Genomic DNA, 281,358 nt, shown 5'->3' on the forward strand with positions numbered 1-281,358 from the left:
GCTTTATATACTGCTCAAAAAAATAAAGGGAACACTTTAAGTGTTAAACACCTGTTTAAGTGTTCCCTTTATTTTTTTGAGCAGTGTATTTTCTGTTACAAACATTTTTTTCTGGATACATGCACTCACAGTGCAATAAATAGTTCCTATTAAATATTAAAGGAGGTGAATGTGAGGAAGATAGATTAAAACAATAATTCAGCTAATTTTGGACGTTCAGCAGCATGACTGAAAATAAAAACCTTCATGAGGTTCAGGTCCTTATTACAACTTTATGTTTTTTCATATCCACAACTTGAGTAAAACAAATTAATCAAAACATTTTGGAATAACATTTCCCATTTTGATTTTAATCTAAATCTACTATGAACAACTAAATGACTAAAACACAGATCAGAAAATAATTCATTTTCTCTTTAAATTAATTCTTGTTTTTGTCCAATACTGATACCTTTATATCAAGCTCCAACACCATTTCCTCCATAACTTTCCCAACATTTATGACATTCTGGATGTTAAGCTGAAATCTGCTGCAGCAGCAGATGGTCCTATTGTTCAGAGAATAAAGAAACAGAACAAGCTGATCATTCATTTCCATGTTCAAACTAATCAACCACTGCAGCTTTTGTGGGATCTGGGTTAACTTAGATCATCTTTGTGGTGTATTTACCCCTGTGATTACCTGAGTTGGTACAGTCCTTGTATTCTGTGACGTGCAAGCCGCTCCCTGTAGTTACCAGAAGGATAGCACGACAATAAAGAGCTGAACATAGTCCGAGCCTCCTCTGTTCATTAAGACATTACAATCTTCATTTCAATAAATATTTTATGCAAGATATGGATTCATGTCTTGTTGACTAAATGCACAAATTTGATATTTTTATTTAAAAATTTGAATTTTACCCCTCCAGGGCGTCTTTTGTGGGCTCTAATGTGTTTTATATGAAAGTAGGCTGGCAGGAAACGGGGGAAGACATGCGGCAAATATCGCCGGGTCCCCGACGGCCGCATCGGGGACTCGAGGCCTCCTAATGTGGGTCGCGCTATCCCCTAAGCCATGAGGTAGATCTCAGCCGGCTGGTGAGAGAAAAAGTAGATCTTGGTCTCCAAGAAGTTTGGGTCCCCCTGTGTGGATCTGCCGTTTTCCTCATGGAGCGAAAACATTCTGCTGTGACCTGCACAATGTTGGAGGCATCGCGTGACTCAAACACCTTGATCTCATCCAAAAAAGTTGACATGAACTTGTTAGTTCCTCTGTCCATTGTAGCAGCTGATATATTGTGAAAATCCGGTAGAAATGATGCACTAATCGAGTCATGTTTACATAGAAACAACGGCAGAGGCTTTGTTTGTGAGACTTGCGGTCACTTGGGTCGGTTGTGGGCGGAGCTTGGTAAGGTCCATAGAGTTTTTTGGGAATAGTAATGTTATAGAATCTGAAAATGCTATTATGACTATGAACATCTCTAATGTTCGTTTTTCCAAAGGATAGTACATGTTCAAGTCTGGCCATTAAATGTTAACTTAGCTTGCCATACAGAGTGTGTGATTTAGCCCCGCCTCCTCGTGCTCGTGACGTCACTGAGGAAGCTCGAGCTCCAGCGGCGGCAGGTTGCTCCATCCCCAGTCCGCTCAGTCAGCGCTCCGGGTCGGACGTAACGGCTGCCGACGTGACCCGGGATGGAACTTCACCGCTTTCCCAGAAACTTTTTCCCGCAAACGGACTGCCGGTTTACTGCTTTCCGGATTCCAATGTCGACGAATTTTAATGTAAACTTCTGAAACTTCTCCGGGTTTCCTTCTTTTCCTGTGAAGGAATGTGAACTGACGGTTGGAGACGGTTCGGGTAACGGTCTGTGTAACGGAAGCTCGAGCGGTTTTCCTGCTTCTTTTTCCGTCTTCTTCTGGGGGGAAGGTTGCCTTGTGGATGAAACTTTTTTGATTTAGAGCTTTTCTAATCCCAGAAAGTTCCCGTCTCCCACCGCTAGCTGTAGCGGGGCGGCGGAGGGAGAATGCGAGCCTCTGCCCACGGCGCCTCTCTCGGTGGTTCCGTCGTGTTTCTGTAGACAAACTGAAGTCAAACGATGATTTCTGAGGAGAGAAGCGGCCACGTAAATAAACAAACCCTCAGCTTCCCTGTGGGTTTGCTCATCCGCTCTCCCAAAAGACGCCTGGCCAAACTGGGGAGGAAACCCAGTAATGGATCTGTCCAGTAAGTTCAGTAATTTGCAAATATTTACTTTTAGCATTAGATTTAACTGTGTTTTAGCCATATGCTTACAGCCAGCTTCCATCAGAAAACAGCTGCATATACACGTTTAAAAAGTGAACTGATTGGCATCATGAAATAATTTATTTGAACTCCTAATATAAGAGCTGGTTCCACCTCAGTGCCCTAAAGTAACTTCTATAAGTTTTTAACTATTTAATTCTGACACATACAAATTTTAAGGTTGTAGAAAATTAACCTGACTATATCAGTTCTCAAATATTGATTTAATTTATTAGAGAGCTTTTCTGTATGTGAAAAGGTTATTGCCTCCTGTAGATAATAATAATTGGTTATCGGAGTGTTTGTGTTTGGAAAACTTTAAATCAGTTTTTTACATCATTGTGAAGGAATGTTGACTCTCCTTTTTGCAGAAATGCTTCAATCAATCCGCATTTAAAGGATTTTCAGCATAATTGTCTGTTTCCTTTAAATCGGGGCTTCATTTGTTGCAGTCTGGTCTACTTCATGTTGTCAGACCAGTTCTGTTTCAGGGGTTTGTTGATTCTACACATTTTGCAGTAACCAGGGTGTGTTCAGTGGGACTGAACTAAAAAATGTGGTTAATAACAGTTTATATTTTCAACCCCATAATATAACGAGGGGAGATATTTATTTTTCCACATAGGGCCAGGTTGGATAACTGTTTTTTCTTACTTTTAGAGTGCAGTCAGCTGGTAATGTCTCTAAACACATGATGGTGTCTGGATTTAAAGTCATTTTCTGCCTTCCAGCACTGTTCTGGTGTTTTAATGCCTCTTTTAACAGAGTTTAGGAGGAGATGAAACTTATTTAAACCCTTTACTAGACTCCTGGGTGCACACTGGGTGGGTTGTGTGTTTTTACAGAGCTAACCCGCCCAGACTGGGAACGCAGAATTCCTTTGTAATCTGGAAAACGAGGACATTTGATTGAAGTCATTTCCAGTCTGGAAAACTGTGGATAAAGAATAGAAATATGCTAAACTCTCCCACAAAGGAAAAAGTCTGATGCAACATCAGCAAAGTGACAATCAAAGCAAGTAGATGTACAGTAAGACTGGCGATCAATCTGGTCTTTCGTTCTTTAAGATTTAATTTTTGGATATTTTTGTCCAAAACGTTCATTGCATTTCCATAGTTCAGAGTGATGTCAGCACGACGCCGCGCCGCCATCTTGTTTTGTGTTTTACTGCTTGCATTTATTTGGAGTATTTGGGCCAGGCTGAGATTTTTTTTTAATTACAAGAATAAAAACATACAACAATAGTCCAAATACTACCAGAGTAAAATTGCAATATTAAGAGAATAAATTTGTAATTTTATGAGAACTCTGACATAAAAAATAAGAAAAAATTAGAAATGTTGATCATTTTGTGAAGTTCTACTTTGGTTTAAGTTTCATAGGTAGGTAGTTTCATACTTCATCTTTTAACACATCAGCATCAACTTATTACCATAAGTAGAGCTTTGAAATGATCAGGCAAACGACTGAGCTGCTCAGGTCAGATCACTAGAACTCTATCAAAACCTTTTTGTCGTTAAAACGATTTATATCTTGTAATTTTAAGATGTTTTTTCTGGTTAAATTGAGTCTTTATTCTCCTAATTTAATGGCTATGTTTTGTTAATTAAACTAAAATGAATCAGAACTAAACAGAATAAAGACTAAAATAAAAACGATGTTCATTAAGGCCAGTTTCAAAGTAAATCCCATGCAGTTATTATAAATAGCTGCTGCTGTCCAAAGGACTCAGAGACATTATTACATATTATTGTTTGGTGGAAGCAGAGAGTTTGTTGATGAATAAACAGAAATGTTTGAACACTTTGCAGCCTGACTCTGCTCCTCCGCTCAGGTCCAACCAGTCGGCCGGCACCGTCCGCTCCACAGAGAGCGTCGGCGTCCGGCAGCCGGCCAAGAGCAAGATCCGGCGTCACAACAACCGGCTGTCCACGGTTTTCAACTACAGCCCCAACCTGCGGGAGGGGGGCCGGCGGGGCCCAACCCGGGGCGGCCCCGACCCCCAGGCTGCCGACGACCCCGCTGAGCTCTCCAGCCAGCGCTCCGTCCCGGGGATCCTGAAGATCTTCGGCAGCGACATCTGCCAGGGAGCCCATTACAAGAGCGTGCTGGCCACCAGCCAGTCCAGCGCCAGGGAGCTGGTGAGGGAGGCCCTGGAGAGGTGAGAGCGCCCCCTACAGCCCGGCCCTGGAGGCCGCCCGCCTCTCAATTCTTATCACATAAAATATATATTGACAAGTCTTCCAATTTTCACTGTAAGATAGGACATGAATATTTGCAGTTTGAGGAAAATATTCCGTGTTTAGCAAAAATAGTCATAGTAGAGCTGCAGCCGACAATTATTTTATTAATCGATTATTCTGATTAATCATTGGATAAATAGCAATCATTATTTAACCACTAAAACCTGCTTAATACAGCTGTGCTCCTGTCGGCCAGGTACTGTCTGGAGAAAGAGGACGCCAGCGACTACGTGCTCTGTGACGTGATTGGTCAGACGGGGGCCGATCACCAGTGGAGGAGGGAATGCTTCCGGGTGGTGGGGGCCAACGAGAGGCCCCTGCTGCTGCAGGCGCTCTGGAAGCCCAAGGAGGGTTTCTTCAGGCGCTTCGAGATCCAGCGCCGCTCCACCGTGGAGCAGCAGAGCCTGAAGCATCGAGACACCATCACGGCAGGTAACCCCGTACCGACAGGTAACCCCTAACGGACAGTGTACAAACCCCTCATTGCAGATAAACAACATTTTATCAAGTATCCTAGGTCTGGCTTCTTCTCTGCAAATATCTCAGTAAACTTCAAATAAGAAAAAAAATCACTCGAGTCGCCCTTCAAAAAGAAAAAAAAGCCTGTTAGGGAGACAGGTGGGTTACCTGTACTGACTTCCCCTGTCGGTACAGGTAGCCCCGTACCGACAGGTAAACCCACCCTGTACTGACAGGGCAGTGGGGTGTGAAGCGTCTCTCTGGGCATTCCTCTGTGCTCACCGGCTCCAGCAGGGCTGAATGGTGTTTGTGTTACGTCAGCGCGACGGAGTGACTGTTGATGTCAGATAGAGGGCCGCCCCGCCCCCCTGCTGTCCTCCGGTTCTGCTGCATGGAGGCGGCGCCAGTGCAGTCGAGCATTATGTTTGGGTCGGTTTGGTTTACCAGAGCAATTTCAGGGGAATTTCAGCCACTGTAAACAAGATTTCATAAACAAAAGCTCTCTTCTGTTTGTGTTTTAGATTAAGTTAAACACTCCAGACATCCAAGGATGGAATTTTTTTCTGTTCTCAAAAACCTAAAATGTTTTGCAACTTTTTTTATTTATTAAAAAAAACTAAACGTATTATTTACAGTGATGTGGTTTTCTCTCTGAGGAACACTGAAAGGTTAACGAACCATCATGTCTGTTAAAACAGACTCAGGTTGTTTAAAGTCTACGTCTTTAGAGATACAGGTTTTAAATTTCATTCATTAAGGTTTTATAAAGGTCTTTGAGTCGGTGACCCCTGTTGGTGACCCCTGTTGGTGACCCCTGCAGACCCTCCTGTTGTTTCTCCACGTGCAGCAGCTGCTTTGAAACCTCTCAGACGGTGGCGCAGGCAGAAAGCTTGACGGTGCGTCTTGTGGTTGCAGGGGTGAACGCTCAGGCCCGGAAGCTGCAGAAGAACCGGTCCAGAGTGGCATCCCTGTTCGTGGACAGCGGGGGGGAGGACACGGAGGGCCCGGGCTTCTGGAGGAGCCTGAGCGACATGGACCTGTCGGCCACGGAGAGGGAGGTGGGCCGGGCCCAACGGAGCGCAGTCAGAGAGAACCCGGAGGCCGAGGCCGACACCGAGGTTCTGCGGCTCGGCTTGGAGAAGGAAGAGACCGAGAGCAGCGATGACAACGCCACGCAGTACTCCATACACCCACCTTTCGACTTCCCCTACTTCCTGCTGCTACAGGGCTACGACCACAGACAGGTGGGCTATCGACCGGAGACAGGCGGGCTATCGACCGGAGACAGGCGGGCTATCGACCGGAGACAGGCGGGCTATCGACCGGAGACAGGCGGGCTATCGACCGGAGACAGGCGGGCTATCGACCGGAGACAGGCGGGCTATCGACCGGAGACAGGCGGGCTATCGACCGGAGACAGGCGGGCTATCGACAGGAGACAGGCGGGCTATCGACAGGAGACAGGCGGGCTATCGACAGGAGACAGGCGGGCTATCGACAGGAGACAGGCGGGCTATCGACAGGAGACAGGTGGGCTATCGACCACCAGGTTAACGTTTTACTGCTACTAGAAGTTGGACTTAGAGCAGATCATTTTAATATTGATTTACCTCCATGTTCCTTCATTTGTTGTCCACTCTTAGTGTTTATGTCAGCTACTCTGAAACAAGATGATTACTGATGAACAAATATTAGAAAACTGAATCTGATCTCCATCCACCATCCAACACGCTAACACCTGGTAGGGCTGCCAGGGGCACAGGTGGCTCTCCAGAGGTCAATGGGCGAGAGGCGGGGTCACTTGGACAGGTCTCCAGTCCATCGCAGGACAACACAGAAACAGACAGGACAAGCAACCACACACACACACACGCACACACACACACCTACATTAGGAGAATTTAGAAAGACCAGTCAACCTGACAATCATGTTTTTCCATATTGGAGGAAGCCGGAGTTCCTGGAGAGAACCCGCTATGCACAGGGAGAACATGCAGAAAGACCATAGGCTGGGAATTCAGCTTATATTTCATAAAGACCGTCAGTTAATAACGTGACGTACTACAGACGCACCAACACAACGCACCAGTCGAAACACTGAGACTTCCAGCATGAAGCTCTAAATAAAACCAGACACTCTTACTTCCATTAGAGCATCAAGTAACAAGACGTTTAATAAACATGATTAAATTCCCATGTTGCTTGTTTTTTACAGACGGCTGTTTGGCTTGATGTGGCTGCTGCAGTTTGATGTGTACAGCTTTAAGCATTCCCAGATGTACAACCAAAGACAGACAGAATGTACAAATACTTTAATTATACACAAGCTTTCATCATTTATTGGAATACATAAATGAATACCATAAAATACTGTAGTAAAGTTTGGATCTGTTCTCCCCTTGAGCATTTAGAGGAAAATCCCTCCAGTGTGTTAAGAGACAACATGGAGAAAAGCAGCATGAGAGCTGTGGATTATCATCTTAATCCCTGAGCCTCGTCACATTTTGGTTACCTGGGTCCAAGACGAGCTTTCTCGGGAAGGAGCTACAGAACCAGCAGATCTATTTCTGAATATCTGCTCTGTCATTTCGTGCCCACAAAAGTCCAAGTAAAGAAACTCTCCAGAATGTTTGACAGATGCTGACCACATCCTGCTTCTGAAACAATAATAACTCGGCAGCGTTAGAGCTTTGTTTCCTGGACTTCAGGACCGGGTCGAACCACTTTCTCTCCCTGACCCGGTTCCTACAGCAGAGCGGCTCCGTCCAGCTGCAGGAAGTGCTGCGTGTTTATCGCGGCCGCTGGAGGAGGAGATCGCTGACGGTGCAGGATGGCGCTAGCTCTGCAGCGCGCTGCCGGCTCCTTTCTCCAGACAATAGGCCAGAACCAGAACCAGAGCCAAAGCAAAGAAACAAGGCCTTTCTGTGTTGTGTCAGTTGACATAAAACAGGCAGCGATAGCTGATGTTATTAATGCTGAGCTGTTCCAGGCCGACTGAAGGAACATAAAGAAGCATTTCAGCTGAGAACCGTCATTCTGACGTTAATCATTTCATTGGATAAAGGAAACTGGATCATTCTGCAGTTTTAGTTCAAAATTCAAGATTATTTTAAACAACTTCGGAAATGCATAATAAATACAGATAAATCATTGAACTGCTTCCTAAAAAAAGAAATTAAACATTTCACTGTGTAAAAGTCAACATTTGATCATTGCAGCTATAAATCCTCAGTTGTTACAGATCCAGAGGAGAAAGTTCATGCTTTAGATTAACTGATTAATAACTGCACAGCAGTAGGGATTATTAGGAGATTTCTTTACACATTTGAACCAGGTGGGAAAAAAACGCTGGTTGAGAAGTTCTGGGTAAAACTTTCTTAAATGCAAAATATTTATATATATTTTTTTATAGTTTTGGTTAATTACAGTTCCGACTGTGTTCTTTCAGCAAACTGCATTTTTTTGAGTCTGTACTCTTCAGTTTGTAATTAATCGATTATTAAATTTGTTTTCAATAATCTGCTAATCTGATGAGTAGCGGTTAGCCTCGCTGCATCCTGCCTCGCCGCGCTGCGCCTGGCCACGCACGCCTTGCCACGCCTCATCCTGCCGCTCCAGGTTGTATTCTTAGCGCCTCATCCTGGTTTCCGTTCACACTGCTGGCTGATTTCCTGACTGTTACACAAGGGGATCAGTTGAATCCCAGACACCCTGGCAGGTCCAGAGGATGCGCCAAGTCTGCTGGATTAGCAGGACATAACGGTGACGGACACCATATTTAAATCTATGACAGTTTCCAGCTTCTGTAATAATATTAGCAGTTTCATCTTTACTTCATTTGTTTAGTTTAACTCTGTCTGGCATCACCGGTTATCAGGTCTAGGCTAGGTTAGCGTTAGCATGTTGACCTCTGTTTTTACAGAACTTGTTGATTATTGATCTGTAGTTATTGGCTGATTATGCCAACACAAAGGAGCAACTCAACAACTACTTTCTTTCTTATTTCAAAATAAGAGTGCTAAGCAGATGCAGCCTGGTGTTGCAGTATTTGGAAGTGATTGATTTTGATCTTTTAGGATTTTGTGATCTACCTGATGAGCGGGAGCAGCACCATCTTCGGCTGCTGCAGGGAGCACAGTACCGGAGAGGATGAGGAGCGGCTGAAGGTCGACATCCTCCTGTTTGCTCCTGACGTGTCGCCACAGCACTGCTGCGTCAGACGCCTGGACTCCAACTCCCAGAGTTCCTCAGGAAAGCAGAGAAAGACTGTGACCTTGCTGAGGCCCCTCCACGGGGCCCCCGTCACCAGAAACGGTTTCCTTCTGGACAAGGAAGTAGAACTGAATCCTGGAGATCTGATTGGTTTGGGGAAGCACTACCTGTTCCTGTTCAAGGATCCCACCAGCGGGTGGGGTTCTCCTCCTGCTCCGTCCTGGATGGGCCGGGTCCGCCCGGGCTCTGACGCTAGCACTTCCTGTTCGTCCTGCGGCTCTTGCATCACCGTGAAGCAGCTCCAGGGGAAACCGCCGGCATCCTGCTGGAGGAACCTGGAAGGCACCGAGGCTTCGCTGCGCTACGAGCTGCAGCAGGAGGAACGGGTCCTGCAGGAGATCCTGGACATGGTGGATCCCAGTGAGAACGAGCCAAAGCTGACTCCTGCTTTCCTGCTGATTCTCTGCATCCAGCACTCCGCCGGCTCCTTCCAACTGACTCACTTCAGGCAGCTGCTGCTCCGGATCGCCAGCCAGATCCAGCTCATTACGTGGGTAAGCAGCAGGAACGCTGACCTGAACTCCACTGCATGTTTTCTACAGTTATTCATGTGTTCATGTGATCTAACCTTTCAGGAGAAGACAAAGGAACTCGCTGCAATGCAACCAGAAGCGTGAGTCCACATCATCCAGATGTTTAACTGCTGTCTATAAAGAGAAACTAAACTAATATCTGTGCCTTACAAAAGTAATCAAACTCCTTAAATCTTTCTACATTTCGTCACATTAAAGTATTTTTATAGGTGAAACATTTCAGAAACCTTGTTTCATCACATGAAAGGCAGCAAAATTAAACGCAGTCGGCCTGCCGCCGCGGACGGGCAGCAGATTAGCTTCATTTCTGTATTTCCTGTCTGTTCATCAGCAGCTCTGTTGATGATGCAGCCGATCAGCTGCAGCAGCTCAGCATGGAGGAACTGATCTCAGGTCTGCAGCCGCTGGTCCTGTGGATGGCCAACTCCATCGAGCTGCTGCACTTCATCCAGCATGAGGTCCCCCAGCTGTTGCCATGGAGACGGGACAGCATGGACCAAGGTGGACGTTTTGTTTGTCTCTTTAAAGCCGTCAGGCCCTCCAGCCCTGGGAAGGTGGTAAAAAGTGTTGTGTTCTGGTTTCCGTCAGAGCGGCTGCAGGCTGAGCTGTGGTCCACCCAGACGGCCTGCGAGGAAGCCATGACGGTCCTGGAGGAGGTCATCATGTTCACCTTCCAGCAGTCGGTCTACTACCTCACCAAGGTCTGCCCCCCACTGCCACATGTGATGCAGGAAGCCTGGCTGTGCTAACACAACAGTCTGTTTTCACTGAGCGTTTTCCAGACCCAGAACACAATAACAGCATGGAAACTCTCCGGCAGGAAAGAGCAGGGAGGTAGAGAGCGGGGCGTCCTTTCCACTCTGCAGTGTAAACACTGGCAGCAGTTATCTGGAGCTGCACAGCTTCCACCGACTGGACCTGCTGGGAAACAACCAGTCACATCATCGCTGTCCCAGACTCACTTCTACCTGAGAAAACATTCTCACATCACGCAGGTTTCACTGGCACATTTCAGCAAACCAGGGAAACCGATGGTTGAACTTCAGATTCTGTCGACTGCAGGAAGTTCAGAGTTTCTGTTTCCATTTTCTGGTCTCATTCACGGCGCCACAAACGGCTCCGAAAAATCATTCCTGTTTCAGACAAGACAGTCAGAGTCACTGCATTTGATCTCCAGCTTTAATATTTATTAACCTTCTCATGAAACAAACAGTGGAGAAAACAGAAAAATACATTTTCAGATAATACTTAATGATTTTTAAAACCATTAACTGAAATTTATCAACAATGATAAATCAAACTCTTATCATAAGACATTTTTCTGATTCTGGGATGATGAGACTGGGGTCAAAGTTCACCATCTGACCAATCAGCTGTTTAAAGGTTTTCTCCACCAAACCTGACTGAGAAACAGGCAAACGTTTCAGGTCAGATGTGCAGAACTGGTAGAATCAGAACCAGGATAACCTTCCACACTGAGTCAGTTGGTGATGCTGCACTGCATGGCTGCAGAATGGCCTTAAAGATGGCCGCTTCCCTGCTAGGTCTCAGATAATTATTGTTCTTATCTATGATTATGATTCCAGACAGAGCTTCAGCCGAACCCGTTTTCCTGGAGAAGATCTCAGGACTTTACCTGACTTCAGGTCTTCATGTGAACCCAGCAGACCCAAACCCTCTGCAGCAGCTGAGCGCCACTGCTGCGCCCTGACGTCTGACGCTTACTTTACCGACTTCCTGTTTGACAATTCTGTTAAGGGGCGGAGCCAGAGGCGAGAAGCTGCTTTACTGATGCGTCTGCTTCATGCAACAGGCGATGCAGCAGCAGCATCAACAGAACATCAACCTGATTGGTTCTTATGATCTGAACTTTAACCTGATTGGTTCTTATGATCTGAACTTTAACCTGATTGGTTCTTATGATCTGATTGTCTGCAGGTCGTCCTGCAGCTCCAGCGCCTCTACAGTGAAGGAAACAAGAACAATCTGCTCTTTTCTTTTAAACCAGCAGATTTTATCCTGAACTGAAGAAATGTGCTCCACTGATCTGGTTTTGATTGTTAGGTTATGGATTGGTAATCAGCAGCAGTTTTCAGTGTGGTGTTTTATTAGCTCTTAGTTCTGCTGTGCTCCTCTGTATTTTAACATACAGACCATTGGGGCGTTTCCTGCAGAGGAAAGCAGCTGTCATCAGAGCAGGGAGGAGCAGAAGCAGCTCTTCCCTGTGATTTCCTGTGGATGACTGAATGTTCACAATGTGCAAATCGGATTCCTGAGGTGAAGCTGTCAGGTTTTCACCTCGACCCGTTAAAACCAGCCGCCATCTGTTGCTTCCCAGCAGGGGTCCAACATGCACCTCAGCAGACCTGCTGGCTCTTCCTCAAGTTTCTATCTCACTTATGGTGTGTGTGTGTGTGTGTGTCTGTGTGTGCGCGTGTGCTTCTGGTGCCATAGAAACACAACATACATGCCAGAAAAAGCAGATATTTAGATAGTTTAAAAACACACTTCTTCCCTTTATAACCTTTGACCTTTTTCACAGAAGGAGAGTCGTGCTGAGCCACTTTTCCCTTCACCAGATCATAAACCGAGCGTAGTTTTATCTCATTAAAACGAGAAAGTTTGTCGTTCTAACGAGATTCTGCTGCTGCATTTATTTCAGTTGTGCAGTTAAAGGCCTCCTCAGTGTTCAGAGTCGTCATGCTTTTGTCCCCCTGCAGAGCATGTACCCGGCCCTGGGCGGCCTACTGGACGGGAACCCGTTCTCTGAGGACGGTCAGCTGCGACTTCCTGTCAGCCTCAGCAACATCCTGCAGGTCCTGAAGGAGGCGCTGGAGCTCCTCTCGGCCTTCCAGGTGCATCCGGACATCTCCCTGCAGCTCTGTGCCTACCTGTTCTTCTTCATCAACGCTTCGCTGTTCAACAGCCTCATGGAGAGAGGTAGCAGCACACCTTAGCTTTAGCGTTAGCGTCCCCAGCCTTCTGAATGCGGATCATGGCCGTTTGATTGTTTCTCCCTTTACTTTAGCTTTTGGCAAACTTCTATATGTTTAATATTTGCATTAACACAGACTGGATGTTTTAATCATTCATGAAGTTTTTCTTTGAACACAAATCTGAATTTATCTTTAAAATCGGCTTTTATTTTGAAGGTGGCTACTGTACCACCGTCATGCATGTTGTAATATCTGAGACTCTTCAGCATCTGCCCTTGGGTTGCCATGTTCTGGTCCGTCAGGTCAATATGTTATTATTCATGGAAACAGTTTGAGTGTTTGTATGAATAATAAAGTAAAGAACTTTACGGAAATGAATGTTGGCAGGTAACATGTTGAAATGTTCATTATCAGACTAGATGTAATATCAGATCTTAAAACTGACTTTATTACTGAACCAGTAGGAAACCTGAGCCGCATCACAGCAGCTCGTTTTTATTTCTCATATTTAATGTTCGGGTTCTGTTTATGCTGGCCTTATGGGCTGCTTTGGCTAACTGGAGGTTCTGCTTCTTCAGGGTCCGTGGCCGGGTTCTACCAGTGGTCCCGCGGCGTGCAGATCCGGGCCAACCTGGACCTGCTCATGGACTGGGTCCAGAATCAGGGCCTGGCCAACATGACCGCTCAGTTCCTGCAGAAGCTCTCCGCCGCCGTCAATCTGCTGGCCACGCCCAAAGAAACGCTTCTGCAGGTCAGCTCACACCTGGTGGGCGGAGCCACACTGAGCCTCCGGGGTTTTATTCCCTCAGGTGTCCCATGTTTCTGTTCTAACTATTCACAGCATCAGGATCTTAGTAATCAGTTCTGATTCTGGACGCGACTCGCTGCTCGCTCGTTGTTCTGCCTCTGAGCAGAAGGAAACGGCCTGCGGGAAGCCGGCCAGGAAATGTTCCTGTCATGACATCATGAAGCTGTAGCCGTTCCTGCAGATTATATAATCCAGAGTAAATCCTGGAGCGGAGTAATGTTTAACCTGGGGCCGCCTCACATCCTGTTGGCTTTTATCTAGCCGTTCAAACCAAACATCCAGAAAACCGTTTGTCCAGTTCCTGTCAGACTGCTCTAACTCCTCATCCTCCCTAAGCAACGCGTTCTCTTCCTCACCTGTTCAGGTTCAGCTGCAGGTAAACAGAAAACACCCACCGCCCACATTACCACTGAAATCTGATGGCTCGGGTTGCCATGTTACGGTCGTTCTGCCCTCGGGTTGCCATGTTGCGGCCGTTCTGCCCTCGGGTTGCCATGTTACGGCCGTTCTGCCCTCGGGTTGCCATGTTGTGGCCGTTCTGCCCTCGGGTTGCCATGTTGCGGCCGTTCTGCCCTCGGGTTGCCATGTTGCGGCCGTTCTGCCCTCGGGTTGCCATGTTGCGGCTGTTCTGCCCTCGGGTTGCCATGTTGTGGCCGTTCTGCCCTCAGGTTGCCATGTTGTGGCCGTTGCTCCTGCGTTTGGACAAAGTGTTGCTGTGAGACGGAGCTTTGGGAGGAAGTTGATCCTCAGAGGATTAGAGGGAGTTTGAGGGACTTTAGTTCAGGATAGAAACGGTTTGATGAGCTTCGCATGAAGGTTTGGCTGAGGAAGCAGAGGTCAGTTAAAGTAAAGTTTTATAAAGACTCTTCCTGCCCACCTTCCTACCTTTATTTAAAACTCATAAGCAAACATCATCATGTTTCTATTTGTTTCTACTGGTAGAAACTTTATGATTTTCAGTTCAGTTTGTTTGAATAGATCCAGATCACTGCAGTGAAGCATTCTGGGACAGAAACGGTTGAACAGAATCCAGACCAACTTCTCAAACTTCAGCATCTCTTTAGATTTATTTGTTATTTTCAGGAGACCTCAACCCGTTTCCTCATTGTGTGATTCTGATCCGTTGTGTTGTGGAAATATGACAGGTTTTAACTGAACCCAAAATACCCGAACCTCGTGTTGGTAGAAAATGTTCCTGTGGGTCAGGCAGAAGGATTTACCTCCAGTAGAAAATCCCTTAGACTGAACAGAGCGTCCTGTGGCGGCCATCTTGTTTGTTAGGAACTGTGAAAATCTTGTTTCTTTCTAAAGCACAAAGATAGATGTACTACAGCTCAAATGCAGATAATTTGACCCTCAGGGCATGTTCTAGTATGAGATGTTAGTCTGGCATGTTGAGTTGACACCTGTTTCCACAGCATGACTCAAAGCAGCAGCCAGCGGCTCCACGCTGCTGACACGCTGAGGATTTCAGAAATATCACCGCTCTGGAATGAGACGACTTGTTGTGGTCGCTGCAGTGCGGGACACAAATCCATGGCTTTTAGTTTTCCATCGGCAGCTGCTGCAGCTGCTGCTGTGGTGGATAACCCGGACTGCTGGGGCCTCGCCTACTAGGAGCATTTAGCTGCCAGACAATAACTGGCAGACAAACCATCCAGAGACAGTTTTAGGTTTCTGTTGTTAACGAACAGATTTAAAACACCGCCTCCAGTTGGACTCAGCCGTCACACAGAAAGTCTTACTTCTAATTCAGCTGGAAACATTCAAAGAGAACCATGTTACATTTCTGCTGCAATCACAGAAAATCTCCACTGACTCGCGTTTCCTGGGGTTTTTCCTCATCTGTTGATGTTTTTCACCACCAGCAGCGACGACCTTTCTGTCTGCCCCTGCAGGCGTCCTGGGCGTCCCTCAGGGCAGAGTTTGCCACCCTGACGCCGGCTCAGCTGCACCACATGCTGAGGGAGTACGGCGGCGGGAAGCCCCGCCCCCCTGGGTGGAGCCCGCCAGCGGAGGAGGCGGAAGACGCGCTCAGGACCGGTGAGACTTCTTAATTTTTCTAACTGGAGTCTCACTGGACTTCCCAGCATGCCTTGTGTCTGGCTCAGCTTGCCCCCCTGCTGCAGGACAGCATTATTACTCTGCCTCCCCGAATCGGCCCGGCCCGGCCCGGCCCAGTACTTTATAGCAGTGGTCCCCAACCACCGGGCCGCGCAAGAAATAATGAACTACTTCCGGATGTTTTATTTTGAAAATCCTAAACCGGATCTTACCGGTTACGTCTTGCGCGTCAAAATTGAGCCGCCAACTTGCAGCAGAATGAGTAACAAAACAACATCGGAGTGCTGCGCCCCCACCCGGTACGCAGCAAAATTGCGAAGGGCTGACCGGTCCGGTTGGGGACCGCTGCTTTATAGGACCGGCGTACCAGCAGTGGCTACTGGAAGTCATTTGGGTCCATTTTCTGTTCTTGTTCTGGCTTGGGCTCCGGCTGCGTTCTCACTGCGCACGAATCAAATCCCACTTTTCTCACAGTCTGAACCAGTTCCGGCTTTCCACCACTAAACGGTCCGATCTGTTCCTCTTCCAGATGTGGACTGACTGAGATCCGATTGCTTTCTGCAGTCAGAACCATCGTTCTGTCTGGCTTTTATCAGACGCGTCATAAACCTGGACGTCTGAAAATGATAATGATGAATCAGAAACCGTTCGCTGCACTCGCAGTTAATTACTAACATGAACCACCACAAAACAGTCAGACTCCAGGAAAAACTGGAAATTGAGCTTCCAGACCTGCTGTGTGACCGGAGACTTTGACTAGGCCACATGAACAGCTCTGTTTCCTGGGTTACCAGGTCCTCCGGGTCAACACTGAGGTTAAAGAACAGTTTTAGAAAAATGTCCTGATCTTTACATGCTGGATTGATTTCTGTAGCTGTAATTTCTATGAAACCTGTTTGGACCCGTTTGGACCCGGCTGTTCCCAGGATCTCACTGTTGACAGTAAACTGGAGCAGCAGGAATCCCAGCAGCTCTGATGTGGCTGGCATGTTTGGACCTGATGAACGGAAACCAGGCAGGAGAAACACGATGACAGAACCAACGGGAACACCACAGGAACCCGGCTGGACCGGACCGGACTGGGACCAGTTATTCTGAATCCAGTTGTTCTGATCCGGTTCCAGCTGGTTTCATCGATTCTCATTCTTTTTAAAAAAGCTTTCTAAATACTGGAGGAAAAAGATTCACTGCTGATGAGTCCAGAGCTGCAACCAATGATTATTATTAGTAATCAATTATTCTGATAACTAATCAGGTGTAAATATTGGCATTTAGAAACTGAAGCTTTTTATACATTAATATTAGAAAAACATTAAAATGAGAAAATAAACAATTAATTTCCTGAACGACAATAACAGCAAAACTTCAGTGAACAGATTAAAAATATTCATATCAATCATCAATACAGTCGGGCTGATCTGTTATTGATGATTATTGATTATTGATTGCTCTGTGTTATTATTGATTATTGATTATTGATTGCTCCTCGCCAGCGGACGTCCTGCTGAGTCTGGACAGCCATCCTCCTCTCATCCTGCCCAGCAGCTGCTTCCAGCTGGAGCCGGGTAAGGTTCTGTCTGACCCGGTTCTGTTGGAGCAGCTGGCCCGCCTGCAGGACTGGATCGGCCGACTGACTCTCAGTGAGACCCAGAGCCCAGGTTCTGTTCTGGAGCGGGTAAGGAGGTTCTGTGACCCGGGTCGGGTCAGGAAAAGCTTTGGCGTCTCTGACCGGTCCCGTGTCGCCCTGACTCAGGTTCCCGATGGACCGAGCGGCGCCAGATCCTCAGCGACCCGTCCCGGTCCGGACGGGGAGTCCGACCCGCTGTCCTCTGCAGAACCGGGTCAGGGCAGAGGGTCGCATGGCGACCTGAGCCGCTGCGAGGCGGTTCTGACCCAGAAGCTGAAGAACTTGCAGCTGCAGAGCGCCCTGCCGGGTCCGGCCGGCACCGGATACCACAAGAGCCTGGCTCTGGACCCGTCCTGCCTGCTGACGCCGCCCAACACCCCGCAGGGCCCGGAGCCCGGCGAGCCCGAGGCACCGCACACAGGTAAGGTCAGAGGTCAGCGGCAGGCTTCTGTCTTCCTGAGGCCAAACATGGAGAACAAGACCCGGTTCTATGACCCGGTTCAGCTGCACGGCTTCAGCGCTTTATGAGTTCCTCCTGAAGACACGGTAAAGGTTTAGAGCTCAGCCTCTGATCGGCTCGGACCGATCCAGATGTTTCTGAGCCTCAGAGGAGGAAACATCTGCAGCGCCGCAGGAACTTCCTGTCTGATCCGCAGGAATGCTAACCAGGCGCTAACCAAGTGCTAACCAGGCGCTAACCCCTAATGCGCTCCATGACCGCCCTGGCCCCCCGCTGGGTGCTTCTCTGCCTTTTTACAGGCGTAAGCAGGAGGATTTGGTTGATCTTCATCAGGCGCCTTTACTCTCATTGGCTGCTGTTGTTTTCTCTGAGCTTTTATGGAAAGCAGTTTGGCTAAATGCGTTAAGGCGTTAGCCTGAAATCCAGCCATCTGGCACCGACACCGTCTGCCTCTAATGGCTGCTAATTCCTCACCGGTAATTACAGTCACATAACTTTAATGTTCAGTCATTTACATGCAGAAATAATACAAATGTTTTAGTTCTCATAGGAGAACGCCTGCAGCAGTTTATTGTGACGTCATTTATTATTTGAGATAAAACAGAATTTCTCAGTAATTTAAATATTTTGCCTGATTTAATGTGATCATCACTACAAATATATTCATGTGTTATTGTAGTATTAACTGTATTAACTAACGTAGATAATGTCCTATAAATTAATAAGTTCTGGGTATTTGATATTAACCGATATTAACTAATATTTTATATATTTTATACAATTTTCCCTATTATTTGGCAACCTTGTTGGCTTTGCTTCTGTTCTCCGGTTCACCTGTAAAGGTTTAGCCCCGCCCCCAACAAAATGTTACTCCACCGAAGTGGGCGGAGCCAGGTGTGGGGTCAGGGGAGGGGCTTATCTGGGGCGTGGTCAGGATGGGGAATTGTTGCTGCCACTATGTTGCTTTATTTAGCAACTTTTATTTTAAAAGAGCCCCTGGCTGCCAGTGTAGCAACTTATTTTCTGTTGTTCTGTTTTTGGAGGCGACATGTGAATCACATTTCAGCCCACAGAGGGCAGCACTGACACGGGTTCAGCCCAAATACTCCAGAATTGAACAAATTTATACAAAAATGTCCAAATTTGCACAGAAATAAGTTAGACAGTTTACCTGCAAAAAAGTTGATTCAGCTTTTAGTTGCTTTTTAAACACCCACAATCCTTTGCTGCATGACCAGCCCCTCCCCTCCAGTCAGTCCAGTTTGACCCACTGGTGCTGACGTGAATGCCGACAAGTCTTGCTTCCTTATTATTATTGATAACTAATATTTTTGCCATTTCTTCCTGGTGGGAGCCGATTGGCTGGATCCCGATGGATCCCAATGGATCCCCGGCCTGACCCTGGTCTCTGTGGTTCTGCCCAGATTAGTAATCCTTTAATCTGTGATGTCAGGACGGACAGCAGCGGCCGGTCATGGGAATTTCCAGTTGGGTTGGTGCGTGGAATCTGAATGTGAGCGGCTTTGTTCAGGCCCGGCCCGGCCCGGTGGGGGCTGAGGGGGGTAGGGAGGAGGAGAGGAAGGACGATAACCTGATGCTGTTTGACTGTTTCAAGGTTTCATGGTCGGTGATTGCTGCCAGATAAAAGCTTCATGATGTCACCGCTGAGTCATCGGCTCCACCCAGTAATGAGGGTTTCTACTGGTTTATTCCCAGTCTAACCACTGGCTTTGGTTCTTCATTCCAACAGTCTGGGAACAGAAAAACTTCATGACCTCATAAAATCTTTGATGAACTTTATTTGTTTACACAAACTAACAGTAGGGCTGGACATTTATCGTAAAAAACTTCCAGATTTATTTATAAACTTCAATTAATGTTTAAAAAAACAAACTGTTAGTATTATCGAAAAACTATTTAAATTTATTTCCACTGTTCAACAAAACCAATAAATATAAAAAGTTTGATTTGAATCCAGAGAATTTGTGGCAGATTTTAAATTGAACTTTAATTCACTGACTGTCCAACATCTGGCTGACAAACTGGAGACGAGACGAGAGCACTTCTGGACGTCCCCAGGAAGACATGTTGCCTCCAGGAGGACATGTTGTCGCCAGGAGGACATGTTGCCTCCAGGAGGACATGCTGTCCCCAGGAGGACATGCTGTCCCCAGGAGGACATGTTGCCTCCAGCTGTCCTCTCTGCTCTGTGCAGTCGGTGGAAGCGGTGATGCGGAGCCGGGAGACGCGGCAGCAGAAGAAGACAGAGAGGAAGTGTTCACAGTGGAGATCCACAGAGGGCCCCACGGCCTGGGACTGGCCCTGGTGGACGGGACGGTGAGACACCAGGACAGTAATCACTCCTTAGCGTCTCTACATCAGAACACCGTCTTTATTCTGTGATGTTGCAGCAAACAGCATTGAGAATGAGCGGCATCTACGTGAAGTCGGTGGTTCCCGACTCTCCAGCAGCTCGCTGTGGGAAGCTGAGGATCGGCGATCGGATCCTGGCCGTCAACGGCGCCAGCCTTGTCGGAATGGAATACAGCATGTAAGACAGCAGAGACAGCTGCATTCACTCTGCATTCACTCTGCATTCGCCCTGTTAATGCTAACAGTTTAGCAGCTTCCTAACCGGCTGCCATCTGCTTTCAGAGGCAGAGAGTTGATCCGTTCAGCAGGAGACGCTCTGAGGCTGCTGGTGGCAAAGATGGACACCGGCTGCAGCTGCAGCAGCAGGAATGCAGCTGCAGCTACATGCTGAGAGCAGAGAGAGTCTTCTCCTCCGACTGCAGCACCGAGCCGAGGTTCACTGGATCCACCAGACGCAGCGCCGCTGCTAGAAACCTGCTTTCTGCTGCTGCAGCTTCTGTCTGGCCTGCAAACTGGGAGGAAAACCTGCAACTGCTGCAGCTGCTGCAGCTTCAGGCTCAGATCCAAACGTTTGCTGTAAACACGTGAAAGAAGCAGCAGCTCAGTAATCTGTAAAATGTTTTCATGTTCTGCTGCCTTCATGTTTTATAAAAACTGAATTGTTTCGCCGCTGTTGTTCTACTTCACAGAAAAGTGAAACTGGATTTATTTAAATGTTCATTTGATCTCAGAAAGATTTTGACTTTTTATCAGCTTCATTATTTTAATGTCTGAGTTTAATCTGGGTTCATAACTGTTTATAGTTTTGTAAAAGTCATAATTCTCCTGAAGAACAAAGTTTAGATTCTAATCATCTCATTTAACAGGAAGTTTTAAATGTTTGGTTTTACTCTCCAACTGGAAACATGAACAAAGTTCATCTCCATAAAATAAAAAGTTCATTTATTTCAGTAATTCAGATTAAAAATGGAAACTTGATCAAATCTGTTTTTGTTGATGATGGCTTACAGATGAACATTGCTGCGTCGGCAGACAGAAGGTTTCTGCTGGAGGAGCTTCTGTTTGGGCTGAGCAGAACCGGCCGGGTGGAGCCTGCAGCGGGCCGGGTGGAGCCGGGTGGAGCCGCTGCCAACGGGCGGAGCCACCGCCCGGCCGCCTTCCAGCGCCCTGCGGTTTCCAGCCTGGCACGCCTGGGGCCCCCGGGGCCCTGAGGTTAAACACTCCATAAACACTGGAACCAACGCTAACGCTAGCAGGCTGCTGAGCTGCTGCCCCCTGCTGGTCCTGCACTGAAACGCCTCATGCATTCTGTTTGTTCCTCAGTCAGAAAACATGAACAGATTTTCTGCTCACTGCACTTTGTGATGAAATGTGACTTTCATTTCCAGCAGGACTTTAACAATCTGCCTAAAGATCCAGATAATTTTCTGGATTCAGAAATTTAACCCAAAATTAAAGATCATTATGTTTCATCGTGTTCATTGTAGGGTCTATAATTAATTACATTTTCATCAAGAAAATAAATTTTCAATTCAGAAACACTCTTTGTTGCAACATTATGGAGCAAACAGACGGATGACATTTTTATAGTTTTGAATCTGTTCAGGATCTTCAACCATCAGATTGGAGCAAAGAGTTTCAGGAAGTCCTGGTTATTCATGGAGCTTCTTTAGAAATGTTTACTGTGGATGCTGACATTAGCATTAGCTGCTACATGTTAGCGTGCTATTTTAGGCTAGCATAGCTTCTCTGACAGTTAAACTCCTTTTTGCACAACTCGAACACAACAACAGTGTTTTCCAGCGTCCAATCAGGCTGGTCAGAAAGAGACATTGACCCCATCAGGCCGAGAGAAGCGGCTTCGTTCTCACTGCTGTTAGTGGATGTAGCTTGTGCGTCAGATTTGTGGATGTACCAGAAACGCATGAAAGCAGAGTTCCAGTGGAAAACCTATGTCTAATTTTTAAGAAAAGGAAAAAAGCAGTTAACATTTTTAACACGTTAAAATCTATGTGGTTACTTAATCAAAGTTAACATGTTAAAGTCATAGCCCTAATTAAATGCACAAATTATGTCAAAATCAGTCCAAATGCAGAAACAAAGATTTCTACTGTCTGGTGTTTGGTTCTGGAGCAACAAACTGATTTTATCCTCTTTCTGAAAAGGTCATGAAATCGTTTCCCACGTCTGACACGGCGATCCTGGGTTTTTTCTTATGACCTCAAAACGTTTCTGGTGAAGTGGAACTCCATCTGTCAGCATTAGAAATGAAATATTCTGTTGAATTGTGCATTTCTACTTTTTATCACCAGTTTTTGCATTTTTATTTTCAGGTTTTAAAAGCCTGGAAGATGATTGACACAGCAGACCGTGCTTAGATCCTTGAGTTTTGGAAATATTGACTTGGTTTTCATAAGGTTTCATAAGGGTGTTTAACTAATGTGGGATGAAGTTTTTAAACTGATAGAAAATCAATTGTTTTCTGTCTCCAGAGGTTTAAAGTGTCAGGAAGCTCCAGGTTTCTGTCTGGACAGAAGGAATATTGTCCTGGTGAGCAGAGCAAGAGAGGAAATGAGGCTCCGCTCACATTACTGAACGTCTGATTCACCCAGGAAACTCCTGTCTCAGTTTTCTGATGATGATGATGAACCACGTCTCTCAGCAAATATGAAAACATTCTGCGATACAAGACATTAACTGGTGAGAAAAATACTCAGTTTTCTCTTAAGACTGAAATATTTCACAGAAATCAAATTTAAGCTTCAGAAGAAGCAGAAAAAAGACTTTTTCCTGTTTAATGTGTCATAAACTCACCAGGCGTTTCACTAGGCCACCAACCAAACGGATCCAATCCAGTGTGGGAGTAAGGTCAGGTGCTGGCGCTGGTTTGGACCCGTTTGGTTTGGACTCGTTTGGTGTGGATTCGTTTGGTTTGGACTCACTTGGTTCAAACAGTTAAGAGTATCATCTTTATGTTTCTGAAAATGACATTTCCGTGTAAATTTGTTTAATTCTGCCACATCTGGCCTAGAAGCGCCTCAGTGCTGCCCTCTTTGGGTTGATCAGTGGCTACTGCAGTTGAATTTTCCTTTTGGTTCCTGGGGCCTTAAAGCCGAATCCCTAAACTAGCAACAGCTGAAAAGAAGGTGTAACTACCCCATAAATACTGTTTTTATCCCCTTCTCCTGATGGATACTTTTGTACGATGCAGTCATATTGATCCTTTCTAAACTTTTGTAATTTTTAATTTAAAAAATCCTGGCATGCATTTTATCCTTGGTGTGTCACTTTTCAGTTCTGAATCACTTTTTTTTTTTTACCCCTCCAGGGTCTTTTGTGGCTCTAGTGTCCCTTATATGACAGCAGGCTGACAGGAAACGGGGAAGGAGAGGGGGGAAGACATGCGGCAAATGTCGTTGGGTCCGGGAGTCGAACCTGTGACGGCCCAGTGATTAACTTTCTGCTTTTCTTATTATTTCAGATCATCATATCTGTGTTATGTAATTTTATGAATTGGATTCCAAATCCAGCAGCTGTGTGATTTCTACCAAAGCTGAGAAGCTTTTGGTTCAGTCTGCCAGATTAACACGTCTGGTTTCCTTATTGATGCTTGGACATCTTTGCATTTATCGTTCAAACACAAGTAATCCTGACCTTAAACAGAAAGTGAAACAAACTATTCCTCTGATTCTGTTCTTATATGTGCAACAAACCGCAGAGAGAACATGCAGCTCTTGTTCTGATCGTTCCTGTTTGTGTGAGAGAAAAACTGCAGAGAAGTTAAACTTCTGGTTAAACTGGAGCACAAGCAGCTTCACATCACACAATATCAGAAATACAGGCGAATTTCCTCCTGGAAAGTTCAAATGGTTTTTTACAACCCTGGATTCAAAATCCAACATGTCTGCTGTATGCATGAAATGAACCAAATGTGCTATTTAAAGATATTTTTTCCAACCCGGACATTAAATTCCAACATGGCTGCCACGTTCACCAAACATACTGATAGCTGCATTAACGACAGTTTGTCGTAAAATCAGAACTTTCTGTTTGACTAACATTATTAGAAAAAGATGTTTTGCCATTGAAACTCTATTGAAACTGATATTTAGTCAGCTTTAGTCATCCAACATGTTGAATTCATCCATTTTCTTCCACCCTTTCACCCCATTGGGGTCTGGAGGGAGCAGGTGTCTCTCCAGAGGTCAGCAGGCGAGAGGCGGGGTCACCTGGACAGGTGGCCAGTCCATCGCAGATTGAATTCAGATTTTTATTCATTCCCAACGTGGGCTTTAGCAGTGAAACTGGGGTTTCTTGTTCTTTCCTTATTATCAGCAGCAGGTAATCCAAAGATCTGCTATATTTTGTTGTCGTTTATTATTTGAGCTGCAGGACTGGAAATCTATTTTTGGTTTTTCTGTTGCTGCTTCTTCTAGGAGACACAAAAACCCTGCAGAGGTTTTCCTGCTGACAGCTTTTCACATTCTGAGTTGACTTCCAGTTTTCCTCGGCTGAATTTGGATCAGAACATTTTGTCTCTGATCAGCAGCGGAGACAGAAGGAAGCAACCTGGGATGGCTCAGTGACGACTCATCCTTCCTGCTGGTCATGAACAATGGAGACAGGAAACAGAAACTGTGGCAACCAGTGAAAACACAGCGCTGGCCGCCACTTCCTCGGTTCTACCAGGACCGGGACCCTGGAGGGCCCGGATGGGTCCGCCAGACTCAGACAGGACATCCTGTCTTCAGACCAGGCTCAGCAGGAAGAGACGGGCGAAATGAGACTGAAATCACGTTGTTTTGGTTAAAATGGTTTTCAGATGTAACTTGTGGCTCCTTGTGCAGGAAGAGCTGAAAAATAACCAACCGCCGCCCTCTAGTGGCAGCAGAGGGAAATTACAGAAACTACACAGTGAAAACCATCAATCAGTCTTTGAATGAAAACTGTCAGCATAAAGTTTATATTCATTTACTTGTAACATTATGTTTCATAAACCAGACAAAGTTATCAGCAGAGGAAGAATCATCAGAGTTACAGGTTAAAATCCTCTGTAAAAATGTTTCAGTGTAAAAGTTTTCTGGTTTATAATTTACAGTTAAAGCTGCAGATTGCAATATCATCATGAAACATGGTGGCCTGTTATTATTTAACCTAATAACACAAAATGTTTCTTTCCTAAAAAACAGCAGAACTTAAAGAAATCCAAAACTGTACATTATTATTATTATTGTTAGCATTATTAACGTTATTATTCTACTTATTAGGTTCCAAATGTGGGAAAAATATTGATCAGTCGTTAATATTTTTCCATATTTGGAAACTGGTATCAGCACATCTGGACTCAAAACTTATTTTTCAGAGGTTCTCTTGTAATTTCAGAGTTTTTTTTAAATTTCCATTATTATTTGAGAAATATGAAACCGTACAGATTTATTTTTTTGTTTTATGTTCTTGAAGATGCACAAAATATATTTTAATTTTAGGCCAACATATTAAATTTAAAAAAACAATTGTTATACGGAAAAACTCAATTTCTTCAAAGATTTTATATTTTTTGTTATATTATTTCACCCATGAAAGTCGCGATTTTTCACTCGCGCAATGCATGCTGGGCTCGTTTTGTACTGGAGTCTACAGAGATAACAGGAAGGCTAACTTCACCCAAGTTGTTCATCATATTGCGCTCGGTGTAAATTCAGACAAAGCCACACTGTGTCGCTGTTGACTGTAATTAAAAACATAAATAGTGACTTAAGTCTGGATCATTTTCCATTGTTCCAGAATTCAAAGTTAAAAAATGTAAAAGAATTACTGATGGAGTATCAGTTTATACTGGAGAGATGATGGGAATTATTTTAGCTTTAGGATGGATTGAGGAAGTCCGTCCATTAAGAAGCATAGTATGCTCTGATTCAAGTTCTTCTTTATATTCATTAAAAAATAATCATGCTAATAGAATTCAAGCAATGGGGTTATTAGTTATATTTACATGGATACCATCACATATAGGAATAAGAGGGAATGAGTTGGCTGATAAATATGCAAAACAAGCTTCAACATATAGTGATATTGATATATTAGTTCCATTTAGTAGAGAAGAAATCAAATCTATTATTAAACAAAAGGTTAAGGAAAGATGGCAGAGACAGTGGGAGGAAGATAGAACTGGTAGATGGATGTACAGTATTCAAAGAAAAGTTGGTGCAATGAGGAGAACGGGACGAAATAGAAAAGAGGAAACAGTTATATCTAGGTTGCGTTTTGGACATACAAGGTTAAACAGTAATTTATTTAAAATAGGAAAACATCGAACTGGAAGTTGTGATTTTTGTGGTCAAGAAGAGACAGTAAAACATGTTTTGTTGTTCTGTACCAAATATTCTGTTGAGAGAAGGAAATTAGTTTGCCGGTTACAAGAAAATAAATTACAGTTAAATTTACAAGATATTTTGGGAAAAATTTCTAATTCTAAAGATATAAGTTATTTAATTAATTATCTTAAGAAAACAAAATTGATAGAAAAGATTTAAGTGTTGTTATTTTATTATTATTATTATTTTTATTTTCATTTTTTATTTTTTTATTTTATTGTTTTGTTTTGTTTTGAGGGGGGTGTATATAGTTAGCGTCCCGATCCACACTCCATTCCAGTAGATGGCGGTAATGCACATCTAAAAGTTGTTTGCCAACCGCCATAAAAAAGGAAAAGAAGAAGAAGAAGAAGAAGATCATTTTCCACATGATGAACAGAACTTCCCCCGGACTTTTTGTGACCAGAGGAAGAGAACAGAGTTGGATGGAGATGCTGGTTGTTTTCTGCTGCTGCCGCCTTCAGCTTCGTAAATGAACCGACATGACAGCACCTCTGGTCGGACTGTGATCCGGTAAGTAGTTGACGTGCTCTGTGTCCGGTCCGCTATTCGGTCGTTAGCTTTTTAAAGAGCTGCATGTCTCTTTCGTTTCTCCCAGCATTTTAAGCTCGCTAGCCGGCTGCAGCCGGTTTAGGCGCTTTGTAGATAAAAACTGTCGGCAGGCATTTGGTTTTAGTTTGTGGAGCTAGCATCATCTGTTAGCTCCTTCAACACCTTTCTTCGTACAAATGGCTCAAAGTCTTCTGGAAATAAATATTGAGAGCCTCTTCATTGATCCTTGTGATTTCTACATTCCCATAAATTATTTCTTCTTCTTCTTCTTCCCTTTTTATGGCGGTTGGCAAACAACTTTTAGGTGCGTTACTGCCACCGTCCAGATTGGAGAATGGATCAGAACCTTTTACACATTTCAACGCCTCGCTTCAAATCCTCATCGCTGTTTTGGCTCTAGGGAACTACAGTAGCTTACGTCATTTACCCAGAATGCATTGCAGTGTCAACATGGTGACTCCGTGTGACAATATTTTATTTAAAATTTTAAAACTCAAACAGCATACAGTGTTATTACTGTATTGTTTTCACATCTTAAATAAACATTTCTCAAATAAAATTTGTTGTTTAATTGTGCATCCCTTTAAGGAAAAATACAAAATAACTTTTTTTATCTAAATGTAAAGAAATCTGACAAAAACAGCATCAGTTCTGAGTTTCAGTTAGTTTCAGTTTCTTCTTTGGATTAAAATAAAGAAAACAGAAGCATAGATGACCTGTGACCTCCAGACAAACAGAGAAAGTACATCGACGCTCTTGACCAAAGTGCAACAGAAACATGTATAAAGAAAATGGCTGCTGTCGGGATCGACCCATATGAACCAGAGAATGGAAACATGCCAGGCGATGGAAACAAGCGGCCTCCGATCTCCTACCGTGTCATCGTTCGCTACCTGGGGAACAGGAAGAAATGTGAACACCAAGGAGGAAAATCCTTACAGTCGATGTTTAAACGGATTTGAAAAAGACTCTTCATGTGAATAACAAGGTTCTAGAGTAAATACATGGAGCTGCTCTACCTGAGCAGGTGAGTCTTTCTGCTCTGCTGTGACAGATTTTCCAGGCAGGTACCAGAGTGAACTGAATCTTTGGTCCCGCCCCAAAGCGGTCCTGATCGGGCCGGTCCGAACACCAGCCCTGCTGACGGGTTTCTCTTGGTGGGAACCACAACCAAACTGGGAGGCAGAAATGTAAACTTGTACTGTTGAGTTTGTCCACTAGATGGTGCTACTGCGCCAGCTGATTCTGAATCCTTTAAGTCGGATCCAGAATGTTTCTGACAGCACAGAAATCATCAAACATTTCCATAAATCACCACAATCTGCCAGGACAGTCAGCCGTTCATTTGGTTCTGTTCTGGTTTCTCCCAAAGTCAATGTGCTGGGTCAAAGGTCAAAGGTTACCTCACAGTGTGAATGTATTTAGATCTGCTGTAACAGAAGAAAACCACCAGAGACATGAATTATTGAGGAAATTCATGCTTACTGTTTTATAATACAATAAGAAATTAAAAACTTTAATTTTAAGAAAATTTAAATCCAATAAAAATAAATCAGAAATAACAGATTTAATTTTTTTTTTAGAATAAAATCTGTTTTAAACGAGGCGTCGCTGCAAGTCGACATGAAAACATCAGTTTGGTTTCACTTTGTTCCATCGTTTGTTTCTTTTCTACTTTGAGTTTATCAGACATCTGAATCTGGACTTTGACTAGACCAGTGCAGCACCTGGAATCTTTACTTTTTCAGTCATTCTGCTGTAGATATGATGCTGTATCATCATCCTGTTGATGATCCAGTTTGGACTGATAACCAGCCCAAATCACCATCCTACCACCGCCGTGCCTGTCTATTAATGAACTTTACTTATGAATCTCTTTAAAATTTGTGGAAATGTTGCTTAAAAGCAAATAATCCTTTAAAACTGATGATGATGTGGAGCTGGCAGAGCCAAAGCGTCCACATATAATCATTAATAATCAGTGTTTATCACGAAAGATCACATTTATTCTAATGGATTCCCTCTGTCTTGATTTACTGTCCTTGTTTCAGCCGAGAGGCGAAATAAACGACGTTAATCTGCTGAGCCTCAGAGCCAACCGACAGCGTTTAGAGAAACTCCAACCAATCAGGACGTTAAGAGAAACCACAACCAATCAGGACGTTTAGAGGAACTCCAACCAATCAGGACGTTTAGAGAAACCACAACCAATCAGGACGTTTAGAGGAACTCCAACCAATCAGGACGTTTAGAGAAACCACAACCAATCAGGTCGTTAAGAGAAACCACAACCAATCAGGACGTTTAGAGAAACCACAACCAATCAGGACGTTTAGAGAAACCACAACCAATCAGGACGTTTAGAGGAACTCCAACCAATCAGGACGTTTAGAGAAACCACAACCAATCAGGACATTTAGAGAAACCACAACCAATCAGGTCGTTAAGAGAAACCACAACCAATCAGGACGTTTAGAGGAACCACAACCAATCAGGATGTTAAGAGAAACCACAACCAATCAGGATGTTAAGAGGAACTCCAACCAATCAGGACGTTTAGAGGAACCACAACCAATCAGGACATTTAGAGAAACCACAACCAATCAGGTCGTTAAGAGAAACCACAACCAATCAGGACGTTTAGAGGAACCACAACCAATCAGGATGTTAAGAGAAACCACAACCAATCAGGATGTTAAGAGGAACTCCAACCAATCAGGACGTTTAGAGGAACTCCAACCAATCAGGACGTTTAGAGGAACCACAACCAATCAGGACGTTTAGAGGAACTCCAACCAATCAGGACGTTTAGAGAAACCACAACCAATCAGGACGTTTAGAGGAACCACAACCAATCAGGACGTTTAGAGAAACCACAACCAATCAGGACGTTTAGAGAAACCACAACCAATCAGGACGTTTAGAGGAACTCCAACCAATCAGGACATTTTGAGAAACCACAACCAATCAGGACATTTTGAGAAACCACAACCAATCAGGACATTTAGAGAAACCACAACCAATCAGGACATTTAGAGAAACCACAACCAATCAGGACGTTTAGAGGAACTCCAACCAATCAGGACATTTTGAGAAACCACAACCAATCAGGACATTTAGAGAAACCACAACCAATCAGGTTGTTAAGAGAAACCACAACCAATCAGGACGTTTAGAGAAACCACAACCAATCAGGTTGTTAAGAGAAACCACAACCAATCAGGTTGTTAAGAGAAACCACAACCAATCAGGACGTTTAGAGGAACTCCAACCAATCAGGACATTAAGAGAAACCACAACCAATCAGGACGTTTAGAGAAACCACAACCAATCAGGTTGTTAAGAGAAACCACAACCAATCAGGTTGTTAAGAGAAACCACAACCAATCAGGACGTTTAGAGAAACCACAACCAATCAGGATGTTAAGAGAAACCACAACCAATCAGGACGTTTAGAGAAACCACAACCAATCAGGTTGTTAAGAGAAACCACAACCAATCAGGACGTTTAGAGAAACCACAACTAATCAGGACGTTTAGAGAAACCACAACCAATCAGGACGTTTAGAGAAACCACAACTAATCAGGACGTTTAGAGAAACCACAACCAATCAGGACGTTTAGAGAAACCACAACTAATCAGGACGTTTAGAGAAACCACAACCAATCAGGACGTTTAGAGAAACCCCAACCAATCAGGACGTTTAGAGAAACCCCAACCAATCAGGTTGTTAAGAGAAACTCCAACCAATCAGGACATTTTCTGGCTTCAACAGGCTGCAGGAGCCACAATTAAGGTTTTTCCTATTTTCCCTTTTTCAGGCAGAAAAAAAAAAAACATACTGAGGAACAGGAGAGCTTGTGTGTGTGCGTGTGTATGTATGTGGGTGTGTGTGTGTGCGTGTGTGCGTGTGTATGTATGTGGGTGTGTGTGTAGGTGGGGATTTGCTTTGTTGTGCTGCACGTGTCCCTGCAGCACTGTGTCTCCTGTCTCCTGCACACGCTGCTCTAATTTGTTGGAGTGCTGTGTCCTGCACGGCGGCGACTAACACACACACACACGCAGACAGACACACACACACGCAGACACACACACACACGCTGTCGCCGCCTGGCAGATGTTCTTCACCTTCTCCTTCCTCCTGAGCTCTGACACGTGAGGCAGCAGCACATTTAAATCTCTCGTCCCACAACAAAGACAAACTGTTTTATGAAATCTTTACTTTAACTTTTATAAAATATTAATTTGTTCTTAATGCCTGTCTGAATATATTTCCACCCATCCAACCCGATTGGACTCGACTAATTGCAATTGATTGATTGATGGTATTTTAACTGAAAACCATATATCAACAAAATCAGCAACATTTTCAAATCAAAACCGTTTTTGCTGGTAATTTATTGAATAAACAGACATATGAGCTGAATAACAGATTATTTTAATCTGATCTTCAACCTGCAGGTTGGAGCAAAGAGTTTCAGGAATCCTGATCGTTCATGGAGCCTCTTTAGAAACATGAACGCTAACATTAGCAGAAGCTGCTACATGTTAGCATTGAGATGCTATTTTAGGCTAGCATAGCTTGGCTGATGGGCTAACTCCTTTTAGCACAACTTGAACACAACAACAGTCTTTTCCAGCGTCCAATCAGATGGTTTAGAAACAGAAATGAATCGTAATGAGAGGAGCAGCTTCCACCGCTGCTGTTAGCGGATGACGCTGTGCGTCACATTTATGGGCGTACCAGAAACAACACAATACAAAGGTTCTGGCAGAAACCTGTTTGGAAAAAAATGTAAAAAATGTTACTCGCTAAAATCTATGAAATTAGTAAATCAAAACTAAAACATTAAAATCCCAGTCCTAATTAAGATGCATAAATTTATGTGAAAATCAGCTTCAAAATATATAAATTCTAAAATAATTCAATTAATAATTATAAGAGGAATCAACAGGAGCTGCTGATCAAAATAAATAGTTTATTTTAGTACTTATCACATTAATTAAGATCTGCAAACTATTAATTACACTGTAAACAAGTCCAAAGCGGTTCTGTTGGTTCTGGTCCAGATGTTGCGGCGACTCGCCTTCATTTATGTAGATGGAGGGAAACTTAAACTAAAAATCGATAAATGCAGAATCCTTCATTTCAACTGGATGGAGATTAATTAATTAAAATCTATGCCAATAAAATCAAGACATGCGGCAAATGTCGTCGGGTTAATCAGACTGGATTAAATCTGTTTTCCAGATTGAAGCTATTTTCTCAGCTTGAGAAGTTGGAGGAATAAAATAAAAACAGAAACCATTTTTATCCATAAATTTGTTTTTCTGCTCATTTATTTCCAATCATAACTCAATTTTAACCTGAAAGTATAAATTCCGCCGTCATTAAGGCGCCCCGCTGTTCGTGGCGCCCGCCGCTCTCCACTCTGATTGGTTGTCTGGACTCGGTGGGCGGGGCCTCCGGGGACAATAGAGAGCGGCTCCAGGGAGCCTGATCCGCGGGCAGACGGTGCCGGGATCCGCGGTGTGAAGCTCCAGCTCCGGACCGGGACGGAAGACGCTGCTGCCGCCGCAGGAGGAGCCGCGGCTGCGGTCAGAGGAGCCGCGGGGCGCCGCTGGGTGGACGGACTGCTGCAGCTGCGATCAGGTCAGAGGGTTTTTATTTCTGAACAGCTGATTGAGGAGCTGCAGCTTCATGCAGCCTGTCTGTGTCTTTGTGCTGCTTCATCGTGTTTCGTCCCCGCGTTGTTTGCTGTTACAATCATCCAGCTGAGCAGCAGCTGCTGCTGCAGCAGCTCTGGTCTCTGATTGAAGCGTAAATGTCCAAGATTTCCGGCCCTGGATCCGTTTCTGCTCGCAGCGGACATGAAGCCGCTTTGTGTCTGCAGAGTTTCACCAATCAGCTCCAGTTTCAGATGCTTCTGCAAAACCAGGAAGGAAAATCATCAAATCTGAAGCTACAAATCCACCAGAATAAAATTTAATCTCATTAAATTCTCCAGATTTTACAGCAGAAAAAACGTTTTATAAAATCCAATAGCAATTTTAATGAATCTTTGTTTAATATTCAGGTTTAAACAGTTTGACCATTTTAGATTTCAAACTGTTAAAAAACTTTTTAATAGTCGTTTGATTTCATCCCAAATAGGAACCTGAGGATCAGGATAAAAATGTAAAAACTTTAGTTTTTATTTTAGGCTTTTGATGCCTTTTGGAAAATAATTTTACTTTTCATAAAGAAAGTGGAGCGCCTCCTCCTTCACCTGGTTCATTTAAGATTTTAAAATCATGAGGCAGCAGCATTATTACAGATGGAAATATTCTGTATAAATATGTTCTGTGATCAAATGTTTTCATTTCTAATTAAAAACAGAAGCAAGGCATTTTAATTTTGAAATTGTTTCCTAAAACATGAAGCCCATAAACATTGTTCATGTTCAATCTGCGCTGCTGGACTCGTTATGCTTGATGCTCGTTCAGAAATATGTTCTGATATGTAAATAGCTTCATAAAGTGACCTGAGTCCAAACCTGCTTTTCTGAAGCTTTTAAATGTTTCATATTAAAACATGAGGAAAATTCAGGCAGCGAGTTTCTTCCTGTTTGGGTTTGTTTGTTTCCTGTTTGGTTTTTCCTGCAGCAGATGAAATTTGTTAAAAAATGTAAAAGATTTCAAAGTGTTGTTGTGTTGGATGGATTTAAAGGATCCAAAGTTCAGATGGTCCAGAAGATTCTGCACTCAGAGTTTGAAGTTTTTCTTTTTCTTTCTGATGAGTCGTTTGTTTTTCTGGACTCTGAACCCAGATTAGTTTATTGACCTCCAGGAACATTCAGGGTAAAAGTTTCTGAGTTCAGTTGAACTTTAACATCTTGAATGTTTCTGGGATTTATCCACATCTGTTCTTTAAAACACGGTTAGCTTCCAGGCTAGCTAAGCAGGATTAGCGTTAATAGTTTACCAAAAATTTGATTATCTATTCTAGAACAACACTGCTGTTCTTTTTACAGATTTTTATTTATAATTTATTTGGTTGATGTGTTGAAGACGCTGCAAAAACATGAAGTATCTTTGTGCAAATATCTTAGCACACTTTAAATAAAATGAAAATATCATAAAAGTAACTTTTCTTCAAGATGAATAAGCTTATTTTAAGTCAATATTTATTTAATATAGATGTTAAAAAAGTCAGATATTTTTGGGTAAAAAAGGAAAAATGTTTTTATAGAAGCAGCAGTGAGTCAAACATTTTCGTTGTAATATTGAAAACTGATGAAAACTAAAAGTTCTCCAGCTACATGAAACCACCTGTCGTGTCAAATCTACGTCCTTCTTAAACTGCGTTTTGGGGGCCACACAAACTCAGTCCAAGGGCCACAAATGGCCCCGAACCGCACGTTGGACACCCTGATCTAAACCGTTAAACAAACGAAGCAGAAAATTCAGACCATAAACTCAAACACACTTTGATTATCCAGCAGGAGAACGATCCAAAGGCTACCATTATGGAGTGGCCTAGTCAAAGTCCAGACTGTAAATCTGACTGTGATGCTACAGCGTGCAGCTGTGAAACAGTTCAGGAACATTTCCTGGATGTTTGAAACATTTTGCTGTGAATTAAAAGCAGAAATGATTTAATATTTTGAACTAATTTTATGGATTTGTATTTTCATGATGAGATTTTTAGTCGGCATTTGATCCGTTTTCTGATTCGGTGATAATTTACTGTAAATGTTCGTCTTTAGCATCAGCAGCGTTCGTTCTTCCAGATCGTTTCTCACCTTTGACCCTGAACTCATGGTGACTCGTTCAGATGTTGCTGCTCTGAGAGAGTTCAGGATTGTGTGCAGAGGTCAGAGGTCATGAACATTTATTTCCTCTGATGTCAGAATAAAAACCTGACAGGATTCATGCAGACAAGTTGTAACTGCTTTGAGTTTTTCTCAGAGCTGACGCCAGCTTGACTGTTTGGAAAATCGTAATAAATGAAAATAAAATAAATCTATACTTTATTTTTATAAAGTTACATGTAATCTGATTACACTGGACCAACATAATCTCAGGGATTACAGACAGCTGGAAACACTGGAGACTCCGTCCTTTAAAACACTAAACTGCATTTTTTAATAGTTTAATCACTGAGTTTATGTGAATTGGAGTTACCATGGAAACCATCTTGGCATTACCATGGAAACTAAGATTCACGCCAATCCAGCCAATCAGCATCAAGGAAAATAAGGCGCCATCATTCCCGACGGTTCTGTTCAGTCACTTTAGTCCAACTAAAGTTTGTTTGTCCAGTCAAAGTCTGGTCCGGTTGGTGAGGTGTGAACGCTGGTCGACCTCTGACCTCTGGTCCTCCAAACCTCGTCTGGGTTGCTCTCAGTGTCTTCAGAGGTTTTTCTGTGGTTTCCTTCAGTGATTCTTGGTGCAGCGCCCCCACAGGCCAGGAGGGGAACAAGTTGGTTTGACTCAGAGCCACAGCAGCTGGAGACGTTCTGGGTCCAGTAGAACCGGGTCGACTGGACTGTTAGCCTCTTAGTGTCAGACAGCAGAGAGAGAACCGTGAGGCACAGTTGGTGGTTTTAGGTGTAAACTTGAACTTTTCAAGCTGAAGAAGAAGAAGAAGAAGCACAAAGTGCTGATAAATAATTTTTCCTTCATTTTTTCTGAAGTTATAATGAACCTAAAAATCAACAACACATCAAAGAGTTTCTAGATACAAACAAACAGAACCGAGCCGTGGGATCCGGACGGCTCGGTTCTGCTGCCTCCTGAAGACAACCCCCCCCCCCTGCAGGTGCAGCGTTTCATCCAGGAAACATGGCGGCTTCCTTTCCCTCTAAGGCCGGCGGCGTTCCCAGGGGGGCAGCCGGGGCGCGGTTGGCCCCCCGCTGGGAGCCGACACAAACAGAAAACAGATCCTAATTAACGCTGGCTGATGTTTTCCTCCATGCTGTTTGATACGGCAGGTCAAAGTTCAGAGGATCCAGACAAAAACATTTATGATGCATTACTGCACTGCAAAAACAATCTGACAAAACAACTTTTTGACCAAGTCCAAGTGTCTCAGTACATTTAAAATAAGATTAATTGTCTTATAAGTAACTTTTCAGCACGAGATAACAGCTTGGTCATTCATTTCTTAATATTTATTAAAGTTGTAGTTCCTCTGGCAGATTATTTAATTTATAACATTTTATTGATGTTATAAATGAAATAAACTGCCAGAGAAATTAGTACTTTTTATCAGTATTAAGAAATGAATCACTTAAACCAAACTGTTGGGATGAAAAATGATTTGTAAGTTGGTTTTATCTGAAGTGTACAAAGTTATTTGCACAATAAACTAGTTAAAAAATATTTGTTAAGAATATGTGTTTTTGCAGTGTATTCAATTTACAACATTTAAAATCCAACAACTGAAGCCAAAAAAACAAAAAAGTAAATTTAGTATTCTTAATAAATGAGGCATTTTGTGGCATTAAGCATGAAGTGGAGCGGCGGCCCACTGCGCTATGATCCTCAGGAAGTTCAAATTAATTTCTCCTCCTTGGTTCTAAAATCTTCCAGATCAGCTGAACTGTTGACAGTTTTGCGTAAACAAAAGTCTCGGTTCTGATGTCGCTCTGCTGCCAAACTGGACACTGGAATTACAAGCAACACCTTAAAGTTTTGAAATCGGGGAACATTTTTCCAGCTAACGCTAGCAGGAAACTCTGTAGACGGGCAGTGGAAGGAAAATCCCCCAGCATGCACTTCTTCTGTCCATAACTGCTTCAGTTTGATTTTCTTTAGATTAATTTCTGCAATAAGTCGCAGAAACCTGGAGGAAAGCTGCAGCGTCAGCACTAAACCTGGGAATACCCAGAATGCTTTATGCTATAAGCCCCGCCCCCTTTTGACTCCACAATCACAGTAACTGCTTCCTGATTGGTTGGAGTCAGTGCAGCGGCATTGGCCAGTTTAAAGGGGCGGGGCTTAGTTAAAGTTTTATTTTCTGTCAGTTTTGTTTACAGTTTTAACTTTAATGAATAACTTCTAAGATGATTGTAAAATCACATTAAAGATCAAAATCTATTTTAAAATCTGCTTTTATCTGAAAACTTTTCTGATAATCTTTTAATGTTGGACATAAAGAATCTTATTGATGTGAAAATGTGTGAAACCTCGTTGGATCTCCGTTGACGGGCGCCGTCGATTCGTCTCTTTCACGCTTTGTGCTGCTGAGCTGACCTTTCAACCTGCTGAGTCATCAGGGCCAACCGGCCGCGCGTGTGTGTGTCGCTCAGTGTGTGTCAGTGTGTGTGTGTCGCTCACAGAGTGTGTGTGTTGCTGACGGAGCGACTGCTCTTCATCAGACTCTCCTCTCTGATTGGACGGTGAAATGGATTCTGCTGACTTGTGGTTTTTTCTGATTATTGATCACGTTTTAGTTTTCGTTTTCGGATCTGATTCAGCAGAAACTTCTCAGGTTTTTGTCGTTTTGCAGACAGATTCATATCCAGGATATCAAGATAATAAATTTACTCTTATTCAAAGATCAATAATTATTTTCATCTTGTAGGATGAAATAATTTGTCCATTTCTTGGAAAACAAGCAGAGATTTTGACTAAAGTATAGAAATGTATTGAAATATTTTCCTTAGTGTGGAAAATGAAACCAGATCTGTATTTAGCCGACCCGTCAGACCGACCCGGTTCTGGGCTTTTCTGGAAATGTGACTCAAACTTATTTAAAGATGCAGCTATCGATTATTTTAGCAATCAATTATTCTGACAATTAATTGAATCAAAATGAAAAATCTGTAGAAATTCTGCAGATTTTTCATTTGAACTCGAGTCTTTTGTGTTCAATTATAGAAACGCATTAAAAGATGGAAATAAATATTTCAGTTTCTCCATTTAATAATAAAATAAACCTTTTATTGCCTTTTATTTGGTTCCTTTAGTGAACGTTTGATGATTGGTAAAGGATGAATCTGCAGCTTTCTGATCAACTGATCAATAAATCAGAGCTGATCTTCAGTTTATTTCATAAATTAACTGATTAATATTTGGATGGCCAAAGGTTTTTATTTTACATGTATTTATTTTTTACAGTTTTTAATTACTTCTCTGTGTTCTTACAGAAAAAGTCCTTCAATACTCCAGTTAACTATTAATTGATTAGTAATCGATCCATCATGACGACTGGATCGATTAGTAATAATTTGATTCATCGTTTCAGCCTCATATTCATGTATGGATAGTTCTTCTATTCCCAGATGGTTTTTTAGTTTATCTAAATTATTTTCTCCCAGATTTTTTCTTCCTCTTTGGTTTCAAACTGTCCAGTCCCTGAAGTTCAGGATGTCAATAATAATAATAATAATAATAATATTATTACCATAAGCTGCTCACTCAGCCGTCTCTAGTGAACTTCTGTCTACTTCTCTAAAATCAGTTCTTCTCATTTTCTTCTGCTGCTGTTTTGTTTTTGCTCGACGTTTTTAGGGAAACAAACTGAAAATATTTATTTCCATAAATAGGAGGAACGTTTGATCTGAATGTGCAGTTTGCAGTAAAAATAGAAAAGCACCGTTTAGTAAAATCATAAAACTTTTTACCAGAACAAACCTGGTTGCTATAGTAACTAAAACAACCAAAACTGGACTGAAGGAAACATTTTCATTAACTGAAATAAATGAAAACTGTAACTAATTAAACATAGTGACATTATAAATCATTTGTTTCTGTGTTTATGAATTATTTATTAGCCTTTCCAGCTGATGAAATAAATTTTTCTTGGCGTCACGTTAATCTGCAAAATGTGGAGAACCGATCAGAATATCAGCACACATTGAATTTTAAAAAGAAACATTTTTAAATGTTAATGTTATAATAATTTTTTAGCCAAATTTAATATTTATCTGATCTCCAACAGTAATACAGGACAGAATATGATAAAGTGGTAAAAAACTGTGACAATGTCAGCAATAAAAATGTGACGATATTTTCTTTATCACCAGTTTAAACCATGAAATGTTCTGGATATTATTCACTATTTTACACTCAAAGCCATTTTATACTCAGAGCAAATCTTAAAAATATTATTAATGCTTTTTGTGACTTTTAAAGTTTTGGTTTTCAATTAAATTGATCAATTTTCCATGCAGCGAAAACCAGCAAAAGATAAATGTGTAAAAGTTTCCTAGTTTTCTGTGATGTTTGGATTTAAATGAAACGTTTTCAACATGTTTCACTTTGCTGAGAATCTTCAGTAAAATGATTTTTATGTGATGCTTTCAGCTAAAAGTTATCACATTTTCAACTTTATCATTTTTGTTATGTTGATACAGAATTTATTGAAATTATGATTAAAGGTAAAAACAAATGCAATTACTATTGTTTATATTTTTGCCCCAACATGGAGAAAAGAAAAACTCTTGATTGTTTTTGATTTTCAGTTTTATTTTTGTCCAACATTTCCATGTCGGTTTGCTGCAGGTCGTCTGAGGCATTAAATGAACCGTAAAAGGAAAATAATATGTAAATATTTTCCATCTTTACCTTCTGTGTGAGAATTAAATATGATATACATTAAATTATTTAGTGACCTAATAATTTTTGCTAATTGATTTTATTTTAGGGTGACGCTGGGAACTCAGCAAACCCCAAGGAAAGATCAAAATCTCAACTTTGAGTTTTTATTTTTAGTCTCTGAAGAAGCAGATTACATTTTTGTGTTTTTCATGTTTATTGCATTAATATTTCATGCTTGCAGCAAAACAGTTTTTTTTATTTCCTTCTTTGGTTTAAATTGTGATTCTTCCAATTAAAGGAAGTTTTTTTTTTTCTTGGTAAAATATCTTTACTTTAAAATGATTCATAATTTCCAACAATCATGTTTGTCCTTTAAGTGTCTCTGTTTGTCCAGAAAACTGGGCGGACGTTTTACTTTCCTTTCCTTCCTGCTGCGTAGGAACCTCCGTCTGTAGACCGACTACCCGACCCAACGGCACAATGAACCCGCCGCTGCCCGCCTCCCGCTCGCCCGCCTCCCGCTCGCCCGCCTCCCGCTCGCCCGCCTCCCGCTCGCCCGCCTCCCGCTCGCCCGCCGACGTCCTGGAGGAGCTGCAGCTGATCGCGGCTCAGAACCTGGAGACTCTGGACATCAGCCGGTACTACCAGGTGGTCCGAGAGCTGGGCAAGGGAACCTACGGGAAGGTGGACCTGGTCATCCACAAGATCCGAGGTAATCCGGCCCGGAGCCGACACAGGGTCGGCCCCAGGCAGCTGCCGGGGGCCCAAAGCACCAAGCTGTGATAAATATTTAAAATTACACTAAATAGTATAAACTAAATGGAAAAAAGATTATTATTTTTAAATGTTGCCACTTTGGAGAAATATAATATCAAACTTGTTAATTTCTGTTTTATCAGCTGATGTTTATTTCAAATAATTAAAATAAAATTTTACATTTTAATACAAATTTGCATTTCAGAATTTGTAGTTGTGATGTAAGCTAGTTACAAACAATGCTAATGCTAACAGCTACGTTTCACTCAGAGCAGCAGAGGAACGAGGAGTCATTTGGTGTCGACATGTTGGTTTGGGGGCCTCAAAGGAAAATCTGCTCAGGACCCCAGAAAGGCTGGGAGCGGCCCTGCATGAACATCTTATTGTTGCCAGGAAACCAAACATCAGGCTGAATAAAAGTCTGAACTGCTTTTAACAGAAAAGCTCCTGATCTGAACCAAACCGACATGAACGGCTGAATCTGCTCAAAACGAGCTGATTGGTCCAGAAGCTCCTGGCAGAACATGGAGGACAAATGACTGACGGTGGTTTATTCTGAAAGCAGAGACTGGGCCTGGGTCCGCTGAGTCAGCGCCAAGAGGTTCAATCAATTGGCTGCAGACACAAACTGCCCAACATCCAGAAATCAACTTAATACATTCAGTTGCTTCATTCTAAGAAATCTGTGCATTATAAACAGTTTAAACTGTTGATCCACTCAGACGGTGGATTATTCTGACATGAAAGCTTTGATTTTATTTTTCCGTTAAAAACCTGCTGAAGTTTTTCTATTTTGTTTTATCACCAAACCTGATCATGAAATAAATTTCTGTTCATTAGAACATCAGCATCTACAGACCCACTGGGAGAAATCTTTCATTTTCATTTCAATTTAATATTATTATTAGGGCTGATCACCTACCGGCCAATCAGAGGAGACGTCAGGCAGTGGAGCGATAAGCCCCGCCTACATGTGCAGCGTAGTCAGCCATTTTACATTAGAGTTATGGATTCAACTGTAGGAATGAAACAAAACTTTTTCTGAACTGAGTTAAATCAAAAACAAACATCCTGCTGCTACTTCCTGTTTGTTGTTTGTCGTTTCTGCCAGTAGTAACGTCCGACTGTGGATCATGTGACTCCAAAAACATCCCAACTCATCCCAGTGAAAAATGTTTTATCCAAAAACATGCAGGATTTTTTTCCAAAATTGTTTCCATTGAACAAATTTATTTTTGTAATTATATTTCCGTAGTTCTGAGGCTAACAGGAAGTCAGCTACTGACCCTGAACTCCTCTGACCCAAACGCAGCAGCGACTAAAAAAGGCCCAGTCAAAGTCCGGACAGCACCTGATTGAACGTTCAGTCTCTGACTTTGGACCGGAGCAGCAGAATACCTCTGCTGAGTCTCTGGGTTCTCCAGCCATCAGGAACCGGACCGCAGGTTCTGCAGGTTCTGCTCCGGTTCCCCTCGGTTTGTTCTGCCGTCAGCAGGACGAGCCGCAGCTAAAGGCGTTAGCGTTAGCTTCTCCATCTAATCCCACCTGATGCATCACATGACCCCAACGTGAAGCAAACCAGAAACATCTGGAGGATTTTACTCTCCAGCAGAAAAACGTCGGGTTTAAGTTTGAATTCTTCATATTTTATTCACGTTGGTTTCTGGCTGCCAGGCGGCAGAGCGGCTTACTAACGGTTCTGTCCCGTTCCAGGCACCAAGATGGCGCTGAAGTTCCTGAGGAAGAAGAGCACCAAGCTGAAGAGCTTCCTGCGGGAGTACAGCGTGTCGCTCTACCTGTCGCCCTGCCCCTTCATCATCAACATGTTCGGCATCGCCTTCCAGACTGACGACTTCTACATCTTCGCCCAGGAGTTCGCGCCGGCGGGGGATCTGTTCGACATCATCCCGCCACAGGTCAGAAAGCTAAAAAAACATCCGTTCTTCATGAAACTCGATTCATACCAACAGGGGCACAATACGGGATATTTACATATCCCCCATTCACACATACATATCCCCCACCCCCACACAGCCATATTGTTCTGCACTTTGCACTGTCACATCATCTGTACTTTGCCATAATTGGACCTGCTGCTACTTCTTTGGTGTGGTTGAGTGCCTTTAGTTAATTTAGTTGTATATATTGTTATTATTATTATTGTGTGTTTGCTTATTTATACTGTATATATTTGACCTTTTGCACGGGAGCTGCAATGGAAATTTCGTTGAATTCTGTTCAATGACAATAAATGCTATCTATCGATCGATCGATCGATCGATCTATCTACTGAAAATACGGGACAAGGAGGTAAAATACGGTAGTTTCCTGTAAAAAACGGTAGACATGACAGGTACGCATCCATGAGTTACTGCACCAAAAACAACCAATCAGAGCCGGGAGGCGGGGCTTAGTGCTGTCAATTATTTTCATGTACTCAGTGTTTGGTTTGACTCAGAGCAGAGAGAGAACCACAGCAGCTGGAGATGGAGCAGGCCATGAAGTTTTGGTTCCAGTAAAAATGTATAAAACCAACTTTTATGGTTGTTGCATTTAACCCAAACATGGCCGCTCATATCCTGTCTGCCTGCAGCAGTGGGCGTGGCCTCCTGTGTCGTGTTTGACCTGCTGCTCTATGTCCAGGTGGGACTCCCTGAGGCTGTGGCGAAGCGCTGCGTCCAGCAGGTGGCCATCGCCCTGGACTACCTGCACTGTAAGAAGCTGGTCCACCGGGACATCAAACCGGAGAACATCCTCATCTTCGACACCGAGTGCAGAAAGGTCAAGCTGTCGGACTTCGGCATGACGCGGCGCGCCGGTTCTCCGGTGAAGCGCGTCAGCGGCACCATCCCGTACACGGCGCCGGAGCTGTGCAACGCGGCGCCTCACGACGGATTCAGCGTGGACTTCAGCACGGACGTGTGGGCGTTCGGCGTGCTGCTGTTCTGCATGCTGACGGGGAACTTCCCCTGGGAGAAGGCCATGCCGAACGACGCCTTCTACAAAGAGTTCGTCCGCTGGCAGCGCCGCCGCTCCGGCGCCGCGCCGTCGCAGTGGCGCCGCTTCACGGACGAAGCTCTGCGGATGTTTCGCCGGCTGCTGTCCATCGAGCAGCAGCGCCGCTGCGCCGTCAAAGAAGTCTTCAGCTACTTCAACCACAGCTGGATGTTGGACACGGAGAACGGGAACGGCGGCGCGGCGACCGCCAACGCCGTGGACATCAGCTCGTCTTCGTCGGAGGAGGACGCGCTGGTGGACAGGCTGAAGCAGCAGAGCCTGTCGCCCGGCTGCATGGACGCCCACTTCGCCTCAAACGGCGAGCGAGTCAACAGGAACAGCAGCGACAGGAGGCGGATCCTGGTGACCACGCCCATCGAGATCTGCGTGTAGAGACACAGCGCCGCCGCCGAAGATTTCCCCGACGTGATGACGTCATGACAGAAGAGCTGGAATTAGGTCGGCACCGGAAAATGGCCGCCAGCCTGTTGTCGCTTCAGCGCCGATCCGACCCGACAGTTTCCGATGACGGAGGAACCGGAAGAAAGTCAAACCGTGACGTTGGTTGAATCCCGGAAGCAGCAAAACCCGGAACATGAAAGAAACCAGGAAGCTGAGAAAGACGTGATGAAAACTGTGACTCGTGTTTCTGTGAAGTGAGTCTTTATTGATCAGATTAATATATTTATGGATTGTTTGTGACGGAAAAGATCTGAAGTTTATTTCCTATATGGGAAATAAACATCTGTAATTTAGTAGTAAAATGGAGGCAGAATCATTCTGACGTTGTTTACCGTCTCATGTTAATCAACCACCAGTCCTCCCAGTTCGTCTCCCAGTTCGTCTCCCAGTTTGTCTCAGAACTTTTCTCACTTTGGAGCTGAAATGTGAATTTCCCGTGATAAAGTCTTTTTAAAAAGAAGAAAAGCAGAGAACAATTTGGATTTTTCTTTCCTGTTCACTGAATCAAAGATGAAATTATTTGTGCTTCCTGTGAGAAACTGGACAGGAAATGAGGTTTTTTAACCTCATTTCCTGTCACGAAACACGTCGTTTTTCCGACGTGTTTCCGTGGAAAAACGTTTTTCCTTTTCGTTTCTGTGTTTCTTGCATGATGTCTCGTCTCTGTGGCATTTCTGGAAATAAAAACAGCTTCCTGTCTTTGCTGCTTTTACTCCTCAGTTTTCTCAAAGTCGAATCGAAACATGAAGGATAAAAGTTATAGAGAAAAATTTATTCAAATCGACTCGTTGAACTAAACTACAGAAACTAAGAATCACCCAAAAGCCCATGGTGTCGCACCATAATCAGCTAATTGAGTTCTGCATCCAATCAGATTTACAGAAAGTTCAGTGGAAGGAAAAAGTATGATCTGAATAGGTGCATTAAGAACAGGGAGATGCTGATTTTATTTTCCAGCAAGATTTGGCACCAAAAGCCTTCAGTCACCATGGTGTTTGGATGCCCTGACCTTTGACCCCACAGGGAATGACGAGATTCAAACAAAGATCAAAGGCTGCAGAACCAACTCAGGCTATAGACAAAAATTTAAATGTTTTATAATTACTTTTTATAAAATATTAACATTTTCTGAGACTGAATTTGGGGTTTTGGTTATTTGTGAGCCATGATCCTAAAAATGACAAAAAATAAAAGCTTTAATGTGTCATGAATGTGGAATAAGTACCAAAAATGGTCGACTAATAATAATATTCTCTGAGCTGCAGTTCACATCTGAGATGAGAAAAAAATATTCAAACTGTTTTCTCCAGTTTTACTCTGAACTAAACAACAAGCAGTTCAGGTTGTCACAAAGAAAAACTAAAAACTCATCAATGTTATTGAATTAATTGCACTAAACTTATTCTAACGTCTTAAAATCTGTTAGTTGAACTGAACTCGTTGCTCAGCGGTTCGCTGCTGAACCGGCAGCAGATGAATATTTTCTGATTTCTATGGTTTTAATGTTTTCAGTGGAAGCAGAAATGAAATCCTGGTTCTTCAGCCGGAGCCGACACAGCGCCACCATCAGGCCACAGGAAAAATGAAACGATCCGCAGCAGAGCCGACTGAACCACTCGAGTTTCACTGGAAGATGATTTTAAGTTTTCATGATTTTTCAAGCAAATATAAACATGAATGGATTCACTCGTTCACTTCCAGGTCAGGAAGTGAACGAGTGAATCAAAAACAGACGGGAAGGAATCGATCGTTACGTTGGTCACATTAAAAAGCTTCAGAAGAACCGGACTTTAAATGAGCAGCTGCATCACCTGACCGGAGGCTGAATTACGTCAAACTCCCAGCAGGTGGCGCAACCTGCAGCAACCTGCACGTTCAGCAGCAACCTGCACATTCAGCAGCAACCTGCACGTTCAGCAGCAACCTGCACGTTCAGCAGCAACCTGCACATTCAGCAGCAACCTGCACGTTCAGCAGCAACCTGCAACAACCTGCACGTTCAGCAGCAACCTGCACGTTCAGCAGCAACCTGCACGTTCAGCAGCAACCTGCACGTTCAGCAGCATCCTGCAACAACCTGCACGTTCAGCAGCAACCTGCACGTTCAGCAGCAACCTGCACGTTCAGCAGCAACCTGCACATTCAGCAGCAACCTGCATGTTCAGCAGCAACCTGCACGTTCAGCAGCAACCTGCATGTTCAGCAGCAACCTGCACGTTCAGCAGCAACCTGCACGTTCAGCAGCAACCTGCAACAACCTGCACGTTCAGCAGCAACCTGCATGTTCAGCAGCAACCTGCACATTCAGCAGCAACCTGCATGTTCAGCAGCAACCTGCACGTTCAGCAGCAACCTGCAACAACCTGCACGTTCAGCAGCAACCTGCACGTTCAGCAGCAACCTGCACGTTCAGCAGCAACCTGCACGTTCAGCAGCAACCTGCACGTTCAGCAGCAACCTGCACGTTCAGCAGCAACCTGCAACAACCTGCACGTTCAGCAGCAACCTGCACGTTCAGCAGCAACCTGCACGTTCAGCAGCAACCTGCACGTTCAGCAGCAACCTGCAGGTTCAGCAGCAACCTGCACGTTCAGCAGCAACCTGCAACAACCTGCACGTTCAGCAGCAACCTGCACGTTCAGCAGCAACCTGCACGTTCAGCAGCAACCTGCACGTTCAGCAGCAACCTGCACGTTCAGCAGCAACCTGCACATTCAGCAGCAACCTGCACGTTCAGCAGCAACCTGCACATTCAGCAGCAACCTGCACGTTCAGCAGCAACCTGCAGCAACCTGCACGTTCAGCAGCAACCTGCACGTTCAGCAGCAACCTGCACATTCAGCAGCAACCTGCACGTTCAGCAGCAACCTGCAGCAACCTGCACGTTCAGCAGCAACATCCCGCTCAACCCGCGTCGAGGCCTCCAAACGTGGGTCGCTCTGTCCCGTACGCCACCGCTGCACGCCCCACATCAGGCAGTTTCATCAGATTATTGATCAAGTTAAATTAAAATAAGGTCAATTTTTATTATGATTAAAGTGTTTTAAGGATAATTTTGTTTAGAGACTAATAATAAATATTTATTTGTAGTTTCAGTTTATTTCATTTTTTAGTGCTGTTTTGATTTTGGATATTTAAAATATTTTTCAGTTCCAGTGTTAAGTGTTCATCACTAAATTAAAGTTTGAACTTACATTATTATGGCATTACAACATATTAATTGAAAATGTCAAAACATTATTATTATTATTGCTATAATAATATTATTAATGTTTTTTCTGTCTTATTTTGTTTTGCATCAACCAATCACAGCCAGGATTAGACATGTTGATTTATTTCAGAAATGATAAAGAAATAAAAACTTCCAGGACAAATTCTAGTTTTAACATTTTCCTGACTGGTTGTCCGGTTTCTGGCTGACATTTGGTCCAGACCTCCCACCACCAGGTGGCGCTAACGCTCCACTAATCTGACCAAATGAAGCCAACTCTGGTCCAGACCTGGTCTGGGTTCGGTTGAACTGAACTCTGGTTCGATTTGAACGGCAAGCGGACCGGAGGCCGCTCCAAAAGCAGGAAGTGGACTACAGCGCAGGGCATTCTGGGTAAATACAAAGAAATTAAACATGCTAGCGCTAGCAAGACAAACAGACCGAAACAAACGTTACAGAAAGTGAAAATAATCATCATTCATACATCTTAACATTTTATGACAAAGAAACTGATTCTCTTATTTATTTTCATTAAATAACGTTCATCTTTATTCTCAGATAACGGAAAGTGCCGACATGAATCCAACTAAAGACGTTTATGTTAAACATCGATTTATTTAAACCAGTCTAACCTGAAACAGCCATGGATCAACTCTGGGTCCAACAGACGGTCCAGTCAAATCACAGCAGCTGCTTTCAGCTTCCAGCTGCTTTCACTTTGATTTTCTGCCGTTTGCAGAGTGTGAGGCGGGAGACGAAGGGTCCAAAAAACAACAGGACGTTAATTACTGGCCTGCTGCTGCTTAGCAACAACAGCTACTGGTTTCCAGGGAGGCAGTTCAGATATTTTAGTAACCCTAAAAACTGTCATCAACTCTTAAATATCAAAATAAACACTTAGGAAGTTGAATGTTTCAGAATGTGAAGGTAGATTATAATCAAGTTTTAACTTTTTAAGAGGTAAAAATGATCAGTCTGGATTTAAATGGATTGTCTGGGTTTTATCTGAACTGGGGTTCTATAGAATAGTGATCAACAGTCAGTATCTTACTCCCTGGCAGTGGAGCCTCATGAGGCAAAGCTGCATCAGTAGAACCTCTGTCCAATTTCCAATGTAACAAACACAAACTGTTCATTTCCAACCCTGCAAAATGAATCTAAATTATTATGAAAACATATAATCAGTGACTAAAATTGTTCTGTTTAGTAAAAAAAAAGGGAGTTAAAATCATGAAGACAATCGAAATGCACCAACCGGAACGACTTCACCTTTAAATCAAGAACTTTTTCTGTTTAAACAGATTCTATAAAATCCCTTCATCTGGTTTGAATTGACTCCCGTTCGTACGGAGGCCCCTGAGGGACATGAAGGACTTTTGTTTTCTTTTGATCTACTTTGTAGAGTCACAAATGTCAATTTAACATTTCAAATATCTACATATAAAGAGCCTCAGTGTTTGTTATTGTCAACTCTGTGGTGCAAAAAACTGAAACTCAGTTTATTGTTTATGTTTTATGTCTGATTGTGCAGGTTGAGACGGAAACGGCCCTTTAATAAAGAGACAACACAAAAAGACAATCAAAACTGACTTCAGTAATGCGTGAAAATAAATAGTCTAACAGTAAATTGTATTTTTTTCTTCATTCTTACGGAAAGTTTGATGGAAAGTCGACGTTTGTTTTGTATTTTGCACAAAAGTTTGTGGTTCATTTCTATCCTACAGAAAAAAATATAAAACTTCAGATATCTCACAACGAGATGCAAACATACAAGGAAAAACCTTAAGAAAACCTCGAAGCAGGAAGTACGATGGTAAGAAAGACTTTCAGTCTTAATTTATGCCACATGAACTGATCAGGACAAAAGAAACACAATCCTCCATGTCCCAACGGGATCCGCAAGTTCACACAACAACCAACCAATAAACACGTTTAGATCCATCCAATAAAATAAAAATAAAAATCATCATTAAGAATGAAAGCCAAAAGGCCTGAAGTTATATTCCAGGTTTAGACATTAACTATGTAGTTTTACAGTTCAACTGTAGCGTAGTGCAGCTTTATGTCAGATTTAAAAGAACAGATTTAAATAACTGATAGAAAACTGTAATAAAGTGCATTGTAGCAAATATGAGCTGTGCATGCATCAAGGAGGAAACAAACACGACAAAAAACAACTGGAAGGATTAAAAAAGTCGTACAAAAACTTGTAGAAAAGTGGCCTGTTATCCAAGAGATCAATAAAACTCTGATATAATACCTATGTTCAAATAATAAACTTGTTTTTAGCAGCTAGTTGAAGTGAGGATGTCCAAACGCTGCCGGTTCATCCCCGAGAGAAACGGAGAGCAAAAAGGAACCGAACAAAACAACTGAACGAAGGTCAAAATGTCCAGAAATAAATAAAGTGGACCCTGATTCAGTCATAACAGGCGAAGCGGGTTCGCCTGGCCCGAAACGCCGCCGCCACTCCGGTTCCTCAGAACGCTTTTGAGGTGAAGCCGCCGTCATGGCCGCTGTCATGGCCGCCATCATGGCCACTGTCATGGCCGCCGCCGTGCCCTGAGGAGATCAGTGGAGCATTCTGGGACAGGAGACACAATAACAGGCGAGTCAGAGGAGCGCCAGGATGATTAACAACATCTTGTGTATGAACTAGGCCATTACAGTAATGGATGGAAAACCTGTTAGACGTTTTATTTACAGTAAAACAGCAGACAACGCCGTTACTTCTTAAAGAACAAAACTCAGAAAACGTTTCAAAGTCAGAGCTAGATCAGAGGACTTAAAAAAGTAAAATAAAAAATAAAACATGGAAATTTTACTAAAAATCTAAAGCAGGAAGCAGAAACATCAGAAGGTCTCAGACTGAACCGGTGGTCATTTCCAAAAACAAAACAAAGTTTGGTCACCTGGTTCACTTCCTTCAGGATGTTCTCATGTTTCATTGGATTGTTGGAGAATAAAATCATTTTTTGCCATAACACGGTCTTATACAAAAGTTTAAATTGCAGCACACAACACAAAGGACAACATCTTAACAGTTAGAATTTAAAGAGCAAAGAAAATCCTGTCCTAAGGAGAGGTCAAAGTGCAAATATGTGGTCAAATTCCATATATGGTCATTGAAGTTAACAGGAACTTTATACTGGAGAAGCAAAATCCTACAGAACATTTAAAAATGTTTTTTTTTTCCAAGAATAAACTAAAAAGGCTAATATTACAGTTTAGCATCACATGTTTCCATCTTGCAGGTTTACTTTCTAGAGACGAAACAGGAAGTTCAGTCAGAAGAAGCCTAACTAATGGGATTGGTTGAAATTCAGGTGAGTTGCAGTGATTGGTCAGAAAATAACAGGTGACTGAATATTACTGAAGATAACTTCATGAACCCTGAACTGGACTCTTCAGATGTCATTTGTTGTGATGAACGACGTGAGTTGATTTGGTCTCCATGACGACCAGCGTGTCAGAACCACAGAAGTTAGGATTACATTACAGATTACATAAAACCTGACCTCCATGTCAGGAAGGAGAAGAACCTGCAGTTCTTCAGGTTTTCTCAGCAGAACATCGTCTCAGTTCTGAGCAATGAGCTGATGCTGCCCCCTTGTGTTAACATGAGGAACTGCAGGGGCATCATGAGCATCATGAACTTTAAGAAGCTGAACCGTCAGCAGCCTGATTTTGAGGAAAACTAAATAAAGAAACTTCTGTGTGTTATCAGTGGAACAGATAAAAACAGAAAGAGGACAAACCTCCAAACCTCCATGGCCGCCGCACGTCTTCACTGTCATCTCTTGTCTTGTCTGGCTGCAGGTGGGAACGTTTTATTCTGGTTGGTTTCAAAAAAGAAGAGAAATATCAGAAATTAACTTTATGACATTTTTCAAAGCAGAACCAGATGAAAGTCATCAGTTCATTTACTGTATTCACTAAAAGCCGTGTGCTCAGTCAGTTACTGGCACTTTTTACACAACAGAGGAATTTCCTCTGCCAGCACCGACCTGTATGAAGCAGAACCTTTAAATGGACCCGGTTACAGGCGGTTCTAAGAACCGGACCAGCTGCAGTCAGTACAATGCTAACACACATAAATAACCTTCATATTAACAAATACAAATTAAAGTCAAAGACAAAATACATTAAAGTGACCATCAGGATCAGACTTCATCATTCAAACTGGATGGATGGATGGACGGATGGATGTTGGATGGACAGATGGATGGACGGACGGACGGACGGATGTTGGCTGTACGGATGCTCACCTTGTGCTCTGGACATCTCATGGAGAAGTTTTCTTCGTTGAGGACGGCGCCTGAGAGAGAATCAAGATGGAGGAAAGCTGAGCAGAACTGTTCACCACAACCAATCAATAAAGGTTTGATTCAATAATCAATAAATCAAACCTTTAAACACGGTTTACCTGACTGAATGGCACATGGGTAGTGATAATTCCTCAGGCAGCCCTTCTGGAAACATCCCATAATGGCACCAGGCTGATGACAGGTGGAGCAGATCTACAACCAATCAGATCAAAGATGCAACATAAAACCTGAACAAGCTGCAGGAATCCAGAGACGTTTAGATGGATCCTCAGAGTAATGATGGAAAACAAAGAGTGAGGAAAATATAAGTTAATCATAATCAATCACTTCCCCACAATATTCACCAATAATGTCTCAATGACATCACTTCCTGTTCCTGTGCAGCCCCAGTTTCTTACCACCATATTGGTTCCACTTCCACACCGACCCGTTTCCCTGACTGTCAGTCTGCAGAATTTCCCTCCATCACTGGGAGGTTTCTGCTGCTCCACCAGCAGTTTCAGCCTCACAGCAGCACTGCTGCTCTGTGTGGAGTCCATCCAAAGCTAAAGCTACAACCGATAACCAAACAGGAAGTCACTCACCGTTTCCTGTGCGATCTGGGCGGCCTCCTCCAGGCCGTACAGCTTTCCCCGGACTAGAAAGACGCCGGCAGACCAGATACCGCAGTCCTCGTGTATCCAGCACTCGCTTAGATAAAGAGGCACCTTAGTGGGAGAGACTTTCTCACTTCTGAGCAAAGTTTTATCAGTGCAGTCGTCCTCAGAGGAGTTCTGTAAATGGCCGTTGGAGAGTTTCTGCAGGTCGTCACTCTGATCAGTTCTGCGCGTCTGACAGTCTAGAGAAGCGCCGGCGGGGCAGTAGGGGCCGTGGAGGTCGCCGAGGCCCATGGTGTTGGCCGTCCATCCACACAGGCAGCAGAGCAGCTGGTCCGGACCGCCGCCGTCTGAGCTGGACCGACCCAGCTGGAAGCAGGACGTGCAGGGGACAAACCCAGACACAGATTTGGAGACGGTCTTCCATCCTTTGCTGCTGGGAATCGTCCCTTCGTCGTCCTGGTAGTTGACCACCCTGCACAGCTGCTGCTCCATGTGGACAAACGGGCAGAAGCTGGCAGGTTTTCTGTCCTTTTTATCCTTAGATTTTGCATATTTGAGCAGAATTTCAGGTTCTCTGGGAGAAAACAGCGCAGAAGGTCCGGTCTGTGGACGCCTTTTCCTTTTTCGCCTCGCAACCCGTTTTTTCCCAGCTGGGGTCTGACTGTCAGAAACCGTCTGTTGCTCCGCTGGGGGGATGCTGCAGATCGGCTTCTGCTTTGCTTTTTGAACGTTTTTAATTTTAGGAAGACTGAGAGTCTTTTTTCGTTTGTAATTTATTAGTTTTGTGAATTGAGCTTCCTTCGGAGGAGACTTCCTGTCAGTTTGGGCGTTCCCGTTGGATTCCTCTGAATGGCTGCTCGCTTTCTGTGGAAGGTTCGGCTGCGAGACGGATTCTTCGGAGCTGGAAAACTTCAGAGCGTACTCGATCAAGTCCTCAGAGTCACTGCTTTCGTTATAAATACCCACTGCGTCGTTTTTGACGCGTCTTCTCAAGCTGTGCCGTGACACGGAGCAGGTTAACCGAGGCATTTCTGACTCAGATTTTCTGACTCTGGAACTGCGCCGCACCTCTCTAGAAGACGCCTTTTCCCCCTCTCTCTTTATTTTAGGCGGACTTTTCTTGTAGCATTGCCTTTCCTTCTTATGGTTCGTGACAGAAACTTCAATGACGTCGCTGTCGTCACTTGAAGCATCCGCGACAGATTCACCAGGGTGTCCGTAAACGGTGTTGAGGTCTGAAAGGAGGACTACGGGTCTGGCATGGTGCACTGGAATGTCTACCGAGCTGTCCGACGAGTCCTCCGAGTACGAGCTGTCGGCACTCGGTGAGCTCATGGGCTGAGGTAGGAGATAGCAACCTCTTCCTTCATCCCACGAGGACATGGCAGGGGAAACGGGCTCCACGATGTGCCTCACGCTGTCCTGGATGAAAGAGCCACACAACAGAGGCTCCTTCGCGGAAGAAACCAGGAAGATAACGTCAGAGCCGCTGTCACTCTCTTCTGCGCCGCTGCTTTCGGGAACCGGATCCCCGCTTTGGTCGGTTCCGTAGTAACCACCGTGCCACAGGTTACCATGCGTTCTGCTGTGAAAAAGATCCAGACCCGGAGCCACAGTTGAGCTTATGTAGCTGCCCAGAGACTCTGGCCCCTGCTCCATGTCTCTGCAGCGGACAGGGACCCCCTGCTGGGAGAGCGGACTGTAGGAGGACGAGGATCTGTATGCTGAGGTACCGTCTGTGCTGCAGTTCGCCGGCCGTCTGTGGTACCACTCAGGCTTTTTAGCTAGGTCTGAGGCTTCGGTGCGGCTGCGAGTCAGCGGAGTGTAGCTCTTCGATAGGTCCATGGCCATGAGAGGTGGGTCCTGAGAAGACACGTCCATCACTGCAAAACAAGAGGACACCATTAAAAGGGTCAACAGTTGGTTTTACTGGATGCTCTATTTAGTGACACCGTAAATGGATATGAAGGATGAGGACAGAGTGAAAATACTGGAAAACATTTCTACATCGGTCTCGTCTTTCCAAATGAAATTCTTCCACAAGTTCTGCAGTTCACTCAGATGCAACAAGTTGTGTTGCCATATTGATTTTAGGGAGATTTCTCCTTCAATGTGTCTAATGCGCCAAACCACACAAACTAAGTTCAGAATCTTATCTATGGCCATGAGATCACAGCCGAAAAACAAAATCCTGGATACAAGCGGCCAAAGTGCTCATCCTCCGTTGGGTGGCTGGACTCCGCCTTAGAGAAAGGATGAAGGCCCCCACACACCCAAGCGTACGTCACGCCGCGAAGTGAGGCAGACTCAATGTGGACGTACAGGAACCAGCTGGTGTTCACATCACACCGTTTGTCTGCGACACCAACCTGATAATATTGAGAGTTGGATCAGTCAGTCTCAAGGAGGCTCCCCAACCAGACAGCCCTTTGTGCCGCGCCGCCTGGTTATGACGTTCCTTCAGGTCTCTTACACCCAGCAGCTAACTGCTCAACTTTCTCCATGTTGGGTCCTGTCTGGCTGATCTTTGACCTCTGCAGCTCTTGTGCCGAATGCCTCTTCCTGTGCTGCCATGATCAATGCTTCAGTCTGTCTTTCCGTCCAGCCCTCTCGTTGCCATAAGCCACATCGTAGGCGGAGTATTTCTCTCCCAGGAAGGTTTCTCCTGGTCATTCTCTGGCACATTAAGTTGTTGCTGCTTTTACTGAGTAGCTCATCATGTGGGCCCATCTTCCCAATTTAAAGATTTCTGCTGTTTTATTCGGTAAGGTGGTTCTAATGGTCACTGGATCTGCACCTCCATTCTTCCTCTTAGCATGCACAAGGTGCTAGACGATGGTGAAACCTTCAATGCATTGCACGCAACTTCCTTGTCATGATATCACTTTTTTTAAATTTCAACAGAAGCAATATTGCATGTTTTTTCTTCCACTCAACTTTCTCCTAACAACCAGCTTCTTTAGCAACAACCTCTTGTGACTGCGCCTGTCACAATAGCAAATTTTTCTGGACAATTAACTGTCTCAGAAGTTATTTCAATCAACGATAATATTGTTATTTTGAGATCATTTCCAAGTACCGTATTTTTCTCTACTTTTTGAACCAGGCGGCTTGTAGCCCGGTGCGGCTTTTCTGTGGATTTTTCTTTAACCGCCAGGGGGCTCTTCAGCAGGAAGTGAATCATTGGAAGTCAAAATTGGAAATCAAAGAAGAAAGCGCTGATTTTCATCCAGAACAAGCTTATGCTAGCAGAAGCACTTTCTTTAAACTCATATGATGCAGCTTCTAAGTTGAGGGTTATGATCGGCGGCCCAGGAGGGAAATGGAGCCGCTGCAGTAAAACTCAGCGACTTTTATTATACAGTTTTTGGTAGAAAGAGAAAAACAGTAAATTATGCAAATGGCAATTATTGAGTTCGTTTTAATTGATCATGTGATTAATTATTCTATTGCTTATTGCAACAGGCCTAATCGTGACTTGCCTTTCTTGTGGATGACTGTTAATGACTGGACAGCTGTTAAATCTTCCTCTTCCACATCATAATATTTTTGTATTTAAAAAAATGTAATTACAATATTACTCTAATTTTCTGAGAAACTTCCTTTCCGGGTTTTTGTTATAGTAAAATCGACATATGAATTATTTCTCCTCATATAATCACATATACCGTTACATGAATGTAGTGGTAAAGAAATATACATATTTCTACACAAATAGTTTCAAGGTAGAAAGTTCCGGTTGGGTAAAGTGGGCGTGGTGTATAAGAAGCCGCTGCGTGACGGGAATCACGTGGGACCGCGGAGGAAGATGGCAGCACGCTAAGAGAGCTCCGGAAACCGACAATTTTCTTTCACATTTATCTGGAATATACACCTCAATTTACCCGGATATAAATACTTCTGTCAAGCTAAATCCTACAGTCTTTCTAAAAAGTCAGATATTAATAATTTACCGACGAAATGTCAAGCAACAACAGAGCTAACTTTTTCAAAGGTGCAGCAACGAGAAGCAAGCTAGCAGCAGGACCTGAAAGCACTTCCGCTAACCCGCTAACAGAATCAAGCTGCACTGAAGGGAAACATACTGACTCCAACTTCATGGAAGAAATACGAAAATGAGCGCAACACTACAAACTGTTGCAGCAGATGTTGTCTCGATTAAAGAAACAACTAAAGAGCTTAAAGACTCCGTGGAAAATATCCCAATTAGGCTGGGCGAGGTTGAACAGCGGATGTCCGACATTGAGGACACAAGAGCTCAAATGGAGAAACGTGGAGGTTTGTGACAAGAAACTGGCGACTCTGTGGGAACGAGTCGAAGACTTGGAGAACCGCAGTCGGAGGAACAATGTAAGAATGGTGGGACTGAAAGAAGAAAGAGGAAACATGCGTCAATATGTGAAAAGGATTATTGCTCAAGGGTTCGGCCTCACGGGCAGCGAGTTAGTAGTGGAGCGGGCCCACCGTTCACTGGCGCCCACCGTTCACTGGCGCCCACCGTTCTCTGGCGCCAAACCAGATGTTAATAAATCACCCCGAACCATCCTGATACGGTTCTGACGCTCATCGGGCCGGGACAAGGTGCTACAGATGGCCAAAGAAAAACGTGGGCTGGAGTGGGAAGGCTGCAAATGATCTTTCTTTGAGGACCTGCTGAAGGAGCTAGTGGAGAAAAGGAGAGCTTTCAACACCGTAAAGAAATGTCTCCGGGAAATGGAGGTGAAACACCGGCTGCTGTTCCCAGCAACGATCATCTTCACCTGGAAGGGAGAAAGGAAAACTTTCCGGGACAATTCAGAGGCTGGAAGGTTCCTGCAACAAGCTAAGTGAAAGGCAAAGTTATTATCTGAGGTGTATATTTATCAAAAATAGTTTGTAAAATTTAAGTCGGTTGTGTGTTTCGGGGTTCGGATGGCTGTGTTGCCCAAGGACAAATTTCAAGGCGTCTCACGGACCACATTTAAATAGAGGGGCTAAGAAAAGGACTGGAAGCGGCAGCATGTTCTGTGTTGCTTTTCTTTTCTTTTTTCTGCACCAGGTCAGTGTATTTTAGTTTGTGCATGTTGTTAGTATTAGTTATTATGCTGTTGTGTATGTACCTCGTTAAGTGGCAGATCAAATCAGCAAAGTGTATCAAATAGCAAAAGATGTCTAAGGGATATATTAACATAATTTTATGGAATATTAATGGATGTGGGCACCCAATTAAAAGACAAAAAGTTTTGACTTACCTAAAATCCAAGGGTGCTGATATTGCATTCATCCAAGAATCACATATAATTGGGGATGAAGAAGCTGCTAAGTTCAAAAGAGGCTGGGTGGGTCAAGTGTACCACAGCTCATTTTCAAGCAAACCAAACCGTGTAATGATCCTTGTTAATAAAAACATAAGTTTTGTTAAGCTTAAGCAACATAATGATAAGGAAGGGCGCTTCATATGTGTTGAAGCCTTGCTGAACGGAACTAGGACTGTCCTCTGCAACATTTATGCTCCTAATCAGGAAGAACCCGACTTCTTTCATGACGTTAATAGCATAAACACCGAGGGCCAGATTATTCTGGGGGGCGATTTCAACCAGGTGATGGATGGATTTATTGATAAAAGCACGCCAAGGGGGAAACCAGCACCCAAGGACTGGGCTGCAATCCAAATGCTGGCACAGGACTGGAATCTGGTTGATATATGGAGACTGGTAAACCCAGGAGAGAGAGAATATACTTTTTACTCTCACAGTCATAAAATATATTCTATATTTTATATAAATATATTCTATATTGACTTTTTCTTAATATCTAATAAGCTAGTGGAGTCCGTAATGGGCTGTGAAATAGGAACAATTATCATAAGTGACCATGGTATGGTGGAGTTACATATAGACTTCAATGTGGAAAAAGAAAGGAGAGGACGTTGGAGACTTAATACTATGCTACTTCACAATGAGGCATTTAGTAACTCTATTCTGGAGGATCTTCATTTTTTTCTCCAAGTAAATATTGGTTCCACGGATAATATAGCCTCTGTGTGGGAAGCGTCCAAAGCATCGATACGGGGAAAATTCATTGCATATGCATCAAAAATTAAAAAAGAAAATAATGGGAAAGAAAAAACATTGGAAAAAGAAATTTGTTTGTTAGAGAAAAAATAGCACAGAATTACTCAAATCATCTATATCAAACACTTTGTAATCTTAAATATCAGTTACATGATTTATATAATAAAAAAGCTGAATATGCCTTATTTAGACTTAAAATTAAATATTATGAAGGTGGAGAAAAAAGTGGGAAATTATTAGCGAGACAACTTAAACTCTAATAACATTCCTCTAATTAAAAAAGATGGTAAAACATTCACTGCAGTCACAGAAATAAATGGGATTTTTGAAGAATTTTATAAAAACTTTTACACATCCACTAACAAACCTGACACGGAGGAAATGAATGTTTTTTTCTCATCACTGAAGCTGGCCACCATCTCCAACAAGAAAAGAGAACAATTGGATTCTCCTATCACTTTAGAAGAAATCAAAGCTACGATCTTGTCTATGAAACCTGGGAAATCGCCGGGCCTGGATGGCTTTCCAGTTGAATATTATAAGAAATATATTGACACCATTGCCCCATTACTGCATGATGTATATGGAGAAGCCTTTGAGTCAGGCTCTCTACCTGGTACTCTCAATGGCTCTGATATCACTTATTCCTAAAAAGGACAGAGATGTTTCAGATCCATCTAACTCCAGAGCCATTAGCCTCATAGGAGCAGATTGCAAAATATTAACAAAAACACTAGAAAAAGTACTTCCAGATATTATAAATGAAGATCAGGTAGGCTTTATTAAGAACAGGTCTGCAGTCGATAATATGGGAAGACTTGCTCATCTAATACATTTGAATCACCCTAACACAATCTCTGTTGCATCATTCTCTTTAGATGCTGAAAAAGCCTTCGACCGCGTGGAATGGGACTTTCTCAAAACAACACTTTTGAAATTTGGATTTGGATCTGTGTTCTGCAAATGGGTAGAAATGTTATATTCCAAACCAAAAGCAGCAGTTATGACGAATGGTCAATTATCCACATTTTTTCATCTTTCCAGAGGGACAAGACAAGGCTGTGCCTTATCCCCATTGCTTTTCACGCTGGTTGTAGAACCATTGGCAGTAGCGATAAGAGTCAATCCAAGAATCAAAGGAATTTATGCAGGAGGAAAAGAGCACAAGTTGCTTATGTATGCAGATGACATCTTAGCTGTTATAGCAGATCCAACCGTCTCTGTTCCAGCTCTACTACAGTGTGTTGAATTATATTCAAAATTTTCAGGATACAAGATCAACTGGAACAAATCCGAGTGTATGCCCATATCACAAGCATGTCACTCAAATGAAATTACACAACTTTAAATGGTTCCCTTGGGTATGAAATATCTGGGTGTACGACTCCATCCGAATCTAGAGGAAATAATGCTACTGAATATGGAACCGCTTCTTCAGAAAATAAAAACTAATCTTAATAAATGGGCAAAATTGAAGCTTTCTTTATGGGGAAAGGTGAGTGTAATAAAAATGGTGATAGCCCCATTGTTTAATTATGTGTCCATGATGGTGCCTGTTGACATCCCATCACAGGTATACAAACAATACGAGACTTATGGAAAGGACTTCCTTTGGGACAAAAAGAAAGATTTAGTAAATAAAACCATTTACAATTTAGCTTAAATTTTATCTACTCAATTTAAATACTTAATGTTTGTATGGTTTTACGTTTATTTTTTATTTTCTAAATTTTTTATTTTAAATAAAGACTACATGTTTTCAGGTTAATGATGTTTAAAAAGTCAGCAATGTTTTTAACAGGGAGGCCTGGTTAGTAGCTTTCCCGGTACCAGCTGCGTAAAAACGGTCAGTTACGGTTAGTGACGTCGGTCAGCTCACCCTTCAGGCGGCGGCGGTTTGGACGGACCGACCCGGTCCGAACACGGCGGGTTCCCGATGACACCTTCCCTGGAAGCAGGTCGAGTAGCGGGGTTAGCCAACACGCCTCTCCGGGCCCATCATCACCATCATCTGGACTGGATGTAAACAAAAGCGGCGGCCGCCCCAGTTCATGCTAGCCAGGCGGCCGGGAGGACGCTACCACGCCAGGCGGCTCCCGAACCGAGCCGAACCCGCTTTCATTCTCACCGAACTGGTTCCAGCAGCTACTATCGCCTCTGATTGCAGTTGGGATTTTCAAGTTGTCATCATGGACACCATATTCCAACAGAGTCAATCAGCGGTTTTATGTCCGACACACCGGAAGAGACGCGCGCTCCTTCAAAATAAAATCTTTGAGGGAACGGATTATATTTTATACATTATATTTATTATTTGCTAATATTTATTTAAAAATTATTCAATAGCGATTAATTTAACAAAGAACTTATTTTTTGCTACATTTGACTACCGCAGTGGTTTTAAGATCAGAATAGAAGAAACTAGGAGATATACTCTTAAATGAATATTATCATCTTAATAATAAATGGATATGTTGTGAAAAATTATGAAATTATACTAATCTTTTTTTATAAAACCAGAGTAAAAAGGATATTGACAGCAGAAGATGTTCCAATATTTTTAATATCTATTATGAAAAGTGGAAAAGTCATCCTCTCTCCCTCTTATGTGCAGTTTGAGGATGAATTTGAAACCTTTTGCTTACAAAAAATAAATATATTTTAATGCAAATAAATTGCAACATAAACTCTGTTTTCTTTTGACTAAATAAATCAGAAAGTAATATGTATTTTTAGGACAGATTCAGTCATTTGATTGTTGAATTTCCCAGAGTTTCCAGTGTAAAGCTGGTTTCTGGCAGCATCATGCTGGTTTTAGGTGTGGTTGTGATAACCAAATAAAAAGGGGTGCCATATCTGTGCAGCGAGAGATTGTTTGAGACTTCATGAATGTTTGAGACAAGTAAAAAATGAAAGAAGAGATAAACAGCGGTCAGATTTCGCCCCAGCGCCACATGGTGCGTTTTTAAACTGGACCGCAGCCTGGCGCCCAGGAAACGGCGCCCGGTGCGAGAGGAGGAAGGAAGACGCTCCCGCTGAGATCTGGAACTTATTTTTCTTTTTGCGGGTTTTTGGTTTTTTCTCATCTCTTTTGGGGCTTTTGTCGTTTTGGATTTTTCATTTTGGATTGAAATTGGGGAATATTTTCAGGACGTGGTTTTTTGAGTATATGGGACTCTATCGTGGACAACACTCTGATCAAAATGAAATGAATTTTTGGGACAGTTCTTTTTTTAGCTGACATAATCTGAGTGATTTAAATATATCCTTGTATTATTTTTGAGGGATTTTGGTTCCTGCTCTGCTATTTGTCAAAATAACTTGTTTCTTAGTATTATGTTTGTTTTTTTAAATAATTTATTGTTGCTAAAAATCAACAAATTCCATATTAAGTGTTAGGATATTTATTTTCTTATTAAATTAATTTGTGTGACACATTTAATCCCCTCGATGTTCTGCTTTAAACTGAACTTTACAAAATAATCACCCAAACTGAAACATTTACTGAAAAGCCAAATTTATCTCTAAATGTGGCTTCAGCCTGTAAGACATATTTAATAAGAAATGAAAACTGATGTTTTTTTAACTGTAATTACTGTAATTATTTTAATTACAGTAAAATAAACAACTTGGAGGCCCAAAACTATATTTTTAAATTAACACAAACAAAAGTGTTTATTGAGTGCATTCAGTAGAAACAATGTTTTAAAGTTATAAAAATACATTAAAGTAAATGAGTTATACTTAAAAAAATAGTTACTTTAAAGAAATGTTTCGCTCATATAAAATATGACACAGAGATGAAGCTCTGTTGTGTTAATAGGTCGTCCTGGAGGTCAGGCTGAAGGTCGTCCTGGATGTCAGAAGGTCGTCCTGGAGGTCAGGCTGAACCCAGCGCCCGGTGCGCCAGCCTCAGGTTCTCCCTCAGCTCCTCAGGTACTTCTGTGCTGCGTTCCTCTGGTCCTGCGTTGAAACAGAAATCTTTTTTTTTTTTTTTGTGGGCTCTAGTATCCCTTATATGAAGCAGGCTGACCGGAAAGGGGGAAGGAAAGGGGGGAAGACATGTGGCAAATATCGCCGGGTCCGGGAATCGAACCCACGACGGCCTCGTCGAGGACTCGAGGCCTCCAAACGTGGGTCGCGCTGACCGCTATGCCACCGCAGCACGCCCTGATCGTAGGTTTTTTTAACCAAACTCTGTAGCGTGCGGGACGCCGACCTTCACCGCCGCCTGCAGCTCGTCCTTCAGAGACGCCACTTCCTGTTTCAGACTCTGGACCTCGGCCTCCTGAACTCGCAGCGTGACCTGGACAGGAAGGAGATCCAGATGGTTCTGTTTGATCTCAGACCAACACCAGGCAGAACGACCACAGTGACAGGAAAATATATTTTTACAGCGTCTCTGATCAGCACTTTATTAAATCTTACCACAAAATCTCAACTGGATTTAGTTCTGGACTTTGACTAGGCCATTCTGATACATGAATATTCTTTCCTCTAAACCAGGAGCGTCCAAACTTTGTTTCACAGGCCAAGAAAATGAAACTAAAACTAAAATCAAGCAAATAAAGGTGCAAATTTTGTGTTTGTTTTTTATGGGAAATGAATTTTATTTATTGATCCAGAACTAAAAAATGATTTTGTCAGGGTGTGCTGTGGTGGCGCAGGGGTTAAGCACAACCCACATATAGAGGCCTTAGTCCTCCACACGGCTGTCGCAGGTTCAATTCCCGACCTGGCGACCTCAACCGCATGTCTTCCCCCTTCTCTCATTACCCACTTTCCTGTCAATTCACTGTCAAATAAAGGTCACTAGAGCCAATAACATCTTTAAAAAAAAAAGATTTTGTACATTTGCTGAATTAAAATGATGTCTAGTTTTTAAATTCTTTTGGAGACGATTGAACAAATTCATAACAACAGGATCTGACCTCCCTGACCTTCTGACCCCCTTTAGTTATCCACCACATCAACTCCCTGACCTCCTGACCCCTGACCCGGCTCACCTCCTGACCCCTGACCAGGCTCACCTCCTGACCCCTGACCCGGCTCACCTCCTGACCCCTGACCAGGCTCACCTCCTGACCCCTGACCAGGCTCACCTCCTGACCCCTGACCCGGCTCACCTCCACCTCGTAGCCGTCCCCGGTCTGGCCGCGCGGCGGCTGCTCCTGCTGGGCCACAGAACACAGTCTGGTGATCTCCGCCGCCAGGTGACGGCTCAGCTCCTGGACACCAGAAAAACATGATTGTTTTTTAAATTATGAGAAAATAACCATAAGGAATAACCTCCAGAATGGAGCTGCTGTAAAATTCTGATGGAGTTATTAATATCTCGTCATGTTGACTGAAATCATCTCCAAGTTCTGCTGCTGATAATTTGATGCTGATGTTAAATATGAAATATTCCCTTATTGGTAAAACTGATACTAAAGTAGAACTTCACAAGACTATTAAATTATTAATCATTTATTATTAAATTATTTCTTTATTCTCGTAATATTATGACTTTTTTCTTGTATTATTGCAATTATTCAGATAATATGACTATTCTCACGTGACTTTCTTCTCATCATTTTAAAATAATCTCCTAGTCTGGCCCTAACATAATTTTACCAGTAGATTATTTCTCCACCAATCAGAGGTGGAGCTTCTCTGACCTGAAGACGTCCAGTTTTTACCAGAAGGTTCAGGAGTTTTTCATGCTTTTACTTCCAGTGAGCGGCTGAGTCCAGTCACCTGGTTGCGGCTCCGCAGGGCCCGGTTCTCCTGCCGACACTGACCCAAGGCCTTCCTCTCGGCCTCCACAGCCTGGACCAGGTGTCTGTTCTCCAGACACTTGATGGAGAACTGCTGGGACAAAACGTCCAGCTCCAGCTGGAAGGAGGCCAGCTCCTCCCTGGAAACACACACACACACCCATTAACACTCAGGTTCACACACTCCGCCGCAAAATTCAAAAACTTCAAGGCAACTTTTCAAACTTTTCCAGCAACAAAACAGTTTGGAGATAAAACAATACAGATTAACTAAAGAAGACAGTTTTAACTCACCATCAGATGATCATTTATTGCTGTTATTAATAATATCTTCTATATTCCAAGTTAAAATAAAGTTTAACAAAACGTGATGTTTAGAAACACCCTGTTCACCTGACTGGGCCAAGAAAATTACAAAAAATCTCTAAAAAAACCTCCTTGACATTTTCTGGCTTTCAGCAAATAGAAATAATTTTAGGTCATTCTAACAGACCTGAACATAAAGGTTTGGTTTGATTTAACTTCAGACACTGAGAACAAAAATCATAGTTCATTTTATTATCTTTACAAATCTTTATTTATCTGCCTTCAACTGTAAATAATGTTTCTCAAATTTAGGCTTTTAATCAAATGTTACATTATAATTTATCACAAAACTGAGCCTGAAACCCGAAACCCTGGACCTGTTCTTCACAATTACAGGTTTAGGTTTATGAAGAAACAGTTTAAAATCTGCTGAAATACAGCAGCAGTTTATTTTTCCTAAACGTTACATGGAATAATACCAGATCATTTCTTAGCTGAAGGATAAAAATCTCTGCGTTTTTCTGATAATCGTGTTTTTTACTGAAAATCCCTCCATCTGTCTTTGGTTAGAAGGAAGGAGGTTGAACGTTTCCAGGAAGTCATGAGAACGTTTCTGCAGGCGAATGCGACCTGAACCCGACCGGCCCGGCTCACCTACCTGTGGATCTCCTCCAGCTGCGAGTTTCTGTTGCAGTTCTCTGATTGGCTCCTCCTCTGGATCTCCGTCTGCAGCTCGGCGCGGTGGGCCTTCTTGATGGCTTCGATCGCTGAACAAACAGGAAGTGGAGGCGGGTCAATTTGGAGCAGATTCTGTTGGTCAGACTCCAGTCCAGAGGAACTAAAGTTACCAATGTAACTATGTTTATATGAATCCCAGCCAATAGGCTGCAGGCCTCTGATTGGTCAGCCGATCTCTTGGTGACTCTTGGTGTTACTACTAGAGCAGCACATGCACAAGGGAATATTCAGTGCTGCCCTCTGGTGGTCAGTAGAGACAGCAGAACTCACCGGTCGCAGTAGCAGCGCTCTCCTCCTCCAACAGTCTGTCTCTCTCCACCAGGAGGCACTGCACCTCCTGCTGGTGCAGGCGCTGCAGCTCCTCTACCACCCCCAGATGACAGGTCTCCATGGTGATGAAGGCGCGCTCACAGGAGGCCTGCAAAACACACACACACACACTCCAGTTCAGTTCAAAATGGTTTCAGAGAAATCAGCTGACACAATCCAGTGACTACAGAAACCCAATCAGCTGATGATGTCACAGATTTTACAGGAAGTGAAGGTAAAACGTGCAGCAGTGGCGCCCCCTACCTTCAGCTGAGCGACCTCCTGCCGGTGCTGCTCCTGCATTCGCCTCAGCTCCTCCTGCAGCGTCTCCCCTTCGGCTCGGAGGTCAGAGCTTTGCTGCGTCTCCTGCGGCCTCATCAGAGGAGTTTCATTCTGCTCCAGGTGCAGCATTTCCTCTGAGCCCTCTGCTGTTGACCTCTGACCTCCATCAGTCTGGCAGCTGATGCTCACCTGGGCATCCTCTGTGGTCCACGTGTCCTCCGGTCCGGTGTTCAGCTCCTGGATCTCCTCCATGCCGCCGCTGCAGCTGGAACAGACTCTCCTCTGGTATCTGGACCGCAGCCTGCTGAGCCGAACGCAGCAGAATGCGTCCGCCGCTGCAGACGATGCGAGGTGGGAAGAGGAGAGTTTGTCTGCGGCGGATTGCAGGCGGTCGCATGCGGCGCTGCGGCCGGAGGCAGCGAGGCGGTTCAGACACGATATTCTGCTCAGAGTGATGCCTCTCAGCTCATCAGTAAATCTGCGGTTCTCTGAAACTCTTCCCCACACGAAGCTCTCCTCTTCCTCCTCCTCCTCTTCCTCAGGGTGCAGCAGCGCATGGCCGGCCTGCTCCAGCTGCTCTCCTATTGGCTGCTGCAACCGGGCCGGGTCGCTCTTCATCTTGTTCAGGTCAGATTTCCAGAACTCTTCCTCCTCTTCCTCTCTGAGGTCCAAACCGTCGATGACCTCCAGCAGCTGCGCCAACGCCTGCAGCCTCATCCCCGCTCCTGCTGTCACTTCCTGGATGTTTTCTTCAGCAGAAACGGCCTGGTTCTGGTTCTGGTTCTGGTCCGGTTTCTCCTCAGTGACGTCTTCAACTGTTGTTTCCTTCAGCTCCGTGTTTTCCTGCTCTGGTTTCCTGCAGGTCCGTTCCGACTGCTCCAGCTGCAGTTCTGGTCCGTTTGGTTCTGCTGAGTGTTTGAGCCGCAGCAGAACCTCCAGTGAGGCCGACAGCAGCTCCTGGTTCCAGCGGAGCGGCTCGTTGTAGCAGCGGCCCAACTCGGCCCTCAGCCGGTCAATCTCCCGGTCCGCCTCGGTCAGCTGGTCCAGCATCTCCTGGTTGTGCTGGTCCAGAGCTCGGTTCTGGCTGCTGAGCAGCGCCACCTCCTGGGTCAAACTCTTTACTGCAGCGTGGATGTCCGGGTCTCTCCAGTCAGCCTGAGGCGCCCCCTGCTGGCCGCCTGCTGCAGCTGCAGCTAAGACCAAACCGTCTGTTTCTGCTGAATCTCCGACTGGGAGGCGTATCCAGATGCCGGACAGACATGCAGCCGACGAGGAGTTGCTGCGCTGCTGCAGCAGGTCTTTGCGCTGCTGCAGCAGGTCTCTGAACAGCCACCCAGAGTCATTCAGCAGAGTCAAGCTCCCGTCTGCAGGGTGGAAAATCGGGTCGAATGGAACCAGAAGGTCCATCTGGAGAAAATCATGCGAAAGGAAAAACTTCGCATCAGCATCGCTGCATTTATTTCATGTTTTTACGTTAATCTGCAGAAAATGTAAAACTTTGATCCAATCTGGATATAAATTATTCACTTCAGTTTAACTTTTCCACATTTATTCACATTAAATGATTCCTTGGATGTTGGCAGAGATCAGCTCTTAAAAACAATACCAGCTTTTCATGTAAAGAATTCATTATGTATTCTTTTTTTAAATAACTTTTTTATCTGGGTAAATCAAAACAAACATGCTAGCATAGCGCTAGCGCCAGCTGGAGAAATGACTTGTGTTTTTTTACAAAATCCTCCAACAGTTAAAATATCGTAGCTTCATAACGTAAATTTTAGCTTCAATCGTGGATTAAATAATATTTTTACTCCGAGATGAACTGAGTTCTGTGGTTCAAACTTGACAGACAGCAGCAGGTTTTGGATAAACGTTAGCAAGGCGCTGCGTCCACAGACCTGCTCCGGACAGAATCTGGCAGCTCTGAGGCGATCTTCCAGCTGGAGTCTGCGACGCTCCAAACCCGCCAGCTGGGCCTTCAGGTCATCGACCTCCAACAGGAGAAAGGAAGGAAGAGTCAAACAGCAGGAATGAAATCTGCAGATCCAAACTGTTGTTTCAATCCAGAGGAAAACTGACAGAATCTCACCAAGTAGTTCTGACCTGTTCTGTTGAAAACATCTCCTGAAATAAGATGAAACTGACTTAAAAGTAATTTATCAGCAAGAAGTGGGAACCTTTTTTAAATTAAATAATTCCTTAATTTTAATGAAAACAAACTAGTTCCACATTTCTCATAACATGGAACAAATAAATGAAATAATCTGCCAGTAGATTTAAAACTTTTTATCAATATTAAGAAATTATTGACTTAAAATAAGCTCCTGCATCTGCCTGAAAAGTTATTTGTTAGTTTTGTTTTATTTCAGGTCTTATAAGACATCTGCATGCAGCATCTGCAGCACCTGCAGCACCTACAGCACCTACAGCACCTGCAGCGCCGCATCGCGTCCCTCACCAGCGTCCTGCAGTCCTGCAGCAGCGTCTCCGTCTCCAGAGCGTCTCTGGACTCGGTGGGCAGCGCCACCGTCCTCTCTGGTCTCAGCGCCGTCCTCTCCACCTGCCTCCAGCACTTTGCGATCCGCTCCTCCATCTTCAGCTGGGACTGGGGGCTCAGAGGTCGCGTGGTGCCGCCCTGCGGCCCGCCCCGCCCCGGAGGGAAGCCCAGCAGGCTCTCGTAGCGCCGCCTCCTCTCCTCCCGCCGCTTGAGCCTCTCCAGGTCGCCCAGCTCCAGGTAGGACGCAACTCCGTCCAGTCGGGCTTTGGCGCCGACCCCGGACTGGTCCGACTCGCTGCTGGAGGCGGGGCCTGGGAGTCTGGGGGCGTGGCAGGAGGCGGAGTCCTGCGCCACGTACGGTCCGACCTCAGCTGGGCTGCAGGTGAGGCGGCGGCCAGGTAAGCTGGGAACACAGAGGAGAACCGAACTGAACACCCCAAACAAACAAACACTAAAACATCAGCAGAGACGTGCAGCGTCCGGACGGATCATTGATCATGTCGGGTTCCCCAAAACAAGCAGAACCAGAACCAGAGAGATTCGTTCAGGGGTCGTGAATCTGACCCATTAATTCATTGTTTCCATGTGAAACTGATCTTATCCACTCTAAAGGGTTTTGCTCTGATCTGAACATCCATTCAGAGTGAGTGAGAAAAATATTTAAAAACTAAACAACGCTCACCTGGCCACGTCGGGCGCGTCGGCCGGATTGACGTTCTTCATCAGCGCTTGGATCCAGTTCCTGCGTATTCCTGCCGTCATGGCGGACAGCGTGAAGACGGACGGCCTTCTGGGTCTGAAACATCCAGAGGAAACGGTTTCTGCCTGCAGCAGGTGCAGCTGCAGAACCTCAGAGTCTTACGTGGATCTGGAAGCCGTAGTTTCTCTGGACCTGATATTCAGACACACTGTAGAACTTCGACAGGTCGATTTCTCCGTCCGGGTCTGAAGCCTGGAACCAGAACAGAGTTTTAACCTGACATGTCATGAACTGCTGCAGCTTTCTGCTCTGACCAACGAACCTCCTCAGCTGACGAGTCTCTGTAGAACCTCAGGCTGGCCGTCGACAGAACAAACCAATATTTCCTCCACTAGGGGGCAGCACAGACGAGCAAGAAGCTCCATGATGGTGGAAACTTTCACATCAGCATCAATCTGAACATTTCTGTCTGGGTTTTTTACCTCGTCGTCTTCATCCAGCTTCATCATCCAGCCTTTCTTAAAGTTCAGCAGAACTGGCTGTAAAAATTAAAAACTGATTTTAAAGGTGACCTGTCATAAAAAACTGAAGAACGAACAAAACACCGACAGCAAAAACTCCTCAGAGTTTCTGGTTGTTTTTCCGTTTGAAAAATTTAAACATTATTTTTCCATTCCTTCAACAGCTAAAAACAAAGTTTGGAAATTAGCACTTATATCATTTATGGTGTGAAGCACTTTGGTTGTGGTAAATGTGATACATAAATAAACTTTGACTTGATTTCTTAACAAAAACAAGAATAAAACCATAAAGAGGCAAAACAAATGAGCAAATAACCAAACAAAAGAGGAAAGTTAGTTTTTAAGACACATTAAAAGGATATTAGACTTTTCTTTGCCCCTCCAGGGGGTCTTTTGTGGGCTCTAGTGCCCCTTATATGAAAGTAGGCTGACAGGAAACGGGGGGAAGACATGCGGCAAATATCGGCAGGTCGGGGAATCGAACCCGCAACGGCCGCGTCGAGGACTCAAGGCCTCCAAACGTGGTCACGCTATCCCCTATGCCACCGCAGCACGCCCTATAAGACATTTTTAATAAATTGTGATTAAGGTGAGATGATGGAGAAGGGAACTGGCAGAAATGACCTCGGCTGCAGAGGAAGGAGGAAATGAAGACGTGATGATTAAAGTTTCAGGTTCTGGAGGTTAGAATGATGAATTCATCCAGACCAGCCGCTACAACCAGAGCTAACATTTCTCCCTCAGAGACACAAACAGTTCTTATGAGCTCAGCTGACCGTCATGGCCGCCACGGCGCCGTCCGCTGTCCGGCGGTCCAGAGACCAGGTTCTGCTCTGAGGCGCGGGAACGCTGAGCAGGCTCCCGTCTCCTGTCGACCGCAGTTTCTGCACAAAGAGGAAACAAGATTCAGCAGATAAAAATCACATTTTCCCTTCAAAACCAGAATATAATGGAGATAAAGAGCGATTTTACAGGAACCGGGTCGTTTTCAGGGCGTTTTAGTAAAAAACCAAAGGAAGAAATGGAGGAAGCAGATTATCCCCAAAGAGAGACAGAACAGAAAGAAATCAGTTTGTTTCAGTTACGCCTTCCAAGAAATTTATAGAAACTTCAGATTAGTCAAAAACAGTTCATTGAATTAATTACAGAATCTGGAATTGATTAATTGAAATTATTTGTATTTTAATCAATCAAGTTTATGTGTAAAGCACATTTCAGCAACAAAGCAGCTACAGGTGCTTTACACATAACTTAATAGAAAAATAGTGACAAAGTAGCTGTAAGGTTTTGAAGGGTTTGGAATCACGACGCAGTAAAAACAAGAACCAGTCAGGAACTGGGACGTTCTAACTAAGTTGGATTATAAGTTACTTTATTAGTTACATTCAGCAGCCATGTTTAAAGTTAACTTCTTTAACTAGTCCATTTTCTCTAGTCACAGCTCTCGGTGTTTCTTCAAATTTAAAAACTATCTAATATTTTTCAATTACTGTAGATAGTTCGATAGTTTGGAAAACTACTACTATTATTATTATTATTATTATTATTATTATTATTATTATTATGAAGACTCTATTCAGATGTTATAAGTTTATTTAGTAGAAGAGTTCAATTCAAGAATACTATACTGATCCCAAAGAGAAATGAAATATTGTTGTAATTCATATTAATTCAAAATGAGTTATTGTAGATGCTGATGGCTGTGGACAGGAAGGATCTCCTGTAGAGGTCTGTATTACAGCAAAGTTAAAGAAACCTCTGACTGAAGATGCTCTGTTTCTATGAACAGGATGGTGGTCCCTAATATTCCTCATTTTATGAACAATCCTTTCCAGTACAAGTTTATAATAAATATTAATTTATATTAGTTCACATAAGAAATGTAAGTACAGATAGAAATTTGTTTGAAAGTTAATATTTTTAATTTTTGTGTCATTTTATTTAATAAATTGTGATCTCTGCATCATCAATCAGCTGGTGTCCAATCTGGGATCAAATGGTCGTGCCTGGATTCACCACCAGGGGGCTTTCACCTCCAGAAAGGTTCAAAAATCACCCTGGTTTTTCTGTCTCCTGTTTTCCAGGTGAAGCAGCAGCACAGAGGAAACAAACAACCTCGATATCTTCATCTTTAGCAACACAAACTCTAAATAAAGATGAATTTCCAGATAGAAAACGTGAATTTCTCTCATCCCTCCAAGGTTTCCTGTGGAAAACCAGCAGCAACACAGGAAAGCAACATAAGCAATATAATTAACTTTAATCTGATTACTGTATTGGAAATAATAGCGCAATAGATTATTCATTACTGAGTCACAGACATCGCCAGGGTGAAAAACTTTTTTATCAAGTTAAAACAACAAAATGTTTCCAGTCTCGACAGGACGTTTTATCACTTGTTTAATGATGTAAAGCCTTCAGCCAATCAGAGCAGGAATAAACAAGCCTGACGCTAAGCGAATTAATAACTGCTGATGTAACTCGTCTCGTTTGTTTCCCTTTCTCTCATCCAGACACTAAATAAACTAAAAAGCTGCAGCATCCGTCCTGTCATGCATCTAACGGTCATTAGGACAAAGTAAAGGCTTCCCATCCGGCAGACCGGTCCGGCAACATTTACAGAAACACGAGCCGCGTTTAATATACACAGCAACTGGCAGAAACCAGCAACTCTGGGGAAACTCTGGGGAAACTCTGGGGAAACTCTGGGGAAACTCTGGGGAAACTCTGGAAAACTCTGGGGAAACTCTGGGGAAACTCTGGGGAAACTGGAAAACTCTGGGGAAACTCTGGGAAAACTGTAAAACTCTGGGGAAACTCTGGAGAAACTCTGGGAAACTCTGGGGAAACTCTGGGGAAACTCTGGGAAAACTGGAAAACTCTGGGGAAACTCTGGGAAACTCTGGGGAAACTCTGGGGAAACTCTGGGGAAACTCTGGGAAACTCTGGGGAAACTCTGGGGAAACTCTGGGAAAACTGGAAAACTCTGGGGAAACTCTGGAAAACTCTGGGGAAACTCTGGGAAACTCTGGGGAAACTCTGGGGAAACTCTGGGAAAACTGGAAAACTCTGGGGAAACTCTGGGGAAACTCTGGAAAACTCTGGGGAAACTCTGGGGAAACTCTGGGGAAACTCTGGGGAAACTCTGGAAAACTCTGGAAAACTCTGGGGAAACTCTGGGGAAACTCTGGGGAAACTCTGGAAAACTCTGGGGAAACTCTGGGGAAACTCTGGGAAACTCTGGGGAAACTCTGGGGAAACTCTGGGAAAACTGGAAAACTCTGGGGAAACTCTGGAGAAACTCTGGGAAAACTGGAAAACTCTGGGAAAACTGGAAAACTCTGGGGAAACTCTGGAAAACTCTGGGGAAACTCTGGGGAAACTCTGGAAAACTCTGGGGAAACTCTGGGAAACTCTGTGGAAACTCTGGGGAAACTCTGGGAAAACTGGAAAACTCTGGGGAAACTCTGGAGAAACTCTGGGAAAACTGGAAAACTCTGGGGAAACTCTGGAAAACTCTGGGGAAACTCTGGAAAACTGGGGAAACTCTGGGGAAACTCTGGAAAACTCTGGGGAAACTCTGGGGAAACTCTGGAAAACTCTGGGGAAACTCTGGGGAAACTCTGGAAAACTCTGGGGAAACTCTGGGAAACTCTGGGGAAACTCTGGGAAAACTGGAAAACTCTGGGGAAACTCTGGAGAAACTCTGGAGAAACTCTGGGGAAACTCTGGGGAAACTCTGGAAAACTCTGGGGAAACTCTGGGAAAACTGGAAAACTCTGGGGAAACTCTGGAGAAACTCTGGGGAAACTCTGGGGAAACTCTGGAAAACTCTGGGGAAACTCTGGAAAACTCTGGGGAAACTCTGGGGAAACTCTGGAAAACTCTGGGGAAACTCTGGGGAAACTCTGGAAAACTCTGGGGAAACTCTGGAAAACTCTGGGGAAACTCTGGGGAAACTCTGGAAAACTCTGGGGAAACTCTGGAAAACTCTGGGGAAACTCTGGGGAAACTCTGGAAAACTCTGGGGAAACTCTGGAAAACTCTGGGGAAACTCTGGAAAACTCTGGGGAAACTCTGGAAAACTCTGGGGAAACTCTGGAAAACTCTGGGGAAACTCTGGGGAAACTCTGGAAAACTCTGGGGAAACTCTGGGAAAACTGGAAAACTCTGGGGAAACTCTGGAGAAACTCTGGAAAACTCTGGGGAAACTCTGGGAAAACTGGAAAACTCTGGGGAAACTCTATATATAAAATTTAAAAGTTTCCCTCCATCAGTAAAATGTTTGTAAACCAGCATCAGATTATTAACCAGCAGCTCCTCTGATGAGGTCCTAGATGGGTTCAGAGTTTACCTCTCGCCTGGCGGTCCGTTCAATCCCGACGGTCCGGTCGGTCCTGGAGCCAGCCCCGCATTCGGCTCCTCCGCCTCTCTGCGCTCCGCTCCAGATCTCCGGCCCCAGCTGCTGCTCTGCTGAGCAATCCAGGCTGGAATGAACAGTAAAAAGTATTTTAGGCTGCCGTCACATGGAGCAGCTGAGAAACGATAGATGCTAGCAGAGCTAGCTGTTCCCCCTCCCGACTCACCACCAGGGGGCGCGTCTGAGACAATTTTATACAGAAAAGCAGACGTCAACCAACTTTTTAACCAATAAGAAAATTCACCTGCAATACCGCTGGTCAACCCAAAGAGGGCAGCACTGAGACTGTTTTAGGCCAAATGTTTCAAAACTAAACAAATTTACTCAAAAATGTCACAATTATCACAGAAACATAAAGATAGATTCATGGATTAATAAAGTTGATTTGGGGTTTAATTCCTCTTTGGTTTGCTTTGGGCCACTGGAGCAGTGGAACATTTATGTTTTAAATTTTACTTTTATTTTCATTCGGTCTCAGTCCAGACCCAAAACATTCTGGTTCTGGTTCTACTGGAGGTTTCTTTCTGTTAAAGACAGTTGTTCCTCTCCACCTTCTTCACCTTCTTTCCTAAAATGCTGCAAAGTAAAATCCATTTCTTGTTTCTTTAGACGGGGACGTTTTCACTAATGGAGCCTTTTATGATCTACTGATGTGGAACGGATCACACTGGGTTAAACTGGAATGAACTGGGCCGGTTCTGGTCTTGTAAAGTTCCCTGATTAACTTTAGTTCTGAAAAAAACTAAAAGCAGCGTGACCTTTGACCTGCGAACAGAGGTCAGATTGTTTCTGGTGTTCTGGGTCGTTCTGTTGGTGTTTAGGGGAAGATGTCCAAGCGGAGCTTCGCTCTGACGTTTGAGGTCATGAGAAACAGATTGAATTATAGCAGCGCTCAGGAATCTCTGGCCAGAGGGGATTCTAAGTTTTACTGGGTTGGTTTCCCAAAAAATCAACAAGAACGAGGAGCTCACGCTGCTGGGGGGAACTGGGAGGACTGGGAGAGGATCTGTGGGCTGAGATAGAAACGCAGCAGTTAGATCCGTAATGGAGGGTCGGCTCTTTGATCCGAGCGCAACGTCTGCACATTTTACTTCCTTCTGTCTGCAGAGGCTCTTTAAATGTCCAACAGGAATGAGACCAGCTGGGAGGATAAAACCAGTAACTAGAGGATAAAACCAGTAACTAGAGGATAAAACCAGTAACTAGAGGATAAAAACCAGTAACTAGAGGATAAAACCAGTAACTAGAGGATAAAAACCAGTAACTAGAGGATAAAACCAGTAACTAGAGGATAAAACCAGTAACTAGAGGATAAAAACCAGTAACTAGAGGATAAAACCAGTAACTAGAGGATAAAAACCAGTAACTAGAGGATAAAACCAGTAACTAGAGGATAAAAACCAGTAACTAGAGGATAAAAACCAGTAACTAGAGGATAAAACCAGTAACTAGAGGATAAAAACCAGTAACTAGAGGATAAAACCAGTAACTAGAGGATAAAACCAGTAACTAGAGGATAAAACCAGTAACTAGAGGATAAAAACCAGTAACTAGAGGATAAAACCAGTAACTAGAGGATAAAACCAGTAACTAGAGGATAAAAACCAGTAACTAGAGGATAAAACCAGTAACTAGAGGATAAAAACCAGTAACTAGAGGATAAAAACCAGTAACTAGAGGATAAAACCAGTAACTAGAGGATAAAACCAGTAACTAGAGGATAAAACCAGTAACTAGAGGATAAAAACCAGTAACTAGAGGATAAAACCAGTAACTAGAGGATAAAAACCAGTAACTAGAGGATAAAAACCAGTAACTAGAGGATAAAACCAGTAACCGGGTTGTGGAAACTGGTTGGATGTCTAACCTTCTGCTCTGGTTCTGGTTCTGGTCGTAACGGCCGGCGGCCAGGCGTCCAGCGCCGCCTGAGGTCACAGGGGTCACAGGGGTCAGGGAGGAGGCGGGGCCCGGCTGGGTCGGCACGCTGTCGCCTGGAAACCAAACCCAGATTATCGTAAAATAAAACTTTCGGTCTGAATCCAGTTCCTCTAATTCATGCACTGCAAAAACACAAAATCTTCCCAGAGAACTTTAGTTCACTTTATAGAGAAAATATCTCAGTTCACTATAAAAAATAGGAAACTAACTTAATTTCCCATCAAGATATTTTTTATAGTTTTTATGTCCACAATTCTTCAATATTGATGAAAAAGCTCCATTTGACCTTTGACCTGAAGAATAAAACGCTCGTCCCGCCCAGCTCTGGATTAGTGCAGAAGATAAACCCAAGCAGTGCCAACATGAGCGTTGCCGTGGCAACAGCGCCACAACCGGTCGACGTTAAACGCTGCTGATGAATCGCTGTGTTTAAAGGAGGATCAGAGGCCAACATGGCGGCTAATGACAGTGACATCATTGCTGAGCAGAGGAAGGAGACGGGTCCAGTTGGGAGTAAACAGAACCAGAACCTTAAACTGGTTCTGATGAAATGTCTCTGTGACAGAAAGTGGCAGGAATGCTGAAGGAAACAGAGCCAGTGAAGGACTCACTGGTTGTACAGGAATTAAAGGAAGAAATCAAAAAGTTTCATTTAATTCTCTCTTTTCTGTTGGAGAATAAAATCTGATTTAAAAATCATTTAAAACACAGGAAACACGGATGAGTTCTGATTAACCGCCGCAGTAAACTGGTCACCATCATTTATTCTCTATTTATTTTTAAATGAACTGGATCAGTTTTACTGTCAATCAGCTGTGAATTTACACAACTTAAATAAACCAAAGTCAAATTAAAAACATCAATTTAAAATTTTTAATATAAAAACTAATATTATTAAATACAAATTCCTAATATAAACTGTAATAATATGTCTTGATATCATGTTTGTCTTGATGGCCTGATAGCTTATTATTTTATACTTTCAGAAAGAAGGAAAGATAACTGCGTCTCAGAGGTCGTGTGAAGGTCAAACTCTGCTGGTTCGGTTCATGTTTTCAGAACCAGAAACGTGTCAAACCGAAATGAGCTGCTGGAGATTTCTGCAGTTTCTCCAGGAAAAAGAAACAAAAAAAGAGATTTTCACAAGAACTGTTGTGGCCAAAACAAACACATTAATAACCAGAATGTTTTTAGATTTTCCATCTCCACTGTTTATGGAAATAAAAGCCAAACATTCCCGTTTTCCTCCAGTTGGTCAAACCGACACTAAGATCCTCTGAAAAAACAGGTAAAAAGTTACTTTTGTCACTAAAACCAACAAACCAATCGATGTAAAACCAGTTCATCAAGCTGCCGACGCGAGAGAGGAAAACAGCAGAAAACACGGAATATTATGATTCAGGTGTAAAATCTAAAATCTGCAGGTTACACCAACATTTCTGCTTCAGGGAATAAAAACACAAACTGTCGTGAACGGTAACCGTGGTAACCATGATAATCACCGATGAAGATAAAGGCCGACTCCAAAATCATTTTATCTTTGTTTCAAAAGAGTAAGCTCCGTTTTTCCAGCACCTCTGCTCTCACACAGTGTGACGTCACCTCTGCTGTGAACATGAAGACTGCGAAGTAGAGAGGAAGTACTCTGGATGTGGGAAATAAAAACTCGGAAAGAGAAATCAGATTCGACTAAAATCAACATAAAGCCACAACATTGTGATCAGTTTCGTTTATATCGGTCGAGTCATGATGAAACGTTGAGAATCAGGAGAAAAGGTCGTTTTTTTGTTGTTAAATAAAAATCACTTGGATCTTCTGATACATTTTTATAGTAAAGTTTATTTGTATTATCTGTTTTATTTCATCATTTTGTAATTCCTCTGAAATGTAATTTGTGAATTTTCATTTTCTTTTTTGTAATTATTGTTTTATTTAGAAAGCCAGATTTCCATCACATTCGTTAATTACAGCTTTTCCCAGTTAAGATCTTACATAAGTTTACAAGCTGAGAATCCAAGTGATTTTGTCCATACTGCCTTTCTGGTATTTTCTTTTACAGACTATTACTAATTTGAGTTGTGAACAATAACAAAAATGAACAGAATTGAACAATAACGGGGAATGCACCATCTCGAGCAATAAAAAACACACAATAACGTACAAGGACACATAATTCACCAGAACAATCAAATGAAGTCGGATCTAATTGGTTTTACATACTCAGTCCAATTGGTCCAAATCTTATAAAACTTTCCTTTTTCAACTTGGAGGGAAAAATAAATCTTTTCTTACTACCTTCCTTACTGGCTGCCAGTATAGCCAGCAGGTTTTTGTCTTGGTTTTTCCATGTGTCCAACTGTAAGTTGCCCAAGTACAACGTTTCACATTTGAATGAAATTTTTACATTGAATATATTTTCAATATGTTTGTGGAACTTTTCCCAATATGGTTTTATTACTTGGCAGTAAAACATGGAAGTGGTTTGGCTCCCTTAGACCCACAAAGTCTCCAGCAGGCGTTGCTTTCATATCGTCTCTGAATGGGTGGAACAAAAAATCGTGCAAGTTTTTCCAACAAAACTCCCGCCATGTGTTTGATCCGGTCCAGACCCACTGCAGCTGGCATATTTCTTCCCAGCCTTCTTGTGAGATTATTACCTTCATTTCCTTTTCCTCTTTATGTATTCTGTATTCTCATGTTTAGATAGCTGTATGGCATTATATAACTTAGAGATCATTCTGCTGTCTGATCTGGGTTTAATTAGTGTTAGAAATACCTCCATGAAACTTGAATCATTTTTTCTCAACACCTCTTTGTGAATTTTCATTTTCATTTTGTTGAAATAAAAATAACTTGGTTCATATACTGCAGGATGCAGAATCTCATAATATCAGAGGAAAATCAGGAGCAGCGAGGTTATGGACACGATGATTTATCTAATTATGTTTCATTATGTTTGATTCTGATTCTCATAAAACTTTCACTCTTTGTGTTGCATTCAGGGACATTAGGGAACTTCTGACCTCTGACTCAAAATGATCATTAAAAGAAATATAATAAAAGTTAGTAAAATATTTCACAAACTTGTTAGTGAGTCGGTTCTTGTTACGGTCCGGACCGGAGGCACATCTGGGCCTGCAGGCCCGGCCGCCGACGCAGGATTGCTCCGACCGGCGGTGGCCATGTTTGCTGGGCTGGGGTCCTGATGGTTGTCATGGAAACACAGAACAAGGCATTACAAACATTAAAACTTCAGAAACTATTACAGAGTTTTTATTTCATGAGGAAGGAGTGAAGGAAGGAACAAATGGACTAAAGGACGGACTGATGGACGGACGGACGGACGGACGGACTGATGGATGTTTTAGAAACGGGGATTAGAGAAATCTTCTGGAAATATTTTCCCAGATATTTTTTGTATTTCAAATCTGAAAAATTTTGATTTTAACCTTAAAAATCATCCAAACCACTTTAGATCACTTTGTGATTAATTAGCATATTGATAATATAGCATAATTAGCATAAGATCAAATAAAGATTTTTATTTCATCATTTGTAATAAACACAAAGTGAAGCTGCTGCTTCTTAATGAACCATCATTAAATCCTCTGCAGCTGTAAAGTCTGGAAACCGTAATCACTGAGCACAAACTTCTTTACATTTTCAGATTTGTGGATAAATATTCATGTGTTTCCACGGCAACAGACTCCGGTTTATTCTGAAATAGCGTTTCCTCTGCTGCTGGAGGCTTTTAGGTTCAGCAGATGAGAGTTTGGTTTGTTCTGCTACCTGATTGGCCACAGAGTCAACGCTGCGTTTCTTCTTCTGCTGTTTGTTTGCAGACAGGTACGCAGTGAGCTGCTCGCCCCACCTGGTGAGGACAGAGAGAGAGAGAGAGAGAGCCGGTGAGTCTGCATCTGATTGGCTGAGAGTGGCGTCCAGTTTCCTGCTGACCCGCTGATGATCTCTCTGCTGTCGCCGCGGATGAAGACTTCCTGCGTCGCCGTGGCGATGCACAGCGCGTTCCTCTGGCCGGTCCAGGGCTTGGCGTCCGTAACGCCGGTACACAGGTTCATGTTGATGGTTCCCTGTGGCAGAGTGCTGGGCTGAAAGAGAGAGAGAAAAAACACTCAGTTTAATCCCAGGAACTCCGCAGAACCAGGAATAAAGTTAAAAAACCAGGATTAATGTTTATTAACCAGGATTAATGTTTATTAACCAGGAATAAAGTTAATAAACCAGGATTAATGTTTATTAACCAGGAATAAAGTTAATAAACCAGGATTAATGTTTATTAACCAGGATTAATGTTTATTAACCAGGAATAAAGTTAATAAACCAGGATTAATGTTTATTAACCAGGATTAATGTTTATTAACCAGGAATAAAGTTAATAAACCAGGATTAATGTTTATTAACCAGGATTAATGTTTATTAACCAGGATTAATGTTTATTAACCAGGATTAGTGTTTATTAACCAGGAATAAAGTTAATAAACCAGGATTAATGTTTATTAACCAGGATTCATGTTTATTAACAGGATAAATGTTCATAATTAGGATTCATCTCCGTAACCCGTCTCAGTTCCGGATCAGAACCGTCTCTGTGCTTCCTACCAGCTCATCCAGAGCGTACGTCATTCTGCCGTGTTCGTACAGGATGAAGAAACGCCGCTGCCATTTCTGGTAACAGAAAACTTTGTTAGGAGCAGAGAGAGAAACGTTATGAAGTCAGAAATCAGAATCACGTCCTACCCTGGACCTCTGGGCGGGATTATCAAAGTCCGTTCCCTCAGGAGCCAAACACAACCAGCCGGCGTAGACGGGCTTCGTCTGGAGGGAGAGAGGGCAGGAGGGACCCATCAGGGTCACCGGTCAGGAGACCAGTAAGAGGACCAGTTCAACACTGGTACAAATTAGTCCAGGAAACATTTTCAAGGAAATCCTGATGTCTTTGACCAGAATTGACTATTGTGTTCATTTTTTTCCAAGTGATACGTAGAAAATTAGCTGAATGTCATCCATGTTATATTTCCATATCTCTATTTGATGTGATTTATTACCAGCATCTGGTTCACAAACAGAAAACAGAATCACTTTAGATTCTTTCTACAGATTACTGCCTTAAATACAAACTATACCGGATTTATTAAAGACACAACATTCATAGAGCTGTGCAGCATTTCATATCCGGAGGCATATCAGAGGGTCTGCAGGTTGAGCAACGCGCTGAAATTACAGGCTGCACAGAAACCTGGCGTGAGGTCAAAGGTGATAAGATCCTGGAACAACGCCTGGCGCGCTCCTCTCACCGACCTGCAGGGACAACGCTGCCAGACGGCGCGAGGATGATTTCATCAAGACATAAAAACTATTTTTACAAGTCAGACTGATCAGTGAAACGTCGTAAACAGAACCGGTCTGACAGCAGGAAGCAGGCCGCAAGCAGAACAGCTAACAGAAACCGGCCTTGAAACTAAACTCGTCCTCTTGTATCCTGCTGCTGAATATATACAGACCTTCGAAACTACAAGCACTACAATCTGAGATTGTAGTGCTTGATGTAGCGTCTTCAGATCACTTTTGTATTTTTTGGGACAGTTTTCTCCCTGCTCAAAAAGACAGCTATACACAAGTAATTTCAAAAAGATGCATTACGGAAACTACTGCAGATCCATTTATTCAGGCTTTTCCTTGTACTGCTATACACTCCTGTACTTCTCTGTGAAGTGATTTTATTTTTAAAAGTGAGAAGGTTATTGACACCATTGCTCTTGTTACTACAAAAGTAATCTCTGGGAAACGTAAACCACCTTGGAGAAGTTTGAGTCGGTTAGAAAAGGGAAAAAAAAGAGCAGGAGAGTAGAACGTCGGCGGCGTAAAACTAAACTACAAACTAAACTACAACCCATTTAAATATCTACAAAGATAAACTCAAAATGTTTCATTTTGAGCTGAGAAATGCAAGACAGAGTTTTTTTCAAATGTCATTTCTACCTCTATCAACAACTCTCCTGCTCTGTTCTGGATTGTTGGAACATTGTTTAAATCCACCTTCTTCTGTTAACCGTGAATTTTTCTCCTCTGAGGTTCGTGACAAATTTCCACCTTTTTTATAAATAAAACTGTGAAAATAAGGGAGACAATAAACTCCTCTGTGTCTGCTGTTAGGAAACAATTAACTATGTTTTCCCCTAAACAGAACTTACCTATGATGACCCACTTTAACCTGATCACTGAAAAAGATTTGAGTTACACTTTACATCGTATGAAATCATCCACCTGCTCCATGACATCATACCCACCAGTTTATTCTCAAAGGTCTCAGAGGTTTTTGCTTCTGATCTTTTACACATAATTAATAAGTCGCTCTCCTCTGGAGTCTTTCCTCAGGCTCTAAAGACTGTGGTAGTTCTCAAAAAGCATAATCTAGACTCATCAATTCTTAGCAATTATCGACCAATATCTGGCTAAAATATTAGAAAAAATAGTTTTTCAGCAGATAAATGGTTTTCTGGCCCTGAACAACTGTTTTGATGTCCATCAGTCAGGTTTCCGTCAACATCACAGCACTGAAACGGCTCTGGTCAAAATATTCAATGACCTCCGTCTAAAACACTGACCATAATAAAATGTCAATATTAGTTTTACTTGACATGATTGCTGCATTCGATACAGTTAATCATGATATTTTATTATCACGATTAGAAAATTGTGTTGGCATTTCTGGTAAAGTACTCAGCTGGATTAAATCCTACCTGTCCAACAGAACCTTTTGTGTCCATAGACAACTTTAAATCCAAACTGAATGAAATTACATATGGAGTTCCCCAAGGCTCCATCCTGGGGCCGCTTCTTTTTAATATCTATATGCTTCCATTAATTCAAATTATACAAAATAATAAGATAGAATACCACAATTATGCCGATGACCCACAGCTATACATCAGTCTTTCACCAGGAGATTACAGTCAGGTCCAAATACTCACTAAATGTATTGAGCAGATTAATGTCTGGATGGGACAAAATTTTCTCCAACTAAATAAAAACAAAACTGAAATATTAGTGTTTGGACCAAAAGAGCATAGATTAAAAATAATCAGCCACCTTCAGTCTACTGGATTAAAATGCTTTGATGAAGCCAAGAATCTGGGGGTGATCACTGATCCCGATCTGAACTTTAATAACCACATCAAATCTATCATAAAAACATCATAAACTACCATCTAAAAAATATTGCTAAAATTAGACGACTCATGTCCCCACAAGATTCTGAAAAATTAGTTCATGCCTTTGTTTTTAGTAGACTCGATTACTGCAGTGGTATTTTTACTGGATTATCAAAAAAAAGCAATCAGACATCTCCAGCTTCTCCAGAATGCTGCTGCAAGAGTCCTAACTAAAACAAAAAGAGATCAGCATGTCAGTCCAGTTCTAACATCCCTGCACTGGCTGCCTGTTGGGTTGGAAAGTTCCTTCTTCCTTAATAAATAACGTTATTGTAAAAACTCAATTTTTGTATTTACTCGGGATAACTTTAATATTACACTTTGTTTGAGGTTATAAAACAATTATGCGTGATGAAAGAAATATTAACAGAGGAAATCTGTAAGTTAATACTTTTTAACACAACTCAAGGTGAGATCAGACTTAGAAAAAGTGAATTTTTAAGTGGACAAAAACTAAACTATCTAAGTGTAATAAAGCTAATTTTATTTCAACATGTTAAAAATTAAACATCCCTCTTTAAGTAAAATATTTTTATATTTTAATAATATTTAATTGATTATTCATAACGAGATAAAAATAGTTGTCATGAAAGGCAAAATAAGTCAAAATTCATGACTAAAATCCTACTTCAAATTTTAATAATCTACACATAAATACTCAAGATACGAGCAAATAATCCCAAAATGACAGACATTGTTCCCACGTATTAATAACTTTATGATATTAGGGAGGGAAAAGTTGAGTTTTTTACGCGAACCGGGTCAGATGTAACGGAACATCACCGGTACCAGCGGCAGGAACCTACCTGCTCCAGGTCGCTGTCGTTCAGCGGGTGAACTTCCCGGGACTTGAAGCAGTTCTGACATTTGCTTACTGAAGACGTTCGGCTGGAACCGGCGGCAGGATCCCGTCGCCTTATCGCCGGACATGTCGTCCAGTCAGCGGGTTCCGCTTCAGCGGAGCCGGAGAATCCCGAAAACAAGCCGCCGCCGTCCCGCTTCGCTCCCCGGCGTTGAGTGAAGCGGGTTTCCCTGGCCTGGCGTCTGTCACACGGAGCTCTCCTGACGATGGTCGTCACGGTCAATGCGTCTGACGTAGACATGAACCATCCACATCCGGCTGAAACTTAAAAAATAAAAGTAATTTTTCTTTGTTTTTTGGAATTCAAAAATTAAATGATACATTTTTCACTACAAAAAATTTGTGCCGATACACAAAAAAAAAAATTCTTCAGATTTTTATTTATTTATAACAATTTAATATTTTATTTGATGTTTTTTTTTTAAATTAGAAAAATATATAAGTAAATTTCTGTATTGATAATGTAATTTTTAAAAGGGTAAATAACATGAACAAACAGCTACAATAATCAAGTAGGTTACAAAGATTGCAAAAACAGCCATTTTTATTAAAATGGGTGCTATGAAATTTTCAGACTTGGTTTAATTTAAAACTTAAATGAGAACATTTACTTAGTAGAGAAATAAGCACTAAATTGTATTAAAGTAAGTTTATAAATAATAAAGAAAGTTCTAAATACATATAATGATGGAAAAGATCAGCTGAAATTGTGATGGTAATGGAAATGTTTAAAAACAAAATATAAATGACAACTTTATATTTTATCTTATTAAAATATGAATAAAATATACTTCATTGATAAATTTGTTTTTGTAGAAATGTATCTACAACACAGCATTAGAACACATTTACCAGTAAACACATCAAGTAGTGTAATATTTTTATTTATTTGTGTTCAATATGTACAGAAAAATCCACATAAGCAGTCAGATACAGGGAGACAAGCGTTTATTCGAGGCAATGGCAGGAGGTTAAAGAAACTAAAAACTTTCCTTTTCCTTTACATTTTTGGCCTTCCGAGTCGCGTATAAAACACACAGTAGCTGCTTCAAACCAGCTGATATGTTTGATACACACAATAAAACACACATCTACACAGAAACAGAAATTATTCTGTTTATCCAAGACAATGTTTGCTCAGGTGTCTTTTATTTCAAAGCAGAATATTTTAAATATACTAAAATCATTTCAGGATGCAACAGCAATAAAACAGTAACCTGTGAATTATTCGGTGCATCTTCTACAAATCTAGAAAGGTGCTACTCTAAACATGTGTTTAACTGTTTTTAAAGTGCTTTACTGTTTAAAAATTTAGGAAAAATTGTTCAATACACTTTTAAAATTGACCATTTGATAAGCCTTCGCTCTTTGTGTGCTCTAGTGCCCCCTACTGGTGGCAGCTAAAAATACACGGTCTGTGGATCCACTAAAGGTCAGATGTGACTTATAAAATAATAAAATATAATTAAATACAAGTAAATATATTACTTCATGAGGGTAAGAACCCTAACTTAAACATTTATTTTTATAGATTTTAAATAAAAAAGGTTTAGCAAATGGTCAAGTTTCCATTTGGGTAACTGGAGCAGCTTGACGTTTGTGCTTTTATTTCCAAATTAATGTTTCATATTTACATAATTTACTTTAGCAGCAAACCTGCACAGTAGAGGTTCAAAGGAATAATAATATATAGGGCAAAAAGCAGGATATATTTAGTGTATAAATTCAATAAATATTTCTCTGCAGCAACATTTCATGATGGGTTTTTAAATGTAGAATAAATAAATAAATGTTTGTGCTCTGGAGGAAAATCTGGACCGAAGAAAAGTTTGTTCTTCCTCAGCGACGCTCAGGCAGTTTGAGTTTGGATTGAATACGCCTCTCTGTCTCGCTGCTCCGCAAACACGACTCAGGATTTCTTCTTCATCACCATCATCATGATCATCATCATCATCATGATCATCATCATCACCATCATCATCATCGTCACCATCACCATCATCACCATCATCATGATCATCGTCATCATCATCATCATGATCATCATCATCACCATCATCATCATCACCATCATGATCATCGTCACCATCACCATCATCATCATGATCATCATCATCACCATCATCATGATCATCATCATCATCACCATCATGATCATCGTCACCATCACCATCATCACCATCATCATGATCATCGTCATCATCACCATCATCATCAGCAGCAGGACTTTTCCAGGATCAAATTCCCAGAATTCTCATTTTTATCCAGATTTACAATATAAATACAAAAGTTCACCATTTTCTCATGGTAGATATTTCTAGAATGGTCAGGATGGACAGATGGAAAAAAGGAAGGAAGGAAGAAAATTGTGAAGGAATGAAGGATGTGAGTAAGGAAATGAGAAATAATGGACACAATGAAGGAAAGACAGAATGGAAAATGTACTGAAAAATATAATTTCCAAAGTTTTTCTGATTTTGTTTTCCAGACCTAAAACTTTCCTGACTGTAATCCCAGATTGATCCAGATTCCATGGAAACGCCAGGCTGTGTTTAATCTGGATGAATTAATCTGAGGTTCTGGACTCTGTGGCGCTCCGGGTTTAGAGGACGATGACACAGTGACGGTTTTCCAGCTTCCCTCCAGAGGAGTAACAGGAAGCGGGCCGACCAGCGGTCTGGTGGATCAGAACTCGTGTCGGTCGGTGGATCAGAACTCGTGTCGGTGGTACATGTCCGGGTCGTAGTATTTGGTCACCACCACTCGGTTAGCAAACTTACGGCCGGTCAGGGCCTGCATGGCAGTCTGACAGTCTGCAGGAGAAACGTACTCTACAAAGATCTGGAGGAAAGGAGCAGAGGAACGGATCAGAACCGACCCGTTATGCAACTACCTGTTCTCATGCAAACCATGCAGCTGTTAAATACATGCTAGCGGTCATGTTTCCATCTAGTTGAAAAATTTGAGCAAACTTTTAAAATGTTTAAAAGAAACTAATTAGGAAATCTGATTTTCCATTAATCGTTTCTGATGCGATTCTTCCAAATGTGAATAAAAGACGCTGAGGGAAACATGGCTCGGAAGTTGAAGTAGTAGAAGTTTTTCCACATTAACCCACAAGATGGCAGCAAAGAGCCAAGTAATACTTCAGCTCAGCTGTGCCTGTTTGTAAAAGCTTAATCTTTTCTACATGCGACTTCAACCGGTCCAAGAGTCTCAGAGCGAACCTTTCCACAGCCGGGGACTTCCACGCCGTCGACGGGCCGGGGGATCTCGATGGAGCGGACGTTGCCGTACTTGCAGCACTCCTCGCGGATGTCCTCCAGGATCTCCTCGTAGTCGTCATCGTCCACCAGCTCCTCTGGCATCACCATGTTAAGGAGGCACAGCACCTCAGTGGGCAGGCTGGAGTTCTGCAGCCGCTGCAGCCCCGGTACCTGCAGCGTCACCGGCGTCTCGATGATGGAGTTCTGCAGACGGACAATGAGCTAACACAGGGCTTTTCAAAGTGAGGGGCGCGAACCAATGAGGGGCGCCAGAGCTCTTCAGGTGGGGCGTGACACAAGGAAAAAACATGAACCAGAAAAACTAACTTTTAACCAACTTTATGTGTAATCATTCATCCAGCCACCGGGGGCGCTGTTGTAAAAGTGAATTACTCCTGCAGTCACTACTTGGAGCTTATTAAATTAAAAAACTTACTGAAATTTCGTTTATTAATACAAGGTTCAATTATTGTGTTGATTTCAAAGAATTATTAATTTATTTTTTCCTCTTTATCTCCAGGTCAGTAGGTGGCGGTAATGCACCAGTCGCCATAAAAACAAAGAAGAAAACTTGATACAAGTTATGAAACTGACATTCAGCTCGTTTGGATCGTTTTGTTCATGGTTAAATTTTACCACTAGAATTTTTTTTGTCTCTTTTACCACCTCTGTGTTTGCAGAACAGAACTTCATAATGAACTTTAATTATTTTTGATAAGTTTATCTATGAAACTATTAAGGATCTTCAAATAGTCCCTGTGGGTTATTTTTGTCTAATGTCTTAAAGGTTCTTAACAATTCAGCTAAGCTGCCATCGACCCATTTATTTATTTCATGGTATTTTTTTTTTTTTACATATTTTGACATGTTAATGTTAATATTCCCAGTGAAGTGACTGTGATGCCTGAGCTTATTTTCACTTTATGCTAACAGAGTACTGAATTAAAATTTGAGGAATAGCTTTTTGTTTGTTGCATAACACGTGATTAATCGATTATTGAACAGTCATTTGTAATTAATTTAAAATCTCATTTGCATTAAGTTTTAAATGTAAATTAAAAACTTAAATTAAAATAAGTTTTAAAGAGGCAGGAGGATCAAACTGATTGCTTAAGATTGTTTGTGTCGTTGGCATAATTTGTCTTTGTGTATTTATTTGATATTTTACTTATTCAACACATTTTTGGCACTTAAGAGCAAATTTATCATTTTGCCTGTTTATTCTCCACAAGCTCCTACAACAAATCTAGTTTTCTGCAAACATGCCATTGCAAAACCCAAGTCCAGATGTAATTATTATTAATCCTAATGTTACACATAACAGAGACATAATGAACAGATTTGCTAATTTAAAGTTGTAGTTCTCCCACATTGTGAAAACCCCTGACCTAATTCATATTTGGCTCATTTTTGAGTCATACGTCGCATCTCAAACTCACAGGATTAGCGTTTTTGGCGCCCACGCTGGCCCTCTGGACGATGAGCTTTTTGTCGCCCAGCTGCATCCCGTTGAGTCCGGCGACCGCCTGAACAAAAACAAGAACAGCTTCAACCGACGCATCTGTGTTTCTGAGTTTGATACGATGTAAAGCACTTTGAAATGCCTTGGTGCTGAAATGTGCTATACAAATAAAATTTGATTGATTGACTGATTGATCAAACCGCCTGCTGAAGCGGTTGGATGCAGGAGAGCGTTTACCTGGTCGGTGGCGCTGATGTCGACGTATTCGCAGAAGGCGTAACCTTTGGACAGCGATGTGGCGCTGTCCTTCACCAGGTTGAAGGCTTTGAGCGGCCCGAACGACGTCAGCAGCTCCTTCACCTGCAAACAGCAGCCAGAGTCGCACTAAGAGCAGAAATCCCTCTGAACGCCAGGGTGCAACGCTGCAGCACTGCATGGCTGCAGCACTGCATGGCTGCACTGCGACGCTGCAACTTCATCCCTCATCACTGACATGAAAAAGCATCCACCCCCCTGAACTGAAAGGTGCGGCATGCACAGTGCTCAGACTGCATGGAGAGCATCTGTGGACGTCAATTTAAAGTCCTGACACAGTTTCTCAGTTAGATTCAGGTCTGGACTTTGACTAGGCCATTCTAACACATGAATATTCTTTGATCTAGACCTCTAAAAATTATCTATTTCTTTATTTAAAACTAAAATGACCAAAAAAATAGATTACATTTTTTTCTCCTCCACAATAAACTAAGCATGAACTTTTATTGAAACGTCCCAAAGAAGAAAATGTATCAACCCTCTTTTTGTTAATGTTTTATGCTGTTCTTTGTTTTAAAATCTAAACACAGAAATAAAACAAACATTTCCTACAGTAGATATCCATGTTATTTTTTCATAAAAGGTTATTTAATATCTCTGGCTCTAAATAAGTTTTGTTCATCTGGACTCTTCGGTTTATAGAGGCTGCAGATTCCAGGTTTAGGGAAATAACATGTTAGTTTTCAGCCCTAAATTAGTGACCCTGGAGTGCAGCTCCCTGAATCCAAATGCATGCCACACTTTTCAGAAAAACACTGAATCCCTTCCTCTTCTCTAAGCACCAGACACTGTGTCGGTTCTTCACCTAAAACCCAAATAAAATGAAGTTTGTTTGCGTAATGTAAGTAGTTAATATTTTAATAACTTGCCCAGACTTTTTAAAGCTAAATAAAAAAAACCATCCAATCAAAGCTTACCTTTACAGAAATCCCTCAGCCCCCTCACTGCTAATTATCACCACTATGTCTTAATGAGCTGCTGTGTTTCCCCCCAGATAACCAGATCCTAAGCGCTCCAAAGGCATGATGGGAAACAGAGCCTGGCGGCTCGCTGCGGATCCGAGTGTGGGCCAGAGATTCTTACTTGCCTTGAGTTACATGTTGGCATGGCAGCGGTGGATGAGTACTACTGAACAAATTATGAGCGCAGACTTAACGATCTTACTGGCCCCTAGCTGGGGACAAAGTGGGGGGACAAAAATGAAAGAGCTGTGAGTATCAACGCAGAGCAAGTGACTGAAATTATTCAGGAAATAAAGAGGAAAAAGAGAATAACAGACATCAGGCTGCATGAGCAAAGAGTAGCGGCTACATCTAAATAACGTCTGACTCAAAAGAAAAGTAAACTCAGTTTTCCTGCAGCTGGAGGTGTTTCTGGAATCATTCAGGGAAGTCTCAGCGTTTCAGCCAGTCGTCCTCATCAGCTGGCATCAGTTCAGAGGCTTCATGGTTGGAGATGAAAACTCATTTTACAGAACCTGGTCATGAATGTTAGACCTGCTTCATACCTTACATCTGGACTAGAAACTCTCACAGACTGCAGACGTTTCACTTTTTAATATCTGATAAACATCTCTGACTGCAGATAAAACTATCAAATTTCTGTTCCATCCAAAGGAGCAGACACAATGTCGACCTAAACGCAGAAAAACACCAAACAATTGAAAAAATCTAGAAGGGCAAATTTCAACTACCTGATAAAAAGCTTGGCTTATATTTTATTAAGGTGGACTTTTTCTTTGAGAAGAAATAAATGATGCTTATAAATAATAAAGCTAAAATTTACTTACCTTTCCTAAGTCATTTCGCTTAACATTAGATTATTATTAGGACTCTTTTACATCAAGAATGTAGATCATGTTGGAGCTACCACAAAATATTTGACATTATTACAGTCAGATTCCTACATTATTATCCTAATTAAAGGTGCCATGTTTCTACAGGAAGCCTCGGCGGCCATTAATGCCCGATTGAGAGACTAAAAGCTCAGCGTGAGAGAGAAAAGAGAGGAAAACAAGAGAAGCTGTGCAGACTGCCATCGGTAAATACCTGGTCGTCGTTAAGGTAATTAGGAAGGCCTCCGATGAAAAGTTTATGAGGCGAGTCAGGAACGACTGTGGAGACGACGCCTACGCATCGGGAGGACAGGAGAGTTAGAGAGCGCCCAGGAGAGCGGGGCGACGGCAGCAGAGAGGCGGACACCTGGGACATGGAAGGCCGGCTGCTCCGAGATTCCAGGTAACGGCCGATAGTCATGAGGCCGTCGGATCTTCAGCGACTGACCCTGGAAGATGATCCCGTCAAAGGCCATGGCCTGCGTCGTCTCGTCCACCGACCGGAACTACAGGAGACAAACAGAGACAGGACAGAAACTGGCATCAGGACGTTTATACTATTTAATAAATTCTGTTAATAAATTATATTCAGTACGTTCCAATGAGTCTTGTTTCCAATGATTAAAAGTAGATTTTAAAAACAACTTTTAAGAAGATATTAAACGTAGTTTTCATCAAACGGATGTTTTTTAAATCTTTTTTATTGGTCTGATGTAATATTCTAATTTTAAATTTCAGGATTTCATAAATCCCCCAAAAAACACACAAAAAGATGCAGCAGAATAATGCTTCAAAACTTTAAAAAAGCTATACCCACAGGAAGGAAACGACAAAATACTGCAAATGGTAAAGAAAATCAAAAAGTGAGTCCAACTTGCTGAACAGAACTGAAGTCCTCCAGACCACTAGGGGGAGTCTGGAGTAGGTAATACGCTGCTGCTCTATAATATTATTAGACATGAAATATAACGCAGCTTTTCCTTTCTTATTCCATCTTTCTTCTAGACATCCTGTCTTTACTGAGGATCTGGTCATAGATGATTTGTAGGTTGACTCCCCCTAGTGGTCTGGAGGACTTCCATTTTGTGGCGCGAGTTTGCAGCATTTCATATTTGATGGGGGATTTTTTTGTTTTTGCTTTTTCCATTTTATATGCTTCCATTTGCTGTGGTTGAAGCGTTTTTCTGTTGCATTTGTTTTTTGTGTGTTTGCACCTGTAGTGTTTCCGCCAAATACACTCTAAATGTTTATTACAAAGTCTTGCAGAAAGTAATATGAATTATTAATGAGGGAAGATTTTCTACAGTATGTGATATTTCTTAAAGAAAAATGAAAATCAGTAAAAGCTCTTGTAGGAAAATCAAAGCTTTACAAAAGACTGACTGGAATCTTTAAGGCTGACCTCCAGGAAAGCAAAGTTTTTGTCCTGATTGATCTGGACGGCCAGAACCGGGTTGCTGGGCGCCTGTGAGAGGCCTGCCAGACGCATCTGAGCGTTGAAGAACTCTGCCATCGACTCCTGCGCAGCAGAATCACAAAACGAGATGAAAAACGATGCAGGACTAAGGAACGGCGCAGCGTGGTGCAGCCTTCACCTCCGTCACGCCAAACGGGATGTTCCCGACGTACAGCCGCCTGGCTTGTCTCGTCATCTGACTGCCGACGATGGGAACTTGCGCGGGCGCGGCAGCCACTCCGGTGGTGGCGGCGGTAGCCAGCAGAGCTATGGTCGGGATCTGACCCGCCGCTGAGGGAGAGACAGCGTTGGACAGACGTGAGACGATGCAGCAGATGAAACAGACAATCAAACGCTAAAAGAACTGTCACCGAGTTACGGAGGGAAGGGTACGATCACCTTGCATAGCTTTGTATTGCATCGGTGTGATGTGCTCAAAGCCCGGAGGAGGAACATCCCAGTATTTACATGTCTTTTTCTTTCTCGTTCTCCTTGGTGAGCGGCTAGACGGAGAGAATCACCACATAAACCGGTGTTGGTAATAGCTGGTGCCCAGGATCGGTTTGTTTTCCTCTTGGTGAGGGAGGAGCCTGACCTGTGCTTCTTGTGCTCCCTGGAGGAGCTGCGGCGGTCCCGGCTCTTCCGGTCCCGACTGCGGCTCCTCTTCTCCCGGCTGCGGCTCCCTCGGTCTTTGCTCCAGCTGCGATGCTTGTCGCCGCGGCCTGCAGACCCGCTGCGACTCCGCTTCCTGTGCCGCTCCCTCTCCCTCTCTGTGGACAGAGAACCTCCTCCATTAAACACAACAAAACAGAAATCAGGGCTGCAGTTTTCTGACCGATCTTTAAAAACCCAAACTGCTGATTCCAATTTTAGCCGATACAATTATTCTGCCTGAAAAGTCGCAAAATATAGTTTGTCAGGATTGAACCAGAGGTGGGAGGTAACTAAGTACATTTACCTGAGTAGTACTTTTAAAACAAACATACTTATAGTGGTTTTACTACCTTTTACTTTTACTTTAGTAGCATTATTATGACCTATTGCTGCTCTTAAGTCAAATTTCTTCCCACTCAACCCACTTTGAGAAACTTTATAAATATAAACAGGCTTGAGTGAGACCTCCCATTTTTTACAAAAGCTTTGTTTTTTTCTTTCGTAGTAAGATAGAGTAAATAATATATATAAAGATTAGAAATACTTGACATTACAATAAGTAATACATTATTTAATAAATGTGATGTAGAAAAAGCATTTCTTCTGCCTGAATTTAATTTAGAATTATGTTATTTTATTTTTAGTCCTTAAAATACCAGAATCTCCATCTAACTTAATATTTTAACATGGTTAAACATTAAATCAGATTTTATGATCTATTACTCAGTACTTAAGAAGACTTTGGACTTAATATTTGCTCTTATTGGAGTAATTTCTTGGATAACTATTTTTTACTGTTACTTGAGTACATTTATTTCTACTCTAACCAACTCTGAAGAAAGTACATCCAGAAACCTGCTAATTAAATATTTATATGAATGAATAATTGCCATCATATGTGGATTAAAATAATGAGCAAACAATCTATTCTTGTTTAATAAAAACTGTTACAGTTTGTTGTACAATCCTTCCATGCTGGTTGAAAAACCCTTCATACATAATCAATAAAAAATAAAATAATTTGACATTTTGCATATGAGTAGATGTGGACTTCTGACAGCTGCTGCCAACTAAAAGAAATCTAGCTTTTTTTTTTTTTATTTAATAATAAATATTAAAATAGGAGGATGTTCCTGCCTCTTTCCCCCACAGGTGAGCTGGCAGCCTGTAAATGATGGATGCGGTCTGTGACATGAAGCCGAGCTGAGCCTCATCACCGCCGGGACACGCAGAGAACCATCCGAGCCGCAGAAACATAAAGTTGTCGTCACGCCGGTTTATTCATTCATAAAAATCAGCGAGCTAACGGCACGCGCAGCCGTAACGTCGCTAGCTTGTGCCTTAAAAACCGGGACAGACAGAAAATGCCGACGGAAGAAATTTAAAAATATAAATAAATAAACTAACCTTGTCGGTTCTCGCTCAGTTGTTTCTCAAACTCCTCGAAATCTGACATTATGTCGACAAAAAGCTGCTGCGGAGAGAAAATGCTCTGAGACGACAGAGAGAGAAAATACATACAAACTGTCCGCTGCTGTATCAGCGCAGAGAAGCCGAGGACTCCTCTGTGCAGAGATAAATAAGAACAAAGTACATCCGGTCAGACCTTCACAATAAAAGCTTCGAACCTTCCTATTTCTGGTAGAAAAACAAGATGGCGCATTGCATTTGTTCTCTGAAGTTGGAAGCTGTTCCAAGTCGGAAAAATACGAAAGTTGCGGTGGGAAATATTGTATATAAATAGCATCTCATTTACAGTGGCACACACAGTGTTGTACATCTATTTATGATGATATCTTTTAATGTTTCATATCTTAAATACTGAAAAATACACAGCTATTATCATGTATTGCTAATGGTGGCTAGTTGGGTCTTTAAATTACTTATTGAAAGTTAAGAACTTTAATTCATTTGCAAACTAATTTTCTAACCGGTTTTAGAATATGGGCCAGAGTTGGTAAAGTTTTAATAATCTGTGAAGCAGAGGTGTGACCAAGTCACTGTGTTGCAAGTCTCAAGTAAGTCTCAGGTCTTTGTCCTCAAGTCCGAGTCAAGTCTCAAGTAAAGACAGGCAAAAGTCGAGTCAAGGCTCAAGTCAGGAACCTTTAATTTCAAGTCATTTCGAGTCGTTTTAATTTTATTTTTTTTTATAATTTGCAATTATACATAAAATTCAAATAATAGGCCATATGTTCGTTTTAAAATATGTATTTATCTCAAATGATAGAACATGTGTAGCTGAACACAAAGTATAAAAAACATTTTTAAATTGGACCACTTTATTGCCCAGTTCTGTTAAACTTGATATTCAATAAAAAAAAACGAAAATGCTGACATTTCCACAGCACAATACAAAGAACCGTAACAGCAGTTTTTTCCTCTTTTCTCTCACCTGTCAAAACAATATATTGTCAATATAATTTCCCAACGTAGATGTCTTCAAATACACCAACCATCCTTAGATGATACTAGACCCGGCTCATCATCATGATGGGACAGAGAGACTCTGTTCCCTGTGTTCAGGTCCAGAATCTGCTTTCTGTTCCGGAGCCCCGCTCACTATCCACCGGCTTCCTGAGCTAACACGGTGCACATTATTTGTGGAGGCATTTGAAGGACCGGATTTATGGTAAATAATCACCAATTTAACCCGGAGTACACATGCTAACACGAAGTTAGCTAAAGTCAACTATCTTACAGCAAAAGAAAAGCGCCACCTACCGATCTTTGTGAAGCTTCAAATGCCGGACAAAGTTGGACGTCGTGGCATCTCCATCCAATATTCTCTTCTTGCATGTTTTACAAGTTGCAGTTCGTTTTTTAGTCGAAAGTTCATAACCTACGTAGCCAAAAGAAATTACTCGCGGAAGCATATTCGAGCGGTTATTTCGTATTTCGTTCCCTGAGCTCTGTAGCTTAGCCGCGTTTTTTTAAACGTCCAAATCCTGTTAATTTGATTGGTTGTGCTGCAGCTACGTACACATACATACATAACGAGAGAGGAAAACCATAGTGACGGTCTGCGCATATTGATACGGAATGAGTGACATTAATTAATGACGCCACTTTATAAATAATGTGTTTTAAATTTTAAGACTTTGAGTAAAAAATATCAAGTCTTTTCAAGTAAACAGCTTCAAGTCGAGTCAAGTCCCAAGTCAATGGCATGAAAGTCAAAGTCAAGTCCGAGTCTTTGAGCATTTTTTCAAGTCAAGTCTCAAGTCGTGATTTTAACGACTCGAGTTTGACTCGAGTCCAAGTCATGTGACTCGAGTCCCCACCTCTGCTGTGAAGTCTCCAACAAGAGAGTAAATTCACTTTTGAGTTTCAACACAATCCAATCGGTCCTCAGTGGGATCAATCAGTGGGACTTTATCACTCTGCACAAAAATTTAGATTTTACCACACACATTACATGATATTATATCTTTATATTTACATGCTTTTATTATCGTCTTCCTGCAGAACTTTGGTGTTTATTCCAGTTGCCAAGGGGTAAGTTAAAACTTTTCTAATTGACAGAATTCATATAACAGTACATATGCTGAGAAATTTGTTCTAAAAATTAAAAACTAAAGTAGGACTGAAATAGTTAATTAGATTAACTGTGATTGAACTAATTTATTTATAAAATAATAATTAAATGGAATATACAGACTCTAAAAAGGCAGTTTGCTAAAAGAACAACATATCTAAAGCCATAACTATATATCTATATTTACATTTTGAATTTATGGTGAAGAACTACCTTCTTTGTAAATTTGTTCTACCCAGAACTGGTGAAATAGTTTTAGCTTCACTTGGTTCAAATTATGAAAAAAAGCAACAACTTATATTTAGGATCTTTTAGATTAATTTAATATAATAAAAATTGCTCACCGGATCAGCGCTACATTTTACTGAACACGAATGCTGTTATTGTATTTTAGGCAATTAGATGATTATTTTCTTATTTGAAATGAATATAATTATTTGCATTCTGTTATGTATTTCTGACATTGTATAAAATTAAATGAAAAATCTGCAGAATGTGCCAAAAAATGTTTATCTGATTAATCAATAGAATAATCGATTACTAAATGAATGTTTATCTACAGTCGATGATCATTTAACAGGAAGATGTTGATCTCAGATTGAGAACAGCGGTCTGGTTTTGCAGCCGGTGGAATCGCTGTGTCACTCCATACATACCATGTTGACAACGCAGGGAGAACAAACCAGTCAGCTGTGCGGCTATTAAAAGAGCTCAAATCCCAAAGTATTGCTCTGGAGGGTCGGCCAGTTGTCGTGCTGGAGGAGCCGTGCTGAGGCGTGAGGCTCCAGCTCCTCAGGAGGCGAATCAAAACCGACAACCTGCAGTCGACTGGGAAACAGTGAGTGGGAGCCCCATTACTCCTTTGGCTAGATCACTCTCTCTCTGTCTTACTCGTAATTTAAACTCTTTAATGTGCCTGAAATGTAAGGAATATAGAAAGACAAAGCAGAGTAGAAGATAAACTCCTTTCTTTCCTCCTAATCAAGCTGTTGAAGGATTCAGTGACGTTGAAAAGTTCAGCATCTATTTTAGTTCTGCTTTATATAGAGACAGCTTAACTTGGACAAACGACTGGAGCTCGGCAGCATAGCTCCACGTCAAAAGGTTATTTTCATGTTTCCAGCTGGATGCTTCATGTTGCATGTTGGTTTTATCATGTTAGATGAGAGAAACTGGAACAACACTTCCAGGTGAGATGGGCTCTGGGACTCCGGCCTGCAGCTGCGTCACCCTCAGATCCAGGAATAGTTTTCAGTCTTTGGTCGTATTTGAACAGTTTCCAGCCATCCTGTGTTTCTGAGCACTTATATTAATCATTTTATTTGTTTCACTGTGGCAGTATGTTTCAGTGTTTGTGTCTTTTCTCAAACACTGAAAAGACACAAAATCTTACCAAGTATCTTCGTCTAGTTTTTAGTACAAATATCTTACTTGGTAAAACTAATTTATAAGTAAATTTTCAGCAAGAGCAGCTTGATTTAAGTAAGTAATTCCTTAATATTGATTTAAAAAAGTTCTAGTTTCACTGAGGAAAATGTCTTGCTTTAAGTGAAATAATCTGCTGGTGGAACTAAAGCCTTTTCATCAACATTTAGGAATTATTGACTTAAAACAAGCTGCTGTGTCTTGCAGGAAACCTTGTAAGTTAATTTGTCTTAATTTAAGTTTGATAAGAAATTTGCTCTAATAATAGATTTAACTACTTGGTAAGATTTTATGTTTTTGCAGTGAACTAAACAACTTTTTTCTGTTTGTTTTATTGTATTTTTGCAGATGTGATAATTTCTGCCCTCAGCCATCAGCATCTGCATTATTTAAAGAAATTCATGTGAGATAAAACAACATTTAATTTCTTTTTGGAATAAATAAAGTATTTTTGGATTTGAATTATTTTTCAAATGAAATGTTAAAACTTATAAGGGCTTCATGATGCTGTTTGTTGATTATTATTTTTCTAAAAACAGCTGAAGCTTCACAGAACAGCTGGAGGTTAAATGAAACACAGATGGACTAAAAGTTATGTTTCACTTTTAAAACAACTTAATAGTTCTGTGCTTTTGGTGTTTTTTAAATCATAAAATTGCAAGAAAAGAAAATAAAGTCTGTTGCTGCAACATGACCAACATACAATCATTTTAGAAAATATCTTTTATAAAGTATTTGCCTTCAAAGTGGCTTCTTTGCAATCAATTTTAGGTAAAAATTCAAGATTTTACCTTAAAAAGGTCTAAGTTATTGGTACTAATGATTTACATCTACGTACTATAGATGTTTTATATTATACAAATATTTATTATTCTGTATACAGCCAGTATTTTCATTTTCATCGTGTTTAAATTGTGTTTTCTGTCTTTGTTTCAGAACCTTAAGAGCTCATAGTTACATAGAAAAATGATAGTAGAGGGTGAGATGAGTTCCAATGTGTCAGAGACGGTGAGACGACTGGAATGAGAATCTATTCAGCAGAAACTAAATCAATTTTAACATCCATCTCATCCCATGTTTCTACTGAAATCAGAATCATCTTTCATTTAAAATTCGCTCACATGCTTACACATAATATAACAATTATTTACAACGACCTTTCATGACATTCATGGGAATAAAAAAGTACACTCACTTTTAGTTCTGGGGTTTTTCATACCTGTTTTCCTAAAATGTTCAATTATTGAAATCTAACTTGAAGTGCATGAAACCCAACAGACATGGAGAACCACTGAACAGAGTGTAGTTACTTTATATTTTCTGCCATGACTGTATAATGTAAATAATGGTGGTTTGCAAACATTATTTGCTTTAATTCAATGTGTATTTTTGAAATCTGCACATTTGTGTCTTTCTGCTCAGTATTTAGTATACAAGCAGATATGAGACATTAATTCCTTCTACACTTTCAGTAACATTCACAAAACTTTTTGAATGAAAATTAAGAACAACAAAGAACAACAGAATTTTGAAGCGCTCCATTTCAGATTTGATTTTAATTTTGCTAAGTAGGAGCTAGTTGATACGATATACATTTGTTAATTTGATTTTTAAAAAGTGCAGAGTAAAAAACGAGTGTAAATATACATAATTGAAGGTTTTTTAAAGTGAGCTTGAAAGTTTGTGGTTCAATGTTGATTTGAGTGTTTGAGAATAAGCATCTCTTTAATTTTAGCTACTTAGCTAGGCTAACTAGCCTAGCTACAATCATTAGCTAGGCTAACTAGCTGACAGCGGTGACAACTGCCTGCTAATTCCAAAAATTTATTTCAGTGAATTCTGTAAAAATAAAAACTAATGAAATATGTTCATTTAAGTACAGAAGTGTTTTGGTTTGAAATTGGCGTTTATGTTAACTTTTCTCCTCGATGTCATTTATTTTATGCTAAACTAAAATAACCATCGTAGCTTAGCACAAGCATCGATAAGCATGTTGTCTGAAAATATTGGGAACTTTTCTTTCATATTTTTGCTTGAGCATCTTCATCGACTTTATTGTCAACATGGCTGTTGGACATCTAATGTAAAATGAAACAATCTTCCAGGACAGCCCTCCAGAGATGGACCCTACATGGACCACCACCATCCTGGTGGTTCCCTGCGTTGTGGTTCTAACCGCTGGATTTTTTTACCTCTATGGCGCCATTATCAGTCTGCTGTCTAAAACATCCGTACGGAATAAGGTGGTGGTAATAACGGACGCTTTATCTGGGCTGGGAAAAGGTAAGGCAGACATAAAACATTCCCGTCTTTGAAGGCTGGCTTAAATGTTCCAGTTTTTTCTGTTTCTGGTGCAAAGAGTGCGCAGGTGTTTTCCACAGAGGAGGATCCAGGCTGATCCTCTGTGGGAAAAGCTGGGAGAAGCTGGAAGGACTTGCAGATGAACTGGAAAACGCGTCAGATCCTACAGTAGTAAGTATAATCAGCAAGAAACAAGAAAGAAAAAATATTAACAAATGGTGTAAAGCAGCGATTCTCAAACTGCAGATAGCATTAGCTTCTGGACGGAAACCGACACAGAAAGCTACAAAATAAACTTGTAAATGCTTTTTCTAATTCTTATTCACTATTCAATCATTTTCTTTTACATTCATTTAGCATAATTTCTGCCTCATAACTTCTGATTGTAATCATCCAGGTCTTGGAGAGGTTTGCAGTAGTTTCCTCTTTTTCTGGACAGAAACTTCCCCATTTTGCGCTTGAGGAGCAAAGCAGCTTAATAAATTTGTTTCTTCTTTCTAATCAAAATTGTTCGCATAAAATGTGCTAAAAATAACTGTCAGTATTTACCCTGTAGTATTTGTATGTTCAGCTGATTGTTTTATTTGTTTTTATTGGTGATTACTTTTATCTGTCCTTATGTTTGCATTGTTACATGTTGAATTTTAATCTCACTGTATGTTTTGGGGACTACAGGTGGAAATTAGCCTCCGTAGCTACAACCTGCTACAGTATATCTCTCCTTCACTGGTTAATGTGTGTCCAGTTAGAAATAACATTTTAAACAATTATCTTATCCAATATCTTTAGTAATTATTGGTAAATAAATTACATTTTATGATAAAATATTATTAGATTTTTTTTCTTCTCGCTTTCCATTCAGTTTTCTAAAGCCCGCAGCGCCCTCTGGTGGCCTCCCACAGTAATGCACAGGAAGACGTCAGATTTGATCTGCTTTTATTGTGTTCAGGTTCTAAATGTTTCTAAAGTTTGACAGTCCTGCAGATATTATTGTGGCAGTAACGTTTTGAGTCTGTGTGTCAGTGGACTCTAACATTCAGTGAATACACAATAAACTGCAACATTTAACTTAAAACAATTCATCTACAGAGAAACGGTTGTAGAGGTATTTTTTCTGGACCTCAGAAAAAGAGCTGAATTGTGACTTTTTTAGCTCATGAAACTTACCACTGAGTTGTGTCCTCGTCCTCAGACTTTCCCTCCAAAGCTTGTGCTGCTGGACTTTGGAGACATGGACAGCATGGCGGCGGCGGTGGCTGAGGTTCTGGACTGCTACGGCTGCTTGGACATCCTCATCTTCAACAGCAGCATGAAGGTCAAGGCTCCGGCGCAGAGTCTGTCTCTGGAGACGGACAAGCTCCTCATGGACAGCAACTACTTTGGACCCATCACTTTGGCTAAAGGTAGCTGACTGGAACATGTTTAACTTGATTTTTATTTTGTTTCTATGACGATGTGACGTCTGTTTCAGGTGTGCTGCCCTCCATGGTCTCCAGGAGGAGCGGTCACCTGCTGCTGGTCAACAGCATCCAGGGGAAAATTGCTGTGCCTTTCCGCACCGCGTGTGAGTTGGAAATAAAAGATTAACTCAGAGTGTTACTTCATAAGGCATTCACAAAGACGAGCCAGCTAGTGTAAAAACATAAAGCTGTTTCTCACCGGTTCCAACATCATAATCAGTTATGAAAATCATATTCATTGTAGCAGCTCCTCATAAAGTTTCAGATCGTTTCCAACCTTACTGTGACAAATATCTTAATTAATAACTCTGTTATTCAAATTAGTCACAATTTTCAAGGTTTGGTGTAGAAAAAGCAACACCAACAGAACATGATGAAACACGGTGGTGGCAGCATCATGCTCTGCTTTGTCAGTGTGGAAGATGAGTGATTTTTCCCCAACATTACACAGAGCATAAGAATGTGTTAAAATAAACTATTCCTTAGAAGACAGAGTCCAGAACAAACCGGCGCTCCAACATCAGAACGTTGGATTGACTTATTGACTTTTCTCTTCTAATAGATTCACTTGTTTTGTTTTTTCAGCTGAATAATACAGAATAAATTCATATTAAAGGTGGAAATGTTAAAATTATTCAAAAAGCTTCAGTTTCAAAAGAGACTTTTTTAGAGACATAGGTGTCGCGGGTTTGCATGGGAATCCGGTTATGTCCTAGTTAAAGTTTGCTTCATGAAAACCTGCCAGTTTTGGTCGGAGGTTTGGATTCGAGGTTTTCTTCCAGACGCAGCTTCCAAACATGCAGTCCAGGCGTTTTTTGACTGCCTGAGAGCCGAGGTGGAGGAGTTCGGCGTCTCCGTCAGCACCATCAACCACACCTTCATCAGCTGCTCCGCGGCGCAGGCGCCGGCCTCGACGTCCCTGCTGTGGCCCCGTGAGTAAAATCAGAGGTTCAAACCCAAACCATGTTTAGGTTTAGAGGTTGAAGGTCTGTGTTGTGTCTGCAGTGCTGTTCAGCAGGAAGCCAGGCGGCGTTTCTCCAGACGAGGTCACCGCTGAGATCATCAGGACGCTGAACAACAAGAGGAAGGAAGTGCTAATCGCTCCCTCGCTTCCCAAGATGGCCATTTATGCCAGATCGTTCTTCCCCAACGTTTTCTTCGCTGTGATGGCTGCAGGCGTGAAAAACTCTGCTGCCTCTGAGAACATGTGAAGATCAGCGACCTTTTAATTAAAGTTATTAACAATTGATGGCTGAAAATGACATGAAATCGTTTTACCACTCTGAGACGACCTGCTCCATCCTGACATCATTAACCCTCGTTTAGAATCCGGTCTGATTATTGGTCTGATTTAGGGGAGGTTCTCCTGCTTTCATTTCTAGCTTGTTATTGCTATTATGATGTAATAACTGCCTTTACTGTTTGGTGTCTCAAATAAGAATAATGTAAAAATGCTGCTCAGCATTTTGTGTAAAATGGTTCAACTGGTTCCCATCATTTATGTCTATTTTTACCTTGACTGGGTACAAACATGATTCATATACACTGCAAGTATTTAAACTAAACATATGTTACAACTTCCTCAGATTGCAAAAGATAAATGAAGGTGATGACAATTAAATCTTATCAAATGTATTTAAGATAACTAAATAAATCTCTAAATTTAAATCAAAAGCCTCTTGCTTTAGTTTAAGCAATATTTTATACCTATACACATATTTTAGATTTTCTTTTTAAACAGAACAAATGAAAGTTTTTCTTTTTCTTTCATTTTTAAGTCAATTTTGTTTTGATTAAAAATAAAAAACTTTAATAAAGATCAAATTACTAATTTTAATTCAAACATATCATGTTTAAGTTTGTACTGAGATTGATTCATTTTATTCTTTAGAGTCAAATATAAAAACATGCTATTTTTTCTTCATTTAAGGTGAACATTTATAAGAGTATTTTAGATCTTGTTTCATTTATTTCAATTTCAAGGTTACACATTAATATAGAATTTTATTTTTTTTAATTACGGATTGTTTCTATTTATTCAGTGTGATTTTATATATCCATCCATCCATCTTCCGCTTATCTGGGGTCGGGTCGCGGGGGTAGCAGCTTCAGAAGGGAGGCCCAGACTTCCCTCTCCCCAGCCACTTTATGTAATATATAAAATATATATTTTATATATTACATATAGAAATATCTGTCATAGTTTGTAAATATACAATATTTTGGAGGTCAAAAGTACATCACGATGATTTCTGCGTGTTTGCGCCCTCTGGCGGACAAACTGCAGAACGACTACTTTTGACCACACTGCGCATGTGCAGTGTGTTTGTACCGCGTTAAATGGCTTTAAAAATAACTTCTAGACTCTTTGGACTGACTCACCGGGTCGTTTCCTGCCATACCGCCTCCTCCAGCTGCAGCGGACGGTTTAAAGTCCAACATGACCGACAGAACCGACGCTTCACGGTCACTACGGGCAGCAGCGGCGAAGGTAAACTCTCAGCCGGAGAGAAGGCCCTACAGCCGGGGTAGATCCACCAGGAGAGCCCCGGGTCCACTTCGGGCCTCACGAAACATATGGATTAAATAATCTCCAATAGAAACATTCATATTTTTATTCCCGCCGCTAAATTTAATCTGTTGTTTACATATAGAATTCAGCCGAATTACGTTTAGATTTATGTAATTTTAAGCTACCGTCTGTTTTAACAACTTATGTCCAAGCAAAGTCTGTTAAACTAACCGGGTCAACCCGAATAATGGTTCGGCTGATACATGAGAGGCATATAGCAGATATTTCAATGCATTTTGTGGACAAAAGAAGCACAGCTAGTAGATTATTATTTTGGATTTAATCTAAATGAGCATCAAAGGTTAAACCTTCATAGAATAGATTTAGTTCTGTACACTGCAAAAACACAACATCTTACAACTAGACCAAGAATTCCTGGTCTAGTTTTAAGTGCAAATAGTTTGTAGTAAGTTAGTTTTGTCCTTTTTCTAGTGCACTGAGGTATTTAGAATAGAATAGAATAGAATTCAACTTTCTATTCTATTCTATTTGCACTATAACCCAAAATTACCTGGTAAAATTTCTTTGTGCAGTGTCAGGTCTGTTTGGGTTTTTTAATGAAATCATCTGTTTTTATTGACAGTATTGCTGCACATTGACCCAGTGAAGTGTGTGTTTCTGTTCTCCAGGGGACAGTGAATGCGCCGTGCTGTGCTACAGGTTCACCGGGCAGAAGGAGGTGGACCTGATGTCCACATTCGTTCCTGAAACGTTTCGAGGCCAAGGCATTGCTGCTGCCCTGTCCCAGGTAAACTCTGCAGCCTGGGTTCTATCAGGAAGATTTTCAGTGTGGCTCCTCTGATTTCCTGTCTTGCAGGCAGCCCTGGACTTCCTGCTGGAGGAGAAGCTAAAGGCTCGAGTCTCCTGCTGGTACATAAAGAAATACATTGATGAGCAGCCGGAGCAGCAGCAGTATAAAGACTTCATTATCTCCTGACTGCAGCCGATCACTTCATAATCTGCACTTCAAGTGAGATCTGAATCAACTCTTCAGGACCAGTAATGTGTTGAAGCATACTTAGAAAATCTCTGCAATTCTTTTCTAATTTATTCAAATATTTATACAATTTATTCTTGTTTGTAAGATTAAAATTAATTAAAAACACAAAATCAAAGCACATTTTCATTATTAGAGGCAGAAATGATTTGCTAAAAACCAACAGGAAGTGCAGCTGTTGTCACTTTTCATGTAAAGGAAAATGGCCGCCCCTTACTAAAACTTTCACATCATATAAAACTAAACTAAAAGTTTCTGTTCTGATTTTATATAACAAACCAGCACAATGTAGAGCATAATTATAAACTTACTGTTTTCAACATTTACAACTAAGAACTTGAGTAATGTGACATAAAAATACATGTAGCTCCTTTACTCTGATGCCCCTAAATAAAACCCAGAAGTCATGAAATGAGTAAAAAGGGAGAAGGAGCCAAACCCTGTGAAACATGGCGGTGGATGCATCATGCTGTGGGATGTTTTTCTAAAAGTAATGCAGCTCAACAGAAAGTCACTCCACACTTTTCAGATTGGTTTAAAAAATTTGTGGCGTTTGGGGGAAATGTTACACAGGAGCTCGATGGATTCAACATGTTGGAATGAAGCTAAACTTTTTATTTACGGTGCTGCTGTGAAAAAACTAAATCAAACTTCCTCCTGCTACTTCCTGTGTCTTTGTCGTTTTCTCCAGTAGTAACATCCGGCTGTTGATCACATGACTGACACCGAACGTTTTTCAAAATGCATAAATTTTAATATGGCTGAAAATTCACTTCACCATAAAGCAAAAGGTTATTTAATTGAAAAACATTTTGTTTTAAATTAGCGTGAATTTAAATTTGGTGAATTTATTTGAGTAATTTTAAGTTGCGTAATGTTGTGGTTAAAGGAAGGTGTGGTCGTTTCTGCAGTGTCACAGTTATTGACCCAAATATTGAATTTCGGCCCAGATTCTCCTGAGTGCTTCCGTTTGAGCATTTCCAGAGGAGCTCCATGAAAGAAGACAGAAGTCGTCGTTTCCTTTCTCCTGCCTTTATTCATTCATCAGCATGACGCGTCCTGCAGGCCTGAACGCATCGCGACGTTCAGGCGTCACACAGGTGGAGCAGGTAACAGGTAACGGCCAGGATGAGTCCAGTCCACATCATTTTGGTTCCATAAATACAATTTCCACATAATTTTTCCTGGACGTCACTGATACCAACAACGGCTGACTGATCCAGCTCCTAACGTGTGTGTGTGTGTGTGTGTGTGTGTGTGTGTGTGGAGAACAGAGAAACAGAAGTGTGGGAATATATACAGTCTGAACCGTAATGGTGCTTTTTTTCTCTTAACACTGCAATAAGGGGACCAAGCAATTTTACACAAAGATTTGTTGCTGCGTTTGTTTCTGTCGGATCGTTTCCTGACCGGCTTTCACTCCATGTATGTGGGGGAGCTGGGAGAGGCCGGCATCTGATCCAGGATCCTGCAGACGTATCCGGCCACGTCCACAGAGCGCTCCTCGTACATCTGAATGAACGGGTCTCTCTGGAGGTTAAGGAAAATAAAGAAATGAAAACGAATTCTAACCATGTCTACAGTTTAAATAAAGCTAACCCTACCAGCAGCTCTCTGTACTTTGGCCTCTTGGATTCATCCTTTGTAAGGCTGGAAATGACAAAGAAAAGCTCCAGTTCCCATCTGTGTCCAGCAGAGGGCAGAAGCGGTTGCTGTGTTTCAGTTTTCTCACCACACGTTGACAAAGGAGATGAACTTCGGGGAGAAGCGCCTCTCGTCTGAGTTGCTGAGCTGCGGCGGATCTCCTCTCACCACCTGAGTCAGCTGGTCAAACACGCTGTTCCACTTCGGGTAGGGGAACCGTCCTGTGGCCAGCTCATACTGACACACACACACACACACACACACACACACACACACACTGCATTGTTATTATATTTAATAAGGTTTATTGCATAAGAGCCCCAGTAAAACAAACTTTAATCTGATTCAATATAAAGACATTATAATGTAGGGAGATGTTTTCCTTCTAACATCCAGTTCTGAGAACTGAAACCGTTTATGGACAAAAGAATGAGGACAAACAGACGTATGGTTGATTATTGGATTGATGGGTAAATGAATGTTTTTGTGATGGTTTCATGTCGTGAATAAAACGTTGTCTCAGATTAGTTTTGTTGCCATAAAGCATCAGGAAGTTGAAGCTGATCAGATTTCAGAATAATCTGATTATTTCACCCAGCAGAGAATCTGCCATCAGAAACCAACAATCAGCTGCAGACGATCCCTGAGCGTGGCGGTGTGGCCACAAAAGAAACTGATCGTTTGAACTGACAGTGAGCTGCTGGACCAGCTCTGGTTCTACCCCAGCAGCTCTCTGGGAGCAGAAAAGCAGGATAAACTCACCAGTGTGATTCCCAAACTCCAGACGTCGGAGCGGACGTCGTAGCCCTGCCTGGAGGCGCTGGGGTCGATCCGCTCCGGCTGGAGAAACGTCACAAACACAAACACAGTCAATCCTGGGAAAGACAAGATTTTACATTATTCTGGACTTTGGGAAGCAGGCGATATGATTTATGAGCAGGAAGGTTTTCATCTGCAGCCCGCAGGATGCCTCATCCTCTCAGTCACATGCAGCTCCGTCCTCATTCTGCAGAGCAGATGCAGCTGAGAAAGCGCCTCACTGGCCTAGTTAAAGGCCTGAAATAGCTGCTGAGGTCAGCCAGCAGATCCAGCTGCTCTGCACGGCTGCAAGGAGTCGAACTTCTGATCACTGCGAATAAAACCAAGATAATATCTGATCTGTTTAACTTATGCCTTATGGATCTGGTTCTGTGTCGACCCAATCTGCAGGTCCAGACGGAGTCAAGCAGCTTTAACTGAATCCATTGATCATCAGACTAAAGTATCAAACACATTTTAAACCTTTAAACCAGTCCGGCTGTCTGATGCCCAGACGGATTTCTGCTGTTGTTCCGACCAAAAATTACTGATTTTGTGGCAATTTAAAAAAAATTTATTTCAAAGTTTAAATCCAACTTTGATTTTACAAAAAAGTTTAAATTGCTGCACATCATCCTCCAAAAAACAATAATAATAAATAAACCAAGATTTTAACATATTCAATATCTAAAATGTAAAGATTTTCAAATACCTTCCTAAAATATCCTTAATACAAACACATTCATGACAGAGGAGGGGTCAAAGGTCAAAGGAAGAACTCCATATGTCAACGTCTCAAAATGGTTTTTGTGGGCGTGCCGTGGTGGCGTAGCGGTTAGCGCGACCCGTATTTGGAGGCCTTCAGTCCTCGACGCGGCCGTCGTGGGTTCGACTCCCGGACCCGACGACATTTGCCGCATGTCTTCCCCCCTCTCCTTCCCCGTTTCCTGTCGGCCTGCTGTCATATAAGGGACACTAGCGCCACAAAAGACCCCCTGGAGGGGTAAAAAAAAAAAAAAAGGTTTTTGCAAATAAAGAAATAAATAAAAGGAAATTTTTACTGTTTAGACTTTAGAGAGACGACGTAAACAGGAAGTTCATTAGGAGGCGAATGAAGGGGATTGGCTGAAATTCAACCCAGTGGCAGCGATTGGTCAGAAAAAAGGAAATACAGGAAATGGTCAGATTTGTAGAAAAATTGAAAGTCAATGCAAACTTTGTGAATGAGTGAATCTGCATCAATAGTTACAATCACAACTTCCTGTAGAGACAGGAAGTTTATGCTTTCTCCTCTTTCACTGCTGAAGGAGACTTTGAGTCTCAGAAAGTAGTTCAGGTTGATTTACTGCAGCTGAATTTAATAAATGTGGTTTTTATGGCAGGTAGTCGTTTACATTGTTATGTAATAACCTGATTTTTTCTCAGTGAGTCTCTGAAATGAAATCGTGACTCTAAAGGAAGGAACAAAGTGTTACATCCACGGTTTGACTGCAGAGCTCCAACATTTCTAAATAAGTCAGCCGCCGGTCGGCACACCTGGTGCCAGCTGGAAACAGGAAGCTGCTGCTGCTGGGATTCCTGCAGGCTGAGCTCAGCCGCCGCCGCGCCGCGGAGCGGAGCCGCTCTTTATCTTAAATCTTTTAAAGTTCTGCCACTGACGATAATTTGATATGGATGTTTTAAAATATAAAGTATTTCCTCATCTGTCAAACTGAAAGCAAAATGCTGAAAATAATGGTAACACCTCCTATTTTTATTCTCATAAAACCTCGTTCTTGATTTATTACAATATTATTCTCTGATTATTTAGACTTTATTCTCATAAGTTTGAGACTTTATTCTTGGATTATCATGATTTTATTCTGGTAACTTTAGGACTATTACTAGAATATAAAGAAAATTATTTTTGCTGAAACAGAACCTGAGATAAAACTCTGTAGCTGGGGTCGTGCCGTGGTGGCGTAGCGGTTAGCGCGACCCGTATTTGGAGGCCTTGAGTCCTCGACGCGGCCGTCGCGGGTTCGACTCCCGGACCCGACGACATTTGCCGCATGTCTTCCCCCCTCTCCTTCCCCGTTTCCTGTCAGCCTGCTGTCATATAAGGGACACTAGCGCCACAAAAGACCCCCTGGAGGGGTAAAAAAAAACAAAAAACTCTGTAGCTGTTAAATGTCCAATCATCCAATAAAACATCTAGAAAATCACTGAATTTGGGAAAAATCCATAAAAACAATCTGCTTGTCTGATAAGTTGCAACAAAAGAAACTAAATAGTGGCCAACCACAGAATGACAGTTATAAAACATTGATGTTATTTAACAAGCAGAGCTCTGCAGCGGTTACTGACCGCCATGTACGGCCTGCAGCCGGCGTCTCTGGTTTTGGCGATGGAGTCCACCAGCTGGCCGCTGATGCCGAAGTCGCAGAGCTTTATGTTTCCGTTTCTGTCCAGCAGGATGTTGGACGGCTTGATGTCTGAGCGGAGAGACGGACGGTGAGCAGCGAAGAGCTAACGACTGAAACCAGAGCAGATGGGAGCGCTTACCTCGGTGGATTATCTTCAAGTTTTCTTTTAAGTGGTTTAGTGCCTTCACAGTCTGCAGACCAAAACCAGAAGTTAGCAGATGAAATTTAATGAAAGCAAACAATAAAACACAGAAACAAACTTACAGCTAAAGTGATTTTTCCTAATATCTCTTCTGGAATCACGTCGTCTAGCGAGCCGTATACAAACTTGTAAAATTTGTCTAACGAGGTAGCCATGAGCTCCATGCAGATCCAGCAATCCCCCTGAAACAAACACAGGACATCGGATCATCGGCAGGAAAAACAAATAATATTTCTGTCCCAGAATGCGTCTGACCTCTCTGAACAGAGCGCCGTAGAACTGGACGATGTACGGACAGTCACTGCTTCTCATCACCACGTCCAGGTCCATCAGCAGCTGCTTCTGCTCCTTCTCATCCACCGTCGACCGAATCCTCTGAGGAAAAACAAAACGGGTTTAATCCTCTGCTGCCGTCCGAGGAGCGGACACAGCATCGATATAAATCAGTTTAAAACATTATATTAAAAATCTTTATTGCAGAAGATTTTTAATCTGGATGACAGAAATATTATTACTGCAGATTAAACAGGAAACTTAAATATAATCGATTATAAAGAAGAGGAAAAGATTTTTTTGTTTAGTTGGAGATGAATGTAGCTTTATGGATATTTTAAAGGAGATAAGCTGCATGATAAATTCACTGTACTGATATAATTTGGAAAGATTATAAGGTGCGACATAAGTAGGCCTGATGAAATAAGCAATAAATCAAATAACCACAAAATAAATTAAAACAAGCTCAAGAATTTCCATTAGAATGATTTTTATTTTCTCTCTTTCATCCAAAAACTGGATGATAAAAGTTTTCAGTTTGGTGTTTTATAAAGCATTTTTATAGAGACTTTATAACTTGTTATTTATTTAAAATATCTTCCAGCTCAGAGTTAAATGTTTATTAGAGTTTAAAGCTTATTAATCTTTGAGAATGTTTTATTTATTTCATTATTGTCCATCACTGGCCTCAAAATGACAAAATTATTGTTTATCATCATTTAATTTGTTATCAATGAGTAAAAATTAAATGTGTAATTTAGGAAGCTTTGTCTTATTCCTGCTGCTTTTGGAATCTAATATGGAAGTTTATGACTATTATTGAGATTTTTGGTTTTCTTTTTAATTATTTTATTTTTGCTGTGACATTTTACTTGTTTGAAATAAATAAACATTTAATTTCATTTTTCCTAGCGTCGTTGGCTCACCTTCACGGCCATGATCATGTTGCTGGGCTTGTGCACCATCTTGTTGACGGAGCCGTAAGCCCCTCGGCCGATTTCGCCCAGATCCTTCAGATCCTCGGCGGTGAAGTCCCAGTGCTGCTCCGGGGAAATCTTCAGCTTCCCCGAAGACTCGATGCTGTGAGTCCTCAGCCTCTCTCTGGTGAAACAACAGTCACTGAGCATCCCACACAGCCGGGTTTTTAACACTCGAAGGGCGCTCGCTCACATGTGTGGGTTCTGAAACGGAGGTCCGGCCGTGTTTAGGGAGAATCTGGTGGAGGGTTTGATGGACGGGTTGGCGAAGTTCAGCTTCAGCGCTTTGCGTTTACCTGAGCGGCAGGAGAAAGTTTTACAAACATAACAAACACAAAGAGCAGAGCAAAACGAAAAGCAGTCGTCCAAAAGGAAAAGTAGGAATGTTAAATATGCAAAAACCACAAAATGAGACAACAGAAGGATGAAAAGATGAGTAGAGGAACATTTACTGAAACATATGGATGGAATGATTTCCAGAGAGAAGGGGCGTGAGAAGCAAAAAGCTACAGATCAGAAAAGTCATCAGCTAAAGATGATGCCGTTTAAAAACATTTCTAACATCAATAAAGACTAAACTGTCATATGAGAATCAATACACTAAATATTAATATTTTAACTAAACTGGGAACTCTGAAAATAGTTTCTTGCTCCCATTGTTGCTACATTAGGATTCATTAAATATACATAAAATAATCATAAATCAGGAATATGAACTGTACTAACAGCTGAAAATGTTTTTAATTCTTGAAGTGTTCATTCATTCATTCACTGTGCAAACAAAACGATTGAAACGAGTTTCAAATCAGCCATTAGCCACCAGCACTGCTAGCTAACTGCTCTGCTAGCCACCAGCACTGCTAGCTAACCGCTCTGCTAGCCACCAGCACTGCTAGCTAACCGCTCTGCTAGCCACCAGCACTGCTAGCTTACCACTCCGCTAGACACCAGCAATGCTAGCTAACTGCTCCGCTAGCAGCCACCACCAATGCTAGCTATCTATCAAATTTTGCCAAAAAATAAATAAACTACAATAATTCAATGAAAAAAATGCAAAGTAGTTTCAATTTAAGACAACAGAGCATGAATATCAGATGCTATGATATACAAATGGTATCACGTTTCTGCTAATGCTAACATTAGGGCTAGCATTAGTGTTATACCACCAATGGCCTAACCACAGACAAAACAGTGAGATTAAACTGGTTTCATTCAGAGACTATTTATGTTCACCACATTTTGAGTTGCAACTAGGAAAAATGGAAACTGACACAGAGCCACATCTAACTAAAGCTAATCCTAAACTTAGCATTAGCATGGTATTAGTGTTAGCATGTTTTCCTAAAACTACTGTCAAAGGTCTAGTGTTTAATGTAAAGTTACCTCAGATTTGTTATTAATAAATTGCTAACACTGACAGCTGCATGCTACTAAACATGTTAATGTTAGTAGCAAAGCTTATGTAGGCTAAAGCTAATAGTTTCATATTACAAGTGTTAGCATGCTAATGTGCATAGGTTTAAAAACTAAAAATACATTTTTTAAAATCATAAGATTAATTACTTATAAATCTTGTTTGATGATCAGAAACTTTAAGTGTCTAAAAGAAATTAAAAAGAAGCAAATCCTTTTTCACAGCACTAAACCGTATCTACTTAGCATGTAGCATCTATATAAGAATCAAAATGGTGGTGAATGAGTGAACATTTCAAAACCAGCATCTGCTGCAGGACTGTTCTACTTTATAATCTTCTGATTTTTAATAGCATAAGGATATTTAGGAATGGGTCGTTTTTGATCACTTCATTTACACCCCGACTCTTTGTAACAAAAACACAGCATGCTGAACTTCACCCTGAATGCAAACACAAAGTGGAAAGGTAAACAAGAAACAGAGCTAGACATATAAAAACATTATGATGGAAACATGCAAGATTAACTGCTTTGATTTCACCTTGAATCGAATGTTTGCACCACAGGAGTGTGTGCAGGAATAGGCCAAACAGCACTCGAAACGACAACGTCAGTGTTTTCACCAAACACAAGAGGATAGCTGGAGTGGACCCACACCCCAAATACCAGAAACAAAACAAGACAAGCAAACACTTGTGTTGCTTGTTAGTTGGACACTGGAAACCACAGAGTTAGAGTTGTAAGAGTGGAGCTGGCGGAGGCCTCCATCACAGTGAGGAGCAGCCAGAGATCTGCTGGGAGCCACACCTGAATGCTAGCTTAGGCCATTCAGAGCAGATCTGCTGTTTCTGTTTCTGTGCATGCTGCAGCTATCTGCTTAGAGTCAGTACAATCTGTGGAGCCCAGCTGCTGGTGGCGCAGGCCTACGAGGACCAGCGGGGCGATTAGGCTGGGATTAGTGGAGAACAGTAGGACAGACTCCCTCCATACCAAAGAGTCAGGCGGAGAAGAAAGAGAGGAGTGCTGTTGGTGCTGAAGCAAAAGAGGTTTGGCTTACTTGGGTGAGCTCCAGACAGGTTTATCTGAAACCCTAGAGGTGAAAAGAAAGCTTTTATTCTTTTTAACAATCCTCAGGAGACTGCTTTGTCAGTTAGACATCTGAGTCTGTTGCTTTAAATTTGCCTCTTTGGTTTTACGGCTCAGGTTTAAAAACATATTCTCAGAAATCTGCGTTGCTCTGCAGCGTTATTAGAGCTTCTGGAGGATCTTTTTGCAGACAGAATGCATTTGATGAAAGGAAATGCATTAGCATGCACCTGTAAGTCTGCTGCAGACAGTGGACCGCGATGAAATGGAGGTAAATGAGAGGAAGACATGAGCAGCAGGTAAAACAAAACAAAAAGGATCAAAAGGAGAGAAGGAAGAAGCATTTTCAGATGGAAAAATGAGTTTTATTTTCTCTGGACAGCTCACCGTCGGTCAGCATCACATCAGGAGTTAGGAAGCAAAAATTAAGCAGCATTAAGAAACAAAATAGTCAGAAGAATAAAAACCGACACAGTCGACACATCAGGACTAACTGTCACATCATTCAGAGAATTAAGCTACATAAATCACAGCTAATGAAGATTTTATTAATGCTATAACAAAGGTTAGCTGCAGTAATCAAAAAGCATATTTTAAAAAATAGAGAAAGTTCTTTTTATTTTGAAGCAGGTGAGTGACAGCAGTGTGTGTGTACCTGTTTCACTCTGACATCTCCAGCAGGTGTTGGACTCTGAAAGTTAAAACAGGCAGAGTTTGCATAGAAAACAGAACCGTGGCAGAGTTAGTAGAATCCGATTGAATCTGGACTGAAACAAAAAGCAGCTCCAGTTTCAGCTTCAAACCCGCTGGGAAATATTAAAAACTCACCAAACTCAACTTTACTGGGTTGGAAAATAAAATTCTGATGAAATTATAAAGCTGAACTGTAACATAACCAGCATTTCAGATTAATTCAATCGGTTCTGTTTGATTATGAACGGATTAAACCGGATTTTATACAACTGAAGCAAACTGCAGGCAGCTGAACTGAATGGGACTTATTCATAATTAAGATAATATTTATTTAAAATAGAGAAACATAAATAAAGTGAATGGAGCACAGTCGGGTGGTTTTATAAATGAACATGTTTCAATTCAATTCAGTTTATCAAAGTAAAGTCTGTAACAGGTGAACACAGACTAAGTGAATCGGTTTATGTCCATAAAGAGTCCAATTCGCTCCATTTACCTCCATAATAATACAATTTATTTCAAGAAAGGAAAATCCAGCTAAACTAAACAAAACAGATTTAAATGAAAGTAAAATCATAAACTGGTTCCAATTCACTTCAATCCAGCAATAAATCGATTCAGTTTATAATCTGATGTAAAGTTCAATCTATTTAAACTGGATTCAATTCAACAAGATTTAGATAAAAATATATTCAGTTCAGTTTAAATCAGTCCATCTAAACCCAGTGATCACATTAAATTCCAAAAACAGACTTTTTCATTCATTTGTTTTAATTTGATTCAGTTCAACTTATTAAAGTTAATCAGGTATGAACATAAAGGCTTTAACATAGGTTCCCATTTGCTGTGCGAATAAATTGGACTTTAATTTTAAACGGGCTAATCCTCCACTCTGTCTTAAAGTCAAAGTCCAGGTACATACAGTTTAATTAATGTAAGTTTATTATAGATTACTACAACCCACACTAATCCAGAAAAGATTTGAATTCTACAGATTAAATCCACTTTAATTCCAATTCAGTTCACACACAAACACAGTTTAACTCATTCAGGTTGATGCAGTTCAGATCAGTTCCAGGATCCGAACTAAACTGTCTCAGTTTGTAATTTTTGGTACATAGTCCAATTCAATCCTGTTCCACAGAGTCAAATCAAACTGATCTGTACACGGTGATGAAAACAAAGACCAATTATAGTTCAGATTATTCTGATCTCATTCAGCCAAATCCAATAAATACTAATTGAGAGAAACTGTAAATAAAAAATGTGATTTTGTAAGTAACAGTCTAAAACCAAGCGCCTGAACCAAACCTATTCTAAACCATTAACAGCAGAGCCACTCAGTAAATCTCCCAGATCAACCATTGTTCCCATCTGACTCAGTTATGTAATTAAAAAGCTGCGAACTCATTGTGCAAAATGTGACACATCCGTCAGTGTAGGGAGTAGCCTCCCCGGGTTAGCCGTGCTAGCGTTAACCTTCACGGCGGCGGAATGGGAGCCTCCCCGCTTACCCTGCATGCTGCTCATCGTTGCGGTGTGCTGGGACTGGGACTGCTGCGGCTGCTGGTAGTGGTGCGTGACGGATCCCGCGTTGCTGCTGCTGTGGCTGCTGCCTGTCGTTGAACTGTTTGAACCAGGAGTCGCCATTGTTGTGTGTTTGAATTCCATCAGCAGCGCCAGGGGCTGCAATGCAGAGAGACTCGAACAGCAACTTCACTCCCTTTTCCTCCCTGCTGTGGGAAAATTACAGCAACACTAACGGCGGTGAGACCCGCGAAACGAAGCAGACGACGGATGAAAAAGAGAATAAGTCCGTGAAATGATTAAATACGCGTTAAGGCTCGGGGGGCTGCGTGAGAGGCAGGCTATCTGGTGACAAAAACAAACACCCAACTGAGCTAAGCTAGCTAGACAGGCTAACAATCAGCTGACATTTCAACACCCACAAACCGCAGCAAGGCTGCAGCTGTTAGCCGAGGAGGGACCGGATGTTTTGTAGAAGCTCTTTCAAAATAAAACACAATACCAGGGCACCCAAGATGCAGTAAAACTAATTCAGCGCATTTTTACTCAAGTAAAATGAAAAAGTATTTGGCAAAAAAGTTACTTTAGTACCGGGTAACTGATTATCTGATTTAACATTTTAAAATAATGTAACAAAATACTTATATGGAAATGTATTTTAGGTCGTAAAATAAAAAAATTAAATAAAATAACACAAATAATTTGCATCATTAATAAATATAAAATTCAGCCAGAAGAAACACTTTTCCAAATAATTTATTTAACGTGATACTCCAAAACCAGTAATGTATGTTATAACAAAGTAAGTACTGAAAACTGTTTACTCAGCTTCCAACTTCAAATAATTTTTTACATTTATTTCTAAGATATTTGTTTGTTTTCAAATTTAATTTTTATGTTCTTTTTAATCTGACATATATTTTCCTGATATTCTATTTATTTATCTGTTCCTTTATTCTGCTAGCAGTTCATGACTTGTTTCCAATTACAGGCTATGTTTCCATGCAAACTTGAATTGCTTCCTTATTTCCTTAACCATAGCAATATTTTGCTGTATTTTATTGAATTTACGTTGCGTTTCATTTTCTTAGTCAGTGGGAAATAGTTTCATACTTGCTAAATAAACAGCCTTTGATGTGATTTGACAATAAAGAAGATTTAAAAAGTATATTGCTACATGTTATCAGTTATTTTATCCTTTTTTTTATTTTTGGTTACCAATTTTGTGACATTTTAATTGTGATTGGATTTTAGTCACAGCAAAAGCCATTATGACGTGTTTCCGCAACGTCTTTAAATGAGCGGAATGAGATTTATTTAGTCAAACATCCATCGTTTGGAGGAATTTGCGTCAAATATCTAGATCATTATCATTTTTATCATTTTGTCTATTAATCTAACATAAAAATTTCACTCGTTAAATCGTTTGTACAACTATAAGGCGTTTTCCACCCCGCATCTTTCAGCTGAAGAAGTGAATATCGAACCTCGTCAGTGCAGCGACGGTATGTGCGTCTGCTGACTAGCGTCTGTACGTCCCGGAGGCCCGGGCGGGGAGGAGGAGAAAAGGGACGATTCCAAACAACGATGGGAGAAGTTTGTGAGAAGATCTCATGGCTTTCTGTAGTTTGGCGATTAAGTAACTTTTTAATGTCTGTGTTCTTTACTCTGGCTTCCTATGTGCAGGTTAGCGCTTGATAAATGAGTGTTTACTCTGGTTTTGCTTTTTTAATGGTAATAATGCCATGTGTTGATCTTTCAGATCAACGATCCAGACGCAGGTTTATGGATGGTAGGTTTAGCGGCTTTGCAGTATTTTCCCCCGGGTTGCTGGTTGTACTTGACGTGTTTCTGTTCCAGGTGGGTTATGCAGTTCCTGCTGTCCTCTGTGGTTTTATTGGCTTCAGACCTCATGTCACAGGTAGGCAGGAGAGTCTCACAGATTGCACAGAAACTACATCCTCTTTCCTGTTTAGCACTCTTGAAGAGAAGTTATTGGACTCTGCACCGTTACAGAACATTTATTAGTCCTAACAGCGCCATCTCGTGGTGGACATGTTAACATCACAGCTGTTTTTTCTATATGTTTTGTTTCTGATTTTTAATTCCAGAAACTTTGCCCTGGAGGCGCGTTGCTGATCTCCACCTGATGATCTCCAGCGCAGCTATCTTCATGTTAGGATGGAAACTTTACGCGGAGCGAGCAACGCAGATCTTCCAGCAGGAGGAGGGCAGGTGTGCTGAGGCTCATGTCAAAAAGAAAATAAAGATGTGCCTGTAGAGTATAAAGGTTAAAAAATAAGAATAAAAAAATGTTACCAAAATAAGTTTGGTTTCGGAGCATGAAATCTGTTCAGAGTCCTGTGTCCCAGCATGGAAATGGAAAGTTAAGTAGAAGGAAAAAGTCTGATAGTAATAAGCATAACAATAACTGCTTATCATATATTTGGTTAAAAAAAATCTGCTAAGGCTGCCAGCCAATTAAAGACAGAAATAATGAGATAATATCTATTAATAATGTATTTTTGCTCTCTAATTCTCTTCAGAGAATTCTCTGGTCTTACGTTGACGGCTGCTTGGCTTCTTTTGTGTCGCCGCTCTGGAAGGTAATTTGCTCTTCAACTCAAGTTTAATTTGAGTTTCTGATAGATTTAGACTCTCCTGTCTTTTTCCTCAGAGCTCCGGTCGGGAAACTGCGCGTCTCCACAGCTGTGGCCATCACAGTTTTCCCCATTGTGGCTTGGCTTTACTACCACATCAATAAGGAGCTGCGGTCAGACTGGCCGGCTCACTGTAAAACTGCCATTTAAAGCAGCTCCACCTGCCATAACATTCCTTTCTTTGTTTAATGGAGAAAACCTTTGCCAAAGAAGTACTGATTTTTCTAGATACATACATACATTAAAGCAAACAAATGTTTCACTTATTTGTGATTACACCAAAATTATGTTTATCTCAAGGTAACTTTTGTTGGATGTTATTTTTTTCAGAATGTGTAAATAACAAACCTGTATACAGCAGTCTATTTCTTTCCATCTGCACTATTTTCTTTTTACTCTGGGTGGCAGCAAAGAGCTCTGAGGGTTAAAAGTGAAGACTGAAGAAGATTAAATTAATCAATCAATCAATCAATAAGAAATACTATTGTTTTTGTTTGTCTAATTATGTGGTTTATTTAGGTAGCCGTTTGATATCCGCATTTACCCCACTCTCCAGGTGGTGGCGGTAGTGCGCCAAAACAGCGTCGCCGTTAAACAAGGAGAAGAAGACGTGTTTGAAACGCCTTATCCCAGATCAGTTTGCTGAGATCTTAAAGTTCTAACCTTGACCTCACACTGACCCCAGAACAGCCGTTCTTAATCAGGTGTTTCTCCATGTAACTTCCGGGTGTATAGCAACAGCGGTTCCGTAAAGGTTAAAGCCAACATGAGCGCTCTGTTTCAGAACCTGGGCTGCTGGCTGGTTCAGAGTAAAGCCGTCCAGAACCGAACCGTCAGACTCGCTCACAGTTTAATTGGAAGGGAAGCCGGGCGGAAACACGCGCTGTCAGCGCGGACAGAGCTCTGCTACCTGGTAGGTCAAAGCTAGGAGCTTCCACCGAACTCCATAGAAGAAACAGGCAAATTAGCGCCTATTTCCATTTTACGTACATTTAGATCAAAATGTAGACATTATTGTAAGAGCAACTTTATCTATGTACTCGTCCTGAAAATTCGGTGGTGTCATTTTGTACATTAATGTATACTTTTATTTGTTAAAATTGTTTTCCACGAGAAACTGGATGTAGTGATTTATAAAAAGCTTGTAGCGGTTTGCCATATTTCACCTGTTTGTTTCAGGTGAACGCCAGCCGGTGGCACACCTGCAGAGGAACACAATGGCTGAAGCTTCACAGCTCAAGATCGTTTTCCTCACTGCCCCCATCAGGCGACAAGTCCAAGAAGTCAGGGGTAAATCTTTTAATGTGGAACATTAAAAGATTATGTGGAACATAAAAAAAGAAACTTTGTTTCCAACTTTGTGCTACAAACATGTAAGCAACAAGTCAGTTCTAAGTGGTTTACATTATAAAAACACAAAAGTAAAAAGTCATAAAAGTGACATAAGGTCACCAATTGACAATGACAAAAATCCAAATTTTAGGGTAACAAAAAGCAAGCCCACAGCATGATGCTTCCACTACCATATCTTACAGTGCATGTGTCATTATTATTTTTTTGTGATAAATATGTGGAAATATGCCCTGAAATTTCAGGTTTTCCTGTGGGGTTTTGGGAGATTTTAGCGTTATCTTGGTGATTTTTACTCTTATGAATGTGAAGCTTATTCATCAGTGAGTTGATGTGTTGGTTGATGTTTTGCATCTGATCATTTCAGCCTGTGACGTGGAAATCTTTAGCGGTGACGTTTGCTATCGGAGGAGCTCTGCTGGGAGGGATGAAATATTTCAAGAAGGAAAAAGAGGAGTGTGAGTAAAGTGGTGCTAAAAACTTTGACTCCCTGATTTTCTCCTGCCGATTCAGAAGGAAATGGTTTGGATTATGTTGGTAAAAGTGTTTTTGTGCGTAGAGGACCGCCATGTTGATCTGTGTCTTGCCGTTTTGCCTGTCAGTGATTGAGAAGAAGCGGAACAAGTCGCTGGGCCGGCCGGCGCTGGGCGGCCCATTCTCCCTCATCGATCACAACAACAAACCGTCCAGGAGCGAGGACTTCCTGGGCCGGTGGATCCTGATTTACTTCGGCTTCACGCACTGCCCAGACATCTGCCCCGACGAGATCGAGAAGATGATCGAGGTGGTGGATGAGATAGGTGATCGATTGAGTTTTTAAACAGAACTGCAGGCTGAGGTTTGCGTCGTTAACAGACTTCCTGTTTGTGTTTCTGCAGACAGAATCAAGTCTCTTCCAAACCTGACACCCGTCCTGATCAGCATCGATCCAGACAGAGACACTGCAGAGGCCATGGCTGCGTATGTGAAAGGTACCAGGACAGGATCACCCGCAGTTATTACTACTGATTTCATGGAGTTGATCAGTTTCTGTTTGTTTTTATTCTGTCTGCCTCTTTAGTCCTTAGCTGCAGGTTCAGGATTTCTAATCACTTTTTTGTGACACGATGATTCATCTTGACACAAAATCCAGAGTATTTTTGGCTGTAGATTAGTCGGAAGATAACTAGACTAGAGTTCTCATGACTTGAAACAATCTGTGATCCTTTCTTCACAATAGACAATCATTTCAAACTCCACCTGATGATAATTTGATGCTAATGAGTTAAAAGCATTTTTATTAAGTTGAATCAGTAAAACGTATACTAAAGTAACTTCATGAGATGTTTAACATTCCTCATTTTCATACTGGAGTTCTCATAAAATTACTACTTTATTCTCTTAATATTGCAACATTTATATGATCCAAATCTAGATTTTCCAAAAATTCAATCCTCAAAAATTAAATTAATGAATGAAGTTAATTTTGCATTTCCTGGCTGCTGCAGAGTTTTCCCCGAAGCTGATTGGGCTGACGGGGTCGGTGGCTCAGGTGGAGCAGGTGTCCAGAGCGTACCGCGTCTACTACAGCCAGGGGCCGAAGGACGAAGACAACGACTACATCGTGAGTCCGCCGCGCCGCGCTCCGGCGCCAGCGTTCAGGCCGAGCGTCTAACCGGCTGCTGTCACCCGCAGGTGGATCACACCATCATCATGTACCTGGTGGGACCCGACGGAGAGTTCGTCGATTACTTCGGGCAGAACAAGCGCAGCGCAGAGATCAGCGGCGCCATCGCAGCTCACATGAGGAAGTACCAGAAACAAAAGTGATGAGGGGGCGGGGCTTAACGCCCAGCATGAACTGACTGACCTCAGGCGTCTCACTGCTGCTGTCTTATATTATTACTTTGTGTCTTTTTACTCATTTGCTGTTTTTATATCAGGATTTCTTCTCAGCCAATTAAATGATGTCATTCAGTTCAGGTTTCCTGTTTGTGTCACAGAGGGGGCGGCAGGTGGGGGGCGGGGTGACGACTCAAAGCACTAACAGTACTTCCTGTTTACATCCAGTACTTCCTGTTTACATCCAGACGGATGATCAGGTTTTGGTTCCACCTACAGGTTGGGAAACAGATTATATTTAAAGTTTTCTTCAGTTTTGAGAATCCATTAAGTGTTTTCTTAAGTTTACAGTAAGTGCTTTAAAGCTTATTTAAGTCTTTTTCAGTGATTCGAAATGCTTAATTAAATTCTTAAAATGATAAATTAGTTAATGATGTGATTTTTAAAATTAGTACAAAGAAGAAACGCCATAATTCAGAGACCATTTATCCAACGTTTCCAACAATCAGGCCGGGATTGTTTGGGTTTCTGTAGCGATTTCAGCAAAATTAGGAAAGAAAACGCATATTTCCTGCTGAGTGACGGGTCGTTTGTTGGACTGAGAAATTCTGACTTTGCTTGGTTGAATTTTTTTAGTTTGATTCCGTTTTTGGTTTTTACAGAATTAGTTTCCAAAGTTTTGTGAATTTTGGCCCAGTATGTCACATTTTAGCTTCCCGAAAAGGCGGGAATCACCATGGCAACCTGTGACACGTCTTGTTTTACGTTACTCTCAACAATAAAGTTCATGTGTTTTGAATTTTCAGACTGTAGCTGCTTTTCAAAACATCTAGAGAAACATTCATGTTATCAGTTTTTATTGCCTTTTTAAATTTTTGTTTTATTAATGCTTCATTTACGGTTCTAAATTTGATGTACAATAAACTTACCTAAAAAACTTTTTTCTAATGGGTTAAAATGTAAATTTATGATGCATTTATGAACATAAACAGAATGTTAGATTTAAAAATTACTTTACAGCTATGAAACTGTAAACCTTTGATATTTTTTTTAAATAGACTCTAAACATATGAAAAATAACTCATAAAAAATAAACTGTCAATCTCCAAATCCTGACATCCTGTTGGATTAAATACTTTGATTACTGCATGTCACTTTTCCAAAAATGTATCGGTTCATTTTAATGTATTAACACAAAAGTTTTCTAACAGATGTCTCTGCAGGACGAATGCAACTGGTTAGACAATAACTGTACATTTTTTCCATTAAGATTTTTCTGTGTCCTAATATAAAATGAAAAAGAATATTAAATTTTTACATGTTTACTTTATTACGTTTAAAGCAACATACAACAGCTATACCACACACAATCACTTCCTGAAGATAACTGCTCCACTTTTTATTTAAGTCAGGATGTGTAAAGCCACAGCGCTGTCGCCCTCTGGTGGTAGAAAACCACCTCTGCAGCAGCGTGAAGAAAATAATCCTCTTATTATTCTAAAGTCTGAAGTTATGCATCATGAGATGAAATTTTGCACAAAGTGACTTTAATTTAAAGTGAAGCAGCTTTGGTTAAGAGTATGTTGCAAACTAACTCAGGTTTTGCTGTCGTCGTGGCAACCAGTGATGACTACTCGCCGCTGTCTTTTGGCTGAAATATTAGCAAAAAAACCTCCAGTGAGTGAATTTTGCATATATTCATAAGTTTTCATATCTGCCGCACGTCTGAGCGCCTCACCTTGGCCAAGTCGCGACTTTTGGCTCTCATTTTATTGACCTGAGACTCGGCGATGTCTGCCCGCTCTCCAGCCTCCTCCAACTCATGCTGAACCTTCCTCAGTTTGCTCAGATGGCTGTTAGCTTGCTCTTCCTGTAAAACACAAATAAATCAATTAAATTCGACCTGCCGAGCGGCCGCTACCTGGCAGATGATGGAGCAAGGCGACTCACCGCCTCCTCAGCCTGCCGCTTGTAGGCTTTGACCTTCAGCTGCAGTTTGTCCACCAGTTCCTGCAGCCTCGTCACGTTCTTCCTGTCCTCCTCAGACTGGGTTTTATTGCACACAGGAAGTTACGGATCGTCACAGCTTTAAAAGTAAAAACTACAGGTTCTTCTTACCTGGTATGTGAGCTCCTTGATCCTGCGCTCCAGCTTGCGAAGCGCCTTAGCAGAATCGGACCCGTGTCGTTGCTCTGCTTCCAGCTCGTTCTCCAGCTCTCTCACCTGCAGAACGAGACCAACAACCAGAGTTACTTTTACTTTAGTAACTTTTTGGAATGAATGTACGTTATGAGTATTTTCACTACATTTTACTTTTACTTGAGTAAAGGTTCTGGATTCTTTGCCTTCTGTGAGTAACTTCACTACATTTAAAAACAAGATTGTTTTACAGACACTTGCAGCTTTTGTTAAAGTTTCATTAGTTTTACATTAAAAGTAACTGATTTGGAAAAATGTTTCTTTTGCCTGATTTTATTATTTTGTAATCACGTTATCTGTATTAATTAGTTTAATCTATAAAATACCAAAATCTCCACATAACTTCCTATTTTGTCTTTAACCTTTTATACCAAATACTTTCTTACTATTATGCGATTTATTGGACAGCTACTTTTTACTTTTACTTAAGTAAAGTTATGTTAAAGTAGAGCTACTCTCACTGGAGAACAGATTCTGGGTCCTCTATCCTCCTCTGGGAGTCACATGTCTGAAATCTCAGCTGAATTATCAGACATTTCTCATATTTTGTCAGACATTTCTCATATTTTACCCTTGCTTCCAGCTTCTGGAGTTGCTTCTTCCCTCCTTTCATGGCCAGGCTCTCGGCCTCGTCGAGGCGCTGCTGCAGGTCTTTCACCGTCGCCTCCAGGTTCTTCTTCATCCTCTCCAGGTGGCTGCTGGTGTCCTGCTCTTTCTTCAGCTCCTCCGCCATCATGGCCGCCTGAAAAACGAAGTGAAACAGCGAAACGACGGCTGCTGCCAACAGGACGAACCAAACCGCATCCAGCTTACATCGGTGATGGCCTTCTTGGCTCTCTCTTCGGCGTTCCTGGCCGCCTGGACGCCGTCGTCCATCTCGGCCTTAATGGCGGACAGGTCGGCCTCCAGCTTCTTCCGGCTGCTCAGCAGGCTGGTGTTCTGCAGGGTCGCATAAACGCAGAAATCTAACCAGGTTCAACTCCTATATTGACATGAAGCAGTAGGGAAGCGTTTTTAAATCAGGAGGCGATGGAGAAACGATGAACATACAGGACGATTATTTTTTCACCAGCGCACTGCAAAAACACAAAATCTCACCAAGTATTTTTAGTCTTTTTTCTAGTGCAAATGTCTTATTACACTTGAAATAAGAAAATATCTTCTCAGCATAATATAGGAACCTGTTTTATGTAAATAATTTCTTAATATTGATGAAATAAGTGAAATAATTTGCCACTGGACCTAGTCAGTTTTCATCAGTATTACAGGATTATTGACTTAAAGGGGCAGTATTGTGTTTTCCAGGCACATAGATTCACAATTCAGTAACCATGTTACCTTCAGTTATTATAAAAATGCTCTATATGTCAAATATGACTTAAAAGAAATTACTTTAAAATTGTGTCTCTGTCTCTTTAAAACCTCCTCCTCTTTCTGAAGCTCCGCCTCCAGGTGGTCATTCCAACATGGCTCCTTTATTAACCCTTTAACAACATTTTTACCAATAGAAGCAGCTCAGCAGTTCCACCAGCTGTTTGCTAATTGCTGCTGGCTAGTCTGAAGGAGCTGGGTGGAGGAGGGGCTGTGTCCTGGAGGCGGGGCTAGGTCCACCCAGACGTTTTGCACAGCTGAATGATTGCCATGGAGATTACAGCATTTCTCAAACATGAAAGAATCAAAGCAAAACCCCAGGTTTGTTTCTGATGAGTCAATAACGTGACGGAAAGTTTAAAAAGTGGGTTTTAAGTGACGCCGCCCCTTTAAGTCCAGGTCTGACGGCTGCTGTGAACCTGGGAGTGCAGCAGCTGGACTCTCTCGCTGGCGTCCAGCAGCTCCTGCTCGGCCAGCCGGCGGCTCCGCTCCGTCTGCTCCAGAGCCGAGTGGACCTCATCCAGCTCGGCCTGCAGCAGGTGGCTGCTGCGCTCTGACACGGCCAGCTGCTCCTTCAGGTCCTCGGAGTTCCTCAGGGAGTCGTCAAGGTGCATCTGCAGCTCCTGGCACACAGCATCAGAACATGCAGCTCTGACCGGATCAGGCATCGTTTACATTTATGTTTATTTAATATGGATGATTAGATGGATGGATGAACTCTGGTTCCTTCCAGGTTCTGACCCGTTTCCTCACCTTGATCTTTATTGGGCCATGGTTGGATGAACAGATGGTTGGATGAACAGATGGTTGGATGATCCAATGACCTCTGACCCCTCCTCACCTTGACCTGGACCTGGGTGTTCCTCAGCTGCCTCTGGGCCTCGGCCGCCAGCCGGGTGCCGTGGCTCAGCTGGACCTCCATCTCGTTCAGGTCTCCCTCCATCTTCTTCTTCAGCCTGAGCGCGTCGTTCCTGCTGCGGATCACGGCGTCCATGTTGCTCTGCATGGCGTCCGCCGCCCGCTGGCCGTTCCTCTTCAGCTGCTCCAGCTCCTCCTCCTTCTCTGCCATCTTCCTGTCTGCCTCCGACTTCAGCTGGTTCAGCTCCAGCTGGACCCGCAGGATCTTCGACTCTTCGTGCTCCAGAGAGGCCTGCGCTTCGGAAACATTGCCGTTAGAGTTGCGTTTCCTGCCTGACCATTCCCTCCAACTCACCTCTGCTTCCTCCACAGCAGCCTGCGCCTCCATCTTCTCCTGCTCAGCCTGCTTCTTGGACTTCTCCAGCTCATGGAGCGTTTTTCCCATCTCCCCCAGCTGCTCTGCCAGATCCATTATTTCCTCTGCGATGAAAACTAAATCAGATCATCTGTCATCTGCTATAAAAGCATTAATATGATTTTAAATTATATTTTTTCCTCACGCTGCAGGTTTTTATTCTCCCGTTTGAGGGTCTCCAGCTGTTCCAGGCATTCCTCAAAGGCGTTCTTCATCTTGAAGTTCTCCGTCCCCAGAGATCGAACCTCTTTCAGGGCTGATTCCAACTCTGCTTGACCCTCCTCATGTTTCTGCTTCCACTCTGCCAGCACCTGCGCGCCCACGCACACGCACACATCATTCATACAGTTTGGAGTCATGATAACGGCTCCTCAGATTGGGCCGCTAATAAAACTGATTTCAGATGAAAAATAATAATGTTTAAGAAAGTTTTATGTTTTCCTTTCTATGGTGCTAATACATTGTTGCACTTTATAAATAAAATGAATCGGTTAATATAAACTAAAAACCCACATCAGGAGGAAATCCACAGTGAAACTATTAATCCTCACATAAGATAATAATCTGGCCTTATTAGGCTACATGAAGTGCTGGAGATGTTCTCTAATGAGCCTAAGAAGTATTCTCTGGATTTACTGTCAGATGCTTCTGCAACTGCTTCCTATCACCTGATGCACGGTGCCGGTTCTACAAAGTATTTTATATCCATGTCATCCTTCTTTTGCTATTTTTTTGATAAGTTAATCCCAGAAGTTATTGTGATAAATTGTGGTTTTCAGACCATTTTAAAGTGTTATGGATCTTTAATAATGCAAGAACAGATTCTCAAAGATCAATAAACTTTAAATTCTAAGGAACATTTAACACTGGAACTGGAAGATATTTAAAATATTCAAAATAAGTAAAGAAAACAACAAAAATAAAAAATAAAAATGATAAAATCTCTGTAAACCAAATTACCTTCATAAAAAGGTTTAGTTGAGACCAAAGAACCAAACTGCAGACTTTTACCATCCAGATTTTGACAAAAAGGATAAATCATGCTAATGGTAATTATTGAGTTTAATTTATGATGTGATTAACTGATTAATTGTTTGCCTTGCTGTGTGTGATCAGACCTTGTCAAAGTTTCTCTGCTTCTTGTCCAGAGCAGCAGCAGCAGCGTTGGACCGCTCCACCTCCATCATCAGGTCCTCCACCTCGCCCTGCAGGCGCTGCTTGGTTTTCTCCAGAGAAGAGCATTTGGAGTTGACGGCCTCCACTGCTTCCTCTGCATCCTGCAGGCGCAGCGCTAAGCGTTTCCTGTGCAGAAACACCGTCAGACTCTCCTCTGGAGCTGCTGAGCTGAAGCTCTGGGACGCTGTCCTACTTGGCCTCCTCCAGCTCTTCGGTCCGCTGGATGGCGTCGCTCTCGTACTTGTTCCTCCACTGGGCGACCTCGCTGTTGGCCTTGGACAGGCAGCGGTGCAGCTCGGCCTTGGCCTCCTGCTCCTCCTCGTACTGCTCCCTCAGCAGCTCGCAGTCGTGACGCGCCGACAGCAGACTGTGAGCCAGGGCGTTCTTCGCCTGAGGACACAGAGACAAATATTATTACAACGCCACGATACAAACGAGTCAGTGTTTCTCAAACTGTGGTCCGCTGTACCCCTAGTGGTCTGCAAGGTACTGCATGTAAATCACCGTTTGTTTGTGGCGACATTAGCTCAAAGTGCAACGCAACAGCTAGCTTACCAAAGGATTGTGCTTAAAAAATAATGACGGATAAAACCAGATCACAAAACTGAAAATATCGCTGGGAAGAAAACGACTCCAGGATTATATGATCGGAGGAAGTTCAGTCAGACCTGCTGAGAGTTTTTATGTCGTTCAGAAGTGATTCGATTCTTTTGAACGGCTCCATAATACTCTGCTCACACTTCAAACGTGATTATTATTGTTATTTACTGAAAAATTAGTAAGTTAAATTAATTAAAAACAATAGATAAATACAGCTGACAGAAATGGGTGGATAATTTTATATTTAATGGTACAGAAGAGGATTTTTGTTTCTGCCAAAGCAAATCAAGTCTATTTTTCTTGTATTGTGCTTCTAAATTACAAATAACCCAAAATGTCATTAATGAACACAACAGCTGGTAGTAAAGAACAACTTATTTTTATTTCCACGTGTTTGGAAAGTTTAGAATCCAAACTATCAGAATCTGTAAATAACTGAAAATGCTGGAGTTGTTCATGGTTTTATTGTGGCGAGTCGAAACATCGCCACCCTTCTCATTAGAGAACAACATCAACAACAATAAAGGTGCTGAGAGACTAACATTTTCATTTCGGGTTGTATGTTTTGAGATGCTGTGTTATTGCGGTGCAATCTGAAGTTACATAAATGTGTTAATGATCCTGAGTCAGTTTGAGTCGCTTGCCTTCCCCTCTTCCTCATGAAGTCTCTTCAGCTCCTCGATCTGCTGAATGAAGCCTAGCTTTGCTCTGGTCAGCTGGGACATCAACGATTCCTTTTCCTCCAGCTGGCGACACATCTCACCTGGTGGGCAAAACCAATCAGTATCTGAGATTATCTGACGGGATTAACCAAGTCTCACCATGCTCTGTCGTCAGCCGAGCTTTCTGGCTGGACAGATCGTTGATGAGCCTCAGATTTTCCTCCTCTTTGCTTTTTGCTTCATTCAGTTGATCTTCCAGTGAATGGCACATTTTCTCCAGATTAATCTGTTTGGAAAACAGGGAAAGTTATTTTCTGAGTAAAGTTTAACTTTATTCTAGTTATTTTGACTTTGAACTCGTAATATTATTATTTTATTCTCGCTGTTTTTATCTTTATTTTTTATCGTTGCCTTAATTCTTGGAAATTTCTGAGTTTGGAAATGTTGTCATTACAATTATAAAAGAAATCTTCAAGAAATTTCCAAGTAGTTTTCGAGTTTTTTCTAGCAAATTTTCAACTTTTGCAGCTCAGAAATGTCCTTTTTGTCCTAATAAATTCCTGACATTAATCTAAAAATGTTTTTGGTGGAAACTTCTTTTCTATCTAGTGCCGTTGTTCTTTGTAAACCGCTCACACAGAAACCTCGCTGTCGTCAGGTTGAATTAGGAAAATGAATAATCCATCCATCCATCCATCCATCCATCTTCTTCCGCTTGTCCGAGGTCGGGTCGCGGGGGTAGCAGCTTCAGAAGGGAGGCCCAGACTTCCCTCTCCCCGGCCACTTCTTCCAGCTCTTCCGGGGGAATCCCGAGGCGTTCCCAGGCCAGCCGAGAGACATAGTCCCTCCAGCGTGTCCTGGGTCTTCCCCGGGGCCTCCTCCCGGTGGGACGTGCCCGGAACACCTCACCAGGGAGGCGTCCAGGAGGCATCCTGACCAGATGCCCAAGCCACCTCAACTGGCTCCTCTCGATGTGAAGGAGCAGCGGCTCTACTCTGAGTCCCTCCCGGATGACTGAGCTTCTCACCCTATCTCTAAGGGAGAGCCCAGCCACCCTACGGAGAAAACCCATTACGGCCGCTTGTATCCGCGATCTCGTTCTTTCGGTCATGACCCAAAGCTCATGACCATAGATGAGGGTGGGAACGTAGATCGACCGGTAAATCGAGAGCCTCGCTTTTTGGCTCAGCTCTCTCTTCACCACGACGGACCGGTACAGCGCCCGCTTGACAGCAGACGCTGCGCCAATCCGCCTGTCGATCTCCCGCTCCCTTCTTCCCCCATTCGTGAACAAGATCCCGAGATACTTAAACTCCTCCACTTGGGGCAGGACACCCCCCCTGACCCGGAGAAGGCACTCTACCCTTTTCCGGCTCAAGACCATGGCCTCGGATTTGGAGGCACTGATCCCCATCCCGGCCGCTTCACACTCGGCTGCGAACCGATCCAGCGAGAGCTGCAGATCACGATCTGATGAAGCCAAAAGGACCACATCGTCTGCGAAAAGCAGAGATGAGATCCTGAGGCCACCAAATCGGATCCCCTCAACACCTTGGCTGCGCCTAGAAATTCTGTCCATGAAAGTGATGAACAGAATCGGTGACAAAGGGCAGCCCTGGCGGAGTCCAACTCTCACCGGAAACGAGCCCGACTTACTGCCGGCAATGCGGACCAGACTCTGACACCGGTCATACAGGGACCTGACAGCCCATATCAAAGGGCCCGGTACCCCATACTCCCGGAGAACCCCCCACAGGGGTCCCCGAGGGACACGGTCGAACGCCTTCTCCAAGTCCACAAAACACATGTAGACTGGTTGGGCGAACTCCCAGAACCCTCCAGGACCCTGCTGAGGGTGTAGAGCTGGTCCAGTGTTCCACGACCAGGACGGAAACCACACTGCTCTTCCTGAATCCGAGGTTCGACTATCCGACGGACCCTCCTCTCCAGGACCCCTGAATAGACCTTGCCAGGGAGGCTTAAGAGTGTGACCCCTCTATAATTGGAGCACACCCTCCGGTCCCCCTTTTTGAACAGGGGGACCACCACCCCAGTCTGCCAATCCAGGGGAACTGCCCCCGATGTCCATGCGATATTGCAGAGTCGCGTCAACCAACACAACCCTACAACATCCAGAGCCTTAAGGAACTCCGGGCGGATCTCATCCACCCCCGGGGCCTTGCCACCGAGGAGCTTTTTAACCACCTCGGCGACCTCGCCCCCAGAGATTGGAGAGCCCGACCCAGAGTCCCCAGGCTCCGCTTCCTCAGTGGAAGGCATGTTGGTGGGATTGAGGAGGTCTTCGAAGTACTCTGCCCACCGGCCCACAACGTCCCGAGTAGAGGTCAGCAGCACACCATCCCCACTATAAACAGTGTTGGTGCTGCACCGCTTCCCCCCCCTGAGACGCCGGATGGTGGACCAGAATCGCCTCGAAGCCGTGCGGAAGTCTTTCTCCATGGCCTCTCCAAACTCCTCCCACACCCGAGTTTTTGCCTCAGCAACCGCCCGAGCCGCATGCCGCTTCGCCCGCCGGTACCCATCAGCTGCTTCCGGAGTCCCACAGGCCAAAAAGGCTCGATAGGACTCCTTCTTCAGCCTGACGGCATCCCTCACCGAAGGTGTCCACCAACGGGTTCGAGGGTTGCCGCCGCGACAGGCACCGACAACCTTGCGGCCACAGCTCCGATCGGCCGCCTCGACAATGGAGGCACGGAACACGGTCCACTCAGACTCCATGTCCCCCACCTCCCCCGGGACGTGTTCGAAGTTTTGCCGGAGATGGGAGTTAAAGCTCCGTCTCACAGGGGATTCCGCCAGACGTTCCCAGCAGACCCTCACAACACGTTTGGGCCTGCCAGGTCTGACCGGCTTTCGCCCCCGCCACCGGAGCCAACTCACCACCAGGTAGTGGTCAGTGGACAGCTCCGCACCTCTCTTCACCCGAGTGTCCAAGACATACGGCCGCAGATCCGATGAAACGATGACAAAGTCGATCATCGAACTGCGGCCTAGGGTGTCCTGGTGCCAAGTGCACATATGGACACCCTTATGCTTGAACATGGTGTTCGTTATGGACAATCCATGGCGAGCACAGAAGTCCAGCAACAGAACACCGCTCGAGTTCAGGTCGGGTGGGCCGTTCCTCCCAACCACGCCCCTCCAGGTCTCACTGTCGTTGCCCACGTGAGCGTTGAAGTCCCCCAGCAGAACAAGGGAGTCCCCAGGAGGAGCACTCTCCAGTACCCCCTCTAAGGACTCCAAAAAGGGTGGGTAATCTGAACTGTCGTTCGGCCCGTAAGCACAAACGACAGTCAGAACCCGTCCCCCCACCCGTAGGCGGAGGGATCCTACCCTCTCGTTCACCGGGGTAAACCCCAACGTACAGGCGCCGAGATGGGGAGCAACAAGTATGCCCACTCCTGCCCGACGTCTCTCTCCCTGGGCAACTCCAGAGTGGAAGTATGTCCAGCCCCTCTCAAGGAGACTGGTTCCAGAACCATAGCCATGCGTCGAGGTGAGACCGACTATTTCTAGCCGGAACCTCTCGACCTCACGCACTAGCTCCGGCTCCTTCCCCACCAGAGAGGTGACATTCCACGTCCCAAGAGCCAGTTTCTGCAACCGAGGATCGGACCGCCAGGGTCCCCTCCCTTGGCCGCCACCCATCACACAGTGCACCCGACCCCTTTGGCCCCTCCCACGGGTGGTGGGCCCATGGGAGGGGGGGCCCATGTTTCCTCTTCGGGCTGAGCCCGGCCGGGCTCCATGGGTAAAAGCCCGGCCACCAGACGCTCGCCATCGTGCCCCCCCTCCAGGCCTGGCTCCAGAGTGGGGCCCCGGTGACCCGCGTCCGGGCGAGGGAACACCAAGTCCAAGGTTTTCCTTCATCATTGGGGTCTTCGGGCTGCACTTTGTCTGGTCCCTCACCTAGGACCTGTCTGCCTTGGGTGACCCTACCAGGGGCATGAAGCCCCAGACAGCATAGCTCCTAGGATCATTGGGGCACTCAAACCCCTCCACCACGATAAGGTGGCAGCCCATGGAGGAGAAAATTTTCTGATTTCTGATGAATAATCAGAAATCAAATTTCAGCAGAACATTGTGGTAGGTGTTAAGGTTGACCTCTGACCTTTGCTTTGGCCAGAGTCTCCATGTTGCTGGACAGGTCGTCCACCTCCAGCCGCAGCTCGCTCTTCTCCTTCTCCAGTTTCTGCCGGACTCTCTGGACGTTGTCCAGCTGGTCTCCCATCTCGGCCACGCTGTCCGCATGCTTCTTCCGCAGCGCGGCGGCCGTGGCTTCGTGCTGCAGCGAACACTCCTCCAGATCGCGCCGCAGCTTGATGAACTCGGCCTCTCGCTTCTTGCCGGTCTCCAGCTGAGCGGCGGCGGCGCCGGCGGCCTCCTCCAGCCTCTCGGCCGTCTCCTTCAGCTCCCTCGACAGATCCGACCGCTGCTTCTCCACTTTGGCTCGAGCCGAGCGCTCGGCCTCCATCTCCTCCTCCAGCTCCTCAATACGAGCCTTTTTGGAAAAATCTTTCAGACTCTCAGTTTACGAACTGAAGGATGAAACTAACCTAATGTTTTCAAAGACTTCATGTAGGAATTCTGTTAGTTATTTACAGCTTTCTCATCCAAAGCAGCGTCTCATTTAGCCTCAGTGTTTTGCTGTGAACACTAAGGAAGGACGAAGGCTCGGCTCTTCCTCTTCCTCACCTGCAGCTCTTTTATTTTCTGCTGCAGCTGACCGTTGACTCCTTGCTCATCTTCTATCTTCGTCTGCAGCTGTGATAACTCAAAGTCTTTTCTGTAAAATGAACCAATTTTCACAGTTTTAACATTTTACTTTGACTTTACTCTCTGTTTGTTAGATTAAATTTCATCTAAATGCAGCTTTTACTTTTTCATCTTCTCGTCCAGCTGCTGCTTTTCGTTCTCCAGATCCATGATGGATTCCTGAGCGAGTTTCAGATCTGCCTCCAGCTTCCGCTTGGCTCTCTCCAGATCCATTCGGACCTTCTTCTCTTGCTCCAGAGAACCTTCCAGCTACATTTTAAGGTGGATTAAAACCTTCCAGCTACATTTTAAGGTGGATTAAAACCTTCCAGATAAATTTTAAGGTGGATTAAACCTCTGTGACCTTTGCTGCGGTCGGAGGTACTCACATCGTCTACTTGTTGCTCCAGCTTGGTTTTGGCTTTGGTCAGAGAATTGACTTTATCCTCCTCGGACTGCAGATCGTCCAGCGCTTGCTGATGGACTTCCTGCAGAGCTTTCTTCTCTTTGGACAGCTTGGACATGTTTTCGTCTTGACTCTGGAGTTCCTCGGTCAGATTTTTCACCTGAAGTGGAGGATCAGAGGGACAGCGTCATTGTTTTCCTGCAGGATTTGATCCAGCTCAGGTTTTTGCACCAACCTTGTTTTCCACGGCGTGTTTCTCCTTCTCCACCTTGGCCAGGGTCAGCTCCAGGTCGTCCATGTCCCTCTTCAGCTCGGCGCATTCGTCCTCCAGTTTCCTCTTCTTGGCCGTCAGCTCAGCGTTGACCTCCTCCTCGTCCTCCAGCCTCTCCGTCGCCTCCTTCAGTTTGGCTTCCAGCTGGATTTTGCTTTTGATGAGACCTTCACATCGCTCCTCTGCGTCCAGCAGGTTGTCAGCTTCCTGAAACACAGTTTGTGACTCAGAAGCAGAAAAAATAACAATGACAGACTATTAGGGCCATAACAAGAAAAAAATATATTATGAGGAAAGTCATAACGTAAAGAAAATAAAGTCAAAACAATACAAAAATAAAGTCATAATATTGCAAATTTATTCTCTGAATTTTATGACTTTATTCTCGTACAATTTTGTTTTCGGAATAGTTTAAGTTTATTCTCATAATAAAATCATTTTTTGAAAGAAAAAAAGTCTAAATAATACGAGAATAAAGTCAGAATTTAGTGACTTTATTCTCGTAATAAAGTCGTATTCTTGAATAAAGTTGAGAATGGGACTTTATTCTCAACCTTTTTTTAATTTACTCTCATCCTTTTATTTTGAAGGTTCTTATCGTGGCCCTGACTCACCGCCTGGACCTGAAGCAGAAGATCGTTCTTCTCTTGCACCACTGACACCATTTTCTCCTCCAGCTCCTTCCTGCGGCTCTCCGATCGGCACAGATCCTCCTTCAGTTTGGTGAAGTCGATTTTCATCTGCGCCATCTCCTTCTCGGCCTCGGCGCTTTTCAGAAGAGGCTTCAGCTTGAAGTACAGCTTCATCCAGGGCCAGTGCTTAACGTTCATGAAGGAGCGCAGGTTGTACTGCAGCGTGTAGATGGCCTCCCTGTTACAGGAAAACCTCTGCTTCAGACATTTTAAACGAACAATCCTGAATAATATTTACATATAGAATAACTAATGAGGTTCATATCAACACATTTGTAATTACTTTTTAAATCTAAATTTAAAATTTTGATTTAAAGGTAACTTAATATTTTAAGAGGACTGTCAGTTTCTTCCTGTATTTTAGTTAAATCTTTACTCTGGATGTTATTTTATTGACTTTTGTCAATAAAATAACCAAAGAAACTTTTGTTGATAGTATCAATAAAAGTATAAAATATACATGTGAGAACAGTAGATATATAGTTAACTAATCATATTTACAGTGTAAACTTGTGGAGCTAATTTGTTAGCAGAAAATGTAAAGCATTAATAAATAAACTGTTAATTTTTATCTAGAGAGTCTTGAAATCAACACAATGAAGTTAGCTGTAGCTGCATGCTAACCTCCAGTTTTTATGCTAAGCTAAGCTAACTAACCACTAAAAGCTAGCAGCTTGACATTAACCTGCTTGTACTACAGACAACAAGCTAAACTAAGTATTTTAACTTTGTGTGTTTAGGAATGTCTATATTCTTTACATGTGTTTACTAAAGAACATCGGTTTCATATTTTTAATAAATAAAGCAGACAAGCAAACCTGTAATTAGGTAGTTATAAGATCAAATGATTGTAAACACACAGACCATATTTAGAAATATATTTAGGGGAATTTTAACACATAGTTCTCATTTGTTTAAAATAGATAGCTAAGTTTCTCTTTTTCAAAGAAATCTACATAAATCGTATTAAACCTAAGATATGAAAACTGAAGGTACTTAGCTTTATCATTTAATTACATAGGCTATTTTTGAAATTAGCTTTACAAATTAAAGGTATAACCATTTTATTCTTTTATTATGAAATGATAATAATCCTTGGTGTTTGTCTGAGTCCATTGTTGTGTTGCTTCCTGTGTGAACATATTGTGTGTTTAGGTGTTTACTTCCTGGCCATCATCTTCTGATACTCCATCCGTACGAGGAACCGGCGGCACAGAGCCTGGACGGACATCACCACCTGCGCCAAACGCTCGTCTCTCATCTCCTCCAAGGCGCCCAGCAGCCCGGCTTTGAAGAACACCTGGAGTCACCAGCATCATGTCTGGTTGCTTAGTTACCGAGTTACAGTGTTTTTATTCTTACACAGGTGGAAACACAAACCTTGGTGTGTCCAAACTTGTACTGAGTGTGATCCACATCGATGGAGCTCAGCAGCTTCTCTGCAGCCTTTTTGTTATCCATGAACTGACCTTCAGGAACGGCGCTGGGATTAAGGATCCTGTACCTGGAGGAGGAGCAGGAGGAGGAGGAGGGGAGGAGGAAGATGAAAAGGAGGAGGAGCAGGAGGAGGAGGAGGAGTTTTCTGTATGTGTGAGAGTTGACCTTGATAAATGTTTAGATGTAACTGTTAACTTACCTCTGCTTGAAATCTCCGTACAGGATCCTGCTTGGGAATCCTTTCCTGCAGATGCGAATTCCTTCCAGGACGCCGTTGCAGCGCAGCTGGTGAATAACCATCTGGTTCTCCATCTCACCTGATTTTACACAAACAATCATTTCCTGACTTCCTACTGTGAAGAAACTATTACCATCCACTTTATTTACATTGCATCTTAAGTCACTGTATGGTATATTTAAAAAGTCTTTAATTAACTGAATTTAATTTTTGCTCCACAAAAATCCTGAATGTACTCAAACGACCAGTTGTGTTAAAATGTATCAATAAACTGTTAACATGAATATAAATGTTTCTACATTCACTGAGTTCTTCTCAAAGTTAAATAACATTTAACTTTTTTCCTCATTGAGGCAATTTGGCAGAATAAAAACTGCTTTGATTTGGTTGATAAAATAATATTTAGGCCCATAACTGTTTTCTGTTTACGTCTGTCCAGAGTCTGGAGGGCCACATAAAGAGCTGCGGCGGGCCGGATTTGGCCCCCGAGCCTTTAGTTTGACACATGTGACACAGATTAAGATTAGATTTCATTCATTCCAGTCACAGTGATATTATAATGTGGTCAAAATCAATTTAAAGTGCAAATTAATCAGAAGTAATCTATTAAAGGAACCATGTTTCAGTAATGTCTCCTAAAGTTGCACATGGTGACAGTGGGGAGGAACAGCAGGAAGCAACCTGCAGCAGGTCACCTGGCGTTTTGGTTTCATTTGGTATCAAGCAGCGCACAAAGTGGGGATGAGTGGTTCTCAGGTTGGTCATGAGCTTCCCCAGGTTCTCCTGTTGGGAGACGCGAGTTAAAACTGAAAACTGATTTAAGTTCCAGATTTAATTTTCATTTTAAGTTTCATGCTGGTGTGAAGAGCCGGATCGGTCGGGAACGTCGCTACCCTGAACAGAGCGGACACAGTTTGGAAAGACGCTCCTTTCTTCTTGGATCCCTTCTTGGATCCGGCGGCCGAATCTGCAATGATGACAAATATCAAAATAACTGTTGATATTCCAAAAATTATTTTATAAAATATACTGAAGCACGGTTATAATAGCTCTGGGTTTAGTTTGATTTTGTTGACTTTTCTTTGACTAACTTAGTTAGTTTTAAGATTATATTTGCTAGTTTTTATCAGTTTAATATGGTTTAGTTTTTATTATTGTAGCAGTTTTAGTTTTTTATCCTCTGGTTAATTTCTGGTGCAGAATTCAAAAAGAGTCAAAATAATAATAAATTTTCAAAAATATGTCTGATTATTGTTGAACAACCAACTGCTGTAATTTGCCAACAGCTGATGGAAACTGGTTATGTGTGAGGAAAAATAAATAAACTTCACTTTAAATACATTAAATAGATTCATAAACACTAAAATGAAGGATATTATATTTATAATTTTCAGTATGTTTCATGTTTTTCTTCCAACTTTAGCTGTTGCCATTTTGCGGTTTAGCGTAAGAAAAGTGCCGTAAAATGAAGGATATTGTGTCTGTATGTCTTGAACAGACGCTACAGTTCCAGTCAGTTTTTAGCCAGAGGATAAAGTTTTACTCTCTCAGTTAGTGTAAGTGTTTCCTCTGTGTTACGTTGTGAGCTGTAGTGAAGTATAATATCCGAGGCATGAGGAGTTTAAATGAACGAGTGATGGACTTCGTGCCTTCGGCTCCAGAGAAGCTGGCGTACAGCATAGACAGGGTCTTGTTGGAGGACTTCTGGTAGAGCTGGACCACGGACTCGTTGAGCGGGTCTTTGTTCTTCTCCAGCCAGCCGCTGATGTTGTAGTCCACGTTCCCGGCGTAGTGCACCAGCGTGAAGTGGGCCTCCGGCTTCCCTTTCACCGCTTTGGGCTTCAGGAAGCAGCTGTTCTTGCCCAGATGTTGGTCGTACAGTTTGTTCTTGAAGGAAGCGTCGGATGATTTGGGGAACATGCACTCCTCTTCCAGGATGGAGAAGATTCCCATCGGCTTGGAAACAAAAGCTTCCCATCAGCATCACGATCAAGCCGTTAGGAGGAGCGGCTGTGATTGGCTGTTACCTTCTCAATGAGCTCAATGCAGGCTGCCAGGTCCATCCCAAAGTCGATGAACTCCCATTCAATGCCCTCCTTTTTATACTCCTCCTGCTCCAGCACAAACATGTGGTGGTTGAAGAACTGCTGCAGCTTTTCGTTGGTGAAATTTATGCACAGCTGCTCCATGCTGTTGTACTGAACACAGAGAATAAAGATTATATTTACATTAATTAACATCCCTGGAAACATAGGAACAGATCCGGAGAAGCTACATCAAAGATCTCGAAGCCAGCGATGTCGAGGACGCCGATGAAATGCTGTCTGGACTGCTTGGTGTCGAGCTGCTGGTTGATGCGCAGAACCATCCACAGAAACATTTTCTCATACACCGACTTGGCCAGAGCGCCGATGGAGTTATAGACCTGCAGGGGATGAGACGGGCTCACTTCACGTTTCATAACATAAAAAGCTTGATTATGATAAATGATTAGAAAAATGATGAACTGCTGAGAATTAAATTACAGCAGATAAAAAGTTTCTGGTTTAGATATTATCGTTTTTAAGGCGAACTGATGAAACATACAAACGTACAACAATACAAATCCATCTCAAGAGTAGAAACTTTATTTTTACAAAATTGAGGAAGTTATTTTGAATGTTGCCGTTTCCATTTTTTAATGCAATACTTTAAAAAAATGCTTGATAAAAACTCGGTTACTATAGCAACGTTCGGACTGAGGTTAATTTCCTGGTCTTAGTGATGATGTCAGCAGACTTCCTTATATCAGCTCTTTGAGGTGCAGCCAATCAGGGCCCAGGAAACAACGTGGTGCTCTGGGATTGGCTGCTTTGCAAACGCCATGGCGTGTCATGTAGCATTGCGGCTACATATTTATTTTTAATATTTTATATATGATCTACTGAGAAATCTGTGGAACCATGAACAGATGCGGGTTCTACTGGCAGATATTTTTTTATTTGAGCCTGAATGGATCATTTTGTCCCTGATGTGAATCAGAAAATGCTCAAATGAAAAACCTCTGCAGTCATTAACTACTGGAACTAAGAACTGTTGAAATAACTAATTAACATCTGAAATTTTGAAGTCATTGGCGTTCAAGCTGACAGGATGTGAAATGCTTGGCTTCGTTAAGGAACCTAACAGAACGATGAAAACATTTCCACCAGAGTTTCTCTGATACCTGCTGCACGTTTTGACCTTTGGTCACGAACTCATTCCCGACCTTCACCCTGGGATAGCAGAGGTTCTTCAGGAGGTCGGCAGAGTTCAGACCCATCAGGTAGGCAGCTTTATCAGCCTCTGCAGAGACAGAAGCATTAAGCACGTCTCTGCATGCGGCCGGCCGCACACCGCTGACCGCCGGCTCCACCTTCGGTGCCGTCCGGCTCCGCCTGCTCCTCCCGCTGCTTCTGCTTGAACTTCATGTTGCCGTAATGCATAACGGCGCCGGTCAGCTTGTAGGCGGACGCTTTCTCATCAGGCAGGAAGCCCAGGATGTCAAAGGCTTCCTGCATTTGCAGAAATAAAAAGGTAGAAGCTGCTAACGGGGAAGAGCCGCCTGTTTTCATAGAATCCACTCACATCCGTTGCCACCAGCTCCTCGGCATCGTTGATGCTTTTCACGCTGATTTCCCCCTGACTGATGAAGGCAAAGTCATACGGGTTGGTGGTGATCAGAAGCAGATCTGCGGAATAAAAAATCCAGTTCATGTTTGATTAAATGGTAAAAAATGAGGGAAATAATGAGGACAACGTTTACCGATGAGTTCAGGTTTCTGGTTGCATGTGAGCTGATAGAATATGTGGTAACTGCGCTCAGCTGACAGCTGAAACGTCACTCTGGACTTTTCCAGCAGATCTGTTAGGAAAAAGTAAAAAAAACATCAAAACTTTCTGCTTCATAGCAGAGTGATGAATTCACGCCCATCCTTATGGATATAAACTCACATGTTTCGATGTCTGCCGACGCAAGCTTCCCAGTGGCTCCGAAGTGGATCCGGATGAACTTACCCTACAAACAGAGCCGGTTATCTGCAGCCGATCCTAATCAATCATCTTAATCAGTCATCTTATCGAAGCGAAGCTGGCAGGCCGACTCACAAAGCGAGACGAGTTGTCGTTCCTCACGGTCTTGGCGTTCCCAAACGCTTCCAGCAGCGGGTTGGCCTGGATGATCTGATCCTCCAGAGTCCCCTGATGACCAAAATACCGAAACAGAATAAAATAATAAAAACCAAAACATACTTAGTTTCTGCTGCAGCAATTTCCCAACAACCCGAATCACCGAAGTACAAATATCTTTATAAATTGGTGAAAATATTTTATCATGTCAAAGGAAACTGGCTTTGATAGCAGCGCTAACATCCTTATCGAACATAAAGATGGGATGAAACATCCTGTGTTTAAATTTATATTAGACCCCCAGTGGGCCCCACTGGGCCCGCGCCCATGAAAACAGAAGGACAGTCACTGAGGGCGCTCACCTTCATTTTGCTGCTGCTCTCCTTTTTCTTGTCTGTTGCCACGGCGATTGTTGCAAAGTACTGAATGACACGTTTGGTGTTGACGGTTTTCCCGGCTCCAGATTCTCCACTGAGGAAAAAAATCGATTTTTAAAGTTTTTCTATCAAAAACAGAAAAACTAAAAGTTTTTACTCAACTTACGTGATGAGGATGGACTGATTGACCCGATCTGCAGACAGAGGAGAGGGATGAGCTGTGTGTGTGTGTGTGTGTGTGTGTGTGTGCGTGTGCGCGCTCACCGGCGAGCATGAACTGGTAGGCGTTGTCAGAGAGGGCGAAGATGTGCGGCGGGACCTCCATCCTCTTCTTGCCCCGGTAGGCGCGGACCACCTCCGGGTTGTAGACCGGCAGCCATTTGTACGGGTTGACGGTCACACAGAAGAGCCCAGAGTACGTCTGCACAGAAACGAAAAGTAATCTGATTACAATCTACAAATTACAGAATCAAAGATCTTCAAATTAAAAGCATGTTGCTGTGAAATAACATTTTTCTCATTTTGGGAGATATTTACAGATTCTTTCTGTGTGTTTTTATTAGTTGAAGATTTTATTTTCAAACATTTTGTGCTTCTTTAGAAATATTTTATAAATTTTTAACTTAAATTCTTGTTTCTTGGTGTCATTTTAGCCCTTAACATGATATAATGTAATCCATATTGAGCTGCATGGAAAGAATCGATACACAAAATGCAACACAATACAATATATTACATAAAATAACATATGACACAATATTATGCAGAATGATATAAGATGACATCATGATATATGATACGATATAAAATGTAATACAACACCAGGCATTTATACAAATACTGTAAAGATGAACTGAATTAATATTGTACATTCTGCTATAATTATTTTAAAAAAGGCATTTTACAAAAGAAGCCCACAAAATTTAGTGTATATAGAGAAACATATGGTCCTATTAGATAATTATATGGACAGATTAAAAACCAGTTAATTTTATTTCTGCCATATTTACATGTTTTTATAAATATTTTCTAATTTTCTGCAGGTTTTAAATTTTGCTGCTTTCAGAGCTGAACAGATAAAGTTACTTCTAAAACATTTAAATCAATTTAAATCCCTCACTAACAGTTCTCCTTCCTTTAATGTTTGCAGGTAAATTTGGTTTAAACTGAACAGGAGACGTTTCTGAAGCGGTGACGTGTTTCATGCTTACGTAGATCATCCAGGCGGCGTATCGCTCCTTCAGGTTGAACAGGACGGCCGGTTCATGCAGGTGCGTCATCATCACCATGTCCTCGATCTTATCAAACTTTGGAGGATTCATTGGAAACACCTGGTCCTCCCTCACCGTTAACGTCTGCAGAGGAAGGTAGACCAGGTGAGAACGTGAGACCAGGTGAGAACGTCACCTGCTCTCATGAACAGGTGAGAACGTGAGACCAGGTGAGAACGTCACCTGCTCTCATGAACAGGTGAGAACGTGAGACCAGGTGAGAACGTGAGACCAGGTAAGGACAATATCGTTTAATTGAATTGAAAATCTTATATATATTTTTTTACCCCTCCAGGGGTCTTTTGTGGGCTCTAGTGCCCCTTATATGACAGTAGGCTGACAGGAAACAGGGGGAAGACATGCGCAAATGTCGTTGGGTCCGGGAGTCGAACCCGCGACGGCCGCGCCGAGGACTCAAGGCCTCCAAATACGGGTCACGCTAACCGCTACGCCACCACGGCACGCCCCGAAAATCTTATTTTGTCTGATTATTTATTTAAACTCATTTAACACATTTTATTACATTTTTCAGCAGTTTTTTGTAAAGAAAAATAAAAAAAACACCAAAAAAACACCAAATTATTTAGGGGGATTGAGAATGTTTTAGTGGGGCTCCAGCCCCCCCACAAAAGTCCTAGAGACGCCACTGCACCAAACAAGGAGCAGCTTAAATGCAAATTTCCAGAAAACTGTAAAACAGCCGAAACCCTGAGTTCCTTTGCTTTTGAACCACAATTACTGGAACCTTGAGCAACACATCCACCTGAACTGATGATCCGTCGAATGTAAAATTTGTTTCTGTTGGTTCTTTAAACTCTTTGCTACAAACGAGCGCCCTGATTGGTGGGATCACCTACTAGATCGTCGCCAGTCTTCACGGTGACTCTGCCCTCGGATCGGTTCTGGATCTCCGCCTTCACGTAAAGATCCGCGGCGTCGCTCACGAAGCACGCCGTCTTGCTGTCGAACGGCCGGTTCTGAGCCTCGGCTCGCTCCTTCTCGGACTTCCGCAGGAACTGGGCCGCAGGCCCGAACACCGCCATTTCCCCATCGGAGCTCATTTCTCCCAGTGGGACTCAAACACAACACGGATACTTTAGTTTATGAATGAAGAACTGCGGTGAACTCACCGTGGCCTCGGCGTCGGGTCGGGACAGGAACGGGTTTCCAGAACGCTGCAGGAGTGGCTGCAGACTGCAGGAGCGGGACAGACGTCTGTCCGTTTTATACGCAGCTCCGTCCTTCACCTCGCGCCCGTTCCGTCCGCCGGTAGAGTTACAGACCTGCTGCTCACCAGGACGGATCAGGGACCAACAAGCAGCACAGATATATTTAGCTTTAGATGCCAAGTAAAGGCAGGTTTTAAAATAATAAAAACCTGTTAGAATAGAAGTCGGCGTGCTGGTTCCATCTGGGTTTTCCTCACTCCCAGTTTAACTGCAGTTTTCCTGCCCAGCTCTCAAACTGCATCACTGAAAGTATGAAAGGAGAGATTTAAATCTTTGCTTTTTTAGTTCATAGATGTTGGTCCAGAAATAAACATTTTTTTATTTCTGCAAATATAAAAGTCACAGTTACAGTTCAGATTTCTGTTTCAGTGGAATATGAATGAAATTGGAGATAATTTTACAGATTAACGGACGGATGAATTATATCACGTTTGTCCAGGTTGTCAACCTGTTGTGTTTTTTTCTTATGCAGCTCAATGAATAAAAAAATATTTATTTGGTTCTTCAAATTAATTATAACCCAACATGTTCTAATTTCACCTAAATCCTTCAGATTAAAACAGTCACCTTAGCCTGCGATGAGGGATCCAACCCGCTATTCCTGACTGGGTAGACTGGTTTAACTGGTTTAACTGGGCTGACTGTCAAATCCACTTTAAAGGTGTCCGGACAACCTTTAAAGCGGATCTGAAGAGGATTGATTATTTTCCTTTTAGAGGATTATGTGTGGCAGCTGCAGCGGAAACAAAAGCCTGAGTGGGATACAGTTGTTTTAACAAAGAGACGGTGGCAGCAGTCCAAGCTACACAGGACAAAGGGACAGGAGGACGGGGGGGCAGGAGGACGGGGGGGCAGGAGGACGGGGGGGCAGGAGGACGGGGTGGGGGGGTTGATGTGAAGTCGTTGATCTGGGTGACACAGTGAGGTGAAGCCGGACCTGGACAAAGTCCTCGATGTTTCTGAGAACTTGGTCAGATGCTTCAGAAAATAACTCGGAGCTCAGAGTGATTATAATAAGTGAAATAACCTGAGAGCGTCGCTGTGGACGGTGATGCTGTGGGCTGGAAGGATCTCCAGCAGCAGTCAGTCTTCCAACACACCTGAAGAAGCCTCTGACTGAAGATTGCTGCTGATTGACACTCTCAGTATCCAGACAGCAGAGATGATTGAAGTTGTCTTTATGTAAACTTTCTGGCTCTAAATTAATTTCTTTAAACTGGGCATAGTTTTCTTCACATGCACCTTTTCTAACGGCTTCACTGTAATTTAATAAGTTACACCTTAAGTTACTGTAAAACTGGATTTCAGACTCTGTGGTGATTATGCTGTCTGATGCCGGATCCCTTCAAATATTCAGGCTGTAAAATTTAAAATCTGATGAAAAGTAACAGCAGAACAGGGCAGAAAAGTTAAGGAAAGCTGTCTAAACCAGTCAGTCGGTTCTGATCCGCTTGGTCAGTACTGAGGCGCCGTGTCCTCCCACCTTCCCATTTCTATCAGCTAATTGTTCCAAGGTGAAGCTTATTTTAGATGATCTGTTTGCTTTACATGCGACAGGTGGAGGCCGACTGCATGGAAATGATTCCAGATAATCCATAATAAAACCACAACTTAGAAACAATAGCATCCCCTTTAAATTCATTTAAATCTCATCTTTAGATCTGCGAGAAAAGATTAGATAAACAAAAAGTTAATTTTTTATATTATCGAAACAATAACCTGGTGGCAGATTTCCAGTGAAGGAAACCAGTCCAGACTGGGAGGCTGTGGCTGCGGCCGCACAGGAAACAAGAAACTTTAAAGGAAAGTTCGAGTCGTTTGTTCATAATTCTCTCTTAAATAGATGAAATTAAAAAAGTGTTTTCATTTAGTTATGTAATAATTTTGCAAAAAGTTTCCAAATAAATTCTAAGAAGCCAAAATCTTACTTTTACTTTCTTACTCATTAATGTTTAAAACCAACAGACAGCTGGTGATTAATGAAAATATTGATCAAGTAACAGACGTGCTTGGTTTTTATTCTGTTTATGTAAAATCTACCATAGACGCCATCTTTAAAAAGCTCTACTTTGAAAAGAAGTTTCATAAATTTTGTTTTTTCTTTCTAACAATTCGGTTTGCAGAATTAGCTTAAAGTGAACATTATGCTAAATATCTGCTAATGTGGACAAGAAGCGAAAAGCAAACAGAAGTTACGATTCCATAAATGTGCGCAAATCTTTGTCAATATTCCGCTAACGATGTTTTCATTAAATAATAAACACAAACACACAAGAATCATTTTGTTCACGCAATAAGTAATTAAGAAACGCACCACGCCGCGATCCTCCAACCACTTCCTGTCTTCTTCTTCTTCGTGGGTTCAGCCAGGGCAACATCTGGTTGTTGATCACGTGACTCGCGTGATGTGGGAAAAAAGGGTTTCTGTTGCAGATTTTCAAAAATAAACCAGAAACGACTAGAAACAAACATTTCATCCCCGCCGAAACGTTTCATCAAAAAACGAGAATTATTTTAAATTTGTTTTGTTTTTATTAAGCGAATTTCATTTCAAAATGCCAAATTTCCTCATTATGATCAGCTACTGAGAAACAGTCTGGGTCAACTGAAAACTTTAATTCAGATGTTAGAGACGCTTCTAACCTGTTTTTGATTTAATTGCAAGTTTAGAGATTCATATTCTGTTACAGTTTTCATTTCAAAGCTCTTATGATTCTTGATATTTTGTATTGATTCAATTTAAAGTCTTATATCTGGAATCATATTCACAAATGTTTCCTATCTGTTGCCAACAGATCCACGTTAGTTTTTATCCCAGAACCTTCCGAAGGGAAAGTCCAGACGTCAGTAAGATGTTCAGACCCGGATCGCCTTCTGATCCGGCTGACACCCCATCAGAACATGCAGAGGAAAGTCCAGTACAGAGCTGCTGGGACAGACACGTCCTTGTTGTGTGCCAGAACATTTCTGGCTTTGTTTCACTGCAGAAGGACGACCTTTGACCTCTGCTCTGACCCAAACTGAGACCCAAACTCGTGGTTCTGAGAGGGAGAAAAGCTGCTCATTTAGGAAGTTTCCATGTTTGTCTCGTAGTTCGGCTGCAGACTCGTCTCTGTGTCTTCGTTCTGTTTCTCCCCAGAGCTGCTTCATGGTAAGAACTGCAATCAGACTCTTATGGACAGAAGATTCAATTTCTGTCTCTAACTTTATGTTTATTTGTTTACATACTAATTACACACCGTAAATGAGTCAAATAATGATTCATATTTAAATTAGAGGTGGGACTCGGAGTTAATTGCAAGTCTGTAAATAATTAATTTCTAAATTATTGGATAAGTAGACATATGAGCTCAACAACTAATATATTTATAGTTTTAATCTGTTTTTAGGTCATTTAATCATTAGATTGGAACAAACTTCAACTTTCCAGAGTTTCCATGATCATTCATGGAGCTTCTTTAGAACCGTGGACGCTGACATTAGCATTAGCTGCTACATGTTTAGCATTGAGATGCTAATTTAGGCTTTAATAGCTTCACTGATGCTAACTGCTTTTAGCACAACTTGAACAGAACAACAGTGTTTCCAGCGTCCAATCAGATCGTTTAGAAGCAGAAATTAGCCGCCAATGGACTGAGAGAAGCGGCTTCCATGGCTGTTGTTAGCTTGTGCGTCAGATTTACCGGTGTACCGGAAACATACAAATACAAAGGTTCCACTTTCAACTTTTGTATGTACACAAAAGGTTACTGATTTCATAAAATGATTTAAATGCATTAAAATCTTTGTAATTAATGAATCAAAAATAACACATTAATATCCCAACCTTAATCTAAATCTGAAAATAATTGTAGAATGTCACTCTATATTAAAATCTTTGTTACTTGAGATTTACAACATTCCCATTTAATCATCGTCTGACAATCATTTTTTAAGGGATAAATTCAAAACAAATGTTTAAATAAAAGGAAACTTGCACCTCTAACTTGTTTTCAGTTGGAGTCACTAAATTTACTTCTATTTGATGTAACTTTGACTTGCAGGACCAACAAACTGCAGGCAGCTGGACTAATGCATCAGTATGATCTCATTTAACCATCTGTCTTTGCTCTGCAGAGCTTCCTCTCTTTCTTCCTATAATTACTGCTTCAGAGTCTCTAACCAACCGTGTGAAAAATCGGATTTTTAGCTGCTGTCAGAGAACCCAGGATTACAAATTAAGGCTGTGCAAACACTGCATTTAAACCACAGGGCTGGGGGACTCAATGTTTTTATTTTTTATCAGAGTTGGGCCTAAATTGGGCCAACTGACCAGAGTCCTGTTCTCCAGCGGGGCAGTGATCTTCATCCTGGTTTCCTGTTGGTCTTCGTCAGCAGCCAGAGCGCACAGAGGAGCTAATCCTGGCCGGGGAGCAGCAGCACCCGGAGGATCAGAGTTTAGATATCGCTCACATTGAGACCTGGCTGATTTTCTAACACGCTGAAGCATCACATCTCTTCAGGCTGCATTTCTGCTTTCAAGCCTGTGAAATCAGTGAGAAAAAGAGATCTGATTAAAAAGATAAGATAAACCGTTCCTGCTCAGCAACAATGAGGGAACTGTTTGTGTTCAGGCTTTATTAATGCAGCTACATTTGATCTTGGGGTTTTGGAAGGAGGCAGGAGATTAAATCTGTCAGTGACTTGATGTTCATTGAGACTGAAATCGTTACTGAAAGAATTAAATTCTAGATTGAAAGTGAAATAAACTCCTTCCTGTGGACTGGAGTCGTTCCTCTGCAGGTTTCATGTCCTGTACCACCCAGAACATGTGGAAGCTTTCATGTTTTCATCATTTCTAAATGTAAATTTTCTCCTTGAGTTAGTTCAGGTGTTCCTGTTGTTTATTTGTTCTGGTAGGTTTAGTCTTTATTTGCGTTGCTGTCAGGTTTCCTCTCCTCGCTGCTCTGGAAACAGTGAAGCAGCATCGTTCGGTATGTCTGGCTCCCTGTCAACAAGGTGTAAACACAGCCTGAATAATTTATCACTCTGACCTAACAGTTGCTAACGGAGGTTTGTAGGACAACAACCAGCATCATGGAGACCAGGGAACAGAAACTATCCACTGACTTTCACTTCCGCCCTTCTCTTCGGTTGTCCGTGTTTTTCTTTTCACTCTTAGTGTTGGTATTTTCCTGATCTCAGTCTGTGAGTTACTGTGTTTCCTCTGGTTTGGTGATTCTTCCTCTCCTCCTCCAGAGTCGCTCTCCATTCAGCAGCAGAAGATTCAGATGATCTAAATGTAAAGAGGAGTTAACAAATCAACTTTTTTCCAGTGTTATTTTTTAATTTTTCCTTAAGGATGCTATATTTATGTTTCTGTTTAACATTTTTGTGAAAACTTGTTTAATTTTGCACCGTTTGGCCTAAAACTGCCTCAGAGCAGCACATCCATCCAGTCCTTCCTCCTCTATTCAGCTGTTATCAATAATCTGATTATAGATTATTAGCGTGTGAGGTTCAGCTGCAGATGAGGCCGTGCTGCAGATTAAAACTCTCTCCTGGTAAATCACTGCAATCAGGGCTGGCCCAAGGCATAAGCAAACTAAGCAGCTGCTCAGGGCCCTGGGGGCCTGGTGTTTTATTTAATTGTGTGTTTTTAATATCAAACACACAATTTCACTATGAACTTATTTGTTTTTACAATAATATATATTTGATAATGTATGTAGAAATCATTATTTTATGGATAAAAAGAAAAGAAAAATTGCTCTTGGGGCCCCCTGGTGGCCGCGGTAGGTACCTAACCCTAACCCCGGTACCATGAGCTGCCATTCAGAACATCCAAAGGTCCAAAGGTCCAAAAGTCCAAAGGTCCAAAGGTCCGGTCAGAAGTTAAGTTAGTAAAACTACGTGTCAGAAAAGGACTGATCCTTCAGGGAGGAAGAAAAGAAAAAAGCCAAGATAAAGGTTTTAATGAGTCTTGCTAATGTAATGTAATGTAAAAGATTAGTAAAGCTGCTAACAGAACATTAGCTTGATAGCAACCTGGACCGGTCCAGTTCAGCAGTAAACATTTATGCTAGAGTTTAAACTTTAAATGAGTTGATTCTCATGGTGGTTCTGGATATTTCTGAGCTATTTTGGCTTCAATCCGTCTTTAATAAGAATAATTAAAACTTGTCAATGTTTGACATTGTTAGCTAAATGTTTTTCCGTCAGGCTACAAGCTGCTACATGATGAGCTGCTCTATGTTGTTTGCTGCTGAGCAAAATCATTTGGTGGCTAAAAACATTAATTTACATCAACTTCTGTTAAAATCATTTGAAGGCTCAGAATCAGTCCGGTACCGGTACCGGTCCACATTCTCAGGGGAGAAAGACTCACCTGGTGTAAATTACATTTTAGCTGTTGGAGTAACGCTTAAGATAAATTAATTTAATCAAAGAAGGTGAGGTGTGTGAATAATCTAATGATCAGGCTGCTGATTGCAGCCGGTCCACATTGTTAGCAGAACCAGAGGGCCCCAAAATCACATTTGGCTCAGGGCCCCATGGAGGATTGGACCGGCCCTGCTGCAGTCATTTCTGTCCTCAGCCTGAAGCTGGAGCCTTCATGTCTGCTGAGGGGAGCCGCTGATACGGAGGATTTATTTATTTATCCAGTTTCTGGATCGTTTCCCTGCTTGAATGGCAGCATGTTTTAGTGAGGAGAGCTGAAACATTTGATGGTCATGTCTTGGGCCGACCCAAACTTCACATTACTTACCTCCTCTCTGTGCTGCTGGAGATGCTGCAGCTCTAAAGTTTAATGATGCAGCAGCAGCGTTTTATGCTCCCACTCTGAGTAAACTTAGTTATCAGCGTTAACGACCAAATCATTACCAACCTGCAGCTCGTTAGTCACTGATGGCTGTTTCTGCAGATGGACGTTAAAAAATCTGGTTATTATCAAAAACATGATTAACTTTTCTCTGTAGCTCTGAACTTCATCTAAACCTGTTAGCTTCTGTTTTCCACTCGCTTTAGAGGAAAATTTATTTAATTCATTTTTACCCCCAAACACAAAAATGATACAATTAGAATAATAAAGATTTAATTATGAACATTAAATACATTTTTGGTTGCTCTTTAATTATTGTCAAGTTTTTGTAAGAAATTTTCGAAAAATGGAAACAAACAATAAAATAGAAAAATACAGTTATGTTACCTTGTTTCAAAAAATCCCATGAAATTTTCTTTTTTGTTTATTGGCTTATATTTAGTTCAGTATTTTCCCAAGAATATTAACACAAAATACATTTAAACAGAAAAACACAGGCTCAGAGTAATTCTTAAAAAAATAATTAAATCCTCTTTTCCCCAGATTAATAAATAAACTAAACTGAGAAAAATTAAATTATATAAGGAAGTTTGAGTTGCTTATCTAAAATCTAGAAAATTAAGTTCTTATGTTATCTTGAAATATTTTATTTACATATTTATATTTTGTCAGTAACACTTTCTCCTTTTCAACAAACAAGTATTTAGTAAATTAATTGAGCATGAAAGAAAACACTAAAGTATAAAACAAAAGAGAGGAAAAGTTGATTTCTGTGCTTTTCATGTTCATTTTTCCTCATTTCCTTCAGTTCATGTTGACTTTGCTGTTTAAGTTTCTACTTTTTGCCTGATTTTATTTTTAATCACTGTGTAAACTTTCATGGTTTCCATGTAAAGCTGGTTTGTGTCCACAGAGCTGCGCTGCGGCTGAACCGGACCGGCGGCTTCGTCCTGCTGGAAACCAGAACCGTCGTCCCAGTGAAGGTAAAACGAACCAAAACTCTTTGGTTCTGTTCTGTGAAGGAGTTCCTGGAAAAGAGGAATGTCCAAAATAGTTTGACTCAATCTGCTCCATAAATCAGATGTTTGTGTCGTACATAAAGAATAAAGCTGTTGGGTTCGTCTCCAGCTCCTCTGCATTCAGCGCCGTAACTCTGCGAACTGGACTCATTCTCATTCTCTCCTCATCATCATCAGGCTCCATCAGGCCTGCACACTTTAATCTGATTATCCTGGATTTGCTCCGTTGGAAGAACCGAAGCAGCCACTTTCTCAGGAGGTGGAGGAATGTTCCTGCTCAGCCTCTGTGTGTTTACGCCTCAGTTCTGGAGCAGAACCTGGAGGCTCCTCCAGCCTGCAGACACAAACTCACAGTTCAAACGCAGAAATTAGAGCTATATTTATATTCACAGCCTAGTGCTGCAGCAGCCGCTGTCACTCTGTTAGTTTATTGTTGTGTCATGTTCAGGAAGCTGCAGCTCAGGATGTGTCAGTTATAAAGATGTCAGAGTTTCAGAAAGCTGCTTGTAGCTGTCAGCTGCTGTCATTTAATGGAGACATTTTCACAAAGGGGATCAGCTGGAATATCGGCACGCAGTCCCGCCGGAGCTGCAATTATGCTGCTGGGATTTGGAATAATGTGAAAGATTAATTAAGAGGAGATGAGCCTTTAAAGCTGTTACTGTGTTAAAGACGTGGCTGTTAGCTGACAGGAGAAAGCTTTCAGCTATGGGGATGTTTATAACGATGTTTTCTAGCTGCTGTGACTTTGACATACCCACCAGCTCCACCAGGTGTTAAACCAGGATATGATGTTCAGTCCACCTAATCCAACTCCAGTCCGTTTTCCTATAAAGTCCGGTTGCTGAGGTAGCAATGCTAAGCTAACTCTGGTCCTCCAAAACTTGGTCTGGGTTCAGTTGAAGTGAACTCTGATTCGGTTTGAATCCATATGTGAACGCCAAGCAGACCGGAGACCGGTCCAAAAGCAGGAAGTGGACTACAGCACAGGGCATTCTGGGTAAATATAAACAAAGCTAACATGCTAGCCTAGCGCTAGCAGCAGAAATGGCTCCTGGTCTTCAGCCAAAGACTAAAGAGAAAAATCTGACGCCTCCATCTTGTTTCCATCTGGTGAAGAAGGAAGTTGCTCTCAGTGTCTTCAGAGGTTTTTGTGTCGTTTCCTTCAGTGGTTCTTGGTGCAGCGCCCCCACAGGCCAGGAGGGGAACAGGTTGGTTTGGGTCAGAACCACAGCAGCTGGAGGTGGAGCAGATGATGGAGTTCTGGTTCCAGTAGAACCGGGTCGACCGGACAATCAGGAGGGAAACAGTCTTAATCTCATCTTCAGGACGACACTGAGGCAGGAAGACAACATTAATCTGATCTTTAGAATCAACCAAAGCTTCCCACCCAGAAAAATAACAAAATAACTGAATGATGAAAAAAATCTTTGTTTCTTCTGCGATGGCAGGAGAAACAAAACGCTTCATCTGCAGCCATGAGGAAACAATTCAGTTGAAACATGAAGCTGTCAGTTTATCAGGAGATCCAGACTGAAAGAAAAAGACCCAAGATGGATGGATTAATTTAATCTCTGGCTGCGTTTAAACTCTGAACTAGCTGATTTTCCATCCAAGCCTCTCTGAACACAATGACAACACGAATCACCTTCCTCTTCCTCTTCATCATTTTACAGAGAGTTGCTCTCTGCAGACTGGGTTGATCTCCGATTACATTTCTGAAAAAATTGCTAAGTGCTGATTTCTGCATGAAGGCCACACATCGATAAAAACACTCATCGTTTGTCCAACTGCCCATAAAACCTGCTTAGAGTCAGACAGGAAACCTGAAAACAAAGTGTGTGTAATCCGGCCATCAGTCCTGCTCCAGTGGAAACATGGCGGCGGCGCCGCTCTTCCTCAGCTGAAGCTCTTCCTCAGCTGAAGCCCCACAGGGACGGCTGGCAGCACAAACTCCTCACCATATGGTGAAACCAGGCCTCCTCTTCCTCAGCCCCGGGTTCTGGACACAGTACTGGGAAACAAAACACCCAAAACAATAAAAACAGAGATATATTCTAAATAAGATAATAGTGGATGGTTATCAGTTTGGAGAGCTCCAGTTTCTTCAACTCAGTTTAACAAGACACAACTCAATAAATCCCAGTAACCCTGTGAACACAACTGGAGGAGAAATCTCAACAAGAGGCTCGTTACGGTTCGGCACCGGCAGCATCTCTGCTCAGCCGGCCATCGGAGTCAGAGAGCAGATGGTTTTCCTCCTCCTGCTGGCTGAGGAGGAAGGAGCGGACGGACGCAGCCGGCTGCAGGGGGTTTGTCAGCGTTTAGTCAGACACGAGCATCGCTGCTGACAGAGGAAGAGTTTACTGACGGGATCAGAGCGGCTGCTCCGGACTAACAGGAACCTCCAGAACAAAACGCCGTCAGGAAGCAGGCGACTGAACACAGCATCAGTTCACATCAGTATGTCAGGAATGTGGAGCCTTTAGGTCCGAACACAAGCAGGAGGTCCAGGATGGAGGTGAAGTGGTTTAATAAAGAGGATCTGACAAAAGAAGTGACTGAACAGGGAGGATAAAATGCTGGGCAGGATAATAAAACTCAGGCGAGTGTAAATGAAACCACTGCTGTGGGAGCAGCATGAAAATCTGAAAATACTGTAAAAAATAGATTAAAACATAGAGGTAATCAGAAACAGAAACAAAAAGTGGTAAAAAAATAGCCAACTAATTAAAAATATATAATTTACCATGGCTAACAGCGATGGACGATGAAGCTGCTTCTCTCTGGTCCACAGAGGGTTAATTTCCACCTCTAAACCATCTGATTGGACGCTGGAAAAGATTATTGTTGTGTTTAATTTGTGCTAAAAGGAGTTAGCCAAACAGTGAAGCTATTCAAGGCTAAAATAGCATCTGAATGCTAATATATAGCAGCTAACGCTAATGTTAGCGTCTAAAGAAGCTCCATGAACGATCAGGACTTCCTGAAACAGTTTGCTCCAATCTGAAGGTGGAAAAATCAGATTTATGAAAATGTTGCTTATTTTTGATGTTTCTTCTCGTTAAACTGATTCATTTTTAAACCGATTTATTCCCAGTTTCCTGTTCACCTGCTTAGTGTAGAGATGTACAGCCTGAAGAAACTGCAGTGATCTAGAAGTGACTTTAATGAGGTTTTTAAAACACAAAACTCTTCCTGCATCCAAACCTGGCTGAGGAGGTTCTGCCATCCTGCAGAGGTTCTGCCATCCTGCAGAGGTTCTGCGTGGCTGCAGAGGTTCTGCCTGGCTGCAGAGGTTCTGCTGGGATGCAGAGGTTCTGCTGGGATGCAGAGGTTCTGCTGGGATGCAGAGGTTCTGCCTGGATGCAGAGGTTCTGCTGGGATGCAGAGGTTCTGCCTGGCTGAGGAGGTTCTGCTGGGATGCAGAGGTTCTGCCATCCTGCAGAGGTTCTGCGTGGCTGCAGAGGTTCTGCCGGGCTGCAGAGGTTCTGCCGGGCTGCAGAGGTTCTGCCGGGATGCAGAGGTTCTGCCGGGATGCAGAGGTTCTGCCGGGCTGCAGAGGTTCTGCCGGGCTGCAGAGGTTCTGCCGGGCTGCAGATCAACCTCCCATCCTGGTGAATTAGAACAGGCATCCACTGTTTCTTTGGTCCGGCTGTAAACTGTCATAATTTGAGGCTAATCTTTTTGACCCACATGCAGAATACACTTCAGGATACAGAGAATGTCAGTTAAATAAAGTTTATTGTAAAAAGAGTTTGAATGTATCTTCTTTGCCCGGGGTATGGGACAGCTGGAGATCTGGAGTCTGAGGATGGAGTAGATGAGAGGTGAGTAAGTAGCACTGAAGGTGAAAAAGAGAATAATAGGAGACCTTACTAGTGAAATGGAACTGATCCACCAGGGGGAGGTATTCTGCTGGTGCTGGAACTTGGTTTCTAGGGTGAGTGCCGGGTCCAGGTGGGGTTGGAACTGAAGCCAGGAGATCCAGAGAGAATGGGCGGTGATGAGGGTTTGTTAGTTGTACTTCATTGGAGGGCGGACAGGTTGTAGCACAGACTTGAACAGCCAGAAGAACCAGTCGTAGGGATTTATGAACCAGGGGTTTCTTTATGAAGAATCTTGGAGGTGAAACGATAAAACTCATAAGGCACAAAGGTAACAGCCGCTGAGAACCTACAAGGAAAACACAAGGGAGGCTTGAGTAAAACACTTAGAAAACTCAGCGAGAGCACACACTGAGGGGCACAGAGTACCATGAACGGCAACACTCAGGCATCGAAGGACTGGTGACAGGCTTCTCTTAAACACTGGCTGATGACAGATAGGCTGCAGGTGTGATGGCTGAACACCTGAGACCGCCCTCTGGACAACACAGCTTCCTGGCTCCATCTAGTGGATAACTAGAGACAAGAAAAGCAGCCCCACAGAAACCAAAACTCCAGCTTCCCAACATAAACCTTCCTGGGTCGTTAAGATTCCTGGATTTTACTTCAGCTTCTCTCCGGCGAAGGAAAAGGAAATAACCTGAAAGTCTTTCTGCTCATTAAACGAGTGAATTCCTGAGTAATAGGGATCAGAAAGAGCAGGTCCGGTTTCCTCCTGTTCTGTGTGAATAGAAGCAAACATCCAGAAACATCCAAAAACCTTAAAACTGACAATTCATCTGATATTCATTGAAGGATCTTTTGAGCAGAGCGGCTTGTGTCAGAAAAACCTTCATTTACTGCGATGCTGACGGAGGTTAAGTGAAGTCATGGGTTTCTCATTGCTCCTGTAAGCGAAGTGATAACGATCCGAGTCTGTGGTCTGGCTGCAGCCTGCGGCTCCCTGCAGCGGAGCTGGGCGGCCTTGGTTCTGGGTTGCCTTCAGCTGGGAACGGGCCGGGCTGATGAGCAGCGACTGGACAGGTCATGAATCACCAGGATGGAGGGGAACCGCCACGGAGGCTGCAGGACGAAGCCAGGCTCCATTCACGGAGCAGAGAGCGCTGCAGGCTGTTGGGAACGTTTCTAACACAGGATGTGATGTAAGAGCAGGAAGTAAACAAACAGGGACCCAGAGAAATGGCTTCATAAATGAGCCAGTTCTCTAATTCCTACCAGGTTTATTATCTTCATCTTTAGATCCACTGCAGGAAAACAAACATTTAGTGTTTTTGGTTTAGAATAAAACCAGATGAAGACGTGGCTGTTATTGTTGGACTGGATGTTAATTCTGTAGTAAAATATATTTTTTGTCAGTATTTTTCTGTATAATTAGTTTTCACATTTTAATTGAAAACTCTATTTTGACAAAATAAGCAAAATGTATATTTATGGTTTGTAATCAGATTAGACTAAAGTTCATCTTTCCAGATTTTCAGGAAGTTCTGATCATTCATGTAGTTTCTTTGGAAATCTGGACTGTGGACGTCAACATTAGCATTAGCTGCTACTTGTTTAGCTTTGAGATGCTATTTTAGGCTAGCATAGCTTCTCTGATAGTTAAACTCATTTTAACTATCTTCAACACAACAATAGTCATTTCCAGCATCCAATCAGATCGTTTAGAAGCAGAATCGATCTGATCGGGACCAGAGAGAAGCTGCTTCGTTGTTAGCGGATGTAGCTTGTGCGTCAGATTTACGGCTGTACCAGAAACATGCAACAAAGGTTCCAGCTCAGGACTTTTGTAGGTAAAGAAGTGATTGATTATGTTAAAGCTTTATAACTCCTACAGATTAATTTGATTAAATAATTGAAATTAATGTATTAAAGTCACAGCTCTAATTACCATCTAATAGTTACTATAATTGCTGAGTGCATCAATTTAAACACAAAGGAGAAATGTTGTGGTGAAGCCTGAATGGCCGCTCACGGTTTGATTTGAGTGAGCGGTCACATAACTCTGAGCCTTACATTCATAAATAATCTATGTTTGGTTTTTTTAGCCAGCAGATGCAGCAGCAGCACAAAGACCAGCAGATCCCTGGAGAGGAACAACAACCCTGCATCCTGTAAACAGGTAACGTCAGTTTGTCTGGAGCATCTTCAGTTACGATGTGTCTCATCGATGTTATTCATCAATAAAGAAAACTGTTTAAAAAATGAATGTAGGTTATGTTCACAGAATGCTTTAGGTTTAGGATTCTGTAGATTTATGGTCTGAACTTCATTTGTAAGGTGGAAGAAAACCAAACATTTTATTTCACCTTCAGAATATAAATGTCTTCCTACAAGGTGCACCAGTTTGAGTCATTTCCCTCATCAGCATCAACATCAGGTCAACTTCCTGGGGAACCAAGTCGTCTGCACTGCATGATACGAAGGGATGCCTGCAAAATAAAATCCTGAGAAGAACTTAGCGTCTCGCTCCAGGCTCTTCAGAAAGACTTTTATTTGTATTTATTGTGGAGAGGAAGTCGAGAAAATTAGGATTTATTTCATTAACACTGCTCAACGTTTCCAACCTTCAGCATAAATCATCAGAGCAGCTCGTCTTTGAAAAGCCTTTCGGATCTCAGCAGCCGCTCTGAGCAGGGCCGCTCCCGCTGCTCACAGGAACCCGGGCCAACACCGATTCATGCCAACCCTCGTGACCGACTCCCCCCACGCTGAGGCCACGCCGTGCCGTCACAAGCAGGAGAATCGATGGACGGACAGTCGGGCGGCTGAAGTTTAGGCTCCACATGGCAGAGTCTGCTGGTAAACAGGACGACCGAAGTCAGATTTCACGTTGGGAAAGGCGGGAAGTCGGATCGGCGGACACTCTGGGCATGTGGCGGTAGGAGCGGCCGGCCGCCATGTTTTGCATGGCAAAGGTGAGGCGTTGCTCGCTCCTCTGTGTTTGGGTCAGGATGTTAGGTCAGTGCAGGAAAGGAAAAGCACATTACGTCTTCCAGCGTCACGTTTAACCCTTCAGGAGCTCAAACACACCCAGCCTCAGTCACCAGTGCTACAAAGATCCTTTTCTCCAGCACCTGCAGCTCAGTGGTCTCTACTTCCATAAGGGGCGGCGCGTGGCGGAGGCAAGGTGCTGGAGATCTGGGCGCTGGGGGAGATTTTCCTTCCCTTAAACTTTAGTGACAGCAGCTTAACCGGAGGCTAGACTTCGTCACATTCCCTCTGCAGCCCTCCTCCTCCTCAGCATCCCTCTCCCCCTCCCCACAACACGACTCCGCTCCTCTCCAGTCGCGCTGCAGCGTGTGAGACTGGAAGGCAGCCTCGGTGTGTGTGTGTGTGTGTGTGTGTGGAGGGAAAGAGCGGAGCGAGGCTTTCCCAGAGCAGAGCAGAGCAGGAGGAGGTGAGCGGGATGATGATGGAAGCCAGCTTTGACACAGAGGAGAGTTTTGATGATCCGTCCTGTCTCGCCCCGCAGCCCCCCGGCTCCGTGTCGCCGGCCAAGAGGCAGATCACCGAGGTCAAAGAGACCAAGATCACAGTGAGTACTCCAGACCCGAACCGAGCCCCTATCTCCTGCTCTGGTTTCATTTTCCTCTCATCTGTTGACATCCCATGATGAGCCTTTAAGGAGCAACGCAGATCTGGGGTTCCCCATCATTTAATTTGTGTTTGACTGATTGAAAGGTGATCAAATGTGAATTTAAACCCTGAAGACCCTCATCCATGTTTTTAGTCGAGGAACAAAAAGCTGCTGCAGAAGCTGGTGGTATTTTTAGTGCCTGTCAGGTAAACTGATCTCTGACTGTTTCTCCCTTCTGGGGTTCGTTCGTTTGTCCAGTTGAAGGGCTTCAGATAAAACCAGTGCAGGTGAGGCTGGAAGCCCAGAGGCTCCAGAGCCGGACTGGTTTCTGAGAGGTTCTGTTTGTCTCCAGACCTTCAGACAGAGCAGCAGGTTATGTAACCTCCCAGCCTGTAATGGGGATCGGTGGGAGGGTGAGGTGTGGGTTCTGCCTTATGTTCGGCTGACCGCTGTGGACGGGCATTGTGAAAGAAAAAAATCCCCCAGACCTGCGAGGGATGCAGCAAGTCCAGTTTCCATGGTGACAAAGGCAAAAGCACTGATTATCGGCTGTTCAGACGGAAAACAACAAAAGGAGAAGGATGGAGACGCCACGGCGTTTGGGCCGGTCTGATCCAGACCCGTCCGTCCTCATCTGGAGGAAAACAGGTGATAACGAGTCAATCTCCAGAGGTTTCTTTCTGTTCACCACAGAGAAACTGTCATTGCACAACCCAGCCAGTCGTCATGGAGACGCACACATCCATGACGGATGGCGAAATGGACCCGTGCAGGATTCTTCACACATCAGAGGGAAGCGGCTGCTCTGCAACCTTGTTTTCACCTTCAGCGGGCGAATCGTCTGACGGAGCTTCAGCTTTCACCACCGTCGGCGTTCGGCTCAACCTGTTGATGCATTCTGGGAAAAAAGGCAGAGGCGAAAACTGGAAGGAAGTAATGAGGATCTGTCAGTGTCAGCTGAGGATGGACTGAGGATTAAAATCTGTATTCAAATTAAACAGAAGAACCACGTTGTTAGTAGAACGTCCTGTACCTTCAACACCTAACAATGATGAAACCGTTAATAAGTAACTATATTTACTGAGTTGGGGACAATCCAGAGTTTCCTCACCAAATCATCAGTTCTGGGCTCTTCTTACAACACGCCTCCTATAATCTGACAGGTCGACTCATATTCCTCTGCGTCCAGATTCCTGGCTCTTCCTCTCAATCCACAGGATTTCTTCACAATTTGTTTCTGAAACATTTTGTGTTTAGTATCAAAGCTCATCATGTTTTTGTGTTTCAAGGAGAAAAATTGAGCCCACAGCATCCTGACTCCTCCACCGTACAGGACCAGTTTGTCCCCATGTCCGTCCTTCATGCCAGGCTCTTGGCATGAACTCAGTGTAGTTACATTCAGAAACACTTTAACAATCTAAAGGTGATATTAGCTGTAGAAACAGCTGCTAACCAACCATGACGAGCGGAGAGGCTGCAGTCTCCTTCTGGTTGGCACCAAACAGTCTCAGGGTTTTTTCTCACATTGGTAGGAATCTATTGTTGAGTTTGTTCACTTTGTTCACTTGGTTCAGTTTCTTTCCACACAGAAAAAGAAGATTCAGTCTCTGCTGGTCAGATGTTTCCCTTTGGTTCCCAAAACGTATGTGAGTGAGGAGTAATGGTTCTGAAGAACCGTCTTTAAATCATCATTAGCTCGTTTGTTTGCTGCAACATAAATCAGTGGACATCTTGTTGGTGAGACCTGGCAGCTGTCTGGATCCGGATCAAGGTCAGATCATGTTCACACCATAACCAAACTGCTTTAGCGTTTGTGTGCAGTAAATTATGCAGTGAGCTGATGCATCCGGATCGCTGAAGGAGCTCTGGTCTGCCTGGATCCGTGACGTTAGCAGCAGATTCTGGTGTTTCCTAAAACTTTCCTCAGTCAAAGACTCAACAGCTCCTTCATCATGGCGGCTTTTAGCAGCTCTTCCACTGGCAGATCAGTCTTCGTTTGGGATCCAGTGTGGTTCCTCAACATTCTTTAGAACCACCTCGGGGACGGAACGAGATGGGAAAACTGACTGGCGCCAGACTGGATTCGGTGATTTCCTGTTGGATTTATGCCTCAGTCAACATCATCAGCCACCATTTTCAATCCGTAACGAGAACAAAGGAGTTGGAAAATTTATAATTCTATAGTGAAACCTTGAGATATTAAACTTTCTATCAATTACGACAGAACCGAAGGAACAAATCCAGCGACAGATTTCTGAGATACAGTGAGGAACACAGAGGAGACGGACCCAACCTGAGCATCTGGGTTCATTTCTTGGACTCTTCACAGACAGACCAGAGAAAATCCCTCGGCTCTGGACTCGGTGAGACCCAGTTGAATGGCCGTTGTTCCTGCCTCCAACTCAGTCACACAGAGGACAAAATGTTCACTTGCTGTTCCAGGCGTCACTGAGAGGACATGAGCAGAGTCCTTCCTTCCTGTCAGTGGTCGTAATGTTTTGCCTCATCCACAGTGTGCCAGTCTCAGTACTGAAACCAGAAACCATCCCGTTTGCAGTTTAGTTGCTTTGTTACTGAAGGTACATTTGTGGAGGGGATATTTTACCACAAAGTAATTTGTTGCTTAGCAACAGTAGCAGAGTTTCCTGAACCTCGTCTGCTGAAATTCCTGCTCAGAAATGGCTGCCAACACATCGTCTTTTACATTTCTCACGGGCCATTTCCTTCACGACTCTGTCATGATTTTCTTCTCTATTCAGCAAATGAACCAGAAGTGAAACATGTAAGAAGCAGCAGCTTCGCTCACCTGAGGCTCACAGCTCAGAAACGCTGAGTGAAGACAAAATGTTCCCACTGGCCAAACAAAGCTGCTTTGCTCAAACATGAAAAGCTGCAGCAGCATCCAGAGTTTTTGGGCGGATCTGTTACACGCTGGGTCACAAAGGTAATCTGGATTAATATTTAATCCCAGCCCCCCGCAGCGCCACAATAACGGGCCATAAAGGAACAAGTTAGGCAGACGAGCGGCTCAGTGTAGGAAGCAGCGCTGCTGATGGATGCTGAGGCTGTGTAATAGAAAATCTGGAGCCATGACAATCAGTGTGATCTCTGAGGCAGAAAATGAACAAGGCGCCCGGTCGGTACATCACTCCGCCGCTGCTTCAGATCGCAGCTCTGCGTGTTTCCTCTTTATATCAACACTTACATAACAGGCCGGATGATCTCTGCTGTGTTTGTGAATCTTCCCTTCATCTGTGAAAAAGCTGCAGAGATCAGAACCAAAGATCCTGTAATACAGCTGCTGGAAACCAAACAAACATTAGTACCTAATCATCCTTTACTGTTTACCTGCAGCAAGGAGGAGAGATAATGAGCTAATTATAATAGATAATTAGCTCATATCTAACGAAGTTTAATGTTCTGCACAAAGCAGCGTTAACGCTTCCCTCATTGTGACAAACAGCAGATGCTGTTAACAGATCAGCTGCTGGTTCTCAGAGCAGAGAGGAGAGACGTTTCACCAGCGCTTCTGCTGATGAGATTATAATAAATCTACAAAATGACGACACTTTCAACATTGATGGCAGCAGAAGCACCTCAGAAACGTCTGAGGGTTTTACTGAGTGGTGGAGAAAATCTGCAGCTTTAAATACCATAAATTATCTGCTGTTTGTAAAGTAAACTCTGAGAGTTTTAGCTTCCAGAAATCTGACACAAGCTTCCTGATTCACGTTTCAAACGGTTTCCACCAGAACAAAACAGTTTCAGCTTTTTTATTTACTATTTATTTTATAAGGTAAAATTAAAAGTTGATTTTAAAAACAACAAAGTTTATCTGATAAATCAAATAGTTTAGTTGTGTGGGTTGGTTTCTGGCTTAAAGGGGATATTTCTGACCTGACTTTGTCTTTTCACGTGGGCTTTGACTAGGCCTGTCTAGAACCTCCACTGTGCTCCTGTGGATAATAAATGTTCTCTGCATGAGTTCAGTTGATGATGATCTGATGTCTGAGGAGCTCAGTGAAGATTTCCTGCTGAGCTGGGAGGACATGTCGACGAGACGCATTCAAATCGAAATTATCTCAGATTTTTTGTTGCTTCTGCTGCTTTTAAATCAGCTTCGCTTCCTCTCTGATGCCCTCAGTGGGAATGTTTTGCTTTTTAAGTAAGCCATCTCTCCAGCTTTCAAATATTAGCGTTTCAGTAAACACAGAACTCTGTTTGAAAAAATCCCTGTTGAGATTTAATCTGAGATGTGAGCAGAAGATGAAAGCAGCTGGGCTGAGTTTGTCTCTAGGTGGCGCAGCAGCAGCAGCTGCAGCAGCTGCTACATCAGCAGCAGCAGCAGCTGAAGCAGCAGCAGCAGCAGCAGCAGCAGCAGCAGCTGAAGCAGCAGCAGCTGCAGCAGCTGCTACATCAGCAGCAGCAGCTACAGTAGCAGCAGCAGCTGAAGCAGCAGCAGCAGCAGCTGCAGCAGCTGCTACATCAGCAGCAGCAGCTACAGTAGCAGCAGCAGCGCGGTGCGGCAGAGTATTGGCTGTAAACACGGTGAATCAGGGAGTTTCTGCGTGTTTGTGGGTGAAGCATCCCGTCTGCATGTCCCAGCCTGACATGCCGGGTTGAGGGTGTTGGGGGGAAGGAGGATCCCAGATGGCAGCATTACATAATTGCAGCTGCAAGAATAACTGAAGATGCTGCAGAGCAAGGAAGCTGGACTCAGGCGGACTGTGCAGAAACGTTTCTGTGGCTCCCTCAGGTCATCACTCTCATTGTGACCTTTGGCTCCTCAGCAGCATGACCTTCAGGAGTCTGTGTCCAGCCTGATGTTTGCTTGTGTGGTTGCAGATAAACTGTGTGACGTTCCCGCTGCCAGGAGAAGGTCCGGAGCAGCAGCTCCTCAAGCCCAACGAATGGAGCTACTGCGATTATTTCTGGGTGAGTTTCTGGTCCAGGCCGTTCCCGATATAGAAACCTGGAAGGAAGTCAGCTGAAAACTGAGCCGCAGCAGCTGCTTCGCTCCATTTCTGCCTAATTTAGCGTTTCTCCACTTAACTTCAGCTCTGTGTGTGTGAACATCACAGCAGCAACTGATGGCCTGATTCACACCCACAGCTCCCAGTTAAAACCTCCAGTTGCTCTGTCCGCAGGCCGACAGTAAATATGAGCTGCTTAGAGATCATCACATCTTCACCACAGGATCAACAATAAGCTCAGATTTTAACATCTATAACCAGAGGAGAGACTGGTAATATGTAAAAAAGAAGAAAAGTGAAACTAAAAAAAACATAAAAATAAATATCAACATCAGAACTGAACTGTAACAACATAATAATTTATTTAATGATTATTTTACAAAGGCAGCAGGAGAAATTATTTTTTATCCTCTGCCAATTTTACACTTTAGTTTTTTTCTGTAACAGAAATGGTTACATCATAAAAATAAAAAACATAAAATAATTAATCGCTGCATCTTCCCAGTCAGGTTTCCACTGACGTCTTTCATGTTTAGTGGCAGCATCATGCTCTGGAGTTACTGTTCGTCAGTTGGAATTAGACGCTTAAATCCTGAACACCTCGAAATAATTATAATATCATTTAGTTTCAAACTAAAACCTTCAGAAATCTACTGAAGATCTGAATCAACAACAAAATGCAGCGGAAAATTAAACATTTTCTACGGCCTAGTCAAAGTTTAGAGCTAAATCTGACAGAAAATCCACGTGTCTCCTGAGAAAAAGTCTAATATCCTACAAGCAATCATAAAAATCTTACTCACTGTGTTGCTTTGTATTAAAATAACTTGTTTGTAGAAGTTGCTGTTATTTTTTAACAGATTATTATTGGAGGCATAAGCCCTCATATCATCGTGTTTGGGTTAAGAGATGAGGAGCCGATAATCCAGCTGAGTGGATTGATTCTCCACAGATCAGCTAATCCATGACGTGACTCACTGCTGGAACTGCTCAGCCTGAAACTGATATCAATTTGCTGCAAGTGTCTTTTTTTCTTCTCCAACAAAACACATTTTATCTCAAAAATTAAATTTCACAACCATTAACAGTTTTTGTTTGAAAGAATCTCTGTAGCCTAATGCAGATTAAAGTGGATTATATCCACGGTTTCTGCATGTAAACAGTTTTCATCTGATTTTACTGTTTTAACCTTTAATAAATCAGATCTCTGATTGAAACGCGGCGTTTCCTCCTCCTGATGACTTCCTGTCCGTTCGCTGACCTGACGCCACGCGCGCTGTCACCGAAAACAACATGGCTGCCAAATGTTGGCCATCCAAACATGTTTGACATGAGAGTGCGGCCCTCAGCGGCCGACGTGTGAACGCCGACGCGCGGCCTCTCAGTCAGAATGAATCACAGCTCCTCGTCGTTTCTGACTCACCTGTGACCAATCCCGTGATGCTCCGCGGGCCGCCGCTCCGCTCATGCAGCAGGTGCTCTGCTCTGTCCGCAGGCCGACAGGAAGGACCCGCAGGGGGCCGCCCACGTCACGGGCTTCGAGGTTCTGCTGCAGAAGCAGCTGAAGGGGAAACAGCTGCAGAAGGAGATGGCGGAGTTCATCCACGAGAGGTAGAGCTGAATTCATGAGGCACAGAAATGTTCCCTCAGCGGAACAGAGACGTTTTAATGAATACAGAGTTTAATAAAAACCCCTGAAACATTGGATCAGGTCAGAACCAGCAGCTGACATGTTTAATTTTATGTGATAAACCAACTCAGAATACAGAACAGTTGTGAAACAGAGGAAAAGATATAATTTTGGAAAATATTCTCATTCTTTGCAGAATATCATAGTGATGGGGAGTTAATCTTAATCTGTTATCATCCGTAATCTCACATTTCAGATTAATTTGGCAGATCTGGATGTTTATGTTAAATCTTTTTGCAGTTAGTATATCTATAAGACGCCTTTTGCTTCTCTAATTTTGTGTTTTGGTTTTGTTAAAGTTACAGCCCAGGTCTCGCAGGTTTCAGGTCGTATTCCTGCTGCTGGATTATTGATCAGATATTTCACTGCTTGGGTTTTTGTTTCAGAACTGAACTTTGAGTTAAACTTCTCCAACATTTTATCCCTGATCTGCCTTAAAGTAACAGGTAGGATTTTATTTAAGGGCATCAGAGAACCTGGGGCTGAATGCAAACAGACATTTGAAAGCTGACATTTAAAATCCATGTATGATTTTACATAAACTCCAGTAAAATGCAGTGAACTTTTCATTTTAACTTGATAAAATGAAAAAATCCAAGCTGTTGGAAGGGGCCTTGTTTCCACTTTCTGCTCTTTGCGGTGGAAAATGACACTGAGCAAGCTGGAAACTGGGAACTGGGAACTGGGAACTGGGAACTGGAAGGTGGAAACTGGAAGTTGGAAACTGGAAGTTGGAAGCTGGAAGCTAAAAGCTAAAAGCTGGAAGCTGGAAGCCAGTGTTTGTTAAGACTCCTTCAAGCTAATTTCCCTTCCTGACCTTTAGCGCCTGGGAAAGAGCAGGAGGCCGAGTCATTCAGGTGTAAATGTGAAGGTAAAGGGCAGAAACATGAGAACAGAAACAGCCACTCTGTAAAACTCACAACAAGCTTCATTATCTTCTGCTTTTTAAATTGTCTTGAAGGTTTTTCTTGTCCAGTCAGCTGACATCTTCATGTCTGTGTCAGGATAAAGATTGAGGAAGAATACGCCAAAAACCTGTCCAAGCTGTCGCTGAGTCCGCTGGCAGCGCAGGAGGAAGGGTGAGTGGGAGACCAACAGAGAGCGATGCTAACGCAGAGAGCGATGCTAACACAGCTAGCGATGCTAACACAGCTAGCGATGCTAACACAGTGAGCGATGCTAACACAGTGAGCAATGCTAACACAGTGAGCGATGCTAACACGTTGCTCGCTGCCCACCTGTTAAGCTCAGGGCTCATCTACACGCAGCTCCCTCTGGTGGTCATCATGAAGCCATGCTTTTCCACTTGGCTACACAAAATAATAAAACCGGATGGATGAACACCTACAGCATTGTTATTGTTAAATTATTTTAAAAATATGTCAGAGTGTTGTTGAGTTTTACAGTAATATTCCATGAATACTCCATCCATGATGCGGATGTTTCCTCAGGACTCTGGGAGAGGCCTGGACTCAGCTGAAGAAGAGCCTCCATGATGAAGCTGAAGTTCATCTCAAGTTCTCCAATAAGGTCATTTCCTGCATCCACTCACATTATTCAGATTAAATAAAGAAATTAAAAAGTGGACTACAGCACAGTCCTGCCGGACAGTCCTTCAGGGCATTCTGGGTAAATACAACCAAAGCTAATATGCTAGCCTAGCGCTAGCAGCAGAAATGGCTCCTCGTCTTTAGCCAAAGACTAAAGAGAAATCCTCCAACCGCTAAAATCACTTTGTCTCCATCTGGTGAAGAAGGAAGTAGCTCTCGGTGTCTTCAGTGATTCTTGATGCAGCGCCACCACAGGCCAGGAGGGGAACAGGTTGGTTTGACTCAGAACCACAGCAGCTGGAGGTGGAGCAGATGGTGGAGTTTGGGTCGATTTCTACCGGATATATTTATTCTGACTCCAAACTGTTAAACATTTAATTGTAAACTATAACTGAACTTTTCTGCAATTTTGGGGCGTATCATGCAAAAAACAAAATTAATCCTCATTAGCAAAGAGTGACAAAAGTTTAAAGCTTCAAAATGATTTTACTCATTTATAGAGGAACCAGGAATTAAATTACTCATCAAATCAGGTTTATAGCTGGTTTTAAAAGACTGGAATGCAACAATAAACTATTTAAATGTGCAACAATAAATCAGTTTTATTGTGATTTCATTACTAATCTGAGGAGTCATTTCTAATATGCATTTTAGGTTTATTCAGGATCAGACTAGGACTCCATTTCTAATAAGGCAGAAAGCTCATATTTATAATACAACATTCTTTGTTCTTGCAGCTGCACACGGAGGTAGAGAAACCGTTGCTGACGTTCAGAGGCGACAACTTCAAGAAGGACCTGAAGAAGTACGACCACCACATCGCCGACCTGAGGAAGCAGCTGGCCAGCCGCTTCGCCGGCGTGGAAAAGGTAACCAGGACGCAGAGAGTCGGCTCGCTGCGTCTTCCTCCCACCTGCTGATTCAGCTCATGAATGGAAGCTGCTTCTGTTTTTCTGCTGGTATTTTCACGGCATGTTGTGGTGGGCGGCAGCCGCATGGCCTCCTGTTATTTCAACCAGCAGGAGAAAAACAAGCTTCATGTCTGGCAGCTTCACTGAGTTTTCTGAAGGTTCATGGAAATCTGCAGAAATAACTGTGAAATATGTATATTTGTTTTATATTTGAGGTTGAATTAGTGCAAATATGCCTGGTGTCAGTCTAGTGTACAAAATTAGAAATACATCAAAAGATGCAACTGAACAAATAGTTTGGTTCCTTTTTTAAATAAAAACATTTTATTAACTTTATTCTTTTAGTCAAAACTGGATCATCTGCAGCTTAAAAATCTTTCTAACTTCAAGAAGATCAGACCTTCACACTGGACTGAGCAATACAGAGTAGAGCTGTTATTATTACCTAGATTCACTTATTAATAACTGGATGCAAAAGGCGCTTAGAAAGAAACATTTTATTTACAGTGTTTAAACCAGGTGAAGCTAAAACTGGAAAATATTTACAGACAAGGTTAGGCAAAAATGTTAATATTTTTTATCAGTTTTGGCTTAATTAGAGCTCTGACTTCTTTTGAGTCTCAATACTCCAATTAACGATTAATTGATTACTGAAGTAGTTGACGTTTATTTCACTAATCAATTATTCATGATTAATCTGATTAATCGTTAGAACCGTAGCTGAGTATTTCTCCGAGACACAGCCTGGGAGAAGAAAGTGTCTCTGAAGCGCCGGCTGGAAGATAAAAGTCTAAGCAGTTTGTGTCCAGCATGTGTGGGGTCTGCAGAGATGTTAGCTGAGAGTTCATCTACTGGAGTGTGTGTGTGTGTGTGTGTGTGTGTGTGTGTGTGTGTGTTACAGGCTCGTAAAGCCCTGGCAGACCGGCAGAAGGATCTGGAGGTGAAGACGCAGCAGCTGGAGGTCAAACTCAGCAACAAGACAGAGGAGGACATTAAAAAGGCGAGACGGAAATCCACACAAGCAGGTCAGAGGTCAAAGGTTGTCAATTTCTGAATCAATCTGTTGTTGTAAAGGAAATGAATCCCTTCACGGTTTGATATTTTCATCAGAAATGTCTTCCTGTACCTGTGACGGTAAATTTACCTGAACTAAACATCAGTAACGTTTGTTTTCAGTGTCTGCCTCTTTGGCCTGATTGTCAGAAATTTAGTGCAAAGCTAGTTTGGAATAATATGTAAAATTTAAATATATCAAATCAAAAAAAAAAAAAGATCCTTTTTTATTTAGAAAGACTAAAACAACTCCTTTGGTCTTGTTTTTGCAACAGATTTAATGGAGGACAGAGAAATGATCACATGTTTTACTGAGTTGCTCTGATGTTTTAATTCAATCTTTTAATAAAAATGGTAGAAAGTTGACCTTTATGTTAAATTTAACTGGCTCTGCAGCACTTTTGAGAAGTGATTTCTTGATGCCCCCTGGTGGTTATTACCGGCATTACAGACAAAAGGGAAACAGTTTATAGATACAAACAACTTAGTAGTTATTAAATCTGAGGTTTTATTTGTGTGTAATCGTTGACAGGAGATGATCTGATGCGATGTCTGGATCTCTACAATCAGACTCAGTCCAAGTGGTTTGAGGAAATGGTCACAACCAGCATGGTAACATGTCACTTCCTGGTTCAAAACATTTCTCATGTTTTCATTACAAACATCTAATCTTCACTCATTAATGTGAGTGAAACCTCGAGTCACTGATTAAGTCGTTTCCATGGTTACTGAGAGAAAACGATGTCATGCTCGGTCTGCCTGTGGGAGTCGGATCATTTTGTGAATGTTCAGCCGTTTCTTCTCGGTGGTTCTGATCGGGTCGTTTCCCCTGCAGGAGCTGGAGAAGCTGGAGGTGGAGCGGGTCGAATGGGTTCAGCAGCACCTGCGTCAGTACACCACCCTGCGGCACGAAACAGACATGTTCAACCAGAGCGTGCGTCCTTTTCCTACTTCCATTTTAGACACATTTTTTATTGTTTTTGACATTTTTGTTTCCTGATTTAAGCTTATTTGTAACAAATACTTTCAGGTTTCTGTTTTCTGCTCTTCATTCTGTACCTGAACATTAGAAATGTTTAGGTTAGTTTGTAGAAATTTGGTCAATTTGCTTAAAATCTGTTCACCAAATATTGATCATTTAGTCATGAACCCTCAGATGAACCTCTTTGGAAAGTTAGAGTCAGTTGCAGCGACATTAAATTGAATTAATGTTCAAAAATAAATCAATCTTATCTGTGAGAAATCAGTCAGGAAGATGAATTTTTTCATTTTTTACATCCATTCAGTTTTCATAACAAAAGAAAAAAGAATAAATGTCTGAATTTTTCTTAGGGTCAAGATTTATTCAGAATCAAATGATTTTATTTATTTTAAAAAATCAAGCCTACTTCATGTTGTCAGTCAGGTTCTACTTAAGTGACTTTTTCACATCATTTCTTTGGATATTTTTTCCCTAAATCATGAAGTCAGTTTTAAAAACGACTTTTTGTTTTGACGATCTGGAACTCCTCAGTAGATCTCTACTGAGATTCAATTCAAAAAGTAAACTTATGAATATTATAGATTAAATCTGAAGTGAAAAAAAATCTAATTTTTATTTCTGTTAGTTTTGATGGTTATCAATCAGATCATCAGGTTTATTTTTATAGCACGTTTCAGTAATAAAGTAGTTCAAAGTGTTTTACCTCATAGAAACACAAAAACAAAAAGTCATAAAAGACATCATACAGTCGACAATTTATAAACCAGAAACAAACTTTAGATTTTTATGAGCGACATCAGAATCATCAATAAGCATCGAATATGTTGGTCTCTAGTTTATATCTACGCATTTATCTAAACAATGAGATTATAAAAGGATTTTTATTGTTTAGAATCATAGCAATGCACACAAATCAGTTGCCAGTGGAAAGTTGAGTGGAAGGAGAAATGGAACAAGTCCTGGAAGGATGGCTGGGCAAAGTCCATCCAAGAGTCTGGAGGATATTCCTCCCAGTAATAAGGCCATGGTAGTTTCTGTTCGTCACTCCACTGGGATCAGGCTGAGCTGTAAGGAAGCTGCATGACGGCTGTTTTGTTTCCAGACGGTGGAGCCGGTGGACCAGCTGCTGCAGAGCATGGATCCAGCCAAAGACAGGGAGCTGTGGGTGAAAGAGAACAAAACCGGCGAGGTTCGGCCTGTGGATCTGGACATTTAGGCGGCCCAGACCCAGATACCCTCCGACCTGCTCTCAGTGTCACCGGGTCCCGGGAAGTCTGAGAGCGGCCCGGTCGGGGGACGGTGCATGTGCAGCCTGCTGAGCTCTGACATTAATCACAACGAGGGAAGATCGAACGCAGTCCTGGAAAACAAACGGATCAAAGAACCAGCATGTTCCTCCTAAACCTCAGTCGTCATTAAAGCATTAGCTTACTGAATGCCATATAGCGTACTCTGCTGTTTACCTGTTGTAAATTATATATATATGAAAATAATCTATGTTCTTTAAAATCTTAAAGTTAGCTTCAATCAACTTGTTTCCATTTTGTGCTAACCAAAAAGAAAAGAAAGCTACAGTCTTATTGTGGACGTTAACTTTATTTTAGATACAGATTCTGAAACTGAATGAAGTATGATGATGAATATATTTTCATATTTCTTCCTGGTTCATTTCGGTGGAAATGCATGTTTAACCCTCCATGCGCTCATGATGGTGGTTTTGATGTTGCCCATTGAATTTGCACAAGGTGATGTGTGTTTTTAATTTAATTTTTCTACAACAGAAACGTTCAGCATTAATATTCAGCCTCCTCACATGTTCACAGCATCCAGCGTTGGAACGGAAATTCAACTCCCAACATCAAATTCAGGCCCGGGTCCGATTGGGATCCAGTCTGCAGGAAAAGGTGGTCCAAGTTACACGAAACACCTTTTAGTGCCTCTCAGTTTCTATACCTGGAATGTTCTTGATATATTCTCTGCATCAGTGTACATTTGTAGATACTGGTTAGATGTATTTTGCTGTGAAACGTTTTGACAGATCTGCAGATGTTCAGGCAGCCGAGGTGTTTACACTCTACAGTACAACGTTGTTTATTTTTGGTAAATGTGCAGGGAATATTTGTACGGTGGTGTTCAGCAGCAGAAAGCTAAATTGATCAATTTGTGTGCTGATCAACAGATGATTCGATTATGCATTTCTAGATTGGGTGGATCCAGTTGCAGCACCAAGCCAGATGAAGCCCATCAGATCCCCGTCTGCATGACGAGTCAGTGTTTCCGTGTGCATTTCTCTGTGTCGTCTTCACATTTCCTCTGGTCTCTATGTCTTCGGTTTATTTGCTCATTTAATTCAACTGCAAGGCACAAAAAATATTTTGATGAAAGATAAATGTAAACTAATGTTTTAAGTATAAATTTTTATTCTTAGTTTTGTGAAGAAGAGGAAAACGATCCTGTTTTCATCCCACCTGGCTACATGTTCAGGCTTCGGCAGTGTATTTGTTGTAGAGGTTTCATCGTCGTGCGTCAGTGTTGTGCACTAAATGTTGTTGCGTTCCAACTAAATGTTCCTGATCGGAGTTTGATGATGACGTAACGGTTGACCTAACTGGCCTGTGTGGTGACTGTTTACATTAAATCCAGTGTTTTCAGAATGTTTTGATCATACGTGACCTCTGTCCCGATCGTGAACCGAGGAATGCAGTGTACAAAATAAATCTCTTCTCTGAAAATTAAACGGTGCAGTGTCATTACGTAACGCTACAGGAAGACAGGATTGTAGAAATGTTCCATCAGTGGGAAGATGAATTTAAAAATGAAATTAGATGCTTTTTGCCAGGACAGCAGGTGCAGTACATCTCATCTGTAGCCAACCATAACTTTATTGTGTCCTGTGTTATTGACATTACATACTGTATTAGAAATATCTGGATACAAACGTGGAGAAAACTGTTGGAAATAACCTGAAAGACAGAAATAATAACTTAAAATTAACCCATGGAAATCAGAGATTATTTTTGAAATGCAGTTCAATAGGTTTGTCATTAGTTGTTTTTTGATAAATATTGTAACAAAGTTTATGAGTTAGCAAAATGCTTCTTAGTCCTGAACAGCCCCGGTCGTCCCCTCACCTGGCCACGCCCCTCATGGTCGACTGACCCTTTGCAACTACGTCACAATCATTCGAGGCGCCATGACGGAGGAAGTTTTTTTCTCGGAGGGAGTTGGAGGCCAGGCTGGTTTTGTGAGACGGAGTGCGGCAAAACAAAACACATATCAGAGTTGGAAAAGGCGGATTTTGGCATAAACTGGTATGTGAATGGTTTGGTTGGAAATGGAGACAGGAAATGAGGAAGACATGGATTTTGAAGGGTGGACGCCAGTGGGGAGAGGAAGAGGGAGAGGACGGGGAAGGCATAAAACAGATGAAGGAAAGGAAATGGGTGATATTCAAGGAAATAAACGAGAACTGGAAGGAAGTAGTTCCGAAGAAGAAAGGATAGTTAGGAGGAAAGTTGTGAGGGAGGAATTTAAAATAATATTAAAACTTAAGAACGAAGAAGAACAGGATAACATCAGCCCCATTGTGGTGTCAAGAGAAATAAAAAAGAAAATTGGAGATGTTGAAATGGTAAAGATTTTGAGAGATGGAAACCTATTGGTAGTTTGTAAAAATGAAGAACAAAAAAATAAGGCTTTAAATGTGGATAATATATGTAAAAAAACTGTGTTGGAGAAAAAAATTGTGGGAGAAAATAAAAAAACTAGAGGAGTGATTTATGGGATCCCTCTAGATGAAGATCTTGATAAAATTAAGCGAAGTATTGTAGGAGCAAAAGCAAATAACTTGAAGAGATTGTCAAGAACAATAAATGGAGAAAGAGTAGGAAGTTTGTCAATCCTCATTGAATTTGAAGGGAAAGAATTGCCACAAAACATCAAAATAGGTTATCTTAGTTTTCAGGTCAGACCTTATATCCCTCCACCACTTCGTTGTTTCAAGTGTCAAAGATATGGACACATAGCAGCAGCTTGTAAAGGGAAACAAAGATGTCCAAAATGTGGTGAAGATCACAAATTAGAAGAATGTAAAGAAGAAGCACAAGAAAAATGTTGTAACTGTGGAGGGCAACATAGAGTTACGTATGGAGGATGTGAGGTAAGGAAGAAGGCAAAAGAAATTATACAGATTAAAACAACTAAAAACATTAGTTATGCGGAAGCTGTTAAAAATGTGAAGGAGCAGACAACAAGAAAGAGTGAACAAATAGCGAGCCAAATCCCACAGCAAAACAAAGTACAATCAGAAGATAATATCACAGTATCAGTAGAAAAACTAATATTATTTGTAGCATATGTTATCAACTGCACTGACCAAGCCAAGCATAAAACTGAGAAAATTAAAATAATAGTGAGAGGAGCTGAAAAGTTTTTGGGGTTTAAAGAGGGATCATGGGAGAACATAAACAAAAAGCTGGAGGTAGATGGTAGATCAGGACCACCAGGTGAAAATAATTAATGCTAATATTACAATGGAATGCAAGAAGTTTAATTGCTAACGGACAGGAACTTAAAGGTTATGTTGATAGTCTTGAGGATAAACCAGAAATTATTTGTGTTCAGGAAACATGGTTAAAAACAACATTAGATTTTGTGATTAAAGGATATAATAGTGTTAGAAGAGACCGACAGGAGGAGAGAGGTGGAGGAGGATGTGGAATATTTATAAAACAAGGGATACAATATCAGGTATTAGGGAAAGGGAAAGAACTTGAATATATTGTAATTGAAATATGGGAACAAGAAGGCAAATTTAAAATAATAAATTTTTATAGTCCATGCAAAACATTATCAATTGAAATATTGGAGGAGTTAACCGAATATTTGGAAGGGAAAATAATTTGGTGTGGGGATTTTAATGCAAATAGTACATTATGGGGTAAAAGTAATGATAAAAATAGACAAGTTATAGAAGAATTAATGGAAATGAAAAATCTTGTATGTATTAATGATGGGAGGAAACAAGAATCAATGTAAGAACAGGGATGGAATCAGTTATTGATTTAACAATTGTTTCAGATGTTTTAGCTGGTATTTGTGAGTGGTTCATTGATAAAAATTCAACAATAGGTAGTGATCATTATCCCATTATAATAAGAGTAGGATTAAATTTAAATAAGAATATAAAGGTCAATAAAAAACTGAATTTTAATAAGGCAGACTGGATTAAATTTAGATACTTGAGTCAAATAAATTTAGAGAAAGTAGATATGACAATGGATATAAATGATATAAATTTAGAAATTAGTAAAATAATTATGGAAGCAGCAGATAATTCTATAACGAAAACAGGGTGTAGAAATGATAAGAAAATGGTGCCATGGTGGACAAATGAATGTAAAAAAGCAATAAAGTTAAGAAATAAAGCATTTAAAGTACTAAAAGGTAACCCAATTTATAAGAATTTAATTGATTATAAAAGAAAGCAAGCAATGGTAAGAAGAACTATTAAGAATGCTAAAAGAGAATATTGGAGGAATTTCTGTAGCACAATAGGGAAAGAAACCAAAATAGAAAAAATTTGGAAAATAATTAAAAGAATGAATGGCATAAGGAGAGAGTTTGAATATCCTATATTAAAAATGGATAATATAAATATAGTAAGAGATGAAGATAAAGTTGAAATATTGGCAAGAACATTTAGTAAAATTCATAGTTCAAATAATATTAGTGAAGAGGGAAGAAAAGGGAGGGAAAATACAAAACTTAAATATAAAGAGTTAGTAGAGAGTGTTGAAGAAACAAATAATCTGTTAAATGTTGAGTTTACAAAAGCTGAATTGAACTCTGCACTCAGGAAGACAAAAAATACAGCACCAGGTAAAGATCGGATTTATTATAGAATGATAAGACAACTTAGTGAAAAATCAAAAGACATAATATTGCAATTATATAATAAAATTTGGGAGGAGGGAAAACTACCATTGAACTGGAAGGAATCAATTATAGTACCAATAGCAAAACCAGGAAAAGATAATTCAAACCCAGAAAACTACAGACCAATAGCTTTAACATCCAATATATGTAAAATAATGGAAAGAATGATTAACAATAGGATCGTATATTATTTAAATAGTAAAGGATATATATCAAAGTTTCAGAGTGGTTTTAGAAAAGGGAGGAGCACTAATGATCCAACGTTATGTCTAGAGCATGAAATTAGAAAAGCACAAGTAAATAAAGAAAGTGTAGTGGCAGTATTTTTTGACATAGAAAAAGCATACGATATGATGTGGGTTGAGGGATTATTAATTAAATTATATATGTTGGACATTAAAGGAAAATTATTTAAATGGATTAAAGACTTTTTAACAAATAGAAAAATACAAGTTAGAATTGGTGAAGTGATCTCAGGAAAATATAAAGTAGAAAATGGAACTCCGCAAGGAAGTATTATAAGTCCATTATTGTTCTTAATTATGATAAATGATGTATTTAAAGATATTGGAAAAGAAATTGGATGTTCACTTTTTGCAGATGATGGAGCTGTTTGGAAAAGAGGGAAAAATGTAGATTTCATTGTAAGAAAATTACAAAAGGTTATTATTGAAATAGAAAAATGGGCGTTGCCATGGGGATTTAAGTTTTCAGTTGAAAAAACAAAAGTAATGATATTTACTCAGAAAAAATTAAACAAGGAAATAAAATTGAAATTATATAATCAAGAATTAGAGCAAGTAAAGTGTATAAAATTTTTAGGAATATGGTTCGATGAAAAACTAAAATGGAATATTCATATTCAAAAAGTGGTAGATAAATGTAAAAAAATCTTAAATATTTTAAGATGCTTGGCTGGCAGTGACTGGGGAGCAGATAGAAAATCACTAAAACAGATTTACACTGGAATGATAAGATCTAACATAGACTTTGGTTGTATAGTTTATGGTTCAGCAGCTAAAACACATCTGGTCAAATTAGACATTATTCAACACCAGGCATTAAGATTATGTACTGGAGCATTTAAAACCACACCAACAGCAGCAATACAAGTAGAAATGGGAGAAATGCCATTAGATTTAAGAAGAACAAAACTAGAAATAAATTACTGGTTAAATGTACAAAGCAATACATTTGATCATCCAACTAGGGAAATTTTAAGTCCATGTTGGGAAAAAGAAAAGAAAGAAATGAGGAGTTTTGGATGGACAATTGAAAATACAATAAAAGAATTTAAAATGAATAGTTTAGAAATAAGTCAAACACCAATATCAATAACACCACCATGGATTCTACCAGAAGCAACAGTAGATATGTCAATAATGGAAAAGAAACAAGATAAATCTTACATAGCAGATAGTTATTCAGTACAGATACATTTAAACAATTATTATCAATATATGCAAATTTATACAGATGCATCAAAAATAAATGGAAAAATAGGAGTAGCTTTTGTAGTACCAGAATTCAATTTAAAAATGGGAAAACGAATTACAGATGGATTATCAGTATACACAGGAGAAATGTTGGCAATATTATTAGCTTTACAATGGGTAGAAGAAATAAAACCATTAAAAACAGTGATATGTTCAGATTCAAGCTCTGCACTATTAAGTTTAAAGAACACTCAATCAGATAGTAGGATGGACATTTTATTAGAAATATTTCATACATTATTTAGGATACAAAATATGGGTTTAATAGTTATATTTGTGTGGGTTCCAGCACATATTGGGGTTGAAGGAAACGAGAGAGCAGATAAAATGGCTAAGAGGGCAATTCAAAATCCTATTGGTTTTACAGTTAAAACAAGTAAATCTGAGGCAAAGAGTATGGTTAAAGGAAAACTGATGGGAAAATGGCAAAAAAGGTGGGATGAAGAAAAAACAGGAAGATGGTTTTATAAAATTCAGAAAATAGTAGGAGAGAGAAGAAATGGAAGAAGAAATAGAAAGGAGGAAAGGGTGATAACAAGATTAAGATTTGGACATACAGGACTTAATTATACACTTTTTAAAATAAAAAAGCATGATAATGGCAAATGTGATTACTGTGGAAAATATGAAACAATAGAGCATATTATATTAGAATGTCATAAGTATGAAAGAGAAAGAAGATGCATGAGAAGAGAGTTTGAATGTATTAAGGAAAAGATTAATTTATTAGATATTTTGAGGAAGAATTTGGGGAGTAAACACATACAAATAATTATTAAATATTTAAAGAAAACTAAATTGTTTCACAGAATTTGATTATAGTAGGTGTGTTTGTGAATATGTGCATGATCTAGAGGGGTATAGTATAAAGTTAAGTATAAAAATGGATGAATGTGTGTATATATATATATATATATATATATATATATATATATATATATATATATGTGTATGATTTATTTATTTAGTTTATTCATTATTGTTATTTGTAGGAGTATATTTAAATTTATATAAATAGATAGTCCATCTCGAACCACACTCCATACCAGTAAGTGGCGGTAATGCTACTTAAAGTTTGTTGCCAACCGCCAAAAAACTCAAGAAGAAGAAGAAGAAGAAGAGGCGCCATGACGGACGCCGGAAGTGACGGACGGGACTATTGAACCGAGCGACTGAAAAGTTGTTTTTGCCAGTTTATTTATGGCTCCTGCTTGTTCCAGTCAAGTAATTTGTCTGTGAATGTAACTCACCTGGTTGGGGCTCATAGGTGGCGGGAGTTTCAAAAGTTGCTAACAGCTAACAGCTAGCTTACGGTACTTCCTCCCTCCTGACGTCTTGATCAAATGACTAACTTTGCCTGAATTCAAGCCACACATCGTCTCCATAATGGTTGGATGTACCTTCTCCTAATATTTGATATTTTAATCATACTGACTTATAAAGTATACAGACGTTTGTTTTCTTACCTTGTAAAAAAATATTCGCTGCGAATCCGCGGTTACACCGAGGGCTAACAGTTAGTATGGTTGACAGGTGCCATCCATTTCCTTCCTCATTAAAGGTTAGAAAATAAAATGAATGAATAAAATAAAGTTTGTTTGTGTAGCTGACCGCGACATCCTGTGACCATTTTAAACTGAAATCAGCTAAATAAAAGTGGCGTTGGGTCAAAGATGTCTGCTTTTATACCAGCTTTAAAGGAGCACATCATTTTAACAACTGTCATGGCGGAGTTCTGGAAAGCGTGACGTCATGCTCAAAGGGTCTATCGACTCCGCCCACTTTGCTGGAATATTTTTATAATTGTTACTGAAGCTGAGCTTTCACAGCGGGGTTAGTTACACTTTAAGGAAATCTGTAGATATGACTCTCTGTGTGTTTCCACTTCACGTACTGTTAAGAAATAATGATTATTTTGGTGCTTAATACAGCTAATATACGACATGTGTAAAGGTATAGCCAACACTTTTATTTGGAACAGTTTTCTGTTGAGCATGTGGGAGCTGACAATAGCAGACATTTAAACAAGCAGGGCTTTTTTCCTCCCCCGCTGAAGACAGAGTAATAAATTTACATTCCGAGGGGGCAAGAGACTTCTTGGCGCCTCTCCCCGTACCAGACGGAGATGAACGCGAAGTGGTCCGCCCTTTTACTTAGACAAAAACCAGACACCTTTGCCATAATGAGGGGAGTTTCCAAGTTTTTCTGAGTCCCTGAGGGAGTTTCTAATTGGTCAAAGAACGGAACGCCTTGACTGCATATATTAAATAGGGAAACACCTATTTGGTATAAAATTACGTACACGGAGCACGCCGAGAGAGAGAGAGCGGCCGCTATTTTTGCTTTTTTTGTCTTTGTGTTTTGTGTTCGTTTGTCTTCCCCTTGTGTGTTTTTATTTTATTTTTAGGAGAAAATGCATATCTCTGTTCCTCTGCAGCTTTGTTGTTCATTGCTTTGTATGGAATTAAACTCTGTGATCTGTGACGTCAACACGCTTTGTTGTTGTTTGGTTTTAGCTGGACGCCGTCGCTGCACGTCGCCCACGGAGAGCGTCACTCGCCAGGGACTCGGGAGATTAAAAGAGGAAAAGCCAAAACTTTTTGTCCAAAGCTAGCATTAAATGATCCTTTTTTTTTAATAGTACTCATGCATATCAGGATATATTTGAGCTTTTAAAATCGGCAGTTCTACGTGTTTCAGAGTCTGACACAAGTGTTTCCAGTTTGGAGCTAATTATGTTTAGCTGAGATCCCTGACCTGCGTTTTGCTGCCTTTCTTGACTGAAATAAATTCAAACCCATCCAAGTACGGCGCGATTCTCTGCGTTGTATATGGCTTTTATTTCCAAAAGATAAACTCTCAAATTTTACTTTGCTTGACTCAACAATAAATGAACAACCAATCAGAACCGCTGCTTAAAAAAAGTAACAAGTTTACAGTTGCCATGGTTACTACAGCTCAGCAGAGTGGGAGGGGGCGGAGCCTGAGGAAGTTGTTTTTGTTCAAATTCAAATCTGAGCACAAACTGCAACATTCTCCATAGATCCAAATGGCTGAAAATGTATTTCTGACACTCAAAGGCAAACATTTTTAAAACATTAATTATTGCTGTAAACAGATTTCTGCTGATATTTTTTCTAACTTCTTTCTATCAGATAAATTGCAAATAAATTAATTAATAAATACATTTCTCAGACAGAAATGAATTGTGCTGTTAGAAATAGGTATAAATTATACATATGCAAGCAAAGTATTGTTCCCGTGTCAAGCCCCTATTATCCTGCCTGGACTCTTAGCACACATGCTAATACGTGAGTGTCTCAACTGACCTTCAGCTTTTAATAGGATTGGTTGATGCAGGCGGACTGTTAACCTGAGCCTAATTCCCCACATAAGTAGCTCTAGTTCTGACTTTTTCACAATTAGGCTAATGAATGAACCAAAGTGTGAAAAAAACACGCAGCTCTCCGATCGCTAACGATAATTCGCTGGAGGCATTATGGCGGGCAGACAAGCTAAACTGGGTGAGATATCAAATACACAAAGGTAATCACTTTTAATAACATCACAAACTGCAAAGTTTGTACAAGTTTTCATATAAAAGCTCTAACAGGATTTAAAGGCTGCCCCGTTTTAATTACCCGTTAGCTAATCTGAAGCTGCAGGCTTGGTTACTATCACCAGGTGATTAATTCATTGGTTTAGCTGGTAACCAGAACAGAGTTCACAGAAGAAGAGACGTAGCTCAAACAGGCAAATTAAAAAGGTAAACAAAAATAGATTATTAACAGTCTTAAACCACAACGTTAGCTCCTGAATTATTGCTTCTTTTCTTTCAGCTTGTCTTTGATTCTCTGAGGTTCGTCGTATTGTATCAAGCGCAGGATGTCCTTGTTGTCCATCACTCCCTGGATGAATTCGCCCTCCGTGATTTTATCTGCAAAGGAAACAACATGTCTGTCTCAGATGATTTTCTAACGCTAAAAGCTGCTGCAGAGTGAAATGATTTAATGAAGTGTACCGTTTTCCTTCTTTCCGAAAAATGCCCAGATTTTTTCAGCTCTCTTCTCTGGAGTGTTTTCGTCTTCCGGGAGTTTCGTCTGGTCGTCTGCTGGGATCATGTTGAATATCGACTGCAGGAGAAAACCACAGGACGTTTTCAATCAGTTAATCTGAACTTTGACCTTAAAAGATCAGGAGATAGTTGCTATTTTCAGCCTCTCAGATACAAGTTGACCCACAGCTTCAATGGTTGAACTGAGACAATAAGCGACCTCAGTACCCTAACGATCTCTTGGATCTCGTTCTTGCTGATGGTTCCATTGCCGTCCACGTCGTACAAGGCGAAGGCCCACTCCAGCTTCTGCAGAGTCTTTCCTCCAGAGGTGAGGTGCAGAGCGACGATGTACTCCTTAAAGTCCAGGGTGCCGTCTGCGTTGGTGTCGAAGCTCCTGAAAACGTGGCGAGCGTACGCTGTGGGGTCGGCGCCCGGGAAGAAGCTGGCGTAGATCCCTTCGAACTGCTCCTTGGTGATCTTCCCGCCGGGACACTCCTTCAGGAAGGACTGGTACCAGGTGCACAGCTCCGCCTCGGAGTACTTGGTGTTGGACTTGAGTTCCTCCAGGAGCTCCTTGGACAAGGCGCTGCTCTTGGTGTTCCCCATCCTGCTGCAGATCTTCCTCCTTTCCTGCGTTTGAGGGCTAAACGTGTGCAGAGCTCAGAGTTTCTCTGCTTGGCTGCCAAATGAGATTATGGTCATCACTATCTAAATCCAGACAGCTGTCCTAAAGAGGATAAACACGTCACAGCGTTATGACACCTTCACTGGGAGACACATTCACACCGCAGTACGAGTCAAACAAACCTGACAAATCCAGATATATATATATATTTATACTTTATAATTAAAACATTATTCTGAATTTATTTTCAATTTGAAAAGTTAATTCTGCTTTAACATTTTATTTATAGTCTTATGTTTTAAATTTAAACTCACATTTCCTTTTTTATTGTTTTTCTGGTTTGAATCTGGTCCCATTATCTTGAATGTTTATGAGTTTTATTTCCTTAATTTCTTGTTTTATTTTGAAAATCAATAATCATAAAGTTGTCTGCTAATCAAAAACTGCAGATTTTGTCTCAGAAAAATCTATTTCCTCTGTTACTTCGACCCGCCTGCTTGTTCAGTTGCTGCCGTTTCTTCAGCTTTTTGTTTTTGTAGATTTGGTTTTTTTTTTTTTTGGTGATTTGGGTCTAAAATCTGCAGGGGATGTTTCATTTCATAACTCCTTATAGAATATAGTCACAGTCTGCTTTAATAAGGAGCTTCAATAACTCCAGAAAATAATATCTGCAGTCAGAAAGTTGCTCAGAAATATTTAGCTGCAGAAGCACAAGGAATAAAAATAATAAACGATTAAATTCAATCTGAATATTTTATGATTACTCATCTTTATGATTCATCAAAATACGCTGTCAGGAGAAACTAAAAGTTATTTTATTTCCCTGTATAAAATGTCTTTTTTTGCATTTTTTGAGTCGTTATATATTTGGTTGTATTTGTTTTCTTGCAGATAAAGGAAAATGTTGCTTTTCTTTTTTTTGTCTCTTCTCATTCCTGAAACTGGTTCATCATCTAAACTTTACATCTGATCCTGAAATTGGCCACAGCCGGGGGAAATAAAGACGCATGCTTAGAAAACCAAATGTTTCTGTGCTGCTGGGAGGTGAGATGGTTTTCTGAGTCGGACCTGCAGTTTGATCCTGGGGCAGGATGTCAGCGGAGCAGAGAGGTTCTGACCCAAAGCAGCCGAGGTCGGCCTGCAGCCCCGCTCGGCGTCCGCCGCTCGCCCACAATGTGATGAGATTATCCACGTCTCCATTGTAATAATCTGGGGCCAGATTGCAAAGCCATCTGCTGCAGCGGCACCAAAACCGCAGCAAGTGGAGGCAATTAAAGAACCAAGAAAACCGAAGAACATTAAAGAATTCTGGACGAGGATGAGAGATTACGGTCAGACTGAAAGATTTGGAATAAAGTCTCAAATGATTTACAGAGCAAAACATGAAGAAGGAACATTCAGGGCTATTTATTAAATGATATGACCCAGTTTACCAATATTCGGCTCATAATGCCTCCAATAAGAATAAACTGACGGCCTGAAGAATCCAACTCTTTATTTATTTCATCACTAATAATTATTGACACTTTTGTTCTATAATATGGAATTAGAGCCAGAACCTCCTGGAGTTTAAATTAAAAAAAGGAAAGACAAGCAAACATGCTGACCATGTACCTGAGAGGTCAGGTCAGTTCAGTTCGGTTCGGTTCAGTTCGGTTTGGTTCGGTTCAGTTCAGCTCAGCTCGGTTCGGTTCAGTTCGGTTCAGTTCGGTTTGGTTCGGTTCAGTTCAGTTCAGTTCAGTTCAGTTCGGTTCAGTTCAGTTCAGTTTGGTTCGGTTCAGTTCAGTTCAGTTCAGCTCGGTTCGGTTCAGTTCAGTTCGGTTCGGTTCGGTTCAGTTCGGCTCGGTTCGGTTCAGTTCGGTTGGGTTTGGTTCAGTTCAGTTCAGTTCAGCTCGGCTCGGTTCGATTCGGTTCGGTTCAGTTCAGTTGACAGCCTGTCGAGTTGCACAAAGAGATAATAAAATAAAAGAACAGAATAAAGGGTAAAATATTGTACAACTGCAAATATTAACATAAATGCTGTGCAGTTTTTAAAATGAATAAACTCCGGTCCGAATGAATGTGTAGCTGAGTATCGTTTTTAATTTTCTGATTTCTGAGATGAACTTCATGTCTGCTGCATAAAACTGATTATCTCATCAGGATCAGTGACTGTAAAGCAAATAAAGATTATTTTAATCTTTATCTTTTTTGACATACTATTTTAATAAAATGTATATAAAAATGAGAATTATGCTTTTTTATACGTATATTGTGAGATATTTGTTTCACTTCTGATCTGAAACATTTTGTTCCTAATTATTTTAAATCTAATCTCTGGATGTCATGTCAGCATCCTGCCTTTTTGTTTAAGTTTTTATTTTTATCACCTGTTTTCATGACTGTTTTTGTTTTCTTGTTTATTCGCATTAATCTTGGCATTTTAGTTTCTTCTTTGTGTTCATTCATCTATTATGATTCTGCTTGTTTCCTGAGATTATTGTTTCTTTTTGTGTAGTATTTCCGTTAATCTGAGATTATGTTTTGTGATTTTCCTTCAGCTGCTTCCACTTCTCCTGGATTAGCTCCTCTGGTCTCTTGTCTTTTAATCTCGATTATTTTCTAGTTTTTCTCTGGTTCCTCCAGTTGCTGTTCTGTGTTTTATAGATTTTGTATTATTTTTTGTTGCCATCTTATTCTTTCTTCAGCTTTTGTTAATAAATTATTTTATGGCTCTCCACACCTGCTCCTACAAAATCATTCCAGAAAAAGCGAAGCCGTTGTTTAATCTGTAAATATCACGAATCATTTTACATAATGATTCAGTTTAGACATGGAGCATCGATTACCAAAAGGTAAAATGTTTCATCCAGTGGTTGCATCTGTCAGGTAGTTTGATTATGCAACAAGCGGCCGGCTTACTGCCTCATCACATGCTGGACTCACTCATCCTGTGTTTCTATCCTTTATGACATGGCTGCAGAGGGTCGGAATAATCTCTTTATTTTCAGGCGAACTGCTCAGACGCAGAGAGAGTCGGACTGTCTTCTGCTCCTGCTTTCACAAATGAAAACACAAAGATGAGTTTGGAACAAATGAATTATCGTGGAGTTCAGCCTGAAATGTCTGCAGGTTATAGGATGAAGTTACAGACAAATATGAATCAGAATGATTGAAAAATGTATTACGTTTATTTAAATGATTACTGCTGTCATCAGTTTTATTGTTACTATTTAATGAAGTTAAAGTTTTTACTGCATTTTGGTTTATTGATATAAGTGTTAAAATGATTGATGCTCATTATGCATCTTATCAGTCAGATACAGAAAATGTTAACGAAGAAAGAAAGACTGTTGTAACCCAGGTAATTACTGGGCGATGCCACTAAGACAGGATGCTGTAAGAAAATGTTTATGCTTCTTTGTTCTGTTATTTTACTGAGTTTAATAAAGTCAAACTCACAGAAGGATTTTAGTGACAGTTTGTTAGAAACGACCCGGCCGTCGATCAGGAGGGAAATCCACTAAATGTCTTTTTTAAACAAGATGGCCGATCACAGAATGCTGCATCCATGCAAATTATCGGGAAGTTAAGTGGAAGGAAAAAGTGTGCTAGAACCAGAGATGTGTCCTTGAGAAGGGTTAGGACATTATTTTATCTTATGTAGTTTTTTGACTTTTTTTTCAGGTTTTTAAAAACAAGAAAAGTCAATCAGAGAAAACATACAAAACCAAGAATAAAATAATTAGTTTACTTTCAGTTTGAAAAGGAGAAGGAAGAAGTGAACATTATTCAATCCTGCCCCTTGTCTCAATTTAATGAAACATGTTACCTACTGACTCAAAAATGATCCAAAAATTGTAATAAAACCATTATAATAATCATGTATCTGCTCAATAAAAGAGCCAACAAATAAATGACATTGAATAGAAAAATGGTTTCAAACTGACTCAGAACAAGACAAGAAAATCTACGGATCAAAATAATGGAGTTAATGACAATCATGAATAACAACCAGACATCAGAATAATTACCAACTCTTCATCGTTTTAAAGCTAAAGTCTAATAAATTTCTCATGTTAAACTTTCTGACATCAACAGTTTCCAGGCAGAGATGAAGGTTTGGCTCTGCAGCAACAAACAAACTGATTCTATTGTCTTTTCCATTGAATCAGTTTAACTTTTCAACAGTCGGGACGCGATTAGAAAGAGATTTACCCTCCACACACTGTAAACACACACACACACACACACACAGACACACATATTCTGGATGGATTTTCATAAGAGACTGCCCACATTATGTCACTGGTCAAAGTTAAACCGGCTCTTGATCTGCTGCCTCTGGCTGCAATCGGTTTGAAATGCTGGGAGAACGGAAGCAGCCAGAGCCTTGCTGTGGATTATAATCTGAGCTCAAAGGAAGTTTGGAGCATAATTTGCCCTTTGTAATGGAGAATACTGCATGATGAGATCTGCTGGAGGGGAGGAGCCACGGGTTTGATTTGAAGCTGAAGAGGCTGAGAGTTTAAATGGTCAGAGACAGAAAATGGGTTTGTGTCGTTCCTGTGGAGCCGAGGTGAAGAGATGCAGAACAAGCAGCGAGCTGGCAGAGGGACGCTCTGCTTTCTCACCCAAGGAGCCCCAAACGCAACAAGATTATGAAGATTTGACATCTCTGCTGGGAAGCAAAACACTGTGGCTACATATTGAAAGCCAGGATTAGTCGCCTTTTCATTTCATCTCTCTGGCCTGGCCTGGACCATGAGGCTGGAGCGCGGCCGGCGAGCTTCCCTGGCAATCACTCTCAACTTTGTGGCTTTGGCTTTCGCCGTGTCGGCGGTGACCACCAGCTACTGGTGCGAGGGGACCAGGAAGGTGGCCAAGCCCTTCTGCTCCGGGCCGCCGGTCCAAATGAAGCAGATGTACTGCATCCGCTTCAACAGCACCAACCTCAACGACAGCCGGCAGGTGCAGTACATCTTCGAGACGGGAGAGGAGAAGTTCATCCTCAGGAAGTTCCACACCGGGATATTTTACTCCTGTGAGCAGGCTGTGGATATGAACGGTAAGATGATGCTGCAGGGGTAAGATGATGCTGCAGGCTGTGGATATGAACGGTAAGATGATGCTGCAGGGGTAAGATGATGCTGCAGGCTGTGGATATGAACGGTAAGATGATGCTGCAGGGGTAAGATGATGCTGCAGGCTGTGGATATGAACGGTAAGATGATGCTGCAGCGGTAAGATGATGCTGCAGGCTGCGGATATGAACGGTAAGATGATGCTGCAGGCTGCAGCATAATAATCCATAACATACGTCGGTGCTGAAGCACTGTAAGTTATTCATTAATCACTGACAGGTTGATGTGTCCTGTCACTCTGGTAAAGAAATCCTTTAATATGTTATGGATTACTTTGCTTCCTCTCTCAGCTCCAGCTGCCCTTTGACCCGTTTCATAGCTGCTCGCTGCGTTAGCTGCCGTTACAAACATCCCTGCTGGGCTGTAAGCAACCTTCAGCTCTGCTCCTGTTTGGGTCATAAAGTACTAATCAAACCACTGACTGCTAAAGAATGAGCAATATTCCAAACTCAATGAACAAAAATACGGAGAAAAATGAAATGGCCAGAAAGGATTGCTTCAAAGTTCATGAACTGATGGAATCGACTGCTGTCTGTTGCTGCAAGAGAGCATTGCTGCAAAGTCAGCTAACCAGTACAATCAATTGCTTTCTACTGCAACATGCTAGTTTAAGAGAAGGCATTGCTGCAAACACACTGATGGTTCAGTGAGGTCAGCTGCTAAAATGTCACCACATGTGAGCTTTGGGAGATTGCTGCAGTTTTAATGACTTGATGTTCACAAAGGCCTCATGTTCAGCGGAGGGATTGCTGCAAAGTTTGCTGCTAAGTCAGTCAATTGTTGCAAAATCAAATGTTTTCTTAGATCAGAAACTATTTTTATTGATGATCATAAACTAAATTTGACTGCATTGATTTATAGAACTGGTTTGGGAACTGATTGGTTCTCTGTGGATCTGATTTGACTCTTTTATAACCAGATTGGATTTAACAGCATCTTGTTTCCATCTGTATTAAAATGCAACTTAAAAATCAAAACTGCAGCTGAATCATTTTATTTGAACCAGTTACAGACAAAGATCTGTATCTTTTTTTTCTGTCTACATCTCACAAATGTGGGAATATTTAGAAAACTGACTTTAGCTGTGAGTTTGTTCTACAGCTGCTTTATTAAACAGCTGCAGCAAATTATTTAAAGCCAATACTTTATTTATTATATTTGCTTTACTTTACTTGTAGTTGATTTGACACTGAAGAAAGGACAGATCATAAAATGAGCGCAGGATTAAAAACAACAGCAGGTAGAAAAACCACAAAGCTTTTATTTCTCCACTTAAAGCCAAATCTCTTCAAGCTGTAAATAAAGTCAAATTTCTGCTGAATCAGATTTTCTCCAGGAAACCATTCACACAGATAAAAAGACACAGAAAATGTTTTTACAGTAAATGAATTAATTAATATACCAGAACGTATTAAAGGAAAACGGAAATATATTTGAGCAAGAAGGAATTTAATATTGTTGATGATGAAATTGAGTTTTGATGTTCAAACTAAACACCATCAGCTGTTTCTGGTTGGTTCGAGCTTCTTTAGGGTAAAACATGCCAAACACAAAATATATAAAAAATATTAAATATACAAAATATGTGTAGTAGTTAGTAATGATTTATCAGACAAGTGAAAAAATAAAAAAAATAAAAGTTTGTTCAGATTTGCTAATCAACGTCAGAGAAGAGGATAAGTACTGGAAATGAGATTTAAAATTAAACCTCTGTGTGGGTTTGACCTTTCACCTCTGGTTCACCGGCAGACAAACAGTTGGACGTTTAGCCTGACCGGCGCCAGCAGCAGAACTATTTCTGTCATCAGTTACTTCAGAATCTGTCCAGGACCTCAGAGCTGCTTCAGGATTTTTCACTTTTCCGTGCAGCCAAACAGAAACGACATTCAGTCAACTTTAATTTCTGTTTTTCTTCTTTTATTTCCAGTTTTGGGGAAATAAAAGAATCCTTCATTTTTCATAAAGCACCTGATTGGTTTTCAAAGCTTTTCTCCATTTTATTAAAGAAAAATATGTAAAAGTTGCTTCTGTACAGATTTTGTTAGAATTACATTTATGGAAAACTTATATCATTTTTTAAAAGAAATTTTAGACACGATTTAGTATTAAATTGAGTATAAACATATTATTAAAACATGATACGTTTAAATATATAAAACATCGTATGTTATATTCATTATCTGTCTGAAAGTTTGAGTTTTTTATGTTTTTATTCTTTTATTTGACAGGATTTGATTGTCGAAGTTTTGCTGAGATTGCTCCTGAACATCAAAGAGGTTGGCAAATTTATGATTTAAAAGTTTATTTTTCTTTGAAACCATTTAATAATTTGCCTGTATTTGGGTTTATTGTCAGGAAAAAAAGACATTTCTTTGTAAGAATAAAACTTACCCAACACTTCCTATGACCCAGACAGAGACCAAACGGCCTATTTAAAGTTCAGCCTCACTGACTGCTGTTTGCTGGAGTAGGGGGTTCAAAGTGAGGCCCGTGGGCCGTCTGGTGCTCTTCAAATGATTGTCTGGTCCTCGACAGGATTAATGCAAAATTGGATTTTTTAATGTTTATTTCATTTCTTATTTGTAAATATTTTTTACCCAAAAGCAACTTTTGGTGAATTTATTCTTAAAACTTGTTTTCAAATAAAAAATAACCCATATCTCTGTTGTAAACAGAAAACTTTTCTGGGCCAGCAAAATATAAAACTTGTTGACCCAAACAGTGTGTGAAAACCTTTCAACAGTTTTCAGGTTTCAAATATTCAATAATTTACATATTTCCAGATCCCATCGCTACAAAAATCAATCATTTGTTTTCATTAAAAACTCAAGTTTATTGTTGAAATGATGAGAAAATAAATGATTTCACTATGAAATTATAGTGTTAGAAAAAGAAGCTTCATGTGTCGCATGACGACCTTCAGCTTTAGGACTTTACATGAATAAAGTTTGGACACCTGTGATGTGATGAGACATTTCCATAAAAGCAGCAAATTTTATGTTTGGATAAAACAACTAAATAATGAAACGTAACTTAAAATTATTCACAGAAAATTTGCCTGTTTTCTTGGAAAACAGCGTGGAAAGCTGACGTGCCTACCCACAATGCTCCCTGCTGTCTGTTCATGTGGTTCCAGACACTTCTTCCTTCCACTCAACATTCTGTTAATATGCTTGTGCAGCACAGAGACCAACCAGCAACGCCCTGTCGATGCCTTCCTCATGCAAAGAGTCAGGAATTATTAGAGCAACATTTGATTTTTTAACTGAATTATTTAAATAACTTGAAGCTCCGTTAATTATTTCCTTCAGTTTTATAATAATCAGTTTTTGTCCTGATGCTGATTATTGGAGTGTAAATTGATCCAGGCGTGCTGTGGCTGGCTGTGTGTGGGTGCTGACCTCTGACCTCTGCCCTGTCCAGGCGTGCTGTGGCTGTGTGTGGTTGCAGAGAGCCTGTACCTGGCTCTGCTCTTCGTGGGCGGGGTTCTGATGATTCTGGAGCAGAGCCGCTGCTTCAGCGTCATGAACAAGCTGAAACTCAGTGCCTTCGCCGCCATGTGCACCGCCCTCTCAGGTAACAGCACAGCTATGGAGCTACATCAGGCTCAAAAACATCCACATGGCCTACAACAGAGAAATTTGTAAATGTGTTCAATAATGCATAAATGAACATTCATATTAGTTAAACATTTGTTTGGACGTGGATAATCACATTGGTTTCTCAAATTGACACGTTTGAGACTGAACAGGTCGAGACACGGACGGATCAGCCCGACTGAACCTTCAGCGCTCGAGACTTTCTAACTGAACAGGATCAAATCAGATGCTGCGTTGAAGGCAGAAGAAAAGCTGAACGTCTCTGACTTGATCCACTAGCTTTTATTCTCTTACACACATTTTACTGATGTGTATGCGCAGTGTGTTTCTGTCGGTGCAGTTTGAAACGTGTCAATTTGAGAAACATCTGTGCAGCCCTGCAGCGGCGGCGGCGGCTGCAGCAGGGGTGGCGGCTGCAGCAGCAGCAGCCAGGCTGAATGCGCTGAATGCTGCAGTCAAGCATCAGAGCAGCTGACTGATCTGCGGCCACTCGCTGCCTCGGAGGATTTGCTGGTTTGTGGAGTAATCCGATTGGAACCGGGGCAACGGTTTGGGCTGTTCCCAGAGCCGCCCAGAGGACCCCCCTCCCCCCGCCCTGTTGTTCTGTGTTAATCCCAGAAAAAGCTGCTGCAGAGATACTGAGTCAGAACGAGGCGGCTGCGTTCACCTCGCCCCTCTGCTTCATTATTCATGATTTAATGGTTTGGCTAAAAGTTACAAAAATAAATAACATTTAGTTTTAATCTGTCTGTAAATGTGTACGGCTGTTTCTCCTTCCTTCATTCTCTGCCCTAATAGATGCTGAAACCAACCTGAGACTCTAGAAATGAGATTTTAAAAAGTGTCTACACACTGTAAAAACTACATCTGGTCTTAACTGCCTTTAAAAACACATGGGAGCGTTTTGACCTCTGCTCTGCTCACAGGCCTTTGTGGGATGGTCGCCCACATGATGTTCACCACCATATTCCATCTCTCCGTCTCTATGGGACCTGAAGACTGGAGGCCCAAGACTTGGGACTACAGCTGGTCTTATGCGTAAGAACTTTGTCAATATCTTAAAAGTCCAAACAGAATCTAATTTCATAAAGAAACAAGTTGAGATTCAGTTTTGAGTTGTGAAATGAGATTCAATCAATAACTGAACTTCATAAGAACTAAAAAGCTGCATTGTATTTAAACTGAATAACTGTACAGCCAGTCTGACTCTTCATTTGGCTCTTTGCAGCTTAGCCTGGTGTTCGTTTGGCACCTGCATGGGCTCTGCAGTCACAACCCTGAACAGATACACCAAGACCATCATAGAGTTTAAATACAAGCGGCACAACATCGAGAAGAACCTGCTGATCAAGCAGAAGATGATGGAGCTGGGTCTGCCTGAGCAGGTGTGGAACATGTACCTGACCGCAGCTCCGGCTGACCTGGAGGTTCTGCCACAACCGCTGGTAAACGGCCACAAGCCTTCCACCGGAGCGCTGTACGTGTTTGAGGAGGTGGAGCATCCACCGGAGCAGCAGGTGGAGGCGTACTGCTGAAGGAGGAGAATATTTACTCTCCCTGCTTCACATCCGATCTGCATCTGCAGAGTTAAAACCACGTTTAGCTTCTGCAACCAAGGCAACATGTTTCTGCTTCAACCTGAGCTGAATCTGCCTTCTATCATCCAAGATGCATTAAAACTGGAATTAGTGAGAGACGCACTGAGAGGAGCAGTGATCCTGACCGGCCTGATGGATCTGGCTGGATCTGAGAGGAAGCAGGAATCAGTGACTAACTCTGGATCAACCGTTCAGGTGAAACGGCTGGACATGAACTGACCTCAGACTCTTCTGCTTGGTTCCTGCTGCTGTTCTAATTCACATTTGAATATGTGAATAAAAGAAAAGTGTTACATGTGAGTGAAGGATCTTTACAACACCAAACATTCCCTGAGCTTCACAAGGAAAAGTTTGGAAAAGTATTTAGTTTGTTTCACCATTTTAGGTTTGGATAAAAACGGCCTGGTTTTCCAGACTTTACTGCAGGAAGAAAACTACTAATGAATAATTAATGAAGTGACTTACATTTAATCTCGTTCTTTATCTTTGATTCGCCACATCACACCTTAAGTTTAACGTTTAGTTTTTTGTTTGCTGGATGCAGCTCAACGTTTTGGACACCAGAGTTCAGCCAAGTGGAAAAATATTAAATATTCATTCAGGTAATGAAAATGTGAATCAATTGTTCTGTGAAGGCAGATTTTTAAAACAATGTGGATTCATCAAACATAACGGCTGGTTCAGTAAAAACATGTATTCAGTCAGAACCAGTTTGATAAAAATCCGATTCAACAAGGTCACAGCAGCTGGTTGTTCTAAAGAACATGTCCCAAGTAGAAACGACACCGTCTGCAGGCGGTGTGCTGCAGGCGGTGTGCTGCAGCTGCACAGCGATCTGTGATCCACATTTTGCTGCTGACGTCTCCAATAAGGCTAAAAGCCTCCAGACGACATTTGATGTGAATCTGAGCCACATAAACAAACTGAATTTTAAACCTCAGTGGTTCCTGAACAGCAAAGCCGAGTTTCTTCCATTTCAGAGTCTACGATGGATCTACTTCCACATCTTAAAGTTGCTCCTCATCCTGAAACCTCTGCAGGACCTGATGCCCTTTGACCTAGAGCATCAGGTCAAAGGGCATCAGGTTCTTTGGCCTGATGCTCTAGAATCCTCTGCTCTGAGTGTCGGTCAGTTTAATGACAAACAGAAGTTACTGTCTGAATTACCAACGAACGCTCATCAGCCTTTAACTAGCCATGTTAAAACATCCAGCATCAAAGTTTTACATCAATAGTGTCCAAACGTTTTAGTGTGAGGGCCAAAACATTTCTTTGAACACCCCTGATTTAGATGAATTTATGTTTTGTTTGGATTATAGAAAATCCTCAATAAATTGAAACCAGAGAGAAGAGACCACCTTTGCTTTTGCTACGCAGAAATGCAGCTCTGAAGGTAACTACATGATGAAGATGCAAAATAAAGCAGGACTGTTCTATTCATGAGTTTAAGCTCTTCAACCAGCTGAAAAAACAGCAGAGAAAATCCAATTGCAGTGTGTTAACAGCAGCCGATCTGTGACTGTTTGGTTCCTCTTTTCATCTGTTTCTGATGGAGCAGCTGCTGCCTGGCAGCTTTAATCCCACTGGATGGAAACAATCCAGGTTACAGTACGCCTGCTGATCTTCTGTTTTCAGCCATGACACGATTCCACGCGCTGATCAACTCACATAATACTGTTTTCATTATGCTTGGGAAGCACGAAGAGGGACAAATACATGAAATGTTAAAATCAGACTCACATTTTTTATAAATATATCATTAAAATGATGAAGCTGCAGAATGCTCTGTGAGGTCACTGAAGAAAACATCTGTGGTTATTCAGATCCTCCTTTCATGTCGATGGTTTCAGTGGCTCATATTTCCAGAGGAAGAATTTCAATAAAGTCCTGAAAAATCTGGAAAAAATAAATGTGATTGAAGCATCTTCCAGAGTGGAAATAGATGGACGGACAGACAGACTGCTGGACCCCTGCAGCCCTGCATGGACAGGTGGGTGTATATGATGAATGCATGAATATGTATGCAAAAGAAAAAAAAAACACACATTATGGAAAAAGTATCTGTATTTTCCGACCTAAACGCCTGGCTCATAGGATCAGGCCATCCGTTAATGTTTTGAGATAAACACAAGCGATACTATCATATTGATATCCTTTGATTAGGTAAAGGCATAAATAAACAATAAGTATTTCATTTTATACTAAGGTTTTACATATTTTGATTATTGAAAATTTTACATGGAAAAATCTAAAGTTTTCAAAAAATAAGACTAACTTTTCTGTAAGGAATTAAAACTCGCTTTAGTTTGTCACTTATACAAAAAAACTGTAAATTTATGCTTCAATACTCAGTTTTAATAGTCATTGTATGATTGTTAGGAAAAACAATACACCACTGGACACAATCTTTAAAATTAAAAACTGATTTTCAATATAATATTTTCAAATAGGTTTCAGTGAATAAATACAAATCTTGTGCCTTAAAATGTTTGCATTCAAATAAATCTATCTTAATACTGAATATCTAAACGTAGGTTAAGATGTTTTCAGTAAGAGCTACAGATATTGTCCATTATTCAGCGTTTTATTTTGTAGCATCTTGTTTACAACCCTCCTCGGAAACGAGAAGCTCTATTCCCGCCTCCTTTGCGGTAAACTCGTTTTGATTGGCCAAAAGACCTAGCAATAACTTCCGGTAACCAATCAGAGTTAAGAACCGGGAACTTGTTGATGACGTTTATCACTTGCCGGAAGAGAGGTCGCATGTTCACGAACATTTAACGTCCCGTGAAGGAAGCTCAGAACCTCTGATAGTTGATAAACTGATGCCGAACTGTTCGGAAATGTGTCCGGACTGTTAGCGGAGCTGTTTGGGATCGTGAACACCACCCGCCGCGGATATTCTAATGATTAGCTGAAGTACTTAGCATGAATAGCTTCCATGTGAGGCTCTGTAGGCTTCTGGTTGTGAACGGCAGAGCTGTAACTGCCCCACGCTGCGATTATTCTCCTTACCGGACTGTTTTCCACTTTCCCCGGTCAATGGCGACCTCTGGGCATCAGTTCTCAGCGAAGAGGCCGCAGAAGGAGCCACTCCGCCGGCTGAAGACCAAGGAGAGCCGAGACAAGCGGGGAGACGTTCACGGACCGTCCAACGTGTACGTTCAGGTGGTCGGAGCGGGAAGCAGGGACAGCGCCGCGTCGCTTTACGTCTTCTCAGAGTACAACAGGTAGGCGCTTCACGTACTTCATATCAGATAAAAGTGCTAGTTTCAGTTTAAGTACGTTAATTAAAGAAGAACACACTCTCGTTTACCTCATCAATTACCCGGTTCCTTCTAGCAGATTTCAGTTCGCATACAGCCACTGAACGTTACTTATTTTGCAGAGTTTCTTTTGGATTTCAGAGCATTTTTCCACATTTTGAGCCACAAAGTGACCGTTCTCAAAATGATCAAACATTGCAATTAATAAATCAGTGAAAAAAGAGCATAATAACAACATGGTGGGTTTATTGAATTCACCCAAACGTCCCTACAGTCTGCTTTATGCTAATTTTGCATTTAAAGATTTACTTCAACAAAGAAATGTGCTGTAAAGTGATGGTGATCTAACGGTCATGTTTTTGGACTGTGTGTGCACTCAGGCATACTCTGAGAAAAGAATGCAGAAAGATTCCCGGGCCGGGATTCAAACCCACAACCTTCTTGCAGCAAAGCAACACCTTTAGCAGCTGTGCAGCCCTTTCATAGGAGACTTCTCTAAAAGTATACTGGATCAAACTAACTGGGAACTAATTACAGGTCATTTAAGTTGGGAATTTTAGTAAAAGATACATTAAAGCAAATTAAATGTATGTGATTGTTCTGGGTTTTCCTGCAGGTCTCCAAAGATCCACATCAGTAGCTTCAGTTAAATGAACTGTAACTGATCTGATCCTCACACACAAACTATATTGGATCATCTTTATTATTATTTAAGAAGGCTCCAGTCTGTAGGGATAAAAACCTTCCGTCTCTGTGCTGCAGGTACCTGTTCAACTGTGGAGAAGGAACCCAGAGACTCATGCAGGAACACAAGTAAGCTGCAGCTGCGTCTCATCCTGGCTGTGGCTGAGCTAACGGCGCTAACATGGGTCTGTTTCACCTGCAGGCTGAAGGCGGCGCGGCTGGACAACATCTTCCTGACCCGACTGAGCTGGGAGAATGTGGGAGGCCTGTCAGGTCAGAGGTCAACTCTCATCTAAAATCACCCACTCACTGGCGTTTCTTTACAAAATGTTATGAATCAGAGCTGGGACTCAACAGTTTCCACAGAGAAGTGATTGGGAATTTCCACTCTGATATTTGAGTAATTCTGTTTCCAGAACTTCATAATCCATTTTATTTCTGGTTTTTGTTGTTGCTTGATTTACTGTTTTATTTTGGATACTTAAAGTACAACACTAAAGTTTATCAGTCTTTGAGAGGGTAAACTTTCATTATTATTTCAATATATAAATTGAAAATGGTGTCAAAACAATAATATTATCATCTGTTTCCATAACTGCTGACATAATTTATCAATCAGCAGACTTTGTTATTTGGATGTTGATACTAGTAATGGAGTCATTTTAAATGTTCATCTGTTTTTTGTAGCATTGCTAATTGCTTGTAATTTTTGTGCCTGTTATTAATAATATGTCTATATTTTCTGAATCTCCTGCATTGCAGGGATGATATTAACCCTGAAGGACACGGGCGTCCCTGAGTGTGTGCTCTCTGGACCTCCACAGCTTGTGAGAAACCGCAGAACATTTCACAGACGGTTCTGAGGTTCCATGGAGAGACTGACGTTCTGTCTTCCATCTGTTCATGTTTCAGAAGAACTACCTTCACGCCATAAAGTCCTTCTCTGGCCCTCTGGAGGAGATCAAGCTGTGTAGGCCTGATGTCTCTGATATAATGCCATGTTGTGTTTATGGGGGAGGTTGTTCATGATGTGATGTCCTCTCAGCTGTTCGACCGTACACTGAGGAGATGCACAAAGATGAAACCATGACTGTGTACCAGGTCCCCATATTTGGTAAATTCAAAGGATTATTTTATTATTATTCCCTCAGAGTTTGTCTTTTAAAAGCGTTCACATGTTCATCTGGTTTTTACTGTTTTTGTAGCCAGATCAGGAATCGACAGAGGGAGAAACTCACCGCAGGCTGGCAGAAGCAGCCGCAGATCACCAAAGCGAGACGGACCGGAGCGCAAAACCAGAGAAGAAGAATCAGGTGAGACCAAGCTGCTTCAGCTCACCTTCATCAGAACTGGATCTTTAAACGTTTTAACCAAGAAGCCTGACCCTCAGGATTACACCACCACCACCACCCTGTCAGTTTCTTTAGTTTCTCTTTAGTCTTTGGCTGAAGAACAGGAGCCATTTCTGCACATTAGATTTGGTTGTATTTACCCAGAATGCCCTGCGCTGTAGTCCACTTCCTGCTTTTGGAGCAGTTTCTGGTCCGCTTGGCGTTCACAAACCGAACCCAGACCGAGGTTTGGAGGACTAGAGGTCAGAGGTCGGTTAACGTTCACACCTCACTGGACTTTGACTAGACAAATGGACTGGAGTTGGATTAGAGTGGACTGAACAGAACTGGTGTGAATGAACTGTTCATGTTCAGTTTGTGTCTAAAATGTCCCAGGTGAAAGAAGTGCAGCAGCCAGAGACTCCTCCCTGGTGATCGCCTTTGTGTGCAAGGTCAGCACCAGAAAACGAAGCTTTTTATGTTTGGATGTTTGTTTCTGACGTCCTTTTCTCTCCTGCAGCTTCATCCTAAGAAGGGGAACTTCTTGGTGGCTAAAGCCAAAGATCTGGGTCTGCCGCTGTGAGTCGGCGCCTCGTGTTTTAACGTCTGACCCAAATCAGTCTCGATTTCCCTGATTTCTTCCTAAACTGTCTCTGCAGAGGAACAGCAGCGATTGGTCCGCTCATCAGAGCTCTGAAAAACGGAGAGACCATCATGCACGACGGAATAGAGGTGCATTCTGTTTCCCTGGCAGTAATCAGATTACATCTCCAAAGCGCCGCCTGACGCTTTGCTTCGCCTCTCAGATCCGGCCAGAGCAGGTCTGCACCCCGGCCGACCCGGGGCCCGTCTTCCTGGTGCTGGAGTGTCCGTCTGAGGAGTTCCTCCCAGCGCTGTGCTCCAGCCAGCAGCTCAGACGGTAACCGTGGTCCAGCCGGACGAGCTCTGAGCGGCTGCAGCCGTCCGGCGCTGACTGGTCTCTCCTTCCAGGTTCCAGGACGGCGGGACGGAGGATCCGGCCGCGCTGGTGGTCCACATGACTCCTGAATCCGTCCTGGAGACGGATCAGTACAAAGAGTGGATGGAGAGGTGGGACCCGCACGGTTTAGAACCGGGCCGTGTTGTTTCAGGTGGAGTCCAGACGGTCTGAGTCCGCTCCGGGTTTTTCAGGTTCCCGTCGTCAACAGAACATCTGATCCTCAACGAACACGTCAACACGGTCCACAACGTCCGGAGCCACAAGATCCAGACGCAGCTCAACATGATCCACCCGCACATCTTCCCTCCGCTGAGAGCAGCCAGAGCAACGGTACACTTCCTGCTTCCTGCTTCCTGTTTACTAACGTCCCATTAGCATTAGCATCATGCTGCTTTAGCTTTTCTTCCTGTTGTCAGTACATAAAAAAATCCAGATTACATTTATATAATTAGTTTGTTTCTTACCTTGGTATTCTGTAAACATGTTTAGTTTATTTTTCATTTTACTTTAAAATATCAGACTTTGCACATAACCATATATTTTCTCTGTCTAATTTTTAAATATCAAATCAAGTCTTCTGATAATTTTCTTTCTTCAGTTTAATTTCTGGGAACTGCAGCCTCCTGTGTCTACATCAATTAGAAATTAAATAGAAATCTAAAGATCAAAGATCATAAATCTAATTCTCTGAAGGCCAGAAAGAGGAACTGAATGTTTTAGAAACGAATTAATCTGATTTATTAATATTTTATTTCTCTCAGGAGGTTTTTGTCTGGGACATTTTTGCTGCTTTAGTTTTTTTCTGTCACTGAAACTTTTTGCAAAATGATTAGAAATGAGAGCAGCTGGATGGACCAGAACAAACATTTTAATCCTTGGAGTTTCTGAATCCATGAGTTTCTTTTACACACAACTGGATCAAAATCAGTTATTTTATTAATTTCTACGTTCAGGAACCGCAGGCGGCCCTTCGCGTCCCGAACGTCCGAGCCGAGTGTCTGCTGAAGTTCCAGCTGCGACCCGTCATGGAGTGGCAGAGGTTTTCTCCGTTTGCTCATCTTTTCTCCGCAGCGTTGATGGGATATTTTATTTGATTCCGTTTTCATTCTGTCTCATATTTAGAGACGCCGTTCCCTCCTGCAGCACGGAGGAGTTTGTGAAGGAAGCTTCTGAGATTCCAAACTTCCTGGAGGAAGTGGAGAAGTGCCGGACGGCCTGTCCAGAGGGTTCTGGTGGGTCCAGACGCGCCAAGTCGGATCAGGTGGGATGAATAAATCCAGAGTTTGGTTCTGAAGAGTCTGCTTCCTGCTGCAGGTCCGGCTGACGGATTCCCACACGTTGTGTTTCTGGGAACCGGGTCGGCGATCCCCATGAAGACCAGGAACGTGAGCGGAACGCTGGTCAACATCAGGTAGGAGAACCTGGTGTGTTCAGGCTGAACGGGGTGTGTGTGTGTGTGTGTGTGTGTGTGTGTGTGTGTGTGTGTGTGTGTGTGTGTGTGTTCAGGCTGAACGCTGTGTGTGTGTTCAGGCTGAACCCTGTGTGTGTGTGTTCAGGCTGAACGCTGTGTGTGTGTGTGTGTTCAGGCTGAACGCTGTGTGTGTGTGTGTGTGTGTTCAGGCTGAACGCTGTGTGTGTGTGTGTGTTCAGGCTGAACGCTGTGTGTGTGTGTGTGTGTGTTCAGGCTGAACGCTGTGTGTGTGTGTGTGTTCAGGCTGAACGCTGTGTGTGTGTGTGTGTGTGTTCAGGCTGAACGCTGTGTGTGTGTGTGTGTTCAGGCTGAACGCTGTGTGTGTGTGTTCAGGCTGAACGCTGTGTGTGTGTGTGTGTGTGTTCAGGCTGAACGCTGTGTGTGTGTGTGTGTGTTCAGGCTGAACGCTGTGTGTGTGTGTTCAGGCTGAACGCTGTGTGTGTGTGTGTGTGTTCAGGCTGAACGCTGTGTGTGTGTGTGTGTTCAGGCTGAACGCTGTGTGTGTGTTCAGGCTGAACGCTGTGTGTGTGTGTTCAGGCTGAACGCTGTGTGTGTGTGTGTGTGTTCAGGCTGAACGCTGTGTGTGTGTGTGTGTTCAGGCTGAACGCTGTGTGTGTGTGTGTGTGTGTTCAGGCTGAACGCTGTGTGTGTGTGTGTGTTCAGGCTGAACGCTGTGTGTGTGTGTGTGTTCAGGCTGAACGCTGTGTGTGTGTGTGTGTGTGTTCAGGCTGAACGCTGTGTGTGTGTGTGTGTGTGTTCAGGCTGAACGCTGTGTGTGTGTGTGTGTGCAGCTCCAGTCAGTCGCTGCTGCTGGACTGTGGAGAGGGAACCTTCAGTCAGCTCTGCAGACACTACGGCGACGCCGTGGACGCGGCGCTGTCCAGGATCTCCACCGTCTTCGTCTCCCACCTCCACGCCGACCATCACACGGTGAGAACCGCGGCGCCACCTGGAGGTGAGCGTTAGCAGAGCGGCGTTCTAACCCTGACTTCCTGTTCCTCTCAGGGCCTGATAAAGCTGCTGCAGCAGAGGCAACGCGCGCTGGTACGTTGGCATGGTAACCGGGGTATCACTAGAGATGCTCTGATCCCGTATCAATATCTGTATCAGTTCTGATCATTGTAAATGATTCTAGATCAGAGGTCAGTCACGGCTGATCTATTCAGTTTAACTCTTTATTTATTTGGTTTTGTATTTAGAATTTCTGTTGTATTTTCTGAACTATTTGCAGTTGATTTTTACACACTGAATGTTTCACTTTATTATTAATTTTTTTACTCCTAACTGCATCGACTGAACCAGTTTGACCAGCTGGTGAAGCTTTTTTTGCTTTTATTGCTGTACTGGTTCAGATTTATTAAATTAATTTGTAATTCTGTAAATTTATGTTTGTGTAAAAACAAAAGTTTTCAGTCAGTTCAGCCGTTTTTCTGTTTCAGTTCAGAATCGATTTTGAACATCAGATATCGGAATCAGTTCACCGATGCTTTTTAGCCGAGATGTTTAATTTGTATCGTTCAGCTGACGTGTGTGTGTGGGGGTGTTTGTGTGTGTGTGTGTGTGCGCGCGCGCGCCTCCAGGCCAGCCTGGGAATCCCCTTCAGCCCCGTCTACCTGGTGGCTCCGGTCCAGATCCTGGCCTGGCTCGGTCAGTACCATGACTTCTGTGAGGAAATCCTGCATCACTTCAGGTTCGTCAACCTGCTGCAGATCAAAGCTTCAGTTTGGAAACAAACCATCACAGCAGGAACTGAACCGGTTCACTGAATCTGAACCGGTTCACTGAATCTGAACCGGTTCACTGAATCTGAACCGGTTCACTGAATCTGAACCGGTTCAGTTCAATGATTCCCAGTTATGATGTCATTCATGTTTCAATCGTCGGATCATTAATACCTTTTTCTTCCTTACAGTCTGGAATAAGATTAAACATTTCTCCAGATTAGGATGATAATCCTTCCGTTTATTAAACTCGTTATTTTTCCTTCCTGTCCCCTAAATGAAGGCGGGTCCCTAAAGCTGAGCTGCTGTTTCTTCTTCTGTGGTTTTCAGTCACATCCCCAGCAGGAGTCTGTGTGATGACGCTGATGTTTCCAAGCTGAAGGTTGATTCGTCGCTCCAGTCCATGCTGAGGAAGACCAGCCTGCAGCAGGTCTGCGGCGCCGGTGGCCCGCTCCGTTCCTCTCTCTGTTTCTGATCGGTTCTGCTAATCGACGCTCTCTGTCTCAGTTTCGGACCTGCCTGGTGCGCCACTGCAGGAACGCCTTCGCCTGCAGCTTTGTGCACCAGTCTGGCTGGAAACTGGCCTTCTCTGGAGACACCATGCCCTGCGACGCGTTCGTCCACATCGGTGAGCGACCAGCGCAGACCGGCCGCGACCTGGAAGAATCAGACCTGGAAGAATCAGACCTGGAAGAATCAGACCTGGAAGAATCAGACCTGGAAGCCTTCAGTTCACTAAAAAAGTTCTTTAATATGTTAGTCATGGCTCTGCTGTCTGTGACTCAAGGCAGTTGAGGCTACTGCTAACGAGCTGCTAATATTCCCAGGCAAAGTTCATACATTTCTGTGGAAAAAGATCTTATATTCCATTTATTATGGTTTTAAAAAGTCTGAGATCTGAAGAGAGAAAAGCCAGAAATGAATTCAATGTTTCAGTGTTTAACAGAAGCTCTGAATCTCCCAGCTCCTTCCACTGGTTCCCAGTAGGTCTTCCTGTACTGGCTGTTTGTTCCCAGTCCTGCCTGGGACGCCGCTGGTTAAACATCGATCTTTCCAGGAAATGAAGCGACGCTGCTGATCCATGAAGCCACGCTGGAGGACGAGTTGCTGGAGGAAGCTGTGGAGAAACGACACAGGTGAGACGGAGAGCAGATCACTTTCAGATTCTTCTGCTTTTTGAGACATTTTTTATAGAACAACTATAAATTGATGTTTTCTGGCAGCACGACCTCGCAGGCCATCGGCGTCGGCATGAAGATGAACGCTGACTTCATCATGTTGAACCACTTCAGCCAACGCTACGCCAAGATCCCGCTCTTCAGTGAAGACTTCAGTGACAAAGTGGGAATTTCCTTCGACCACATGAAAGTAAGAGTCTCCTACGACATGCAGAAGTAAAATCTGACATGAACTCTGGTTTTAAAGATGACTTCTTTCTTCCAGATCTGCTTCAGAGACTTTAAAACTCTCCCTAAACTCACTGCTGCTCTGAAGGCGCTGTTTGCGGAGGAGCTGGAGGAGATGGAGGAGCGGCGGGAGCGGCGGGAGAGGAGGAGCCCTGGAGGAGGAGGCTGCAGCCAGGCAGGAGCAAAGAGAGGCCAGCAGGGGGCGCCGCTGCACAGCGGCGACTCAAAGAGGCTGAAGTCCAGCTGATTCCTCTGCAGGAACAGAAACAATCATTTTATTTATGAGACACTTTTTATTTACCGCAGAAATAAGTTTCCTGGTGATGCTGTGAAAATAGTTTGATTTTTGTTGAGCAGAATAAAAATCTTCACACCGATCGACCCGGACAGTTACTGCTTCACATCTGCAACCTAAAATAAATGTTTTTATGAATTTGAGCTACGACAGGGGAAGATTTCTAATGTAGATAAATAATAGTAAAAAAACAGGAATAAGGAGTAAAATTATGAAAATGCTTTGAATTTCCTAGATTAATATAGTTAAGAAATTTTTCTTAGGAAAAACTTGGATGGTGTTCAATGTTCAAATGCAAAAGTACATTAAAAGTTGAATATTGTGACTTTGTAAAGTCAGTAAATTATAAGAAAAGCTTCAAATTAATCAGAAAATCATTTTTCAGAGATGATAAAATCAGACGTTTGCAATTTAAAAATGCTAGAAGGGTTAAAGGCTTCAGTCTAACTTTTATAAACTTAAATATTAAAACTCAATCGAGCGTGCTGTGGTGGTGTAGGGGATAGCGTGACCCACGAGGCCTTGAGTCCTCGACGCGGCGGTCGGGGGTTCGATTCCTCAACCCGGCGATATTTACCTCATGTCTTCCCCCTTCCTGTCAGCCTACATTCTTGTAAGGGACACTAGAGCCCACAAAAGACCCACTGGAGGGGTAAAAAAACCAACTGTCAATCAGGTTGATTGACAGCAGTAAGCCCCGCCCCCTGGCTCTGGTTGGTTGTTATGAGTGGTTCACTTCTGCAGGAGACTTGATATAATTTTCCTCTAATCATGAAAATAAATTTTTTCTAATGATTTGTAGTTAATCAATACATGATCAATTTTCCTGCGGAGGAAACATCTTTCCTTCGTAACCCGAATCCAGCTGCAGACGTCGGATCTTCGGCGCCAACACAAGAAATCAGCCTCAGTTTCTCTAATTGTTTCATCAGAACAGAAACAAGATGGAGAAAAAACCTGAATCTGATGTTCAGCTGCAGATAATTAGCACTTTGTGACCCACAAAATTAAAAAGTAAAAACAAACACTGGCACACAGACAATGTATTTAGTGAAGTTATCACCATATTTTAAATATTGTGACTTAATTTGAAGTTGAAGTTTGTAAATTAATGCAGGTGTGGAAAAGCTTCTTTTGTTCAGTTTTCCATGGATCTAAAAAACATTTAGCTTTAAGAGAAACATCTGGAGGAGGGAGAGGAGTTTCTTCCTGTTGGTCTCCGCGCCGCGATGCACTGATGCAGTAATTCATGCAAAAGGAGCCCAGACCAAAAACTGACTGCATAGAAATAAACAACCTTTTCACAACCATGGCATTTCTTTTCTAAGTATCAGTTTTATTAATCTTGTATAATATTCAGATTTTCTGAGCACTAAATTTTTTTTTTTAATTATTCACTCTAATTAATCTGCATAATATACAAGTTTCACTTTCTGACATTAAGGACAAAAACATTAAACTTTTTCACAGTATTTATGTTTTTGGATGAACTTTGTGACATCTAAACACAGCAGCCATACAAACAGTGACCAGCAGAGGGCGACATTCCCTCACGGATCATCACACGTTTCAATTATTTCATTTTATTTTCATTTAGATTCATTTTCTTGGCCACAGCATTAAAACTTAGAAACAAAGTTTTTAATGTGACTTTTGAGATTACATGAAGACGAATGAAGCCTCTGAAAAAGCTGCCTAATGCACATTTCATGGAAGATAAAGATGAAAAATCCACAGGGATCCACTGGTAGCACAGTTTCAGAAATTAACATTTGTACAGTCAGACACGGTGGTGGCAGTGTGGTGATGTGGGGCAGCTGGAAGAGTTCCTGTAACTGATGGAAGAATGTCTGGAGAACCGTCAGTTTGTCCTTTTCTGTTTGTCTGTTGATAATTCTGCTTCGTTTCAGAAGAAAATAAATCTGGCCTTCATTACATAAATCACGTTTCAAACTGAGGGCCCGGGGGCCAAATCAGGGCCACCGCAGCTTTTTATGTGGCCCTCTAGGCTCCAAATCACATCAATCAGTCCCTCACAATCAACAAATCTCTACATTTTTTCTGATCTTATTGCAATTTTTTCTAAAAATTGGTCAAAACCCATTTAGTTGAACGGACTGCTGCCTCAGCCTCACTTGATGTCTGGCTACAGTCTGTGATCGATACGGCGAGGAATTAAAAGTCACATTTAACATCACATTGGCGCAAATATAAAAATTCCTTACGAAGATTTCTAAATTAGCACAAAAAATCTGTGATTATGATTATAAAACAATCAGAAAATCCAATCACAGCTATTTATTAATATTTTAACAGCTTAATGGGTTTTATCAACATATTCTGGCACAACCGGCCCTTTAAGAACATTTAGTGTTGACTACCCTGGGATGGACGATGTGTCATGACCCTAATCAGGCTGATTATGCTGGGAAATCCTCCGATGTTTGTGAAATAAAGAATTTCTACTTTGGTCCAGGATTCCTCCAGAGCTATGCTATCACCTAGCTGCTAGCTGGATTCCTCCAGAGCTATGCTATCACCTAGCTGCTAGCTGGATTCCTCCAGAGCTATGCTAACACCTAGCTGCTAGCTGGATTCCTCCAGAGCTATGCTAACACCTAGCTGCTAGCTGGATTCCTTCAGAGCTACGCTAACACCTAGCTGCTAGCTGGATTCCTTCAGAGCTACGCTAACACCTTGCTGCTAGCTAAGCTAACACAGTGTTAAAAACTGATTCTGTATTTACTCTGCTTTCCTCTCATTTTACCTTTGGTGATAAAATGAAAGTGATGATTAAAAACCTTTTAAATGTAAAACCCGACAGAATTAAGCGCAGCCTCCACTCCCTGCTTTAACGGCACACAAAATATTTTCTGAGGCGCTGAGTTGAGTTGACAGAGGGCGAGGAAGCAGGAAAGGTTTGGTGAGAGCCATTAGTGGCGTAAGCAGAGAGTCATCGCTACGTGGTCAGCAACTCCCCTGTTGTGTTCTGGGTTCTGCTTGTTTTCTCTATAACGGGCCAGTTATGGTCAGACTTCCTGTGTTTCCTTCTCATTATTCCTCCTTCAGGAACAAAAGCAGCAGGTCTGCTCCTGCTGGAGGAAACGATGCTTTGTCTTCTCATTGTGGGAGTCGGGGAAAGAGGGCCAATCTCCCAGGGAACTGAGTCTAGACCAAAACCTTCCTGAGCGCCGACCTTATAATTAAATTGGAAGATTAAATTCTGTCTTATTGTGGAGGTCTAATGAATATTCTGTGGGTGATGTGAGCGTTGCTGCAGCTATCGCTGTGACCCCATCAGGCTGCAGCACTCCCTCTGCTCATCAGCACAAAGCCGAGACCTTTCCTCTGAGTTCATCTGCAGCGCAGCGCCGGCGGCTTCCTGCAGCCGTGCAGAAACTCAGGCCTGATGGTGAAACTGATCACAGTCAGCTCTTCACATCAACACTCATGAAAACAGATTTATCATGATACCGAAACCAAAAACAAGAAGCAGAAAATAAAAGCAGCTGTAATCTCTCTGGAAATGTATTTCTATGAACCTGGAGATAAAAACCAAACTAGTCCTCAGTATCGGCATGTTTAGGGAAGACAGAGCCTGTTTTTAGTCTAAACATGCACAGGACACCGTCTTAGTGTTAGCATAGATGCTAACATCTTCAATCTTCCTTATTTCTGCTCATGGATGCAACCAATCAGCACCAAGGAAAACGACGGGGGCTCCTGGATTGGCTGCTTTGGGTCGAGGTTTTTCATTTTGTTTGGAATATTTTAGAAATGCTAAATACTGAACCGTCTCCAGAGGGTTAGGGTCAACACTCTGTTCATCCCACCACAATATTCTGTCTCAGGATCTCGTTTTGTTCGTGGTCCAAATGTTCTGCAGTGAATTTAAAAAGAGCTCCATCATATTTTGCTCCAGCAGTGAAAACTGACGCCGTTACAGATGATCATGTTAAATTCCTGCAGCTCTTCGATTTGGCAGAGAATCTGGAGGAGCCTGGTTTATGGAAATTATTTTCAAAATGGCACCACAAAAAGAAGTTTAAAACACCAAGGCAATTCAGGAGCTACTTCCTTTCATACTTCAAAATAAAATTCTTAAACATGAACAGCTGGGCTTGCAGCTGAATGTTTGGAGCTCAAAGCGGCAGATTAACTTCATCAACATGAAGAGGAGCAGGAGAATCTCACATGTAGAGTCGTTTATTCATTTATTTATTTTTGGCAGTTATTGTCCTCTATAGGTTCCACCAGAGCAGGAAGGAGGAGACTCTGCTTTGACTGTGGTTGTCATAGCAACGGGTAGGCGTTCATTAGGGCTGCCAGCTCGAGTCATTTCCTCCATATGAATATGATTATTGTCAGAATAAAAACGGGAATCTGTTGATTTTGGGGGGATTTTTCTGATTTGTGAAAAGCTGGAGGGACTGATTGATGTGATTTGGAGTCCAGAGGGCCACATAAAAAACTGCAGCGGCCCAGATTTGGCCCCCGGGCCGTCAGTTTGACACATGTGGTGTGAAGCTTTCCTAAAGATGGCCGCCTTCTAAACCCGACTGGACTGTGATCTGCTCGGCGTTTCCTGCTGACATCAGCAGTTCTGCTCAGACTGCAGGTTTGGAGCAGCTGAACTCTGAGAGACAAAATTTAAACACTTTAAATATAAAAACACTCCAATCTAACAGCTGGAAAACTATAAACATCTTTGTTATTGAGCTCATATATTTATTTATTCAATAATGTAGCAACAAGAATACTTTTTAAATATGTTATCAAAGTAGTTTTAGATTAAAATGTGTTTAATTCTGAATATGAACTAACAGATCCGAGTCTCTCTGGTTAGTGGAAGGCCGAGGACAATGTTAGTTTAATGAAAATTTATTTCTATCTGTCTTTTTCATGTTATGGAAACTAAATTTAACATAACTAAATGATTCCTTGTTCTGGGAGAGAATTCAAACGTCTCTAAATAATGTTTGATCAGAGCTTCATTAATGCAGCCGTGGATTTTTATGACGATCTCAGTTTGTTAACAACATTTAAACATATAAAACCAAAATAAAAACTAATAAAACTGATTTCCAGTCATAATGTTTGTTATTCCTGTTTTTTGTAGAGTTTTCAGCTGAAACCAAAGATTGGAGAGTTAAACGATTCCACATAAATCACAACGAGATGAGAAGGAAAAACTGAGAAAACTGAGAAAATAAACCATTTATCACCTCAAAGAGAGGAAGAGGAGGAGGAGGAGGAAGATGAAGATAAAGAGGAGGAGAGAAGAGGAGCAAAAGGAAGATGAGGAAGAAGAGGAGGAAGAGGAGCTGTGTCCAGTTTTGCCTGGAGCTCCGATGTTCAGAGGAAACTCTGAGTTAATCCAGGAGGGAAATTAATATGAAAATACTTGTTTTCAGTGTTTTCAGTGTTTTCAGTTTTTTCAGTTTTTTCTCAGCTGAATCGTCTCTGACAGAAACTTTTCCTCCTTTAATGCAACACAAAGTTTCCACCTCAGAAGGAAACTTTCTTCCCTTTAAGGGAAGCGATGCTTCATCTACTCCGTTTATCATAAATTGTCCATAAAGTCCCGTTTCTCCGTCCTGCTGTAGGAAAAGCCGTCAGAGTTTCCTCTCATTTCCTGCCGGGTCCAAAGATCCGCAGCTGCAGATTTATGGCTCCTCGTCTCAACTCGGACCTGATTCAGCAGATAAGAGCTGAGGGCGAGTCGCTATCAACCAGACAAGCAAGGAGCCGGGATTTATTATCCAGATTCCCAGGTTAACTTCATCTGGCACGCTGTCAGGGCAGGAGGAGGGCAGCGGGGGGCAACAGGCCGGGGAGGGGCATTTGGCTCTGCAGCTCTGCAGAATGAGCTGCTGGCACAGAAACTGGGTTTTCCTTCACATCCTGTATGAACTATCAGGGTTAAAACCTCCAACTCTGTTAGCTAATGAGCTTATAGTCATCAATAACCAATCAGATGTGATCAATATTATTGATTTATTTACAGCTGATGACACCAGAATATCACTCAGATCAATAGAAATACATCTTACACAGTTAGAGCCGGGTTCTGGTTCTTCTCTTTATACAGTTCAAAACAATAAACTCAACTAAACTCAACTCAACTCAACTAAACTAAACTAAACTAAACTAAACCCAACCCAACCCAAACCAAACCAAACCAAACCAAACCAAACCAAACTAAACCAAACCAAACCAAACCAAACCAAACCAAACCAAACTAAACTAAACCAAACCCAACCCAAACCAAACCAAACCAAACCAAACCAAACCAAACCAAACCAAACTAAACTAAACTAAACCAACCACCACCAAACCAAACCAACTACAAACCAAACCAAACCAAACCAAACCAAACCAAACCAAACCAAACCAAACCAAACCAAACCAAACCAAACTAAACTAAACTAAACCAAACCAAACCAAACCAAACCAAACCAAACCAAACCAAACTAAACCAAACCAAACCAAACCAAACCAAACCAAACCAAACCAAACTAAACCAAACCAAACCAAACCAAACCAAACCAAACTAAACTAAACTAAACCAAACCAAACCAAACCAAACCAAACCAAACCAAACCAAACTAAACTAAACCAAACCAAACCAAACCAAACCAAACCAAACTAAACTAAACTAAACTAAACTAAACCAAACCAAACCAAACTAAACTAAACTGTTTCCATGTGCAGTAGGTACGTGATGCAAGTTTTTTTGGTTTGTTTTTAAAACTGAATAGTTTCCATTTGTTCCACAGTTTGATTCATCAGAAATATTAAATTAAAATTAAAACTGAAAACCACAAACATGTGGGATTATTATGAGTCTGTCTTGATCAATCAGGGATTTTCCTGTTTTATTCCCCAGAACTGAAGTTTTCTGAGAACGTTTTCAACTTTGACCTTTGGAAAATCATTGAAGAATAAAGTAAATATTTAGTTTCCTGCCAGCGGTGAAGCTACGTGACTCAGAGTGAAGCGCAGACTGTGCTTCATGGTGCGGCAGGATTTTTAAACTCCCGTCCTCTCATTGCTGCGATGCGATTGGCTCTGCCTGGTTGCCATGGCGGCGCTGGGCTTGAATCGGGTTTTCTCCATGTTGAGGCTGCTGTGACTGCTGGGTGATTTATCAGCTGTGTTTTAAATTAGAAGCCGATCAGATTAAAGTTTAATGAATTTTAATGATGTGAGGAAAAAAGGGTCATTTCTGCCTTGTTCAGTCGATCCATTCAGGATGAAAAACAGAATATTAACAGAAAAAACAGCCGAGTCCGTCAGCAGAGCAGGAGACAATTCAGACAGTTCAGACAATTCAAACATTTCAAACAATTAAACAATTCAAACGATTAAACATTTCAAACAATCCAAACGATTGAAAACGACTGAAAAGTTGAGCTTCACGCTGGAGGAAGAAGAACCGGCTCCGTTCCTGGTTACAGAATCAACCCGACTGTTTCTGCTGCTGCTCCTTCAAACCGTTTAATTTATAAATCAACATATTTAAATTAATGCAGAAACAAAAAGTCAGACTCGGTGTCCTGCAGCTGGTTGTCGTGTTGCAAACAAAGTTTTAGGAAGTAATTTTTAAAAATGATCCTTAGATTCAGCGACAGAGAAAAGAGTCAACATAATTATTAAAAATTATTTATTACATTTATTTTGACAAAATGTGAACATGTGAATATGATGTTTCAGACAAAACAATTATTAATTCAATTAATTATATAGTTTTATATAATCTATCAGGGGTCCTGGAGGCCCGGCGTCCTGCAGGTTCTGGTCTCTCCCTGGTTTAACTCACCTGGATCCAATGAGGCTCGTTGGAGACCTGAGAAGAACTTGGACCTGCTGAGGAGGTTGTTGGTTCCACCAGGGAGGGAACTAAGACGGGCAGGATGCCGGGCATCCAGGGCCCACTTTAGGGGCCCCTGATCTAGATGTTTCTAATCCAGAGAATTAAGAACAGCCACAAATTTCTAAAATTGTTTTTTAAAAAATATTTTAAACATTCATTAGTTTTTTTAAAAGAACATTCAACAAGGAATAAATCTAGAGCAATAAAAGTTTTCCAAACAGTTTTAAAGAATTATAATTTTCAAAATCAACCAAAATAATGCAAACATTTTGTGTAAAATAAGAACTTTAATACTAAATGTTATGTTTATGATTCATATTCTAACAGTTTAGTTTTTCTCCATCACTATCTGTGATTTATTATGTTAGAAAATCAGAACAGAAATGATCATAAACAGATGGAAATATAATAATCAGGTTATTATCTCTCTCCTGTCATCCTTTTATTAAAATAACCAGATTAAAGGAAGCTTCAGGTTTTACAGGATTTGTTCCGAGTGCCAGGGATTTTCAGTTTGTAGATTTTCTTTGCTGCTCAGATTAAAATCTGATTTTAAAACATTTCACTGTGAGATTATTTTTCTTGCTGCAGCACCAAACTCTCACCAATCAGAAGTTAAACGAGTTTCTCCAGCTGGAAAACTTTTATTGTCCTTTAACTTCGGCTTTAACCTTCTTACTCTAACTTTCTACACGCTGATGATACATGACGGCTTTTATTAAAATAATTATCAGCAGATGGAAATGATTCATCTTGCAGAACTAAACTCCAGTTGGCTGCGCTTCAGGCTCCACCTTGTGAAATCCATTATACTTGTTGATTATCTTCTAATTAGACAGTAAACGTTGCCTGTAAATACGGACGGCGCTGCCGTGCGGCTGGATTGATTTCCACAGTGCAGGTGAATAATTGAGAGCGGCGGCTGGCGGGACGGCTGACCTTTACGGGACTTTAGCTTCGCTTGTTAGCGCTTGACGGATCCACTGTGAGCTCTGAAAAGGCCGTGGAAATCCGTCAATCTGCTGGTTATGAAAAACTGAATCAGCATGAAAATCTGCATCATCAAGACACAGGTTTCATATCAGCATTATCAACATATTACATGTCCGCAAATAGTTCTGGTTCTGCTTGGATGGGAACGCCAACATCCAGAATACAACAACATCTCTGAAGTTTTCATTTTTATTTCATTTATTCAACTAAAAGAACAAATATTAACGTTTAAAAACGATTTATGATTTCTCTAAACAATGATTTGCTACAATTCAAAGCCAAATATTCACATTAACTCCAAAAGGTTTGATGAATTTTATGCTAAATTACGTTCTGCATAACTTAATAAAGCCCACATCATGACGCTGCCACTACTTTTCCACAAACAGACAAACTGAATTTAACCCGACTGCTACGCTGATGATACTGAACTATTTTTATTAAGTAAGTCAAACAGAAATCATCTTTGGACCAAAGAATCTGAAAATAATCAGACCTTCAGCCAGGAAATGTTCAAATAAAGAGATTTAGGTTAAAATCCTCCTGATGTTTGTACAGTAGTGATAAAATCAGAAATATTCTGATCATGCATTTATTATCGCAAATCTGGATTATTGTGATTCTGTCAGAGAAAAAAAACTTTTCTCTGTCTAATACAAAATATGATTTCAAATTCTTATTTTTGTGCTAAACAATCAAACTGCTTCTTTTCCTTCGAACCAACAGAAATGCTGATTGTGTTTTCTCTGTTTCACATGTTTAACATTTACATTTTTTCTGTCTGATATTAAAGATGTATATCAGTTTCAGCATCAGGATGGTTTTTATTGGACGCAGCGGTGATGAAATATTTCAACATTTCTTTGGTTTCTGTGCCAATAAGGCAGATTTTTATGGAGAAAACAGTATTTGTGAGTTTCTGAAAGAAGAGATCAGAAGCCTTTGATTCCAGGAAAACTTTAAAAAATTCATATTTAAAGGAGCAGAAAGCGGCTGGCCTCTGGCTTCCTGCTGCAGCCCATAATGGCCGGGAATCCCAGCCTCCCTGTGGGCGATGCGCTCAGTTTCTATGGCTTCACTCTGAATCATTAGAAAGGAAGCAAAGTGTTTCTCTGAGGAGGGCGGTGCTCCTTCTCTCCGTCTGAAACAGAATAAAACATTTGCTGCTCTGGAAGGAGACGTCCTCACGACTGAGGAACAAAACCAGAAATCCGGTTTCCTGTCCTGAGTTTCAGAGGAAGCAGGAGTCAGAGGGATGCCAACACTCTGATGGCTGTTTGTTTGTCTTCTTGTCTGTTTTTCCTCTCCAGCTTTGACTTGATAAACCATCTGGTCCAGTGACAGTTCGCAGCAGCGTGTCATGGATGGCGGCGCTGTGATCGGCCCAGATGTCAGCCTGCCAGCCGCAGACGGACCAGACGGACCAGACGGCTCCTCGATTCTGCAGAAACTCTTCTTCCAGGAGGAAACTTCACAGGTACGACTGAAACCAGCAGGAAGACGACACAACCAGAAACAGAAACTCAGCAAAAATGATGGAAACTTTAGAATATCAGACAAACAGCTTAGCTTCAGATTATTTAGTTTTATTAATCAGACGGTTTGTGTCACTAAACACCAGGAAGGAAAAGCTTCAGAGAGAAGAAGAGTCTCTTCAGTCCATCATTCATGAAATCTCTGGACCTCCCATAAAATCCAGACCATCCAAAACTCAACTGAATGAAACCTGAAGAGCTGCATTCAGACTCCACACGCCTCCATGCTAACCCTTAAAGTTCCCCACAGGAAGTGGAACCGGCTGGAGGGGAGATGGCAGCGGCGTCGTTCGGTCATCATGAACAGCTCAGAGCTCAGCTTGACTGAAACATTACAGACACTTTTAAAACTTACATCCTTCCACAAACTCATCACAACCTTAAGATGAACTGCTGCTGCTTTTTCGTTTCACTTCCCGTCATCTTTATTCTGTCAGAGTAAAATCTGCTGTTGGTTTTAAGATCAGAGTTAAATCATGTTGACTTTATGAGCTCTGATGGATAAAACAGTCGACCTTTCTCTTTATTATGAATATGCATGGTCACTTATGATTTCAGCTTTTTGCCAAAGACTGAATGGTGATCATGGAGAACCATTTAGAGATCATATGAAGAAAAGGTTCACACACTGAAAGGGTTCTGTCATGGTTTCACGGTGAAAGGAAACGCTGCTTCCATCCGGATATCAAAGCTCGGTTTCTGAAAACAGAGGAAATAGTTGTCAGGTGATCTGAGGAGCCGTCGCAGCAGATCGAATAAAAACGATTAAAAACATCGTTCTGCTTTCCTCAAGTCAAACAACCGGCGTGTTTCATTCAGGAGGAAAATATCACCTGAAAACAATCCTGTTAATGCATCCAGTGTCTAATCAGAGCCATCAGGCTTCCCTCCACTCCGCTGATGTTTATTTGATTGGACTGGGCCGTTCTCTCACTTCATTACCAGCTGACATGGAGGACGAGTTTGCACCACTCAGATTAACGTCCTGAAGAACCAAAGTGTCCTGGTGGCAGAAAATTACAGAGTCTGAGCAGAAAATACATAAAACAGAAACATGATTTCTTCTCGCAGCGTTCCAACTGAAGCTGTAAATTATAAATCAGAATCCTGGTTCTCAGAAGCTTCACAAACGATGATAAAAAGACAGGAGTGTAAAAACGCTGCCAGCTGAATCAGAGAAATCTGACTTTTATTTGCTTCTCTCTGAAACGCCTCATGTTTCATTCAGCAGAAGGTTTTGTTTCACTTCTGACACGATGGCGGAAAGCGTCCCTCTGCACGGTCACTTCTGGAAATCAGCCAATCTTCATGTCAGCAGAGGAAAACTGAGGCAGGAGGGAAGCTGGAAGGTTTGATCTCACATTTTCATCGACTCAACAGGAAAACTGTGGCAAAAAAGCAAAAATGTAACAGTAGAAATGTCAGTTCAGGATTTTAACATGTTGATAAATTATTAATATGTTACCTGCAGTATGTGAGTCTCTCCACTCAGTATAAATTAGGATTTCTGAATCTGATCATTTGAACCGATGCGCTGCTGTTTCTTTCTCTTTTATGTTTTACCAATTCAAGCTGATATTTACTTTATAAATGAAGTAAATATCTGATGGTGTCCCAGCACTGATCTTCCTGTCTGAAACACGTTTTGAAAGGACCGTGCTCTGGTTCCTTTGTGTTGCTGTTTCTTTATTTTTCAGGCTGTTTTGTGCGAAGCAGCAGAATCTCTGGCTGCCAAACCTTTTCCTCTCCAGAGATCTGCAGCGCCGTGGCAGAACGAAAGAAAGAAAAGTCATTTCCATCTTTAGATTCATGAGCGGCTCTTCAGATCAATTATTTAGAGCCGTCACTGAGATTTCTTTATTACCTCTAAGTGTCTGTTCCTCTAACATGCTTCTGTTCCTGAGGTGAGAGATCAGCTCTTTTATTTTCCTGAGGGAGAAAAGACCTGAAGGAGAATCCGGCGTCGGCCCGTCAGAAACTGCGGCTCATTTCTCATTCCTGGCATCAGAACCAGCATCTGAGTTCCTGCTCAAAGTCCAAAGGTCCCTGAAGCAGAACCTGTAAAAACACCAGGAGGATTTATGACTGTCAGCGATAAATAACAGAATTTACACTGAAAGGAATGTAGATTTTACAGAAAGGTTTCATCTTCTGTTTGCACATTCCCTCATAAATCTGTTTATTAAGATATTAATGTTGTTCCATAGTGAGTCTACGTCTTCATTGTGAGACAGGAAGTAGTTTTATGTCTCTAATGAAGCGTAGAGTCGCTCTGGATGGAGTTTATTTCACCCGCAGCTGAAATAAACCTGGAAAATCCAGGAAACATTTTCCTGCAGCTGAGCTTTCATCAAAACCAGAACATTAAAGTCTTAATCTGCACATTTAGATTCAGTTGGTTTAACTTTGAAGCCAAAATGAAAACAAGTGGAAACATTAAAATAAGGAGTAAAGCGTTAATAACTCTTGTTTTGTCAGATTGGGTTCAGAGGAAACGTTGAGCTGAAGATCTGGATGTTTGCAGCTCTAGCAGCAGCCACAGCCGGGCGGCTGCCAGGCTGCTCTCAGGCTGGTGCCAGGCTGCTGGGCTGCCAGGCTGCTGCCAGGCTGCTGCTGGGCTGCTGGGTGGCTGCGAGGCTGCTGCTGGAGCTGCTGCCGGGCTGCTGCCAGGCTGCTGCTGGAGCTGCTGCCGGGCTGCCAGGCTGCTGCTGGGCTGCCGGGCAGCTGTGAATACAGAGAACTTATTTCAACCCACAGAGAAACAAAATGAATCTGAATCTGACTGCAAGCAATGCTTTTATATTCATACAACTGAAAATTATAATTATTACTGTGAGGCTGAGAGGCCATAAAAACAGAAATAACAAGCTGAGCTTCCAGTTTCAGAGTTTCAGTCATTTAGAAATATTTCTCTGTTGGACAAAACGTTCAGGAGGCTGAATGGAAATAAAACCTAAATCCACTGAGTTTGTCATGACAACCAGTTGGACTCACGACGTGTTGCCGGATCAGAGCAACCGGCTCTTCAGGCAACAATCATCTAAAGGGAATTATTTTTTATTTTAGTCACTGAAATGATTCAGGCAGCGTAAATAATCAGATCAGATTCAGGAGAGCAGAATGTCGTCTGCATAGAACCAACAGGAGCAGCTCATGATTCACACGGCAGGAAAAGAAGAGAGTCCAGGACAGAACCTGGAGGTTTAAACCCACTGAGACCAGAACCAGACCAGATCCAGACTGAGACCAGATCCAGACCGAAACCAGATCCAGACTGAGACCAGATCCAGACTGAGACCAGAACCAGACTGAGACCAGATCCAGACCGAGACCAGAACCAGACTGAGACCAGAACCAGACTGAGACCAGATCCAGACCGAGACCAGATCCAGACTGAGACCAGATCCAGACTGAGACCAGATCCAGACCGAGACCAGAACCAGACTGAGACCAGAACCAGACTGAGACCAGATCCAGACTGAGACCAGAACCAGACTGAGACCAGATCCAGACCGAAACCAGATCCAGACTGAGACCAGATCCAGACTGAGACCAGAACCAGACCGAAACCAGATCCAGACTGAGACCAGATCCAGACTGAGACCAGATCCAGACCGAAACCAGATCCAGACTGAGACCAGAACCAGACTGAGACCAGATCCAGACCGAAACCAGATCCAGACTGAGACCAGATCCAGACTGAGACCAGAACCAGACTGAGACCAGATCCAGACCGAGACCAGAACCAGACTGAGACCAGAACCAGACTGAGACCAGATCCAGACCGAGACCAGATCCAGACTGAGACCAGATCCAGACTGAGACCAGATCCAGACCGAGACCAGAACCAGACTGAGACCAGAACCAGACTGAGACCAGATCCAGACCGAGACCAGATCCAGACTGAAACCAGAACCAGACCGAAACCAGATCCAGACTGAGACCAGATCCAGACTGAAACCAGAACCAGACCGAAACCAGATCCAGACTGAGACCAGATCCAGACTGAGACCAGATCCAGACTGAGACCAGATCCAGACCGAGACCAGAACCAGACTGAGACCAGAACCAGACTGAGACCAGATCCAGACCGAGACCAGATCCAGACTGAAACCAGAACCAGACCGAAACCAGATCCAGACTGAGACCAGATCCAGACTGAGACCAGAACCAGACTGAGACCAGATCCAGACCGAAACCAGATCCAGACTGAGACCAGATCCAGACTGAGACCAGAACCAGACTGAGACCAGATCCAGACCGAGACCAGAAATTCTAAAGACATGGAGTTCTACCGTCTCTCCTGTTTAGAACAGCTGAGTTTATTAAACTCGGTCGTTTCTGGGAGATTAATGGAAACTAAAGCTGGTTAAACCAAAGACAGAATGAAAAGTTTCTACATGTGGAAAAGAAACAACTGAAAACTTTAAACAGCCACATCAGAACATTGATGCAGATTTTCCTCCTCTTGTTTGGGAACTCAAGTTTTTTAGAAGTTCAAGAGAGACTCGACACAGAGGAATGAAAACAGGAGAACGTTTCTGGTTCCTGGTTCCTGGTTCCTGGTTTCTGGTTTCTGGTTCCTGGTTTCTGGTGATGTGACTTCGTTTGGAGTGTTTGATCATTTTAAGTGTTTTGATCGTTTTGAGTGTTTGAATTGACACCAGCAGGTGCAGGATTGTTGAAGCCGTTACAGAATCATCTCTCTTCCATCTTCCCAGTAAAGTGACCAGTGACCTGGCTGGTCTGACCTTTGCAGGCCTCACATTGTTTCTCTTGATGACATTTGATGTTTTTTCCCAGCAGGAGTCCGGCTCCCTGGAGATTGGGCCAGCGGCGTGTCGGTCCGCTCAGCCCGGCAGGATTCAGGATTCTAACAGGTCCAGTTGGTGTAAACTTCAGATTTATTTCTCTCTTTTGGAGCCTTTAAAACAGAAACCTTTGGTTATTTAAGTTAAATGGAGGACGCAGATGGTTTGCTGTTGCTACGGTAACAGGTAAAACGTTTCTGGCCAGAGAGAAAAGTATGGAGGAGTAAACATCAATTAAACTGGTTTAATATTTCACAACACTTTGGTTCGTCCTCCTACCTCCACATCTCTGATTCTGGTAAATATTCATAAGTCACAGTTTCCCTCCTGGATCATCTGGCTTTTTATTTATTGAGACAATTTATGTCCAGCAGTTGAGAAAATAATTTCCCATAGTGTTTTAATAAAGCTTCAAAATGATGAACTGTCCCTTTAAGGCGGACAGCGACACACTGCAGTAAATCAGTTCCTCTAAATGCACTGAACAAGATAAATATGGATTTACTGCCATACATTTATGATGAATGACTCACACAATTTCTCCCAACCGATGATGTTTGACAAGCCATGTTCTCTTTGAAAGTATAGACATAAAATATGCTCTATAATCTGAGTAGATTAAAACTCTCCGTCCAAAAGCCAAAAATGCCCTCAAAGGTTCAACTTTTCTGAATAATTCAGAGAAAGAACTTCTGCTCCAAAATATCTCCAATATTTATATTTATTTATGCATTTTCACCAGATTCTGATCGTAGATATGAGGAGGCAGAAACGGCTGTCAGGACAAACTGAGCGAACTGAGGCCTGTTGGTCTTCACTGCTTTATGTTTTACTTTGTTTGAGCCGCTGGACGGGTCACCCCCACCTCCCACACACACACACACACGCACACACACACACACACACACACACACACACACACACACGTACAGACACACACACACACACACACACACACACACACGTACAGACACACACACACACACACACACACACACACACACACACACACACACACACACAAACACAGAGGCCGTTCAGGTGTTGGCATGTTGACAAGAGCAGCTGATAAGAGGCGACGCGTCTAAAGACGGAATAATGTCCTGCTGTCCTCTGCTGCGGTGTGTGTGTGTGTGTGTGTGTGTGTGTGTGTGTGCGTGTGTGTGTGTGTGTGTGCGTGTGTGTGTGTGTGTGGGCGTGTGGGGGCGTGTGTGTGTGAAAGGCAATCAGAGCTCTATCTGCAGCCATCGGGACGAAGCGGAGCGTTGTGCCAGCAGGAGGATGATGTTTGCTCTGACATCACTTCCTCCAGATCAGCCGCCATGTTTGAACCTTCAGCCTCGTTTCTTCACTCAGATCATTTTAGACCAAACGGTTCCTCTGCTCTTTAACACAGACAGAAACTTTCCGTAACGTTTGTCCAGCAGGATTTGAATCTGATTCCGGAGCTTCTTGGTGAAACTCGACTCTTCCTTCCTTCTTTCCCTCCGTCTGCAGATTATCAGCAGAAGACGGGATTATAATTCTGACGGGAGATGGAGATTAGCATCCGAAGTCACTGATGCTGTCAATATTACTTATAACTTTGTGTCTCCATGCAGTGACATTTCAGAGAGTTTCTACAGCAGCTGCAGTTTATTTCTCATTTTGTACTATTCATTTCTTTATCTTTGTATATTATGTATATACACATAACCTGCATCTTAACTCGAGTCGAGCAAATCTCAATCTCGTTGTAATCTGTTGATGACAATGACAAATAAATCTTATCTTATCTTATTCTGTCCTTTTCCGTTTCGGGATCCGACAGAACCGACCAGTGAAACCTTAAAACAAAAGAAAAATTAAATTCCCTGATATTTCTGTTAGATTTAAAAACATGAATGGATATAAACTGGAGCATAATGCTGCCATAAATAAACCCAGGTGGAGCAAAATCACAGCAGCAATGTTTAAACTGAAGCATTATGGGTAAATACAGGAAGATGAAATACTTTAGAAATGTGAACAAATAGTTAATAAATATAATTTTAACCCTTCAACACCTCGACTGTAAAAAAATTACATATCTTTCTTTGGTATTAAATTCCAGATGAGTGAAGATTTTCTGTTTTGATTTTAACAATGACATATTTATTCTCATAACTTTAAGCAAACTGGAATAAAATATGGCTGCTTTTTAATATTCTGTCTGCTGAGAAAAAGTGAGTCAAAAGCTGAGAATCAAAGTAAGAACAGAAATTTTTAATGACTTCCTTTTTCAAAGCTTCAGCAGAAATGAATGTGGACGTTAATTGGTGACTGTATGTTTCTCATATTTTCTATTATGTCTCTTTGTGTGAAAATGGAGATAATTAACTGAGCTGGAAAAGAACCGATAGTTTGTTGGACAGAAGGAAAGAAAAGCGAAGCTGTGTGATTATAATGAGGCTTGGTGCAGCAGCAGCTGTTTGGGTTTTAGTTTCCAGATCTGGACCGTCGCAGATTCACTGACAGCATCAGGCCTGGAAAAGCATCAGGACCGGATCCTTCACACAGAGAGGAGTGAAATCCATCCATCCGTCTTCCACCTGATTATAAAATATGTTCTAATATATTCCTTAAAGCTTCTCTGTGCAGCGACAGGTAATCTGTGAACAGATAGATCTCTTCACCAGCTGAAGAAATACACCAGGAGGAGGGGCTTATCGCGGTCAATCATCTCATGTATTCGCTTCTAAATGTTCTAATGGGAGAGAAACAACTTACAGTTACAGGAAAAAATCGGTGGCCATGCTAACTAGCCTTAGCATTCATGACAGTCTGTGCTAGCTGCAGCATAACAGAGACACTACATGGAGGAGTGATTGACAGCGCCAAGCCTCACCCCCTGGCTCTGATTGGTTGTTTCTAGTTAGCACTGGGAGAAGGCAGAGGAACTAAATACTTTCACAGATTATCTCTCATGACAAACTGTCACAGCATGGTGACAACTTCAACAAACGTGATTTTTTCTTAAAGTTAAAAACTGCAGCTTTAAAGATCATTCATGGATGAATGATCTATCATCCCTCATTCAGAGGGATGATAAAAGCTTTTCTAATCCCAGGAAAAATTAGGTTTTTCCTGCTGAATGTCTCCTGAATTCGGAGCAGATCTCTAGTTTGACGGAGGAGCGTTTCCTTTTAATAATCCCTGGTTTCCTGTAACATGGCGGTAGTGTTAATCCCTGGTTTCCTGTTACATGGCGGTAGTGTTAATCCCTGGTTTCCTGTTACATGGCGGCAGTGTTAATCCCTGGTTTCCTGTTACATCCTGTCATTTTCTGGTTCTCCTGTATGTGAGAATGTGGCTGTTCTTATTTTAAAAAAAATGTTTTTTTGCCAGTTGTTTGTTGATTCTTGCGTTGTGTGTGAATTGTGAGACAGTTATTTTTTGTTTTTGGGCATGTGCACCGACTGATGGCACCCTTTGAATTTCGTTGTCCGTGTGACAATGACAATAAAGATTTATCTTATCTTATCTTACATGGCGGCGGTGTTAATCCCTGGTTTCCTGTTACATGGCGGCGGTGTTAATCCCTGGTTTCCTGTTACATGGCGGCGGTGTTAATCCCTGGTTTCCTGTTACATGGCGGCGGTGTTAATCCCTGGTTTCCTGTTACATGGTGGCGGTGTTAATCCCTGGTTTCCTGTTACATGGCGGCGGTGTTAATCCCTGGTTTCCTGTTACATGGTGGCGGTGTTAATCCCTGGTTTCCTGTTACATGGCGGTGGTGTTAATCCCTGGTTTCCTGTTACATGGTGGCGGTGTTAATCCCTGGTTTCCTGTTACATGGTGGCGGTGTTAATCCCTGGTTTCCTGTTACATGGCGGCGGTGTTAATCCCTGGTTTCCTGTTACATGGCGGCGGTGTTAATCCCTGGTTTCCTGTTACATGGCGGCGGTGTTAATCCCTGGTTTCCTGTTACATGGTGGCGGTGTTAATCCCTGGTTTCCTGTTACATGGCGGCGGTGTTAATCCCTGGTTTCCTGTTACATGGTGGCGGTGTTAATCCCTGGTTTCCTGTTACATGGCGGTGGTGTTAATCCCTGGTTTCCTGTTACATGGTGGCGGTGTTAATCCCTGGTTTCCTGTTACATGGTGGCGGTGTTAATCCCTGGTTTCCTGTTACATGGCGGCGGTGTTAATCCCTGGTTTCCTGTTACATGGCGGCGGTGTTAATCCCTGGTTTCCTGTTACATGGCGGCGGTGTTAATCCCTGGTTTCCTGTTACATGGTGGCGGTGTTAATCCCTGGTTTCCTGTTACATGGCGGTGGTGTTAATCCCTGGTTTCCTGTTACATGGCGGCGGTGTTAATCCCTGGTTTCTGTGGCGCTGCTGTCCACCATCAGATTGGTTCTGGAGGAGTTGCTGTAATCCAGCAGTTCCTCCTGGATGATGAGCGGCGTCTCGCTTCATGTTTTATTCAGAGGAAGAGTCCGACCCATAACACATTCTCCATCCATTAATGAGACAATAGCTGTTATTTTCCTGCTGCTTATCACCGAGCCTCACAACAAAACAAAATCAATCTGCGTCCCCGGCTCCCGATCAGCTTCGTGAGAACGGGCCAAACGTTGCTGAGCGGCCAGACTTCCCCGTGTTTAAGATTCACGGCGCTCCGTCTGCTCAGGCCAGACAAAAACCAAGTGATCAATCTGATTTTTAAACAAAGACACACACAGACACACACACTCCTCTCCCTCAGAGCCAGTCCAGATCAAAGCACGACACAAACTTCAGCTGAGACAAAAGCTGCTATTTTTCTACCTTCATGCGTCATTTAATGATGCAGAATAAATAGACAGGACAACATTTCCTCTTTTAAAGGCTTGAAAGATGAATATTCCTTTGAAACTATGACCCAGGGCTCAAAGTAAGAGCTGCATGTATAAATCAGAAGTAAAACTATTTTGGTAGTAATTTTATCAAACATGATGTTAGCATGTCTGAGTGTTAGCCGGCTGCTCCCTCGTGTGCCTGTGGCTCTGAAATATCAGCTTCCAGCAGAAAACACAGAATCAATAGACAATCAGGTTATCAGGCTGTTTTCACTTTGGTAATTACGGCTCTTAACGCCTGCAGGCCCAACATGGAACTTATTTCATTATTTATGTCTGAATGGACCGAACTGAACTGAGATTAAGGAGCTTTTTACTTTTTAATCTGTTTTAACGTGAACTCAAAGTTTTATTTACATATTTTTCATTCCAAATGGAGAGCAGGTTTCTAAAGCAGAGCGAAGGATGAATCTTAGTTCTCTGCATCATCCATCGATGTGAAATGATGCAAACCGTTTGGAAAAATGGGTAGAGAGGTGTGATCCTGAATATTTTGGTTTTTATCTGATGTCAATACAGGACCACCGATACCGATACTGATATCGATACCAATACCAATACCGATACCTTTTATTTAAGTTTAATTTATCACCAAACTCCTGACTTCTGGGTGATTTTTGTGGTTTTTAATTATTTTCCTCAAACCTCAGACAGAAGTTGGACAAAGTTTATAAGCGTCTACAAAATACTTTAATAACATATCAACATGATATTTTGTACTTTTTAAAAATATACAAAGAAAAAATAATAATCTCAGAACAAATATTTTGTAGGTTAAACTGAGAAACTACGATAAGATCTACTTCTGCCTTCATCCGTCCCATCATGATGCTGTTGCTACATTAATCATGGTTTCACTGGTATTTTTTAATAATCGGTAAACCATTCAGTTTACACACCGTCTGTCACGCAGGAAACATCAGAGCAGAACAGAAATAAAAAAAACTCATTTATTAGAGAAAAGAACTACAACAGAAACCTTCAGGAACAAAACTGATTGTTTCAGTCTGCAGGAGGTCAGTGAGAGGAAATGCAGCAGATTGTTAATAACGGTAAGGTGGAAACAGGAAGGACTAAATCAGATGTTTTTAGGCAGGAATGAATCAACGAGAATTCTCAGTAACGAGTTTCAGGGAAACATTTCTAATAAATCTGCAGCGAAACGAGAAACTCGGTGCAGCTGCAGATCAGAGACAAAACAAGAGAAGAAAGTCTGGTTCTAGTTCAGGACTTACTTCTGTTTATGGAAGACAAACAGTCACAAAAATGAGGTGAAGAGTCAGAAATGATGTATGTATGTAGAAATGATGTAAACTCAGAACCGAACATGCTGACGTTGGATTGGACCAATCACGATCTTCTTCAGGTGAAACAAATGACGTTTTGTTTTAACTTGGCTGCTGGATTCTAATGTTTTCCACCAAAAGAAACATTTAAGACATTAAAACTTTCTTATTTTGCTCCCCCTGATGGAAGATTCAGTCAATAAACATTTTATTGTTTGAAAAGTGAATTATTCATCCTCAGTTTGTTTGCAGCTGCCAAAATCACTTTGTCCATTTCTGAGCTTCCTGCTTTTCAGACTCGAGGTTGAAGCTGCTCACATTTTGAAGTTGAACTGGGACTGAACCCTGACGAGTGTTTTCCAGTAACATGTTGGGTCCCTGTGCTGGATTTGGACCGTGACATCTGCTGCGCCTCCAGGCTCGCTGCAGAGCCGCATGTTGGACAGGATGCCCTCTGCAAAGTCAAGTCCCTCTCCAGGTTCCAGCTTCTCTGCTCGTAAACAACCATCCATGTGAAGTCTGGGATGCAAATGTGCAGAGAAGGAGAGGCAACAGGAAAGTTAATTGAAAGTCAGCGGGTTCCTGCTCAGATGTCCCCCCGGAGGGAATCTTCTACCTTTCAATGGAGAGTCACACACAGAAAACATTTTCACTTTCTGCCTGGTTAATGGTCATTAAGGTCATTCGTTTTGTGAAACTGTTGGTTTTCCTGCATTCAGTAAAACAAAGAGCTCAGCATTTCCTTCATCAGACAGAATCTGGTGGATAAATCCACACGTTGCTGGTTGAGCTATCAGCTCCGATCCAGGGATTATTTGGTCTGATTATATTCCTGGTTCTTATCAGAACCAATCCAACATTCTCAAGTTTTCTGTTTCCCTTTGTTTGTGCTGCTGCTAACGTGTGGAGGTTTTCATTTTAGTTTCCTTCAGCTAAATGAAATCAATGCTAGCATGTAGCAGCTAAGGCTAATGTCAACGTCCACATTTCAAAAGAGGCTCAGAACAATCAGGACTTCCTGAAACTCTGCAAGGATGAACTTTACTCCAATCTGATGGTTGAAGAAAAGATTCAAAACTTTAAATATCTCTGTTGTTCAGCTCATATGTCTGCTTATTCAATAATTTAGCAACAAAAAGGTTATGAATTATTAATGTTTAATTTGTCTAGGTGTGATTTTCAATTAAAATGAATTCATTTTGATTAATTAATTATTGACAATTCAATTAACTTGATTAACATTTTTCATAGAGTCCCACAACTACAATAAATTTAAATTTCTGAACCCTTTAGCTGATTTTAAAACCATTAAAGTTTTTTCTTGTTTCAAATAAAACAGTTCAAATAAATCATTGAAGTCCAGAAAATAATTTAATATTTATGTGAGCCAGATAAAACAAAATAAAAAGCTAAATAAGGTTTTGAAATGCGTTTAGTTTTTCAGATGTAGAACTTGCCTCCATCTGGACTTCCTGCTGAGAATCCACTCAGAAACCGGGTGTGTGTCCTCAGCAGGTTTAAATCACCCGAGCCTCTGTGGCGCCTGGAATTAGGTGAAGGACAAACTGCAGATTGTGATTCATTGCTCGCCCTCGCCTCATCCTCGCCGGGGAAGTTGAACCAGAGAGAAAAGCTCCAGCAGCTTCCAGGAGTGTGTTCTCGCAGCGTTGGTGTGTGTCCTACGTAGAACCGGCTGTCAGCAGCGCTGGCATCGGGGATCCGTGTGCAGCCAGCTGCTGCCGGTCAGAACGAACCGGACCGGTCATTAGTGGAACAACGGCCGAGTCCATGAGCTGAGCTGGACGTGTTCACAGAAATCTGTTCAACTGAGAGTAAAAACCAGGAGTCATGAAAACTGAAAGGTAAATATTCAGCTTGTTAGAGCAGATACAGTATGTTCATAAAATACAGTATGTTCATAAAATACAGTATGTTCATAAAATACTACAGGTTTATAAAATACTACATGTTCATAAAATACAGTATGTTCATAAAATACTACATGTTCATAAAATACAGTATGTTCAAAAATACTACATAGGCTATTAGCTGATACATGAGGCTCAAACAGCCAGAATACGTGAAATAATAGAAACAGGTCATTTCTACATTACAACCCAAACTAAAGTAGATCAAATTTCCGTCCTAAAGAGGTCAAAGACTCTCTGCTGTCATCCTGCTTCAGATGATTTAGTGTTTTTAAGGTTTAACTTGGTTCCTTTTCCTGCTGAACCAGCAGCAGGTTTCAGTCCAGCAGCAACAGATCAGTTGAATTATGGGACTGAATCTGTTTGCAAGTCGTTTTGTAAAATTTCCCATCATGTGTGAATAAAGTTATTCTGCTGGTTCCAGCATCAGCGTCCAGGCCGACCTGCTGGATCTGAAGGAGCGGTCTCAACAGAACCATTGTTCTACATTTAATCGGGTTTGAGGCGGAACCGCTGCCTGCTGAGCTGGTTTCAGGATCTTCACACTTCCCTTTTGGTTCCCTCACATAGGAAACCATGTTCCTGTGTAAAGTGAAAAGAAACATATGAAAAATTAAATGTTTTTGTATTTTAGTGGCACGTTCCTTATTGAATACCTTCAACAGCACTGCTAGCTACAAATGTAGCTGTGCTAACACAAAAGCACCAATCACACTAAAGCTAAAGCGCTATACTCACATGATATTCAGGGGAAGCTAATGCTAACGTGCTAATTTCTCCATGTTAATACCCACCGTGCATCAATGACTCAACAGGTTTTATCGCCCTCAACAGATCTAAACCCAACGCTGCTTCGGTCAGAAAGCACAGCCATTGTTTTACAGTGATGCATTCTGGGTACAGAATAAGAGCTACGCAGCACTTCTAGCTACTTTAAGAATTGTAAAGTCAAAACTTCAACACAGATGTTGAACTTTATTACACAACAGCCGAGTAAATGAGCACTTTAGAAGTTAAACAGAAAAATTAATTTAGGGTGTTTTCAACGTTAGCAAAAGCGTCAAAGTGCTAGTTACCTCTGCTATTAGCACATTAGCGTATTAGCAGAGGTCTGCTCACCACTGAGGTTTTAAAAAACATTTTTGTTGCTCCAGCTGGATTGAACTCCGTCCATCTTCTCGTCAGATCAATATCTAAATGTTAAATGTTGAGTTTTCATTTGGTGGAAGCAGAAAATCATCAGAACTAACAACAGGATTTATTAGATATTATAACAACATGATATAATTTACCTCTAAATGAATCTGTAAAAGCCTAAGATGGATAAAAGGAGCCAGGTGAGCAGATGTGAACTTCCTGTAGTTATAATCACATGATAAATACATAAAGATAATTACTAATAGCCAGATGTTGTCCAGCAGACAGTCCTCTCAGCTCTCACTGTTTCTGCTCATATTCTCACTTTTCCCTTCAAATCAAAGATCAGCCAGTAAGACGCATTAAAATGAGCAAAGTGCAGAAACTCCCATTAGCTGAAGGATTTCTCTGAATCCGCCTGTCCAAAAGAAATAGTTCCTCTAATTAAGTGAAGAGGTTGTTGGGCAGTGAAGCAGGCGGACATAAACTTTGACTAAAAAATAAAAGATCTTGCTGGATTAGCTGGTCCTTCATGCAGCCCGGGGCCGGAAGCATCGGGCTGTATTGACTTTACGTGTCGGGACTCGCAGCCATGCAGGGAAACGATTAACTCCAGTTGGAGACTCATTATCATTCCTGCCGGATCGCGCCGGTTGATGAAAATCAGTACTGACGCGTCTATAATTATGGGCCAGCTCTAAATTGGTGTGGAGGAGCGACTCCTTTCAGGATGAGGGCCCAAGTCAGGGAATGAAATGACATTTGGAGACCTGGAGCCGTTTCCCCTGACTGCTTTGCCGGCCTGCAGCTGAAGGTGGCGCTGCGGCGGAAGGCGACGCGGTTGGGACCGAAACATGCAGATCCTCAGTGAAGCGGCCTGATGGCTGCAGAGGGAGGACCGGGCCTCCTCACCGCCTCCCTCCCTCCGCTCCCTCTGCAGCAGCTCGTCCCACTTCGCCTCTTTGCGGACAAGGAGAACAGGCTCTGGCCAACAGGAAGGCTATTTATTTCCCCCTTCAGCGTGTGGCAGATTGAGAGCTTGATATGCAGGTTATCAGTGGAGGATGTAGGTTTCCTCCGCTGAGGATCTACTGTACTTCGGCCCAGTTTCATCCGCCTTCCCGTCAGCCACCACTGCACTGTAAACCATAACGTCATATTTAACTGGAAAAGGTGAGTGGATGTAACTGACTTTGGTGACAGATTTAATCTGAGTCCAGTGAGTCTCAGGGTGTTTAGTGAATTAAAGTTGACTTTACTCATTTCAGGTAATCGTAATAAACGCTTGATTTATTAAGTTAAATTAAACTACACTTACTAAAACTGAACAGGTTCATGTTACTCAGTAGGTTCATTTAAAGGGACAGTCACATGTAACATGCTTCATGATCAAATGTTTTCCCCTCATCATAAACAAAGCTGCAGTCTTGATTCTTTCATGTTGGAGAAATCCTTTCATCTCCACGGCAACCATTCAGCTGTGCAAAACGCCTGGGAGGATCTAGCCCCGCCTTCGAGGTGCAGCTCCTCCTAAGAGCTGCAGCTTCAAAGCTCCTCCCTCTCAGCTCCTTCAGACTAGCCAGCAGCAATTAGCAAACAGCTGCTGAGCTCGTTATAGGAGCTGCTGCTCAGAGCAACGCTGGTGAAAATGTTAAAGGGTTAATAGAGGAGCCATGTTGTGACGACTTCCTGGAGGCGGATCTTCAGAGAGAGCAGGAGATTTTAAAGAGACAGTGATTTAATTTCAAGGAGTTAAATCAGGGAGTCAAATTTATTAAATCATATTTGATACAAACAGCATTTTTATAACAATCGAAGGTAACAGAGTCTCTTGATTCTCCCTTTTCTGCATTTTATCCAGAAAATGCAGAAATGTGTTTTCTAGGCTCAGTGTGTCTGGAAAACACACAATACTTACTGACCTGAGGCAACCAGTAACGAGAACTAAGTATGTTTTACAGTGCAGTGTGTGTGATGGAGAGAACGAACTGCAGACAATAAAAGAGTCAGGTTGCTGTGTATGTGTGTGATGCTGTGTGTGTGATGCTGATGAGCAGATGTCGGCGCTCAGCCTCTGGCTCCCCCTGGACTCCAGATGTCCAGAACCTTGTTCCACCTTGGACTCGGTGTCCAACAACAGCGCAGTGATCTCTGCTGCTAATTGAACATCTACAGCCTGCTAATGGCCTCACTGCTGCTGCTGCACACAACGCGTCCCAGAGGCAGCTGCTGCCAGCCGGGGAGGAACACGGACATGGAGCACCTCCAGAGCAGGAAGCAGGAAGCAGAGCAGGAAACAGGAAGCAGAGCAGGAAACAGGAAGTAGAGCAGGAAGCAGAAAGCAGGAAACAGAGCAGGACGCAGAGCAGGAAGCAGAAAGAAGGAAGCAGAGCAGGACGCAGGAAGTAGAGCAGGAAGCAGGGCAGGAAGCTGAGCAGGAAGCAGGAAGTAGAGCAGGAAGTTGAGCAGGAAGCAGAGCAGGAAGCAGGAAGCTGAGTAGGAAGCAGAGCAGGAAGTAGAGCAGGAAGCAGAGCAGGAAGCAGGAAGAACAGGCCCCATGTTTCTGCTGTTGTTCTCTGTATCTCACCGTTTCACAGCAGCAACAAGCTGACTAAGCTTTTTACAAACTAACATCTTTTTCACCTTATTTAGTCGACCTTAATACGACCTTATTTATTTATTCAACTTTTATGCATTTTGAATGAGATTTTCTGATTTATTGACCTGCTTCTGTACTTGAACTGTTTGGTTTTTCCTGTTGAAGAACTAATAACTGAACTTGCAGAGTTCGAAGATGAACAATCTGTTTATTGTTTTATGCTCATTATGGCCAATATTACTGCGCAGACAGCAGGATTAGCTCTTTAGCTCACAATAATCTCAATAATGGAGGCATAAAGCCGCATGCAGTGAGTCGCTGCACTGCTGCTTATTACTTTGACTAGACCAAACGCTCCACCTCTGACCAGCTGCAGGAAGATCGGCTTGTTTTACACGCTGAGCAGAAGCTCACAGTTTGTTGTATATATGAGGAAAATCCTCCTGAATGCGTGAAGTTTCCTGGTTCTGTTAGACGTTAACAAAAAGTCAGATAGCCCCATTAATGTCTGTTATCATACAGCATGAAATGCATCAGGAGCTGAAGTGCTGTGTGCAGTCGTGGTGATCAGGCTGCGATCCGGAGGAAGCAGAGGGTTTGACAGAGACGCTGCCTTTAGGTGATGTTGCTCCTCTGGCAGGATGAATCTCAGCGCTGCTGCCCAGACAACATTTCACATTAATAAAGCGCCTCGATGCATCATCCTGCAGCCTGTGGCTGGACTGCAGCCCAGAACAAAGACACTGGAAGTCACCTGAATCAGAGCTGCAGAGCTCATCCAACAGGAAATAAAAGCTGCAGACTTCTCTGGTGGCGAATACAAATCAGCGAGTGGAAAAATGGCCGACTTTCAGAGGAAACCTCAGCAGCAAAGTTTGTTGGTTCTTCCTCAGCTCAGCAGTGACTGACATGACAGAGGAGCTTTAGTGGAAAATACTGAAGTCATAATCAAATTCACATCTAAATAGATTGTTGAATGAAGCTTCCAGCAGCTGAACGACTCAGTAAATATTCACATCCCTGCTGGAGTTTCATCATTTTCCCACTGCAGTTCATTTCTGCACAAACATACATGATCCTTTAATGATCCTACTCAGCGGCACATTTCATTAAATCATTAAGTCATTGATTAAATGTGATTTTCCACCAGGTCTCCTCTGCTGCTGTCGGCATGACGACAGGTTCGTTTAAAATGTGCAGACGATCCTCCATGATGAAGAATAATCCGCCGTCCTCTGGTCGATGAATCTGTGGATTGCTGTAATAATTCTTTTCTCCTATTAAATGTACAGAAAATTGATTTTAGACAGAAACAAAAATCAAACAATGATAATTAAAGGCCAGACAGGCATCTGAAAATTACAAATGTCTTGGGAATATTCTGCAGAATAAATTAAAATTGATCCGATATTCAGAATAAATTTTAGTGCTTTGAATTCAGCAGAGAAAAGTTTGGAGAATTCAGCAGCTGAACAAACTCAGTGATGATGTTGCTGTCTGGTTTCTGAGCGAGTGACACCAGCAGAAGGTGCAGACAGATGGCAGGTGTTCAGAACCAACAGAACCACCGGTCCTGTAAAACCCACCATCATCTCCAGAACTCCTGATCAATCAGCGCCAGAACGAGGCGGCCGCCGTGTCTCAGTCATCTGCCGTTTGTCACAGTGAAGAAAAAGGTTTGATAGCATGTTGGATTGTTACGACACACAGGGAGAGCCCAGGGTGTGTGTGTGTGTGTGTGTGAACACACTCACAGGGATAACAGATACCAGACAGACATGCTGGGTCTGCAGGGAGAAGGTGTTTAAATCCTGTTTATGGTTTCTGTGTGTGCTCCATACAATTCTGTTAGGTTCATCACTCTGAGGCGACGGGGACACACACACACAAACACACACACCCCAACACACACCCCCTCCAGATCCTGGACAGAAACTCTCTGATGTCACTGGCTGGTAAAGGATCCTGTTAGTTTATTATTATATTCTCTGCATAATAGAGAGTGAGATTTTAATGTTGTTTCCTGGGCCTTTAACCTAACAGGTTACATGTTGCAGTCTGATCTAACAGCCGCAGCAAATCAAACATTTGACTCAATGTTCAGTTGTGGATCCTGTAAAAAGCCCCAGTGATGGGAGGAGCTGGACTCGGGCTTTCAGGATCACACACACATCAGGAAGCAGCTGCAGTCTGAAACCGATGGAAAAACTAAAAATGTTTAAAAACATTTCAAAGTGTTTGGATGTAAAATGATTTCTTTTTAACCAACACAGATCAGCTGAATGGCGCCGGGCTGGAAAAGAACCAGAGGAAGAAAAAGTTTTTCTGTCTGAATATTTCAGTCCTGGTCCGATGCTGCCTCTAGTGGAGGCTGGAGGAATGACTGCAGGGTGGGAACACGAGGGAACTGGATGTTTCACACCTCAACGTTTGTTCCAGAGCTGGTTTCCTCTGTTGGTCCGGACCTTTCCTCCAGGTGTGAAGTCACTCAGGTGAGTCCTGGTGCGGCCCAAACAGCCGGACCCCGACCCGCTTCTTGATCTGGTCTCAGTCCGCTTCCAAATGAGTTCTGGTGTGAACAAACTGGCCTTGGTCCAAACCAACGACAGGAAATGGGCTAAATTTAGGACTTTACGGGCCTCCGTAGCTGCATCATGGTAAAAATGAGTGTTTGGTGTTGCTAATGCTGCTATGCATGGAGTGATTGGACTGAGTTTATTATGTAATCTGGAGCCACCTGCGGTACCGGTACCAGGCAGACGACTGGAATCAGCTGTTCATGTCTGCACAACAAATTTATGGAGGAATTTCCTTTTTCCAGGTATTTTTCCAGGTGCATGGTCGCTCTGCTGAAGGTTTCTGCCTGTTGTTCCTCCCCACTGTCGCCCCATCCCGACTCAGGACCAGACTGAAGCTTCAGTTCATCTGGCATCATTAAAAACTTTACAAACGGAAAGTGAAGGAAACTTTGTGTGAGTTTTACTTGCAGTGAAGCAGCTAGCAGTGAGCATTAACTTAGCTAAGAGCGCTAATCGCTCTGTTTTCTCTCATCATCCTCTTCCAAAGCAGCACCAGAGGAGATGAAGAGCCCTTCGCTGTTTTTCCACACCTGGAAGCTCGCTGAGGGCCACGTTGCTACCTTCTGAGGGCTAATTGCTCCATGAGGTCTGAGGAATAATGGCTGCTTCAGCGAGTGCTAATGGCTTCCACTTCTGCATGAATTACAGTAAAAATACAGCAGCAGCCTGAAGGTTTTCTGCCAAAGTTTCCTGGCTGCGTCCCCAGCCTCCACGCTGAAGGTTTCCCTCAGTAAGACGTCCCTGACAGCAGCCACATATCCAGCTTCGCGGCAGTCCCAGAGGAGAAACTGCAGTTTGTTTAGAGACGCTGAGACTCAAACAGCTGCTGGTCGACTAAATAAAATGTCAGGAAACAATGAAAACCTCATTCAAAAAAACAAGAGGCAATTTAAGCTCCTCTTACTCCACTGAAGGTAAATCTGCTCTTCAATACGTCCAGAAAAGCAGCTCAATTTAAAAACGATCGAGCTCAAGCTTTTTTTTTCAGGAGCAGCTATTCATCACCGACTTAATTAGCAACATCACGTCTGCTTCGCTTCTCACTGAACGGTTTATTTCCAACGTTTCAGACACAAACAGGGAGGAGAAATGACCAGGAAGTTACAAATCTGATCTAACAGCTTCAGGAAACAATAAATATTCATTAAAATATTGAATAAAGATGATAATAATCATCACAGTTTGTTGGAGTCCAGAAAACAGGATTTAACTGAGTTAATCTGAGAAATAATCCAGTGAAGCTAAACGTTTGCTTCAACAGATCTCCACTTTATTAGGTACACCTCGGTACCATTAGCTTGGATCCGTTTTTCCTTCAGAACCACCGACTCTTCATATCATCAGAGGTTTGGGTCCATATTGATATGAAAGCTGCATCAAGGCAGCAACAACATCCAGGTCACTGTGGTGTTGAAACGCACAGCAGGTCCAAACTGAAGCCCAGATCATCATGTTTGTTCTGACGTGAAGCAGAACCAACAGGAACCAGGAGCGACCGGGTCTGGAGAGACATGAGGAGAATCCGTCTGCATCATGATGAACTCTGAAACCAGAGAGCAAAAGGTTGGAGTTCATTACAGACGACGAGTTCAGGTCCGTTTTTATCATTTCACTCATCATCTGAGATGTTTTGCTGGTTTCCAGTGCAACACTGGAGTCTCAGACTGGAACCTGGAACCTGGAACCTGGAACCTGGAACAGGCTCAGTCTGCTGGTTGAATCTTTGTCTCTCGTTTTGTGGCTCAGCTCAACATCAGAAAGGAACCGGCTCCGTTGTTTATCCGTCCTGCAGCTGCTTTGTGTTCCCAGCCTGACAAACGAATTGCTGCTAATTGAACGTGGCCGGCTGACAGCTGTCTGAAATAATGAAGCCTCTTTTCTTTGCCTTTCTCCCCGGATGGCCTCGCTCCCCGACGCTGTGCCGTCCACATCAAAGCGGATCAGAACCTGGAGGAATATTGATCTCACTGAGAGCTGCGGTGTTTACTGCGCCGGCTCTCAGCCAGCACAGGGTCTGCTGAGGCTGCTGCAGCGTGACTCTACAGAAAGAGTCCAGATGCATTTAAAACACTCCGTTTACAGATAAATCACATCAATTCAGCTCTTAATAAAAACTGAAGCATTTCAAAAACTAACCCGAACTTTAATAATATTTTCTATTTTAGCCTGACACATAACGAAACACAACAAACACCTGAGTGCAAACTCTCCCACGGCCACTCCCAGAGCCCGCTGAAGGTGTCCGGAGCCCCGGGGACGGATTTGTCCAAATGGCTGCAGAGGAGACAGAGACGACAGCGGACTGGTTCCATCACCGCTCCTGCTCACACACCTTCAACAGATCACACACACACACGCACACACACACACGTGCTCAAGTTTCACTAAACAGTAGCTCTCATTTCCTCTGAGTAATTATCAACTAAATTCACTTAATGAGGAGCAGCTGTGCAAAAAGCTACACTCTAATTATTAAAATACTCAATAAATATTCAATAAACATTCAAAACCTGTGTGCAAATGGTTATTAAAGCTTCTCGTAAAGTGAAAATGATTCCAGCAATGAAGACCTCGTTGTTACATGGCGTCTCATTTTATTCAGTTTTAGATTGTTTCACCTCAGAGCCTCAGCTTCCTGTTTTTCTCCCACCTGCTCATTTACTCATTTGTGTTGTAACAAATATGTAAATTCCCCAGATTAACTTGGGCTCGGTTCAGATCCTCTGCTGATCCTGGGTTCAGATCCTCTGCTGATCCTGGGTTCAGATCCTCTGCTGATCCTGGGTTCAGATCCTCTGCTGATCCTCGGTTCCGTTTCATTTAGTCTCTGCAATTCGGTCCAAACACAACCAGAAACAGGAAACTGATCAGCAGGTCCTTAAACACCAAGAGCATTTTATTATTTTCAAAATATTTTTACATGTTCTCACTGCAAAAACACAAAATCTAGTTTTTGGTGTAGATATCTTATTACAAACTAACTTACAAGTCAATTTTCAGCAAAGTATAGAGGATTGTTTTTTAGTAAATAATTCCTTAATATTGATGAAAAAGTTTTATCAGCAGATGAATTAACTTATGACTTAGAAAAATGTCTTGTTATTAGTGAAATAATCTGATAATAGAGGATATTAAGGAATTATTTACTTAAAACAAGACTCTATTTCTCGCTAAAAGGTATTTGTCAGTTAGTTTTGTCTTATTTTAAGATTGTTAAGATATTGGAACCAGAAACTAAACCAAAATGACTTGGTAGGATTTTGTGTTTTTGCAGTGTACAGTGAGAAATGTGGTAAAAGTTTTAAAATATAAAAGGATCTGTGTCACATAAACAGAAAACAACTCAACAGGATTATAGATCCACTGCAGGTTTTTGTCAGTTCGGTTTTGTTTTTGTTGTCTGTAAACATGCAAACCAAGTGAAGTAAAATCTGAATATAAAACTGTCGGGTTTTCACTCCCAGTCTGGCTCTTTAATTTCTTAAAGCAGGAGGTTAAATGTTGACCTTCTTCAAATGGCAGCCGTCTCCTCTCTGCTGTGAAAAAACTTCCTCTGAAATACAAAAGCAGATTGTTTAGAAAATTTGCATGGAGTGTTTCTGGTCTCCAGAGGATGATTCCTAACATTTCTTCACCTTTTGACCTTTGCTGTGTGACCCCGCCGGTAGCTCTGTTCCTAATGAACCCAAATTATCAGGGAAAAGAAAACTGAAGGGTTGCTCTTAGATTTGCATGCTAATGTTCCCCAGAGGTTAAGCCCTTCCCTTTGTGAGCTCTTGATTTAATTTTCTTCGCTCCTTCCTCACACTAATGAATCTTTTTCTATTTGTGCAGCTATTTAAGCCTCAGTTCCCCCCCATCCATTCAACTTCAGAAACATTTGAGGAAAAAACTTCTACTTTACACAAAAATATAGATAAAATACTTCATGATGCTGACGTTAGATAAACGTTTCTCGACTCAGTCAACCTGGAGTTTCTCAACCTGTCAGTGTTAATCCTAAGTTCACTGACTCCTGCTGGATTAATGCAGCCTGTTGTTCAGAAGTGAAGCTTTAGAGGCTCTTCAAACCTCACACACACGTTCAAAATGTAAATGTGCTCATAATTATTCACACTGCTGCCTGACATGCAAACATGACGACCTTTTCTATCAGTCAGCTTCTGTTAACAGAAGAAAGAACAGCATGTCAGGCCTGCTGAAATGTTACATTTATTGCTGTTTATCTGGTCGACGTTAATCTGAAACAAAAGACACAACAAAGTGTTATATGTGGCGAAAAAAATTGTAGTTTAATTTCTGGAATATATAAATAAAAACAACACATTTTGCCTTGTTTCATAATTTACATCTTGCAGCTTCACACATTTCTTCAGCAAGCTGAGATCTTATTGGTTCCTGTAGAGTCCGTTTTAACCAAACTCCAGTCCGTTTTCCTAAAAGATCCAATTTGTTTGGGAAGTGTGAAAGAGTAACAGAACTCTGATACGACTAAAAACTCGGTCTGGGTTTAGTTGAAGTGAACTCTGGTTCGATTTGAATCCATACGTGAACGGCAAGTGGATCAGAGACCGCTCCAAAAGCAGGAAGTGGACTACAGCGCAGGGCATTCTGGGTAAACACAACCTAAACAAACGTGCTAGCCTAGCGCTAGCAGAGAAATCCTCCAACCGCTAAAATCTGACGCCTCCATCTTGTTTCCATCTGGTGAAGAAGGAAGTTGCTCTCAGTGTCTTCAGAAGTTTTTGTGTGGTTTCCTTCAGTGGTTCTTGGTGCAGCGCCCCCACAGGCCAGGAGGGGAACAGGTTGGTTTGGGTCAGAACAGCAGCAGCTGGAGGTGGAGCAGATGATGGAGTTCTGCTCCACAGTGTGAAAACAGCCTGATTTCTCTTCAGCTTAGAGTTTTTCTGACAGTTTGTGTTGATCTCTGAACTGCTGACCCGTCCAGGTTTCACTGAGTCTTTGGTCAATCAACTGTTGCAATTAAAAAAAAGGTTTTATGCTTTAATTTTAAATTGATTCTCTGAAACAGATATATTTTTGGAGGATTTTCTTATTTACTGAAATTCACCATTACATGATACGAATTCTACTTTTTTATGATTTAGTATTTTACACCAACATCTAAATGTTGGACTTTTTGTACCAAATTAGGGGGAATCAGAAATGAACCTCTGCAGCCGTCAGTTCCTCTGCACAGAGCTTGTTTTTGCATTTTGAGACGTTTATTCATCAGGTCTTTACATTCAGGAGGTTCGGCTTATCAGCTCCAGACATTTTGTTCACACAGCTGCTTGGAGGTTTTTCTACTCAGGCTGAGCTGCTGATGGAAATCTGGAGTTTTGATAAACTGGGAAAATGTCAAACATTGTTTCTGTGTTTTTTCTTCCTGCTCTGAGCGGTTATTTATGTTCACTCAGGACAAAAGAGAAAAATGTGTCTGTGTGTGTCACAGCTGAGAAATATCCAGAGAGAATGAGCAGTGTGTGTGTACTCTGGAAGCACTGCATCTTGTATTATTGATTTTTGATGAGATGAATGGTTAAATAATCAAACTGCTTTCCTGAAGCCTTCCTGCTTCACGTCCTCAGAGGACAAACGTCCCATCAGTCCAGATCAGTTTCATTCTGCTCTGCAGCCCAGAGCCAAAGCAGGGAGGCATCCGGATTCTCCGAGCACATGTCTGCAAACACGGCAGTCGGCTTAAAAAGTAATTTATTCAGCTGACGGGAGCTGAGGAAGATTGATGTTCATATTTCATCCATCAATGGTTTTCATAATTCACCAGCCTGGTGGATGGATGCTGGTCAGAGCGAGTACATTCCCGTTCAGGCGGCTTACTGGTAATCAAATCTCACAGTGAGAAAAGCCAGTCTGAGAGTCCGACTGCAGCAGAGGGAAAAGGCAATGGCAACGGCAACAGCAACGGCAACAGCAACAGCAACAGCAACTCTGCAGTCACTGACAGGATGACAAACCAACACCGGCAAAACTTTAGTTATAAAGACTAAATAAAAACCTGGCTTTCCTTCTGTCACATTAGCCTGTGACTATTTTTCATGTTATTTCTGTTACAGCAGGAGTCGGCCATATTGAAACGGTCGGCCATTTTGAAACGGGGCAACTGCAGAGTCTGCCCCAAATTCACTCCTCAGCTCAGGTTGAGGTCGATCCAGAGGTCAAAGAGGGGAGGCTCAGATTCAGGAGGAGCAGTCTGCGTCTGGTTCTGGTTCTGAGTCTGGTTCTGAGTCTGGTTCTGAGTCTGGTTCTGAGTCTGAGTCTGATTCTGAGTCTGGTTGTGCATAAAGTGCATGTGTGTGTGTGTGTGTTGAGCTTTAACAAAGAAAAAGTTGTTCAGTAAAAAGTATAAATTTCATCGATGTTCTTTTGCTCCGTTTTGTTTTTGCTCTGAAATTTGCATTTGCAGATTTTTGTTTTTTCACCTTAACCAGATCAGCTTTGATTAATAAAAACATCTTTTATAAGTTTATAATTTTTTTTTCTTAAAATTAAGTTAATATGTCAGAAAACCATGACTGCAAACTTTATAAATGTCATGTAATGTTTCCTGGACGTGCAAATTGTCTTAAAGTCCAGAAACACAAAGAGTTTTATTAAAACTTCAATGTGATTTTATTACACTAAATTAATCAATGTGATTTGAACCAATAACTAATGAGTTTATTGCATTAATAAGAGAGCAGATTATGATTCAGTGAGCAGGAAGCCAGTACCTTACTGGGTTTTATTTACAGATGAAACAAAGAACAAATAAATAAGAACTCAAATATTAAAATATCTACAACAAATATGACACATTTCTGTTGTCCAGTTTCTAGTACAAATATCTCAGTAACAATATCTGGTGACAGATCGGCGCCCAGCAGTGTTTCAGCTCTCAGCCATGGTAATGAGGAACGGGCCATGACACTGGTCATGAAGAGAGCTCCTTCTGTCGGGAGTCCAGGGTCTGGCTGGAGATAAGGTGAGGCGCTCCGTCATCCAGCCACAGCTTGGAGAGGAGAAACTGCTTCTGCTTGGGAGGAATTTATTTACCAAACTCGTTTCTTTAAGGGAACGACCTGCGAAACGCATCAGATCGATGGCCGACCTTCACCTTCTGGATCAGATCAGAACAGATCCAGCTCAGCTTCAGGACTCTGGGTTAGGGCGCTAACGCTAACGCTAACCTGTATGCACAGAGGAACAACATCACACAGCAGAGCTTCGTTTATGGGAGATTTTAAAGTTATTCAGCAACGGGAGCCGATAATATCATCACTGGATCGTAACAAGATGATAAAGATAAAACAAAAAGAAAGTCAGCAAAGCTAGCGTCAGCCGTTGTTTACGTCCAGATTTACAGTGTCTGGCTTCTTCTGGTGCAGAACTCTGCTCATGCAGGGTCAACATAAAGGCAACATTTAGTCCCACAAATCAACACAATCTGTTTGTTTCTGTAGGATAACAGAGTCCAATCTGTGGCAGAAAGGCATCAAACTTCACCACTTTCTTTGTCCAGAAACCAGAAAACCTGCAACAGCGACACCTGCAGTCCATACACAGTAATTCAGTCTGTAGGAATCCATATATGGATGAACTTCCTACATGTTCCCAAAGCGTGTGCAGACTAACAATGGAACTGATGGGTAACACGCTGCAAAACATGTCAATTATTTACCTGAAATTGATTATTCATGCGTTTGGTTACATGTTTTACTGATGGCTCTTCCTCAGAGTCCAGGTTTCTGGTCTGGTTATGGTTGAATCACAAATGATGAGTTAATGTAAATCATAAGGTGCTTATAATTCAGGAAACGCTGAGACTTATTGTCATTCCACTGGCTGTCTCTTCAGCTAAATAAATATATTAAAAAACAATCAAAATGCAAGACGGTTCAAGCTTGTCAGTTAATATTTAATGAGCAATATGCATTTTGCAAGGAGAAAAATGGGATTACTGATGGGATTGTTCTCGGACGCGTTTTAATTTGAAGGAGGGCAGAGGCAGCAGCGCAGAGACGGATCTCCTCAACTCAACCTGGATTCTGTAAATGAGAAAACTTTGCAGGGAAAAGTTTGTGAACACGGCAAGCGCAGTCAGAGGTCAGGGGTCAGCCCGGAGCTGTCATTGTGTTGGCAGAGTCTCCAGCAGCTTGTTTGTTCCAACCAGCAGGTCTCCAGCTTCCCGCCGATCCGCGCTCACACAGACGCCTTGACGGGATTCTGCTTGACGTTACTCGACTAATTATGACTCAAATCTTCTGCTCAGACGCTTGTTTCTATTTGGTCCAAGTCCCATGAATCCTGCCTCCATGGCGGCTTCAGCACGGCTCTCCCTCTGTGGGACTCTGGACGACAGACTATCACAGCACAGCAAGATTTGTTTCTCTAATGTTCCAGAGTTTTGACAGGAATGAAAGTGTCAGGGAGTTCAGTACAAAACTTTGAAGATTTGGAAAAGTCCAGCTGAGTTTTAGGATTTCCAAGAAAAACCAAGAGAGTCGAAATTCTGACAGAAATTGATTTTAAAATAGCTAAAACAGAAAACAAGCATCCAAATGAAATGTTAATTAATAAAGTAAGATGTCAGAATTAACGTGTAAAAAACAATCATTGCAAATGAGAAAACATCAGCAAATAATACAAATAAATAGAAATAGTTTTTTTATCCGGTTTTAAAATCTTAACATCAATAAAAAAAATGCAACAGAACCAAAGAAAAAACAGAAGTTTATACCCTGAAACAACAGATCCTGTCACATCTTGAGTCTCCTGTTTACCAAAAATATCAATTAGGAATTACGATTCTCATTTTCTATGAGTCAGAATCAATATAAATGTCCTGAAATCAATTTAAAATAAACCAGCTGTAACTACCGCCGCCGCCATGCAGCCGACTGGACCGCAGGCATGTGCATAAAGGAACCAATTCAAACTATGAAAACCGAAGATTTTTCCATATGATCGTGTTTCAGCAGCATCTAATGAAAATAATAACACAGAGTATTTATTTTAGCTTCAGGTTCAGAGAGATAACATGTTTTCAGGAGACCTTTAAGAGCTGCAGATCAGATAAATGTGTTGGTCTAAAGCCTCTAGTTCTACAGCGTGTCGGGAGTTTCTCTGGTTCTGTTCTATAAAGTTTAATGGATCTTTGCTTTTCTCAGGAACTGCAGGACGTGGAGCCTGGAATTAGACACTTATAGATGAGTTTTTGTATTAGATGCAGAGAAAAAGTCCTGAGGCAATGTTGTTCAATGATAAGACACATTCTCTGAAACGTTTTGATGAGATGTAAGAAATTGACCTTTGGATCAAACATAACCTCCAGATTCTCTAATTAATCTGAAGGCTTCATTACCAGAGCTGGAGTTTCTCTCCCTGAAGGTCTCTGCCAAACACAAACACTTTTTTCCTGGAGAAAAGTTAGAAAGGTCTTCATAAAGTCTTCAGGTCATCAGAGACAAGGAGGAGTAAAGAATAAACCGCAGCAGTCTGCCTCAGGTTAGACCTGCAGCTCCTAGATGCTGCAGCCAAACTGACGTCCTGATGGACCTGCTGACACGCCGACGAGGTCGTTCAGCTGGTCGACCTCTGACCCAACTGGGTCGGAGACACAGGAACAAACTTTACTGCGATGAACAATAATTTTGTTGTTTCTAGACAATGTTTCAGTAATATAACAGTAATGGCATAATAACGCGACAAAGATCATTGACCAACATTTTACACTGGATCTGGAAGAGATTTTAAATATCCAAAATAAATAACAAAACAACAAAAACAATAAATAAAATAAATGTATTAGTCTCTCAACAAAATTATCCTTCAATAAAACAGACTGAAGACTTTTATCATCCAGTTTTTGGTAGAAAGAAATAGAAAAGAGAAAAATGATAAATCATGCAAATGGAAATAATTGAGCTTGCTTTAATTTATCAGCCGAGTAACTGATATATTGATTAATGCCAGAAGCTTTGGTGAAAATCTGTCAAACTCTGAAAGTCTTTAAATGTTTTCAAATGTTTTAAGTAAAACATAATTTAGTTTAACTTTTACTAACGTAGAGTAAAATCCTATCTGAACTAAATGTGTTTTCTTTCAACGATTAGAGACAAAAAACAGAAAAGCATTTTGTTTACAGATATCAGCCTATGACCAAAAGAGCATCTTCCAGTTTGGGTCAGAGCCGGCCGGCGTGAGCCCAGGCGAAGCTCCAGCCTCGCCGTTACAGACACACTGAGGCGGCGCTGCCATGCAGCAAACACCACGAAGCTGAGAAACGGCCCTGCAGCAACTTTTCAAAGCTTAATCTGCACATTAATTCTTGCTGACAGGAGCTCAGATAGCCACAGAAACGGCTCTGGAAATTAACCTGCCGATTCCCTTAAAAGGCCAAAAGCGCGTTAAGTATTAGAAGTTGATTAAACATCCCGGCTCTGATTTTGGTCGTTTTGGGCAGAAAAGATGAAATACGGGGTTAAACACTTTAGTTCTACTGGATTTATTCATTGAATTGGGGGTTTGGTGGATTTCTTTGAGAAATGATTTAGTGTTTTTCTCTGCTTTTGGATCCAATTTATGTTAATCAGATTTTTAAAAGTAAATGCAAAATTAAGCAAGGCAGCACAAAATAACCCCAAACTAGTTTGATGCTTAGATTCCCAGTTTTACAAGAGATAAAGTGTTTCAAGTGACCAGTTAAAGTCTGGCACGCTTTCCTCATCAGACACGTTTAACTAGACCAGGACATTTATATAAAAACAAACTACCTGGAGTTCCACACGGCTCTGTTCTCACCTCACTGCTGTTTTGGCATCATCCATCCATTGGTTCATCCAGGTTTTCACTCTCTGGTTTTCTGGGAGGGAAACTCAGGCTGAGCTCCTCCTCTAACTAAAGAATCCAACCCCTTCAAACCTTTTTCACGGTTTTTCACTGGATTTGACGTAACGGACCAACACAGAGTGCAGCAGACTGAAGACTTGGAAAAATGATTTTCAAAAACATTGAGCTTGAGATGTTTAGTTCAGAAAAATGGGACAAATTTACAATCTGTAAATGTTCAGAGCTGATAGAGACCTACAGCAGACAGTTCTTCATCACTAGTGCATTTGGACCCGTAACTCCAGAACCTCACCTTGGCAGATGGAGAAACTCTCAGCTGCTGGATCCTCACATCATCCTCAAAGTTTTAATCAGATTTGAGAAAACGCCATGCTTTGTATTCCTAGCAGCATCTTAAATGCAGCTGTGATGCTGCACAGCAGCACCTGCTGCTGTTTCAGAGTCCGGTCAGTTTTTAAGCCGACTGAACGAATCGCCTGAGCCTGCAGCAATTAACAACAACAAAACCAAATTACTGCTTCCAATCAAAGACTCCTTCGCTATATTCTCTCTTTTCTGTTTAAGCTGGATCTAATTTGTACTCTAAGGCACATATTGTGCAAATAGTCATTGTATTAGCTGCGCTGATTACACCCACGCATGGCTCATTCATAATTAAGCTGCATATCTTAATGGCTCCAGTTGAACTGTCTCCCTTCTCTGTGGATTTTCAATTTTATGTTTTAAAAATGGAGGAGAAGGCAGGAGAAACCTTCCTGTCGTCCTTCATTATTTGGGTGAAGAATTGAAAAAAGCCAACAAACCTGCAAACATGAAGAAAATACTAAAACGTGACAAATGGTGCCAAGTCTTTCTGTGGTTCTTTGTTGACTTCGGTCAAATCAATCAAAGCTTTTCACTAACAAAACCTTTCTGCATGTGCAGGAACTGCAACCTCATTTATTGTCTGGTTCAAGATGTTTACGCTTATACTTCTGTTTGCCAAGCTGCTTTAAACGGCCTCTCCTTCTTCCTGGCAGCCGGTGCATGAGCGCTGAGTGAAGTTAAAAATGAAGCAGGAGGACGCTGCGTCTCTCAGGCTCAGATCTGTGAGGGCGAACCCGGGCCGACACAGCGATAGATAAAGCCAGCAGCTCTGTAGCGGCGCCTGTCATCCAGCGGCCCATCACCAAGCCGATAAAGATGGATGCGGTTGCCGTGTGAGATCCCAGGCAACCACATCACACGGCAGAGTGACGCTGATGGAGAGATTGTTGTTGGAAATGAGAGAGCGCTCTGTCTTCTGGAAGTGTGTTCAGTCAGAGCAGGCAGCACTGCTGCACATCTACTGGAGCTCAAAGCCGCTGCGTCTAGTTAAAGACTCATTATGAGAGGGAGGGCAGGTAAATATAAAATTAAGAGAAGAAGAGAGACAGCTCCATTAATCTGAGCCGTAGTTTCACATAAACATCCAGCAGAGCTCTGCTGTTTTCTCCAGGTAGAGATGGGAGATGAAGACCTGGACTTAATCCTTTAACAGGATATCTAAAAGTATTTTATGTGGTAAAAATGTGGTCAATGAAGGACTAATAGATCTGAGCCATGATTGTTTTGCAGGATTATTTGCATCTTGGAGAATAATTTGTAAAACAAAAGCTGTAGATGTTTGTAGATGTTTCACAAAGATCATAACCTGACATATTTAAAACATTAATGAGGTGAAACTAAAGAAATCACATACAAACCCAGAGCGTTGCGTTGTTTACCTTTAAATTCCTCTCACTTTTTAGACACGCCCCTGGCCACGCCCACTCCCCTACATGGACTCACCTGATTGGTCCGCTGTTCCTCCTTTGGAAAGTTGGCAGTTTCCCTCCAGACCGGAACTAGCAACAGCCGCCGCCGCCGCTCGGTCAGCGTTACAAACACAGAAAAGTGGTTGAAAATGAATCCGAGGCGGTTAAACTCTCGTCGTTTCGTTGTCGCTCCGGTTCCACTGTCCCGCTGGGTGGACACATTCTCCGTGGGATCGATACAAATCCAAATAAATAAAAATACGTCCGCTCCAGTTCACCAGCCGCTCCGACCGTCGAACCGGAAGTCCTGGAAGCCAGTGACGTCAACGAGTCAAAACTTGCTCGTAAGTTTTACAATTAATCCAAAGTTAAAATGACTAAAAACAAACAAAAACAAAACTAATCGTTTGTGCTCCCTTATAAAAAAATAAATAAAATTTAGATTTGATATTTATCCAGGTGATAAAGGAAAGACGGATTCCTGGTTCTGCCTGTTTGTGAGACTTTCATCACGTGACATGTAAGTCTGTTTAATGTTTTTGTAATGTTGTGATTTATGCGCATTTTAACGCTGAAATTGTGTTTGGTGTTTCATTTACACAAGTAAATACTTAAGTATATGACATGACATTAATTAAGTGATATAAATGAGTATTTAAGTGAGAAATTAAATAAGCAATCAAGTAAATATAGCATGTCAGAAAAGGTTAATATAAAGTAAATGTATAAATAAGGTGCTGGTCAGAAAGTCTCAAATCTCATTCAGGAATTTTCTGAAAAGTCTTAAAAAAGGAAACTCGAAGACAGAAACTGAAATTTAGTTTACTAAATATAAACAATATCATTAACATCTCTTTTAAAAACAGATTTTATCTGAACGTAGACCATAATTCCTCCATCCATTGATTCTGTATAAACTGGACATATTATGCATCAAGTTTGAGTGTTAAGTTTGGAATTCTGATCTGAAAAATGTGTCGGAAATAAATATGAAATTTTATTACTAAATGAATGAAAGCGATTTAAAATGTTCAAAAGGTGTGAATAACAAAATAATCAAAGTATAAAATAAAATCTATGAATGTCGTGTCTGTTATAAGTAGTTCTCTCAACACGCTGAGGACAGTTTGATGTAGAAACATGATTTTATTAAAGTTTTACAGCAGCTTTAATCAAACTGAGGTCCATGATATTTATACAGAATGAATTATAATCATCTACAAATTGCTGCAATCTGCCAATATTTGAGACTCCCTCTAAAAATGCTTTTAACTGCCTATTTTAATTGTTCAGACATTAAATATGTCCTAAAATGCATTAATGTGTGCAGTGGAAACAGTAACCGTGTCTTTCTTATCTCTGAAATTTACCTGAAAAAAACTCATTTTTGAGATTAATCTCAAAATTGAACTTGCCGTCATGGGAACCGAAGCCCAGCCTTAATCCTCACTGGGTTATGATGAACGGAGGGAAATGAATGATTGTTAATACAAAATCTTAATATTGCTTCACAAATTGCATCTCTCTGTGTGTGTGTGTTTGTGTGTGTATGTGTGTGTTTCTCTCTCTGTCTGTGTCGGTGTGTGTATATGATGCTTTTCAGGCTAATGATGAGATCCAACAGGATCAATAAGATGCTCTCTGTCCACAGAGCATCTGGTCCGACCCGCCATCGCAGCACAGACTAAATAAAAGTGAATGATGATGATGCTTTTAGTGGTGCTGCTGCCGTATTAATCTCAGAGCAGGTGTTCACACAGACATGCTGCTGTTTACCTTTTGTTTGTTCCAATCGGGCCTCTAATCTAACTGTGGTCCACTGATGTTTGCACAGTGGAGGCTGCTGGGTGGCTCAAAGTTTACTCTGAAAACTCGTTTTGCTCCTTAGCCTGCAGAAATGGACCTTTATGGTGAATTTCTGATTTTATGAGGAATTTTGCATCAAGAATGAAATGAAAATTAAAAAATTCTCCTTATATTTGTAGTAAAGTTGCTACATTGAATTTATGATAAAATTCTTAAAACTAAACTGCTTCAAATACAAACCAAAACAGGAACATCTGGAAAATAAAATATTGTGTAAAAATGCAATATTTCTTGCTATCTACAATCACATATAGTATGATATATTCTAAAAAGGTTATTAGAAATAATGTGTTTCACTTACAGGTAATTAAAACTTCAGTGTTTTCAGTTGATTGAGTCTCTGTGATTCCTGAACAGTTTGGGTTTTTTCCAGACTTTGGTAAATTGGTGACATAAATACGTTTATGATCCAGTAAACTGAAGTTAACAAAACGTTTACGTCTGTGATCCGAGAATGAAACCCTTTTTAATGGCAGCTGGTGCAAAATATTTATTAATGTTTATTCTGTTAATTACATTATAAGCATTAATGATGTGAAAATTAAAATGGAAGAGATCACAGATTTAATTTGGAGGAATTAAGAAGTTATTAAAAATAATATGTTTGTTTTACGCTGCAGTCTGAAGTTATGAAACAGGAGCAGAACATTTCTACTGAAACAGAATATCCTTCTTCTTTAAATTAAAGTCTTTGTTTGCCCAATCATGTAATGCCTGTCTGTAGCAAGTCCAGATGTTATCCATACTTTTTTATTTCGGTTGCCATGACAACTGAAAGACAGAGGAGCGTTCGCTGGCCTGGTTCTGCCAGCGCTCTGTGAAGAGGAGCCACATTAATCAGCCTCTGTCCAGAAAACCTCCAAAATTAACCCAGTCACCAGATTTAACCGTAACAGCGCCACCCAGCTGGCCACAGGAAGCAACGGCCCAAATACCCCGGCCCAAATACCCCTCAGAGGGGCAGGAACAGGCAGGGCCTTAGCAGCACAAACTGCAGCCTTTCTGTCAGGATTTTACGGGTTGATCTGAAAAGGTCTGATTGCAGCGGCTTGCAAACCTGACCCGGTTCTACTGGTTCTGTCAGGAGGAATGGACCAGAACTGAAGTAAATGACTGGGAGGAGACGGAGGAAGGAAACCCAAAAGGTTTGACCCAAGTCAGACATGACAGTTATCCCCGATACTGACCAGATGGAGGTAAAAAAAAGTTACAAAGAAATCTGTCAGAAATATTCTCACTAAGTTTTCTGGCTTTTAGCAAATTGAATTAATTTTGGTGATTTTTAAATTATAGAAATGTGAAATAATAAACCAACCGGATTTTCCTTCAGACAGAGAGAAAAAATCTTTTTATTTGCACTGCAAAAACACAAAATCTTACCAAGTATTTTTGTCTGGATTTTAGACAAAATGAACTTGGTAACGTTTCAGCAAGATACAGGAGGCTGTTTGTGTAACCAATCCCTTAATATTGATGAAAAAGTTTTAGTTTCTCTGACCAGTTATTCCACCTCTGAAGTGAGAAACTGAGTGAAATAATCTGCAGTAGAACCTGACTTACAGAAGTTACCAGTAAACTCCTTTAGTCTTTTCTCTACTGTAGATATTTGCAGTGGAAACTGTATTTCGGTTGTATTTTGTGTTTTTGCAGTGCACTGCGTGTCCGCCTTGCAGTGAAGGAGTAGTACAGTGAGATGAGCTGATAACCCAGTTATTTGCAGCATGCAGAGCTTCGGTCCTGATGCTGCTGCTGCGATCTGGCTCCTCCTCCAGCGCCTCACCGTGTCGTTTGGTCACGGCAGATTGAGCAGCTCTCTGCTGACCCTGCGGGCGGCCGGCGCTCTGTTCGCCGCCGCCGTTTATCAGCCTGGCCATTTCCTAAATGAGGACAGACTTGCAGCAGCATGAGTGTCAGCTGCTGGCCAAGAGCAGTGAGGGGAGAGGGAGCGGACATGTTCTTCTGCTCAGTCAGAAACAAAGCTGATGATTGGAGTTGAAATCCTACCCGGCTCTGAAATGAACCCCAGAAATACAAACCATAAACAATGACTGTCATGTTGAGAAAATCCTCTGTCTGTTTAAATATGATAACAAGACAAGCTTTCCATTTAAATCAATGCAGCTGGCTTGTTATCAATTCTGAGTGTTTTTGCTAAGGATGCAGTATAGCTGCAGATCCAGGCCTGCATAATGAGAGATGAGACAAGCAGCTGATTAATTCAAAACAAAGGAAGGAGTATTTACATCACCTGCTGCAGACAAGATAAGTGCAGCGTCTGAATTATGTTTGTAGATACAAACGTAGATAAATTACCTCTGCTCCTGAACACTAAATTAAAGCGAAGCCTGTTCACCTCAGCAGGCGCCCCTCATGCTAAACTTTTTTCTCCTCTTAATTTATTTGTTTATTTTTCACTTGAGCAACCTGCAGGATGGGATAATAAATCGTCTCCTTGGTAGTTGGTTAAGACTCATTAAAAAAATCCCTATGAAGCGTTGCAGCCGACGAACTCGCAAAGTAAATGCTGAGCATGTGCCATATTTATCTCTCAGGGATTTACATTAATAAGCCGGTGGGGAGGCGGTAATCGGGCCGAGCCGGGCTGATACCGGCGAGTCGGAGCCACAATTAACTGGTGATTGGAGGCAACAGCTGGGCAGCGGGTTCCTTCATCCAGTCGGTTTCTTAATGAGCCGCAATCTGAAGGATTTGGTTCCGTCTCCAAATGGGACGCTTTCCAAAATCTGTAATCAAATTTGCTTCATAAACTTTCTAGCTGCAAAGATTTAATTTGCAACCTGATGAGCCTGGAGAAGGACATGACCTCCTGCTCCAAACACAACACAGAAAATGGTTTTAACTTTTATTTTCTGCCTGGATTTGTAAAAACAAGTCATGCTGTCATCTGTGTGAGCTGCTTGTCCGTACATGACCCTCGCTCAACATGAGCGTCTTCCTGCTTTAAGACTCTTTACTCTCTGACTCATATCACATCATTCCAGCCATTTTTTCATTAAACTCAGACTTATGAAGGAAGGAGATGAAAAGAATAAGAACAAAGAAATCTGTCTGACTGGTGGGGCTGTCATTGTTCTGTTCCCCACATCCAGCCGTGTCCTGACTTCAGACGCAGCAGCTCTCCAGATTAGACTTTATTCTGATAACGTCTCCAGATTAGACTTTATTCTGATAAGGTCTCCAGATTAGACTTTATTCTGATAAGGTCTCCAGATTAGACTTTATTCCGATAACGTCTCCAGATTAGACTTTTTTCCGATAAGGTCTCCAGATTAGACTTTATTCTGATAACGTCTCCAGATTAGACTTTATTCTGATAAGGTCTCCAGATTAGACTTTATTCTGATAAGGTTTCCAGATTAGACTTTATTCCGATAACGTCTCCAGATTAGCCTTTTTCTCGATAACGTCTCCAGATTAGACTTTATTCTGATAACGTCTCCAGATTAGACTTTATTCTGATAACGTCTCCAGATTAGACTTTATTCTGATAACGTCTCCAGATTAGACTTTATTCTGATAACGTCTCCAGATTAGATTTTATTCCGATAACGTCTCCAGATTAGACTTTTTTCCGATAACGTCTCCAGATTAGACTTTATTCTGATAACGTCTCCAGATTAGACTTTATTCCGATAACGTCTCCAGATTAGACTTTATTCTGATAACGTCTCCAGATTAGACTTTATTCTGATAACGTCTCCAGATTAGACTTTATTCTGATAAGGTCTCCAGATTAGACTTTATTCTGATAAGGTCTCCAGATTAGACTTTATTCCGATAACGTCTCCAGATTAGACTTTTTTCCGATAACATCTCCAGATTAGCCTTTTTCTCGATAACGTCTCCAGATTAGACTTTATTCTGATAACATCTCCAGATTAGACTTTATTCTGATAACGTCTCCAGATTAGACTTTATTCTGATAACGTCTCCAGATTAGACTTTATTCCGATAACGTCTCCAGATTAGACTTTTTTCCGATAACGTCTCCAGATTAGACTTTATTCTGATAACGTCTCCAGATTAGACTTTATTCCGATAACGTCTCCAGATTAGACTTTATTCTGATAACGTCTCCAGATTAGACTTTATTCTGATAACGTCTCCAGATTAGATTTTATTCCGATAACGTCTCCAGATTAGACTTTTTTCCGATAACGTCTCCAGATTAGACTTTATTCTGATAACGTCTCCAGATTAGACTTTATTCCGATAACGTCTCCAGATTAGACTTTATTCTGATAACGTCTCCAGATTAGACTTTATTCTGATAACGTCTCCAGATTAGACTTTATTCTGATAACGTCTCCAGATTAGACTTTATTCTGATAACGTCTCCAGATTAGACTTTATTCTGATAACGTCTTCCCGCCTCGCTGCTCCGTTTCACCCCAACAGATTATTAGATTATTTCCTCTCCACTTTCTCGCTCTGTGAGGAACATCCAGAGTCACAGCAGCTGGTTTCTGGTTTAAGGTTACAGTCTTCATCACCTTTGACCTTTGACCTGCTGCCTGTTTCTGCTGAAGGAGTTCAAACAGGAAGTGATGCAACTCTACTGTATTGGTAACATTTGTTTCAGAACATTTTCTTATCATGACTTAATGTCATAACTCCTATAACTTTACTTTGTGAAGTTGAAGAATATTCCTGAAGGTTTACCAAACATTGATTGATGATCTGATCAATGATCTGATCAATGATCAGTTAACTTTACGGACTCTGAGAATCACATGTAAAGCAAAGTGCCTGAAAAGTGTAAAAGAACAATTTAACTTTCCAAAGAGTTTGACTCCAAACTGTGAATTAATGGCAGTTTGGGTCTAATTTGGTGCTCAGTGGTTCACAGATGGATCCGTTTGTAAAGAAATGAGATCAGATATTGTTTTTCTTCCTGCTCTGGAACAGAATGTAATCCTCTAATGCTCTGAGGTCAAAGCTAATGCACTGGACCAGCAGTTTGGTTCTGATTCTTCAGAAACATTTTCTGCACATTAATCCATCATGTAGCACCATTTTGATATGAGGAACACCTTTCTTTGCTTTCTGATTATTTGTAACAAAATGTCTCCCAGGATTTATCTGATGAATCTGAGAGTCGAATCCAGACTCAGAAACGATCAAATTTAAAAAAGAAGAGGCTGTACCCCGACTTTCCAAACCTTCACCTCTGAGTTTGATCTTTGGCTCCTGACGTTCCCACATTCCTGCTGATCAGGAAGACTTCCTCAAGCCTTTCATTTCACTATTAATGCATTAATGTGACTGTTTTAATGGTAATCTGGGCCAACCGAGATATAGATTATACAAATTTATAACCTGGCATCGGCGTCACTTCACTGATTTTTACTCCCAGCTGTAATTGAGGTTGAAGCAAAGTCATTTCATGCTAGACCTCTAAGTCGCTGGAGTCCAAACTGGGAGGGAGATAATTCTCATGTTTTAGCATATATGAATTATTAAATTTGTAACTTTTTTGCAGCAGAAACGTCTCAGCTGAAATGGTGGATTTACAGCCAAAGTTTTCACAGGTCAGTTAAACAAAGTGTTGCTGAAACCTGCTGAGTTTTTTCTGTGAAGCAGCTGCAGGATTTTCTGCTCTCTGTTTCTCCACAAGTGGCAAACAAAGAAGCTGCTTGATGCGTAAAGAAGAAGAAATTTGGCGTTTCTTCCTCAGAGTTTGGTGCAGTTTTTGTTTGATTTCTTGCGTTGCTCATCTTCACTCGGCCGTTCTCGTTTTCTCTCCCAGACTTTAGAGATTCCTCCCTGTGACCCAGTTCTGTTGGGGATATGGGTTCCTGGTGGGGTTTCTGGTGGTGCTCCTACAGCTTTCCACCAGATGGCGCCAGAGGTGGCTCCTCCTGGCGGGGCGTGCCGGTATCAGGCGCACCTGAACCACATCTTCTCATCATCTCGGGAGTTCAAGAGGAGCTGACTGCCGTTTCTCCGACGCCTGAGTGTTTGCCAACAATGGTAGTCAGACCCTCCTAGTATAGCTACTCCTGGATTCCTAAGAAATCTCGAGTGATTCCTGTTGTTGTTTTTTTTTCTTCTCTCCAGGTGTTTTCAGCCAGACGCTGAGTTTCCTCCGTGAGAGGTTTTTTTCTCCCCTGGTTTTCCCTGTACCTACCTTCTCGTGACGCCGTGGAAGTTACCCACTGGTTGCCCGAGCTCCTTCCCTGTTTTCCTCAAGTGGACCAAGCCGTTTTCCTGAGGAATCCTGACGTGCAGTCGAACCGCTCCTCTGTCTCCCACCGCCTGAACTTACCTGTCCGCCCTCCACCACAGCCTCTTCCGCGCCAGCTCACCCGAGCTACGGTCAAAGAAGAACCCCGTCCGATCGGAACCCAACCCGGCAGATTTCCCTCCCCAATCTGAACCGCCAACTCCACAAGTAAGACCAGTTCTGTTACGAATCTGTGTTTCCATTTTCCCACATCCTTGAACTCATCATCTCTCTCTCTACTGCCACCGTAGTGACTCACCGGTCGCCTCTAAACAAGCAGATCCTCCCGACCTGTCTTCAGTTCCGCTCGAATACCACGACTTGGCCCCTGTGTTTAGTAAATCAAAGGCTCTCTCTCTTCCCCCTCACCGTCCCTATGATTGCGCCATTGATCTCCTCCCTGGGGCACCTCTTCCCTCCAGTCGCCTTTATAACATTTCTCGACCTGAGCGAGAAACAATGGAGAAATATATTAATGACTCTCTCGCTGCAGGAATCATCCGCCCATCCTCTTCTCCGTTAGGAGCAGGATTTTTTTTTGTGGGAAAGAAGGACGGCTCCCTCCGTCCCTGCATTGACTACCGGGGGTTGAACCAAATAACGGTTAAAAACAAGTATCCTTTGCCACTATTATCCTCAGCTTTTGAACCAGTACATGATGCCACAATTTTTTCTAAATTAGACCTTAGGAACGCTTACCACCTGCTCCGCATTCGTCAAGGTGACGAATGGAAGACAGCATTTAAGACCCCTATCGGTCATTTCGAGTATTTGGTTATGCCTTTCGGCTTATCGAACGCTCCAGCATTTTTCCAAGCCTTAGTTAACGATGTTTTGAGAGACTTTTTGAATGTTTTTGTGTTTGTGTATCTAGATGATATACTCATTTATTCCAAGACCCTCGCTGAACACCGACACCATGTCCGACTCGTTCTCCAGCGCCTCCTCGAGAACAAGCTGTTTGTGAAAGCAGAGAAGTGTGAATTTCATACCGCATCAGTCTCGTTTCTGGGGTTCATTCTTGAGGGCGGACAGGTAAGACCGACAGAGGAGAAGATTAAGGCTGTTTTAGACTGGCCAGTTCCTGAGACGCGAAAACAGCTGCAGAGATTTCTCGGGTTCGCAAACTTCTACCGCCGATTTATTCGCAATTACAGCCAGACTGCCTTACCTCTGACGGCTTTAACATCTTCCAAGGTGGTTTTCAGTTGGACCACACAAGCAGCTGAAGCCTTCAAAAAACTAAAAACCCTTTTTGCTAGTGCTCCTGTGCTCATTCAGCCGGACCACAAGAAACAGTTTATAGTTGAAGTGGATGCATCAGATACGGGTGTGGGGGCTGTCTTATCTCAAGTTTCAGGTTCTGACAATAAGACTCACCCGTGTGCCTTTTTTTCCCGTAGACTATCCCCGCCGGAGCGCAACTACGATGTGGGCGATCGGGAATTACTGGCCATTAAACTGGCTCTGGAAGAGTGGCGACACTGGCTGGAGGGGGCTGTACATCCCGTAATAGTGTGGACGGATCATAAGAATCTCGCTTATCTCAAATCCGCTAAGAGACTCAATCCCCGTCAGTCCCGCTGGTCACTATTCTTTTCTAGATTCAATCTCGCCATCTCTTTTCGCCCTGGTTCTCGTAATGTTAAACCCGACGCCTTATCCCGCATCTACTCTTCCGATGATGTGGTTAAAGCCCCCGATCCGATTCTGCCGCCCAGTTGCACTGTAGCTGCGGTCACATGGGAAATAGAAGATCTGATTAAACAAGCGCAACAATCCGAGCCGACCCCCGATTCCTGTCCACAGGATAAGATCTATGTTCCCACAACAGTCAGAGCCCGGTTTATATATTGGATTCATTCATCCAAGTTTTCTGCACACCCAGGCATTAGTCGCACTGTCGCCCTCATAAGCCGAAGATTTTGGTGGTCATCCATCCATAAGGACGTAAAAGAATACGTTTTAGCTTGCCCGGTTTGTTCGAGAAATAAGTCCTCTCACCGACCTCCCTCGGGTCTCCTCCAACCTCTCCACATTCCCGGACGTCCGTGGTCCCACATATCTGTCGACTTCATCACCGGCTTACCTCCGTCTAAGGGCATGACCGCCATCCTGACTATCATCGATCGTTTTTCGAAAGCCTGTCATTTAGTTCCCCTGAGAAAGTTACCCACCGCATTTCAGACAGCCCAGCTAATGGTTAAACATGTTTTCCGTTTACACGGCATCCCACAGGAAATTCTCTCGGACCGAGGGCCCCAGTTTATCTCCCAAGTTTGGAGAAATTTCTGTTCCGCGCTTGACGCTAAGGTTTCCCTCTCCTCAGGTTTCCACCCACAGACCAATGGCCAGACTGAACGCATGAACCAGGAACTGGAATCAACCCTTCGCTGCTTCACATCCACAAACCCATCCGAATGGAGCCAATTCCTTCCCTGGGCTGAGTATGCGCACAATAGTCATGTATCCACCGCTACTGGGTTATCACCATTCGAAATATCCCTAGGCTATCAACCACCGCTTTTCCCCTCAGAGGAGAAAGACATTACAGTGACTTCAGTACGACACCACATCCGTCGTTGTAAAAAGATCTGGAGTAACACTGTCCAGGCCCTCAGCCGCACAGCGGAGCAAAATAAACGCCAAGCAGACCGCAGGAGAATCCCCGCTCCAATCTACACTGCGGGTCAGAAAGTTTGGTTGTCCTCACATAATATCCCGTTAAAATCCATGTCTAAGAAACTGTCCCCCAGGTTTATTGGCCCTTTTGACATTGAATCCATTATCAGTCCGTCTGCGGTCCGCCTCCGTCTCCCTGCCTCCATGCGCATTCATCCCACCTTCCATGTTTCACAAATCAAACCCGTCCAGGCCAGTACTCTCTGCCCTCCTTCCGAGCCCCCTCCTCCCGCCCGTGATGTGGAGGGTGACCCGGTCTATGCTGTCCGCCGGATCGTGGACTCCCGTCGGCGTGGTCGTGGTTGGCAGTACCTCATCGACTGGGAGGGCTACGGTCCGGAGGATCGTTCTTGGGTTTCCGGGTCATTTATTTTGGACCCGTCTCTTATTGCTGATTATCGGCGCTCTCTTCCTTCTAGCTCTTCTCGGCCGCCAGGTGGCGACCGTTGAGGGGGGGGTACTGTTGGGGATATGGGTTCCTGGTGGGGTTTCTGGTGGTGCTCCTACAGCTTTCCACCAGATGGCGCCAGAGGTGGCTCCTCCTGGCGGGGCGTGCCGGTATCAGGCGCACCTGAACCACATCTTCTCATCATCTCGGGAGTTCAAGAGGAGCTGACTGCCGTTTCTCCGACGCCTGAGTGTTTGCCAACAATGGTAGTCAGACCCTCCTAGTATAGCTACTCCTGGATTCCTAAGAAATCTCGAGTGATTCCTGTTGTTGTTTTTTTTTCTTCTCTCCAGGTGTTTTCAGCCAGACGCTGAGTTTCCTCCGTGAGAGGTTTTTTCTCCCCTGGTTTTCCCTGTACCTACCTTCTCGTGACGCCGTGGAAGTTACCCACTGGTTGCCCGAGCTCCTTCCCTGTTTTCCTCAAGTGGACCAAGCCGTTTTCCTGAGGAATCCTGACGTGCAGTCGAACCGCTCCTCTGTCTCCCACCGCCTGAACTTACCTGTCCGCCCTCCACCACAGCCTCTTCCGCGCCAGCTCACCCGAGCTACGGTCAAAGAAGAACCCCGTCCGATCGGAACCCAACCCGGCAGATTTCCCTCCCCAATCTGAACCGCCAACTCCACAAGTAAGACCAGTTCTGTTACGAATCTGTGTTTCCATTTTCCCACATCCTTGAACTCATCATCTCTCTCTCTACTGCCACCGTAGTGAGCCGCCTTTTTCCAGAGCTGCCTCCAGAGTGCCGTGTCCTTTCAAGACAACCCTTATCTGAATCTGCAATAAATATTATTACTGATCTTTTGTCTACTCTGTGGTGTTCTGCATGTGGGCAAAAAGAGTTGATTCCAACATGACAAGTTCAGACTTTTAACAGAACGGTTGAGGCTGGGAGGAAGAAAAACGAATCCAGACCTGCTTCCCTCCACAGATCCCAACGCAGACAGAGACTCAGACGTACAAACACAGGAAAAGACAAACACTCAGACGCTAACGAAGGAGGAAATTAAACTTGCATGACAGGCTCTGGATGCCAGAATCCATTTTTGTCAAATTCAGTCTGAGTCAGATTTGATTAGAGCCGCATACTAAAACTAAACAAGAGTAAAAAATTCAAACCAATGCTTTATAATCTGGTTATGACCATATTGGGATGTTTTTATCTTTAACAGTATTACTGCAAAGTTAATGAGTTCCTGCTAATGGCTGGGTTTCCTTAGATAACTTAATACTGTTTACATAAATAACTGAATTTGTGGTAATTACATGTAAACCTGCCTGGACACCTGGACGCACGGTGGACATGTTTGTCTGAAGTTACTGGAGAGAAGATTTGCTGTGATTTGCTGCAGGATAACTGAATAAAATGAATTTATTTGGAGACGCTGCTGTTGTTTTGTTTTTGACTGGATGGATTTTAACAGCAACGCGTTTCGACCCAACACCATCTACAACCATCTGGGTGGTTACCATGGAAACTACAGATGAAGATTAAGACACGAAGTAACACAGTGAAGCGACTAAATCAGAACAAAGGAGAATACCGAGATGAAACAGGATTTAACTGGACCATTCACCAATCCATCTAACATGTTGATGCATGTAAGCAAAACAAATATTGAATAAAACTCATATATTTTACCAAAGTTTGCAGCTGTTCGGTTCTGTCTTGGTTTGATGCGTTTCGTTGGGATTTATTTCAGGTTTTCTCCATTTGGACCGAAACCCGGCTGGATTACAGCTGCAGCCTGCAGGAAGCCATCTGATTATGGTTCTGCTCCAACATGACCGCCGTCAGTCCAGGGGTAATAATATCTGGTGGCTGTTTGTGCTGAAGGGTAACAAACTCAGACTGTATTTTTAACATTTCTTCTTCACCTGTCGGGCAGCAGAGGAAGGAAGATAAAAAAAAAACATGCATAATATTCAAATATGAAGGATGTTTGTTTGGCTCTGATCCACATCATTCAATATTTTATTCATGTACAAGAATTTATGAGCAGGACATTTCTATCTGCTACCATGAAAGAACAACAAAAGTGAAAAGTGAGCGACTTTACAGATTTCTATCAGCTTCCACTCAGAGCAGCAGAAGAGGCGATCAGCAGTGAAATATGACGGATTTAACTGATATTCATGGTGGAAGCTCTTGTGACAACAGAAACAGACTGAAGGATTATTACCACAAACTGACAGAAAGGAGAAAATCCAACAAACACACCTGCCACACAAACTACATGAGAATAATAATATTTCTCTCATGAAAAGCAGTTTGCATCTAAACAGTCATGGAGTTGTTTCAGCTTTCTTTATAGCACTCCTCCTGCTCAAACAAAACCTTCTCCATGGTGACGTTAGTCATTTTAAAGTATCTGCTCAGATCCACCGGTCCGTTGGGTGGAGGGGAGTTTGTCCTGCTGGTTGGTGAAACCCGTTACAGCCAAAGCGTTTCCAGGTGTAATCCCACCAGGATGTTCTCTCGAGGTAAAACCTCTTCCTGACGGAGCGGGTGGTGTGATTGCCACCTGGACCGGCGCCGTGGGAGCGGGATGTTAGAAATCCCTGTTCAGTCGGCGCTCTGGGCTGACGCTCGTGTTGCTGTTGGCATTTTGATTGAATGTTTTCCATCCGCACACAGAACCTCCCCCTAGCAGCCCTTTCTGTGTGACAGTGATCTATATGCAGGTAATTACAATTGGCCGTGATGGATAGTGCTGTCAGATTTGCCATAATTATCCTGAGATTAAACATGTTTCAGAAACTCCAAATGTCACAAACCATCCCAGGGTCAGCAGAAGTGTTGACGTCTTCAGAGACAATCATTCAGTCAAAAAGCTCAAAATCACGTTTTAATTCACTTCTTTAAATACAGAACCAGGAAAACAAACACATTACAACCATACACTTTAAATGTTTCCTATTTACAAACCAAAACCTATAAAAGTTCTTGATGCATTTATAATCAATACTGTCTACATTTCTAGATAAATCAGGGTTTTGTGCTGCTGGTAGATTAGCTTTAGCTCAGGTTTTAGCTGTTGCTTCCAGATTTTCTCCCGTTTCGCTCCATCTGCCTCCTCCAGTTTTCTGTTTTCCAGCCGAGCGTCACATCACCATGTTTCCTCCGTCGCCATGTTTCCTCCGTCGCCATGTTTCCTCCACCATGTTTCCTCCGTCGCCATGTTTCCTCCGTCGCCATGTTTCCTCCACCATGTTTCCTCCACCATGTTTCCTCCGTCACGATGTTTCCTCCGTCGCCATGTTTCCTCCGTCGCCATGTTTCCTCCGTCGCCATGTTTCCTCCGTCACGATGTTTCCTCCGTCGCCATGTTTCCTCCGTCGCCATGTTTCCTCCGTCGCCATGTTTCCTCCGCCATGTTTCCTCCGCCATGTTTCCTCCGTCACCATGTTTCCTCCGTCGCCATGTTTCCTCCGTCGCCATGTTTCCTCCGTCACGATGTTTCCTCCGTCGCCATGTTTCCTCCGTCACGATGTTTCCTCCGTCGCCATGTTTCCTCCGTCGCCATGTTTCCTCCGTCGCGATGTTTCCTCCGTCGCGATGTTTCCTCCGTCGCCATGTTTCCTCCGTCGCCATGTTTCCTCCGTCACCATGTTTCCTCCGTCACGATGTTTCCTCCGTCGCCATGTTTCCTCCACCATGTTTCCTCCGTCACCATGTTTCCTCCACCATGTTTCCTCCGTCGCCATGTTTCCTCCGTCGCCATGTTTCCTCCGTCACGATGTTTCCTCCGTCGCCATGTTTCCTCCGTCGCCATGTTTCCTCCGTCGCCATGTTTCCTCCGTCACGATGTTTCCTCCGTCGCCATGTTTCCTCCACCATGTTTCCTCCGTCGCCATGTTTCCTCCGTCGCCATGTTTCCTCCGTCGCCATGTTTCCTCCGTCGCCATGTTTCCTCCGTCACCATGTTTCCTCCGTCGCCATGTTTCCTCCGTCGCCATGTTTCCTCCGTCACGATGTTTCCTCCGTCGCCATGTTTCCTCCGTCACGATGTTTCCTCCGTCGCCATGTTTCCTCCGTCGCCATGTTTCCTCCGTCGCGATGTTTCCTCCGTCACGATGTTTCCTCCGTCGCCATGTTTCCTCCGTCGCCATGTTTCCTCCGTCACGATGTTTCCTCCGTCGCCATGTTTCCTCCGTCACGATGTTTCCTCCGTCGCCATGTTTCCTCCGTCGCCATGTTTCCTCCGTCGCGATGTTTCCTCCGTCACGATGTTTCCTCCGTCGCCATGTTTCCTCCGTCGCCATGTTTCCTCCGTCGCCATGTTTCCTCCGTCGCGATGTTTCCTCCGTCGCCATGTTTCCTCCGTCGCCATGTTTCCTCCGTCACCATGTTTCCTCCGTCACGATGTTTCCTCCGTCGCCATGTTTCCTCCACCATGTTTCCTCCGTCACCATGTTTCCTCCACCATGTTTCCTCCGTCGCCATGTTTCCTCCGTCACGATGTTTCCTCCGTCGCCATGTTTCCTCCGTCGCCATGTTTCCTCCGTCGCCATGTTTCCTCCGTCACGATGTTTCCTCCGTCGCCATGTTTCCTCCACCATGTTTCCTCCGTCGCCATGTTTCCTCCGTCGCCATGTTTCCTCCGTCGCCATGTTTCCTCCGTCGCCATGTTTCCTCCGTCGCCATGTTTCCTCCGTCACGATGTTTCCTCCGTCGCCATGTTTCCTCCGTCGCCATGTTTCCTCCGTCGCGATGTTTCCTCCGTCGCGATGTTTCCTCCGTCGCCATGTTTCCTCCGTCGCCATGTTTCCTCCGTCACCATGTTTCCTCCGTCACCATGTTTCCTCCACCATGTTTCCTCCGTCGCCATGTTTCCTCCGTCGCCATGTTTCCTCCGTCACGATGTTTCCTCCGTCGCCATGTTTCCTCCGTCACGATGTTTCCTCCGTCGCCATGTTTCCTCCGTCGCCATGTTTCCTCCGTCACGATGTTTCCTCCGTCGCCATGTTTCCTCCGTCACGATGTTTCCTCCGTCACGATGTTTCCTCCGTCGCCATGTTTCCTCCGTCGCCATGTTTCCTCCGTCGCCATGTTTCCTCCGTCGCCATGTTTCCTCCGTCACGATGTTTCCTCCGTCGCCATGTTTCCTCCACCATGTTTCCTCCGTCACCATGTTTCCTCCGTCGCCATGTTTCCTCCGTCGCCATGTTTCCTCCGTCGCCATGTTTCCTCCACCATGTTTCCTCCGTCACCATGTTTCCTCCGTCGCCATGTTTCCTCCGTCGCCATGTTTCCTCCACCATGTTTCCTCCGTCACCATGTTTCCTCCGTCGCCATGTTTCCTCCGTCGCCATGTTTCCTCCGTCGCCATGTTTCCTCCACCATGTTTCCTCCGTCGCCATGTTTCCTCCACCATGTTTCCTCCGTCGCCATGTTTCCTCCGTCACCATGAAAACATATACATTCTTTTTTTTTTTAAACAAAAACAAAAGTAGTTTGTATCCCAGAAACTATATTTAGGATAAAATGGTTTGCTCTTTCAAAACTGAATGTAGATGGAGAGGATTTTTACTTTATTTATGGGCGTCAGAGTAAAGCAGGCGGATCCTAACAGAAAACCCCATAATCTCAGGTTTGAACATTTTTCTGCCTCCATGTTGATCATTTGATCCTTGAATGTGGAGAGAAATTCGTCAGACGTAGAAACAGTAGAAACATTCGTCCTGCTGACAAACGGTGGCGGCTCTTTATGTCTTCTTGGGATTCGCATCTTTCCTCTTTATTTTCTTCTCTGATGTTTTTCTTAATAAACCTTTTCTGTTGATTAAAGTTTTTAGAGGAAAAACTCTTGATGGAAATACCTTCATGACCTGAAAGGACAGATCAGAAAGACAAAACCCTTAACGCCTGATTGGACTTATTAGAGGGACTCCTTATCTGGCAATCCTTATTAGCTGCAGAGATGGAGGCGATAATGGCCGACTGGCAGGTACCACCGGACCGCTAAGTGAGCAAAATGAGGCAGAGTGATGGCCGGGCTGAGAGGAGCCGCCGCGTCTCAGATTGTCTCCTTTGCGAGCGCCGAGTTGTGACCGTATCAGTCATCATCTTGTCCCTGTCCTGGTTCTGCGTGTGTGTGTGTGTGTGTGTGTGTGTGTGTGTGTGTGTGTGTGTGTGTGTGTGTGTGTGTGTGTGTGTGTGTGTGTGCAGCCGGGTTGACATGAGCTCAGAGTGAGAACAAAAGGAAAGGAGCAGGCAGGAGCATTTCTGCTTCACATGCTTCACATTTTCCTCTTCACTCTTTAATGAGCTCATTCTTTTCTGCCGCTGGACCGAAGCTTTTCTCTGAGCAAAAATTCAATATTTTCACTCACTGTGTGTGTGCAGGCGGGCGTGTGTGTGTGTGTGTGTGTGTGTGTAATGACCACAGTACAACTAGTGATAATTTATTTTAAAAACAATAACTTGGGAAAGGACAAAACCAAAACTCTCATTAAGATCATAACTTCTAAACCACCGAGGGCAGACCGTCCTCTCAGGAAACTTTGGCTGCTTTATAATCTAAAGTTGGGGATCAGAGTGTAAACTTTAATCCTGTTTGTTTCATAATCCGTTTGTGTTTGTGTTTGTATTTTGATCATTTTCTTGTTGGTTCTGTTCCTTCTATTAGAACGTTTCCTAATAATCCAATATTCATAAAGTTGTGATTCTAAATTGTTCTGGGGTTAAATTAAAAAATGAACCAAATGAATTTGCAGCGGACAGAAAGCTGCTGACTAAAGTGAATCTTCACTTCAGAGCCTCTCAGGGTTTTAAATGTTCAGCGTTTTAAACTGGAGGATTAAAAGTTGTGAATCTGCTGCAGGAGAAACGGGACGAATCGTAATCTGAGCAGATTAAGAGTCTTCAGGCGCTGCTGTGCTGTTCTCACAGAACCAGAACCAGAACCAGAGGGAGGATCCGACATGTTCTGGAACCTCACCTACCCAGAACAACAGGACAGAACCGGTTCTGGTACCGGTCATTCCATTCAGTAGAAAGTAGCATCATGCTGGTGGATAAATGGATGATATGTTGGGCACTAAAATAAAAAACATTTTATTGAAGCAATATTTTTAAACGAGACATGTCATTATTGAGATTTAAAATCCGGTCGGGTCGGGTCGGGTCGGGCTTTTTTCATTCCAGAATGAAGTGAAAGATCAGAACTTTCTGAGGCTGAATTTGGGTCATGGTTCAGATTAACAAACGGTGTCAGGACGACACTTCATTCCTCTCATAATGCGAGTCATTATTGCCTTCAGGTTATTAAAAGTAAATGTTATATTGACATTTCAATAGCTCTGCTTTATTACCTCCTCTGGAAAACTCACTGCTTGTCTTTGGACTTTTGCTCCAGTGGCTGCAGGAGAGGATTTCCATTTATTCACAACCAAACAAATAATAAAGATATTTCAGATGAAAACCTGGAACTGAAGCAGGAGATGCAGAAACATCCGAATGCAAATCACAAAAATACACATTTCTGCTGTTTTTTGGGTTTGTCAAACAAATAAATGACCATTTCATCTATGAAAGGGGAAAAGTTTCAAACTAAAAAGTTGCTTCCTGCTTTGCAGAAGCGTTCAGGCAGAGAGTCTTTTTGTGCCACTGCTTGTGGTAACAAACATTTAATCTGAGCTGTTTGCTGCCGGTGAACCTCAGGGCTCCTCATTCGCTCCTCTGTGTTTCTGTGGAGTTTTTCACTCTGTTTAAACCAGATCGTATTTTTTTATCTTTTTCTGTAAATCTGAGATAAACGCTGCTGTAACTCTTCTGCGTTTTAACGTTTGTAACATTTCATTTTTTCTGTGTGTGTAGAGATCCGGTTCATCTGCTGCTCTGCAGGATTCTGAATACTTTGCTCTAATTAAGGTAAACACAAACTTACTGCTCTTCTCTTGTTACTTAAAGAGTTTGTGAATTAGTGCCATGTAAATAAACTGAACTGAATTTTATTGAATTAGTGGAAAAACATGTAGATGAAGCAGATAAATAAATGCTGTAGTGTATATTAATTCATGTGCAATAACTGGTCATTATTTAGTTATATTTGTGTTTCTCCTCCCAGTCAGAGGAGTTTGAACTTCATGAAGTCAGAGCAGCTCACAGTCAACACAAAGTTTACCAAATTACCAGGGAATTTTTCATTTCCTGTTTTCTGCCTCCGCACAGCCAAGCATAAGATGATTGCTTTATTAGAAACTGATTTTTTTTGTTTATGAGGCTCTGGGTTTCTCCTCCATCCTTAAGAAAGCAGCGGTTCCTCTCAGCCTCTGCCCAGTGACACTTTCCAAAGCTGTGACATTTCTATCCAAATGGTAATTATTCAGAGGAAGCTGCTAGTATGCAGCTACAATTTAGCAACCCTCCTTGTGGCTTCAGCGGAAAACTCAAGCTCTGAAAAAACAGGAAGAAAATCCCGGCTTTGCTCCCTAACTGGACTCAGACACACGGAGAGCGTGGAGGAGCGCCGAGGCTCTTATTGATTGGCTGCCACAGACTGAGTGGACTTTGTCACAGGCGGTGCTCCCTGCTCGGGCTGCAGGCTGTTTACTGGTGCGTTCTTTACCTTCCAAGTGAAGATCGGCGGCAACAAACAAGCAGCAGTAATCCTCCTCAAATACCGCAAAGCCTGCTGGACAGAAATAATGGCGCCGCGTCCCGGGAGCCGGCCGGCCCACCGGCTGCATGCAGGCCCTTGTAAAATTGGCAGAGTTGTCACTCATGATTAGAGCTCTGGCCACGGACAGTTACAATTATGACACACTTAACGAGAACAAATGAAGCAATGATTGGCCATATAATGTGACCTCTAGCGACTGCCAGCAGAGCTCATTGTGCGTCCTCACCGTGCGTTCGCTTTCAGCAGCTGCTAACACCAATGAAGGTAATCGCTCATCATGAAAGGCGCTGCAAACACACACACCCACCCCGACACGCACACACACGGCGAAGAGTTGGGAGTGTAAAAGGATCCGCTGAAGCGCCCAAGGACTGTTGTGTTCGTTACAGCAACCCAGGCCTTCTCAGGAAAGGAAGCAATTTGGAGCTGTGCTCTTGCAGCAAAGGTGAAATGAGTTTAGCTCTGCAGTCTTCCAGCTAAACAAGACAAATGTGTGTGTGTGTGTGTGTGTGTGTGTGTGTGTGCGCAGCTCCCAGCCTGTAATTCCGCCTGTCCGTCACGTTGGCGGCGCTCAGGTGATGAAGGGGAAGCAAATCTCCTGCTATTCAGGTTGTTTTCTCTGCTTCCTCCTTCACATTTACAACAAGAACGAAGCAGAACATAAAATATATCAGTGAGCAACAACATGCCTCCATCCTGCCCTCTAACTGACAGCCAGATGTTGGTTTTCACTTCACATCTGCTGGAGCAGCTCTCCAACATGCAGGCTGCTTTCAGCTGTAATAGCTGCGCTGCGAGCATCCATCTTCTCTGAGAAATCTGGAGTTCAGCTGATTGCTTCCCTACCAGCCAGAAACACAGATCTGTCCTTTAAGAATCCACCAGGCATTTTAACTTAACCTGTCCTTACTGGTGCGTTCAGTGTGGACAAACTGTGTGGGTTTTTATTACTATCAACCTCTTTCTGAACATCCTGAAGTTACTGGATGTCAAACAGTTTCATAAACCAGACAGCAGATGCTGCCTGGACACACATGAAACCTCACTCTTACAGAACTAACTGGTAAACTTCTGATTCTTTTAGTTATTTAATAACTAAAAATGCTCCAAAAGGCTCTGAGATACAGAGCGAACACGAACGTCTTATTGAATCGTTTTCTTGTTCCTGTCAGAACCTTTTCTCTAGTTATATTTATCATTTCTGGGTTCTGGTTCTTATTTTCAGTTGAAAGGTGGATAAGACTATAAACACTGTGCTGTGTCAGTCCAAACAGTACAATTAATGCTTGTAGATGAATCTGAGCCGACGTTGATCGTTTCTGGGGAACTTTCATTCAGCATCTACATCTGATTATCTGAGATCACTGAGCATCTCAGGTCATGGCCAAGTTTGGAAAATTACAAGAAAAAGTGACCAAAGTTGTCTAATGTTTCTATAATAATAAATATTTCAACCAGGTATTTGCTTGGTTTATCAGTCGTTGCCTTTTAGTTTCTCAAATGTCTCAAATTAATTCTAATTTTTCTAATATATGTCTTTGAAGCTTTTAACGTTTTCTCACATTTAATGATTTGCTGTAAGACAGAAGAGACAGTTTCCATGAAAAAGGGCAAGAAATCAAATATCTCCTCATTTTCATAATATTTAGTAAATAATTCATCAGCTCATCAAGCTTTTCTCCACATGGGAATAAGTGTGTGTGACATGTGAGCCAAACAGAATCGCTTAAAATGCAGCGAGAAACTTCTCATGTTAATTATGAATTAAGTGCAGGGTTTTGTTTTGCATCAGCAGACTCTGGAAAATACCGAATGTCAGTCGACGTTTTATTTAATGTAAATTCTGTTCATGGCCAAAAACAACAACAGAAAACAGAAGAACAAAAACATTTGATTCCCAGGGAACCAAACTTTAGGAAAAGTGAAACGTGGTTCAGAAAACCAGGCAGGAACCGTTTCTCTGAAACTTCCTCTTTTGCAAAATGATAACATAAGTTTCATTTTTCTGAGGTTCAGTTTGGGCTCTTAAAGGGGCGGTGTTATATATTTTCTAGGCAGAGTGCCATTTTGCAGCACAATCTAGTAACTATGTTAATATAAGTTACTATAAAAATGCTGCATATGTCAAATATGATTTTAAAGAAATCTGACGTCTCGATTTGATGCCGTGAAATTGGGGCTCTGTCTCTTTAAGAAGCTCCTTCTCTTTCCTTCGTTCTTCACAATGCTCCTCCATGATGCCGTTTGCCGGGGACGTCTTCATGTCCTCGTTGGTTGTTTCTGCTGAGGTCAGCGGCGCCTGCTCAGGGTCCAGAACGACCCGGTTCTGACCAGCAGGATCTGACCTTCCTTCTGACTGATGGGAGAATTTAGAGCCAATTTGCAGACGCTGCCTTCCAGAGCCGCCACAGCAATTTGTCAAATGCTCTTTCTTCCTGTCATTTGATGGTTCGGTGATTTGGACCATCAAAGTCCTGCAGGGCTGGAGAACGAGCGGGGCGTTAACGTCCAGCTCTTCTTCTCCTGTCCAGATGAAATGGTTTGGACAGATAAAGTCAAGTTAATGAAGACCAGGTTTAAATTGATCCATCAGGAGAAAGCAGGCAGGAGGAACCTTCATGTCCGTTAGTTTGATGAACTGTTCATCCGTCTTTGACAGGCGGACTGCAGTGAAACCTGATCTCCAACGTTTCCTTGCTGCCCTGCAGGTTGTTTGCTGTAAAGCTGCAAACCGTTTAGGATCCGCCTGCTTGGTGTAAAACGTTTCCCTGAACGCAGCACCGCTCCGTTTATGTCCCATCAGACTTTTCCTGCTTTGTGGAGACGTTCGGTTCTCCCTGAACAAACGTGGACATTTAGAAACGTTTGCTTCTTTACTTCAGTTTCCTCTGCAGTTTTTAATTCAGTTTTATGAAACATCTCAGATTGTCACTGTGAAAGTTTGACTCATTTTTCATCAAAACAAATGTGATTCTTATGAAATCCTGTTGTATGGAGTGAAACTGTCACTGAACATGATGGCTCCATCATGGACCAGACCTTTAACAGAAACCAGAAGTTTGAAAACGAGGCAGGAAATGGAGCCAAAGGCGTCTGTCACCTGAAATGATGTGAAGAGAGGGAAATAACTTAAACACGACCAGAGGCTGAACTTTTACCCAACATTTTTTACTCACTTTTTAATGATTTCTCTTCTGGCATTTCGCTAACTGCAGTCAGACAGAAACGATGAGGTCTGGCGGCCCGGCGGTCCGGCTACCTGCAGGCAGAGCAGCTCAGTGGCCCGTGACTTCATCTGAAAGAGGAACTTTAGTTCAAAACTTTAAGGAAATGTCACGTCAGACGCACTTTTATTATTTCAATATTTTAAGTTGCTACCATAGAAAAATGTTTTTCTTTCGTTATTTCCACATTTCGTCACTTTCCAACCTCAAACTGCTGAGTTGTAATGTGTAATTTTACACATAAAAATACATAACTTCAAACATATTTAATGATTTTTGGTTTAAATTAACATGCAGGTGTTGGAAACATTTTCTCTTTGCTGAAGGATCAAACATTAAATGTTCCAGATCTAATGAATCGTCTCCTCTGAAGCAATAACTGCAGCCCTCGGTCCAACAGCGCTGCGGCTAAAACAAATAAATCTGAGCTGCAGCCGCTCCAGATGGATGAACTTTGACACTTCGGATAATAACGGGCCGAGCCGGGCCGCACACTTCAGAACAAAATATCTGAAAGTCAATTTAAAACCACTTCCTTTCTCTGTCAAAGTTAGCGGCCCGGCTGCTTTAATGTGGCCGTTTCACCATCTGTTGCAGCAGGTTTCACCAGATTAAAACATATTGGTGGAGATCGTTAAACCGCCAGCAGAAATGCAGCTGAAACGAGTTTTTATTAACTTTTATTGACCTTCAGCTCCAACCAGCAGCTCCAGGATTAATTAGAGAATAAATGATGCATTTATGTGAAATATTAGTTTTTACTGAGCCAAACAAAGCAGCACAAAGCAGGATGTGCTGCTCCAAACATTAATTGAAAATATTCAGGAGCCGCTGCAGCGTTTCTCATGTTTTTATTTTCTAAAGCAGAAGAAGAGGCAGAGCTGCGTTCACCAGCAGAAACCTTTTCAAACGGTCACATCAGACGAGACGTTCTCACTAAACAAGCTTCAAACTGAAACACTTTATTGTAAAATATTTAAAACTCTTCAGATCAGAATTTAAATCCAAAAACGCACCAATCAGGAACTGCCTGCCTGTTACCACTTCCTGTTTTTCTTTCTGATGGTTCTAACAGTTCACTGCATTTCTGTGATGAAATACAAGAAATAATTGATAACTTGGGGAAAAAAGTGCAGCAGGTTCTTGATAAGTAGTCATTTTTACTCCAACCGGAAATGATTATCTGTAGTTTTTGTGTCAAATTGTTCATGTGGTGAGGAGCATAGATCTATGGTCAGATATTTTATAACAGATGAGACAGAAAAATCTCAGATCAGAGCAAAAATCCTCAAGAAGTGCAGAAATTGAGGAAGAAAGCGAATGCAGCATCGGAGGAAAATGTCATGATCAGTTTATCGTTGCACTGAAAATAGTCCGAAAATTTTCTCCAGAAATGAGTTTCTGCTTCCTGCAGCCTTGGTGTCCATTCGCTGTCTTCTTATTGATAAACTCCAGGAATCACCAGAGAACATGTTGATGCTTTTAACAAACAGAAAAAAAAGATTTGCTGCCCAGTAGATCCCAGTTTGTCATGAAACAGAAAGTGAAGGTTTGAGTTATTTATTTAAGGATTGATGATCTGACAGGAGGAACGAAATTTACATTCAAAATGATCAAAACTTTGTGAACATGAATGTTTCCTTCAACAGGAGCTGAGATTAGATTTGGAAAACATCAGAACATCGATCAGCTGTAACTGCAGCAACTTCTGTCTGTCTGTCTGTCTGTCTGTCTGTCTGTCTGTCTGGCCAATGAAAGCAGAAATTATCAAAATCTCATTTCTAAAATCAACATACCATCTGCAGTTTTACAAAATTATTTCAGGTCCTAAAACTTCTTTAGATTAGAAGCTGATCAAACTCCAGCTTGATTCCAAACCTCAGAACCCCGGACACACACACACACACACACACACACACACACACACACACACACACACACACACACACACACACACACACACACGGTTCGCATCAAGAGGAACACCTCCTCCCCTCCAAAACATTTTTCTAAAACTGTTATTTTCCTGAGTTACCGAGTGAAACCTGCAGGGACCCGGAGGAGGAGGAGGAGGAGGAGGAAGGGGCAGTGGGGCTGAAGGGGAGGTGGGGGTAATTAACGGGGGTACCTGAGCTGGTGACGCGGACGGAGGGCCGTCCGCAGAGAGAGAGGAGGCGGGCCGGAGCGGAGGAGAGGTCTTGGCTCTTGTCTTGCGGAGGAGCTTTGATTCAGTAGCTGAGGCGGCGCGGCGCTTCCGGAACCTCCGGAACCTCCGAAGCTTGTAAGACTTGTTCTGTTTCTGCTGCTTATCCATCTTCATTTGTTTAGTCTTTTATTAGAGGAACGTTAAAGTTATAGTTCAGGTTTTCAGAGGAAGTAAGAAGAACTGAAATAATAAATAGATTTAATCAGTGTCTCCACGCAGCAGCGAAACAGATAAATTAGTTTAGATGGTAAAAATCTCAAACCTTTGATCCGGTCCATCGTGGGAGCTCTCCGTGGTGCTGACGGACTTTCTCTGCAGTCACTGTGTGTAACGAGCTCAGATCAGACTAACTGACCAGCCTCTCACCTCTCCACAGAGATCCAGAGAATCTGCGGAACAAACGCAGGTTTCTCCAGAGGACATCGGCTCAGTTCGGCTCTTTACGCAGAGACTTTCTAAAGCGAAACTTTTCATAATTCAACGTCTTCCTGAAACAGCCCGTGTGTTGGATCCCCAAAGAGTCAGAAAATGTCTAATGAGGGAAACGTCAGCCTCTCAGGGTCTGCGGGTGTGAGCTTGGCACAGACGGGAGAAGCCGAGGTGAAGCAAAGCGCCAGAGGCTCCACCCGGTAAGAGGTGGACATCAGAGAGCCAGCAGAGCGGAGGTCAGCGAGCCGAGACCAGCGCGTCCTCAAACGATGGGGATGAAGCACCTCCTGCTGCTTTTCATTTCCCTGGACCCGCTGAATGTCCTGTGCGCCGCCGCCACCGCCAGCAAGAGGAGCAAGAGCCCGCCGAGGAGGAACCCGAAGGCGAAGGAGGTGACCGCCAACAGCACCGCGCTGCCCGCCGCCCCGCGGAAAGTCACCCAGCTCCAGGCTCCGTCCGCGGGTTCCCACGACACCTGCTGGGGTTACTACGACGTGAGCGGCCAGTACGACAAGGAGTTCTCCTGCAACAACACCGACCATCGCTTCTGCTGCGGCAGCTGCTTCCTGCGCTTCTGCTGCGCGGACCGCGGCAAGCGGCTGGAGCAGAAGTCCTGCAACAACTACAACACCCCGGAGTGGGTCAAGGTTCCGTCCCCCACCCCGACCCCCGCCGGGGACATCTACGACCCGGAGCTGGACCAGACCAACACCACGGTCTACATCACCTGCGGCGTCATCGCGCTCATCATCGCCATTGGGATTTTTGCTAAAGTTGCTTATGATAAAGCCACGAAGCCGCCGCAGGAGATGAACGTTCACAGGTAAGATGATCCGGTTCATTAACCCATTAACAAACCTCAGCATCCTGATTTCATGTGACCAACAGGAAGTACTGAATGTTTTATTAAAGCACAGAAAACCTGATTAAAATCTGAAAAGTGTGGCGTGCATGTGTATTCAATGCAAACCTAAAGATTCAGATTTAGATGCACAAATCTCAAACAATAAAACATGTTGTTTTATTAGACTTTGACTAGGCCATTTAGATGAATAGGTTTGCACTGAGGCTGTTTAGGGTTGTTGTCCTGCTGGGAGTTGAACCAGCAGCCTGGTTTAAGTCTGGATCCTCTCCGTTTTACTGGCTGCGTTGGTTTCCCATCATGCATTGCAGTGAACCGGTTCTCCTCTGCAGAGCAGATTCTGTTGGTTGTTGGATCAGATGTTTGGTGTTATGTGTCTGTAGAGATCAGGTTACTGCAGGAACCGGCTGCTTGTCTGGATTTTATTTAGGTGCATATGAATAGAGGGGGATGACTGTAAATGGTGCCACTCCTCTTATTGGATCATCTGGTAATTTGATCACTTGATGTAACAAAAAGTGTTTTTGTGGTTGTGGGAACTGGACCTTCAGCAGCTGCTCTTCGTTTCTTTGAAACCCTTTAACTCTGAAGGTTCTGAAGGTTCTGAAGGTTCTGAAGGTTCTGAAGGTCCTGAAGGTTCTGAAGGTTCTGAAGGCTCCGTGGGTTTTTCCTGACTGAGAAACGAGGAGCCGTTGTGAGTGACTGTCCCAGATGGGAGGAGTCTGTCAGCAGCGAGCGGACTGAACCGGACCTGCAGGTTTAATCATGTTCAGTGATTCCTGCAGAACCGGGCCACAACCGCGGCATGGTTCATTTCAGGAATAAATTCATATTCACAAAGCGTTGGAACAGCTGCTGCGGACACACGTCTGTTCTGGAAAAGTTTAAAATAAATTCATGTTTGTTACAAAAGCCTGAAAAATGTTGACAGCTTTTAATTTTGCTGGTGGAGAAAAAACTTTATTGTTGTTATTATTCACTACATATTGTTACTAAGAGTTCTCTGTAATATTAATGATAATATTTTACTGGTAATATTTAACATGTTAATTTATTATCCAGTTTTTATTGCTGTGAACTTTAAACTTTTTCAGCTTCTGTCTTAATTGTTCTGATCAGCCAGAATATAAACCTCTGTGTGTCGTTTCTTTAGTAGGTCAGTTTTGTTTCTTTGATCTCTTTTATGATCTCAGTTTATCTTTTTGTCATTTATAATCTGTGGGTTAAAATAAAAGAAACCCTATTTTTCTAGTATTTAATGCGACTCCTCCAGTTTTTAACTCGGTTCATCAGACTCAACGGGTCACATGACCCAGAAGCTACAGAAGAAAAATATTACATTTTGACAAAAAAATGCTAAAATAATATAAAAATGCAATAAAAATGATTGTACCTCATCTCTCCAGTCTAGTAGTTTCACAATGATTTAGTGTAAACGGGTCACATGACTTGGAAGCTATTGAAGAAAAAAAAAATACTTTTTAATATTATAATTATTAAAAATAATGAGTATGACTTAAAGATTCACTAGAGAACAGAGTCTATGAATTTTGTGTCAGTTGGTCACAAGGCAGGATATTTATTTATATTGTTTCTTAGGAGTGTTTAGTTGGAACTTTTGCAGAACCTCGGAGCGTAGAGAACGGCTGGCCGACATCAGAGTTCATCAGTCGGCTCAGCCTTGGGCTCGGCGCCGCTCGCTCCGCGGAGATTTCAATATCCAACATCCAGCTTGACAACAACTTCGCTGGGGAAGTTTTAACGGCACAAACGGAGCACAAACGGAGCAACGCACTTTGATTTGTTTAGGAGCAAAATGGGGGGATGGTGATGTCATCGGCCCAAATGATCACTTTCATATCTCAAAAATCAAAGCTGCACTAACCGGTCAGACTATTTGCAGAATGTTTTGACGTGGGAGGGTGTCGGCTTCACTCGGCCATTTTCTAACAGTTTCTCTGCTTTATGCTGATCAGCTGACATTTTGCTTTTATTTCTAATTATTTCAGCTTCCAGTTTCTCTGCAGGATGTGGGTCTGGACCGCGATGTGAGAATTGCCTTTGTGTCCTTTGAAGCGTTTCTGTTGGTCTGGTAAAATGTTTTTCATCGTTTCCTCGGTGATCATCCATGTCCAGCTTTAGCCAGAGGCCAGCAGACCTTAGCGTTAAAATGCTGAGATGTTAGAAATAGTTCCAGGTTCCAGGTGATCAAATGTTTCATGGTTCACTGGGGGAATGAAACGCTTCTCCACCTGAGGTGGTTGTTCCTGAAAACCTTGATCTTCATCTAATCAAACCGAAACCATCAGGTCCAGTTAAAGTTTCCACATGTTCACGTTTGTGATGGTTGGACAGGAAATGACAGAAAAGTCTTAAGTTCTAAAATAAACCGAACTTTATCACGTTTGGGTCGTTAAGTTTATCCTAGAGGTCTCTGGGTTCCTCTTTTATTTTGGTAAGTTCCTGTTGTGTGTTCTCCTGCTTTCCTGTCCTTGCTGAGTTCTGAGTCTTTATCTGGTTCTGTTCTGGTTCTGTTCTGGTTCTGTTTGGTTCTGTTCTGGTTCTGTCTGGTTCTGTTCTGGTTCTGTCTGGTGTCTGGTTCTGATCCTATCAGCTCTTTGCTGAAGGTCCGTCTGAACAATCTTTGACCTCTTCACAACTTTTATTTTTAAAAATAGATGAACAGGAAAATTTAAGCAACAGGAATTTCCTGGAATATTTCTGATTAATGTTCACAGATAAAGGTAAAAAAACAAACGTGTGTTTGGATTAAAGAGGTTGTTGGACCATCACATGCTGGTGTGATGGAGTCGATGTGAATCTGCTGCAGATCAGCTGAAAAAGGCAGAATAACAGATTCCTGATGGTCGTCGCTACCAAACGGATCATCAGAACAAAACTCACTCAGTTTATGAGATTCTATAAAACCAAAATAGTTTATGTGGCTTTGAGCTGAAATCTCTTGTCAAGGAGGAGAAAAGACTGAGAACAGGATGACCTTTGACCCAGCGGCTAAAAGGCTAAACAATCCACACTCTGGGCAGGGGGGCTGAGTGGTGCGTTCAGGAGCATTCAGGGAAACTGAGCTTCCAGTTACTTAGATGCAGACAGGGAACGGTTGCCATGGAAACTTATACATGAATAGTCACAATATTGTCATTTCAGAAATGGCACAAAACTAATAAACTGGAAACTTTGTTCAGTCAGAGATTTACAACAAACTGCAGATCAAAATAACGAGTTTAAATTAAGATTGGTTTTATTTATTTGTGCTCTACTGTGGTTTTTCAAAAACAGATACGAAAAAAAAACCTAAATAGAAATAAATAAAAAAGGTTCATTGTATTATTTTAGACTAAAGCCACAGATGTAATAAAAAGTAATAATAATTTGGATAAATATGAACAAAACCCCTAAATTAAATGTATTTTTGTCACAGGAGCAAAAACCAAAATAAAACCTTTTATCGCAGTTTGTTTATAAATATGTCATTAATGCCCAACTATAATCATTCTTAAAAAATGATTTAATTATCCAAATCAAAAGCAGAGCAATAATTAAAATATTAATAATAATAATAATAATAATAATAATAATAATAGTCAGAGCTGATGAAGCTTCACTCCGTGAACAAAGTCAAGTTTCTTCAAATGGAGGTTTAGGAGGAAAATATACATTTTTATTCCCACAATATGGAGTTTTCTATCCTCTAACTGGATCTGAACTGAACTGAACCGGATCTGCTCTGAACTGGATCTGATCTGATCTGGATCTGATCTGGAACTGAACTGAACTGGATCTGATCTGGACTGGAACTGTGATGGTTTAGTAAAAAGCAGGAATCACTCCATGAGGATCTGGCTCAAAACAAAACATGAATCTGTGGAAAAACTCCTCCAGCCTTTGGTTATGTACGGTGATGGCTCCATGATGCTGCGGGCCTAATTCTCCTCCAAAGACTGGAAAACTTTAACAAGTCAAATTCATCATGAACTGTTTGAAATACCAAAACATTGTAAATAATAGAAATCCCATTCCTTAATGAGGTTTATTTGTGTTTTAAAGGTCTTGCTATATTCTGTGTATTTCTGCTTATTATTGTTACTAAGGTGTTGCCGTATGTAAGTCTATTCCTGTTTCCTCTATATTTGAATTTATTTCATTTTTTTAGATCCTTTTAAGGATTTTTTGGTTATTTGCTCTCCTGTTTTCTCACAGCTGCACCACCTTCCCTCTGATTAGCTCTCCTGTCGTCTTCCACTCTTGCTTCTGCAGTTTAGCTCCTCATTTTTAATTTTCCCTCTCTGGATTCTTCCTTCCATCGTCTGTCCAAGCTGCTTGCTTCAAGTTTCCTTTTTATTAAACATTCACCTTCAGTCACACACATCATGACCGACACTGTCAGTGAAATGTTCTGCCTGAAACCTGAAACCTGGGTCAGAAACACCAGAAATCCTAAAACTCCAGATGGTTCAGATGGACGCAGATCGTCTCTCTGTTCGCTGCAAACCTTTTGAAATGTTAGAGGAGGAAACTAAGTGCTGCTCTGGAGGTAGAAGGATTTAAATTTTGGGCTTTTTTCCCTCAACGTTCTACAAATGCAGGCAAATTAAAGGTTGGATTTTCTTTACCAGGGTTGAGAAGGTGTGTGTGTGTGTGTGTGTGTGTGTGTGTGTGTGTGTGTATAAATATTAGTCATGTACTTCTTGCTTTTATTCATGAGCCATTAGCGTCATCTGGCTCTGCGGTCCGTTTTGTCTGAAGCAGACTGAATGATTTAAGAACAATCAAACGTTGTTGCGGCGGATCGGCCGCCTGCTGTTCTCAAAATGTCAGGGATTACTCAGCCAGAAGCGTCTTCATCCAACCGCTGATAACCAACTCTGGGATTTCCTCCGGCTTCAGGTTTGGGTTTAATGCCGGCTTTAGGAATGGAAACAGTTTTTCTATGGAGTCATGAGGTTTTAAGCTGGAAGAACAACCACTGTCTGTCGTGAACCATTGTGGTGAGGCAGACGTAGCAGACCCAGGATGAGATGATTGATGTAAGTTTAATGATGACAATAGACTTAAATAATACCAAAAGTCCACAAAACCTGGCGGCACAGTTGAGCGGAAGGCTAGGGCTCAGCACTGGTAGCAACAGGCTACACGCATGGACAGGACACATGGACAAGGACCCGACAGAGACGCTGAGACACAGGTGACATTAAATACGCGGGAGAGTAATCACAGAAACGAGACACCTGGGAAACAATCAAGGGGACGACAGGACAATACGAAGACTCAGGGACACAGAAAACTCTAAATAAATACACAGAAAAACACAGAACATGACACTGTCATGTTTTATCTGCTTTTATTTCTTCGTTTTGAAGCAACTTCACGTCAGAGTGGAGACGACCTTTGTAACATCCATTCTTCTTATAAAGTTACACATCTTCAGTTTTGGTAAAGATGCTGGATCACAGGATGAGATTTTTATTTGGCTCTTAAAAAGTGAGTGTCTGTTAATTTCTGGCGCTTTGCTGAAGCCTTCAGCCTGTGTGAGAGGAATACTGAGCCTCCGTCTGTCTGTCTGTCTGTCTGTCTGTCCGTCCGTCCGTCCGTCCGTCCGTCCGTCCGTCCGGCCGTCCGTCTGTCCGGCCGGCCGCCAGGCCTTTGTTTGCTCCGTGACCTTCACTGAAAACGGCAGATAGTGAGCGAGGCTGCGACTCGAACAGGTTGTATTGATCACTTTCTGCAGAGCAAACTGAGATGCAGTTCATGCCTGGCGGCGGCGAGGAGCCGAGCTTTTGTTCCCTAATTGCAGCAGGAAAATGGTGTGAAAAGAGAAGCTGGCCGTCGGCTGAAACAGATATTTCCACAGGAATACGAGTCACTTATCCAGAGTTTTCTCATTTCAGTCTCATGAATCAACCAAACTAAAAGCTTCGGCTTCATTCTTCAGATCCTCATGAAGCTGGAGATGATTGAGGGAAACAGTTAAAGAAAAATCTTCATTTAAAATCTTTGCAATCTGCTGATGGTGGCCAGGAGGAACGGGCCGGTATCCTGCGGTAACCATGGTTACCAAGCCAGTTACTGCTCCATCATACCAGTCAGAGTTAATTCAGCTGCTGTAGCACAAACTGTTCCTCACGCTCCCCCCTCCCACACCTACTGCTGAGCACTGCTGGTTAATGAGCTGAAAGAAGGAATCTTAGTTTCTGTGGTTTTATATTCCACAGCGTAAAACGGATCAATATTTATTAATATCTGATCAAAACACTCATCACAACTCTTTCTGGTTTTTGGTTCATATTTCTTATTTTCTGGTTTGTAAAGCTGCTTTTAAACAAACAGCGAGATTTCTGGAACCTCTTGGTCCCAAACGCCTCACACCGAACCTGAATGCATCACACTGAACCTGAACGCATCACACCGAACCTGAACGCATCACACCGAACCTGAACGCCTCACACCGAACCTGAACGCCTCACACCAAACCTGAACGCCTCACACTGAACCTGAACGCATCACACCGAACCTGAACGCATCACACCGAACCTGAACGCCTCACACCGAACCTGAACGCCTCACACCAAACCTGAACGCCTCACACCGAACCTGAACGCATCACACCGAACCTGAACGCATCACACCGAACCTGAACGCATCACACCGAACCTGAACGCATCACGCCGAACCTGAACGCCTCACACCAAACCTGAACGCCTCATGCCGAACCTGAACACCTCACACCAAACCCGAGGCGGTCCCAAACGCCTCACGCTGAACCTGAACGCCTCACGCTGAACCCGAGGCGCTTCATGAGGATTCATGCTGACCTTGACCGCCTCTCCTACAGTCAGCTGGCCCAAACTGAGTCAGCAGCACAATGACCTGAAACACAGCAGGAAGTCTGAATGAAAAATAAACTATGTGTTTCAGTGGCCTAGTCAAAGTCCAGCCCTAAATCTGACTTAAACATGGAACAATCAATGAGGTGGAAAGAAGGAATGCTAATCTGTTAGCTGAAGCAACAGTGGAAAGACATCTTTGTTTCTTCTTTTCCTCTGAGAATTTAAGGAGTTTACGGAGAGGATCAGGAAATGAACTGCTGGGATCGCTTCGTTTCAAACGCGGTTCCCAAGCAGCTCCACACGATGAAAACTCCTTTAGTGGCTTTTCCATCCTTCTGATTTGCGTCCATTCTTTCTGCGTGGCGACGCGGCAGTCAGCTGGGACCGATGAAATCAGGTCGTCTCCGTCTGCAGAAAGGAAACGGCGAAAGTGAGCTGGAAGAGAAATGCTATTAATACTCCGAATATCTCCCAAAGTCACCAAGTTATGGAAAAGTGGACTGTGTGTTTGCATTAGGCTGACATTGACATAGTTAGGCTGCCCTTTTTATTTCCTTTAAGGAAACGCAGAGCCTGTCGGTGCAGCTTTGGGGATCTGGGCCTTACTTTTCCTCGTGTCACGCTTCATGAAACGGAGAGTCAGTTTCTGCAGCTTTTGTTCTGTTTCACTGAAAACCCAATTCCACTCAACCTCTGGTTGTCTTCAGGATTTCCTCTCAGACATTAAAACATGTCTGTGTTTTAACGAGTTCTTTGACTTTTCAGAGAAATTCAAGTTCTTATGGCTTTATTTGCTCTTTTTGTTTGTTGCTGTGGTTTCTCAGTTTTCTGATTTCTTTTCTGAAAGTCTGGAGGCAGATTTCTGATATTCACCTTTATTCTCTCTGTCCTTCTTTCTTTGAAATAAACACAAAGGATTTATAACCATTTCTATGTATTAGTCCTGTCATTCGATTAAAATGTATCAGGCTAAGCTCTGTGATTAATCACTAAGGTTTAGTTTGTGAGCTTGAAGTGTAAAAATGCACATTTTTGTAAAAGTTTAAGAAAATGTTTTATTGTCTCAAACCAAATATGTCAGTTTTCCAGGTTTACATATTCAGAAAAAATGTAAAAGTCATTTTGTTTCAGACTTAATTTATAAATGCTAACTTTAAACGGGCTGTGCTTTAGTGGAAGGAAAATTCACTGTTGCAGTAGCTAGGCTACATGCTAGCTGTGTTTTATCCTTGGTTTGCTGCTATGCTATCAAGTGGAGGATCTCAGCCAGAACTACGCTGTAATTCTCCTCCTGTGACAGTAAATCTGCTGGGCTTTAAATCCTGCTCTGCCAGACAGAACAAGCAGAGAAAAGAGAATGAAATGTGTGGTTTCCTTTCAGAGCGCTGGCGGACATCCTGAGGCAACAAGGGTCGGCTTCAGCTTCGCAGTTTGAGCATGAAAACATGGCGGCCATTGATGGTTCTCCCAAAGACGAGACGCCGGTCAGGAGCTCAAAGAACCACTACACACCGGTCCACACCAAGACGTCCAACCACGGTAGGAGACCAGCAGATCCATCTTGGTCCTGTTGAGCTTTCAAACGAGCTGGACGCAGAAATCCAGGACAACCTGGAGCTGAAAACCTTCAGATGCTTTAATTTGCTGCATCTTTTAATACTTTTATTAATTTGTTTCCCTCAGTCATTTTCATGGTAAGAAATAAGAAATAAACGGTTCTTGGTTCTGCTTTAGTCCACTCAGCACCGGTTCTGAGTGGACAGATGTTCCTGTTTATCTCGTTGGCTAACACAATCTCTCAATCTGGAGGTAATTCAGCCGTTTCTCCCGTTTTTTTCCGTAGTTTTTTCCGTAGTTTCTCCCGGTTTTTCCGTAGTTTCTCCTGGTTTCTCTGTAGTTTCTCCCAGTTTTTTCTGTAGTTTCTCCCAGTTTTCCCGTAG

At 42.3% G+C, this 281,358-nt stretch overlaps 16 protein-coding genes, 6 long non-coding RNA genes and 1 pseudogene across 60 annotated transcripts in view; 13 read left to right on the forward strand and 10 right to left on the reverse strand.

Annotated features, from left to right (window-relative positions):
• The first annotated feature begins 1,602 nt into the window (after positions 1-1,602).
• Positions 1,603-21,517, forward strand: radil2a (Ras association and DIL domains 2a). 2 transcript variants are annotated; one of them, XM_028042310.1, is made up of 16 exons: positions 1,603-2,212; positions 4,107-4,433; positions 4,712-4,947; positions 5,890-6,218; positions 9,051-9,740; positions 9,822-9,859; positions 10,111-10,280; positions 10,368-10,480; positions 12,500-12,719; positions 13,294-13,466; positions 15,422-15,566; positions 17,081-17,262; positions 17,341-17,635; positions 19,890-20,011; positions 20,086-20,225; positions 20,330-21,517. In XM_028042310.1, exons 1-16 carry the CDS (start codon positions 2,085-2,087, stop codon positions 20,436-20,438), a joined length of 3,417 nt encoding a protein of 1,138 aa, XP_027898111.1. In that variant the 5' UTR covers positions 1,603-2,084; the 3' UTR covers positions 20,439-21,517. The 2 variants fall into 2 exon arrangements, with proteins under 2 accessions (XP_027898111.1, XP_027898110.1); XM_028042309.1 differs by having other exon boundaries at positions 10,114-10,280; positions 17,081-17,635.
• A 1,953-nt stretch (positions 21,518-23,470) lies between these two features.
• On the forward strand, positions 23,471-25,181 carry LOC114159992 (uncharacterized). The gene is made up of 2 exons (XR_003598695.1): positions 23,471-24,388; positions 24,484-25,181. It is a non-coding gene; the product is annotated as an uncharacterized LOC114159992 (long non-coding RNA).
• Positions 25,182-31,635: 6,454 nt separating this feature from the next.
• LOC114159861 (serine/threonine-protein kinase SBK1-like) lies at positions 31,636-44,417 on the forward strand. Its single transcript, XM_028042092.1, has 4 exons — positions 31,636-32,627; positions 39,942-40,214; positions 41,972-42,174; positions 42,902-44,417. Exons 2-4 carry the CDS (start codon positions 39,983-39,985, stop codon positions 43,646-43,648), a joined length of 1,182 nt encoding a protein of 393 aa, XP_027897893.1. The 5' UTR covers positions 31,636-32,627; positions 39,942-39,982; the 3' UTR covers positions 43,649-44,417.
• Positions 44,418-47,449: 3,032 nt separating this feature from the next.
• On the reverse strand, positions 47,450-60,179 carry LOC114159860 (transcription factor 20-like). 2 transcript variants are annotated; one of them, XR_003598674.1, is made up of 7 exons: positions 59,788-60,179; positions 51,841-53,738; positions 51,355-51,448; positions 51,197-51,246; positions 50,687-50,763; positions 49,482-49,512; positions 47,450-49,445 (listed from the first exon to the last, which is right to left on the reverse strand). XR_003598674.1 is itself a non-coding variant. In XM_028042091.1 (6 exons), exons 2-5 carry the CDS (start codon positions 53,734-53,736, stop codon positions 50,722-50,724), a joined length of 2,082 nt encoding a protein of 693 aa, XP_027897892.1. In that variant the 5' UTR covers positions 53,737-53,738; positions 59,788-60,179; the 3' UTR covers positions 47,450-49,512; positions 50,687-50,721. The 2 variants fall into 2 exon arrangements, 1 of the variants encoding a protein (XP_027897892.1); XM_028042091.1 differs by having other exon boundaries at positions 47,450-49,512.
• A 1,373-nt stretch (positions 60,180-61,552) lies between these two features.
• Positions 61,553-68,885, reverse strand: LOC114159858 (rootletin-like). 12 transcript variants are annotated; one of them, XM_028042086.1, is made up of 13 exons: positions 68,822-68,885; positions 68,662-68,751; positions 68,482-68,595; positions 67,761-68,202; positions 67,201-67,293; positions 65,285-66,709; positions 64,982-65,129; positions 64,632-64,740; positions 63,648-63,807; positions 63,108-63,136; positions 63,035-63,076; positions 62,128-62,214; positions 61,553-61,871 (listed from the first exon to the last, which is right to left on the reverse strand). In XM_028042086.1, the coding sequence occupies exons 3-12, from the start codon at positions 68,559-68,561 to the stop codon at positions 62,175-62,177; spliced, it is 2,568 nt and encodes an 855-aa protein (XP_027897887.1). In that variant the 5' UTR covers positions 68,562-68,595; positions 68,662-68,751; positions 68,822-68,885; the 3' UTR covers positions 61,553-61,871; positions 62,128-62,174. The 12 variants fall into 12 exon arrangements, 10 of the variants coding, with proteins under 10 accessions (XP_027897887.1, XP_027897888.1, XP_027897889.1 ...); XM_028042081.1 differs by having other exon boundaries at positions 61,730-61,772; positions 61,809-61,871; positions 63,011-63,136; XR_003598673.1 differs by having other exon boundaries at positions 61,942-62,214; positions 63,035-63,136.
• LOC114159862 (myosin phosphatase Rho-interacting protein-like) lies at positions 61,983-83,686 on the reverse strand (annotated as a pseudogene).
• A 2,218-nt stretch (positions 83,687-85,904) lies between these two features.
• LOC114160415 (splicing factor U2AF 65 kDa subunit-like) lies at positions 85,905-94,039 on the reverse strand. Its single transcript, XM_028043007.1, has 11 exons — positions 93,864-94,039; positions 92,398-92,572; positions 92,202-92,305; positions 91,942-92,093; positions 91,749-91,865; positions 90,714-90,852; positions 90,561-90,640; positions 88,435-88,557; positions 88,175-88,261; positions 86,697-86,939; positions 85,905-86,310 (listed from the first exon to the last, which is right to left on the reverse strand). The coding sequence occupies exons 1-11, from the start codon at positions 93,973-93,975 to the stop codon at positions 86,179-86,181; spliced, it is 1,464 nt and encodes a 487-aa protein (XP_027898808.1). The 5' UTR covers positions 93,976-94,039; the 3' UTR covers positions 85,905-86,178.
• A 2,619-nt stretch (positions 94,040-96,658) lies between these two features.
• Positions 96,659-102,845, forward strand: dhrs7ca (dehydrogenase/reductase (SDR family) member 7Ca). Of its 5 annotated transcripts, XM_028041370.1 has the most exons (9): positions 96,669-96,829; positions 97,765-97,819; positions 98,353-98,424; positions 99,522-99,699; positions 99,776-99,888; positions 100,910-101,120; positions 101,189-101,281; positions 101,960-102,109; positions 102,183-102,845. In XM_028041370.1, exons 3-9 carry the CDS (start codon positions 98,383-98,385, stop codon positions 102,386-102,388), a joined length of 993 nt encoding a protein of 330 aa, XP_027897171.1. In that variant the 5' UTR covers positions 96,669-96,829; positions 97,765-97,819; positions 98,353-98,382; the 3' UTR covers positions 102,389-102,845. The 5 variants fall into 5 exon arrangements, with proteins under 5 accessions (XP_027897174.1, XP_027897173.1, XP_027897171.1 ...); XM_028041372.1 differs by lacking the exon at positions 97,765-97,819 and having other exon boundaries at positions 96,665-96,829; positions 101,966-102,109; XM_028041369.1 differs by lacking the exon at positions 97,765-97,819.
• Positions 102,846-103,458: 613 nt separating this feature from the next.
• Positions 103,459-105,904, forward strand: LOC114159414 (protein NATD1-like). The gene is made up of 3 exons (XM_028041376.1): positions 103,459-103,668; positions 104,379-104,497; positions 104,567-105,904. The coding sequence occupies exons 1-3, from the start codon at positions 103,518-103,520 to the stop codon at positions 104,684-104,686; spliced, it is 390 nt and encodes a 129-aa protein (XP_027897177.1). The 5' UTR covers positions 103,459-103,517; the 3' UTR covers positions 104,687-105,904.
• Positions 105,768-116,234, reverse strand: map2k4a (mitogen-activated protein kinase kinase 4a). Of its 4 annotated transcripts, XM_028041364.1 has the most exons (13): positions 115,752-116,234; positions 114,200-114,235; positions 113,516-113,548; positions 111,239-111,341; positions 110,995-111,169; positions 110,051-110,170; positions 109,858-109,977; positions 109,733-109,784; positions 109,535-109,662; positions 107,153-107,230; positions 106,479-106,627; positions 106,351-106,396; positions 105,768-106,276 (listed from the first exon to the last, which is right to left on the reverse strand). In XM_028041364.1, exons 1-13 carry the CDS (start codon positions 115,906-115,908, stop codon positions 106,163-106,165), a joined length of 1,311 nt encoding a protein of 436 aa, XP_027897165.1. In that variant the 5' UTR covers positions 115,909-116,234; the 3' UTR covers positions 105,768-106,162. The 4 variants fall into 4 exon arrangements, with proteins under 4 accessions (XP_027897165.1, XP_027897167.1, XP_027897166.1 ...); XM_028041366.1 differs by lacking the exon at positions 113,516-113,548 and having other exon boundaries at positions 111,239-111,329; XM_028041365.1 differs by lacking the exon at positions 113,516-113,548 and having other exon boundaries at positions 115,752-116,233.
• Positions 116,235-116,464: 230 nt separating this feature from the next.
• tmem220 (transmembrane protein 220) lies at positions 116,465-118,892 on the forward strand. Its single transcript, XM_028041375.1, has 6 exons — positions 116,465-117,450; positions 117,527-117,556; positions 117,625-117,685; positions 117,876-117,999; positions 118,311-118,370; positions 118,442-118,892. Exons 1-6 carry the CDS (start codon positions 117,352-117,354, stop codon positions 118,572-118,574), a joined length of 507 nt encoding a protein of 168 aa, XP_027897176.1. The 5' UTR covers positions 116,465-117,351; the 3' UTR covers positions 118,575-118,892.
• A 242-nt stretch (positions 118,893-119,134) lies between these two features.
• sco1 (synthesis of cytochrome C oxidase 1) lies at positions 119,135-122,400 on the forward strand. The gene is made up of 7 exons (XM_028041374.1): positions 119,135-119,337; positions 119,604-119,714; positions 120,142-120,232; positions 120,377-120,574; positions 120,653-120,745; positions 121,262-121,377; positions 121,449-122,400. Exons 1-7 carry the CDS (start codon positions 119,191-119,193, stop codon positions 121,581-121,583), a joined length of 891 nt encoding a protein of 296 aa, XP_027897175.1. The 5' UTR covers positions 119,135-119,190; the 3' UTR covers positions 121,584-122,400.
• Positions 122,190-143,551, reverse strand: LOC114159408 (myosin-4-like). 3 transcript variants are annotated; one of them, XM_028041361.1, is made up of 39 exons: positions 143,348-143,551; positions 142,431-142,574; positions 141,484-141,640; positions 141,386-141,413; positions 141,205-141,313; positions 140,822-140,914; positions 140,669-140,732; positions 140,481-140,579; positions 140,303-140,406; positions 140,091-140,229; positions 139,902-140,020; positions 138,972-139,121; positions 138,724-138,894; positions 138,346-138,652; positions 137,590-137,663; positions 137,392-137,479; positions 136,658-136,775; positions 136,402-136,525; positions 136,185-136,321; positions 134,944-135,199; positions 134,294-134,536; positions 134,042-134,218; positions 133,777-133,922; positions 133,593-133,683; positions 133,009-133,398; positions 129,036-129,162; positions 128,859-128,977; positions 127,808-128,004; positions 127,557-127,740; positions 126,584-126,749; positions 126,379-126,503; positions 126,007-126,315; positions 125,585-125,788; positions 124,608-124,733; positions 124,366-124,536; positions 123,714-123,818; positions 123,546-123,641; positions 123,334-123,465; positions 122,190-123,246 (listed from the first exon to the last, which is right to left on the reverse strand). In XM_028041361.1, the coding sequence occupies exons 1-39, from the start codon at positions 143,549-143,551 to the stop codon at positions 123,226-123,228; spliced, it is 5,814 nt and encodes a 1,937-aa protein (XP_027897162.1). In that variant the 3' UTR covers positions 122,190-123,225. The 3 variants fall into 3 exon arrangements, with proteins under 3 accessions (XP_027897162.1, XP_027897163.1, XP_027897164.1); XM_028041362.1 differs by lacking the exons at positions 122,190-123,246; positions 123,334-123,465; positions 123,546-123,641; ... (1 more) ...; positions 124,366-124,536; positions 124,608-124,733 and having other exon boundaries at positions 125,650-125,788; positions 125,919-126,315; XM_028041363.1 differs by lacking the exons at positions 122,190-123,246; positions 123,334-123,465; positions 123,546-123,641; ... (2 more) ...; positions 124,608-124,733; positions 125,585-125,788 and having other exon boundaries at positions 126,108-126,320.
• Positions 143,552-155,265: 11,714 nt separating this feature from the next.
• On the reverse strand, positions 155,266-167,621 carry LOC114159450 (uncharacterized). Of its 2 annotated transcripts, XR_003598585.1 has the most exons (4): positions 167,610-167,621; positions 155,797-156,000; positions 155,420-155,716; positions 155,266-155,348 (listed from the first exon to the last, which is right to left on the reverse strand). It is a non-coding gene; the product is annotated as an uncharacterized LOC114159450 (long non-coding RNA). The 2 variants fall into 2 exon arrangements; XR_003598584.1 differs by having other exon boundaries at positions 155,420-156,000.
• On the forward strand, positions 157,749-172,900 carry gas7a (growth arrest-specific 7a). Of its 3 annotated transcripts, XM_028041421.1 has the most exons (11): positions 157,749-158,342; positions 158,900-158,962; positions 163,850-163,939; positions 165,473-165,588; positions 166,672-166,746; positions 167,119-167,197; positions 167,955-168,086; positions 169,030-169,153; positions 169,714-169,793; positions 170,017-170,115; positions 171,266-172,900. In XM_028041421.1, the coding sequence occupies exons 1-11, from the start codon at positions 158,325-158,327 to the stop codon at positions 171,377-171,379; spliced, it is 990 nt and encodes a 329-aa protein (XP_027897222.1). In that variant the 5' UTR covers positions 157,749-158,324; the 3' UTR covers positions 171,380-172,900. The 3 variants fall into 3 exon arrangements, with proteins under 3 accessions (XP_027897222.1, XP_027897223.1, XP_027897221.1); XM_028041422.1 differs by lacking the exon at positions 158,900-158,962 and having other exon boundaries at positions 157,751-158,342; XM_028041420.1 differs by lacking the exon at positions 157,749-158,342 and having other exon boundaries at positions 158,362-158,962.
• A 5,821-nt stretch (positions 172,901-178,721) lies between these two features.
• On the forward strand, positions 178,722-181,367 carry LOC114159451 (uncharacterized). The gene is made up of 2 exons (XR_003598586.1): positions 178,722-179,486; positions 180,238-181,367. It is a non-coding gene; the product is annotated as an uncharacterized LOC114159451 (long non-coding RNA).
• On the reverse strand, positions 181,129-195,700 carry rcvrna (recoverin a). Of its 3 annotated transcripts, none has more exons than XM_028041425.1 (4): positions 195,614-195,700; positions 181,879-182,380; positions 181,618-181,729; positions 181,129-181,533 (listed from the first exon to the last, which is right to left on the reverse strand). In XM_028041425.1, the coding sequence occupies exons 2-4, from the start codon at positions 182,257-182,259 to the stop codon at positions 181,415-181,417; spliced, it is 612 nt and encodes a 203-aa protein (XP_027897226.1). In that variant the 5' UTR covers positions 182,260-182,380; positions 195,614-195,700; the 3' UTR covers positions 181,129-181,414. The 3 variants fall into 3 exon arrangements, with proteins under 3 accessions (XP_027897226.1, XP_027897225.1, XP_027897224.1); XM_028041424.1 differs by lacking the exon at positions 195,614-195,700 and adding an exon at positions 190,803-190,893; XM_028041423.1 differs by lacking the exon at positions 195,614-195,700 and adding an exon at positions 185,204-185,306.
• Positions 185,308-192,569, forward strand: LOC114159449 (germ cell-specific gene 1-like protein). The gene is made up of 5 exons (XM_028041426.1): positions 185,308-187,325; positions 189,630-189,677; positions 190,825-190,977; positions 191,927-192,038; positions 192,229-192,569. Exons 1-5 carry the CDS (start codon positions 187,022-187,024, stop codon positions 192,533-192,535), a joined length of 924 nt encoding a protein of 307 aa, XP_027897227.1. The 5' UTR covers positions 185,308-187,021; the 3' UTR covers positions 192,536-192,569.
• On the forward strand, positions 195,316-203,833 carry elac2 (elaC ribonuclease Z 2). 2 transcript variants are annotated; one of them, XM_028041419.1, is made up of 25 exons: positions 195,713-195,828; positions 196,245-196,401; positions 196,627-196,677; positions 196,751-196,821; positions 197,311-197,375; positions 197,461-197,518; positions 197,594-197,662; positions 197,754-197,861; positions 198,276-198,331; positions 198,400-198,458; positions 198,539-198,611; positions 198,686-198,798; positions 198,870-198,968; positions 199,050-199,188; positions 199,812-199,897; positions 199,981-200,090; positions 200,173-200,269; positions 201,121-201,259; positions 201,335-201,373; positions 201,910-202,019; positions 202,381-202,480; positions 202,558-202,678; positions 203,108-203,186; positions 203,274-203,418; positions 203,494-203,833. In XM_028041419.1, exons 3-25 carry the CDS (start codon positions 196,664-196,666, stop codon positions 203,701-203,703), a joined length of 2,160 nt encoding a protein of 719 aa, XP_027897220.1. In that variant the 5' UTR covers positions 195,713-195,828; positions 196,245-196,401; positions 196,627-196,663; the 3' UTR covers positions 203,704-203,833. The 2 variants fall into 2 exon arrangements, with proteins under 2 accessions (XP_027897219.1, XP_027897220.1); XM_028041418.1 differs by lacking the exon at positions 196,245-196,401 and having other exon boundaries at positions 195,316-195,828.
• A 9,591-nt stretch (positions 203,834-213,424) lies between these two features.
• Positions 213,425-216,253, reverse strand: LOC114159537 (uncharacterized). Of its 4 annotated transcripts, none has more exons than XR_003598611.1 (6): positions 216,020-216,253; positions 215,621-215,910; positions 214,989-215,540; positions 214,785-214,854; positions 214,337-214,479; positions 213,425-214,103 (listed from the first exon to the last, which is right to left on the reverse strand). It is a non-coding gene; the product is annotated as an uncharacterized LOC114159537 (long non-coding RNA). The 4 variants fall into 4 exon arrangements; XR_003598613.1 differs by having other exon boundaries at positions 213,425-214,479; positions 214,989-215,158; positions 215,343-215,540; positions 216,020-216,252; XR_003598612.1 differs by having other exon boundaries at positions 214,388-214,479; positions 216,020-216,252.
• An 18,353-nt stretch (positions 216,254-234,606) lies between these two features.
• LOC114159499 (uncharacterized) lies at positions 234,607-246,155 on the reverse strand. Of its 3 annotated transcripts, XR_003598596.1 has the most exons (6): positions 246,019-246,155; positions 236,865-236,911; positions 236,009-236,185; positions 235,553-235,690; positions 235,030-235,305; positions 234,607-234,901 (listed from the first exon to the last, which is right to left on the reverse strand). It is a non-coding gene; the product is annotated as an uncharacterized LOC114159499 (long non-coding RNA). The 3 variants fall into 3 exon arrangements; XR_003598597.1 differs by having other exon boundaries at positions 234,607-235,305; positions 236,062-236,185; XR_003598595.1 differs by having other exon boundaries at positions 234,607-235,305.
• On the forward strand, positions 246,026-253,651 carry LOC114159498 (uncharacterized). Its single transcript, XR_003598594.1, has 5 exons — positions 246,026-246,328; positions 246,444-246,504; positions 248,935-249,046; positions 253,354-253,402; positions 253,621-253,651. It is a non-coding gene; the product is annotated as an uncharacterized LOC114159498 (long non-coding RNA).
• A 17,591-nt stretch (positions 253,652-271,242) lies between these two features.
• shisa6 (shisa family member 6) overlaps positions 271,243-281,358 on the forward strand; it is an 80,372-nt gene continuing 70,256 nt past the window's right edge. For 4 of the 6 annotated variants that reach the window (XM_028042594.1, XM_028042596.1, XM_028042598.1 and 1 more), the window contains exons 1-3: positions 271,244-271,357; positions 271,659-272,534; positions 280,800-280,957. In XM_028042594.1, the coding sequence (XP_027898395.1) occupies positions 271,981-272,534; positions 280,800-280,957 (712 nt within the window). In that variant the 5' untranslated portion in view covers positions 271,244-271,357; positions 271,659-271,980. The other 2 variants (XM_028042597.1, XM_028042595.1) reach the window with 2 other exon arrangements.

This window comes from Xiphophorus couchianus, chromosome 16 (assembly GCF_001444195.1).
Source record: "Xiphophorus couchianus chromosome 16, X_couchianus-1.0, whole genome shotgun sequence".
Lineage (NCBI taxonomy): Eukaryota > Metazoa > Chordata > Actinopteri > Cyprinodontiformes > Poeciliidae > Xiphophorus > Xiphophorus couchianus.

Bases quoted from the DNA above. Each gene is read 5' to 3' on its own strand.
- radil2a (XM_028042309.1), top strand. From the start codon at position 2,085: ATGATTTCTGAGGAGAGAAGCGGCCACGTAAATAAACAAACCCTCAGC. The intron at 4,434-4,711 runs GTGAGAGCGCCC...CCTGTCGGCCAG, and splicing joins GTGAGGGAGGCCCTGGAGAG to GTACTGTCTGGAGAAAGAGG. The intron at 10,481-12,499 runs GTCTGCCCCCCA...GTCCCCCTGCAG, and splicing joins CGGTCTACTACCTCACCAAG to AGCATGTACCCGGCCCTGGG.
- rcvrna (XM_028041425.1), bottom strand. From the start codon at position 182,259: ATGGGGAACACCAAGAGCAGCGCCTTGTCCAAGGAGCTCCTGGAGGAA. The intron at 181,730-181,878 runs GTACTGAGGTCG...TTTCTCCTGCAG, and splicing joins AGATCCAAGAGATCGTTAGG to TCGATATTCAACATGATCCC. The intron at 181,534-181,617 runs GTACACTTCATT...TTTCCTTTGCAG, and splicing joins TTTCGGAAAGAAGGAAAACG to ATAAAATCACGGAGGGCGAA.
- tmem220 (XM_028041375.1), top strand. From the start codon at position 117,352: ATGGGAGAAGTTTGTGAGAAGATCTCATGGCTTTCTGTAGTTTGGCGA. The intron at 117,451-117,526 runs GTTAGCGCTTGA...TTGATCTTTCAG, and splicing joins CTCTGGCTTCCTATGTGCAG to ATCAACGATCCAGACGCAGG. The intron at 117,686-117,875 runs GTAGGCAGGAGA...TTTTAATTCCAG, and splicing joins CTTCAGACCTCATGTCACAG to AAACTTTGCCCTGGAGGCGC.
- LOC114160415 (XM_028043007.1), bottom strand. From the start codon at position 93,975: ATGTATTTTCTCTCTCTGTCGTCTCAGAGCATTTTCTCTCCGCAGCAG. The intron at 92,573-93,863 runs GTTAGTTTATTT...CTCTGTCCACAG, and splicing joins ACTGAGCGAGAACCGACAAG to AGAGGGAGAGGGAGCGGCAC. The intron at 86,311-86,696 runs GTTCGCTCTGAG...CCTTTCCTCCAG, and splicing joins AAGTCCCCGGCTGTGGAAAG to ATCTTTGTAGAGTACGTTTC.
- map2k4a (XM_028041364.1), bottom strand. From the start codon at position 115,908: ATGGAATTCAAACACACAACAATGGCGACTCCTGGTTCAAACAGTTCA. The intron at 111,342-113,515 runs GTAAGCCAAACC...CCTGCCGCTCAG, and splicing joins CCTGTCTGGAGCTCACCCAA to GTAAACGCAAAGCGCTGAAG. The intron at 106,277-106,350 runs GTAGGGTTAGCT...CTTAACCTCCAG, and splicing joins CAAAGTACAGAGAGCTGCTG to AGAGACCCGTTCATTCAGAT.
- LOC114159861 (XM_028042092.1), top strand. From the start codon at position 39,983: ATGAACCCGCCGCTGCCCGCCTCCCGCTCGCCCGCCTCCCGCTCGCCC. The intron at 40,215-41,971 runs GTAATCCGGCCC...GTCCCGTTCCAG, and splicing joins GGTCATCCACAAGATCCGAG to GCACCAAGATGGCGCTGAAG. The intron at 42,175-42,901 runs GTCAGAAAGCTA...CTCTATGTCCAG, and splicing joins TCGACATCATCCCGCCACAG to GTGGGACTCCCTGAGGCTGT.
- gas7a (XM_028041420.1), top strand. From the start codon at position 158,834: ATGATGATGGAAGCCAGCTTTGACACAGAGGAGAGTTTTGATGATCCG. The intron at 163,940-165,472 runs GTGAGTTTCTGG...CTCTGTCCGCAG, and splicing joins GCTACTGCGATTATTTCTGG to GCCGACAGGAAGGACCCGCA. The intron at 170,116-171,265 runs GTGCGTCCTTTT...TTTTGTTTCCAG, and splicing joins CAGACATGTTCAACCAGAGC to ACGGTGGAGCCGGTGGACCA.
- LOC114159860 (XM_028042091.1), bottom strand. From the start codon at position 53,736: ATGGACGTGTCTTCTCAGGACCCACCTCTCATGGCCATGGACCTATCG. The intron at 51,449-51,840 runs GTGAGTGACTTC...GATTGGTTGTAG, and splicing joins CCCAGATCGCACAGGAAACG to ATCTGCTCCACCTGTCATCA. The intron at 50,764-51,196 runs GTGAGCATCCGT...GAAACCAACCAG, and splicing joins TGAGATGTCCAGAGCACAAG to AATAAAACGTTCCCACCTGC.
- LOC114159408 (XM_028041361.1), bottom strand. From the start codon at position 143,551: ATGAGCTCCGATGGGGAAATGGCGGTGTTCGGGCCTGCGGCCCAGTTC. The intron at 128,978-129,035 runs GTGAGACTTGGT...TTTGCCCACCAG, and splicing joins TCGGCTGACGACAGAGCATG to GTGAGATGTGTCGCCAGCTG. The intron at 128,005-128,858 runs GCAAGCGACTCA...CTGTGTCCTCAG, and splicing joins TTCATGAGGAAGAGGGGAAG to GCGAAGAACGCCCTGGCTCA.
- dhrs7ca (XM_028041370.1), top strand. From the start codon at position 98,383: ATGATAGTAGAGGGTGAGATGAGTTCCAATGTGTCAGAGACG. The intron at 99,889-100,909 runs GTAAGTATAATC...CCTCGTCCTCAG, and splicing joins ACGCGTCAGATCCTACAGTA to ACTTTCCCTCCAAAGCTTGT. The intron at 102,110-102,182 runs GTGAGTAAAATC...TTGTGTCTGCAG, and splicing joins GACGTCCCTGCTGTGGCCCC to TGCTGTTCAGCAGGAAGCCA.
- LOC114159858 (XM_028042080.1), bottom strand. From the start codon at position 68,561: ATGACGGCAGGAATACGCAGGAACTGGATCCAAGCGCTGATGAAGAAC. The intron at 64,741-64,981 runs GTGAGTTCTGCT...CTGTTTGTTCAG, and splicing joins GAGCGCTGCTACTGCGACCG to CGATCGAAGCCATCAAGAAG. The intron at 61,872-62,127 runs GTCGGCGTCCCG...GTTTCAACGCAG, and splicing joins AGCTGCAGGCGGCGGTGAAG to GACCAGAGGAACGCAGCACA.
- elac2 (XM_028041418.1), top strand. From the start codon at position 195,527: ATGAATAGCTTCCATGTGAGGCTCTGTAGGCTTCTGGTTGTGAACGGC. The intron at 200,091-200,172 runs GTGGGTCCAGAC...TTCCTGCTGCAG, and splicing joins GGCCTGTCCAGAGGGTTCTG to GTCCGGCTGACGGATTCCCA. The intron at 200,270-201,120 runs GTAGGAGAACCT...GTGTGTGTGCAG, and splicing joins GGAACGCTGGTCAACATCAG to CTCCAGTCAGTCGCTGCTGC.
- LOC114159414 (XM_028041376.1), top strand. From the start codon at position 103,518: ATGGCTTTAAAAATAACTTCTAGACTCTTTGGACTGACTCACCGGGTC. The intron at 103,669-104,378 runs GTAAACTCTCAG...TCTGTTCTCCAG, and splicing joins TACGGGCAGCAGCGGCGAAG to GGGACAGTGAATGCGCCGTG. The intron at 104,498-104,566 runs GTAAACTCTGCA...CCTGTCTTGCAG, and splicing joins TTGCTGCTGCCCTGTCCCAG to GCAGCCCTGGACTTCCTGCT.
- LOC114159449 (XM_028041426.1), top strand. From the start codon at position 187,022: ATGAGGCTGGAGCGCGGCCGGCGAGCTTCCCTGGCAATCACTCTCAAC. The intron at 189,678-190,824 runs GTTGGCAAATTT...TGCCCTGTCCAG, and splicing joins TGCTCCTGAACATCAAAGAG to GCGTGCTGTGGCTGTGTGTG. The intron at 192,039-192,228 runs GTAAGAACTTTG...GGCTCTTTGCAG, and splicing joins GACTACAGCTGGTCTTATGC to CTTAGCCTGGTGTTCGTTTG.
- sco1 (XM_028041374.1), top strand. From the start codon at position 119,191: ATGAGCGCTCTGTTTCAGAACCTGGGCTGCTGGCTGGTTCAGAGTAAA. The intron at 119,715-120,141 runs GTAAATCTTTTA...TGATCATTTCAG, and splicing joins ACAAGTCCAAGAAGTCAGGG to CCTGTGACGTGGAAATCTTT. The intron at 121,378-121,448 runs GTGAGTCCGCCG...TGTCACCCGCAG, and splicing joins ACGAAGACAACGACTACATC to GTGGATCACACCATCATCAT.